The sequence below is a fragment of the Columba livia genome, chromosome 2 (genome assembly GCF_036013475.1).
Source record: "Columba livia isolate bColLiv1 breed racing homer chromosome 2, bColLiv1.pat.W.v2, whole genome shotgun sequence".
Lineage (NCBI taxonomy): Eukaryota > Metazoa > Chordata > Aves > Columbiformes > Columbidae > Columba > Columba livia.
The window spans coordinates 35316756-35605113 of NC_088603.1; the positions used below are offsets into that span (position 1 = coordinate 35316756).

General features: G+C 41.6%; 3 protein-coding genes and 3 long non-coding RNA genes across 8 annotated transcripts; 1 reads left to right on the plus strand and 5 right to left on the minus strand.

The window, feature by feature from the left end:
• Positions 1 to 13961: 13961 nt before the first annotated feature.
• On the minus strand, positions 13962 to 16805 carry LOC102085712 (cytochrome c-like). Of its 3 annotated transcripts, none has more exons than XM_065051348.1 (3): positions 16578 to 16805; positions 15379 to 15555; positions 13962 to 15209 (listed from the first exon to the last, which is right to left on the minus strand). In XM_065051348.1, exons 2-3 carry the CDS (start codon positions 15545 to 15547, stop codon positions 15061 to 15063), a joined length of 318 nt encoding a protein of 105 aa, XP_064907420.1. In that variant the 5' UTR covers positions 15548 to 15555; positions 16578 to 16805; the 3' UTR covers positions 13962 to 15060. The 3 variants fall into 3 exon arrangements, with proteins under 3 accessions (XP_064907420.1, XP_064907422.1, XP_064907421.1); XM_065051350.1 differs by having other exon boundaries at positions 16649 to 16783; XM_065051349.1 differs by having other exon boundaries at positions 16582 to 16733.
• Positions 16806 to 16953: 148 nt separating this feature from the next.
• Positions 16954 to 134063, plus strand: LOC110355402 (uncharacterized). The gene is made up of 5 exons (XR_002408053.2): positions 16954 to 17689; positions 21334 to 21470; positions 45802 to 45930; positions 93981 to 94823; positions 121925 to 134063. It is a non-coding gene; the product is annotated as an uncharacterized LOC110355402 (long non-coding RNA).
• On the minus strand, positions 21249 to 22147 carry LOC110355403 (uncharacterized). Its single transcript, XR_002408054.2, has 2 exons — positions 21954 to 22147; positions 21249 to 21674 (listed from the first exon to the last, which is right to left on the minus strand). It is a non-coding gene; the product is annotated as an uncharacterized LOC110355403 (long non-coding RNA).
• On the minus strand, positions 26703 to 51780 carry SPMIP4 (sperm microtubule inner protein 4). The gene is made up of 10 exons (XM_013370800.3): positions 51428 to 51780; positions 47787 to 47937; positions 42863 to 43039; positions 39756 to 39824; positions 34097 to 34126; positions 32791 to 32975; positions 30944 to 31032; positions 29593 to 29767; positions 29286 to 29377; positions 26703 to 27255 (listed from the first exon to the last, which is right to left on the minus strand). Exons 1-10 carry the CDS (start codon positions 51456 to 51458, stop codon positions 26845 to 26847), a joined length of 1410 nt encoding a protein of 469 aa, XP_013226254.3. The 5' UTR covers positions 51459 to 51780; the 3' UTR covers positions 26703 to 26844.
• NPVF (neuropeptide VF precursor) lies at positions 62914 to 66579 on the minus strand. Its single transcript, XM_005513478.3, has 3 exons — positions 66386 to 66579; positions 64302 to 64674; positions 62914 to 63413 (listed from the first exon to the last, which is right to left on the minus strand). The coding sequence occupies exons 1-3, from the start codon at positions 66524 to 66526 to the stop codon at positions 63406 to 63408; spliced, it is 522 nt and encodes a 173-aa protein (XP_005513535.2). The 5' UTR covers positions 66527 to 66579; the 3' UTR covers positions 62914 to 63405.
• An 88178-nt stretch (positions 134064 to 222241) lies between the features above and the next one.
• LOC135578457 (uncharacterized) lies at positions 222242 to 226524 on the minus strand. The gene is made up of 2 exons (XR_010470081.1): positions 226377 to 226524; positions 222242 to 226183 (listed from the first exon to the last, which is right to left on the minus strand). It is a non-coding gene; the product is annotated as an uncharacterized LOC135578457 (long non-coding RNA).
• Between the last annotated feature and the right edge of the window lie 61834 nt (positions 226525 to 288358).

The window sequence follows — 288358 nt, forward strand, 5'->3', positions numbered from 1 at the left end:
TATGAAGAAGTAAGATAAAAAGCTCAAAACCATATGAAAGAGAGCGTATTTTGCTTGGGCATTTTGGTGAAGTGTGCTTTCAACTGAATAATTTACGTTTTTTTCCATGTGTGTATATGTCCTGCTGTTATAGGTGTTCTAATTACTAATGAAGTAACTTCATAATTCATAATATGAAGCTTCTCCTTAGATTTCAGTTTTTACCTCTTGATTATAGAATGAGACCATAGGCATGTGAAAATGAGCAGCTGAAGGGCTGATCAGAGTGAAAATGATACCCTGTTCCTGCAGCTGCTGCCTGCGGAGGCACAGCGCTTCACTATTGTAATATTGCTTTTTGCTGTAAAATTGCTTTTATGAATTTTTATGGACTTTCAGCTGTATAAGCGCAAGATCAGTCAGCTTTTCAGAATGAAAAAAAAAGAAGAGGCTGGTGTAGACTGTATTCAGAGGACCAGAATCTAGAGAAGGCAACAAGCTATTACTCACTCACAGGGCAGAATGCTGGACAGGCCAAACACTCAATAAGATGGACCAAATAACATCCTGGTTCTGCTTTAATTCTTACTTTCTGCTTCTCCAGCATCATATTTTTATGTTTGGGTGAATTTTCTCTAGTCTTTTTCAATTCTCACACTTTGCATGGAAATTCTTCGGTCCTTTACAATTGCATTTTCTTTGTTCCTTCCTAAAGCCTTCTGCTTTCCTTGTGCCTTTGTTTCCCAGTAAACATTACCAGGTCTGCCTCCCGACTTCCATTTGATCACCAGTTTTCCATCCCCTGGACTATCTCCAGTCCTTTTTATTCTCTTCTTCCTAAGGAATAGTTGTCTTGAGGACCTTCTTTTCCCCCAGGAAGTCTCTTCCCCTTCCCTTCAGCCCCTTCCACGTTTTCTTACTCCTTTCCAACACTTGAATTTTCATCCTTTTATGTCACTGTATGTGCATTTCTCCATGTAGGTGTTGGACATGGAACACACCAGCTGCTCCCGCCATTTTTACTTTCTTTCCTCCCCATGGCGTTTTCCAAATGTGAATTATGTAGCTGATTTTTCAGTGACTCGAGGAAACTTTGCTTTTCTTTTGGTGACATTCCAGCTTGGTCAGAGGTGCCAAAGCCCCTGTTCAGTAACTGGCAGCAAGGACAGAGGCACACATACATTGCTGGCAGGTGACAAGAGGGACGAGCTCCTTGCATTGCACGAGAAGTTCTTTGATGCCACAGGGTTTTCTGTAAAGACTGAAGAAGGTAATACTATTTCCAAAGTAGAAGCTTTTGTGTATATATGTGGTGTGGTTTAATGGCCACTATTGCTGAAAACATTGGTAGAAAATTAGATGTGAGCAACGAGGTGAATATTTGATGCACAAACATCATGTATTTCCAGTTTCCGCTGTTAACTGATGTAGCACCCTTCTCCTTCGCCCATGGACTTGCTTATTTCTTGTCCCCACTCTTTTCACTGTAATGAGCTGAAGAGCATCCTTGATTTTTGCGTAAATTTATTTACTTCCCTTCTTTTTTCTCATATTACATTAAACTTCATTTTCCATTCCTGTTAGTATGACAGCGACAGCACTCAGCTCTGTTACAGAAGAGGCTATTGGCTCAGTTAGGATGTGGTGACAGCAAAAGAGGCTTTGCATGACTTCTCTAACTGTATAGGAGAGAATTCTGCTTTATGCCAGCTGCTCCCAGGCCCGGGCACAGCAAAAGCAGGTGCTGGTGGATTTGCAGCACCTCAGGCATTGCAGCTGCTGAGAGGCGCTCCTGGTTTCCACACCTCCCCTGGGTAGTCTGAGCTATGGTGAGGTGTGCTTGGTTTCTGTAGCCACCCAGGACCAGTTATTAATAGGACATGGGAACAGCCTGTCTGCCTTTCTTCTCCTTTCCCAGTCCCTGGAGGAGGAGGGAAAGCTTTTATTACGTGATTATATTCCCTTTCTGTCTGCCAGGTGCCTTACCTGTAGGTCTTCCTCTTTGAAGAGGCAGACCTGAAAACATATACTTGTGGCATGACTGGGTAGGCGCATCAAACCAGCTGCCTCTTGTGCTCTTCTGCAGGATTTGAGTTCAGATTCCTGGTGTTCTTTGGATTCATGGACCTTTTATCTTTGCACCCTCTGCTTTGAAGATGATGAGCTCTACCCACATCTAAATACTCTCCACTTTGACCAATCTTGGGCCCAAATTCCTTCCTCTCCGCCCCTGATTTTACACCACTGTACATTTACGTTGTGCCTTACATTTATGCCCAACTTGTATCACTTTGAAAGAGCAGAGAATCAGGCCTTACAATTGTAAACAAGAAATGTCAAGACACAATAACATTCCTACCCACTTCATTTGTTTCCCTCTAAGTAAAAGATAACTGGAAAAGCCTAACTGAAATTGATCTTGATTTTCTGAAACATTGACTGATGCTATCCTAAACTAAAATTATGGCGGCCATTCAGGTAACAATCACGAGACTGAAGATAAAAAAATTGTCAAAACAGCTAAGAAAATTTATCAATATTGTTTTGCTGTTTCAGGAAACAACAGCAGTCTTTGAGCTTGCAGAGTGGTATATTCTTGTTCAGCTAGGTTTCTTGCAGAAATCCAAGAAATCTGTCCAGCTGTTCCCAGAACAGATGATGTCACAAAAGCTAAATCTTAGTGTGTTACTAGCAGTAACAAAGCCTAGGAGAGGACTCACTGCTGGCCAGATAGAAATAAGAGATCATCAACAAATCCAGACAGGGCTGCAGAAAGGACTGATGAGAATTATGTAGGTTTTGCGTATGGAAGTGAAGATGGAGGAGAAGGAGAAGCAGAAGGAGAAGGAGAAGGAGAAGGAGAAGGAGAAGGAGAAGGAGAAGGAGAAGGAGAAGGAGAAGGAAGCAATCCAACCCCCAAGTCCCAAAACTGAGTCAGCTCTAAGCAAAACTGTAAAAGCCATGAAGGAGCAAAATTTAGGATGCGTTTCTTTTTCTACTATATAGAAAAGAAGAAAAGTATAAAAGACAATATTTTTAGAAATACACTGGTCAACGTGATTAGCTAGGAGACATGCCTGTGTTTTTAATTATATATGAACATTAGAATACCCTAAATATTCTGCAAAATTTCTTCTTGAAATGAAAAAAAAAAGAGTGCAATAGCAATTCTTCATATTATTCTAAAGAACACTGCTGCAATCTCAAATGCTTTTAGATCTTCTGCCCCAAACAAGCTATCAATGCATGTTAGTTGAAATATTCAAAACGTTGTTGTCATTCACTGAAATATACGCCAAAGTAGAGCTCGCTTTCCTGTAAATGATAACTTTTAATGCTGTTAATGAAATCACGTTTGCTAATGCATTCAATATTTTTCCTGGAGCAAGAACCACAGCCTTCTGGATTTCAGTCTGCAGTTGTGGTGCCATCCTTTTTGATTTTCATAGCTGCTTCTAAGTTTTAGAGTAGCCATTAAACTTAAGAGCAATGACAGCTTTGGAAAATAGTAATACTGTATGCTGGAGATGATTACAAAAGCCTTTATTACTTGAGTGCTTAGAAACAGAGCAGCACTGTAATGTCTAAATCCCACAAAAGCTGATTATTTTCCTCCTGAGCTTCAGACACAGATCGAGAAAATGTGTATGAATAATAAGAAAGAAGCTGCAAAAACAGGATTGCTGAAAATATTGTCCTGGAGTAGATATTTTATCTGACACCCTGTTTATCAGTTCTGAACTGCTAGGGACCACTACTTAAAAAAATAAAATGACTCAGTGCATTGAGTCTGTAATTATTATTCTAGTAACTTATATGGTGCAGACTTCTAATCTCTAGTTATCTGTACGTGCACTGTGAAGCAGTGAGAGAATGTGACACATATTTGAGATAGTAATCAATGAATAAACAGTAGCGCAATACCAACACAAGACTTTGTTCAGAGAGAACAGAGAAACCACAACTTTTTCAGAAGGAGCCTTGGGGCGAGGTTTGTTATCCATTCACTGTAGACAAGCTCTTTTCAAATAGACTATTTAATGCTGGATGAATGAAGGATGAAGAGTTGATCCATCCAGGACAATAAGCTGGGATTCCAGGTGTAGGATGTCTTTTTAACCAAAGTTGTTGGTTCTGTCATTAAATTAGCTTTTCTTGCTGTAAGAGATTCAAGGCAGAAGCAGCAAAACATTCACTTCTTTTTAAGTACTGGACTGCCTCCTCTATGTCTTCCATAAAACAGAATTCAAACTAAGAATACGTGTATTGGCCTCTGAGCTCTTCTGAGGCAAGCAATGAGGCCAAAGAGAAATAATCCAGGAAAGTCCACATCAGCAAGAAACAATCAAAGCTGAAAAACAAAATCCCAAAGTTGAAAACCAAAAACTTCCAGGCCTGATGTAATATTTGTAGGTCCATGTGACAGGAAAGGTACAAAGGCTCTACAAAGAGATTTGGACTGGATGAGTTGTTGGGCTGAGGCCAGTTGTATGAGGTTCAATAAGGCCAAGTGCCAGGTCCTGCACTTGGGTCGCAACAACCCCAGGCAGCACTACAGGCTCCGGGAAGAGTGGCTGGAAAGTGCCTGGCAGAGAGGGATCTGGGAGTGTTGATTGACAGCCGGCTGAATATGAGCCAGCAGTGTGGCCAGGTGGCTAAGGAAGCCAAGAGCATCCTGGCTTGTATCAGGAATAGTGTGGTCAGCAGGACTAAAGGAGTGATTGTGCCACTGTACTTGACACTGGCGAGGCCCCACCTTGAATCCTGTGTTCAGTTGTGGGCCCCTCAATACAAGAACGACATTGAGGTGCTGGAGAGAGTTCAGAGGAGGCGACGAAGCTGGTGAGGGGTCTGGAGCACAAGTCTGATGAGGAGCAGCTGAGGGAACTGAGGCTGTTTAGCCTGGAGAAAAGGAGGCTGGGGGCAGACCTTATTGCTGTCTACAATTACCTGAAAGGAGGTTGTAGCATGGAGGGTGTTGGTCTCTTCTCCCAATTAGTGAGTGATAGAATGAGAGGAAATGGCCTCAAGTTGCACCAGGGGAGGTTTAGATTGGATATTAGGAAAATGCTATTCACAGAAAGGGTTGTGAAGCACTGGAACAGGCTGCCCAGGGAAGTGGTTGAGTCACCATCCCTGGAGGTGCCTTAAAGATGTGTAGACGTAGTGCTTAGGGACACGGTTTAGTGGTGGACTTGGCAGTACTACACTAACAGTTGGACTTGAACTTAAAGGTCCTTTCCAACCTAAATAATTATCTGATTCTGTGATTGTATATATACACAAGCCCCTATTGAGGTGCTTTAATACAGTGATCTACACCAAACTTTCCCAGCCAATACAATGCCTAGAAGAGGTTTGTCATTTTGGTCATGGTGACAGGGAACTAAAACCAAGACCAGTATGGAAAGTAAATCTTCTCCAATGAAGTTTGGATGTAGGAGACAAACCTTACACAGACATGTGTGAATCATATGGCCACATTAATTTCTAGTTGACACTCGTAACTTTTTAAGACCTTGAATTTCTTGTGACTGACAAAAATAAACAGTGAAGTTCACAACTCTGGCACACTTTGTACACATTGTGTGAACTTACAGGCACTTGCATTTTCTGTGATTAAATACATATTGGCAGGTTCACAGCTTCCATTAAAGCATAAGAGAAAAAGCCTGGCATTTTTGAACTAAGCAAAGTCTATTTAATACTTACAAATTGCTTGTAGCACTATGTGATTGATACAAAGCTCAGCAAGGTGGAAAAATTCCACCTACTTGCAAATTTTAAACAAGTGCATATTTGCCCACAGTTAGAAAGTTTGAAGCATATAATTTTACACCTGTAAGTGGATACCACTCCTGTGAGTAGTGAAAACTCTCCTCCTGTTCATCAAGTAAACCCCCACGCACTGCTTAAAAACTTGAAACAGCTCCAGAGACAGGCACAAGAATGTACAGACTGAGACTGGTTCCACCTACTGAAGTACACATTTATTTGAAAGGATGGGCTTAAGTAACAAAAAGCCAGGACTTCCTTCAAAAGGTGGTTTTACAAAAGGCAGAAAGTTTCCTCCTCTGTGGCTAGAAAGAAAGAGGACCCAGGAACAAGTCACAGGAAAACCAGGAAGTCCCCCAAATATGGAGTGCACACACATACAGAAAAAAGCTCTGTACAATGGTCAGAATTCACTGACTCTTCTTTCTTCTTTCACTTTCCATGTGTGTGACAGAGGGACAAGGGCCTCAGATAAATAAAAATAAAAGAAAAATGAACAAGCTATTGTGTTCATGCAGGAACTACCTTAGAAATAGCTTAAAACAAGCATCTGCTAGCCAAATCTTTCAGCAATCGCTATAGCCATGTATTTCACTCTCTGGAGAAAACTAGCTGTAATAGCTGAAGACAGCAAAGAAAGCATGATGGGTCACCAGAGGGTCAAACATTTCAGAATTTCATTAATATTTTCTTGTTCTAATATGAAACTCCCAAGTTCAAGATTCTCATCATGCTACTATAAAGCTTTTGTTTAGACTTATGCGCCTGTGCTACTGGAAGTTAAGAAAACTGCCTTTGAAACCTCTTGATGTTGAGTGCTGTCCTGAAATGTACACTTGATATTTACTACTATTTTCAGTGAGGTTACAAGCTCTCAAATTACATTAGGTCCACAAATGAAGAGAAAGTGGATATATGATGTGCACCAATAAAATGAAATTCTGCAGATAAAAAGTCTTCTTAATCCAACAATTACCCAATATTTGAAGTCCCTCAGAGTCACCTTGAAGCAGTCAGAGAAATAGGAAAACAATTAAGTCCTTGTAATTATACAATTATATTCTTCTCCCATGATGAAGGGACTGGCTGGGCCATTCAGAGACTCTCTAAATTAAAACTTATTGCAAAACAAATGAAGGAACAAACAAACAACTCAGAAAAACCCAGCCCTCCTACCCCCTAAACTGGGTAAAACTCTTTACTCTTTACTTTTTCGGTAAAACAAACAAGGGTTATTGGATTGCCCAAGAAAGACCTGGAGAAATCAAAAGACTAGCTAAGGTTAGAAAGAAAGGATGTTTGGAAATTGTAACACAGTAGAGAGAAAATCAAACCCACCTGGAAGATCAGTGGAGACTGTCCCTGTTTTGCGAGAAGTCAAACATGGCCAAGACCTGGTGGAGTTCCCTGATGCAGCCATACAGGACAAGAGGGGAGGTGAGGGGTAGCACAGATGTTCATAGTAATGGACAGTGGGAAGATCAAGATTAAAGATAACCCTGTGTGGCAAAGCATCTGTCAGCACACCAACCCAAACTGGAGACTCTCCCAGGCTGAACCCCCATATCACAGTGCACAAACTAGTGACAGTTTCTGTCTCTTCCTCCATCCTCTTTTTTAACCACGGTAGGAGTGAGCATAGACTTGATGTCTATGGGCATAGTGGGCATAGACTTGATGTCTATGATGAAAAGGCTTCCCAGAACCACAGCAAAACCACCCCAGCTGCCAGGCACCGATCTGTCGTGGGTGCACAATTCATGATGATGCTGTCTCCAGGCCACGGTGTGAAACCCTTGGAGGAGAGTATCCCAGCTCACTGCAGGAGGCAGAAGAAGCTGTCGCTCTGACATTTCTCTCTCCTGCTTTCCTGGTGGTAGCATCAGTGCAACACACAGCACTGATTTGATTGATATGAGAAAAATAAAACCAACTGCTTCACTGAATAAACGGTTTTCTTAAAATCTTCAAGTGATGAAAAAAAAAAAGGTTTTTAGAAACCATTTTCTGAGAGAAAAACATAAGTTTTGCTAACCTGATCAGTCAGAGCATCAGACTGCACCATCTAGAAACTGAAAGCTGGTGTTAAAGAGCCAGACAGGCAAAGAGAGAGACAGATGGCACTGTAGTAGATGCGGATTCACTGGGGTTTGGGTCTCTTTATCTTCACTTGTTGATTACTTTCTTGATGACTTGACTTTCAATGGAGTTCTGGGTTGTCACAGAGCAGCTCAGAGAACTAACACCCTTAAATAAAAAAAAAATAGACTGCAATGTAAATGTAATTTAGACCATGCTTCCCACCAATGCTTTTTATGTATTCTGGCTAAGGAAAAAAAGCTGGTTTTAAGGCTGACTCTCTCCTGTGCTACAGCACTTCTTGTTGCCCTTTGATGTGTATTATGTTCACTGTAGCTACTGAAGATCACTGACCTGTACTTGTCAGGTAAGATATGAAGCTGGAACAAAATTTAAAGCTAGGCCGTCAACTGTAGCGTAACTCAAGCATGTTGTGCGAGTGGGGACATTAGGCTCTAGAGTTACAGAAGGATCAAAGCTGCAAAACATCATTTGATATGTGCCCTGAGTAAACATCACACCATTACTCAGCTGGCTGATTCGCTAATGTGGAATATATATCACTAAAATCACTGGAAGCAAAGTACGGACTGCTGGAGCCAGGTCGCCTCAATCAGACGACTTCACAGAGCTGGAGCAAAATTAAAGGCATCCAACCAGAGGGATATTCACTGAACACACACAGAGTTGCCAAACCTTCAGCTGAAGATAGGCAAGTTTGGGTTTTATTGCTTCTGGGTTTCCACTGCTATTCCTTTTCCACTGCAATAATTAGCATCTACTCAACAGGTTAAAGCACAGGCACAGTCTTTCTAACTGCTGAAGATGTAATGAGAATATGTAATATTTCACCCTGTACTAACCTTGTTTCATTTCCACTTTGTTTCCCCTTTCATTGCTTCATTTGTGTCATCTTGATTTCTGTCTTGTGACCCTGTTCCTTTGTAGAAGACTCCTCTATGCTCTTGATAGATTTTCTGATGTGGAAGTATCTTTCAACTGCAAAGCCCTCTCTTTGAATTGCTTCTTTCTGTGGGGAGCTTTTTCTGATGTGTCATTGCATGCTGGTGTAGAGAGAGTTGTCATCTTTCTGAGAATTCAGAGTGGTGGCAAACACACAGAAAAGCTATTTTTTTTATGTCTGATCACCCTGCTCCTGATAGAATTAGGCACTTGCAACATACACATAAACCATGGATTGACATGAAGAAAGGCAACATGGTCCTTTGAAGAACTGCAAAAGCTTCATGTTCAAGCACATGCCAGAAAATCTACACTGATAGTTAAATTAACATTGATACCCTCATGAGAAATATCCCATCTAAGTAAAATTCTGACTCAATGTTATGTGTTAGTTTTCCTGGGATCTTAAGTTGTAACAATGCTAGTATTTGATTATACCTGTATTATAAAACTTCCCATGGTTTTCAGAGTAATTTGACACTATCAACAAATACCATCCATAAAACGGTATTAAAAGCAGAATTTAAGTGCATTTTTACTAACCAAGGTCATGATGTTCCTACCTTCTAATGGAGAAACTATCTTATGATCTGTATATCCATTTCAAGCATAATACTTCAACTGATCATTTCAACAGAGCTCCACAGTAGGAACAAAGCCAGAGCAGGCATGAGAAATTGACACTTTTAATTAAGATTCTTTGAGTAGTCAGAAAGAAACATTTTGTGTTCTAACTGAATCTTTTAACATTTGAATATGTTGAAATTTAATACAGGCTGTTTCAAACTCAGGAAAAGCCTGATGAAATATGAAACATGAATCAGTTTAAGAATTCAGAAGACCCTAAACTTATTGCAGATATATCAGTGCATTCAGCTGTACTAATCACCTCAAGTACTTTTTGCTGAGCACTTACACTAGAACTGCTTTTTCTACAAATGAACTTGGTCTTTCAAACTGTTCAAGATTTTTTCAAAATGTCCTTCAAGTGCATGTTGTCAGTTCTTCTGGAGCTTTTTAGTACATGAGCTCCCCCTGCTGCTCATTTGGTGTAGCAAATAAACTCACCAAATAGTTCCAGCCACAGAAGTTTCTCAGCGCTTACCATGATTTCTTTTTTGAAGGATGTGTTTGAGGCTCCCAAGAAAAGACTGTTTCTCAGGTATTCCTGTGAAGGACACAATTATTGTTCAATACATAAGAATATCTGGGTCCAAAAGAGTGATGCATTGTGTGAGAGGCAGTTAAAAAAATAAATCCTTTCCAAATAAATAATAAAAAAAAAGACAATGAAAAAAGGACTTTCAAGTAAAGTCATTACCTGGAAACTTTAGAAACCAGTCCACTACAGAGTTAAGAGACATGTAAATTAAAGACTACATTTGAATAGTAAAGTGCAAGAAGCTGCCAGCAGTTCAACCAATACAAAAGAAATTTAAATTGTAACAGTAACAGGCAAAATGAAGAAGAGAAAGACCAGATGGGTAAGCTAACCAATGACAGCTTGTACATGAGAATCAGAATTATAATCATCACTATGGCAAAAATATGTAGAGTTGAAAATGTCGTACCTTTGCTTTAAAAACAGCACTGGGAAGAACTCCAGATCTAATATGAATAGCAGTTAAACTGAGAGAAGAGTTTGGAATAAAAATACAAGGTCCCATAAGAAACAAGGTGAGAGATGTAGATACCTGATTTCCACTCCTCTGTTCTCCAAGCAATGAATCAGCAGCAAGAGAAATGCTTTCAGGGAAATGCTGGTTACAGTCAGCGTAGGCACAATCCTGCAATGAAACCTGGCTGAGAGCACCAGGTTCTTGAGGCTGCATGTAGGCGACACCAGCGATACATTAAAAATTCCCTGTTGTGTATGTGGTGTGTTTTTCCTACTCATCTGGAAGCACTACAGATCAGGGAATGCCCACACCATCCTGCTGCAGCTCCCAGTAAAAAAGTTCTGAGACACATTGCAGGTAAAAGCCACATACAACTCTTAGCTGCTTTAGTCAGTTTTATTAATAAAGACAATATCACATAGATGGAGAACCATCAGACATCTTAAAAGGAAATTGTCACCAGACAGTCACAACTGAATGGGGACATCAGCAGTGAATTTCTGCAGGGTATTGTAAAGATGAGAACACCACTTGATGTCAACAGCTTTTGAGTGCTTATGATGAAACAACTGGTAGTGTGGTAAGACAGGGACAGCACAGTGCTGCAAACAAAAGTATGCTTTAACACCTGGAGAATGAGGAAGGGGAAGATGCATCTTGAGAGCAGGCGATTCTGATAGGAATGAGGCAGGGACTCGCATTTCCTGAGCAAACACTGGCCCACAGGAGGAAGCTGCAGCGAACAGCCTTAATGAGACGTTAAACCAGCAGACTAATGACCTCTGATCTCCACTGCCAGGTTTATTTTTATCCAAGACTGCTTAAAATTAAATGTATAAACAACCTGGAAAGAACACACCTTCTCCCTTGCTCCAAGGTATGTGTTTTGAACACTATGCTATAGTTAGCTCCTCTTTGCTAATTTTCTCTCTGGCTCTCCTCTTGCATAATCACAGCTCCAACAGAGGCAGAGTACATCTCCCCAGCACACATGCTCAGTTTGGTGGTTAATGCAGCTGTCCAGAAATTCAGGCATGTGAATCTGTATCCTATCACTGAAGCAAACATGTCATCCACATCTCTCACCTCCTGTGAGACCTCTAACCAGAAAATTATTCAAAAGGTGAACATTACATTTTATGTATTTCAGATCAAAAGAATGATCCTGGAAAAAAAACATGCAAGTACTTACAGGCAAGCTCTGAACTGTGAGCAGACGGTGAGAACTACCTGGAGTCCTGACTCAGCCATTGCAGCTCTGGAAAGGATTTCACACCCTTCCCCAGGGTTGTTTCCTACTGCTACCTCTGGGCTGCTCCACTCCCAGAATAACCTGGTTTTCAGGATCAGTTTGGAACAGTTGAACCCATGCTATATGCAGTGACACAGAGACTTCTGTTGTCTTTGGCCCTGGAAGTGTTTTAGTATGTATTTTAGATAAAGGCAAATGACAAGGATTGCTACAGAGGTAAATGCATGTGCTTTAATGGCTTTGAGAGACTACAATATCTAGAATAGTTCTTAACTGTTTCCTATTTTACTTCTGTTCTCCCCCAAAGTGAAGCATAATGTATCACATTTGTTTTGGATCACAGATGCTGTATTTTATACCAAAAAAAGGAAAAGTATTCTGTAATCCCACAAAAGGCTAGATCTATCAAAATGAGCATATTTTTAATTTAAGCCATTATCTACAATTGCCCAGACAGCTACGAATTGAACTTAACTTACCCAAATTTAGCTGTTTATAGAGGAATTACACTTCAATTGTTAGATTCCAAATAAGAGCTTCTGTATCACTAAATTTCACTGGAATTAATAAATAAGAAGTTACATAATTTTAAAAGTATCCTATCTGTTTCATTTTGGTTTTGAAAAGTCATACTATGAAAAGCCGTACTTTTGAATTTTCTTTTCGCAGTAATTTTTGCCATTTATAATCGTTATGCATTTGCATAACTACATGTGAAAATATTGCAAGATCAGTTTGAAAGGCATGCCTGAACAAATCTGTAGACTTGTAGCCAGGTACCATTTTTATAGGCTGGTGCAATGTTTGGCAATGGTGCATTGATTCCCTAATTTGGAACTGTAAAGGAACTACTGAAATACCAAATGTCTGGACTGATATCACTATCAGAAAGAAACACACTACATTTGCTACTTCATATAACAAGAGGCAAACCTCACTCCTCCTACTCCGTAGACCTAGAAATCAAAGAATTAAGGCTTGATTCCACAATCAGTCTGGATGCCTCAGGCCTACCCTCCAAAAAACTCACCCAAGTATTTCCATTAATACTCATCTCAACAAGTGATAATGTAACCTTCTTCCATTTCAATATTCTTGCTCTGCTGATCCACTAGTAGAAATACTTTTGTTCAGTAGTAAATGGCTGCAGCAAATATAAGCTGGTGCTGTCTAGGGATGCAGAGAGAAAAATGGAATTTCAAAGGTCAGAAAGGTTGTTTCTCTTAAATGTACACAAGGATGCTTCCCCAGTCTAGAATTAGAGTTCAGTTTTCTCCATCTTCAGTGGTATGTATGAGCTGCCCTTGTCTTTGCACTAAGGCCTCTGAGGTACAGACAGAACAAGGCAAGCTAAATTGTGTCCTCTGCTTCCTCCTGAAGAAGTTTTTCTGATGATGTTAACTTACTTTTGTAAATTGTTGCCTGTGCAGAATTAAATGCCACTTTACTGCAAAATCCTCTTCTTTACAGTCCATTTCTTCTCCAGCTCAACTAGGGAAGAATAGCAGCTTGGAGATCACAAAGTCTTTTTTTCACCTCATAAAGGTGCTGACAGAAGAGAGAGCGTCACGGCTGCCTCCATGTAATCCTCTGTAATCACTTCAGCAGACTGCAGAGCTGGGTAAGGTTGCATTCTTTATCTATAACAGCTCTATCAGGATTTTGACACAGGGAAAAGAAAGTTCTGCATAGCCAAAAAGGCACTATGATGAACATCACTTGTGAGAACTGGAACAGAAACATACTACAATTTGAAAGTATCTCTTAATAAGCTTCTAGTGGAGAAGCTGCTGTTGGTTAAGTCTGCCTTCCTATTAGCAAGGAATGCTGCTTGCACATTTAGTTTGATTTAAAAAAAAAAAAAATCACAACACATATGGTATCAACCACTGCGACAACTTGTTAGTAATCTTAATTCTTGTCACTCATTAATTCTGAGTGACAGCCCTTCACAACTCAGTGATTAAGTACGCTATTGTACTCACCATGACTTGAGCTCAGCCAATCCTGCAGCACAGCTACAGCTTTCAAGCTACATTGAGTTTTCTCCCATCCCACTTCGGAAACACAGCAAGAGCACTGTTAAAGAGCTTAGCTTTGCTAGTTCTAATCCAAAACACTTGCTAACTTTGCCACACTTCTAAGTACTTCTCACACCAATTCCACTAGCATTTACTTCTTTTCATGCTGAGCTTTTTGCTTGTCTTGTTTCTTAACAATGTAAAGCTGCACTCCTAATTTTTTTCTACATTCCCACTGTTTTTCACTTAATTTTAAACACGTACAGCAAACAAGACGTTTAATTTTTTTAATTTACAGTATTGATTGCTCTGAGTTATGCCTTACTGTCAGTACACAGTAAATACATTCATCTGAACAATTCATGTAGTATGAATAATGCAGATAAAACATTAAAAACACTGTTTTACACTGTGCGTAACAGAACCTTCAGAAGTAAGGACATTGGCTACAGCCAGGCACAGAGGAAGACTGTCTCCTTTCAGCATTTGTTCCTGTACCCCTTCATCTGAAATTGCCCATAACAGTAGATTGTAGGTGAATGCTTCTGCTGAATTAAGAACATTTAATAACTCTCAGCTTAGTCTTTAGCATGTGTGTATTTCCAGAACAGAATGTTCTTCTCTTCTATCCATTACACTTAGAATGGCTTTTTTTTTTTTTTTTTGAAAGACTTACTGAGCAAAGGGTTTCAATAATATTTCAGAACTGAAGATGTTTCTGAAGGGGAATTATAGTCTACTGGCACATGCAGCTCTCAGTATGGATAAATTAGGTAACATGCTTCCCTTAGAAAATAAAAGTGGCTGGGCACAACCACCATTTCACAAATGGTTTTTAAGTCAGATGAAATGCATTCTTTTTGCAAGCTTTAGACAGATTAATATATAACACAACACTTAGCACTGATTAAACTTCAAAAAATATCATCTGTTTTTTTAGGAAAATTTTTAAAGTAGTGTGACCGAAGATATATGGTGGAAGATGCCAAAAAACACTGCTTTTTCATCTGAAAGAGCTAGGGTGTCAAAGCTATTACGCTGTTGACAACTGCTCGTTTGATCATATATATATATATATATATTTTAAACAATGAAGAGGCAGGAAATGTTTATTTTCTTTTTTAATTTTATCAAGAATGACTGAACATTATAGTCACTTAAATCAACCCAATTACATAGTTTCCATTAAGTTAGTGGCTGCCAAACAAGTGTGTACTCCAGTGACCCACCGTGGGCAAAGTTATCTGGTGGGTGAAACAGATTTTAAGGTTAGATACAGTACATGTAAAAATAGAAAGTTTAAAAACCAATCTCGTGACAGACATTTCCATTGCCATCTCATTTGTGAAATAAATAAGGCAGCAGATAACTTTTACTTTGCAGTGGCCTGTTTGAGGTATGCTATTAAGTCTGCTCTCTCAGCCTTCTTCTTAATACCCGCAAAAATCATCTTTGTTCCTGGGATATACTTCTTTGGATTTTCCAAATACTCCATCAGGGTATCCTCACCCCAAGTGATACCTGGAGAGAAGAAAAAAAAAAGATAGTTTGTAACTTTAAAGTAACAAGCACACTTATATTCTTGTCCTCCATATTATTTTGCTTTTCAGCAGGTTTCAGTACTTCTAGAACTATCACCAACAACTGATTATTTTATGTCTCTAGTAACTCAGAACTGCTTTAAATTTACCTTTATTCTTATTAGCATCCGTGTAAGAGAAGCCCTCAGCTTGTCCCGTCTTGCGTCCAAATAGGCCATGCAGGTTAGGTCCAGTCTTGTGCTTGCCTCCCTTTTCAACTGTATGGCACTGGGAACATTTCTGGACAAAGATCTTCTTCCCCTTCTCAATATCTCCCATTTTCAGCACTAGACCAAGAATACACACAGAGGTCAGCATGGCAATTTCAAGGTCACCTAGTCCTGTTGATTTACAAAACCGCATATACGGCATATCAGTAATTCTCCAGCATGCTTTCTATCCACAAGCTATAGCTCCTGGGTTTAAAGATTAGCATAAAATCCTTAGGCTACATTAAAAGGTATCAAGGTGATAAACATGCTTGAAGAGCAGGAAAAACCTTCCCTCAGCCAAAGTAATTGCCCTGCAGTGTTTAAACAGTACAGAGATAATTTTCGAAGGGTAAATTGAACACGACTTCCATATACAGCTTGTGTTACTACAATAGTAAAGTTTCCTACTCACGAACACCCCTGTGTCAAGGGACAGGCCTTTTTGCATGTGATTCGTTATCAGCAGGAAAATCACCCCCGCACACACCGCAGGCGGGCGGCATTGGGCTGCCCCGCTCTCCTCCCGCCCCGGCCGGGACGCGTCTCCAGCACCCGCCGGCAGCAACGCGATTTGCGGGCGGTTTGGGGAGAGCACCCAAGGGCAGCCGCACCGCCCGGCTCCGGGCCCGCGGGGCCTGACCTTGGGGCGAGCAGCCGCTCCCGCCGCGGGGGACCCTGCCGGCAAGCGGCGCCACCGCGGCACGGTCCCAGAGCGGCGGCTCACCCGACCGCCAGCGGTCACCGGCAGAGCCCGGGCAGGCTGGGTACCCCCACCCCGGCCCCTCCAGCCCCCCCGGCCGCAGCCGCCCGAGGTGGTGCCACCAGGCCCCGCCGTGACCTTCCGCCGCGCCCCGGCCGCCTCCTTAGGCCGCAGCCTCGGGCTCCCCCGCCCCGGCCCACGGAGGTGCGCATCACGCTGTCAGAACGGACACCAGCACCGCCCGCCTCACACGCCCGTCCCTCACCGCCTCCCGCCCGGCCTGCCTCACCGACCCCTCCACGATAACGGCCCCGCCGGGCCACGGCCTCAGGCCCAGGCCGAGTCGGGCCCGGGGCCAGGCCGCGCACGCGGCTGCCCCACCAGTTACTGCCCGCACCTGCCTGGCCGGCCGCCCCGCTGACACTGCGCCCACGGCGGTGACCGCAACCCGCTGACTCCCGGACCCACCGGCGTCTGAGCCCAAGGACACGCCGTACTCCGCCCTATGTAAACCGGTGTTGACGCAACCAAACCACGCCGCTACTCGGCCCGCCTCTCCCGGCGCGACAACCAATCAACTGACGCTGCTAGGACGTCGGATTGGTTTCGGCCCCTGTCCATCAAGGTAAACGTCACGGCGCTGCGGGCTAGCAGGCTAGGTTGCGGTTGGCGGGAGCCAGGTTTTTTCCCCTCTCCCCCTCCCCCTCCCCGCGGAATGGCGTCAGACGTAACTCGGCTACGTACAGACCGACGGGGCCCCCGCGCGCGAGCGGGCTCCGGGCGCATGCGCACAGCGGAAGACGAAGCAAGGGTCGCGCGGGAGGGCGGGCGCGTGGCGGCGCGGTGGGCGGGGCCTGGGCCGCGTGGCTCCCGCCACTTGTCCGCGGGGGCTTCTGGCACCTTCCAGGGGCGAGGGAAGGAGCCGGCGGGCGGCTGCTCGCCGCTGTGCGTGCGCTTGGATTCTAAAAACGGTCAGAAAGAGCCGAGAGAACAGAGAGGTGGAGGCGTCTCAAGTGGCGAACCCCTCGGGCTGGAGGAGGGCCGGCCCGTGGAGCTGAGGGGGAGCAGCTGGATCCTGCGTGTGCTGTGGGATGCTGGAATCCTACGGGTGTGTCTAAGATGAGGGTGTTACCAAAGGGATCGCCACGGGAAAAGAGGAAGGTGGCCCAGATGTCTCCCCAGGAGGCTGGCAGCATTGTGGTGCTTGAAGAAGATGTGTTGAAATCCATACATTGTGGACTTCTTAGAGTTTAAATAATGAATTTCAGACATGGCCGCCACCTCAGTCTCCTTGGTGAGGACAAGGAAGGGCTCTTAGCCGCATGTAGTAATGTCCTGTGATCAAAAGGCAGTGCTCGCAAGAAGTGAACTGTTTGCATTAACTATAGGCATTAAAACTAAGGATTTCCCTGTCTGGCATTTCTATGCCATGCTGGAGCTGGTCTAAGGGTGTTCCTGTCATGGCCTTGCAGAGCAGTGCTCATTGGAAGCGCCAGCACGAAGCAAGAGGTAATGAGGACATGCTAAAAATACACCAGGGGTTCCTCTAATGGCGGAGTTTTGCAGACAATTCATAAAAATGTTCAGCAAATTATTACTTCCTCGTTTAGAGAGAGTCCGTTGTTTTCCAGCGCTCATGGTGTCTAGAGGATGAGACGGTTTCTAACATTTCATTGCGAGGTATATACAAAATATTTTATTAACGTACTCCTAAACTTAAACAATAAACACTGCAATCTTCTTGACAGTACATGTACGACAATAAAACTAACTTGCTTATGATATACAGCTAAATTGATATACTTCATGGCAAGTGCGGTAATACATGTGCAATGGAACCACTTTAAATTGGCATCTTAACTTCTGCTGTTGCCCAGTTCAAATCATGTCAGGCACCCAGAATTATGAGGTTAACTGTAAAGATATTACTTTAAAAGCTGAAGACATTATCTGTTTGGTTTTTTATTATTATTGTTACTTATTTTTATTGTACCATGATTGTAAGGACTATGATTTTATTTAGTAAGACTTCTGCGTCTGATGTGATTCCAGCAGTCAGATGTATGTAACTTAATATCACAAATCTCGTGATAAGATGCCTGGTCTCTAAAAGAGGAAGGAGCTGAAAGTACCTTTTAAGCTGCTTTAAGAAATTACTGTAGTGTAAATACTTAAGCTTCTTTAAGCACTTGGTGTGGCATCCATTCAAAGGTTCTCCCTTCACAGAATGCAGATTCACACACCTGTGAGTCTTAATTTCTGTTGGATTTTGCCTTCTAGATTTGTATGCTCTGTACTGAGCATTGCATGTTGAGCTTCACAGTTAACCCTTCTGATGCACATGGAGGGTCACTGTAGCAACGTTAATTGTTATCAGGAAGATGTTTTTGAAAGCTGTGCCTTAATTCAAGATGGATTAATTGTTTTTTGTTAAACTTTTAAAACAAGGAAATTACGCTCTCAGGGAAAGTACCAAACCTGTGAGGTTTTCAGCACTGAGGATTAGTATACTAAAAATTAGTGTGTGAAATGAACTGTTGTCTTCTCTGCCTGACACCTGAGCATGCAGATGTCTGCTGTGTGACTGCCAGTAGTCATGGTGTAACACCCTTTCACTAAGGTGTAAATGATACAGAGTATTTGTAGGTTGGCACACTATATTGTTAGCGGATACAGAGATTCTGCCTCATGTAATATATATGAATATGTGTTTTCACTGCTAAGAAGAGGTACCTAGAGTGGAGAGGACTTGACTTACTTGTTTAAGCCCATTTGGGTGTTACTAAGTGTGAATCTGGAGCAACACGGTGGTAAGAACTGGATTGCAAGTAAAGTAGAAGGTGCAAGACGGCAGGTTGTTCAAGGTGCCTGGTGTTGTACTTCTTGAAATATTCTGTGGTAGGACAGGCTAATAGTGAAATTTTACCCTTCTCTGCTAAACATAGCATCTGTTGCATATATTTGTGTGAAGCCCACACGTGTTGTCCAGCTTCTTCGGGTGGACAGAATATGTTGTGGGACTTCCAGAGGCAGTGGTGGAGACAAATGAGGGCTCTTCTGGCTTTGTGGGTTTGAATTGCTGGAGTAAACTAAAATGGCTCAGGGCACATTTTCAATGTATTATTACTTTACTGCATGTATTAACATTCATTAGACTGCCAGCCTTGGTGTGGTTTGCCTAGAAGGTTCATATTTTAGTCTTTCAGTTATTCACTGTAGTTACACCTGAAATACTTTAGTCTTTTTATTACCTCAGACCATTACACACTGAAAGAATAGTTATTTTGCAATCAGAATTATTGCTATGTAATTCTATCCTGAAGGCAGGAAAAATGAACCAAATGTGTGAAGTGCAATACTGAAGGAAGCACGGCAAAAGAACCAGCCAGTTCTCAGGACGTACAATGCAGATTAAAGAAGCAAGCTTGCCCTGTGGGCTGAGACTGGAACTCAGGAGAATGTGTTTTGTTTTTCTCAGTTCTGTAATAAGCTTCTTGCTTGGCCTTTGACAAATAGCTTGCAACCTGTTTATTGTGTTGAAGTCATTATGGATTAGGTCCTCGAGTACCTTGGCCTCTCCATCCTCTTACTGTGGGGAGGTAGCCCAGGCCTGAGCTGCTGCTGTTTACCAGCTGTGCCAGCAGTGGTGAGTCTGTGATTTGTGCTGCAGTCATGGTGGTGTCAGCTGGTTTTAAGAAAGAGCTTGAGTTATGACCTGAGTCATAAATCTTACCTCTCCACAAACCAGTGCTGACTAATTTGCACTGTTATGATTTCTGAACTGCACTAAAGTTGTTCACAAGACCTGCTTTTTTTTTTTTTCCTTCTTTTTTTTTCTCTCTCTCGTTTCCCCCTTGAAATTATTCAGGAGAAAGGTGTATCTCTCCAGAGGTTTTTCAAAACCTGGTTTATCAACATGAAGGACTAATTCTGGGCTGGGCTTGAAGAATTCTTGGTGCTAGGATTCTGCAGAGCAAAATATTCTGCAGTGGCAAACGTATGCTTTGAGGGTTACTTTTCAACACCGCTATGGTGTGAGTCCTGTCATGTAGAATATACTGAGGGCTTATGTTTATTATGTCTTCTACAGGGCATTTGGGTAGAAGCAGTTGCTGCATGTCACTACATATTAATCTCTTTCTAAAGACAAGGCTGAACTTGTGAATAGCGTATACTTTTGTGTAACATTTTTAGCAAACAAGTCTTGGCTTTATTTTAAGCTTTGCTAATAGTAGTTTCCTGTGGCTGTGTATTTATGCTTTGTGCAGTTGTCTCAGACATTTGTGATGGTTTTTTTTTTAGTGGTGTTATATTGACTATCTGGGTTGCATTCAATGCACATTTTGCATTAGTGAAAAGATAAAAGCTATTCTCAAATTTAAAAGAACTGCTGCTATATTGTCACGTGACTGTGTTACAAAGATGAAATATTTGGGAGTGGGACATAGAAATATTTTCTGCACCGCTGGGGTGCAGAGTGGCAGGTGATGGATTTGATCTTAGCAGATGAAGGCAGAGTTTAGAGTTCTTTCTGTATCTGCTTCTCATTGCTTCCCAGGGTGCACCTCATCTCCTCAGGGCTCCCCAGACTTCTTCTGAACTCGCATCAACTCCCCAGGTCTCTACTGGGTTCCTCAGGACTCCACAGTCCTCCCCAGGGGTTGCTCCACTATCATCAACAAGTACTACAAATCCTCAGGAGATGCTAAAACAGAAGTATCCACTGAACTAGATTCTAGAACCCGCCCCTAGCTCAGAACCCAACCCCACTCCAGAGCCATGTGCTGACCTGGAACCTGCACTAGAACCCCCTAAAATAATATTCCTTTTATTTATTTATTCTGTAACATTTTAATTATTACTTTACTACTAAGTGAAATAACTAGCACACATGATTTTTTTAAAATTATGAACTAGGATTTTTCTGTACAGGTATTACTTCTGATTAGTGCTCCAGTATTCTGCTATTTTTAATTTTATTATGTAAATTGGGGGTAATTACTGTCTGCAGAGTTTTAAGTAATAGGATAGATTATAGGCATTATTTACTCCCGAGAACTTTTCTAGGTACTCTTATTTAAGATTTTATTCAAAATCTTTTACAGTAAATAAGTAGTTAAAATAATAAAAACCAAGGACCTTGGAATTTCCAGGAAAAAACACCAGAGCGCCTTGACATGACCAGAGGTTGTAGACTGCTGACAACCTGTCCAACAAGTCCTGTGATGCTGCCGAGGTGACGCAATGGAACCGACCACAAGCTGTGGGGAGGACAGACTCATTCCAGCAGGTACAATCTCTAATGCCGAAACACCGGGCAGCACGTCTTCATTTTGAAGGAGGAACACATACACCCATGGCACAAAGAATTGGACTCTACATGAGACACAGGGCTGTCCTGAGCAGCTGCACAGAAACATTTTCTCTGTGTTTTGGAGTTCTGGTGGAAAAAGAGGGAGCTCTGCACTTTGCAGCGGACCCTTAGCTTCCTAACCTGCACATGAGAATAACACCTCACTCATCAGATGACACCAGAATCTAGGGAGGCTCTGAAACACTAGCAAAAAAAAACCCCAAACACAACAACAACTAGGAAAGGAACAAAAAACTGGGGGGGGGGGGGGGGGGGAGGAAAAACTAGGGGGAAAAAGAAGAATTTTTAAAACGAGGAAAAAAAAGAGTAACAAAAAGAAAGAAAAAAAAAAAGCCCCTGAAAAACTAGGAAGGCCCTCACAGGAATTTACAATCCCACGCACAAAACAATTACACTCACCTGCTTCACATTCCCCCCGTGTCCCCTCCTCTACTTCCCTCATGGACACCACCACGTCTACTGGGGGGGGTCTCGGTGCCCCTTTAGCCCGTCCCTCACCTCCCTCGGTGTCCTTTCCTCTCCCTTCCCACCATGACCCTGAAACTTGGCTCCACCTAGCTTTGGTTCTGCCTGGTGTCATTTCAAATCACTCCGTCGGCGTCCACTCTTTTATTTTCTCCCCTGCTCCCGTGGCCCTGGACTTTGGTTCCGCCCGGTGTCACATCGAATCCCTTCCGCCTCTTTTATTATTCTCCCTTCCCTTCCTCCTCCGTGACCCTGAACTTTGGTTCCACACAACTTTGGTTTTACCTCGTGTCACATCGATTCCCTTTCCCTCAGTGCCCCTCTTTTACCTTCCCCCCACCCCCATGATGCTGAACTTCAGTACCACCAAACTGGTTCCCCTCTCCCAACACCTGAGTCCCTCCTGGATGCCTGGGTCCCCCCCACAGTGGTATCTGTAAGTGCAGTCAAACAGTGCATTGGTCTTGAAGTTGTCTCAGTCTTCCCCGGGGGGACTGATGAGCTGCTCAGGCACCTGCTGCAGGCCCTCTGTGTCCCAGAGCCTCAGTGTGGCCCCAGGCTGCTCCCATGTCCCGAAGGGTGCTGAACAGATTAACCATTCCACAGGTCTGCTTTCCATTCAGAAATACCACCTAGAGTCCAACTACAGCCTGCCACTCAAAAAATTAGACCAAACAGGCATTCAGAGTTGTTCTTTGTCTACTTAAAACACACACAGATGTCCAGCTGAGAACGCGGACTCACTGCCTCGCTCTGCTATGTTGAGACACTGGACTGCCCTGCTTGAGCATTTGTTGTAGCATCTGCCTGTAGACTGACAGATGTCTGGTTATCTGTCAACTCACAAAGAGTATAATGAGGCCATGGACCTCCATGTAAGATGGCCAGCAGTGTGGGGTACAGTTTCTCTGTAATCAGTTCATGGTTTGAAGCAAAGTAACTCAACAGGGGCATCTCGTTTGCATGAGTATAGAGGAGCAGTGAGTACAAAACATAAGTGCATGATCAGGCAATTTGCAATGAAGTGTGGGACAGCAATTTGACTTCCAAATGCAAGAGTTGTCCTAGGACAGGACTGCTTTGACTTCTGTTTTATTATCAGGAAACTCATTCTGAATCATTATAAACCAGTTCACATAGTGAAAGTAGACTAAAAAGATAGGTGATTCAAGATAGCAAATGGAAAAAAAAAGTTTGGATTCAGGTCAGAGTTAATTAACTTCCAAGGATGTTCACATTTGAAAGATTCAGGACCTGGCAATTAGTCAGAAGTTCAGCTTTTCTTAAAAATATAATTTTGTTGGTTTTGGAAAAGAACTTTAACTTTCAGCTCTCAAGAATTGAAAGACAAATAAAAGAGTATCCTTTTATTAATTTCATTATGTTTTTAACTTTAAAGCTAGTCTTACGCCATTGTGGAGTCTGCCACAGTTTACTGGAAAGTTTAAAATAATAAAAGTGTAATAAATGTCCTTGAGCATTTTCTGAGAGACTGATTCCATGTGACAAGAAAGCATGCTATGAGAACAGTAATTTCTACTGGCCTCAATTTCTGTTTTTAGATGACAAATAATTGGTGAAAGCTACCATATTCTCAATTAAAAAAAAATCTTCTGAATGAATCAAACCGGAAGAATTTCAGCCATATCCTGTTTGAATGGGATGACAATTGCCTACACTGATAATACCTTTGGTCTGTGTATCTGTGGCAGCCAAAGATTACTGTCCTTTCATTTATGTGATCAGTTGGGACATTATCTTCTGAATAATCTGAGCTATAGGGTGAGAAGTAATTCTGCAACAGCTTAAATGAAGATATTGTCAAATTAGTCTCCAAAGCATCAACTTGCCCTGAGAAAAGCTCCAAATTGAGACTCCTTTTGTAAGCAGATTTGTATGGTTGGGTCTCCCTATGTAGTGATGAAATGCTAATCTAATGTAATCTACTAAAGCCTACACAGTTCTTGTATTTAAGGCATAGGCCAGACAGGAGGAGCTTTCATGAAATAAGAGCACTAGCATGGCCCCACGGTTCTGATGAGTCTTAGAAAACAAACGAACAAACATGCCCCCCCCCCCCAACTTTGCTCACCTTAGGATTTTCAAAGGAGAAACCATTGATAATGTAAGTAAAAATAAGGCCATAAATTGGCAAACCGAGCTCTGTTCTCCCATAGAAATAAAACTAGTGTGCTAGGGCAGGCTGAAAGTTTTTAAATATATACTCAGTTCTCTGCAGAGCCACGAGGGCTCTGTGTGGCAGCACGAGGAGCTGCTGAGGGTGAAGCCTGAGCAAATCACAAGACAAGGTCTTGATAATTCATAAACCTACAGGCCTACAGTCTTCTTCATAGGGAGCAAAGCACTGCTGCAGGTGGCAGCAGCCAGGGGGTGTTTCTGTCAGAGGAGAGGTGGGATTCCTCCCTGCACAGATCTTGTGTCAGTTTTGCTGCCCGTTGTGTCAGGTTTTCAAGACTTTCGTAACTAAGTAATTGCCTGGTTGTCCCTATTTTAGAATCAGGTTTTAATATCCAGCTTCATTGTCTGCTTGTTTTTACATCTGTTTTTACAACGAGTGAAGTGTTATATCAGAGAAGATAAGTGGTTTAGCACTGTTTCTGAAAATGATCAGTGCTGGATGCTTTTGTGGACACTAAAAACTGCCCAGGATCAGCTTATTCTAAAGCATTAAGTCTCAGACCACTGAGAACACTCAATCTAAATGACTTGCATTGCAGATATTTCTCTTGTGCTCCTAGGATATGTCTCTAAGCCATTTAAAAAAAAAAATTATATTCATCTCTTTGCCATCTTCATATTCCAAGCATAAAACTAAACAAGTAAATTAGAATGTATTTTCTGAGCTTTTGTTTTTTTTTTTTCTTTTTTAATATGATAAATGTGACCCAACAAAAAGTTCAGAGCTTTTTCATTCAGGTGCTTACAGATACATGATACAAATGATTGATGAAACTTTTGTGCACTAAATATGTTATGTACTCATTGCTAAGTTGTAACTTATAGTTGTGGTTTGTTTATGTAATTTTTTGTTTGTGGGTTTTCTTTGTTTGTTTATGTGGGGTTTGTTCAGTTTTCACAAATTTTTCTTGGGGTGTACACTAATATAATATAGTTTTTAATTATTGTTGCTAGTTTCCAGACTTTTATGCTTTTTGTTACTTACGAAGTATGCTGAACAAAACTAAATGCAAGATACACAAGGATTTGGAAATAACACAACTGGAAGCATAGTTCTCTTTGAGACATATGTTCAGTGTATGATCCTGAACTCTGGTGATTTGGTTGAAGGGAGAGGGGAGTATATCTGACTTCTCAATGGGTCAGCTCTCAATGAAGAAGCTCTCAATGAAAAATACAATGGCATTTTGCTCCCTCTTCAGGTCCTCTCTGGGAAACAACTGAATATTCCCTTATTTAATTAAGCAGTTAAAAACCCCCAGTGAATGTCCATGTGCTGTTTCTGCTTGTCTAATCTCCACTTGGTTGCAGCTTCTTAAGAGATTCATTGAACCAATATTAGCTATGTTCCTGAATATGGGTAGGAGCAATATTAATCTGTCAGCATACAGAAAATGGCAGTTTAAGCTTATTCCATGCAATCTTGTTGCAAAGACAGTTGCTAATCCATGAGATAGCTTTCCACTGAAGTTTCCTTTGCTGCTTTCTTTTCAAAAGGTTTAAAAAATGATGTAAGGTGTTTAAATATATTGCATTTGGGGACTTTTTTGTTTGGTTGGTTTTTGTTCACACTTTTTAGGAGTCCTGAACAGTTAAGCACAACACAGCAGCAGAGCTGTCCCTATCTCTTTCTTTTAACTATTTTTATAGCCACAAAGTTAATGCCCGCTATTAATCCATAGCTACTATATTGACCACTTGCAGCCATCTAGGAATAACCCCTAATAAGAGGTTTTGTGTTTTTTCTAGTTTACCTGCTTCGTTCTAAGGCTCCTTCAAAGACCTGCAGTGAATGCTACATCCCATTCTCCTTCTGCCAGTCTTCACTGCAGTTTAAGTACAGTCTCTATGGCCTTTTCTGTTCTCTCAAACATTCCTGTCTTAGTGAGTAAAAAAGGAGAGAGCAGAGTCTGAAGTACGAGCCACAATAGGTCTGACATAGGAATGTAGGCTTGGAGAGGCCATAGTCAACTGGAGGCTTTGGGAATTTGCTGTGCACAGACAAAGAGACTCCACAGCTCCCAAGCATCATGTTTGTCCCTCTGTGTGCGTGGCAGTGCTGGCACTATTGGAATTTGACTCCCTGCAGAGCAGCAGTGGGTCCTTTTGACCTGGCAACTTGGTGCCTGTGAGGGCCTGCAAAGGGCCTTGCTGGGTCACCAGCTGCAATCCCCAGCTGTTGCTGGCCACCGTGCCATAACTCCTGTCATAAACTGGTCAGGTCCATTCTAAAATAGCATCTTTTCTGGTTCTCTCCTCATCTATTGAAGAGCTAATCCTGAACCTCCCTGCTGTGAGCATTAAAAATCACTTTGTGATGCCCAACCTGAATTTATTCACAGTCAGACTGTAACTCTCATTCGTGAATCCATTTGGCCCTTAATGAACCAGCTCTTTCCCTAACTGGTGTTTATCCCTCTAATATGTTTCTCAAGAAGTCATGTTTTCACAGCCTTTAGACCAAGACAAACTGTTCTAGTCTTCTCAAATAGGCTGCACATGTCCTGGACGGCCCTAGCTGGTCTTCTCTTTACTGTTTGAATTTATTTGGGTTCTTTATGAAGAGAAAGACAGTTTGTATTGAGACACTTTTTATTTGTTACTCTGTTTTTAAAGGGCCAAAATGTCAGTTAAAGAAATAAAAAGAATTGAAACCATAGAATGTGTGTCTCCTTCCACCAGTAATGTTATCTGTGAGGTCTTTTGTCTCTCCTCTGATGGAATCATGAAGACGTTTGTGTGCTGCTGTCTTAGAGAAGGAATGCTGCAGCTCCAGCAGTGCTGCCTGGCGCCGAGGAGCCTCCCAGCTGGGGATGCATTCAGGCAGTGCTGTCTCTCTTGGCCCGTTCTCTGGTCTCCATGCAGACTGGCACGCAGATTCTGGAAGGGATTTGAGTTCAGGCCTTCCTGGCATCTGAACACTGCAGGAGTGCTGTTCTTGCAGAATTGATTCATGGGGACGTCGACCTTGAAGCAGACGTGCAGTGCGCCCTTCAAGAGGTCTCGTTTGTGAGAGACTAGACAAAAATGTTTCTTCCTATATGGAGGAAGGAGCAGGGTTTACACTGTCATCTAAGGTCTTATTTTAGCAGGGACTACAACTAGTGAAATGGCTCAGCTGGGATTTCCCAGGCAAAGGGAAGCAGCCCAGATATTTGTTACTGCCTTGACACCTAGTGACCTTAGAGCTGGTTTTTGTGCTTTGGAAAGGAAAATATTCTGCTCCACCCCAATGCATAAGATATAAATGGGTATAGATGTCTTGTGCTTTCTTCTCCTTTCTTCCATAAGCATCTGTCTTCCATTTATGGTCTCTTAAGCAATATGATGGTATAAATGGTGGTTTGCATTGGTGTGTTTTTAAATTCTTTTAGGAACTGTTGCAAGTGGGACTGAAGATGCTCACTGGGATGTGGCCTTTTAGCTCCCTCAGACACAGTTTGACTCACTGCTTGAATACTTTTACCCTGTGTTAATCATTGGTGCTGTTGAGGATTCAGATACAGGTACAGAGTCAAAGCCGTGTTGTATAGGAACTGTTCAAACATAAAGTATATTTGAGTCCTGTAGCCAAAGAATGGACTTCAGCAGCTACTGTGCTGAACATTCTGAGTGTTTGATGTTTAATGTTTCTATGTTTTTAAGTGAAATAATGTTGTTCAGATAAATCAGCATGGCCCAGGGTAGGCCTCTGCCAGTCATGCTTGGAAGCCAGAGGGCAATAAAACTGCTCAGTTTTGAATTAATTCAAGCTGCTGGTTTGGACTTTCATTTCCAGAGGCCAGCTGTTGAAACTGTTCTTTGTAGTGTTGATCATCATGAAGTGAAATATTTGTTTCTTCATCACTCTGGAGAAAAAGGTGGGCAGCTTTTCCATTTCAGATGCAGGGATTAAATTATCAGTAGCTTGTAAATGCCATTTCAAAAGGGATTTCCTTACCTGGACTTTATTTTATTTTATTTTATTTTATTTTATTTTATTTTATTTTATTTTATTTTATTTTATTTTAATCCAATAGGAAAAAGAGCAGGACAATTTGAGGACTTTTTATACAGGGCCATTTTTGGATTATATGAAAATGATAGTTGCCCTACTTCTTGTATGCCTGTGCAGTTTGAACTCAGAAGTGCTGTAAAGCCAGCAGTACTGTGGCAGGGTGAGTAGGAATCTGTTCCTTCTCTTTTACCTGCAGAATTCCTTAGTCAGTTAAAATAAACTAGATGTGTGTATGTACTCTGCATAACAATGTGGAGGTGTCAATGCAACAGGTAATGTTGCATTAGCAAAAAGCAGCTCAACTTTCTTTGCTGTGCTTATATACCACATCATGCTTTGTTTGGATTAGTAGCATTTCATACAAGTAGTATCTTTTCACTTTTTTACAGGCCACACAGAATATAAAAATTGTTGGAGACAGTAAACATGGAGTTTGCCAGTATAGTTTTATACATTCTTTAGAGTAAATCTTTGAATTAAAATAGCATCTGATAATGTCACTGATGCACCCTTAAGGAAGAAAGGCAAATCACCTAAATGGAGGAGGATGAGTCATGGAAACTGTGCTGAACTCTTAAACTGGTATAGTCAGTAAGGAGGCAAGAGCCTGCAGTGGTACTAGACCACTTACCAAATACACAACGTGCAGTGAAGACAGTGAGTTGGTGAGTTCAGTGGTGTTGTCCTGATTAACATCAGCTGAACCTCTACGTGGTCTTGCAGTCTCTGCACTGTTCACATGAGAGCTGCCAATTAGTTTTATGGAGACTGTTACTCATACTTCTCAAGGCAAAAGGTTGTTTGAATTGCTCTCATGTGTCGGTGGCAACTTTAAATGATAAGATAAAAAATAAGCAGATAACTTTCCCGTCTGCAAACCCTGAACAAGTCATTAATCCGTCAGGACTGGTTTAGTATACAGAACTTCTGCCTCTGTTTTAGAGCGAGCCTTGCCCTCTGCTTAAGTATTATCAAAGGGAAGGCTTAATTCTGCTTGATGAGTCTGGTTATATTCTTGCAAGTATTACTTGTGGTGGAAGCGTGAGATGCTTAGTAAATGCAGTACTTACTAGTTCCACGTCGTCACCTACTTCTCCAGTTAATCTGCCAACTTCTTTCAAGTAGTAGTTATCCAGGATAAGGGGATTCATAGGACCTCTTCCTTAATGGAGACGTATTTTGTTGTCACACATTGTTATTGGTTAGGAAAATTAGAATTAATGCAGAGCACCCCTAAAAAAACTCAGATAATTTACAGTTTGTGTGGCTATTGTTACTAAATCACAAAACCTGAATTTCTTTGAGAACTTCAGGAGCTAACACTTCGTGGTCTTTCATTGTTATCCCAGGTGAATTAATTTAACAAAAAATGCTTACCTGTGAAGTCCCGGTGGTATGTTGTGATCCCCAGAGCCCTTTCAGTGTTCCGTAGCATATTGGTGGTTCTTGCAGAAAAGTTATGTTCTAGCTCATTAACAGTGGAGTTGGGGGCCACTGTCTTCGGTGGTTTTGGGTAATATATTTGACTCTTTTCTTTAGCAAACTTAGGAAGCTGAAGGATGAGAAGAAATAAGTAAGGCATAAACTAGATATGTGTGCTGGATGGAAAAGACTATTTTAAAGGTTTGAAATAACACGTGTCGCGTCATCCTCCCCTCCCCTGAATATCTGTTTAGTAAGTGCTAATAAAAGGAAAAATGTGGTGGAAAATCGTCTTCAGTATAGCATTACTACTCAAGTGGAAGATATAACAGGTACATAATTTTGCTGAACTCAATTCAAATAACTTGGAATCAAGTTCTCCATGGTAGCCGCACCTAGGCAGAACATTACATGTTATATAAGCTTTATATTGTAGTTACATTTATAGACTGCCTCAAAATGGACTGCCGCTTTTGTTCCCTTGCCATCTCTCTAAAGACTCTGTGTCTACAAAGGCTGCATCTTTCTTTTTTCACTGCTATTTTTTTCTTACTTATGACTTTTATTTGCCATCAAACTTTGGGTTACATCACTTTGGGAAGAGAACTAGTGTTTAAGCAAACTGAAGAATAGTAGAAACATGACCATTCGTGAACAGATTCACTCTTCTGTTTTATGGACCAGCCCAGTCTCCCTCTCCCAAAGACTGTCCACAAAGAGAATGTCTGTTTTCTTGGAGGCATGGAAATAGAGTCACTAGCCTGTCAGTGTGTTTGTTGTCAGGACTTGCAGAGAGGTAGGAGGAGCAAAGATTCACTGCTGCCCAAACCCATTTCTCTGAAGGGCTGCACAGCGTAATCTGGGCTTCTGAATGAAGCCCCACCCTCTCCTCCCTCAAATGTGTGGTCAACAGCTGTTATTGCTGCTGCTGCTTCTGATTCTTATCTCCAGAGCTGCTTGGCTAGGTCCAGTGAGAGCTAGTTAGTACTTAACGGACTCCAGTCACAGGACAGTCTGCTGGATTCTGATCTTGTTTATACAGGGTGCTTCAAAAAGATGGACCCAATTTGAAATCCCTATTGCTTTCAAATTGGGTCTATCTTTTAGAAACATCCTGTATATTGCAGAGGTGGCTGAAAACTCTTTCTAAAGCTTTTCACTCTTTGTATGCATGATGCTTAATTCATGGCCTGCCAGTGTTTGGGACAGTACAGGAGCTCTCTGTGTGAAAATGTCTCCCATGAAAGAGATGCAGAGAAGTTTAATGAAAAAAGGCATTTTGCTCTTTTTTGTATGAAATACATACTTGGAAGTATCCATGCTGTCCTGGCCAGCACACAGCCTTCTTCTGGGAGTCAGAGGGGATACTGACAACTTCATGCCTATATGCATTACCTATAGGGGAAAAATATAGCATGTTCTAATGGAACACCATTGATCATAATGACAGATGGATCTGCATTTTAAGCTCGAGATGTATGCACACTATGAAGACATCTGTGTTGGTGGAAGAGGTTCTTTCTGTGAGCTGCTGCTAATGTCTCTTCTGCCTTTGGAGACCGACATCATGGATCTGCAGACAGAACTCAGTTTCACTCTTATGGTACAAGATCAGCAGGGTTCTGCCTCAGTTTCCCTATTTACCTGACAACGATGCTGTCAGCATTAACTGCATAACATCTACTCTGAGTTTTGTAAAGGTGAGATGTAGAGAAGGCACAGAGCTTTTAAATACAACTTTCCAGTGGCAAAAGTCACCTGAGTGTGATCTGGGTTATTTGTACTTACCCAGAGACTTCTCCTTCAGTCACTGAGAACTGGAGTGTCCTGATCTCAGAAGACAAACCATATGAAGGGAACAGCAAACTAAGTTAGAGTATTTTCTGAGTGCCTGTGGTAGCTACAGCCTTAGCCAGTAATTCTGAACATGCAAAGCTTTGCTGGAAATAGGTCTTGGCCTCCGATGATCTTCTTGTTGTACAAAAATAGGCTTTGTAAGCCCATCTCCACATGATTGGTTCTTAAATTGACCAATGACTACTCCTAGCATTGCGTATTCTGTGGAAAGATTTTGGGTTTGGATGGAGAAATACTCCACTAAAAATGGTTAGTGTAGCCAACTATATACATAACTGTTACAGCACTGTGCCGATGACTGGGAATGGCAGCTAATTAGTGCAAATTGACCTGCCACTTAACACTATCAGCTTTTCCTATGCTGAAAAGCTTCTTATCCATGCAGGTATATGCTTTTTTGTTTCACACAGTTATTGCCAACCCCTTCCTGGCAGGTGCTGCTGTGGTACACAGAGGTGCTGGCTTTCTCCTGTCCCAAATCCCCCGTAACCCTGCGTGGTCAGTGGCTGCCAAGGACTCCTCATTCCTTCATGCAGTTCGTCTTAAAAGTTTTCCAAAACAAAGTACCTGTCAAAATCCCAGTGTATGAGAATGCCTCCAGGGAAAAGCAGAATAAGAGGAAAAAGTTCATGCCCTTTTCCTCCGATATATTACATAAAACACCCTCAGGGCAAAATACTGCTGGGGTTAAAACCAAACACCTCATGAAAGCTTACGTGGTGTTCTGTAAATAATGAATCATCTCAGCCTTCATAAGGAAGAAGAAGAGTTGCTTTTTCTCCCTGGACCTTGTTCTACCATCTGTGTAGTGATAAGATACTTTAAATCATTCAGCCATTATTTCAGGGATACCTCTGTTGTCCTCAGCAAAGGTATGGCAGGCATGACTTTGGCTCCAAAATTGTTAGTTTTTCACACCACTTATGAATTTTTTTGCCTTTCTCTTGTGCTCTGTGGGACTATGAAGAATTATTTTTTCAGACAGAAGGCATCAGATAGACTAAATGATCCATCTTGCTTTTGTGGGGATTAACAGCTATGTTTAGAGCTCTGTTGGCTTCTGAGGCTACAAGGTGTTCATGTGAATTTATTAATAATTCTTAGTGCTGAGGTATCCTCCATTGAGACTGAAACTATCAGAACATAGAGCTCTAGTTTAAGCCAAGACACTTAGCTTGACCACTTATATATTCAGAATCTAGCTCTGTTAAGCTTCTGTAGAAAAGAGTCATGACTTCAGTAGTGTTTCTAAGTAAGTTTCAAGAAAAATGGTAAACCACTAGAGTGTGGTCTTACCTCTGGTCTTCCCCAGAACAACCACATCAAAAGGCTTGGTAGGGATATTGGGATGGAAAGGCTGATGACTGCTTGCATAGACCCCAGTGTCTCGATCCTCAGGTGATCTGAAGTTTGGGAACACGGCATACCTAGAGATGTGTGTCTGGAAGGGATGAGAGCTGGGAAACGGCAGGCACAGTGGTCTTGGGTTGGTTTGAGTTGGCAGGAAGAAGGAAAGAAAAAAGGAAAATTTTCTCACTTTGCGTTTCACAGAGTTTTAGCATTCAATATGACACTTTGCAAGAAGTGAGAGAGATGTGAGAATCAGAAAGGCAAGATCTTAGTTCTTTAATTCCCTCTTGCTTGCACTCTGCAAAGAGTTCACGATGATTCCCTTGTAGCTTTTTTACATAATCAGTCATATGAATTCACATTTACTTTTATGTGGCTTAAGGGAAGGAAAGTGTGGACTTCTGATTCTTGCACAGCTCCAATTAATAGTAGCGGAGTTTGTGCTTTTGGAATCAATATTTGCCTCTAAAAAGACATTTATTTCTATGAGGAAGGAGGATAAAGCTAAACTGGACAGTTTATGGGATACTGAGAACCAGGATTTCATGGAGTCTCCATGTTCCTATGGCTGTTCTTTTCAGCTTTTGTTTTTTCATTATAGAATAAATAAAAAACTTATTAAAATCAGTGGAATCCTGAAATCTTCTGAGGAAAATGAAAGCAGTGGTTTATTCTACAGTGTGTTTAAAAAAGATGGACTCAATTTCAAAGATATTTGAACTTTACCACAACTGCATAGAACAACATACTGAGAGCAGATGCCTTTCTCCAGTTGCTGTATAGACCAAAGTCACAACCTTGTTATACAGGAGTCAAATTATTTCAATTCCTGAGGCCGTGCATGATGGCATAAAAAGATGTCTTAACAAGCTGGGCTTTTCTGAGGCTTCTGTCTCATAAATCTGCTTTATACATATTCTAGATCCCTTAACTGTGCTTGGTAGATGCTCCCAAACACTTTAAGTCATGTGAGGTAAAGAGGCCATGAACAACACAGCCCAGAAAACCCAATTAGCCCATAGGCAAGTCAGCAAGATCAGTATTTGTTAGGAGAGTGGGTGTGCTGGACAAACACTGCTAACCTCCTAAACCTATCGTTACATGCTTCATTCGAGAGAGTTTTTTGCCTATTAGTGTTGCTGCTGCTTATTGCCAAGGAACTTGCACTGTGCAATTACAGCTGTAAGAGGAACAACTCACTTTTTATTTCATTAAGGAAAAATAAAATATAGCGTAGGTGAAATGTACTTACTTAGCTGAACTGTCTGGTGGTTTACGAAGCCTATATTAGGGAAGAAAAATAATAAATAAGTTGCATGAAGTGATCCATGTTCATTTGCACTGCATTCTATCTGAATCTGTGCAATCAATATACACTAGGGACAAATCCGTATGTAAGCAGTGCAGGCAATATTTTTACTGATACTGCTCATTACATGATTGTGTTGCCAAGTGACAAAGACTGAAGAGACACCAGGAACAAGTAATGTACAGAATGGCTTTTTAAAAGGAGTGAGGGAAAAATCTCTCCTCTTACACTTTTGTGTAATAAGCTCTATATTAATTAACAATGGTATGTGCTATTAGTAAAAATTAATCTTTTTATCAGTAATGCAAAACAGAAAACATATCCTGTTTCTGCTTGCAGAGAAAATACTTATTCATTCCATGCTTATAAATTATTTATAGTTTACCATGGAGACTTACTTTGTGCTTCAAGTAAATTTTAAAAATGGGATCAGATGAAAACACTAACTTTAAAGGGCAAGAATTTAGTCACTGAGCTAAGAGTCTCTTGGCAGTTGCACCAAGTCAGATGAATGTCTAAGACTAAAAAATTGATTAATTTATGTAATGGTTCTTTGTGGTATAATGAAAAAAAATGAAAATGTCTGAAAGACAGTGAGTGGTTCACCTGGAGCTCTGAAATCTGATGTATTTTGTGAAGAAGGCTTAGTTACCAGGTCTTGCTTGAAAGGGTCTTTACTGTGTATGGGTAGGAGAGGTTGTCTAATGATAGTCTTTTTTTAAGCTTTATTATTTGTACAGTGATCACACAAAGTTTCTCGATTCTACAAGCCATACACCAAAATCTCCATATTGCCCAAACCGCTTGTTTTTCTCAGTGAAGAGAGGGATGTCCCAGATTCATTCCCAAGCAGGAGATGCCGATAATTTCTCAGAGGTCCTCCCCTTGCTCAGTTCGAGGACAGAACTGTGCGGGATGTTAATGGGCCCCATGCGGACTCCATAATTTCAGACTGAGCAGTTCCTCCCACAGCTGGGATTGCTCGGCCGCCTGGTTGGTGACACAGCCGTGCCAGGGGAGCTGCACCCACGCTCTGGTCACGTCACCTGTGACTCAGGAGCTGCAACTCGGCCACTCCATCATTGAATTAGTCTTTGTAAAATAGGTGTTGCGCAGTTGCAAAGATGAAATATCCCCCTTGCTCAAAGCATTTAAATACAGTCCTGTGTTTCTTTCTTTCCAGATTAGCATGGGTGTTTTGAAGATAAACTTCAAGTGCCTGATCATTTTTTTTCACACGTTCTGATACAACATCCAGTCATGCATTTCATTGTGAAATCTGTGCTGTGATGCCATGGGACTCAAGTGCAATCAACATGAGGTGTGATATCTCACAAGTTACCCTGACAGCATAACTCATGCCTCAATTGAGCTGAACAGAAGATCTGCTTTTAATGTATGATGCTACAAAGATAACAGGACTTTCTCAAAGTGTTGGATTCTGACAATCATTTGTGTATTGTTACATTTATAATGACCTGGGACTCTGATGGAAACCTTGCGGCTGCCTTGAAAATGGAAAGCTTTTACATAAATAGCCATGCTTACAGAACAGCGATCTTTAAAAATTTATTCCACAGATACTTCTCATTGGTTTTCCATTTCTACAGTTAGAACTGGTGCTGTATGTCTACTGGTGCTGTAGATGTGAAGGAAAATACTTCTTAGTGTTTATTACAATTGTAACACAATGTGGTTTGAAAATAAACACTAAGAAGTATTTCAGTTTCCGTTTCCATTCACATTGTGTTACAATGTGAACCGTTACATTCTTCATTGCATTAATTGGACATGTTCCTGACACAAATGTTCAAAAATAAGGCCAGTCTGTCTGCTTTGTGCTCTGGCATGGCGGAACTAAAGTACTTTTGTAGAGTACTTTTCGTTGTAACATCTAAACTTAAGGTAGCAATAAACTAAGGATGAATATGCATTTTCATGACTTTTCTATGATTTAGAGAAGTTTTGTGAACTCAGGTTGTAAGAGCCAGCAAAGCTTTGCATTTTCAAAGGTAGACAGTTGTTTAGAGTGTTCCTTAGATTCTCAAAACTCAAACTGGGTTAATCAAGCCTGAATCTACCCAGAACAGGTGGATTATAGAAAAGTAGAGCTCTTGCTGTAAGAGAAGAAAAGAATCGCAGCTTTTCAAAATTTAGCCCTGAGATGCTTTCACCGGAGTTTTAGTAGATTTTTGCTGGAGTCTACCAGTATCACACAAGAAACAGTTGCTCAGTGTTATGTTGTCTGCCCCTTTATGTTCAGTCCACAGAGGATATGGAGTCTATCAGTCTGTTGAAAAGAAGTCAGACTCGAGCTGGAGGGACTTATGCTCCCAGTTTGGAAAGGCCCAGAACAAATCCAGGTAGTGGTCCAGATAGACACCATCCCATTTCCCTAACAAGGAGTGCACTGTGGGCACTTGTCAAACACTTTTGGATAAAAGAAGCATGAACCGAGTTCCATGTGTGAGAGAGTATCTATATGGAAACACTGGCTTTGCCTGTGGTAGCTCTGCAGCTCCCTGCCTGACGTAGTATGGAGCACTGGGTGCAGAGACACTTTCTCAGTGATAGTAATAAAAGATACATTGGAATCTGTATGACCTTCAGGAGGAGCTTCCACTTCCCACTATTTTTCTACTCCCTGACACATGGTAGGAGCCTCTGAAGAGCTGTTTCTTCTCTCACATGTGGACTTGGCCTGAGGGTGATGCAGTGTGGGGAGCCTCATGACTTTCAGCTTCTTTTCTAGACCTGGCCAGAGATCTTTTTGTTGCTCTTTCTTGTTAGTTTCCCACCAATCAGTAAATTATGAAGAGAAAAAGATGTACTGCTCCTGTTGGTTTTAACAGGAAAGATATTATGACTGGAGAATAAACTGTTTCATGGTGCTAAATTGGCTTTCTCTACAGCCCTTTATTCTTTCAAAGGGAGACAATCACTTCTCTTGCCTAACATTAAAACCCGCTTGGTCAGGGAGGTGCAGGTCAGGGAACCACTGAGGGTCAGGAACTGGGGGACAGCCAGAGGAATGGAAGTGGGCTGTGGCGTGATAAACGGTGAAAGCAGATAAAAACCCCCGTGGAAAAAAACAACCAACCAAACAAACAAACCAGTTTTGATTCATTCAGTGCTGTCACTGAACCCACCAAAAACCTCATTGGTGTTACTTGTCTTTGGAAGGACAGCTGCAAATGCTCCAACCTGATGTAGTGCATGTGTGTGTGTATAACTAGGGTTGCTGGCAGTGGCTGAAGAGTGTTTTTCAAGGCCCTTCAGGATTTTTGCAGTCTTGTTTGGTGTGAACTTGAAGACTTATTATACCTCTAGATGGGAAGAGGTAACTCCTTCTCTCCATTTGACTGGGTGGGCATATGTATGTGTCCCACTGCTAATGCACTTACAAATGCACATCTGCAGAAATCCAGTGGTTCATTTTAGTGAAAAACTGCACAAGGATATGAAGCGTGCTTACTTAAGACAAAGGCATAGTTGTCCCATGAAAGTGTACAGAGTTATTGCAAATGCCTGCTAATTAATTTCCCACAAAAGACAGTAATGGCTCAAAGAAGCCCTCACAGGCTATAAGGTAAATAAACTGAGTGTTAATGGCTCCCAGGTAGGCCTGCAGAGCACCACTTGGAGAGTATTTTTCAGGAAAGGTTCCATAAGGCTGTCACTGCTTAATAGTCCCTGACAGCAAGAAGAATATTTGCTCTGAAAGACCTTGGGCTGTGAATGTGGAAGATTTTGTGTGTGTGTGTTTCACAGCATGTTGCAGGTTAAGATGTTGGTGCAAAATAATGGAGAAAAAGTACATCAATGTGCTGTTGATCAAATATTCAGAGTCCAAGTTTGTGTACTTTTCAGTATGTACAGGGGCAAAGTTTGATCTGCTCTTCTGTAAAATCTCATTCCTCCTTATTCAGCTGGCACAAGGGCGTAGAGTCCCAGCAGTTCCTGCTTGCTTCCTTTTAAGGAAGCAAATCCCCAGAAAGGTGCCGTAATCTGTGCCTCAGCCTGTGCACGTGGATGATCTATTCTGGTGACGAGCTGGGACAAGGAACGCTCTTGCTGTGAAGTGAGTGGGTCCCAGAGCATCCTTCACCAAGAAGCATTTGAGGTTGGCCAGCCTAGGAGTTACTGAAAGCACAGCAGGACTCTTACCCCACGCAAAGGGCAGTTTAAATTTTACTCCACAATCTGTCAGTTTTTCTGCTGTTTCAGGGATATCGCTATAAATGTCACACAACAGGATGCTTACCTGACTAGCCAGTCACAGTGGATCAAATTGTTGCCCAGCATCATTCCATGGCAGTCAATGACTTTTTCTTGAGGATGGATTAGGTAATAAAAGAACCACCCAGCTTGACTGTTCAACATGGGAGTGCCCACTTTACATGAATGTTGGTTTTAAGACAACTTTTAAAGTGCTCCATTATTTTATGGGACAGCTCTTGTCACTTAGTGATTAGGAAACTTGCAGGAAGAAACTTGCGGGGAAACTTGCTACTTCCTTGTAGCTTGTAATCAAATTCTGCAGAAGCAGCACAGCCAGTGCCTCTAATGTGCATTGCTGGTCAAAGGCCATAAGCTGTCCCCGTAGAAACGAGTTTTGGCTTGTGCACTGTTGTAGGTAACCACACTCCTGCTTGTGCAGCATGCTGTAATGGGGTAATAGAGAAGCCTACAAAGAGCAGTGGATTGCAAAGAGCAGGGTAGCAGGTTTCCTCGTGTAGCTTCTGTGACCTGTTTACAATTAGCTCTCCTGCTTTGCTCCAGTGTCTGAGTTTACACAAAGTGGGGAGTGGGTACCTCACATGCAGGGAGGCTAAAGGGAGAGTGGTAGAGCCAAACAATGTGTCTCATGGCCCTATAAAGATAACTGAGAAATCATCACAGAATTATTCTCAGGTTTCTAATATGCTGTAGTTGTCAGTGCTAATATGAGAGGTGTAACATGTTATTTTCTCTGCTTTTGAAGAATTTACATTTACACTTTAAATTATCTTAATCTAAAATCTCAGCAGTTTGGTCAGATTTGAGCGTTTTGCTGGTGCCATCAAGTGGCAAAATGTTGGATTGCAAAGCTCCAGTAGCATCCAAATTCACTTAATCTGAGATCGCTTGAAGAGCAGCAGTGAGGAAAACAATCCTTGCCAATCCTCCTCCAAAAATACACACACACACACATATATATATATATATATAAATATACTAGCAAAATGGACTAAAATACACGTGGTGTCATGGTTCCTTTAGTTACTTGAGTTTAATGTGGATTCTAACTAGTAGAAAGACTAATATTTTTTAGTATTGGAAGTTGATAAATATGTTCAGCCTGTAAAGTAAACTGAGAGACTGTTGTTGAGAGATACTAAACTGAAGGGGTACAATGTCGTATTCTGAATTTCCTTCCCAACTGTGTTTGCTCTCCTTTGTTACTAGCTAATCCCTTTTTACAGGACATGGCCCTTCAGATTTCATATCATACCTGCACTTCGTATCGTATGTGAATAATATCACCAGAGTGGAATGAATATTCAGTTTGCTGTTATATGCACTAAATTCACAATCTGGTTAATGCACTGTTTAAACTTACAATTCATCATTCATCCGCACATCACTTTTTTTCAGCTGGGTGACATAATATTGGTCAGTGGGAAGGCTCCTGTGCAAAGAGAAAGCATAAGTATATAAAGCTTGTGCTCTATTTGCTTATAAACATCCCAGTAATTGGCTATGGTTTTGTCTTGATTTCTCAGATAAACCTTAATATCAAAACTCCTAGATGCTGCCAGTGTGGAAATCTGTCCTGGGCTTCAAAATTTTAGGTCCTGCAGGGCTGGATTTGGAGAGGTGCTGAGCACCCCTGCCTGAATCTAAAGTCTCTGGGAATGCTGAGCATTTCCCCCTGTGAACGCCTGGCCCTTACAGCCCCTTACCACTGTGGCAGAATGCAAACCCCCCTCTCTCCCCCTCCCTCCTTCAGTATGGAAGGAGTAGGCACATCTCCCTCTCTCTCTGCTACTTGAGGCTAACAGCTTCTTTTGTTTGGCCCCAGAGACCCTGGCCAGGGCCATTAGGAGAAGGGAGTGCCGAAGCACCACTGAGCTGCTGGGCACCTGCGGCCAGTGTGGGGGATGTTTGCAGGCTTCAGGGGCACCCACAGACAGTGTGGGGGTGCAGAGAAGCTTCTGGAATGCCTACAGTCAGATCTGATCAGCCAATATAAAAACGGGATTCTTGTTGAGACTCCGCCCATTGTCGCGGGTCTCTCGGAGCACGAGCGAGATGCTGCCGCCGAGAGCCCCCCTCCCCAGGATGGTGAGTAAAACTTCTCACAGGATTGCGAGTGTATTTATACTTTCCGTGCACATTTGCACGCGTAGCTTTCCGTGCTCAATACGAGCAGTGTATAAATTATTTCCTCGCACAATCGCGAGTGTGTTTTCCTCCCATGCTTCCACATAAGCACGTGTAACTTTCCGTGCACATTTGCACATGTACTTTCCGTGCTCAATACGAGCACGTGTATAAATTATTTCCTCGCATAATCGTGAGTGTATTTTCCTCCCGTGCTTCCACATAAGCACGTGTAATATTCCGTGCACATTTGCACGTGTAAGTAAATTAACCCTCGCAGGATTGCGAGTGTATTATAAATTTACCCTCGCACAATCGCGAGTGTATTAACTTTCCGTACTCACTACGAGTACGTATATCTCTTTAGAATAATCCCACACCGTGTTTAGGAAAGTGTGTACTTCTCTGGGACTCAGGGACGGCTCCGCCATTGTTGTGGGTGAAGCCACGTGCATGCACTCTGTGGACCGCCTGTTGTATTAGTTGCTGCCCCTTAATAATTTTTCCTCAACTGATATCCGAACCTGTATTTAAGTCACTTTTGGAGTGCTAAACCCCTGGTTCTCACCGGTTTAATAAAAGTTGTTTTGGACCTTGTTGTCCCTTAAACTAACCTCAGGGTGCCTCCGTGACACCACACACCCCTAACACTCAGAGCTATGGGAATGCCCTGGATGGGGGCATTTGATCCTGTAAGGAGATAAATTAATCCTACATTTTGGGGATCACATTCAGCTTCTTCTGATGCCAAAGAGCTTCCAGAATCCAGCCAAAATGCATGGTTCTTTTCACTGAAAAAAATCTGAACAGAAGACAGCACCATACCTGTCTTTGAATTTAAAAGTAATCCTGGTTATATGTACAAGTTGGGGGATGAAAGTCTGAATAGCAGCCCCACAGAAAGAAATCTGGGGTACAGCGTGCCCTGGCAGCCAAAAGGGTCAACTGTGTCCTGGGGTGCACCAAGCACAGCACAGCTGGTCGAGGGAGGGGACTGTCCCATTCTGCACTGATGCAGCCCCACCTTGAGTACCGTGTGCACTTTTGGGCACATCAGTATAAGGACATTAAACTATCCGAGTGCATCCAGAGGAGAATGACCAAGCTGGTGGAAGGTCTCAAGGGCAAGACTTACGAGAGGCAGCTGAGGTCACTTGGCATGTTCAGCTTGGAGAAGAGAAGGCTGAGGGGTGACCTCATTGCAGCCTACAGCTTCTTCAAGGGGAGCAGTGGAGAGGCAGGTGCTGATCTCCTCTCTCTGGTGACCAGCAATAGGATACAAGGAAATGAGATGAAGCTGCATCAGGGGAAGCTCAGGTCAGACATTAGGAAAAGGTTCTTCACTGGGAGGGTGGTCAGCCACTGGAACAGGCTCCCCAGCAAGTGGCCATGGCACCAAGGCTGTCAGAGTTGAAGGAGCATCCAGATAACACTTAGTCAGCGATGAAGAGCAGGGAGTTGGACTTGATCGTCCTTATGGGACCCTTCCAGCTTGAGATATTCTGTGATTCTATAATCATTGTACAGAGAGGCTAGTTTGTGGTAATGCAGAGGAGAGCAAGGACAGGAATGCGTGTTTCCAGCCTTTGAGTCATGTTTAACCCTTGGACAGCCATGCAGATGCCTAGTCTCCATCTTCCATTCCTGTTCTCCAAGGAAGTTTGCAGGGCTGAAGGCTATCTTTGAATTTCTCCGAGTTAACATGTTTTCCCCAGGCTGGTAAGGTCCTCTGACTATTACTTGCTACTGTTTTTTAATGTTGGCAGGGAAGAGATAGGAAAAAGTGATATTAAGCAAATAAAAAAGGATGAGTCTGCCTTCAGAGCTTTTTTCTTTTTTTTTTTTTACTAATGCTGTCATGATGAACAAGAGGTTTTGGAACTACTTTCAGTGGAAGTAGCACAAATCCCACTGTATTCAGAAGACAAAACTGGTTGTGGTAAGAGGCCAGGAAAAAAAGCTGAGCACTGATTTTTCATGTTTATGCCTATAGGATTTGTTGATGCTATAAATTAGGCCAGTAGTGACATTTTTAAAATCAGGAAGGGTGTTTGGGACAACAACTAACAGTAAATAATTATCAAATGATGGGGGGAAAAAAAGGAAATTTGGAACTTAAAGTGTTTCAGCAAAACACTGAGATTTGTGGGTACCAGTGTATTCCCACATTCATATTTAGGGCATTGTGAAAAGAGCAGAAGCTTAGATTGCCCACTTTTGGAATGCAGATATTTGCACATCTCAGTCTATGTTGCTATCTAACCAGTTAGCTGTCTGTTGGTATTCTTTTTAAAAACACTTCACATAAACATTTTGACTGTGACGAGTAAATGTCTAACCTACCTTGGCCAAGGGAATACACCACTACCATAATGTTGGTGTCTTTTGACGAATGTACATGGAGACTTGTCCTTTGCCCTGTGGTCTTCTGGCAGTGCAGGCAGTGTAATTCCTCCATGCTCCCTTTCAGCTCCACAGGGAAGCTCGCAGCAGTGAAGGGATTTCCTGAACTCTGTGTATCTGAAAGAAAAAAAAAGCGCACAAGTGTCCTTTAATGGCAGCAACAGTGATGATTACTTGAAATCTTTTAAACAATGACAACGTGGATTTATTTTCTTGGCTCTGAGTTACTCAGCCTTATTCTGGGTAATGCTATTATGGTGAGCTGGCACTAGGAGAACTAAGTACAACGGTGATTGGTAGTTGTTTAATGAAGACTGAATCAAGTCTATTATGTTTTGATCAGTGAGAGGAAGAAAGAAGAGGATAGATACATGCAGCGTGTACATCTTACAGTGTAATTGTGTCTCAGCTGCCAGCACATAGATACCTGCACTGTCCCTTCAGTGCTATGTAAGTGGCATATGGACAGTGGATATATGCAATGGCACAGATTAAAGCTTTGGCATCTAACTTCCACTGATTTCAGAATTTATTATTTGTGCCTTTGAAAACCTCGCCTCTCCATCCCTAGAGAGGAGTGATAGGTGTTGCTGTTTAGTAGCTGTAGTTGACACTGAATGCAAGCTGTGTCAGGTACTTCACATAGATGTGCTAGTGCCTGAGGATATACAGTATATTTCCATACATCTGTGTCATTTGAAATCAAGCAGTTTGGTGTGTTTAGATGCATGTTCACCTCACATAGTTTTGGTTCACAGTGTTGTAAAGATGGACACTGAACTCTCAGAAAAATGAAAGCTTCCTTTTCTTTTGGGTGGCAGCAGTTTTCCAAGCAGAGGAACACATACACAGCCAAACATCTTCTTCTTAAGGAGAGAAATTCTGCAAGGAGCAGGGATTTTGGGCTCAATGGTCCTTTTGGGTCCCTTCCAACTTGAGATATTGTAGGAGAACCAAAGTGAGTGATTTAAATTTGACTTATTTGTCCAGGATTTTCTAAAACCTTATCAAGGAAGTAATGAACTGCTGTGGTATGTGATGGGGATGGTCACCTTCCAGATGTTTTACTGATGTGCCATCTTCATTCATATGAAAACAGAGAGTGATGTTTAGGTGAATGGGTTGGAAACCAGCAGCCATGTGTGTGTTTGTTGCCAGCCCTTCCATCATTAGTTGGCCTTGATTCTTGCTTTAGCTAGACCTCATCTGTGTTACCACCTTTTTTCTGTTATTGGGTGTTTATGGAAGAGTGAAGCAGCTGGATGTGGCTGCAGAGCAGCAGCAGTGCCTTTGCGACTGCGGTGCGGCCACTGTGCTGCTCTGCCAGCAGTGGTCAATCATGCAGATGCACCAACTCACTCCCAATTAACTTGGGTTTCTCTGCCCTGTGCTTCAAAGTGTGGTGCTACTCTAGGTTTCCTGACGGAGCAAAGTGTAGCAGCTAAGGGAATCCTTGTTTAAGCAGAGATGTCATTAAACTTTACTAGTGTTGATCACTACTTTGGAAATGGAGGGAAGGGGTGCTTTCTCTTAAGCTATATGGGAAAAAAGTGCCACTCTGCAGTTATTATCTGGATTCAGGCTTACAGTGTTTTTCAGGTGTAAGGTTCCCCTAATTCTGATTTAGTCTTATATTGATTCAAAGGTAGAATAACATCCCTGAGCCCACATCTCCTAAAACGTGAGGGAAAGTAGGTTTGTTATTATGTGGCTATGAGCTTTCCATGAGCATTACAATCCTGACCTTTGTTATGAGTATGGGTTTTCAAGGAAGAAAAAATAAATGGCTACAAAAACTTCTCAGGGTACATTTAGATTCAAACTGTGGCAGAGTCCTAGATATCTAAACAGGTCTTAGGGAAATCTGTGGGAGAGATCATGAGCTACAAGACAGAGACAGCGCTGCTGTGTTGTGTTTTGTTATCTCGGTTTCTCGGCAGTGCGGTGCCCTCCTACCATGGAGCTCCTTACATGCGGCTCAGTGCTACTCTGCTGCTGCCTAAAGCTGTTCCTTTATCCATTTTACCAGGGTGCAAAGGCCAATATGTATTGTATGATGAACCAAAATAAGAATCTGATGTGCCATAGATTAACAGAAAGACAACTCTCACTGAAAACGTTAATAAATCATTCCTGATGGCTATCTATAGATTATTAAGTTGCAGCACAACCACTTTACCTTAGACAGAAAGAGAAGCAGTGCACACAAAGGTTTGATTATTCATTCATCTCAAACAGGACTTTGTTAAGCTTAAAATGTTTCTAAGTCTCCTCCTCACAAAGAAACATTTATAGCTGATATTGATCCAGTGATGCTGAAGATCTCAAGGACTCACAAAAAAGTGTCTCTGGCCAGAGAATATGAAATGAGGGCCAGGCTGAACAAAGTTTTAAAGAGTGTATCATGAACAATCCTTAATAGTAAATGATTTAACAGAGACTGTTACCATTTCTAACTTCCATATTTGTAGGTTTATTCTGAATTCTGACAGCCAACTTCCGGCTTTCTGGCTCTTTTGTTCTGACCCAAAAAAACCAAAAAGTCCTAACCTTTTGGGATCAGAACATTAGTTTGCTAATGTCTCCTTTATTTTTAAAAAGTTACGTTTTCCCCTTCAAAGAGTGTATGAAATCAGTATTTTAGAGTCTGAGCTTGTGAGGGGCTCCAGTAACTGATCTGATCAGTGCACGAAGCCAACACATCTGAGGGGGTGCGTTGCCAACAGAACCCAGACAATCTGTGGAAAGAGAGTTCTTAGAGGGACAGGATTAGGACCTGCATCTCTATGGGTTCACGTAGGGTGTATTCACACTGTCATTTTAATTTGGATCAGGAGTGCACTTTCAACATGAATCTCCCAATGGTCTCTGTTTTGCAGTGCCTTGTTCTTGGAGTACATGAACTGCGTTCTTTCTGGATGAAATTAATGGGAAGATGTACTCCAGGAATGCACCAGGAGGGCACTGCAGCCACAATTGGAGCCTCAGTTGCTGGAATCACACTAGAGGTAATCCAAAGTAAAGAACACCTGAAATGCTTTTTTTTTTTTCGGGATGTCATATCCTCAGCACCAACTGTTTCACTCTGCTTATTTTCTCCTGTAGTCTATAATACTTGCCAACATAGACATAGTCACTGAGCAACATACTGATGTGGAATTCAGTGAATTTTTTGGGGGGAGTGGGAATAGCTGAACTTTTTAAAAATTAACTCTTGCCAAATAAACATATAAATAACTACATACATCATCTTAGTATATCAATGCTGAATCTGACTGTCTGATCATAGGGTAAAATCCTTGGAGTACCTTCTTTGTATATATAGAACCTAGCATTATACAAATACACATATATGCCTCTGGTTATTCAGGGGCACTGTTTATCAGTGCAAATATTGGTAACGAATACTCTACTCCACGATGATAATGTAATAAAATTCATGGACACATTATCTTTAAAAGCTGAGAACAGCTATGCTCTATTTATTTGCCTGTAATTATGTGACTTAGAAAAAAATGCACCATTTTAAAAACATGCATGATATTGTAAAACATGCATGATATTGTAAAACATGCAGCCACCCTCTTTTCAGTTATAAATTGGTGAGTTCATGTGTGTGTTTTACATTAGCAGAAAAATGTAGCTTATTGTCTGTGTTACTATACAGATTTTTCTGTTCACAGAGGAAAGAAATGTTACAACCTGGCCATGTTTGTTTCTTTTTTGTGTTTCGGAGTTGGGTCTGAAATAGTTGTCATCTGAAAGATGTTTTGCTGGTGTGTTCAGATCCTTTTGCTTTTTGTGTAGCCAACATGAATCTTTCCTGTACATTCACTAAAACTTAGCTAAGGCCTGTCATTCAGTAAACTTTTCAAGTCTGTCAGTAGTTAAAATGGTTCAGATGGAAATTCACCCAAATTCCTGTAATATGAGGAACAGAACAAAAACTTGCCTCAGGGAAGATACATAAGTGGGAGGCACCAAGACACACTTTGACAAGTGTGATAATCCAATGATATCAAAATACTCTGACTGATGTTGGAAATGAGATGTTACAAATATTGGAAGAAGTTAGCAGTAGTAGTAAACTGGAAGGCTATCAGTAAGATGAAAAACTGAGTTGATTTTCCTAACAAAAGAGAGAAAATCTCACGTGAAAGAATACTGTAGTACTTGAGGCTAACTCTGGAATCTGTTATGGATGTAAAAAAGAGAAATTTAGATCCAAAAAGTTTTGTAATGAGTACTGAGAATCATGATGGTTCAGCTTTTCAGAACTTTAGAAACTACAGGAATTCTGCTGTATCCTGTGCCTTAGATAACAGTATAATTAGGGCCTGTAAAACACAGTAAAAATGCTTTGATTCCTGAAGCTTCCTGATTACACATTGATGGCTATGAAAGCAAAATGGAGGCTTCCCATAATTTTAAATTTAAATTTTAAAGTTTATCTCCGTATTTCTAGGTCAACCTGTAATCTAGGGAAAAGCTGTTCAAACCAGGAGCAGATCAAAGAATAATATGAGAAATGTTCATGATCAGTTTGTGAAATATGCTAATTTTTCCAAATTAGAAGTACAATATACTTGTTATTTTTATTCTTTACAAAAATTGTTTCAACGGATTTTGAACCCTAAAGGCACAGTATAACATATTTTAGCAGTTCTCATTTCAGCTTCAATCAGTGTGTTTCCCAGGGAACTGACAATTGTACAAAGCAGAAAACGTTTGGTTTCATTAAAACAAAAAGAAAAAATTGTGTCATGCCAGAAAAACGTAACTATTAGGAAATACTTTTGGTAACAGCAAATGCATATCAAATACTTTTAATGGAATCATTAACTTTTGCAAGTTGTGTTCTTACCTGTCTTGTGAGACAGTTGGACGAGAAGGAATTTGAAGTGGGGTTAGTACCTCATTGGACTCATAAGTTCTTGATAAGATTTCAGTTCCCTCAGTTTCTCTGTGGTAGTGGGGCTGGTCATGTAGCAGCATCATGGTTCGTATTTGTGCTTCTAGGGGAAGATGCAAGCATGAAATACCAAATATAAAAGGTTTTATTAGTGCATATGGATGCTGAGGAGAAAATATAGATGAGTTCCACCTAATTCTGCCAAGTGTCAACAGGAAACAATGGTTGCTTTTACTACTGCTACTGGTTATTTGTAGCAGGTTACAAAATAAAACAAAACAAAAAAAAAAGAGGCAGAATAATAAGGTGTGATACTGTTACTTTGTGTTACTGTTGAACAGAAGCTAGAAATAAACTTTCAGGTAATGGGAGGAGGAAGTTTGGACTTGTCCTCAGAAAGTCTTACTTGTGAAAGTCTCACTTGGTGAAGTTGGATTCACTGTAAAGTTCCAGTCCCACTCTAAAAAGGATGGAGTTAAATCCCTGATACTTTTAATCGTGTTTTTTTTTTTTTTTTCCTTAATTGCCATGATTTTTGTCTTCTACCTCTGTGCTGAGGGCCAGTGCTATAGTCCTCTTTTCTTGAGTGAAGTTATATTTGAGCACTGGTTGGTTAGCTCATTGTGAGGAAAGGTGCTGTGTTAGTTCAGTATAAAACCTTCTGTTCTCTAGAATGCCATGCAGGCCTTTATATCGAAACAAGTTCCCTCTGCTCTGAGCTGCTCTGTTGTGTGAGAAAAAAAAAGTACCAGGACTTGTACTTTCTACCCAGTGAAGCTCTGGTTCACAGCATCAAGGGTCTTCTCTCAAAAACCACCAGCAACTTCTTAGATGAAATATTAATATATGAAGAAGCACTGCTGCTTCTTCCCCTCCACCAAGAGGCAGCCGAGCATTCCCTGCACCTGTGCCCTGCTGCTTCTGGGAGAATCCCCGGTTTTCCTGAGAATCCCATTTGCTCTATGATGAGCCCAGTAAGGTTGTATGATAACTTTTAGTAGAAGTTCACAGGTACAATTTGAATTTGCTCTGCTCTCCACAAGCTGTGACAAAGCTCCTTTTGACTAAAAACCAGTGGTTTACCACATGGAGAAGGCTGAGAGGCCTTTGTTTTACCTCCTTGCATTTTGAGTTGTACCTTTAAGGTACTTCTGCATTGCTCTGCACTTAATGGTCTGGTAGCTTTTGGATGTGGATCTTAGAATGGCAAGAGGAGTCTGAGGAGAGTCTCAAGGAGAAAGGAGCAATATGCATTCATCATACACATTTGCTATCCTCACTTTGGCAAAGGTTTGACAAAAAGAGTATTTTGATCTAACCCTCTTCTTCTCAGGCACATGTCAGTGAAATGCAAAACATTTTGCTTTGCCTTATTAAAATAAGGAACTAATTTAAAGATATTTTAAATATGTTGTTATTCTTCTAGGATGTCTGAGGGTTTGAGCTATGTGTATTGTAAGAAAAGAAGCTGATGTAGCATGGTCAAGTGAAAAAATTCAAATTAATTCTGTCATGCTGGCAGTTTTTAGAACGTTGGGTGGTCTGCTATGGTATCTACATGAGCACTACAGGAATCATACTGATGATTCAGAATCAAGTACTACTGGCTTGCAAAGAGAAAAATGTTCAGAATTATTGATTTGCAATCTGTAAATGGACAAGAAACAGAAGCCAGACTTCCCTTCCGTCAGGTCTGTTGTGGTTCTGAACTGTAATGGTGTTCTGAGTACACACAATTCAGACCCTAGTGGAATTTCCTCTCTATCCAGCTTCATCAGCCTTTCTGGGAAATGTATTTCTGGCTGCCAGAATTGCAGCTGTGGCCTATGACTAGTAGCTTTTTTGTCCCTTCCTGTTGTACACATAGGGAGGTGCTACCGTTCACAACTTCTCCTTCCAGCTGCATGACAGCAGCTGCCCACTGAGGCAGGGGTCTATACCACCAATTTCACTGCATCAGTCTCCTGGCATTTCAGCCATCATCCATAGCACCAGACCTTGATTTGATTGCATTCAGCTCCAATTCCACAAGATATGTAAAGACTTACATGCATCTGCAGTCTCACCCATCATACCATAAAGTCATCAAATCATCAAATGTTCTGAGTTGCAAGGGACCCACAAGGATCATCAAGTCCAACTCCTGTCTGTGCATAGGACAACCCCAGAATTTACACCATGTGTCTGAGGGTGTAGTGATGCAGCAGATTTCAGTCTTGCTAGTTAGATTCAGCTGTTTCCTCTTCAGCTTTCAGGTTAGCACACTGTTAGCAACTGCAGGTGCAAGTACTTGAGTGTACTTTAGAATTGTGGAGCCCTTTCTGAGCTGCATGGACACACCTGCTCTGGTTGAAGTGCTTCTGGGTGCAAGAGTGGGTACCAAAGTCAATTCGACAAGTGTTGGACAAGACTCTTGGACAGGCTGGCAAGAATCCTTGGAGCAGGAGCATGACAACCTGTTGCTGTGAAGGACAGTGTCAAGTAGGAGCTTGCCATGTGTCCCGTTTCCAATTTTGTCTCCAGAGAAAAGAATGGCCACAGAGACAGCACAAGTCAGCGTGCTGGAGACTTGTGAGAGCTGCATTTTATGAGATGATAGGATCCTGGTCCTATGGGCCTTCAGGTCAAAGCAACCGCAAACAAGAAAAAGAAGCATGCAAGAATAAAAAAACCTCAACAAAAACAGGAAACGAAAAACCCCAGCAAGACTGCTATCATCAGCAAGTACCACAAATCCTTGTGAGATGATAAAAGAAGAGTACCCCCTGAACTAGATGCTAGGACCTCCTCATCCCTGAACCCAACTCCACTCCAGAAACATGACCTGTAACCTGCTCTAGAACCATCAAGTGAGCTAGAACCCCATCTACAACCATCAGGTGAGCTAGAACCCACTCTAGACAACCCGCCACCTGTCCAGATCCCTCTGTACAGCCTTCCTGCCCTCAAGCAGATCAACAGTCCCACCCAACTTGATGTCATCTGCAAACTTACCGAGGGTGCACTCAATCCCCAACACCAGCCTCACCAATAGATAGCAGTTCATACCCCCTCATCAGTAGGGTTCTAAACGTACACTTCCCATGTCCCTGCAGCTGCACTAGTCCAAAGCCACTGCACAAATCCTAAAACCTGCCTTAAGCTCCAGAAGCTTAGGTGATTATGCAACATTTCCAGGTGGCTGGCTTGAGAACCTCAAGTTCCCAGCCCTCGGCACCTACCTTTAGCAGCAGGATCCAAACCAAGGGCCAAGGCACCCCAAGGAACAACACTCTTTGATCCAAGACGTGCAGAAGGACATCCACTGTCTGCCCATTTCTTTTCCCTGGGTCCAGTTCCTTGGCAGAAGAAGCCAAGGGGGCTGTAGCTCAGTGAGGCCACTCAAGCTAGAGGGCTGTAGACAGGGGAGGATAACAGTAGGAGAAAGATGATGAAGTCAGCTGAAGCCAGGTGCTGGCAGGACCAAAGTCCCAAGTCCTTACTGATCCAGGGGAAATCACCCACAAAGTTCTTTTTGCTAAGCTTTATTGTCTGTCTTCAGAAAAGAAGGTTAGTAGGAAACTGTGTAGAGGAAAACTATGAACTGAGCCTACCTTCTTGTTCCATGCAGTGTGCTGTGACCATGCTTTGGCCTGTGTTCTGGTAGTATTTGACATCACAGTGAGAGTGTTGGGGTTCTCTTGGGGTGATACACAGAATGAGGCAGCTGGTGGTGTCAGCGGGTGGTTACCTAGTGTATGAGGGGAAAGGATGTTAGAAGACATTTGGGAGCTGGGATCCAAGGCACAAGTAGGTGATGGGCTGTTTTGCCTCTCCTGAATAAAGCAGTAAATATAGACACAAGCCAAGCCAAAAACCAGTTTATTACAGAAAATTTGATTGGGAAGGATTGGGTGAAGGTGTGTGGGTCTCAATTCAATTCTTGACAAATTGGCTGAGCCTAGAACATATCAAATAAGGCAGGCAGCATGGCAGCAGGACTTCTGTGAATTGCCACTTCTTATTCCCATTCTCAGAGATATCGATATTCTTTGCTTAGGTCTTGTGTGGGATTTTCACACCATCCTTTGAAACAGTTGGATCTGGCCACTGTTGGAGTTTGGATCCTGGTTAGTTGGCTTTGTTGGGTGTTTCTGCTTTCCTGTGTTTGACAGACATGGTGATAGATTTTGATCTGTTTTACTTTCTTCTTCTGACCTCCTCTTTTCTCTCCGTGTGTTTTTTGTTTGAGTTGAATTGTCATCAAAATAAATGGATGTGTTTGAAAAGAGTGGTTTTGTTCTGTTGTTTCTTTTACCAGACAGGGCAAAATTAGCTGGAGGTCCTGCTTTTCTTGGAAAAGCAGTGTGAAAAAAAGCTGGAAGCAGTTCTTTTGGCAAGTGATAATACGTAAATAGCTTTTCTGAATACCTATTAAATGCACTGTCGTGTTATTATTATGTAGTGGAGCTGGTAATTGGTTTATTATGATTTTGGACCACTGGTTTGTTTTTAACATGGATGGCTTGGCCACCACATAAAAGTGAACTATGCTTTAATGTTTGTGCCATGTAAATGTGATATAGCTGTATCAGTAATTCCTAGAGTTCACAGGTTTAATGTATTATGAAAAAAAAAATAGTTCATTGTTTCTTTTTCATGCTTCATCGTAGTCTAGAGCTGAATGTATGGAAAGGCTCAGCAGAATCTTTTCCTTCATTTCATTAATTATTCAGCTGTTGAAAAACTCTGTTATTTCCTTCCAGAAAAATACTATGGAAGATTTAGTTGGTGTTGTAAGATACTATGGGAATGTCCTGCCCTAGTTGTTATTATAGAGGGTGTGCTGACTGCAGGGAGAAGGCTTAGGACATCACTTCTAATCTCTAAATCTGCACATAGAAGAGATCACCCCACATGTAAATCTATCAGTACCTAAGTTGGATGTATCTCTGCCACCTGTATTTCCAGGTTAGTGAGTTTCTTTGGGAAACAACTAATTGGAAAGACTGAGGTCCCTGATACCTCTCTGCATAGCTTGCTTACCAGGCTACAGTGGCCGTTCTGTGCTCATGTGACAAAAGGGTCAGGGAAAGATGGATATCACAAAATCATGGAATCACAGAATGGTTGAGGTTGGAAGAGACCTTTGGAGGTCATCTGGTCCAACCCCTGCTCAGGTAGAGCCACCTAAAGCAGGCTGCCTAGGACCATGTTTCCAAGGAGGGAGGCTTCACCGCCTCTCAGGACAACCTATGCCAGTGCTTAGGTCACCCTCACAGTCAAAAGTGTTTCCTTGTGTTCAGGTGGACCCTCCTGTATTTCAGTTGCCGCCCATTGCCTATGGTCCTGTCACTGGGCACCACTGACATCTTTGCACCCTCCCTTGAGATACTTATACACATTGATGAGATCCCCTCTGAGCTTTTTCTTCTTATGGTTATCCAGACCATAATTCATCAGTTTCTCTATGAGGATTTTTTGGGGAACAGTGTCAAAAGCCTTAGTTAAGTCAAGGTAGACAACATCCATTGCTCTCTGCTTGTCTACTAAGTCAGTCATTTCATCATAGAATGTTATCAGGTTGGTCAAGCATGACTTCCTCTTGGTGAATCCATACTGACTACTCCAAATCACCTTCTTGTCCTTTATGTCCCTGGAAGCAGTTTCCAGGATGAGTTGTTCTATCACCTTCCCAGAGACAGAGGTGAGGCTGACCAGCCTGTAGCCTCCTTCCTGCCGTTTTTGAAAGTACTATTGGCATTTTCTTTCTTCCAGTCCTCAGACATCTCTCCTGGTTGCCATGGTTGTTCAGGGTTTAGTGTGGCCTCCAGATGTTACTAGTGAGCTCCCTCAGCACTCATGCCATCATATTAAAGATGTTCTGCAGTGAGTTCGCCATGTAGTCCTTCTGTTTCTACCTCTCTATGGATTTTGTTAAGAGCTTACCCATAGTCTTCCTCTCTTACCACAGTGCCCTGTTGACTGCTTGGTCCTACAATCCCACAATCAAGGGCTATCAAAGGTGTCCCCATGCTGTGGCAGCTCTATAGAAAGCTGGATAAAGAAAACTATCCCTCTTGCTGGGGCAAAGAGAGGAAGGAACCTTGCAACAAGGCACCTCTTCGATTGGAAGCATAATCTGTTGCCTTAAACAAAATATTCAGCTCCCAGGGAAGAGTCACTTGATGGCTCTGACAGAGAGATAAAACAGTCGTTTGTGTTTGGCTCTGGCAGATGTGTGATCTCAGGTCAGAGCTTTTATAACCTTCCTGTTGACTAATACAGAAAAGATGAAGATTTGCAGAGGTGGTTATTAAACCAGTATCCCTTCTATGCTGAAACTAAATATGCTTCAGGTGGTCTAATGGGACGTAGCCAGTGGAAACAGAAAAAAGATAATTTCTAAGTGATTAAAATAGTGTTTCTGTTACCTACTTGACAGTGGGCTGAGAAAAGATGAGGCCAGCTCAGCTAAACAGGGAGAAAATAATTTATCTAATTAATATTTTTCCTCTTGTTAGTAGAGCAAATAAGAGGGATGTGAGCATTTCAGTGAAGAGGACTGAGATGTCATTCTCTGGACTTCCCACTGATTTTGATAGCCATGATATTGTGAGAATGACACATGCATTTGGATTCAAAAGAGCCAAAACAAGCTGTTTATTGTAGTAAGAAATTATACATATTATCCTTAAGCCGGTGCTAAAAAGCAAAAGTTAACATTTAGAGGCTGCTTAAATACACACTTCAATAAATACTCTTATCAGGCTTTAAGTCAAATACCATTGTGATTTTTGTTTTAAATTTAGTTTTTCTAGGAATATTTATTTTAAAATGTAGAGTCGAGTATGACCAGACTTCGTTAACATTGAAAGTTCACGAGATAACTTTTGTAAAACTAATGGTTTTCCTAACTCCTCCAGCAGCCTCTTATGGCAATTTCCAGCCCAGATTCTGTAAGGGAATACATGATTCTCCCCAGAAATCAAGCCACACAAGAAATGTTCTTTCTGCCCTCTTGTGGCCACAGCACAATTTTTCAGTTTTGCAATGACAGGAATTTCGGGCTTGCATTGCGTTTTGATAATCCCAAATGTCTTGCTTTTAATTTACAGAACAGACATACAATTTTTGTATCTCTGAGCCAGTTTTTCTGTATACAATGCATTTATGTATATCTTTAATTTGAGTACAGCAGCTGACTATTTAGATTGTAAGATTAATTACATACAATTTTCATATTTTTACCTCATAACCCAAAATATTAAGATGTGACTTGCATGTTAAAAGAAAGAGGTAAAGTTAATTTATTTTCTACCCACTAAGGCAATTTTAGTTTAAGGGCCTGTGCCTCACTTCTGGCCCATTCACATGAAAAATGTTGCATAATTGCACGCGTCGCAGTTTCTTCACGCCTTGAGCTATTCTTTAACTTACTTATAAGTTAAATTGCACTCAGTTTCAATGTCATGTCAATCAATAAATAAATACATTTATTCCAGTGAAGTTATTTTAGATTTATCCCAGACTGAGGGCAGGATCAGGCAATAATGCCAATCTATACTTTACGAAGATCCTATACAGTTTAAGGGTTAACATATATCCCTTTTATGAATAATGGTATTGAATAATAAAATCATAGAATGGTTTGGGTTGGAAGGGTCCTTAAAGACCATCTAGTTCCAACCCCCTGCCATGGGCAGGGACATCTTGCCCTAGACCAGGTTGCTCAAAGCCCTGTCCAGCCTGGCCTTGAACGCTTCCAGGGACTGGAGCGTCCACAGCTTCTCTGGGCAGCCTGTTCCAGTGACTCATCACCTCCATGGTGAAGAATTTCTTCCTTATATCTGATCTGAATCCCACCCTCTTTCAGTTTGAAGCCACTGCCCCTTGTCTTATCACTACGTACCCTTGTAAAAAGTCTGTCTCCAGCTTTCTTGAAGAACTCCTTTTGGTACTGGAAGGCTACTATATGGTCTCCCTGGAGTCTTCTCTTCTCCAGGCTGAACAACTCCAAGTCTCTCAGCCTGTCTTCATAGGAGAGATGCACCATCCCTTGGATCATGTTCATGGCCCTCCTCTGGACTCGCTCCAACAGGTCTGTGTCCTTCCCATTTTGAGGGCCCCAGAGCTGGACACAGTACTCCAGGTCTCACAAGAGCTGAGCAGAAGGGGAGAATCACCTCCCTGCTGGTCATGCTTCATTTAATGTAGCCCAGGATATAGCTGGCTTTCTGGGCTGCAAGTGCACATTACTGGGTCGTGTTGAGCTTCTCATCAATCAACACCCCCAAGTACTTCCACTCAGGGCTGCTCTCAATTAATTCTCCTCCCAGCCTGTTTTTGTGCTTGGGATTGCCCTGACCCATGTGCAGGACCTTGCACTTGGCTTTGTTGAACGTCATGAGGTTCACATGGGCCCACCTTTCAAGTCTGTCAAGGTCCCTCTGGGTGGCATCACTTCCCCCCAGCATGTCGACCTTGAATATTAACCAGCTTTCTGGTTTTCTGAATATTAACCGGCTTTCAAGTACAGGCTTATATTAATAGAGGTCACATAGTTTCAGTTAAGGCCAAAGTGAGCTGCTGCTTGTCACGTTTTCTGACAACAGGCAGAATAGGTATACTTGCATGCACAGTGGTGTCACTAGCGCTTGTTCACTGGTGAGGATCTGAACAACAAATTTGGTAGCAGACATGTGAAAGCATATACTGCAATAGTGATTTAAGAGAACAGTATTATACAAAACAAGAGAAGATTATTCACTGTCAAGATAATATTAATGAGATGAGATTAGAATATTTACTGTTATATGTTGGAAAACAGGGAAAAAAAGCCATTACATTATACATTATCTGCAAACTTTCTCCTGTGTGGCCCTTTTCACAGTTAGCCCAAGATAGCATATGCTTATCTCTGTGGTTTTCTGGGGTAACTGGGAAAATCACCACTGACCACTATACAGGCACAGTCTGTGCTGCTGTTGTGCCTGTGCCAAACTGTGCGCCATCTGCACTTAGCATGAGAGGGAAATAAGACACACAAATAATTTATAACTAGTTGTAAATTCAAGATGGGTGTGGGCTCTGCAATCCTCCAGGACACCTTGGGGATTCATAAATTCATATGCAGTATAAATATGTGCAAGAATACATGTGTTATGAAATGTCTTGAAATATGGAACTTGGGGAAGCAGACGGTAGTATGCTGCGCTGAGCCAGAATGGGAAGCACCTTCTGACAACCATCTGCTCTTTTCCTTACCCTGCTCTTTCCACACAAGACTGACACTTGGAGTTCAAGAGCAATTCAGAATCACCTGTATTCACACTTCCTTGTTTCAAGACTTCATAAGCCATATGTGATGCCAGTATAACTGTACTAAAGGTAACCTGCTGCAACTTCACTGGTATTTAATTTCTTCACAGACATCTAAATTAAACTTCTGACTTTTCTTTTACAGCTGCCAAAAGAAATCAGCTGCTGAATTAGGGTGTACCATTTCATTTGAAATGCCTCTTGAGGGAGAGGCAAACTTGCAGCTCTCAGAATTGATGATTGTCTCTAAGGGCAATTAGGTACTTAGTCAAAAAGGTAATCACACTCAGAGACAAGCTCAGTACCCAACATATGCTTTTATTTTTTCCTTGACCCTCTCTCTTCAATAGCAGGGTTCAAAGAAAGTTTGTCTCCATTCTTTTACAAATAAAATTCTCCATAATAGTCATATAATATAGTTAATTCTAAACACTTCTATTGCTCCAAGATGCATATGTATTTTATGTACCCACAGTGTTGAGCAGCTAAGAGAAGCAGCTGATTTTAAGAAGTTCCTCTCTGTTCCCCTTCACTAATTCATGCAAATGTACCAGCTAAGCCCTGCTGGGAATGAGCAGCACATGGAGCCCATCAGCCCCTACTGGCTCTGTTCAGTGTCTTCACACGTTGTAAATCTGTTTGTTTTCCACTGAAAAATTTAGTATAAAGCTCCTCAGAGATAGAATGTGACCTATCGTATACTTTGAATCTCAGTGATGCAAAGTGATTCAATATGGTCTCTTTGATGTGAGGCAGGGTGGCTTTAGAAACTAAGAGTCATAATTCAAGCAGAGTTTTGAGTTAGGATATGCCTAATAGTTGCCTCTGTTCTTGAACCACTGCTTGTCTATCACTTGTTAGCAGTATATGCATAAATGTGGTATTTGAAAAGTCAGACATGATGACTTAGTATGCCCAACAAAACAGATATTGCATTGTGCATGTGTGTGCATCTGTGCTACAGTATGCAGCATGTGAAGTTTAGCTCCTGTTTCTAATATTTAACTATTTCGTTATGGCTGAGGTATCAAATATATGTGAGGAGAAAGGAGAATAAATGTTTTGCAATAAGTAGAATGTGAAGCTGTAACTGAAAGAATTGAAAACATTCCTGATTTGGTTGTTGGCTGCCTCTAGCTATATATGTAAGATCAACCCTCTGGGTCCATATGAATTGCAGGAATTTGGAGAGAAGTGAGAGGGAAGTTTTTGATACATGCTTTGTTTTCAACTCTGTGGAACCATAAACTGACTTCTCTTTGTTTTTTGGCTTGTGCCTGTAATTTTCAATGTGGTGCAAGAGACAAAGTAGCCGGATGTCATACTAAGGACAATGAACACAGTAACTGATAAGTGTGGTAGAACTCTTGGTAGAATTGTTGTGAGTGTCAGAGATGAGATAAATATAGTAAGTGCAAAAGCTTCAAAACCAGAACAGGTGTCCTAAATATGACAAAATAAGGGGAAAGAGCTGAGTGGTCAGCAAGTTCCAGAAAGTGGCAACAGTTAAAGGCTCCCACCTACCTGCACCATTACTGTTATTGACTGGGAAACTTTCTGCTGTGGCAAGTGACCTACACTTGGTGAAGGACTTGAGGTCAAAGTTGTAAGGGTATATAAGGAAATAGAAATAAAGATTCCTTTGTGAAATAACAGTTTTGTCTTAGCTTTGCATCTCCCAAGCTTGAAGAATCATAGAATCACAAAAAAGTCTGCATTGGAAGGGTCCTTTGGAGATCATCTGGTCCAACCTGATGTTGAAAGCAGGGCCTGAAAAGAAATAATTATCTGTTGATGTGCTACTATGTGAGACAGAGTAGTACTTGGGTGCCTCTGAAAATCTGGGATGTAGCAAAGTGAATTTTCCTGTGCAAGATTTTGCTGACCTATGTCTGTTTTAATCATCTGACTCCTTTTTTAAGACTTGCAAACAGTAGAAACAACCTTCTGGTTTTCATTTGACTTTATGCACTATCAGCAGGTTGAAGGATGATTATAAAGGGATGGGATCTAATTGAATAACATTTAATACCTTCTGTTTTTAGAAAAATATTGAAACCATGTACTTTTCTTATAATGTGAGTACAGTGGTAACCTATAAATATGCCTGAGTTTTCTGAAAGCCTATCTATAATATTTCTTCCACCAGTTTACTCTAGGGCTCTAAGTGGATAATTGAGATGACATCTGTATAAGAAACACATTTTTTGCTGGTTTTCACCAAAATTTTAATAGGATATGGTTCTAGGTAAGGCCATAGGACTGAACTTCTGGCTAATCACTTAATAAGATCCATGTGCATAGGCATGAAAAGAATAGAAAATGTATTTTGCATTGTCCATTTTTCTTTGAGATAAAACACACATAAGAATACCTTAAGCCTCTTTCCCCTTCCTGATAGCACCGATTTTTCTCATCCACATTCTGTGCTACAAAAGATCTGAATGGCACTAGATGAGGCTCTTCTCCGCCTTCTGTCATCAAGAGAGCAGCACAAGTGCAAACTGGATATCTGTGGGTGTCCGTGAATCTTTGCTAGATGTACTTTAGTGGGTGTCACTAATGAAAACATTTCCAATTTCTGCTGGTTACTCTTCAAGACGGGGCAACATAAAATGTCTTTTTTTAGTGTTTGTAAATTTCTACTGGTCTGTGATGCCCAAGGCTAGCCCAGTTGTCATCTTCTGAAGAAAATGCAAAAGGCTGTCGCAAAAGCAGTTGAAGTGAATCTAAAACTGAAAAATTTCAAATGCCAGATGCCCAAATCTTTGGCTCCTTCTGAGAGTAAAACAGTGGTGTCTCTTTACATTCTACTAAATCTGTCCAAATGATACTTTGAAATCAACATGATGAGCCCTCAGATTAATAAATTAATCAGTAGATTGTCAGCTGTCATCTCCATAAGCTGAAGTCAGAATCTAAAATAAGCCTGGTACTGTTTTTGCATGGAGGCTTTAATAACAGACATAAATATTATGTATATGGCAGGGAAGGCTGGGAGCTCCTGAACCCTACCAGAATTCATGCTGGTAAGCCTCAATAGCCTGTCACTTGATTTACTTGAGTCCTTTCCCTGCTTTTTCCCAATTCATGAATAATATCTGTATATGGATAATAAATAATCTGGTGAGTAATAGCTTTGGCAATGTATGTTGCCTGTTGTGCCCCTTCTCTTCCAGTCACACTATCCAGTGATTGTCTTCTTGGCTCTCAAACCAAATAGAAATTTTGCACAGCATAGCATAATTCCTCCTTTATGTACTTTTCACCAGCTCTTCCTCTGCTGAGGGAAAATAAATCAACAGCCATCTCCTGTATCCATGCTGTGGAGCTCACAATAAGAGGGCAACCTGATTGTTGTTGCTGCTGGGCCAGTGTTTGAGCTTCTGCTTTCCTCCCGTAGCAGCCATCATTAATGCCAATTGATGTGTCCCCTTTCCTGGTTGCTAGGTGATATGTGCCTTAAAAAACAGCAGCTCGTATTGCTGCTCAGGGATTCTCACAAATCTTTTTTGCTCTTGGTTCACATGATGTGCAGTGAGGTTTGCAGGACCAGGACACAACTCAGTGTTCAGGGCATTTTCTTCAGCTCTTTATTTGACTGTAAATCACTAAAACATCCCACAATTTCCCTGACTGGAGAAAGAATAACATCCTGTTCTTGTGGCAGGTAATGGCAAGACATCTGCTTCATAGGCTGGGTCCTGGACTGGCCCCCACACATTTTGTTGACCAGTGTCCTTCAGCATGGACTTGGCTGCAGTACCCAAGAGTTATGCTGGAAAACTGGTGTTTCACCAGCACTTGTTAGGTAAAGTGAGACTCAAAGAGAAGCCCGAAGAACAGTTTGGGACTCTCACTTCCAAAAGGTACAATCTCTTTGTTTATAATCTGTTTAGATGTCCCTATCTCTTTGATATTTCAAGTCTGAGTGAGTAGAGAGACTAGATATTCTCAGGACTGTGGTGTCACTGCTTCAGATTGAATTAAATTCACCAGCCACAGGTTGAATAGTGTTGTGTTTCAAGCAGCTGCATTAACTTTGTAGACGAATGGCAGCTCAGGCTCTATCCCAGCTATGAATTTGTCTGATAAAATGGATCAATTTGATCAGCATTTTTTCCAGGTTCGTCTAAAGGTATGTGGAATGTAAGGATATCTGGTTACTGGTTATTCAGCATAAAAGACTAAGGCAAGAGACAGGAGAAATAATAAACTCTCAGATACCCAAACCCCAAGGAAAAGGAGATAACAAGACAGTAACAAAGAGCAGAACTCTTAGATCACTGATTGATGGGACCTTAAAGGAACCACTCAATGCCTTGAGGGGGTTCAGCTAGAGCTCTGTAACTGGTTATCATGGATCTCATGGGAAAGAGCGAACTTACAATGGGATATTTGAGAGGGCTTATAGGAACACATAAAACTTATTATGGAATGTTTTAATGGATGTGGGAAAGTCCTAAACTTATTTTGGAATATTTAGGAGAGAGTCAAGGACAGTCAAAGGGAGGGATCACATAGTTGGGGGAAGAACCAGCATGGGAAAATGGAGAAGAGGGGGGATAAAAGAGATGGGTTGCATGCAGTCAGGCTGCTGTCAGTATTTTTTGTCAGGCTGTGCCCTGTGCCTGATCATCACAGTGTACCTTATCTTCTTGTTAAACTCAATAATTGAATATTTTCCCATGTGAGTGTATTCTCAGTTCTCTGGTCTGCTAGCAAATTTCAAGCCAGGCTAGCTGGTGAGTAGAGTGAGTGTTCTGAGTGCCAGCAACTGGAGGTGGAGACTGAGGGTTGAAGGGACCTGCAGGTCTGAGGGCTGGCAACTGAGGAGACTGATTGTCTGGATACCACCTATGGAACTATTGAACAGACTGAGCATCTCACAGCTGTGAATGAAGGGACCCATCTGTGTGTGTGATTCTAACATGAATTTAAAGCTGGACTAACTGGCAAGCAGGAGAAGAGGTGTGGCAGCCAGCTACCAGAGACACTGTAGATCAGGACGGTGGAGGGACCAAAGGTCTGAGTGCCAACTGCTGGAGAGACCGCTGGTCTGGAACAGCTACCGGAGGGATCTGTTTGCGCTTGTTTGGATGGAGATCCACTAGCAAGCTTTCAGCCTCATGAGCCTGTGAGTGAGAAGAGGATCAGCCCATTTGTATGTTTATGTGAGTCTTGTTAGCGTGTATGTGGAGACTGTAAAGGTGCTGCTCTCTTGTCTGTTGGTAGTCAGCTGTGGCTGTATAGTGTGTGTATGTACATGTGGTGTGGTTTTTTTGGGATGCCTAGTCCCGCCATTGGCCAGACCTGCTGTCAAGGTGATGCAGCATCTGAGGGACATAAGAAAGAATCCCTTAAATCCCGTAGCCCACCAGATTTAGCTTCCCTCTAACAGGTGTGAGTTCACTGTTCTTCAAAGCGTATTGAAAACTCAGTTTTGGAGGAAGCCGAGATACACAATACTCCATTTAGAAGGGAATGATTTTCATAAGAAACGTGAAATGGAAATATGGGCTTATAATGGAGCAGTCCCTTCCGTGTGTGTATCTGGTAGCTGTAATGTCACTCACATTAACAGAGGAACCAGGACACCCCCAGGGCAGATCTTGTAGGACATTAGGGAGGACATTATCTCAGATATAAAACCCAAGATAATTTCATTACAATGTGACTTTGGTTAGATGTTATTCCTCAGTGGGGGTCCAGGAAACTAGGTTTTATTTGTGGCAAATTCATGACAAGTTGCCTTTCAGATTTATATCTAATGTGACTCATAAACAACAGGAAAAGTGCTTTCTCTACATTTTATTTTATTTTCCTTAGTTTGCGTATGACACAAAGGGTACGGGTGGTTTCGATCCTGCTTCTGTTATTCATATCATAAGCTTCTTTTTATTTGTACCACGCTTCTTTATTCATACTATACTTCTTTTAGTTTTGCTTAAAATGCTTTCAATTATACAGTCATTGTTCGGAAATCAGGTTTTACAACCAAAAGGACATAAGTCGCACAGATGTAAATAGTATTTATACTACACTGCCATTGAAGTAAACTACTACAACAGTCACTACAATTATCATTGTCTTATACATCAAGGGTTTGTACAGAATAAATACTTCATTCCTAACATGAAGACAGGTTTGAATTTCAGTTCTCATGTTTCCTTTTCATGACCTTTAGTTTTGAAAACACATTGCAGCTTTTCCCAGTCTTTCACTTCCTGTCTTCATGATTTCATTCCAGTATTAACATAACTGTTAGTCTTCATTTCCCTAAAAATAGCAGACAGTAAAACAAAATCTGTTATAATCAGGTGAGACAGCAAGAAAGGAATGAAAGAAATCAAATTAAATAGGAAAGAATCTTGGCTTCTGACATAGCAGTTATCTTTCCTGTCCTGAACTTCTACTTCATGCATGTGTCAGATGCAAGTCAGGGATAGCCAACTGAAACTTGGTTCCAAGACAAATGGACAGTTCAGACAAAGCAGCAGGTATGATAAGAAGGACTGTTATGGAAAAGCTGGGTTAGATTATTTTTAGTAATGGGCAGGAAATATTTTTCCCATCCTGAAAAAATTATTGAGATGTCAAAAAAAAATTCCATCTTAACTTGGAATGAAAAATCAAATCTCAAACATCTCAGTAAGACAATCTGGGAGAAAAAAAAAAGAAGGTTTGAATGAAAAAAACAGCATTTTCAAAATGCTATGATTCAGGTTGGAATTTTGTCTTTTAACTCTAATTTGCATAAATTTAGAAAATGGAAGAGTAATTTTTAGGTAGTTGTGTTTGGTCATTTTATAGTCCTGAAATGGGATATTTTAATGACTCTGAATGTTTTTCTCCAAAGCTTTAAACTTTTCAGAATGAAACCTGATCTAAAAAATTGTTGTCAAACCTAATCTTATCATATGAACATTTTTGGCATTGGCTACTTGGCATCTTCTCATTAGAAAATATTTCATAAAGAGATTCTGTGCTAGTTCTAGTGATGAGACTTTTTGATTTGATGAACTGCAAATCTTTCTTTTGGCAAACTGGACTCATGTTGAACTGCTCAGGGAATATCCCTTGAGGAAGTCTGGTTGTATTGCATCATCGCTAACCTGATTTAATATGCATTTTCAATATATGGCTTGAACGCTTGTGAAGTATTACCTGGTTCAGATTCCTGAACATCTTGAGGCAGAAAGATGGAGAGTGACTTCCCAAATCTCTGTGGCAAATTTAGAAGTGTATGACCAGAACTCTTAACACGTGGAGATCTTCCAAGCCTGTGTGATACCTTTGGAGCATGCCTAGGTATGTTCTCTCCAAAACCTCTCCCAAATCTCAGAGGCAAATTGGGAACTGGTTTAATACTTCTTTCTTCTGGATAATTTCTCCCAAACCTAAGAGGTAAATTAGCAACTGAATTTGGCATCTTGTTTACTGTAGTAGGGTTCATTTTAATGTTATTTTTTGATCCCCAGTCTTTCATTTCTTCAAAATTGAGACTCCTCTGCTTTTCTTCCAAGATATTATCTTTAATCTAAAGAAAAATAATTAAAAAAAAGAATGCTAACATTTTGTAGGGCATTACTCGAGCTACCAATCACACAAAGCATTCATTTTCATATCTCCTTAAAAGCTGCTGGGTAACACTCTTTTTTGGATATTTAATGCTTTTTACCTGTGTTTGCTAAACTCCATTGTAGTGTGAGCTACTTCATATGGATTACCTCATAGGCTGACATTGCCCTGCTTACCTTTTCAGTACACTGACCACAAGAGCACGTCTCCATATCAGTATCTGCAATTGTTCAAATGGTGTCAATTGAAAGTATTTCTGGACATGAGTGCCGGTACCTGTGCCATCAGTGAAGTGTGGACAGGAGTCGTTGCCAGGTCTGTGTTTGCTAATGTCACCAGCTGAAGCTGCCTGGAGGGGAAGATGCTGACTGTATTTAATGACTTGATACAGACTCAGCCTCTTAGTCATCTGGTCTGTATGAACAGGAGTATGGGCCAAGGTACATGAATGTGTAGCTCATTTCTCCCTAAGCGTTGGGTGGATGCTTTTGACCCAATATTCTCCTGGGCTAATAGCCAGGGAAATGAATGGAAAGTGTTTGGCCCAAGTTTACATCAGGCCTGTTCTGGCCTTGCAGCATAGAGATTGCCTTGAGCTTTAAATTGCTTTAGGTCTCCACTAGCATGCAAGATGCCTTAGGAGGTCCTGGGCTCCTAATTTTTGTGTAACCAGCACAGAACCTTCTTTCTGTGTCTATGCTGGCATGCAGTGAAGAGCTGAGCCTGGTATATTGCCTGCCTCATGATGTAAAGGGCAGCTTTTGCCTGAAAAATATGTACAAATATGTTTTTTTTTTTAATTTCAGTTAAAGACACAAATGCTACTAATCCTAATTTCAGTTCCTTATCCCCATATAGTGGCTTCCCCAGGAGCTTCTCTGGCTACTGGGAGAGAGAAGGGGAATGAACCATTTTAGTTCATACTGCATTATTAAAACATAGAATGAACTAACCCTCTGATTGCACCTGCACATTCCTTCTGATCTATATAAAAGACAGGGAGCTGAAGACCAGAGGGTCTCACTAGCATAATTAAATTGTATTTTGGTTTGAAATATCGTTATTACACCAGTGATGATGAGTCAAAAAGAAAGGTTGGCTCTCGTTTCCCAGGGAGTATTTGCAGGGCAGACAAGAAAAGTTATACAGATGAACTGTGCAAATTTGATTTGGCATCTATTGAGACATAATAAATGTGCAAACCTGTAAAGATATTTTTATAGTCAATTTCCAGAGTAAAATTTTTAGACTATTAACTATATTAGATTTATAATGTTCTCTGTTTGTCATTATTTTTTGAGTATTACAAGCATGCCTTTATTAATTTTGGATTAATAATATATCTGTTATATTATGTGCATAAAATGCCTGACAGGAATGTTAATTGAGGCCCCACTGCGTAAGTAAGAAACATCTCAGAAAAATTCTCAACTGAATCGAAAAGCTGTATTGCAAGAAAATTGAAACATGAATTGATTTACACAGTATGTGTGTCCAAGCAAGTGAATTTACTGAAAATTCTTTCAGCAAGCCTTTTTCATACTGCTAGTGCTGTAATGCTGAATACTGTGCAATGAAGTTAGGAGAGCCTTTGCCAAAAAATTAAAAGTGCTCAAGATCTGACCCACAGTTCCCCCAAATAAAATCATAGTAGTACATACAGATCTTACCTCATAATATTTATCATCATCGACTTCTCTGCTTTCCAGACTGGACTTCATCAGTTCATCTAGGCACATACTATTTGATGTTAGAAAGACCACTGTAGCTAAAGCAAATAGAATAAACTCTTTGGTTGAAATGAATCTCATTTTTCTCAAATTAAGCTTACTTAGGGAGCTCAGAATCTGTACAGAAAACTGTCATCGTTTTATATGATCAGAAAACAAAAAGGTTTCGTTCCCTATGACATCAGTCTCAAAAGCTTCAGTTCTTAATAATAATTAGGAAAGTAATTTGAACATATTTGAAGAACGTTAGGAATCTCTTTCGTGAAGTTTTTTAACCAACAGAGCTTCTTATTAGGGACACGCTGACTTCACAAATATTTTCTTCCTGTGAAATATGTCCTAATGAGCTACATTTGAGAGCCATAACAGTACGGTCTCAGAACAACCACAATGCTCCATCACTAGTACACAAAAACACCTTGTTTCTTTCTTTTGTATTAGTGTTCCCAGAATGACTACGAAAGATGATTTCTCCATGTTTGTATTCTTCGGCTTAAATGGATCATATTTTGGATCATATAATGCTTGTTCATAGTTATGTACAACTAGGGACATTTGGCCCATTGAAATCAAGTGCTGTCTATTGAAGTTGTTGATCAAGTCATAAGAGATGTTATGAATCAATGAGATCTATTGACGTACATAGTGTCTATGCTATAAGTTAAACATGTTAATTCATGTTCAGACTGAGTTAGGAACGTGCTTTTAAAACCATGCTTATCAGTTAAGGTTTTAGAAATTTCAAAGGTCATGTTAGATCTATATTCTTAAGGCCAAATTTCCAACAGCGGTTTTTAAAAAGGCATCTGCATTTTGCTGTGCACAGTGAAAGCACCGGGGGGATCAGATCACACACTAAAATGTGCCCTTAAAGTGCACGTTGAATTGGTTGAATTGAACAGGCCAGTGGGACAGGCCATCGTAAAGAAAAAAGGCTCATCTTGTGTTGTTCTTCTATGTGTTATCCTTAAATTCTTGAAATGATTGCCTAAATCTTGTAAGTGGATACTTAAAATGAGCTGCATAAGAAATCTGATTGCACATGGTAAATACTCATACTGGAAAACCAGACTTTAGACAGGTTACTTTGCAATTCAACACTGGGGTTGTAAAAGGTCCGTTCTATCACAGCACAGGCAAAGTTGTCCCAAGATAGCATATTTTATGCTGTGGGCAGCATGGATAGTATGGACTGTTTACCTGTTGAATATACGTTACTGTCTTCATTGTGCTTTGGAGCTGAAGGATTTGCAAGTAACCTCATCTTAGAGTGAAGTTGGCTGTTTTAAAAGTTGTATGGCCTGCATGGAGTAATTTCTACCTTAGATTCTCTGAAACTGAGATCCTAGAGGCATTAAGCAGCTTTGCATTAGAGCTAACAAGATACTCAAACCCCTTTTTGGTCTCACAAGAGCCACAAGTTGTATGTTGGAAACTGCTCTGACATGATTGCTCCTCTAACTTGACCAAGATAACAGGAAACACTAAACCTATCACCTAAATTGTTTACTATAGCCATTTGAAGTGAAAAAAAGAAGAAAAATAAATTCCAATAAATGACCTCTCTGGGAGAAATTACTTCTTTGCCTCTCCCACACATTAACCCTTATCCAACATCAGAAAGAGCAGCAAGCCCCTGTTCTCCAAGCTTGGACCATCTTGTGCCCATTCTCCACAGATACGTGGTTCCTGTCTCCCCCAACTCCTCTAATTACTGGGGATCTTCTAGGGTAGGAAGACAGTGTTTTGGGAGTGTCTCCTCAAAGGCAACAAGGATAAGCAATTTTAGAGGGAATTTGAAGCCTTCTTGAGGAGAGGATGACATGAGGCCTTTGGAGAGATGCTGTGCAATGCCTACTACCACACTCTCATACTTTCTAGTGAACCCTCTGGCATTTTTCTGTGAGAGAATGGCAAACAGTGGACTAGATAGGCAGTGTGTATGATCTGGCCTGGTAATTCCCGTGAAATACTGCTCTTTTTAGCTGGGCTTCAATGCCTGCCCAGCCGCCATCATTCCACATGTTCATTCCAGATAAATGGTGTACCTGGATCACAGAGGTGCTGGATTTTCTCCCATGATCTGTGGGATGGGCTCAGGGATCAGGAGTAATCCCATGCCCAAGATAAAGGCCACGATAGCTTTGGACACCAGAGCCTTGGTTTGTTGTGTTAACTGAGCTAAGAAGGTTGGGTTGAAACTAAACCAGATGAGAATGCGGACCTGGGAGCCAGATGCAGAGGTAACATCTGGAAGCAGAGATATGTGGGGGGATCTGGGGATGCGGTGTCTACCCAGGTGGCTTGTACTGGTACCTGAGGTGAACACGCCTGGCACAGCATGTGTGGGGAAGTGCCTCCCTTCCTAGGGGAGAGGAAAATCTCATTGACAAAGCTGGAGGCAAAAAGGGAAGAGTTTCTTTCAGATGAACTTCCCCAGGTGGAGAGCGTGTGAAAGATTCTGCCCATTTGTTATGTGACAGGAGACCACTAAATTGTTAAAATAGATGAGAATGGTATTAATAACATAATTAGGAGCCCCTGTGAGAAATTAATGCATTTTAATCAGTCACTGGCTTTTGTGTGTAGCTTTCCCTTGTTGTTGTAGACAGGATTTACATTCATTTCCTCTTTGTTTCTTTGCTGTGCATAATCCTTATGGCCCAGGCTGACAGCAGAAAAGGTTGGGTTCAAAGATCTGACGTTTTCTTCAGAGAGCTGCTAGAAAAAGTGAACTATGATGGGAGAATAAGGACAGTTCTGCGTAGTCTCAAGGGACATTTATTCCCCTTTTCATTCTCTGAGACTGTTCTACAAGATGTGGTTTTAGAGAGGGAGGTGGTAGATGGGGAGGGAAAAGATACTGGACCAGTAATGATTCATGAAGAGTGGTCCTATGTAGTGTGTAGGAAGTAAGAAGGCATTATCTGTTCTCAGAGTGCCTTGGTAATAGCCATGCTCTCAGAGTAGATGCCTTCTCTCTCTCTCTCTCTCTCTCTTTTTGTTTTTAATAATAAATATTCTGGATAGGGAAATGAAGTTTTGGGGATACCAAAACTTTAGTAGTTGCAAATTTGGGCCAAATTATTTGAAAAACAGAAGGAATAAGAGGAAGATGTCAATGGAGAAGACCTCTGAAAGGAGCCCATATCCTCTTGATGCTCTGGCAGGTCAGGGGCATCAGTTGTCTCTTTTCAGCAGGGGCTGAGTGCAGGTTCCTGACTCTCTGGAGTCTCATGTCAGGGGGCTTCCACAGATGGATTTTCCAAATTCCTTTTCTTTATGGCAACAATAGAGACAATAATGAATGCAGTTCATGCACTAATATCTGTCTAATATGTGATCATTTATCATTGGGCTTTCATTCTACCTTGCTGCTGGTTTATGAACCTCTCTTGATCAATGGTCTTTCAGTTAACTGTGTGAAGATATTTGCTTTCTAAATTAAATGGAATAGGCGAGATCCAAAAACTCTCCTGCATTGTTTGGCACAAATACAAATTCTGTTTTCTCTAAACAGAATAGGAAAATGTATTGCTGTTGTATAAGCCGCATCAGACTTTCTTGAGATTCAGTTTGTCTCCTATGTATGTTGATTTTCTAATCAACATAAAGTGAAGTTTTCAGGTGTTTTGTTTCAGACAGTCAGAGAGTTGTATGTCCCTGTAATTTCTTATGGATTAATCTGCCTTTGATTGCTCTACAGCAAATCTTTGGAAATTACAAGTCGAGCAGTTACAATGATTGTTCATTATCTTTCCTGAGGAAGGACATATCAGACTTTAGTACTCAAGTACCAGAATAGATAACGTGAGTGCTCTTCATACATGTGACTGCAAATTCCAGTTTTTAGACCATCTTCAGTAGCGGCATAAGATGGAACAGCTCAAACTGAGGCATCCTGGCATGATCTATTAAAATTATTTCTTTGGGGAGGTAAGAGACATTTGCTGGTGGCAATAAACAGTGTTGGGGCAGAGAGCTGTCTGTTCTTGAATTGCTCCAGCTTGATCCACAGAGGGTCTGATTAAGGCATATGGAGGGGAGAGGGCCCAGGGACTGTTGGAAACAGCTTTTGGGCTCCTGGCCTCTTGTCCTACACTTGTTTTGTCTTCCTATCCTACTCATCAGCCAAATTATTCAGAGGACTTTACCATAACTGAACTTCCGTTTTGAAAATTTCCCAGTTAAATAGGAGTGAGCCCTCCTATCTACATGTGAAACAAGCCTTACAGGCAAGGCAAATTTAAGAGTTTTCCTGCAGGCGCATGCTACAAACCAGGACAAGGTAGCGTTTGCGTCTTTTTTTCTCTTCATTTAATGTAGATAGGCACAGGAAAGAGCATTATTTTGGCTGAGTGATGCAACGGTGAGGTGGGTCTGGTCTGTGATGAGTTACTGCAGTGACTTGATGTATACTTACTTTAAAAGTCTGACATTAAAATGTAATTAGTAGTAATGGCAAGAGTAGCTCAATTTCATAAGCAGCTCAGTGCACAGTAAGTTATTTGATTCCAGTGGAAGAGCAAGTTTTAATATTGTTCTTTCTTTATATAAGAATATACTGATAAATCCTTATCCATTATTAACAACATATAGTGTGAAAATTGCATGTTATATGACTCATGCCACCAATAAGCATCTGCACATTTCCATAATGAAAAATCATTCATAATATATTCATTTTGCCATTGTGTATTGTACGACCTATTTTGTGGCTCATTTTGAAGTAAGAGGATTTACAAATGTATAATTTTTTTCATTGACAAGCAACTCTGTTCATTTTTCACCCATTCCTATGGCATGCAGTGGGTTGTGCTAGCTTTGCTGTGTTGTGCTTCAGTTCTGGTGGACAATCCAAGGTGTATTTGCTTGGAATCTATATGTCTCTAAGCAGATAGTCATACGTAACTCCACTGCACTCAGTATCCTGATCTTGTATAAGGATGTCAGCCTGGTGTCCCTCTTGTACTGACAATAAATATTTCAGCGATCTAGGGAACCAGTGATGCTTGGTTTCCTGTGATTTTGTGATTGAAGAGTAAATGACAGTGTGTATTCTCTGTGGTCCAGTAAGGATTAACCTTACTGTAGATTCCCTGTGTGAACTGTGTATCTGTCCTCTCTTGCCATGCCTGTTATCATGAAGTGGAATTTCAGCGAGACTTCTCCCTGCCAAGGGAGAACTTGGCTTCTAGACTTGAAAGTTGTCAAGGGTGACCGACTGGCACACTCTTATGCACAGAGAAACAGATTTGCCTCATTTCATTAGGAAACCGATACTAAATCAGGAATGACTCTGCTGAAATACCACAGGTATGAAGCCTCAATATCTGTACAATTACTGTGGGCGTGATGATGATTTCAATCTTTATTAATGAGGCACTAGTGCAGATTCTGGCACTTTGCAGAATAGGGGAATTTACTATGAAGCCCCCTTCTTTGTGTACTATAGCTTTGTAAGGAAAAACAACCTTTATGAAACAGCCCTCTCTGATTTGCAAAATCAGATCTTCAGTTTTAAACCAGATTTTCATCTACAGGTAGCTCTGAGCTTTCCTGTTGGCTGGGTAGTAGCAAACAAAAGACACAGGCATGCAAATATCAAGATACAAATAATCTTATTTTAAGGTTAATGCCCATGAATCAGTCTCTAGTGTTAGAAGATATTTTCCCCCTTGATTAGCTGAGTCCAGGGTATGAATGTGTAACTTCACATTTTAATTTTTTTTTTCTTTGAGCTTTTGAAGCAGAACAGCATGAGAGACAGAAAACAATGAGAGGCTTCAGTTATTATGGTAACAAGCTGAAAATGACCTTATTTTCTTGGTAAATAAGGTGTGAACAATCATTCCGGATTAGACAGGTTCTTCAATTATACATTTGGTTTAGTAATAAAATAAACATGTTTTCAATAACATTTGGAATATAAATACATTTTTCTTTTTTACTAACTGCTCTGCAGAGTGTAGTACTGTACTTACCAATCTACTACAGTGTGTAGCAGCTCTAGCCCATTCTTGTCTATTAAAAATTAAACCCTTTTACCATACATTATTAAAAGTGCTTTGGTTGGCTGCAAATCAAGAAAGACTTCATAAAGTATTAGAAGAACAAGAAATCTGATTAATTCTACAGTCCACAGGCAGCAATGGAGAATGCATGAGAAAAAAAATACATCATTAAATTACATCTTAAAAACTCTTTCAGGACTTGAAAATATCATTAGCAGCTTTTATATATAGTTAAGTATTAAGCAAAGGACTCTTGAAGATTCATTATTCTATGTTCCTCCTTCCCTTTTTCAGTTTGGAACCTGTGTTAATTATAGATACAGATACCTTCATTCCTTGTTCTCCCCTTTTTTTCAGAGTGATTTTTTTTCTAGAAATATTGTGCTCATTTAGTAGTTCCCCTATGCCTTGTATATAAACATTGAGAAGAGTGAGGATTACACTTTAGGAAAAAATGTGAGCAATTTAGGAGAGGAAAAAAATTAAAGGAAAACACCTATGTTTCTATGTTTCTTTGAAATAAAGCTTCTCTCTCTTGTTTCTTAATGTTACTTTTTAAAGGGAAAAAGGGAGAGAAAAGTCTGTTCTTTTCATCCTTGCTGTTTTACGACAGTGACGTTAGACAGTATCCTGGAATGGGAAGTAGGATTTCCCTGGGAACCACTGAACTTTGCATGTGGTGGTGAAGGAGCTGACTGTGCCACCACCTCACCTTGAGCTGAGTGTCAGCCACGAGGCCTGTAACATCTCTTCACGTTGTGGAAAAGTGACAGGGAATGTGAAGCAGCACAGCCACCACCCTGAGGCCATGGGCCACAGGGGGAGTTATTATTGATGCTTGCATAGAAATAATAATTCACAGTCCTGGCACAAAAGGTCCCCATCCCACCACCATGAGCATGGGGAGTGGTGGGGTGGACTTCTGCCTCATTTTAAGCATGCATCTCCCTGCATCAGAGTTGGGGCTGTCCTCACCTCTGGCAAACCAGGCCACCCAGAGGCAGCCTGCCAGGTTCTACCAGCTGCTGCTAGCTGCTGCCAGCTCCAGTTGCTGTTGACCAGATAAGCTGGAGCCAGAAAAAGGCTTGACAGACTCCTCTGCTGTCATCTCACCTGGGAAAGAACTGAGGACCAGCCATGAGCCAGGAAACTGTTGATCAAACCTTCTGCCAGGGCCGCCTCCCAGGCAGAGGGTCATTCTTCTCAACTGATTGAAGTGGGGCTTGGGAAGAAAGGTACCAACTTGACTGAAAACAGGCAAGATTAACAATGCAGACAGTTGCTCAATTATTGCAGATTTTGTGCAGCTTTCTTAGAAACAGGTGATGGTGTCTATTGCTTGAAATGGGACGCTAAACTAGCTGGACAGCTTGGCTGCTTCACCATTGAATTTTTTATGTTCTTGTGAAAAAAAGAGTCACTCATCTCCACTACTTTTCCTCCCTCTCTATTTATTTATTTAATGCTCTGCGCATCCTTGCTCATCTGAAATATAGTGGACAGATTCTTGTGAAGATCTGGTCTACTGATCTCTGTGGTGTGACTGTGGGATCAGTAGGTTTCTAATGGGAAAACTGGGAGTGGTGATGTGCAAATGAGTACTGGAGCCCATGCACTGGCTGTTCTGCAGCTCCTCTGTGATATCTCAGGGCAGCTGAATGAAGAAAGTCCATAAAGAAATGCGTAACAGGTATTGAGATGGTAAATCTATCACTGAGTACTGAATGGAACATGCCATTTTCAACTGAAAGTATCAAGAGCAAAAAACAGGATTACTTGTGTGCTTTGAATTAGAATATTTAATTGCTGTGTTGACTTGGGAGATATATAAATATATACTGAAACAGTTGTGTGCAACCTCAATTTTGTTTTGAAAGAGAACATTTCAAAACTGTTGCACAATGTCTTCCTAATTTACGAATGAATAACATTTCTTGATCTTGCTAGTGCCTAACATTTCTGGGGTGGGCTGGCAATGACCTGGAAGAGTTATTTTTTTGATTCTTGATGCATTGTCTTGGACATCAGATGAACATGTACTGGAGGAAATTCTAATACCACATTATTCCTCAAAATCCTTCTAAGGTGCCAAGTCAGTTTGTTACTCAGTTCCCTGAACCTTGCACAGATTTTCTTAGAGATAAAACCAGGGCGTTTTAGTCCTGGTAGCGAAGGAGCTCTGGTGGCAGTTTCTGTATGGTGAGGGAAGCACTGGGAGCAATGAGATGTGTGCGGTGCCTGTGAGGGAAGAGAGTAAAGGCAAAAAAAGCAGGAGGAGAAGAGCAAACCTGAACAGTCTGTGCAGGGTGTCGATCCAAAACTCAGTTCATTGCTTTGTAAAGTGTAAGAACTAAGTAAATTTTGAGTTATAGGGCTATAATTCCTTTGCTGGATTGTGGTGACTGCATAAGGCCACTTGAGCTTTGCTCTTATAGTTTATGATATCACCACAATTGCCCGGTGGATTTACAGCCCTGTATTTTTTTTACAGTAGTGAGCTGTTTATTTTTCTATTTACAACAGTATATCACTGGAGATATTAATAACAGTCACCTAGTTCTATCGTATAGTTCCCTATACTCCTGCACTTGTTTTTGTAGAAAAATTAAAATCATTCTTTAGGGCCAAGCTGCCAGAGGCTGGGGGCAGAAGGAGGAAGCTCCTTTTCTGCCTCCCTTTGTCTAATTAAAGACTTTAATTTAGCAACAATTTGTCCAGACACAGGAGGGCAAATTACTACCAATTTCATGTTGCTGTATGACAAACAGCTGTATGACCATCACTTTCAGAAATTTTCTTTTCTCTTTCTTGCCCCCTGCTGTATATTAATTTCTCAATTAAGGTTGATCTCAGCAGCCTCTTGTACGGGATGTGACCGCAGTGGAAGGCTGAGGGCAGGTCAGCGTGGTGCAACACAGGCAGGCGCCAGGCCTGAGCCAGAGGCAGATCTCAGACTTGATCCCATCCTAACGCCATGCTATGGGTTTTAGTTCGGAACAGATGGACGTAGCCGTTAATTTGATGAGTTGTGATTGTGGCAGGGAGGTAATCACAATGAAAGGGGATGAGCACGGTAGGTAGCTAATGTAAGTGTCCTGTGTTAGGCTGCCGTAGCGTCGCAGCCGTGTTCCATTCCACAGGTAACTGTGCCAGTTACTTAGTGCAAATAGATAAATATAAGCATCTAACAATCAACTCAGTTGGGCAATCTACCCATTGTACCCTTAACACTGGAGCAGAGGCATCACAAACTTGGCAGCAGCGCTGGGGAGCTGCTAGGAGAGTTAAAAGCATTTGAATAGGCAAGTAGGGGATGCCCAGAAGCTTTTGGTTTTGATGGAGCTAGCTGACCTTGGCATTTAGAAAAAATCAGTGTCTCTACTAACGTCTTTCAGTACAACTTCCAGTGATTTTGCTACAGGTCAAAAAGTATGTTTGTGGCCAAGAGGAACTGAGCCTCTGTCTCCACATGCAGACTAATGGGTATATAATAGACATATCTGCAGGACTGTGGTTTTAGATGAACACAAATTATTGGAAAGGAGTTTTATTATGAATACTGAGTTATCTCCAATTCTAATCCAGAAAAGTACCGTTGTAGAGCCATAAGATCAGTCACATGTGGGGACTTTTTTGTTTCTTTTTAGTAAAAAGAACAAGATACTAGAACGTGATGCATGATGATCATTCTGTCTTATTCTTCAGTATGGGGTGTGAAGAAATATGTTAAAAATCTATCTTGATTTATCTGCTTTGCCAAGACTCCTAAGATAGGACATTTGTTTAGGAAAAAAGCCCACATGTCCCCTTCCTTGACACTAAATCTCCTGATTTAGATCATAAGTTAGTATTTTCAGGGTGTATTTTTAATTAAACTATACATAAAACCTAAGATGCCCAGCCATTAACAAGTCGTTTTTAGCTAGTCCACTCCTAAGCACTGGTCAATGCAGTACATACTGCAATTTCATGTGAAGCATTTTTTGTCAGATTTTTGTACACTCTGTCCTAGGCTAGGCCATGGTAGTGCCTAAAAGAGCTCAGCCTTTTCTAGATTTTACTTATGTACAGACCTTCGCTATTGGTAAAATATCTAAATTAGGCTATTACACAGTTAGTCCTTTCGGCATGCAATGCCATATGCAAATAAAGAGAAACAGAAAGGCAACTACAAAGGATTTATTCAGCAGTGTCTCAATTTAACCACATGGGGGCACGAGATATTTATTTAAGAGAGCTTTTTAGGTACATGATTGGGAAATAAATGAGGATAGGAAGCCCTACTGGTAAGCTGGGGTCAGAATTGTCACTTGCTCCTTAGCTCTTTGCTTGCAATCAAAAATACTTAGCATAAAATTATTGCAAATGACATTAACCTAAAATACAGTAGCAAACAAAAATACAGTGTGGACAAGAAAGAATATCAAAATAGATTTTAGATATCCCCATTAGTTAACCTGGCCTCTGAATGTATTTTTATGATGCTATTTTGATTCCTCTGTAGACAAAATCTGAAATCTTCCATATAACCCTGCACATCTGACTCAAATAACCTGAACATTTAAATTAAATGAGAAGGAGGCTGCTCTGACATATAGCAACCTAGATCTGGAGTATATCCATTTCATTAATTGCCTAGATGACATTAATTTTTGTCGTTCACTTGCAGGATGAGTAATATGCTCTATACATTCTGGCCCAGATCCAGCAAAGCACATAAAATCATAGTTAATGATGTTAAGTGCTTGAGTAGTTTTCCTTGAGCTGAGTACATATTGAATCATAGAATCATCAACTGTCCTGAGTTGGAAGGCACCCACAAGGATCATTGAATCCAACTCCTGTACCTGCATATGACAACCCCACAGTTCACACCATGTCCCTGAGGGCATTGTCCAGTCTCTTCTTGAGCACTGTCAGGCTTGGGGACATGACACCTCCCTGCTGCACCACCCTCTGGGGGAAGAACCTTTTCCTAATGTCCAACCTAAACCTCTCCTGGCACATCTTCCTGCCATTCCCTCAGGTTCTGTCATTGGTCACCAGAGAAGAGATCAGCACCTGCCCCTCATCTCCCCTTGTGAGGAAGCTGTAGCTGCTGTGAGGTCTCCCCTCAGTCTCCTCCAGGTTGAACAAACTCAGTGACTTTAGATGCTCCTCATACGGCTTCCCTTCTAAACACTTCACCAAATTCTTGGCCCTCCTCTGGACACTCTCCAGTAGCTTTATATCCTTTTTATCCTGTGTTGCCCAGACCTGCACACAGTGCTGCAGGTGAGGCTGCACCAGCGCAGAGCAGAGCGGGACAATCACATCCCTCGCCCAGCTGGCAGTGCTGTGCTGGATGCACCCAGGACACAGGTGGCCCTCTTGGCTGCCAAGTGCATTCTTTGCTGAAGTGCATTCCAACACAGGCAAAGTGGCACAATCAAACCTTTAATTAGTTTTAAAATGGAATTCAAAATGCAATGCAATTCTTTGCACTTTACATTGAAAAAAATGCACGCTTTGAGACTCTCTTGGAACAGAGATGACCAAACCTATTTATCCACTGTGTTTTCCCAAGGGAATGAATGCTCATTGTTTTCTGCTGTTGTTCTCCCCTAAATTTAGAAATTTATTTTGCTCAGCCAACTGGTTTGTTTACAGCAGAATACTTACAAGAATATTTCCAAGTCTGTTATTTTATGGACTTTTAAATTTATAATATAACTTGCACATTTTATTGGTATTTAAGAGGGTGGAATATTTTTACTTCTGCTTCTGTAATTTTAAATCAAAGCAGAAACAAGCAGCAGTAACACCATATAAACAAGTGTTCACAGTATCTGAAAGCTTGTTTCTTTTCAAAATAAGCTGGAAATCAGAATTTTGTACTGCACATTTCTGATCCAAATATTTAATGCTCACACAGCTCAAAGGAACCATAAATTTAGGTCTCATATTTCGAGCTACTGTGTGCTTTCCACTCGGCAGTTTTCGGCATGTGCCTTTGACATACCAATCTCTGTTCAAACATGATTACTGCACACAGGTGAATTCTAAGTCCTACAGGGAACACTGGCCTCCTGTTCCTCTCAGAGAAAAGAAGCTGAGAAAGGCACTTCTGAATTCAGTTGATACTTCACCAAAACTTCGAGTACTTTGTTCTTTGCCTTCGGTATAAACCCATCTTTGTGGAAAATATATTTCTACAGGGAGTCTAAATAATTCCCAGACTCATGGCAGACAGAAACAAAACTATTTCTTAATATAATGTAGTTGGTACAGCACAGCAGAAATCATTGTTAAACTAGCAGACTGCAACTGTTGGGTACTTTTTCCTAAGCTACGAAATCTTCTTATTTCAGTGCCTAAACTTACATCCGTATTGATTGCTCTGAGAATTTAATCTTGATGTCTTGTGTTTTTAAGTGCTCTATGAAAGCCTGTCTGAAAATCCTTCCCAACAAATGCTAAAATAACTTGAGACTCTTGGTCCACTTATTCAACAAAGAAACTCCTGTGTCCCTTGTCTGTGTTCTCACTCAGAATTAAAACACAATCATGCGAGGAATTACAACAAGTCAGTGGTGGACGAGTCCATACTGCAGCATAACTCAGTCAAAATGGCACTAAGTGTGCACTTTCTATCTCCAAAACGAAGTCTGTAGTATGTTTGACAAACCAAGTCTGTAGTATGCTTTTGTTTCTTTTATGTTCCTTAGTATCTCTGTTCCTTGCTAGCAATGAAGCACTTGCATGTATTAATCTGTAAAGCTGTCAGCTCATCTATATGTGCTCTAAAATGGATGAAGCAATGAACATGGTGTCAGATACTGTGTTCTGGTAAGTTTTTCTGATCCACTAATGCATCAAATATATTTGAATTTACTATTCACATGACATTTTATGGAACACTATTGAGCCAATCTGTTTGATAACCAGTGTAACCTTTTTAATAAGTTACAGCAGAGTGAGGTCACTATTCCTGGATGTAGTTTGCTGTATCATCCACTACATGCTGATGCATGACATCCTTGTATGAAGGAGGAGGATGCGGATAGTGTTTTTTGTTTGGTTGGTTTTTTTAATATTGCTTATTCTTTAAGTGGAGAAGTGATTAGAGCAAATTATTTAATATTGCCTCAAAAACAATGGAATTTTGGGAACGAATCGAACAGTCCTCTAAGTTGGCTACCACCTTCCTGACTTCATATTGTTTTTAAATGAAACATCCGACACATTCTCCAGCTTTTTTTTTGTTGTTGTTCTTCTTGACAAAGTAGTTCAAAATTCACTGAAAAACAAGCTGAATGGAAGAGAGATTTTTAAAATTTTTTTCCGTAGACATCTGGAACTTGCTTTCAAAGCGGATGTGATCTTTCATCTGGACAAGAAAGGCTTTGATCCAAACTCTAAGATCCCCCTATCTCCCAGTTAATTGGTGTTAATGAGGTAGGTTTGACAGTCTCTAACGTGGTCTCTGGGATGCCTTACTCTGTTAAGACCTGTCTATTGTGGCTCAGTGAGCTCAAAGACATCGGTTTTCTCTCATTTGGCTTCTGCCCTACTGGGGATGGCTACAGGTCTTATTTGCTTTCAATATTTTATCTTTTGAAGGCCAACAAACAAAAACACTTTTGAAACTGAGCAAAAACGATCTCTTACAGACATTCCTGATAAGCTTTAGATTTCACAAAAACTTACAGATAAGAGAAGGATAAAAGAGGATTGCATTAAAAATGGAACTTTTAATTTTTTAAGATCTTGCCCACTTTTGGGGGTGATCATGTCTGTTTTCCTGTAATATATTTGTTAACTGAAACAATAAAAGTAAGTATCTTTGCTCCTACTGTGTGTACATAATTTATACACTGTGCATACTAAAGTATTATTCTCTAAGAACCACTTATTTTTAAATCAAATTTTAAAATTTAAAATCTGTGCCCTTCCTTCATGGCAGGACACAGCAGAATATAGCGAGTCTTATCTTCTCCATTGCGTAGCAGTTGGCATTGAGGGTAATAATTTGGCAAAGAGATCTTACTCTACGGGGCTTTTTCTTAAGCTTCTGTTATAATGTAGACTGTACACAGTGAATGAACAGAGCCCTCACGCCACACTATTATCAGAATGAAAGAAGGAGACAGAAAAGAAATACGTAAGATTAATTTCGTTTTCTGCTTTGGGGACATTACAAAAGCCCTTATCGCTTCACTGTTAGGTCACACTGCAACTTCATGTTCCCATATCTAGACTTCAAGGAACAGTACACCAAAAGAGCAAAAACCATACAGCACTTAAAATTTCCTGGGTGAATAGTCCAAGTTTCTACTGCTGAAAAACTTGTAGCTTTGTAATCCATCCCTTTTCTAATGGAACTAACTGCTTTTTCTGTCAGACAGTCCAACAATTGCAATTATCCAGTTAAACTTCATATTTTAAAAATCATGTGCCTAAAAGTGTATCAGAATTTTCCTACAGCAGTGATTAGTCCCATAAAATATATTGACATTTTCCTTAGACCCTGCCCACTTCTATACCTTTACAACAAAGCTGCAACTTCACCAGAAAGTGCAGTTGTTTCACTTGTCTGTGAGATCATGAGAATCAACATCTTCTTGTGGAAAAACATAGGAGAAAAGGATTCTTAAGTAGATGATTCAATCAGATACTTTCATATTCTTCAGGATCTGTAGACAGTGACAATTTACCAGCTATTCTTTAAGGTACAGGAGACAATACGATAGACAACAACTCTTCCCATTTCAGTATCATGATGAGCTGTTGCAGTATTGCTTTGATTTCTGGCAGACAGTTCCCTAAACCAAAAGCTATTGACCAATTCCATTACTGAAAAGTCTCTGACTCCACGTTAACTCACTATTACAGAACTACATTTTTGAAAGATTGTAGCATCTTTGTGGCATGTTTATTGTCTGTTAAACCAAGGGATAATGTTCCTCATGACCCTGACATGATCTTGATCTGATCTTGAGAGCAAATATGAATTTTAGTATTGAAAATATTAAAGATGAAGTAGAGATTCCTCATCCACAAGGCATAAAAAACACAAAGCAAAAATCATTATTAGCTGATATGTTTGAGAAACTGTGACAGCCATAACCCTGCAGCTCTTATTGATCTTGGCAGTTAAAGGTTTAATATTGATTAGAAACTGATATACCACTGACATGCACATATCCGTTTCTCTCAGAATACATCTCATCTTTTTTTCTCTAGGTTCATCTCTAGAGCAAAGATCTCAGAGTTCAATGAGCTACTCAATAGTAGGTTCTGCATCCCACAGCTTTTCTTTAGTGCAGTCTCTTCCAAAAAGTTGATGGAATGGCAGTGCCTTTGAATTACAGGGAACATACCCATCTACAGAGTGCAAGGTTTTGACCACAAGTAAGAAGCTCAGGTTTGGAGAAAGAGAAAGAGAGAGAGAGAAAGACAGAAAGAGTGAAAGAGAGAAATGATAGATAGATAGATAGATAGATAGATAGATAGATAGATAGATAGATAGATAGATAGATAGATAGATAGATAGAAAAGTAAGAAAGAAAGGAAGAAAAGTTAAATAAGGCTGTAAAAATTGTTTTACAAGATGGAAAACAAAACACCCACCATTGTAAATAATAATAAGAGAAGCCAGCATGTAAATGGAGACACTGATTTATGATTACTTTTTCTAATCAGGGCCAAGACAAAAGACTGTTAAAAGAGCTAGTCCTCTGCTCAGCAAAGAAGAAATATTTAAGAATCAGACCTCTTCTTACAAGTAATACTGATGTGGCCAAGACTAAACTATCTGTGACAAATACATTGGTGGACATCAAGATTGTTAAACTGTGGGTGACTTGCAGGTTTTGAGGAGATGGAGAGAGACTAGAACAGGCTGCCCAGGGAGGTTGTGGAGTCTCCTTCTCTGGAGACAGTCAAAACCCGCCTGGACATGTTCCTGTGCGACCTCACCTAGGTGTTCCTGCTCCAGCAGGGGGATTGGACTAGATGATCTTTTGAGGTCCCTTCCAATCCCAAACATACTGTGATACTGTGATATTGTGACACATAGACCCAGTGGCTAAATGCTTGGGTGAGAAGGTCAGTGAGTCTATACTTGCCCATGGTTCTGTGCCTGAAACAACTTGGAGCGCTTGGCTGCCCCAGTCTGATCCCTGGTCTGCACTGGGAGCTTCTGCCTCTGTGGAATGGAGCACCTTCAAGCCTTCAAGCTTCCATTTCCATGCCGTTCCAAGGGCTTCCTGAATTTTGGAAGAGCCTCAGACTCCCATTTTTACCAGTTGCGGTTGCAGAAATGAAGGCCTTGAGAATCATTACTCCAGTTCTGTAGCTGTGAGTAGCTGCTCTAGAGTATGAAGAAAACATACGTAAGCAACCAGTGTAGTGATTGCCACTCACTTTGGACTGGGGATTTTTGTTTGCTCAGTTGGTTTTATGGGGTGCAATAATTTATTTTTAGCACAGTAGTGTTTAATCTTTCATTGGCTGACTTCTTTGGGAAAGTGTAACAAACGTAGTTATCATTGTCTGGCACCCTGAGACAAGTGCCTGACTGTTTCTGAATCACTACTGGAATCTAAGACCAATGGGAGATTTGGGCCACTTGTTAAGCTATGTACATAAGCTCAAAATCTGCTACATGAGCTTAGGGTTTTTCACATGTTTAAGCACCCAGGGTTGATTCAAAGCAACTTTAATGGAATAACCAGGATTTATGCCTTAGACATGAAAAGTATTTGAATAAATTCTAGTTCAGTGTTTAGGTCTGGCATTTTCAAGATTTGCTCTTAGCTCAATGCCTTTGAAGAAAATTGTGACTGTGCTTCACCCAGGTTTTCAAGCTTTCCCAGAGAAATACCTTTGGAGAAAAGAAATCCAGCTAAAGAAGGTATTTGCTTTCTTTACTTATTCACAGTTTCAGCAACAAACCCAGACAGCTTTTATGTTTTTAACTTCTTCAGGGATGAATGTGTCAGAAAGTTCAGTCACAGCCCAGGGAGTTTCATTTACTTATCTCTAACATTTTTGACTGACATAGATGTGACCTCATTAGGGTATCAGGGGAGATTGACATGCAGAAGGAAGTAACATCTATTGTTTACTTGTACTATATGTTGGGATAATCTGTGAAGCCTTAGTGGAGTTGTAACACTGAACATGCTGATTGGAAGCATTAAGGAAATTAACATAAAGCTCTATTAATGGCTTAAGGGAATCTGACTAAACAAACAAGGCCACACTGAGCAATAAATGTGAGTCTCAGACTGCATGACTTTCCTCATAACTACCCTAATTAATTGCTACAAAAGATTAATTTTATAATACAGCATGGATATCAAAGGGAATGGCGTAGTGATTTAAGTATTATGTGTCTCCCTGGGAGATGCAGGTTCAGTTCTTCATGCAGCTGTTGTCAGCCTTCCAAAGTATAATAGTTGAATTGAACTTCTTGTATTTTACTGCTAGAGTTACTATGGAACAAAGACTTTGTCCGTTCATCTGCTGAAGTCAGTGGCAGGGTTGCTATTAATTTCAGTAGAAGGAGAAGTAGGTCCACAAATATTAAAACCAAATTCTGCTTTGAAAGTATCTTCATACTTTTTCCTAAATTTAAAACCGTGTCTTCACACACAAAATATGCTTGCCAAAACCCTGCTTTCCAGCAATGGTCCAGCTATACATGGTGACATGAGCTCCTTAAAAGTCTTTAACAAACTCACAAGTTGGATGTATAATTAGCTGAAATGGCTGAAATTGGTTTCTGAATCAAGATGTGACAGAATTGGGATTTAGTGTGCTTGGAAGTACAGTGAAGCAGGATCATACTTAGGCTGATAAATTTTTTTGTGTAATACAGCAGAAGAGATGACTGTAACAGACTGCCTTTGCACAGCCTCTGCTTTGGTCACTAGTTCAATTCTGCCCTAGTCCAGAAAAGAAAAGTGACTGGGGTTTCTGTGGAGGAGCTTGAACCAAGTAAGCACTTTCTTTTTGGACTGAACCAAAGTACTTCCATGACACTTTTCTGTGCTCTACTGCTGCATATAAACCTGTATATAGGAGTCAAAACTGGAATTTTCAGGTTAGAGGACAGAGCAATTGTCTGAGAGCTCAGACACATGGGAGGGGACTCGTACCAGGTGACATTATTTGCTTCCAGTCTAATTGTCTGTCTGAGGTGATTAACTTGGCTCCCTTCATGATCTGGAGAGAAAAAAAAAGCACTTTTCAGGTGAAATTTTGACCTCAGGGCTTGCATTTTAGGCGAAGGTGGATGGTACCCAGACTGTCTCAGGAGTAGCTCTGCTTTTGGTTATATGAATCCCAACTCCAATCAATCTGTTGCTTTAAATAGTTGCCAGTGTTGCCTTTCAGTACCACAACTGAGCCTTGTGGTATCTACATGAATGGTTTTAGTGACAGCAAGTATGAGACAGCATGATTTTGATTAGTCCCAGTGAAGAAGATGAAGCTAAGTCACACATTTTTATATTTGCAAGGCCATGCACATAGGAAGTGTGCAGATAGCTCAGCTGATGTGCAACCCCCTGACTGTACGTCTGAGCCCCAAGGGTCATCAGCCAGGGTTGTTAATCACCTCAGTGAAGAACTGTCAAGCAGAACAATGTCCTTCTACTTGTAGATCTTGGCTGAAGCTGTTCTTATTTGATGGCTGGCCTGATCCTTCCAAAATCTTGTGAATGGAATCCAATAATTATTCTTGGTTTATTTTGACAACTGTTTCCATTCCTTCCCCCTCACTTAATATTTATCTACGTGAGCCAAGTTGGAGGCTTAAGTTTTAAAGAAAATGAATGGTAAAATAAGACTCTGCATTCAGAATTAGGAACCTAACCAGGTGACCTGATTTTCAAAAATGCCAATTGCCCAGAAAAGACTTCCAGCTCTTGAGACCATTAAAAAAATCTTAGCGTTATAACTGTTTTTACAATTATTATTTATGGTATGTATTGCAGTAGTACCCTGGCAACAGACAAAGAGCCATTGTGCAGGGCACTGTGCAACCGCAGAGATGAAAGTTACTTGAATTAAAATTCCAACTGCCTGTTCCGTGCTGGAGACAAACTCAGAATATGCACAACTTGCACAGCCATCCCCTCTTTGGAAAATGTCTGTCAGCTGTTCAGATTTCCAACTTTCACAATGAGTCAGTCAACCAGTAGCCTTTGCAGGACAGAAGAAAAGCCAAGAAGCTCTGTCCTGTCCACTCCATCATTTCTGGGACCCTCTGGACACGGTTTAGGGATCCTCTCTGTTGCTCTCCATCCCCGAGCACGCCGCACAATCGCCCAGTGTGAGCCCAGCCAGTTTTCAGTGTGCGGCACTAATGGCTCTGGCTGAAGTGACAGGTCCTCTTATTTGTGGCTGTTTCTGTGTCTTTCATGCCCGATCAAAAATGTTTACAAAGGTGCAGTCAGGGGATGAAGGCAGGGGGAGCAGAAGAAAAGAAATCCAATTTCATTTGGAAACAGTTTCAGAGCTTAATTAGTAAGGAGGGGGGCGGGAAGGGGGGCTGAACAGGTGGTGTATTATTCTGCCAGGGATCTTCAAAAGGCAGGGAGTGCATATTGTTAGTTTGCTGCAGAACGAAAAATGAGAAGTTCGACAGTACCTGGATACTGAAGAGCAGGTAAGGTGCTGAAGTAAGATTGGAGTTATACACACATCTGCACTCAAAAAGCTGCATAGGAAAAAAATAAATTTTCCGTTCTGCCCACAAGGCGACAGATCCCAGCTCTGCATCAGAGATTTACATGGATTCATATTCATTACATTAGCAGTAGACACATTTAGCCGCGATTCCCAAAGGAGCAGGAAAATGATGGCCTCGAAGAAAGCTGGCACATTTCAAACTCTCCAGCTGTGCCTTGCTACCATTGCTACATTCCACTGCCAAATTCAGTAATTCATGAATTTGTCTTTTTTATCTGCAAAAAATGTTAATTTACAGAATGAAGAGAAGAATAGGAAAGGACTACCATGCTTAGAAAGGGAATGGCTACATTTTCTTTTAACTGCTTTATAACTATTTCTCTGATGCTGTAAATGTTATTTGTGTTCACAAGACCATTATTATTTTGCATTAAATGCTTAAAAGAAAGCAGGAGTGCCAGCAGACAGAGCATCCCAGCTTACAAAATAATTGTTCTAATGAGATGGTAGCCCAGCAAGACTAATACAGAGTTTTAATAAATAGCAAATGAATTATGAATGACAATGCTTTTTTGTTTATTTAAGTACTGAGCACATGCCATAAAAGAATAATAGATATAGCTGTTGTTTCAAAAATGCTGTTTTATGTTGCATTGGATGGAACTGTGTACATATACATCTGTTCTGACAGGGCAGACTAGGACCAATACGTTTTTTTTTGGTGAAACTACTAGGGAAAGGAAGGTCCTTATAAGTTCTCTGACACCAAAAGGGCAAAAGATTATTCCTAATTAAATATTTTCCCTCCCTCAGCGTTGTTGCTGAAAACATCATGCAAAGTTATCTATGGGACCACTGAAAGGATTGACTTTTGCAGGCTGAAAAATGTGCATAATATTCTTACTCATGATTTGATTCTGTTTCTCAGTGTTTCTGTTTTCTGTCTCAGGGAGAAAATCACACTGCATACCTTTTTGGATTTTATAGGATTTCTTAAGACAGGAGATTGTAAACACAGCTTCCCATAAAAGTTTCTGTACCTTGCCGGGCACCAGCTTGGTAGAGTCCAAGAGCAGCCCTGCCAAGGTTTTCTTACATTACAGTTTAATAAGTGAGTTTAGCACTATCACTGAAATGCAGAATAAGCCCTTTCTAACTCAGAGAGGTTTGCTGCTGTGATGTTGAAATTAATGAAGACTCTGCTCAAGTGAGAGTAGTTCACATCCAGGAATATCTGCCAGCAGACCAGCAGGTAGAGCTGTATTAAAGCCTTTATGTTCTCCTTTGTGCAACAAGGCATTTATAATGTTGACTAATTCTGGTATCTTCCCCCTAGTGCTCGATGATTTGTAATTTTATGGGCTACTTAATGAAGCAAAACTCTCCATTAGTTTTTAAAATGCCTCTACTTTTTAATGCTAGGGGCTCTCTTTTCAAAATGATGCCTGCCTGGGCCAAAGGCTCTCAGTCTGTTGACAAAATGAAGGCAAGGCACTCACGGAAGGAAACAATCAGCTCAAGCCTCCAGGAAGAAAAGGTATATTTTGTGCCTTGCTCATGGAAAACAAACAGTATCAGGTAAAAAAATAGCTCCTTGTGGAGGCTGCTCATCTTGTTCTTCACAAAAGCAACAGTTTGAGCAGAGACGGGATCCCTCCTGTGGTCTCTGTCCTGACACCCCTGTGACCACAGGTGAGAGCAGCCAGCACACTGTCCCTGCTGCAAGGAGCCTGCAGTATAGCAACCAGGTGGCATCTGTGAGTGAGGATCTCCAGTGCCCTTGTGGGCAGGCAGAAGGCGTTTTGTTGTGAGCCAAGGGGAAGGCTGATGTGGTGACCTGCCTCACAGGGCTTAGTCAATACTTAATCCTCCAAATGTCTCCTAGATTCCCTGGCCAGTGATGAAGGGAACGAATCAGCTGTGGTTGCATGTATTCCCTTATCAGGTCATTGCAACATCCCATTGATCCTTCTTGTTGAGTGTTTCCCTATATGTCACTTTAAGGTTTCTTCTGTTCACTTTGTGCTATTCCTTTTCTTTGATCCCATACTGAATACTGAAAATAACAATCTCCTGGCCTTAAAAGTCTGTTTGCTGCTAGTATTTAGGAACTGTGAACCAAAGTCTAGTTTTACTTATAAGCCTTTCGAAACACCTCTGATTTCGTTCATGGTATGTAGGATTTACACCAGTGCAAATGAAATCAGGACACGACCCATGACAGGGGCTCCTTAGCGGTCTTTTCTCTATGCTGTGTAAATTAACTTTTCTTGAGTCTCCTCTCAGGATAGCATAAATTATGAGGCAAAAGCCTGTAACTCACTGCGAGGCAAGCAGCAGTAACTCCCCCTCTACCACTTTCCTGCCAAAATTATGGGAGAATAGCTGGTGATCTCAGCTCATATTTGCATGGCATGTACAAGAACAAGAAAGAAAAATGATGGCTCAGGTGGCACGAAAGACATGTACCCATTGTTGCTACTGCCTTGCTTCCAAGGAGGGAAACATGTATCGGAGAGCAGAGAGACACTGGCTGTGTCCTCTTGCTTTTTGGTGCCTTTTAATGTGCGAAGGGAAGAATTTTAATGTCACATATAAATTATGTGCTGCTGAATGCACAAAATATTGTGCTGCCTGTTCATGGTTGCTGAAATTACATCATCAGGGCTTCTCTTTTTTCATTCCTTTTCTTTGATTCAGGAGCTCTCTGGGTAAATATTAACTGTAGCCATCAAGAGGCGGAGGAGAATTTCAGGAGACCTGACCTTTAAATCGTGATAATATTTCTTCTTGCATTGTGTCCTAAAGGTTATGGCTGCACTTGCCTCACAAAGAGGGTACTACTTGATGGAAACCTAAAAAACCCCACAAGGCTCTTTTGTTTTGGTCTGAGGACTACATCTGCAGATACTGAGAGTGCCCATGACTCACCATGCTGCTCACCAGCTCAGCAGCCACCCCTTCCGAAGAGCTGGAGTGGCTCAGGTGTCACAGAGCAGAGCTTGAGAGAGAAGCAGCCCTGCAAACACATTCCCCATTGCACAGCAGCAATATCACTGCATGGGCTGCTGAATCAGGTGGTAAAAGCGAAGAAGCTGGCAGGTGACACTGCTGGGTGACACACTGCCTGTTGTGCTGAAGTCAGACCAACCCAGCTGGCTGAAGGTGCTCCTGGCTTCTAGCACAAATCCAGTAATTCCTTGCATTATACTGGTGGAGATTATAGCAGCCTAGATTTTCCAGTTGTTTTGGCAACCGCTTAGTTCCATTTCTATTTGTTAATGTATCATCACGCTTTTGAAATACATTTAGCCTTCTTTATTGGCTTCCCAATGTGAAAGTATTCTTATAATCCCCCTCATATTTGGCAACAACAGAGGGTTTTCCTGTTGAGATTCAGCCCTTACTCTCTGCTGAACTGTTGAGAGTGAGTTACTACCTTGTAAGTGACTCACAGGTATTTATTATCCTGTGTATAAAGGTCAGGTTTTAATGTTCTGTGTGATATATGAACATGGCTCAAGATCAGGCAGTTTTGAATGATAGATCTTAAATTATGATCCAGTGGAAGAGGAAAGAAATAAGAAATCACAACTTTTGTTAAACAAGCCTGAAAAAACACTTGCACATATGTGAGCTGGTGGTGGAAACCTGCCAATTTCAGAGGCTGGTTTGCTAGGCTGTAGTATTGTGGCTCATGGAGCCCAGCTGAGAGAACTGAGATTTTAAAAAGCCAGGTTCATGTCTATGTTTGCTTTCTGCTTAAGTGTCCTTCTGTGGAAAGATGCATTGTTAACAGACAGCAGAGCTGATAGCTGACCCTAAAAGGAAACTTCTCAGGAGTCTTCTCCAGTGCCAGAAAATCCCCAAATACCCTTCTGAGTGTGTCTTGGTGTTCCCACATCCACAGGGGACCTCCAGGCAACATTACCTGCACCTTTGCAACAGAGCTGTCCTCAGGCCACTTCCTCCCTTATGTGTGTGCCCAGCTTTTAGGCATTGTTCTGTTGAGTGTGTCAATGACTGGGGTACCTTAGTTGGTCTTCCTGTAAATGCAAACCTTGTGATACAATTTTCAATAGAAGCTCAGATCCTGGGCCCAGTTCAGAAGGATGTTGAGGTAGCAGAAGGCCAGCAGTGGCACTTCTCCGTTCTCTGCGTCCTGCTTTCCCACAGTGGTGAAAGGAGGTACAGGAGTGTGGCTGTCAAGGGTAGACACAGCACTAGAGGATACCATATCTCCTGGTGCTCCACCAGGCTGGCAGTCCCTGTGAGGAGCTCTGCTAACAGCATAACACAAAACAGTGCATGCCACAGTAGGGAAAAAAAAGGTGAAAACTCACTCAAAGCTGCCTTATTTTTTTCTCCTCCTAAGCTGTTCTAAAACAGTTTTGTGCAATTGAAGACTTGGCCACAGGCCTTATATTTTAAAAAAAAATTTACACAGGCAGCCTAAGTCAGCCTCAGAACACTCTAAAAAGATAACTAGGGCATTTTATGTGGCTTTATATCTGATGAGGAGGATAACTGAATTTTTGCTATTCATCTGCTTTTGATGTTGGTGACAATTAGCTCAAAACTTGCTCAGTAAGTTACAGTTTTGGGTGTCAGCACCAACATGCCTTGACTTTATTCAGAAATTAAAGACCTAAGAGATATTGGTTGCATATGGGTGTTGTGGGTTTGGCTGCTTGGAAAAAATACAGAATTGGAGGGGAATGTCATCTGTGAGCTGTTTTAACCTGTGGCTTTCTGTGTCCTCATTTCTTTTATTACCTGAGAACAGGAATTTTATGTGGTTATTACACCAGGGCTGTGATAAGCAAAGTGCAGAAGTGCAGAATGGATCTGAGATTGGGCAAAATTTTATTGAAATTGGGAGCTGGGGTTTAAGAAGGAAGCTGAGTGGCAATAATTTTAGTGACTTTCAGCTCTTAATGTAAATTTCTGCTACTGCACTTTCTCTGTCCTGTTAGTAGTGCTGGGGTTAGTCTGCGTTCATAGTGTCATGAGGGAGAATAGAGTTTCATGCAATTCTGTCTACTGTTGGGAAAGTGTGTTCCTTAGAAAAACAATAATGAAATTAAATGTGGGATCAGCATTTGACTGGAATACTCCGAGACCTGTTACTCTTATTAACAGAAAAAAATCCTACTTACTCTGTCATGTATATGGAAATATGCCTTTCTTTTAAGCTGCAGAAGGAAATTACAGTGATGATCTTGGTTATTTAGAAAGGGAAATGTTAGCTGCTTATAGAAAATGGAGGTTTCCTGCCCCTTTCATTTTGGATACATTTTACAGATGTGGCCCTTGTTGATTTTAGTCTCAAATATCATTATTTAGATTTGATTTATGATTATGACACTTCTGAGATAGTAAAAAAATCAGAACTGAACATTCTTTAAAAGTAATTTCTTACTGGTTCTTAAGTAAAAAAATAATTTTTGTAAGTAATATGGAAATTAAATATATCATAGGAATGACTGTTTTCCAGTGTTGGCTAAGTTACCTTTCTATAACTCTGACTTCTGTATACATGAGTTCCAAACCAGTGTCTTCATCTAAATACACATTTCTTCTATCTTTTCACTGTCTAGCTGACCCAGGTTGTATTCCTCATTTCAACTAAGTGAATAATTGGGTTTTAGATTGTTTGATGAGTAGCCAGTGGACAAAAAATTCTACTATTTCTTCCAAATTGGTCTGAGAATTCAAAATATGAAAGTGGTCAAAACAGCCCCAAAATGTTGAAATCAGACTGTCTTTCATGAAAACAGAACATGGTCATTCCTGAGTCCCAGCATTTTGATTTTTTCTTTTAAATCAAATTGAATCAGAGCTTTTTTTCTGGCTCCACTTGAATGGCATCTTTCAAATCTTATTGTGCATTTAATCAGGGCTGTAGTTTGGATGTCCATACCCGTCATTATATACTGGGGGCATCGGAGTCCCTTCATGCCAGTCTGTAGGTGGGAAGGTTGTACAGAAGAGAGAATCTAGCAAAGGAGTTCAGCCTGTAGAGAAGCAAGAACAGGAAAAACCTGAAAGAGAACTCTGATCAAGCATTGTAGCAATCAGCTGAGCCCCCCATCAGTTTAAAGTAATGCAAAAGAACATATTTTATTTTGATTAAAACAAACAAACAAAATCACGAACCAAAACAAAACCTACAACATTCCATAGAAACTGCCCTCGCCAAACTAAAGACTTTGTTTTCATTTTCCTATGAAAGTGATGTTGAAATGTTAAAAAAAAAAAAATGGAGCCTCATTGTTGTCTTTTTTCTCCTATATTCCAAATAAAAAGATACACCTCATTCACTTCAAGTAGCAACTTTATGGCTCTGATCTGATAGTCCTGATGGTTACCAAAAAAAAAAAAAAGTAATCCTTATAGCTACACTGACAGCTCTATTTAATTCAAAAAAGTTAACAAACACGTATAATCTGCCTAGATTCACAAGAGGTCAGAAAGCCTCATGTAACTGAGATTTCTGTGCTGGTGAGGAGTCTAACGCAGCGTGACCAGCTGGGCTGGTGTCTCTGTGGCCTTGGGCCACCATCGCACTGTGTAGGAACTGAACAGATCTCACACCAGAGAAGGTTTTTGCTCGGCCTGGGGCACTGAGGGCTGGGAAAGGTCCTTCTGCCCCCACTGCCAGTCCGAGTCCAGTTGCAGAACTTGCCAATTATTTCTTATTGGCATCAAAAGTTTTTCTGTGCAGTGTGAAACACATAATGCAGGCAACCTTGAGAGTAAATAGCTTTCTGCACTTGCTAATATACCTAGGCAACATCATTAGATCATGTTTGCAGTTTGTTCATTGCAATCTATTATGTAAAACAGAGAAATGTTTGAGTCAGATGAGTATAAAGGGGCTTGAAATCATCAGACGTATATTCTCTTGTCATTATTTATTATTCAAAGAAAGAGAAAATAATTTTGAAAGAAAAACAAAATGAAGGAAACCGAACAACCCAAAGTCCTTCAAAATAAATTGCAACTCCTTTATGTAAACCAACCTTCCAGAAACCTTTTTGTTTGTTTGTTCCATGTGTCCCAGGTTTTAAGGACTGTTGCATTAACTGAGAAATGAAATCCCAAGCCTTAGCTGTGCTCTCATTTTATTAGTGTGATATAGTGATAATCTCACAAGGACCCTAATAAGTACATGAGAAAAAAAATAATCAGCTAAATGGGGGATGTGAAAATGTTCTAGCCCAGTGCTATTAAATAGATCTTATGTTTTTTTTCCTCCCTGTTCCATAATAGGATGTTTTGCAAATTCTTCTCTCAGCAGGTTTTGAACATGAACTTGCATTACTATTCTTACAAAATACTAAACAGCTTTCGGCTATAAAATCTCTCAAATTGTTTTCCACAGAAGGGATTTGCATGCTGACTCATTCCTACTGTATTTATAACCTATTGCCAAGCCACTGCAACTGCAGAATTTCTAATAAAGCTATGGAAATTACATGCATTGCAATGGGACTTGAATACATTTACATTTGTAGTATTTTACCATTTCAAAATTTATGGCAGATTACCTTGTTTGTGCATGTCTGGACTTTAATGGTTATTTTTTATAGCAGAAAATAGTAGTTTATGGTAGTATTCCCAGTAGAAGGTTTTTATGAATCCACCATATGGAATATTATATAAAACTAAACTTGCATCAACGACGATTTTATGTAAAGTAAGACAGTGAACATTACGAAGAATTAATGATTACAAAAAATGTCAGAAAACTTGAAATTTTATGAATGTGATTTTTTCCCCAATGACTTTTAACTCATATTAATAGCACTCCAAATCTCTGCTTTTTCATGCAGGAAAAAAATCTTCATCTTCTGCAGCAAATCCTGGGCATCCCAAGCAACTAACATTTACTACAGCTGACCTTCCCACCCTGCCACCTCCCTTTAAGATACCCTTCATGGAGTTGTGATGTTTGGCATGAGAGAGAGATGTGGTGATTTATGCAGCAGAAGACTAAAGAAATCTGGAAAGTCTTCCAATTATTTCCAAACACCCATCTCTGTCAGTCCATATATTGTAATCACTGCTACTTTCTTCAGCATTGTTGGTAGAAGATAATCTTTTACCTGTGCCTTCCTGCAAATGTAAGGAGCAGACTTCTGCCAGCAGGAATTTCAGACAGGAAAAGTATCACAGTTCCACAGGAGAACATGAAGATGAGCAAGTCTGTTCTCATAGAAATATGTGTTTGCATAAGTGTTGACATCAGAAAAGTCTACACAGCTTTCTCGAAGAGCACCTCATGGATTTGGGAGTTATTCAGCCAGGAAGAAGAAATGTGCCGTGAAAAGTAGGTAACCAGTCACACCAAGAGAGCGGCAGATGGTGCATCCATGAAGCAATTCTCACCGCCAAGAGCCTGGCATGTTCTGCAGGCTGGAATGGATCTGCCTCATTAATGAAGCAAGCACTTGGGTAGGGAATGTCGATGGAAATCTATATATGCTTGTGAATAAGTTGTAAATGGACTGCAAGGTTCATACTTGGGATGCAAAGAAGATGGGAAGAGGATGGTAAGAAGAGCCACCTTCCTAATTCTGCTTTTTTTTTGCTGGTCTCAGTCCTGGCAGACAATCCTGGGCAGCTCAAAGCAGGTTTTGACCCCAAGGCACAGGGCATTAGGAATGGTGACCCAGGTAAGCACTGCTTCTCCATGCTTGCCCAGTCCCCGCATGGCAGCTCACTTGCTGCACCAAACTGATTTAGGAAGGAGGGCATAAGGCCAGCTCTGCCTACTGAAGGGAATTCACACCTAAAGGGAACTGTGAGTTTTCTAGCAGTAAAAAGGGGCCAAATCTTAAAAAAACATCCCATCCTTAGGACTGGGTAGCTGTTTCTGTAGAATGGCACTGAAAGCTACTGTATGGCTTTGCTAAATAGCTTTAGGGTAATTCATGTGAATGGTGCAGAATTTCCTCTTCTTGCTCCTTATGCCACAGAAATCCTTCTTGTTTGTAAGAGTCTTGAAATCAGAGAGGATTTCAGATCAGGCTGGCACGTGTACGTAGGCATATCCTGTGTGACTGTCAACTTCTGAAACATGTCAAGGTCAAACAGGGCCATTTCATCATCTTGTCTGACTTTTTTAGAAGCCTGGTGCCTTTGTGGCTTGGAAAACTTCCTGCTTATACGTGTGGAAAGGATGCTGTGGGAGGTGGAGCTCACCCAGCCCTTCGCTCTGGGAGAAATCCTCAGCTGAGGTTTGGGCTCAGGGACCCAGGGGTGCCACTGTCACTGTTCCCACCAGCTGAGTAGCTGCCTCTTGGCCTCTCTACTTACGTGAATCACACTCTCCGTGCTTTTTCATTAGCTGATGTATCATAGTCTTGCAGCTGTCTTCTCTCGATCTAAATTGCACACTAATACTGTACATTATTGATTAAATGAGTCTACAAATGTCTTTTTAATACTGTATGGGTTGATCAGTCTTCTCAGTTAATGTACAGCACGTCCAGTGGGCTTTAAAACCTATTGAAGCAGCTTTTTACCAGATCTTACTGGCAAGGAAAAAACTGCATGAGAGGCCGTGCTCACATGCACCCTGAGCTGTGTGTTTTGGCAGCAGGGAATTAATAATTACTTAATTTGCTATGCTAAAAAGCTCCCTGTGTCCACAGATTTGGATTTTGGTAATCACAATTGCAGATCTAACTCTTCACAACTAAAAGAATTCACGGGAGATTGTTGTTATGTACTCCGGTGGCAAAGCTGCACTGTAATAGTTGAGTTTGAGTTAATTTAGCAACTAATTTGGCTTTTCCTGTGATTTTTTTCGAGGAGAGGTTTCAAAGCTTTTCTTAACTTTTTTTTTTTTACTTTTAAAAATTTTTGTATACACAGGGCTAGAATAGCTGCATGTATGACATTTAATGGTAAAAATAATAGTATTCTGGCTGTTTCAAGTTATATTATTTGCATTATACAAACAGCATTCAGGAGTGGCTCTAGTTTCTGTCTCAACTAGTTAATTATTGTAATTTTCCTTTTATTTCTTAAATCTAAGTTTCTCTCTCTATCACCCTTCATGATTCAATCTATTTACAAGTATTGGCCCATTTATAACATAGTGGGAAAAACATGCTTCTGTTTTTGGTAGGTGTAATGTTTATCTGGTTTCACAGAATTATAGAAAACTGGGCTGAAAGGGCCTAGAGAGACCACCTAAATCTACCCCATTCTATTTTAAACAAGGAGATAAAAATGAGATTTTATACGCACTTATTTCCTGAAATATGAACTTTACCTCAGATCTGCAAGCCTAAGAATTGAACAAATAAAAGCAGATCTCTAGTCCAAAGGAAGGGAGCTTGTGAGGACATTTGTGATCTCTGTGTGCACTTCTCATGATGGGCTTGGCCACAGAGGCACAGCCAAAGTCAACCCTAAACATTTACCCTCCTTTGTCATTATTCAGATGGACATCTGCATTACTACCACCAAAATGTATAGACCTCTAAACAGATAGGGTCAGTATGGGTACATTGGGTCAGTACAGAGCTTTGAAAGCAATTAAGTGGTTTCAGTTCTTAAATGGTAACCACGGTGGGATGTGGCAGTTGCCCTGTGACTGATGGCCAAGCCTCTTGGTGCTCTCTTTTGGGATGTTGGATATGGCTTTGTGGTCTTTAGAAAAACAATGGAGAAATGAGTAGAGAGAAAGTGGAGAAGCCTCAAGACAGAGCAGCAGATCTGAACGAAGTGAGTTGGTAGCAGCAAGACTGAAAAGGCTGGGGAATCGCAGAGTGACAGGAGTGGTGTTGAGAAGGTGGCTGGTTGCTGCCCTGAGTCCTGGGTGATGGGCAGCTCCAGAATCCATTTAAGCCTTCAAAGACAGAGGATTTTACTTACACTTCAGTAAAGCAGCTTCTCCCAAGTAATCAGACAGCTAGGTCCTTGTCAGATCCTTTGAGCCACTCATTAGCAATGAAAGAGTAATATTGCCACTATCGTCCCTGATGATTCAGCAAGGAGCAAAACATGATAGCCTTTCTAACAAGGCTGTTACTCAGACATATCACTCAGTGTCTGCACTCTAACTGCTCACTGGTTCAGAGTGTTAATGCTCTGCATATTGTGCTTAATAGAATTTTAAATTATTTTGATTAAAGTGTCAAGGGATGAGGATTTAAGATTGATCAAAGCTACTTGCTTGTGCTGTGCCGGTTGTTAGCCAGCCACTTCCAGAACATTATTACACAGGCTTAAGTAATATAACATTCAGACATGAGAAATATGAGGAAATATTTCTCCTAATTTCATACTGGGGGACTGAGAGGGCAAGGAGGAAACTAAGGAGATATATATTTCATACACAGTGACTGACTTGGGGGCCCAGTCCTTTAATGGAAGCTGATGGGACCTTTACCATTACCTTCTGTTCAAAGGCAATTCAACCGTGGATGCGCAATGACAAAAATCCAGTATGGAAAGCGCTCACTTCTTTGAGCAGAGACTGTAAACATTAAAATATGAGTAGATAAGGAAGAAAATACATAATGGAGGCTTGTCTGGCTGTCAAGCCAGGTATCTAGGAGTCAGTCAGCACTAAGTTCTTGCTTTGAAGCTCAATCTATTGGTGAGGGCAGAGGTCTTATGTGATGGTTGTTTAATTGTGGCAACTAGGAATGAGCAGGACATTCCATTCCCATATAGCCTTCAGCTAAAACAAAGTACTTCAGCACGTATATAACTTTTAAGTATGCAAATAAACCCTCTCAAACTGTTGTAAGGAGAACATTTCACAATTCATAACCAAGTACATGTGCTTCAGGACGTTCTCTGAGTGGAACCTTAGAGTACATGGTGCCCAAATCATTGTCTCAGCTGGTGTGTTTGTCAGTATTTTGAACTGTTCAGTGGCCTGTACTGTGAATCACTTTCTCGTTGAGAAACTTCTTGCTGCTCAGGCTTAAGGGACGTTAGCAACGCAGTGGAACCATAATTCGTTCCAGTCCTGTTCTCTACTTTGTTTCTAAAATAAAGAAAAACAGTCTCTACAGCTCTTGCTATGGCATCTCATTAACTGATAATTGCTAAAAATCTCAATAGAATTTGCATCCACATCTGTAATGACCATATGGCACTTTATGGTAGAATATCCTGGGCCAGACTGGTTGGTATGCTTCAGTTGCCAATGTTGCTTTAACAATGCAAAGCAGTTGTAAACTCACCTTAAGTGGTTGGTTAAGTCAGGTCTACAGCCACCCTGAGTGACTGCATTGCTGAAGCCACTTCTTGCACTATACAGTGGGTTGTTTAAACAAGTGCTTTGTTGAAATGACAAACTTGCTGTGAAATAAAGTTGGCTTCTACTTGGCATAACCTGAAGAATTATAATTCTTGAAGCTGCTACTGACTATAATTATTCCAATAGAAACAGATGTTTTGATTGCTCTTCTGTTCAGCTATTTAGTGTGAACTATAATAATAGTCAAATACCGTTTATCTAAAATAGGATTAATTTGGCTCAGTGATAACCAGGCTATTTATTGTTTGCTGAGTAAATCTCAGAGTAAAATCAAAATAGCTGATGTTATGAGAATTGTTTGATAGATTAAATTAAAACATATCGAAGATGCAGAAGCTAAAAATGAAAATATATGGTGAAAGTCCATCTTGATGGTTCTCGGTTTGCGGGAGTTGGCACAACCACATCTGTGGTCTTTTGCACAACGTGGAAAGAGCAGGGAAAGAGCATTTAAGGTACAGCTGTGCTTTCCTATAATATATTATAATATGTTTTCCTTTCATAATAGTTCCTCAAAGTATTCTTATACAGAAACATATCAATCTACAAAAACATATATATATACGAATTTTTGCATGATACAAAATCTCTGCTTATGCATCTGCTTCCAGCCATGGAACAGAGTCTGTTGGACTGAAGGCATCTGATGTATGAGTTTCATTGTGTTTCCAGTGGGGATATTCAGAACTGCAGCCATTTAACAGACAAATGAATAGACAGAACCATTAAAAGGTATTAAATACTCATGCATGTGTTTAACTGCAAGTACATGACAAATCTTTTTGACTCCAGAGGCGGCAAGGCATACATCTTCAGCAGGTACTGGAGATCATAGAATATTATTTCTTTCACTGGAGTGTTAGATGGTGTAGTTGTCACGGGGATTATCACTCTTATGTGGGAAACAGGAGATCGGGGCCACGGCCACACAGCCTTCCTTGTGCACTGTTGCTGTATTCCCTTTGCGTTGATGTTATTCTCTGTGATCTGTTTGGACTGCCTGTAGGAGAAACCCTAGAGACGACTCTTGTGAGTTGTCAAAGTTGGCCTGGGAATGAGAAAAGCTTGGCTAAATGGAAACTGGGAAAACAAAAATGGATTTGGAGCTGGGAGCCCTGCAGGTAGAAGCAACACTGAAGTTTTTTTGCGCTGTTTTTCACAGTCAGGAGCAACTTCCAGCCCTGCATACAAGCCAGGGTGCAGTGAGCATCAGGTCAGGGCTAAATAGACAGTGTTGCTACTGCTGGATCAGCATGTCTCCTGTGGCTGCTGCTATTGAATGTACTCAAATACCTTGTAAAACAGGGCATTTCTGCAAGTACCAGGTTGAACCGGTGAAGACACTGCCTGTCATTCATGGCACTTGACTCCTGGCATAAGAACTTTGCTGGAAAGAAAAAATGTTACATCATAATTTACAGAATAACCTTTACACTGTGAGAAAAAGGATTTTTCGTAGAGACAGAAGGCAAAGACCTGGATCTCGTAATGAAACTTTCAATTTCTTTTAATTCTGTCCCCATTTAGATGAAATAGGGGGACCCATTTGCAGCCAACAAAATTAGTTAAAAGCTACTCACATAAAGACAGAGATTTCAATGAAATCAAATCCATATATTATACCATAGGAACAGTTGTCTAAATTAATTTCCAGGTTAATAGGCTGTTATTGCCATTTTCAAATAAAGCAATTAAAAGTAATATTCTTGTATTACTGATAAGGAGGATCACAGTACATTGGATTGTCATCTTATTTTGTTCCATGTTCTTATTCAAAGAGTATCTAGTACAAATTATTTTAGGCAAAGGTAGAATGAATCTGCATATAGGAGAAAAATGCAACAACTTTGAAGTAAAAGGTGGATTTTTAAAATAAGTTTTTGAGTAATAAACTACTAATTCATTTGGGAGATGTGTAAAAAGTAATTTCTATCTAAATACACTTTGCTTGTATCAGTTTTTCTGAACTAAAAAGTAGAGGTAAAATGAGATGTTAATTCTACAGCAGACGTGTTTTGCTGTAATGCTCTCTGTGGAGCATGTGTAATATCTTAAACCATAATCTCTTCCACAAAACCTTTTTGTGGAAACTCTCAGTTCTTTACTGCAAGAAGATCTATACCGTATAGGCAAAAATCTGATCTAGGATAAACAATGTTATTTCTCAAGGGGAATTATCATAACACATGAACTAGAAAACATTACTCTCTCCTTGTAAAATGGCGTGACTGTTGCATTTGTCCTGCTCCAATTAGAAACTGTCTTTTTCAGATTATCATCATGTCGGCCTACACTTGTGAAAGCAATTTTGACAGATCCGGGGCAAATTTAAAAGCAAAGGAGACAGCTAACCCTAGAATTTATAAGCAGGCATTAATTTGGTAGAGGGAATACATTTTGTCTGTTTGAAGAAGACAAAGAGCTAAGCAAATCCCCCTTATTCATGCCACTTCTGTGGATAAATGCAGATGTGTTTCACAACTGCAAAATAAATGTACTTACCTACTTTGAGGGACTTACTAGACTAGAGCAATGCAAAATTTCTGACTTGACATTGCTTCTGGCTGGTGAAATCTCCTCCAGGCTTATTGTTTCTCTAAGGTGACTGATCTAGCCGAAGAGTTTGTAATTGTCTCCATGCTGGAAAAGTTTTACTGAACAGGGTGATTTGATTTCAGCTGTGGTTGGCCATAAGTCACAGGCCACCCAGGGAAACCTGACCCAGGAATGGACCTTGTGGTGATGAAATCCTGATGTTTCCGTGTCTTCATGGATCTACAGCACAGATTTGGAGTATGGAAAGAGGGAGTTAGTTCCTGACATTCCTGTTCACAGGCCTCCAGACACAGTCTTTGAATTTATGGGAGACATTACTTCAACATCCCCCATGCCCGCAAACCTTTTCATCGCTAAGAAAACACCTGTGGCTCATGTTTAATCCTTAAGACCTGTGAAGGTTTTGACACGTGCCTAAATAATGCTTCGGTTTGAAAGGTATAAAAAATGACCTTGTAGTGCAGCGTTCCCCGTCATTGGCATGTATTCACCAAGTGGGGCAACATAAATAAGAAAGTGGCAAAGGTCTCTGTTGATTTCAATCATTCTAGGATATGAAATCCTTGATAAAATTCATCCTTTGGGATCTGATTCAAAGACAAAATACACCTGTCTTTAGGGGATCCTGGGTTCAGCCCATGCCAAGCAAAAATAATAGCAAAGCCAGACTAAGCACTGCTGATTTAAAGCACATGCTACATTGCTTAGTGGTACTGGGGAGAGAGGTAAGGGAGTGGATTTCCCAGTCCCAATGATGTTGTGTTTAATGTGCACAGGGTACTTTTAGGTTGTTCAGTACACAAATAGGTGACATTCCTTCATCCCCAAAGGCCAGCTCAGGACCTGTGTTCTTCTCAGCTCTCACATCAAACTTGCTTTGACAATGTGAATTGTAGGTTTGTCTTTGGGCATGACCTTGCCAGAGGTACAGGGTGGTGCTGAGCAGGGCGTAGACTGACTTTTGCTCTGCACAGAGCCTCAAAAGCATGTGAGGAGCATGAAGGAGTACTTCTCACTGTCAGCAAGTGACACTTCATCTTTCAGATTAAAGTTTTTAATTAAAATGGGCATTTCTGGCCCAAATATTGGCAGCTGCAGGACTGCTGAAATGTGACATCATTTATGACTCCAGTAGTAAGGAGTTCACTGTCCGTGATCGTAAAACAGATTCCAGTCTTGATTTGATATTGATTTAACAGTCAGCATAAGTTTGCCCTTTAATATTAAACAAAATATGTCATGCTGAAGCATTAACAGTATTCCTGTGGTTATCCATGGATATTTCCTCCAGTTCTCCCAAGCAGCGGTGTCCGGCAGAGAGCAGGCTTCAGACCTCCATCCTGTAACACCACTTTTCTGGAGCAGCTGTTCCTGTTACACTGCCCCATAGGGTGCAGGCCCATTCACCATGCTTCTGCCCCTAACTCAGGTGAAGGCCGTTTCTGCCAGATGTTTTCTGTCACAGTCATTGCCAAAGACTGGCAAATCCAGTCTTCATTTCTTTCTGCAGACACACTGCTAGTTTCTAGTCCTTTGTTCAACCCTCCCTCCCCAGCCATCCCTGTTCTAATGACTTTAGTCTATTCTTGCAAGTCTCATTTATTTTCTTGCTTCTTTTTGACATAGGTGATACAACACATGACCTCTGATTTGTCTGTCTCCTGCCCCCATGTTTCTGATACTCATTAAGGAGATGTTCACTTTTCCAGCTCTGCTTTTCCCCTTAGTGAGCTACACTCAGAGACTCACATCAATGTCTCTTTTAATGGAAGTTTCTTGCTCCCATATCTGAATTTAATCTCCAGTGTTTTTCTTTCTGGCTGCAGCTGTAATTCTCCTACCATCTTTTGTCCCTTTGTTTAAAAAGTGTCCAAAACCATGCAATAATCATTGCTCTTTGAGGTGTCAGCAGGGACCCGGTCTTTTCAGGAAAGCAGCCAATCCCATGAGAACTCCAGAATTATACTTGAGATGACTCTCCTGAGATGAAGTGAGGTCAGCTTTGACAAGTTACTGCTATGGTGAGCTAAAGCATCCTGATAGTAGTACACAAGATTTTTCTCTCAGTACCACCTCTAAGCCTAAATCCTTGCCTAGCATCAAAGACAGAGGCACTGCCATGACCTGACACAGAGCTTGAATAACCCCTCTCTGTACTGTTCTCTGAGAGGCTGTTTGGGGAGAGCTGAGGAGGAAAAGATTGTCTATTTTAATTGTAAGGATGTGGCAGTTTGGAGTGGGGATGGGGAGTAGGGATGGGGAGACTCCTGGGACATGTAATACACTTCAAATGCTTTTTATTTTATTTTTTCCTTAAATATTGAGGCTGCTGAAAGCACAAGATAATGTTATGGTACATCTATAACATAAATCGAAGTAAACAGATACATTAGCAAACTGCTTGTCTACTTAAGCAAATCTTGCCCTTGCATATATCCATCCTTGCTACCATTTCCTTTTGTTTACCACAGTGAACTAGGATTAATTTGATCAGATATTTTAAATCCAGGCCTCGTTAGGAGTGCTGGCTTTCTGAACACAAAAAAGTAGATGTCTTGGGATCAGCATGCAGAATCTTATGGGTGAGAGATGTATAAACTCCACTTTGGTCATCTTCTTATTCTCTTTTTAAAGTCATAGGTGGAAGCAGCTGTTTGGTGTTGTTTTCCTGCCACATGTGTAAAAGGTCTTGGTAGTGAAGATTACTTTAAATAAAAGCTTTGTGAAAGTTTGGTTGATTTGCACTGCTCAGAGTGGAAAACATGGAAGTGGCAAAGAAACTGTGTGATCAGACACAGACAGAAACTATTAAATTGTAAAATTATTTCGACTCTAATTCCCACTGCTGATAAGGCTAGAGAAAAATCCCTATTGGTGATTGCAGTAGCAGTCAGTGTGTTTCCTACCTGTGGCCTAAGACTTTGCCTCCTCATCACTTTTGATGGTGTTTTCTCATGTGCTTGTCCATGCTACTTGCTCGTGTCCAGTCCACAGCCACTGCTGTTGAAGCTGGGAACCAGGAAAGGCAAATTTCACTCACAGATTTAATCCCAGACAAGATTTAAATCTGTTTAGGTGAACCAGGCTTCTGGTTTTAGATCCTGGTGCCCTGAAGTGATAATTTACCCCCACTACCTGCAAGCAAACCGGGCATCATTTGAATGTTCCATGTCATCTACATATTCCCCACCTAGTGAATAAGTTTAATTTTGTTCCATGATTATCCAAAAGTGATTTGGGAAAGCATGGGCCAATACTGATATTTTCATCGTCTTGGACCGATGACAGCCCACAATTTACATGCAGCAATACGGTTCTGAGGGATCTCAGTACTGGTTGAAAATAAAGGTTTAATGATCAAATTACATATTCTGTCTCTGTGATAGAAAATAATATAAGACAACTGACGTGGCTATCAGACAGATTACATAAGCCCAAGTTAAGTGGTAGAATAAAAATGAGTGATATTCCTCCTTGGCTTAAATACAGCACTAAGTAGTATGCCCTTGAATTCAGCATAAAGCAATTTCCTCCTCCTTGGTAACAGCTAGGGGGCATTCCGAATGCAAATATAGCCGGCTTTGCATTTTTAATATTTCTTATATACATAATACACTGCCTCGGTTTAGAAATGTTATTGCTGCCTCTTCTGTGCATTTAAATTATTTTGCACCTCTGAACTTCTATATTAACTTTAATGTCAGCTCTTAAAATGTATTTTTTACAGATGAGCTTGTGCTTATAGCTCTTGAAATTTGCAGATTGCACAAATGTGCATCCAGGCACAAATACACTGAACTGTTTAACCTGTGTCGTTCCACTGGGACATGGGGGTTTTTACTAACTGCACACATGGTTGTTCCAAAGCCCTGAAACTCAGTAGGTAACAAAACAGAAGCAAACCAAGTGCAATCAGCTTTAGTATATCACATTTGAGTGCATTTTAGCCTGCATACATAACCCATGGGCATAATGAAAATTCTAGCCGATCTATAGGAAACAATATTTTTTCATCAGCAATTTCTATTATCTTGAAAGCTATTTAGATAGCTTTCAAGATAATAGAAATTGCTGATGAAAAAAGATAACCACAATGGAAGGAAGTCCATCCCCATGCTAATGTGGGATTAATTAATACATTGCATAAAAGTCAGGAAGGGTGAGATTGTTCTGAGCAAGCTTTACTTCATTTCATGTTTCAGAAGAGGGAAGTGGTCCAGGCCATCTCCTGAGAAATTTTTCACTCTGTAGGAAGTGAAGGTGAAGATTTTCAGCATTTTGCTTGACTCATCAAACTTCCTCAATCACAGGCTGCATTTTCAACTAATTGAAACCACAGATCTCAGGGAGGTAGCTGAGTGATGGCTTTGCTCATGTCTGCTCAAACTGTTTGTGAGGGCACATCTCCATCTTTTCCCAGCTCCGTGTAGGAAATGCTGCCAGGGACATCATCCCATTTATGGGGAATGAATGACGTTATCTCATCTCCTGCTCTACCCCATCCCTGCCAGACCAGGGTGACCGCACAGGGAAAATATATAGCAACCTGTAACAAGTGTTCCCTGGATAGTTCTCCTAAGGGTGGCAAAACTGAACCTGGACTGAGTCAGCAACAGTGTTTTGAGTGCTGACAACTGTACTGTCAGCATGACTGGTATTCGGACCATAAACTGCACATGCTAGCTGAGAGAGGCCATAAACAAAAGATATGGCCAAGTTGTCTGGTGGTTTGATTCCACTGACTGTTTCTCAAGCAAAATTCAATTTGGAAACTGAAAATCAAGACTGCTGCCTTTTGCATCGCAATCAACAATAGATGTCCTGCCTCTAACTCTAATTTCCCATTAATTTACACCAGCACAAGTCCATTTGGATTGATGGAAAATCCACCCCCAGCTTGCACAGATTTTATGTACTTCACATGAGTTACTGTAGCTCTGCAAAGCCAATGCAGGGGGTATAACAGGGATGACAGTCACAGGGATGCTAGCAAAAGCCCAAAAGTGTTTCCTGGATGCAAATGAGTGCCATGTACCAAAGCTGGTGACTACTTTTACTGAAAATGAGATTGTTTCTGCACTTATCATGCCCTGGCAGTCAGCACCTTAGAGCCCAGTCCTGTTATTTTTTCCATTAAATGGGTGGTGGACTCAGTCTCCAGTTTGATTTCTCTCCTCAGCTGAAATAATTACTATTGCAAGATTTGTGGGAAACCAATGCGTTCAGGGTTTACATTGTTGTTACTGGTGGCACTGTGAGAGACAAAAAACATGCTTTGACTTGCAGACTGGACAGCCATGAGGGAGAGGTCTGCAAAGCTGGTTTAGCTGAAACCAGAACTTGGGATATGCATGAAGATGTGTCACACATTGTCAGTGCACAAGGCTTCGAGCAGTGCCCACTGCAGTGCATGGGGAGCCGCAGCTGGAGCAATGCAAAGAGCTCAGGGCACTGTCGGGATCTACCTGAGAAGCAGCTGGGGCTGCCCATGTTCCCATCCCACTGCAGTGCGTTACTGTCCTTGCAGTGAGGTGTTAAAACAGGCCCTGCAATCGCTCCAGCTCTATTTCCAGGTATAAGAAAATACGTTCATTTTGACCACCCCAAGGACATTGCTCATCTGATTGTGCCTGAAGCTATTCACCCTATTTGATTCAGGACAAACCAGGTAGGGCAGGTAACTTTGTAATTGCAGCAGCTGTTTCACAAATGAATACCTGACTTCAGCCTCTTTTTGTTTGCTGGACAAACCAAATGAAGAAAAACAATTCAATTTGGATTGAATCAGTGGTTACTGTTATTACTTTAAATGGCAAAACAAATATTCTCCTTCAACCTCTGCCCTAACAAAATGGTTTCATTTAAAACAAAATGTTCTACCTGAAATACAAAAAGAAAGTCCAAACAAAATAGGAGCAGTTGGTTTAGGGGCTGCTGTAAGAGAAAGTCTTGGGCTAGATTCATGCTGACTGCTCAGCAGCCTGGTGGTCAGGACACTCACCTAAAATGGGGAATCTGGATTCAGATCTGCTCCTCTCTCTGAAGGCAATCACAGTCCTTGGGTCCCCTGTACTTGAGGAAAGCCTTTTCTGCCTGCGGGGCTAGAGAGCTTGGAGATAGGGCTGTGTGTCATTTTGGGGGTGAAAAGATGAGCCTTTTTAGTTGATGCTGCTCTGGATAAATAATTGAAAACAGGATCCATATCTTTCACCTTTGGCTGGATATCCTTTCTGTCAACCCAGAGAGTTGTTTGCTAATGCATTGGAGAACAGGAACTCTGTATTTCAGTATATGTGCTGTATAAGAACAAAACTGTTCAGCTGAAGATTCAGATGAAAATCTGGACAAATTGCTCAGCTTCCTTCTTGGAATTGGTTGGAAATGGTTAAAATGCTCCATTCTGCTTTGCAAGAGTTTTGAGAATAAATTACTAGTCTTTACAAAACTTAATGCAAACTTTGGTGTAAGTAACACTGCATTCTTATTATTTAGTAATGTGTTTTGTAAAGCAGCATATAATACAGCGTATGTGTCTGGTTGTACTAACAGCCACTGTGTTGAGCCACAGAAAAGCCTGTATTCGTGCCAGATGTTAAGTCCCCCTCTGCCCATGTCTCCTCCTTTCCCTCTGCTCTAGAAAAAGTTGGAATTCTTCAAAGAGTGACCTCCTAAGGCACCGTCTATCATCTTATTTATTTCTCTATTCTGCTGTCGTTCATTACATTAAAGGTTATATTTTTAATGAAGTGATGTGGGTAGGGAGAAATAACTTTTACCTTCTGTTCTAATTGATGAATGATGTGTGAACTAATCAGAAAGCTTTGCTATAGCCACCATTAAAGCAACAGATGTATGTGGCTCAGGAGAGATTTGTTGAACAGATTCAACCTTTAAGTGCAGAGGATAAATGGGTGGTGACATCATTATACCTTGACAAACAGAAATTATATCATTCTCCTTTTTTCATTACTGGTGGATTATTTATTTCTATGGCTTTCATTTTCATAAGATCCATTCATTGTTTCTAAAGCTAAAACCCTTGAAAATTGCAATATACGACTGAAGTGGTTATCTTCTGAGCTTTTCTCCTGAAAGCTATTTTTAATAGAAAAATACTATGAGTATGCGGTATGGTAAGACAAAAAGAAACATTTGAAATTCATACTTGGGTTCATTTTTCAACCAGCCACAAAAACAGTGCATGAGGCATCAGAGGAGGCTTGCTGTGGTTATATGGCATCTCCATCAGTTGCTGGAGGATTTTATTTTTGCAATGAACTTGAAGCCTGAGAAGAGAGAGGGTTGTTCTGCACAGCAGTTCTGTGCTGTAATAAATAGCAAATGTTTCCCTTTCAACCATATCTCACTAGTATAGTTTGAGCTCTTCCCTTGTTTGATTGCATTTCTCACATAGTCACTGAGATGGATCAGAATTTCCCTCAAAATTTCAGTTATTACTGAAGGTTGCATTTTTTCCACTTTTACTGCAGCTTACAAATCAGAAACGAAAAATAAAGTGTGCATCTGTTTGGATAATCTTTTTCGCCAGAACAGATTAAAATGACAGAATAAATCTTGGAAGGTCTTGGAAGATCTTTGAATGAATTGCAACAAGAGATGAAAACAAGGTGAGTTTTGCTTGGCTAGGACCTAAATGAGAGAATTAAGCAGATGCTGTGTCAGGGTGAAGTTTGCAAAATGAAATAGGGGTCACTAGCATGTCCTACAGCATGTCCTACAGAAGCACAAAGACCAGATTAAAGTTGACATTTCTGCCAGAAGACCTTTAGGTACACTAGGAAAAACAAGACATCCATGTTAGTTAGAAAAGAAAGTTGGGAAGACAAAATTCATGTAGAAGATTTCATGAGTGCCGACAGGGTTGCCCTGCTCATGGCCACAGCTTGGAAATCAAGGGCTGAATAAGTGCTCATCCTTGTACCCTGAGGAGGGGGCAGGCAAGACATGGGTAAGATGTGCTGGCAAGTTCTCTGCTTCTTCAGGTGCTGTGCAGAAGCTTCTAAGCCAAAACTTTCCTATAAGAGAAACCCTTAAAAAAGAGTCCCTGACTGTGCTATGTGATGCGATTCTCACAAAAGCTGATGAGCTAATCCCAACAGGCAACCCATTTTGAAGGGATACATGGCGCAGCAAAAAGCTGGTGGCTAATGATGCCACCAGCACCACTGCTGCTCCTGCCAAGAGTGGTTAACTGGAAACTATCAGTGCAGGACTCCTGTTCTGGGGCTGGTCTGCTGAAATTTAATTTAAATAAGTGTCTATGTATGGCTATGTATGGTTTTAGGAGTCAAATCTTAGTGTTCGTCTTGCTGTCAACCAGCTGCATTAAAAATGGTCAATTATCATAAGTGCAAGAAAAGGAATGAAGATGCAGTTTGATGTAAATACAGAAAGTTTAAGTGCTGTCATAAACAAAACCAACTACAACTAAATCCACTTTGGAAAACGCTGTACTGAGCTTCACCATTAGCAATGTATTTGCTTCAGGAAGAGTGGTGAAAAAAACTGTGGTGTATTTTCAAGAGAACTGGGAGCAGATGATCATTCAGGTCCCTTTTGGCCCTAATATCTATGAATCTAGGAAATTATCCCTCATTTCACAATCTAAGTCATTAAAAAAACACTTCCATTATTAAAGTAATCACATTTCTTGGAAATGTGGCTACTCTCTGCTGAGATGATATACCAGATGATCATTGCTTTATTGAAATTCACAAAAAGAACAGTGTTTGTTACCAGAATTCTTCTTTTTTATTATTTCCGCAAGCTCATTATAACTCCAAAGTATAGAAAACCTCTCAGCATTGTAATATAAAAATGACATAAATTAATGCCCACCAAAGTAGCTCCTTGTGTGACCCCCTTTCCCTGTAAGAGCAAGGAAGGCATGAAGCACTCACAGAGAGGGAGAGGTATGTCAGAGGATCACGGTCACATATATACGTCTGAATAACGCATACAAAAATAATTGGGGGGGGAAGAGAGGAGCTAAGCATTAGTACTTTCAAATCATCTTAGACACATTTCAAAATACTTCTCAGTGTTTTCTGAATACTGGGATCACTCCCATCCTACAGCTTTCTAACTGGAGGTCACATCCTTATACCCTCCACACAGCGTGAAGACCTTGGGGCACAGCCGCATTTTGAACAAAGGTGTTTCCTACCCTCAGGGCTCTGCGTTGGGCCAGACTACGCTTTTCTTTTACATCCTCTTATGTTTTTCTGTGAAAGACAAAAAGGTGCTCTGAAACCCTCAGCAACAACTTAAAGAGATACTGCCCAGTTCCTATGTACTATAAATGTGTCTCTACAACAGAAAACATAGTTAGGCACTGTCTTTAATTTTGTCTCTTTCAGTCTCTAAGTCAAGGGAGGGGGATCAATTTAACTTCTTGATGGTGCTGTAAAACACAACCAAGTAAGCACATCTGATGAGCCTCCCGGTGAGCTCCAACGTCAGTACCACAAACTAGCATTTACCTTCCTATGCATGAGGCTTTATTGGAACAATACTCTTCTTCACAGAGGCACTTCTGGGTAAATAATAAGCTCAGCCAGAGAGGATGAATAAAGGAAGAAAGTAATTTTTTATACTGAATGAGTACAAGGTAACACTGAAATAAATGAAACAATTTGCTTGAGAAAGTATGTTCAGTAGAAACTTCTGGTTTTGATGAGCTGTCTCTCCAAAGAACTGGGTATGCTTTAACAGTATCATTTCTGATTTATCTGCTGTTGCCAGATAAATTTTCTTTTGAGGGGAAGAGCAGAATTCTCTTTATTTAATGTACCATGTCTGGAATGTGGACTAGATTCAGCTACATGTCGCTTATAATTATTTATGTAACTTATTAATCACTGGGTTGTCACTCAGCTGTTTATAAAACACAAAAGAACACTTGGAGCCTGAAAAATTACATTTTTCCTCCCCTGCACCTCCCCAAAGGACCCTTTGCACTTCTGAGGAGACCTCCATTTAAATGAAAATCTGTTGCCCAGTCTAAGTAACAAGGAACTCTGTAATGGTAATTTAAAGAACACACTTGTACTTTGTGCTTGGAAATGGAATGATTTGATTTAAGGTGCTGTAAAACTTTCCTTTCAACTTTTTGGGGCTATTTTTTCTCCAAATGCATCATGGATAGGGTCCCCCTCTTGCCTGCTCAACAACCTGCCTTGAAACTGGCGAGTGAAGATGCTTGTACACAGAGGGGCAGAGACCTACATGCACCCTGGTTCCACACATCTAGTTTCTCTCATATCCCCATCCATGATGGGTTAACCTGTGTGGGTTTGTGCAGCTCACTCTCGAGCTTCTGTGCAGGGTGTCTCATAGTTTGTCCTTCAGGAGAAGGTACCTTTCCAGATCACACAGACCAGCATCTGGGCTGTGAGTGGTACACAGGAGAGTTATGACTCCATTCAACTGAATTACATTGAAAATTTGATTATGAATGACATCTTCGAGGCAGGCTATTCATCATTTGACGTTCTGCATAGGTCTCACTGTCTTGAAGCTTCATAAAGGCAATTCATTAAACAGCTTTAGCCAGGCCAGGAGGCGACTCGGTGAGCCAGTGAAAGTAAGTGGCTGGTACCCACCACTGGCTGTGGCATTCCTCGGCTTGCAGTATACCAGCAAGGTGCTTGTCCTTTTGGTGCCCCAGATAAGCCAGTGGTGTAATGGTTATACCGGTATTTACCTGCCTTCTTAGCTGTTTGGTGGGCTGACCAGCAACATGTTTTCAATCTTTGCATGAAAGACTCCACATTAATCCATGCCAAAATTTGCTTTGCTTGCTTCTACCATTAAAATTACTTGTTTCCCCCAAAGATCTGCCATCTGTCACTATTCACCTTTTACATTTTTACGCTCCACAGTTGAGCAAACACCAATGCCTGAGTAATCCTATTTCCCATTATCAGCCTTTGGAAATGCACTGAGGTCAGGGCAGTTGCAAAGTCTCACTACTGGCGGGATTCCCTGGGACCCCAGAGCTCACCCTGCAGCCTCGTCCTCTCTCTGGCCGCTAATAACATCCCATTTTTTCATCACAGGGGTTACCCAGTCTTTAAAAAAATATTCAGTTCTGTTTTGCCCACATTGCCATAATCTGCAGCAAGTAATGTAGAAGTATAGGAGAGAGAGGCAAAGAGAGAAGACAGAGGCAGATAAGGGGGACCTCTCTGTGTTCTCTGCAGGGGTGATGATGTTGCTGTGTTGTGGGGTATCTTTGGCTGCACTCGACAAAGGAAAGGAGCAGACCCTGGGTGATGGTTGGGATGTTCTGCTGTGAGACACAAGCCACCATCTGAGTAGCCAGTTGCCAAGGGTTTTTGTGTTCTCATAATCTTTGTGAGTAATATCCTGTCAAAGTTTCATCAAAAGTTATTAGTCCCTTCATAAACTGGTACTTCAATATGTAAACTTGCCTTGTAATTAATTTTATGAGCTATGCCCCTGGCACCACAGAGCTCTTATTTCATTTTAGGAGCATAATTGATTAGGCTTCCTGTAGCTATGATGTAGACCAAGGATGTTGCCACCAAACAAAGAGTAATTTGTGACAGCTCATTTGTGGGGAGATATCTCTTGTTTGCCAGCATTAAGCATACATAAGGCAAAGTATAATATTTTGTATTGCTACTGCTGTGCTCTGCTTGAAGTTGAAAAGCACAAAAGGAAAAACAAAGAGACTATCTAATAATACACACAAATTAGTAAGCTTAATTAGTATATATTTGTACAGCAGCTTTTATTCTGCACTGTAAAGGTTTTTCTTCTCCCCTGAATTCCTTTGAAGATATTTGCCTCACTATAGCATCAGACGACATTCCTGTTTGGGCAACTAGATTTTGCATTGCAGAAATTTCCCTCTCTTTCAGTTGTACCAGATATTTTTCCCTACTTTCTGAAACTGTTATAGCACAATAAAGTCTCTCTCTCTGATGTGCCTCTTAGCAATTACAGAGTCCATCTTGATGCCAGTGGCTTAGTAATAGGAATTCCTTTGTTTTCTCTCCCTGTTTAATATTTGAGTAAATGTTACCTGAGAGAAATATGCTGGACACTCAGGCTGTATTAGCTTAATTTATGGCTAGCATCAATGAGGCAATATTTCCTGTGGATAAGGTCAAAAGGGCTTTGTTTTCTGTTAATTAAAAATAAGCTTATATAGGACAATGCATGTAAGTAATAAAGACATAATGTATATTTGTGTGGCCACAAAGAAGAGGAGTGAGGTTATTCATAGACCACCAATCATAGCTGGAGTCTTGCCCTGACCCTGACAACAGAAGGGAAAAGAAAAAAATAATAATAGAAAAAGTTTTATTTTATTCTTTCCGTATCCTGCTTGTACAAGCTGGAGAAGTGAGCTGAACATCCAGGAGAGACAGGTCCTGAGTTGCTGCAGCCACTTAAGCCTGCAAGCGCAACGTTGAAACTAAAAGTGTCTGGTGCTTGCTGCCCCTCCAGGGGAAGCTGTGTATGGCTGAATTCAATAGGAGCTCTGTCTGAAATAAAAAGAAAACAAAACCTCAAAAACTGGATGGTTTAAAAATGAAACTAAGAGAATTTCAGGAGAGAGTCAGAAGAAATGAGGAATGCTTCCCTCTAAAACTGCAGCAGAATGATAAATTACTTTTGCCTTTCTGAAGCCAAGCTAGAAAACCTCTGCTCACCTCTATTATCTACTTCTGGTCTCTGAAGATACATTATCATATTAATTCATTGCATTATACGATTTGAGGAACTAAATGAGTTTACCTCATGCCCTCTTAATAGCATTTTCTTCTAATGCTAACTTTAAGTGATACATTTTAGAGGATACTTGAAGCAGAATGCGTCATGAAAATTTATTTAAACTCAATTTTGTTTACAAATTATAACTTATCCTTTCTTGATGAACCAAGTACAGAAAAACCACACAGCCTCTCTGTGTGCAAAACTTCTCTTGGCATTGAGATTGCTGCAATCTCCCAACTCACAGGAGGTTTTACTGGGGCAAAAAGTAGCTGCCATGTCTCAGGAGGTCAAGAGGGGCTGTTTATGTAAAAGACAACCACAGCATCACGGAGCAGATGAGATGCGTGATGAATTAGGATGGTCACCTCTGCGTCCCATCAGAATGGGTGGGGTGGTGCTGTGCCACACGTCAGCATCAGCATGTGCCAGGGTGGTCAAATGGCTGCGTCATGAGGGGGCTCCCCAGGCAGCCAGTGGCTGGACACGGGGCTTTGGCCAAGGGCCAGCCTGCAGCACCAAACATCAGGAAGTGTTTTCCAAGCACTGAGAGTGGGGGAAAGAAGATCAACAATGGGTCAACTCAGTTTTCAGGCAACATGGTTCCTATTAGGACAGGAATTTCATGTCATGTGGCTGTGGTACTGATAGCAACCCTCCACCCATGCACTGGCTACATTTTTTTTTCTGCATGCATATGTATTTCTATGTACACATAAAGGCATACATAAAATATCCCTACAAGCAGCTTATAAATGGAAGCAGCAATCTGACCTGTGGCCTCACATCTTTGCTTGTTCCTTCCCATTACCCACCAAGACTGGAACTCAAATCTGGCAGGATTGCCCCAGGATTTATGAACTGACAAGCAAACCAATGGCAAACGTGCCAAATCACCTCCCCAAGTTGCACCCACAGAGGTTTCAAGGAATGAGAAGCCTGATGGAAGTTTCTTCATGCAGCTGGTCCCCAGGTCGGTTTATTCTTCTTCCTGGGCTTCCTGCTGATCAGTGGCTGCAGCTGTTCAGAAAGATTTCTTTGTGTAACAAAGAAATCTGAAATATTCCAGTTTTAGCAGAGGTGAATGTTTATCAAAATGACCATAGTTCAGCTCTTCTCTAATTTTAATTGGGACCTTGTTCAGCAAAGCCTTTGAGTACATTCTTGAGTGGAGCATATACTTCTGTATTTTCCTGAAACACTGAGGATGGATGTAATTTCATTGAATAAGTTCCCATTTCAGTCCTTCTTGGGAGAAACAAAGACAGCACAGTGCAATTTAGGTATCTAAATTTTCAGCACAAACATTTTGCAAACTACCTGAAAATCATTCATCCAGTGTAGTGATTAGCAACAAATTCTGACTGTTAGAAATAAAAGAAGAATTTGACCTCCATGGGCAGAAGAGTACTACAGCTCTGCATTCAGTGGAACTACTCTCATGTGTGAAGTTAAACACCTGTGTAAAGTTTGTAGGCCTGAGGTATACATCTGACATTATGCTTTTGTCCATGAATGACTGAAACTCCAACATTATGGACAGAATTGTCACATTGTTTCAAAAACCAAATAATAGATACTACAAATGTAATTGCTGTGCTTCACATTCTTAAAATATAACAGTGAGCTCCTTTGGTTGGCTGGGTGGGCTGTTTGCCACTCTTGGGTCCTTTTGTTGTTGTTGTTTTGTTTGTTTGTTTGGGAGGTTTTGTTTGTTTGGTCTTTGTTTTGTTTTTTCAAACATTGATCTATTAGCTATTTACAATGACTGACAGAATTAGCATTAACTTACTGCCAACTGGCAATCAGTTCCTATTTTGATATGTACTAACCATGTTTCAATTTCAAAGGGAATTTCATCTCATCTCATGTGGCATTGACATAAATTAGTAAATAGAAAGTATCTTCATTTGACATTTTCCACTCTAAGTACATGATCAGCAGAGTCCTACATTCAGTGATTTTAATTTAATAGGTTCATCCCTGTGCTAGATATGGCATTCATTTAAACTGACCTTGCTTTATTTGAATTGTTGCTCAGATTTTCACAAGTACAAATGACCTAATCTTCCAAAATACATTTTCTGATCGACATAAGCAAACTGGCTGAAGAAGCAATTATGTAAAAGAAATGCTTTTAGACAACAAATGGGTCTATAAATAAACAAGTACTTTTTAATCACAGGCTAAAAAAGTGTGCCATTTTTCCTTTTTTAATAAAAAAATATAGTTACACCCAATGAATTTTAATGTTACTGAAAGTGAGGGTCCAAGAATACTTTGGCAAATTGAGTACAGTGTAAGTGAAAGCTGCAGCAGCTTTTTGCCACAGTGCAGCCAGCGTAGCTGTGTCTCACCAGTACCACCTTTGGCCTTCCAGGTCTGCACAGATCAGCAAGAAATTATGTGGAAAAAACTGGCCATTTTTTTTACTGGCAACCCAACCTGTTGGAGGGAAGGGGTTTTTTTTTGCAGGTCAAAAGTTTATTTTTCCCCAAAGTGAAAGGCAATGCAAAAATATACCACCCTATGCAACTTCATGTCTTTTCTATTTTTTCCATTGCCAGTGCCCTGGGATCCCATTATTTATTTTGATTCATGCACTTTTTTCCTAAATAAAGGAAGGATGTGGGGAAATATATGTTAAAAAATGTGTGTGAAGAGGAAATTTTATCCACCTTTGGTATCTGGAGAAAAAAGTAATTGTTAACAGTTGGGAAGGTATTGCTAGGGTATGTACTATAGTTGTAGCAGCGGGCATGAGAAGAAAACCAGTAGGTGAAGCTTGGTACTGGAGATATCAGTGTAGACAAATGATTTTCTCACAGTGCATTAATCAAGACTACTTAACTAAAGATGAGGGATAGTTACACAGTTGTACATGGGTACGAGCAGAGTTGCAAGTCTAGGAAGAAGTGGGTGAGAAAGCAAAAGTCACTTGGCATGAGAAGGAGAAATTACACTGCTGAAGGAAGAGAGGAGAAGCAGCACGGCAGAAATAAAAGCCGTTTAGAGATATCCATCTGTGGGAAGAAGGCAGAGTTGCATTAATGGAGAGTGTACGATGTCAGGGAGATGAGAGCGAAAGGAAGCATCTCAAAAAAACCTCAAAGGAATGAAGGAAGGCAGAAATATATAAATGCTAAAGCTGAGAATGAACCCAAACTCCACATGCTGAGTCCTCCGAACTAACTTCTGCTTTGCTCTGGCTTGTTTGCAGGAGCACAGTTTGGGCTGAATCTCAGAAAGGGAGGTGATCCCTGGGCGTGAGGGACTGGCACCAGGAGCCTGTTGAAAAATGATAAAGGAAAAATAGTTTTGCTAGGGGAGAGGGGCGTGGGGGTGTGTGTGTCAGGTTTAAGAAGAGTTCTTGCAGTCTCAAGGACAAGTGATAAGCTGCTAAAATAAAACAAAACAAAAAAAAAACCCACAAGACAACCAACCAACCAACCAAACAAAAAAACAAAACACAAAGAAGCCCCCAACACAACAAAACAAACAAACAAAACACCAAAAACAAGCCCAAAACAGATATTGCCTCTGTGATGCTCAGAAGAAAGTTGCAGAAGTGAGACAGGCTTCCTATTCACTCGCACTTTGTAATGTTAATGACACTTCTTTGGCTGGAGAGAAATCAAGACTAGCAAGGAGAAGTTTTGCAGGAATCGGTTCTCTCTGTGACACTGGTGAAAACCAGGAGCTGCTCCACTGAAGAAAAGTGGTTCCCACCAAAATAAACCCGTTAATTGAACAGAAAATCTGAGATCTGAGGTTGTGTGTGGTTCAACTGTATTTCTGTGGAAGGACGTAAAAAGCTGTGAGATTTTATGAAGACAGAAAATTGACTTAATATACTTAAGCTGATGACTTTTTACCTGTCAAAACCTTCTAAGTCTTTTCCAGAGACCATTCCCAGCATTCTGGAATTCAAGTGAATTCCTTCGTGGTTCTAGCCTGCATCAGAATGGTTTTGGGCACATCCAGTTAAGGTATTGGTTTCTACACATGAGGTGTACACACCTCTACTTTTTCCAGAGGGAAACACACCAAAAAAATAGGCAAAAGTATTTAAGAGATTTCATTGATTTCCTCTCTCCTACCCATGCTAGCAGAAGACCTCAATTTGGAGATATGACTCTTTAGGATTTAGTCTGAAATACACCTATTTGCTTTACTTAAGAATTAAAGTCAGACTTTAAGTCAGGCACAAGACTGTAAACAAAAATCACAAATAAATCAAACAAAACCTGATATTTTGCATGTAATTTCTGGATACCATTCCTGTTGCATACCATAAGATGTTTCTTAGGCAGTGCAGCTGAGTTTAATGTCACTCCTTTTCTAGCTGTTAACTTCTGCTCTGTCCACATTTGAAACACAGTGACTGTGTTTTCATGTAGTGATCCCACCATAATACCCTTCTAGGTCTCAAATGCCCTCTCAAGGTCTCAAATCCCTCTTTGCTCCACACTTTCTTTTTAAAGCTGGTTTCATGCTTTCTGTTCGTACCCATGCAGCCCCAAAAGCTCAGACCTCACATCTCCATTGGCTTATGGAGATGGACTGCAGGTAGAAATGCAAATGGTGTTTGCAGTTGGGCTGCTGGTTGACTGCCAATGTCCTCAGCTGGGCTCTCTTCTTTGCAGGGGACCACAAATGCTTCCAGATTAAACGTGCAAGGCACGGCTTGCACACACATTTGGTAAAGGTCATGATTCGCAGTGTGGTGGTGGCTTCCTATAAAGCAGTAGACGGACGGCACATGGCTAGAATAGCTGACAAGGAACAAGTTGCTCTGTCTAGAGGTACTCATAAATTCTTATGTTTTCTCTCCCAGTTTGCTTTGTCCCAGGAGATGGTATGGATTATCAGGAGGATACATCTTCCCAAGTCTGTAGGTCTTTAGATACTTAGAATCAAGAATGTATTTTCACATGCATCTTGGTGTTCTTCCAATGCCTGCATGTTAGCGTAACCTTTATGATAAGAAACTCCAGGAGAACAGACTGTTTTCACCTTGATCATGCTGCAGCTGTTACAAGGGAAGTGTAAAAGGAGGTATCCAGGACCTAAGTAACTTTTATATTATGAGAATGAAAGGCATGTCTCTGTGAGGATTGGGGATGCCAGCATGATGCCACAGTAGAGGCAGGTGCCACCCTGAGTAAGGCAGGGTGGGCAGGTCCTTGTCAGCGGCACCACAGTCCCCAGGGAAGGAGCAGACAAGTTTGTCACATCTCCAGGTGTCTGCGTACACAATGTGAGCAGGAGAAGAACTTTGTTGATGTAAATCAATACATTGTTTATGTCACTTGTAGCTATGTCTTTCTAACTTTGATGCAAAAGATAGGAAGAACAAATGTCCCTGGAGAAAAAAAATGCCTTTTAGATGTACAAATAAGGGGTGTTTACAAATCTCTCCGTGGCAGTGGAGAGGGAGAAAGCGCCAGGCACAGTAGAGGCAGCATGTTAAACAAATGTTTAAGCTTTGTCTCTAAGATACATCCTGCCATTTCTAAAAAAGAGTATGCTTGTACCTTAGAGAGAGAAAAAAAGATATCAAAGTGTGAATACTTGCAGGAGACACAGAACATGAAATTCTAGGTTGGATACTTTCTCATTTCCTCAGACTCCTGAGTTTCTCAAATACCTCTCCTTTGGGTACTTTGGACCATGGAAGATGTTTCCATGGTGACAAATAGATGTTGTTTATTTACTGGGCAGCAGGGAATGACAGTGTCAGCAAATGACATTTCTGTTCTTTTTTTTTTTCTTTTTTCTTTCTTTTTTTATTTTTTTTTCCCAAGGGAGATGTGTTTTAGTTAATGAACCTGGCAGCAGCAGCAGCAGGTTTTCAGATACCCTTTCCTGCCTCACTTTGTGTGTTGGTGTGTGTGCGTGAGACAAAAGTAGACAGCAGTTCCTGTGGCTGTGCGATTCTCCGATCAGCCCTCTGAAGCCTTTTGCTCCATTCAGCATGCACATAGTTTCTTGTGAACAGCACTGCCTGTGAAGTGTCAAGGAGATTTCAGTCTTTACTCATGGGAAAGAACCTAAATATTTCTTGCAGTAGGTGGCTGGCCTTTTCTTCAGCCCTCCCACACATCTGTTCTTCTTGACAGCTCTACCACATTGTTTGTAAAAAATGATCTGATAGCTTAAACTCTTGCAGTTGCTACTGCTCTGGTAAAAACAAATAAATAAATAAACTGACTTGGTATTTGCAGGAGGCTGTGGAAAATAAGAAAGATATTTTCAAAAGGCTTCTGAGAGGAGAGATCAGGGTCTGAAAAAAGAAACAGCATTCTGGCATGTTGATCAGTTCATGGATATTATACCTGTTGAAGCTTTTCCTGAGACTCCATAAAATACATTTGCTTTGTAACACCCACAGGCTGCTGCTGAAATGAATGAATGATGAACTGAATGCCAGTCTGGAACCCTCCGTAGCCTCTCAGCGTTTCCCATCAGCTCTGCTGGGTGATGCGTGGCCCAGTGGGAAGGTGGAAGATCCTTTAATTGCTCCATCTCACATCTGCCTCTCTAGAAAAACAGTGTGGGACTCGCCTCTCCTGGCCCGGGACAGCTGTGGTGCTGGTGCCCAGCAGTGAAGCAGGGACTGTGCTTCCCACTGGGATTCAGGAGAGGCATAAAACTATTGGTGGAGGTGGAAAGCATTTCTGGTTGATCCCTTCCTCATTCCTCCCTTATGTGCTTGCACCAGAGCTGGCTGATATCTGGCTGTGTCTGTCAAAACAGTGGAACCAGCAAGGCAAGCAGTTGCATGCAGTATTAACAAGCTGGAGGTAGCAGCTGATGATAATAGCCAGTGCCAGACTGGATGCAAGTTTCAATGGCTCACTTAAACTTTTAAGAGCAGTGAGTAGGTAAGCTACTGTTTTGCTTTTCCTTATACAACTTCAGTCCTGAAAGTGCTGTAACATCTCCAATTTGTATTACTGGATGACTACAGAAACATGGGCATCAAGGGGAAAAGTTGCATAAAAACTAAAAGAACGTATGACTGGTGGAAAAAATAATCACCCAAAAGCAGTTACACACCTACCCCTCCAAAAAAAAACAACCTAAGCAAACAAAGTATTAGCTCAGGAGTCATGGTGTACTGGTTTTGGATGGGATACAGTTAGTTTTCTTCACAGTAGCTTGTATGGTACTATGATTTTGATTTGTGATGAAAAAAAGTGTTGATACACAGAGATGTTTTAGCTACTGGTGAGCGGTGCTTACACAGCATCAAGGCCTTTCCTGCTTCTCACATCACCCCACCAGTGAGGAGGCTGGGGGTGCCCAAGTGGCTGAGAGGAGACACAGCCGGGAGAGCTGACTCCAGCATACCAAAGGGATATTCCAGACCATATCATGTTGTGCTCAGCAATAAAAGCTGGGTGAGTAGGACTAATGAACACACACGAAAATGGAAAATGGTACCTGTGTGTTTCACAGACTTAAATGATTCTCTCAGCACAAGCAGAATTCAGTCTCCAGTCAAAGGATACACAAATCTACACCAATTTAAACACAGTCAGTACTTTCCTACAGCTTTTTATAGTCTGGAGTGTGTGTATGTATATATACATGTATGTGTATATGTATAAGTACAGAGAGAGGAAGAGATTGGCCTCCCTATAACTGATGACAAAATCAGTACTTCATTTGAGCTTGGAGATGTTTTGTTCTTGCAAGTTGTTGTTTGGTTGGTTTTTTGTTGTATTTGTTGGGGTGTGTGTGTGTGTTGTTGTTTTGGTTGGGTTGGGTTGGGTTTTATTATTTTTGTTTTGGTTTGGGTGTGGTTTTTTTTTTTGTTCTCCCCACCCCCCTTCTGTTTTTTGTTTCTTTCTTCGGGCAGTTTTGTTTGTTTGGCTTTGCTCGTTTGTTTCTTTGCTTTGTTTTTTCCCAAGTGTTCTGTGTTACATACCTGTCCTCACATTTCTTCCTCTACCCATCTGCCTACTGGACCTTGGACCCTGTACTGGGATTTGCTGTTTCCACTCAAGTTTGCGGAAAGCAAGTATGTTCTTTTCTTTAAGACACTGTAACCCTGATTATGCCCTGTTTCCAACTGCTAGTAAATTTAATTATGGAGATTTGATCCTTACATCTTGAAAATATATTTGATGGACTTTTTTTCCCCTTTCTGTCTTTTAGGTCAGGCCCACCTAAAGCTGGCACATGTCTACAGTTGCAGGAATGTAAAACAGAACTCTCATTATTGCATGAAATTAAAAAAAAGTGGACTCCTATTCACATCAGCTCCTTCAAAGCCTTATTTGTGTGCTTTAGCAAGGAAATATTCAGATGAATGTCAGACAGATTCCTGGGATGGCTATTACATTCCCCCTGTCATGGGATCAGAAGAGTCTGTGTAGTTGCCTTTGGCCCTGAGACAAAAAACCTTGTGGCATGGAATCAAGAAAAGGAGGAGAGAATAACAAGTAGAAGGAAGAAATGACTTGGCCAAGCCAGAAAACGTGAAGTTGGAGCCAAACCAGAGCCAGCTCTGAGGCACAACTGGGACAGTGAAAAGCCCCGGGACAGCTGGTCTGGTGCTCACTGTGGGTGGGTGGGTGTGCAGCAGTGCTGGACCAGGGAAGCTTGTGCCCTTCCTCCAGCTCCTCCAGCTCCATCCACCCTTGCTCAGGGCAGCCAAAATGGGAAAAGAAACATGCTGGAAATTTTATGGAGGTATTTAATTGAATTTGAATGACGCTGACAAGTGATGGGGTGCCAGGGCTTTCATTGACATTTGAAGTGAAGAGCAGGTACTTGGTTTTGGGATGTGGTTGACTTCTCCAGTCTTGACAAAGAGCAGGGAGGCCTCTGAGGAGGCAGCTCACTGCGCTTGGTGGGTGAGCTGGTAAGGGGAAGCTCTGGTGCAATCCTGCTCACTGTGAAAAGCAACGCTACCAGATAGGGAAGATTTAGATAACATCACAACTCACCATAGCATTCTCCAGCTTCTCCCTCCCAGACAACAACAACAACAAAAGCCTTCCAGAGATTGGGGATTTATTGGGGAATTATGTATTCCCATGCTTACTGTTTTTTAAGGGCCTGGTCCAAAGCTCTTGGAAGTCTTTCAGTTGACTGCAATGATGCACATGACTGGAATGAACTCCAGCTCGCAGTGTCTTTTATATGGCTTTTACCAAGAACTTCATAATAATGTGTTGATGCCTCATAGCATCCCTCTGACATTGGGCTTCACAAGGAAAATGCTCTCCCAGCTCATTTGTTTTGATGACTAGCTTACATTGTTTTTCATGCCAAAAAGGGAAGAAGCTATCTGCAAATCCAAGTTCTGTGGGCTCCCTATAAGGCTATTAAAAAAAGCCAGAAAACAAAAAAACCAAACCAAACACAACAGTTCTGGAAAACCAGTCCTCTTATTCCTCCCACAACAAACCTGCAAGACCATTTCTCTGCCAGTCTTTAATCATCCCTGGTGGATTACATGCAGGCAAGGCCAGCCTCAACATAGAAAGACAAAATGGGGAAATGAGGCTGAGGTGGGTGTCACAACAGTGGGCAGGAGTGGAAGGCAGTCTGAGGATGTGCTGGCACCAGAAAGACCAGCAGAAGACCATGAAATTGGCCTCAGCATTGGACAGTGACATGTTCTGATAGGAATTAGGGTGGTGCAAAAATAAATGTCACATGGAATAACTGGGCTAGACATCTAAAAAATACCCATTCTGATCTGAGTAACAACCTCAGTACTCATCATTATGAGGTTTGTGTTTTGTGGCGTAAGATCTTACTGGCTGGCAGAACTGAGATGGAGGGACACTCAGGAAAACCACTTGCCCTTACTAAGTGCCTGAGGCTGCCGGAGTCTGAGGAATCATTATTACCATTTCTCTGTGACCGAGCTATTGCAGTTCTTGATCAATAGAGATTATGGTTTCAAATCCTGACCGTTTATTTAGACCTAAAACTAGGCCAGGAAATGCCAAGCTAAATAGGTAAGTGTTCTGTGTAAGTCTTCTCACAAGGGCAAATGAGAAGGAGAAAAATGTTTTTCTATAGTACGCAAGGTCTCTTTCACTCCTACCTGAATTCCTCCTGCAGGCATAAGTCTTCCAAGTGATACTGAATTTTTCCTGTTGCTGTATATTCCCAAATTCAAATTTGTCCAAACTGAATCATAGGAAGAGAAAACTTTAGCAGCGCAATGGCTAGAACAAGCTGCAGAGAGAGGATCCTGCTGGAGGTTGCCATTCATGTTGGATTGTGTACCTGCAGGAAAATAAGAGTGCTCTCATATCACGACCTGCCCTCAGGTATGAGTTGGGGGGGAGAAGTGACTCAGGTTTGTGGGTCCCCTTTGGTTGGAAAACAGTACACACAGTACTTAAGGTCCACAAACAAAAGGCTTTTATTTTGCAGCTTGGCCCAAACAGTATATGATTCGGTGGCAGAAGGATTTACATTATTGTGGGTTCGATTGGTAAACATAAAAAGTTTGCGGCACACGCAGGGCTGTAAATCTTATGTTACTATGTTACATATAAAAGGGAAAGCAAAACGGCAGAAGTATGAGAAAGAAAAGAGAAAGATTTCACCATCTTTGTGGCTCCGCTTTATGTGTGATGGAGTTTGCAGTCTCAAATCCAGCGATGTGCGGTGTCCTCTGGTGTCTTGTTCAGTTCATGTGGTGAGACCGGTGGGCAGAGCAGTCCTCGGGATGGTGGGTGGGCACCGCCAGTGCTTGCACAAGGTGGGCCTTTATAGCCCTCTGGGTTGCCCGCTTGCGTAACTTTTGGTCTTTTGTGGAGGTGTTGTTGTGAAAGAGAGATAAGTCTGTGGGGAAGTGGAGGTTGTGAAATATTGACAAGTCTCAGGCCATGTTGAAGGGTCTCAGCTTTTCCCATTGTGCCATGCTGGGTGTATCAGAAGGTGGAGCTGTGTGCCCTCTGGCACATCCCCCACCTCCTGTATTGGCCAGCTGGCCTGGTCTGTGGCTCCTTAGCTTGTCACTGATACATAAGCCACAATTCACCCTATACTAAATGTGTCTTCTCCTGTGGCTGGATGAACTGGCTTTGCTACAATGTTTCAGCCATTATCCTTATCAGTACATGACGTCTCCCCGTGCAGACAGTTCCATAGTCATTCAAAAGCAAAAAGGTTTCTTCTTAACCTATGTGGCCTGATGAGGTAAAGTCCTTTTCAAGATGACAACCGAAGTTGATAGGATTTGTAAAATCATGTTCTCTCGTAGCCTTTAGTGCAATCTGCCGCTTTGGACAAGGAACTACAAATGGCTGATTCAGTTTAAAGATGGCATTTATTCTGTGCAGGCATCTGAAAGATGACGTGTCCCTTTTCTTACATCCTCACCCTCTGCTTGGCCTTCACTGGCAAAAATAAGAATTTCAAGGCTCAAGATCTAAATATGACTCCAGTTTCTATGCTGACAAGATTTTTTATTCCCAGTGGGGTGATAAGAAAGATCCTTTATAAATTGTCTTTGTGAACAGAAGAGTATATGTGCTGCTAGATGCTTTATTTTTCGGTATCAGAAAAGGCAATGCTGAAGGACCTGGGGGATTTCAGGATTTCTGTGTCTCAATATAATAGACTTGTAGTAGCGTGCACTTTTGGTAGACCCAGGCTGCAAGTCAGTGCAATATACATGATATACAACCATCACTCGCTCCTGGAATTGCCCTTTGATGTGTTAGCAGACCTGTGACCCTTCTGAAAACATTCATTTGCACAGCAACTGCTGGCAGAGATAGCTGAGAGGAAGGGTTGAAATGAACATCATTTGCATTACACATGATCAGTCTTTTAACCAGGAAGTTTCATGCTAAATTTTAAGAAGATAGTGTGCATGTGCCTGCATTTGGGTCCCAAAAAAACCCCCACCACCAAGAGGTCTGTCAAATAACTTTAAAATCATAGGCTTTTTCCAAATGTATTTCCAAGAATGGCATCCAGTCTCCAGCATGGAGCATGCTGCTGCAGCAATCATTTAAAATTCTGCTAAATCATTCTGTGACTCTCTAACCAGTACTAATAGCTTTTAGGCTGGCTGGCAATCTCACTTCAATAGGAAGCCTTGCACAGGCTTCTAGACCATTTATGTGTGCGGGTGAGTGAGAGAGAGCACTACAGATTTAATTTAGTGCCCTTGGTGGCTTTCAGTAGAATATATATATATTAATCACTTGTGACTTCTGGTTTGGGGGGTGGGGGTTCATCTGGAGTACAGGAAAATCAAATTAAACTCATAAAGATGAAAGTTGTCTTGATTTCATTTGCTGATTTTAAACAGCAAATTGTTTCTTACCCATCCTTGCATGATAATTGGTAAATGTACTGAAATGGGCTGAGTTTCAGAAGGCTCTCTGGGTAATCACACACAATAACTGGAGTTCAGAATGTGCACTGTAGGTACAATTGCTAATCACGTTGCTCAGATAATTTCTGTCTGTGAGAAACACATTGTATTTTGAAGCTGGGATCTCACAACGAGGAGGCAGAACCATCTTTAGCTGTGTCTGGCATGGGGACCCCAAGCAGACGAGATGCTGTAGCGCAGCTCTGAAAATGTGAGCCATTGACTCAGCTGCAGGGAGCAAGGAATAGGAGGAAATTGTGTGAGATGCATGAGACACAGTAGGTCTGTAGGCAACATTACTCTGCAGATGAGAGTCACTTCATCAGACATTAGGCTTTGGATATTGCACTTTAATTTGGTTGAGTAGTGTCTCTGTGTTGCCCTCGGAGGGCAATTTTTCCTATCTGAGGCTAGGGAATTGCATTTCCAGAACATGAGTTGTCTCCTTATATATGGATAACTCACCTTCTGTAGTGTCTTTGAGATGGATGGAGCCTGGCTTAGACGGAACACCCAGGTGATCACAGCCAGGATCAGAAGTGTCATGCCAGGGGCTGAGTTTGATCCAAGAGGCTACAGGGCAGAAGGATTTGGTTAAAAGAAAATAAATCTGTCGTGGGGATGAAGCTACAAGAGTTGTTGCTGGTGCAGCTGAGAGCAGACCATGCCCATAGTCTGCAGATTACAGCTGCAGGGGCACTTCAGTGATTCTTTTTAACTCATGTCTACAGGAAGCAAGAAAGAATTGTGTTAAATGGGTTAAAACAGTACAATGGAGCTCAGGGACTTGTGGGGACTGGGAGTGTCCTGTGCTCAGAGTGGTGTTACTGATACCTGCAGCTGGTGGCCAGAGCTGCCTGGGCAGCACTGCTGGCAAAGGGGCATCTGCCCTTCTGTCGTCCTAACCCGGCAACACAGTGCTGTGTTTGAGCAGTTCTGCTGAAAATAAGGGAAAAAACAATCACCCAGCCACAGCTGGTGCCTCTCTCCTCCTCTCTCACATAGCTGCTGTTACCATGGCAGCAGTCATGCTGCTGGAGGATGCTCTGGAGGGCCTCCTCCTCCACCTCCTCCTCCTCCTCCTCCTCCTCCTCCTCTTTCTCCCCTTGCCTGCTGTTATCGCTGCCCCATGAGCATCAGGCGGCTCCCATGGAGGAATAGGTGATAGGTTGCTTCAGTGCCTTTCCTGGGGAGCACTTGGTCTCCCCTCACCCGGGAGCCTCTCCAGTGTCATGGCCGTTTTGTTGACAGTTGGCAGCACTGCACAACAGTGGCACAGTGTCCGGGTCTTACTGCTTTAGGGATGGAGTTACATTCCAAACTCTTGGTCCGGTCCTGTGCATGCCATTACTAAAAAGGTTCTTGCACTTGGCATGTGTAAGAGCATTTTGCAGGGTGACAGAATTTCTTCGACCCTTTCAGCTGCAGAGAACAAGTTTTCTATTCCTGTCAGTGTGACCATGTTGAAAGCTGCCTGCCTGCCTTTGCCCATTTTTGTGCCTTCATCAGACAGCTGGAATCAGTAAGGGTTGTACACTAAATTCTTCCAGTTCTTCCTCAATTCTTGTTTGAGTTGCTGAGCTGTACTAGTGAATTTGGGAGCCCTGACAACTCTCAGACACCAACAGGTGCATACAGGAAATATTTTGAGTGGATCTTGTTCACAAAATTCAGAGTATGTGGGTTGGATGGATCTTGTGGACCAGCCAACCCATGCCTTGCTGATGTTAAGCAAGGTAAAACAAAGTATGTTTAAGCTGTTTCTGCAATTCACTTCCAACTTTTCTCCTTTTCACTTCTCTTCTAACTTCTTTTCACTTCTTTTCTAGCTAGCTGAAGGTCTGTATCAGACCTAAGTATAAATTAAAAGGAGGCTTATGGTTGTGTCTGCCCAGGGCCTTGTGGGGTTGTTGTGGCAGCCAAACATCCTGGTGTAGCTGTTGTTGTCTTACTCCTAATGCTATGGGTGGTTCTCATGCATAGGGGATGAGAAAAGGATGACCTTAAAGTCCTGATGGCAGCTGTACAGCAATAGAAGATTTCTCCATACAGGAGAAATTCTCAGACTTCTTGTCTTCTTGTTCAGCTGTATTTGTTCCCTCTCTGCCTCCATGGAAATTTTCAGCTTTGATTGAAAGAGAATAATTATAGAAGTTGACATTATAAACTTCGACTTGATTTAAAATAAAGAAAAAAATAATAAAAACTTTGAAAAATATTTTCCTGTTTGCATCTAGACTAAAGCTAGACTGTCCATTCTCTGGGAAATTCAGACCAAAAAAATCTCTCAAAGAACTTATGAAATTCCTCTCAGCAGGGATTTTCTTAAAGGAAACAATTATAAAACTATCAAAAATGTTTCAGTTCAAGGCTTTCAGAAGGAAACATCACGGGGGGAGTTCAAGCTCTGATATCCACAAGGCACCTCTTCCCCTGCTTCCTACTGGGGGATCTGGTTCTGCCCTTGGACTCTGGCAGCCCTGAGAGTCCTGGTTGATGACCTGCAGTCGTGAGGGCTTTGGAGCTCATGGTCCCCATTTGGGAAACCTGAAGCTTTTTCAGACCCCAGGGTTTTGATGATTTCTAAGTTCAGCAGAGAGAGGAGAGGAGGGGGTGAGCTGGCAGGAAAGCAGACGGTGCTCTGCTGGAGCCCCTGCAAGGTGATTGAAAATCACCATCCCTTTTCTTGAACAGGCAATTTTCAAGGGAAAATTTGTTTTGTCAGAATTTTTCTGCCCAGCTCTTCCCTGTGGGCTTTTAGTGCCAGTTCTCCATGCCCTTACCCTTGCCCAAGGGCCTGGGAGCGCCAAGGACAGCAGGGTCTCCAGTCTGGGGGACCCACTGCATCGCAGAAGCCCAGGAAGGGGATCTTTCAGGCAGAAATGGGGCAAGCAGCTGAGAGCTTCCTAATGGGATGTGGGAGCCTGGGGTTACAGGATACTCATCCTGCAGCCACCAGGAGTCACTGCACCAACATTGCAAACATAATTTCGGGTACTGGACAGGGATGTTGCTCAAAGGTTCCATTTTTTTGAATGGCAAAAACTTTTCAGTTCTGGAGTAATTGGTGTGTTTGGTTGTTGTTGTTTTGGGGTTTTTGTTGGGTTTTGTTTGTTTGATTGGTTTTGGTGTGGGTGTTTGTGTTGTTGTTGGTTGGTTGGTTAATGTTGTTTGTTCTTTTTTTTTCCAAACCCATACTTTTCTCAGGGGAAGGGAGATATTTTTCGTGAGTATTTTTGTGGAGCTGAGAACTGGATTGTCACAAAGAAAATCAAAACTTTTTGGATTAAAATCGTGTTAAAATGACCATGTGGAGGTGGATTGAATATAGCTTTTTCAAAACAGACAGTGAATCTTTAAAGAAAACCTTTGCGTTTCCCACAGTCAAGGTTGTATCTCAAAAAATATTATCTCATATTGAGTCTTAATAGGATTTGTATGTTATCTGGAGCGGTATTTCTGCTGCCATCTTCAAACTATGATAAACCATATTGGCACAAGCCATACTTGGCATTAACACTTTTGTTGTTGTTGTTGTTTTGTACTGGGCACTCCATTAGTGCTGCTACATCAATTTAATAAATAACGCACTGCAAGCAAGTAGTCATTTAATTGGAAACCCAGAAATATTCAGAGATGGCTTAAACCAGAAGGTTTTATTGCTGCTGCTGACAGTGTCATCTTTAAAAGGAAAGAGAGACAACATAATGAAATGCCTGTGATCAGTTAGTGTTGTGCCGAAGTCCTCATGATAGGGTTTAAACCTCACTGTTATCCAGAAAATCTCCTGGCAGTTCCACTTTATGTTGTTGTGCACATCAGGCTGCAATGCTGTTAGGGAGTGTTTTTACTCCAGAAATTGAAAGGATGATAGTGACCCAAATGCTACTGATATATTCCATGTCTCTGTCAGACCGGAATTATTGAAGGAATTATTTTAAATGTTTCTAATGTACTCCATGTTCTGTGGATGGGAAGTGTTGGAAAGTATTTTTACAACTAATACGTCCTAAAGCACATGTTCTCTCCTGTCGACATGACACCAACACTTTTGTGGTGCACATGAGAAAAATCAACAGCTTTATTAAAAATATGCTGATCCTGGGAACTGCTAACCTATATGGCAGGCTAGATATAAATTAAATTCATCAATCGTACAAATTAGCCATCTTATGGGTAATATTAAAATGAGCAGGATACTAGCCAAATTAAAAAATAATCAATTTCAAGTGATGTTTATAATTCTGAAGCAGAAGTGCTGGTAACATTATCATTATTATTAGAATGCTTCCTGCAGTAATTCTGCTCTGGAGGGGCAAAAGGGGGAAGCAGTCTAGCATATTATAGATAGTTTAGGAATTTCCTGCTCCTTTATCAGCCATCTTGAACTGCAAATTTAGATCTGTCTGGGGAAAAAGACTGAAATAGGTCAGATCAACTGGGAATCGGGAAAAAGGAAAAGACTCAGCAGCCTAGCAAAAGGAAAATCATCACCTTAAGGAAAAGAAACCTACTCATAAAGTCATAGCTAAGGCAAGAGTGCTTATGCACAAGTGTGGAAGCAGAGGTCTCAGAAGAATTACCTAAGGGTGAAGGAAATAAGCATGTGAGGTATTAACCTTAAGTACTCCCTTCTCGACGAGCCTTTCAAGCAGTCACATTTTAAAATAACAATTGAAAAACCATGGCTCATAAAAATTAGCCCTCCTGCTTGTGAACATGATGTTAAGACCTAATAGATTTATTTTGTTTGCTAAGCTTTGTTGTATTAATTGGTTGCTAATAGTCTGCTAAAGTAAATAATAAGCTACTTGATGAGAATAATGTATATTTTCAGACCTGTAGACCATTAAACATGATTTAGTCACTAAGACCAAGCCAACCAAGGTAGATTACATTGGGGTATTGAACATTTGGGTGTTTGACACCAAAGCCTGGGCTGCAGGTAACAGCATTACTTAGCATAATAAATAAGCCTTTTGCAGGGATCCAGCCTGATATCTCATAAGGTCTAATGGTGATAGGGTGGGAGATCAGGGAACTAAGGGAAAAGTGGGAGCTAGTACAATGTTTAATTTCTCACCTGAAATGTCTCACTCTAGTGATGCTGAACAACATGGGACATGGCAAAAGTTCTATTCTGAGCCCCTGAACTGTGATTTAGATTTTAGACATTACCATTAATTATTGAAACTCAGAAGGCTGCAAAAACATCTTGATTCATTGGCAAAGTGACAAACATATGGTGTGTTTTGCAAACCTCTAGGTTTCTGTTCAGAGGAGGAGAACATTAATTGCATACAAATTCTACTGGGAGTTCTAAAACCAGCCATCATTAACATTGTTAGATATCCTATCTGGGAAGATCAGTGCATTTTAAAATCTGAGTTAAAAATTCAGAGCTTTTGTAAAAGTTTTGAGAAGGAAAGTACAGAAGTGTAATGAACGCAAAGAAGAGCCTAAGTATTGGTGCTCTTCGGTATCTGATGTTGGTGTATCAACAGCTTTGCTTTGATAGTCTGGATGGTAGGTTAATATTTGTCTTGGTAGGTTAATATTTGTTAACACTTGAAAACTGGCATCAGAATCTGTTCTTGGTTGCCTGTGGCCTCTTACCAATTCTGCTTTGGCTGTATGATTGCCAATTTGACATCTGAAATCTTATGAACGTCAAAACTTCAAGTCTAGATTCACTGAACAGAGTTTAATCAACATTGGCAATGGGCCTTAGATGAAGGAGATTGTGCTGTGATTATTAACACAACCCAGAAAGCCTCACCAGAGAATGCTGCAGTGCGTTATGTAGAAAATAAATTACTTTGTTTTTCATCTGGGTTGTGGTATGGTGGCTGTTCTTCACCTGATGAAGAACCGTGCTGCCCAGCCACCTCTCTGGCTGAGGATGGGCATGTAGATACAGCACTACAGATAGACAGGGAGGGACAAGATCGCGTGGGCTTTTTTGACCAAGGGCTGTAGGATCATCACACCTCATGACCTACCCAGCAGGTTCACTGCTCTTGCAGTAAAGAAGCTTGTAGAGCACTCACCACAGGCCATAACTGCAGGACAGTTATTCTGTTGCAGCATGACAAAATCTGGGGTGATCCGAGTTGCGATGTCCCTGGTATAAAGGAAGATCCAGCTGGGACACAGTGCAGAAAAATCCTGGGTCATGCTGTGATGCAAGGGACCTGTCCCATTCACCAGGTCATTCCTCCATTCCGATTCATGTTATTACTTTCCCACTTTTAAATGCCTTCAATGACTCCTCTCTTTCAGAAGGGTTAAATTCCCCATGGCTGAGCAACTTGTGCATAGCCTTAGTGATTCCCCTGTTACGGGCTATCACTACTCTATTCAAGCCTCATATTTCAGTGCCAATAGTCAAACTCCAGAAGCAAAGCCAATCTCATTGTATTTATGCGTGCACCCTTGAGAATGCTCTTCTGCAGCAGTGTTTGAAGCTGCGACTGCTGGGTGGATTTCGTTGCTTTCATCTTCCATCTCACATTCTTTATGTGTGTAAAGCAGTTTAAAACTGAGCCCCAGTGTGCTTATAAAATGCCAGGTCATTGACAATAGTGGCACTCATTTGCTGCGGTCAATTTAGTACTAATAAGCTGAAACTGTTCTGCAGGGATTCTTCTACATGGCACATGAAATCCTTTTCCCTCAGTTAAGGACACTTTCCTATAAAATGATTGCAACCTAATAGTTTTCCTCCTCATTTTAGTAACCAGTCTCAGTCTATATTAGTGCTATTTTCCCCAGCAGCTTTCTGTATAAGCTCTATTTCAAGGCACCGAATCAATGATTACGTGGTATGCAGTCCATTGAACTGTCCATCCTGGGAACCCAGCATGTAATACAGCCCCTAATATCCTAGTGCCACAGTAAAAGTAGAATTTACTGCAGTAGGCTAAATTCAATGTTCAGGCTCCTTTGGTTTTTAGTTTTCTTTCTTTTCATCCATCTTAAAGCAGGTGGGACATCTTCTCAGGTGCCTCTCAGAAATGCTGATTCTGCACATGGATTTTCTGACTCTCTGCAAATGCAATAGCAGAGGCAAAATGGAGGTTTCACACCCTCCTAAAGTCATTATTCACTCAGCTCTGAAGACAGCACTCTGCATATATTAGTCTCACTGATCACTGCATCTCTTCATTTTTTCTTTGTCCTGTCCCTATATCCAGTTGCTTTCCTGAATTCAGGCTCCTTTTGCTCTTTTCTACTTTTGCTTTCCCTGTGGTTCTGATGCTTCATATTGAGCAAATTATTCTTCCATCCAGATTACTCTGAATCTCTTTCAAGAATGCCTTCTGTGCTTATTCCTACACTGATTTGCTGAAATCTGTAATAAAATAATCTCAGCAGAACTACAGACAAAACCCAGACACATATAAATGAATGCAATTCATTCCCTATCTCCTTCTGGTACCCTCTTTGCACAAGGTTCTACTTCCTTCTCTGAGCAAGTCATGTGGATGGAATAACTTCATATGTATTGTTGATACTAGATGTACTTTCACTAACTACTGACCAGATCTCTCTGATTGTATGTTGTGTATATGCGAAGTCACGATTCAATGGGGCTAGAACCTCTGTTTTAGTTGAATTATTATTAAAAATCCAGTGTAAAGCTTTCCAGCTATGAAGGTACCTTGTCTGCTCTCTCTTTTACAGCATAAGTGGGGTCTCTTGTCTACTTATGCTCCAAGAAGAGAACTATATCATTCCGTGATAAAATGACTCTAGTAATTTTATCCCCAATAAATTGACCGTGTGACATCATTAACTTCCCGCACATTCTGTGTGGCCATAAATAACTGCCACTTCTACATGGAAAATCTTTCTGGCAGGCTATGCATTGCTATGAATTAAACAAAAACCCAACACACTAATTTTATATTAATTAAACTAGTATTTTAAAAATAACGTCATTGTCCTTATGTTTTCCTCAACAATAATCAGATTCCCTCATTGTGATAAAATTCCCAGCCTTCGGCCTCGTAGCTTACCCACTTGGGAATTGAATTATTGCTTCATAAAACAGGGGGTTGATTATATAATCACTTAATTAAATGTTGCACTCAGTCATTGCTGAGCTATCCCTGAAATGCACTTGGCATCTGTACTTACTAGGCAGATTTAAACATTGGAAGAGTTATTTTTTTCAGATGTGCTTCTTTAAAGGTTATTATTTCCAGTGTTCCTTTGTCTGTGTGGTCTGGTTGTTTCCCATGTGTCAAGCTCACTTTTAATCACAAAGGAGATGAAATGCTCTTTGTGTTCCTATCTGATGTGCAGATTGCAGTCAGATTCATGCTGTTATCATTTTCAAAGTATTTTTCTTGCTTCTGTTTGCAAAAGCGCTCAGAGGTAAAGAGCCCTTAGTCACCTATTTGGCATCTCAGTTCTGAGCAGATATTCAAGACCTCACCAGCGACCACTGAAATGACTGTAATGAGCTGTGCATCAGACCTTGGAAAGGAAAAATCCAATATTAGCCACAGCCCCAGGTGAATCCCCTGCAGACAAGCACCAGAGAGATGCCAGGGGATGTGATGAGAGAAACCCTTCGGTTCTGCTGCCCCCAGCCACCACCCAGACCTGGTTCTGTATGTGACTTTCCAGTTCCCAAGGGGGAAATACCAGTGCCAGTATGATTTTGTAGGGTACAGTCCAGCTGGTGTAGGTCCCAGGACCACAGGTGACATCACATATGCCCTGTTGAGCTCCTGCAGCCTTTCCTAGAGCTCCACCCTGACAGGATTGGTGATTTCACCCTTCAGGGACTCAGTGACAGGGAGAGCAAGTAAAACACTGGCCATGAGACTACACTTCTAAACTACATGAACATACACAGACTAAGAAGTGAAAGGTAGGTTTGTGAGGACAAAAAACTGAACATACTTGCACATGAAATTTCTCAGTTTCTTCAAGCCTTAGATGACAGGTGCAGTGCAGAGTTCATCAACAAACTGCCTCTGCTTGAATATTTCCATTGTCGTGTCTGTTCCTGCTTCCACCACACTCCAGAGTTGCCCCTCACATTGAAATATAGTTTCATCATAGATTAGCATGACCACATTCCTTGGCCAGATGCAGAATGCTACCTGAGCAGGACGGTGGACAAAGAGAGCCATTGACAATCCATACTTCTTGCAGGGAAGTCCCATAGTCTTACCAGGATCACTTGAGTTGTTTGTTTTCCCCTGGGTCTATCCCTAAACTCTGCTGTCAGTTCTTTCTCTCCTACCAGGAGAAAGAAGATGCTCAACTTGTCAATGTTTGTAAGACTTTCTGCTCTGTCCTTTTCCAGCTTGAGCTTTGCCCTGTGTTGCCTGTGAGTTGAGTGGTGCAAACCAGGGCATCTTACCTCTTTTCTTCATCACTGTCCCACTTCTGTGTATGTAACTCCAGGGTCTGACTCAGTCTCCTGCCAGCTTTAATAGGACACTTTCTGTTAACATGCAGGGGAGCAATATCTCATCAGTGCAAAGAAGTAGGGCAGAAAGCACAGGCTGACTTAACTTCATTTGTTTTACTGGTATAACAATTGAATGCTCCAACTTTTGCTCTCTCTGTTCCCATTCCTCTCAGAAACAGGGGCATCTAGGACAAGGAAGCAATATAATTTATCCTGAAACAGAACCAGAATCTCCTCACATGTGTTCATTTTACTCAACAATAGGCAGGCGCAGCCACTGGAGTAGCATTACCTCGTTCCTGGATTAGACTCAGCACACCCCTCTCTATTTCTTAATTTAAAGAATTTCTCTAGATTGCTAGACTCTGTGACCAAGAGGACAAACTCCTTTTTCATTAAGCTGAATTATCCGTGTTTTAGCTAAGCATTGTGTATTTTCAAATACAAGATTAACTGTTTTCTATTGTGTGTCACTTGCCTCTGCAGGAAGCTCTGCACTGGGTAGTATGTCTTCTCTTATTATGCGTTTGCTTGGAATATAAATTGCTTTTCAATCAGATCTTTGCATTTCTAACAACATCTTCTGTACTGCAGCAGGTGCTTTCCCTAGCGGTTACTTATATGGATTCTAATGGCATGTCATCTGTCTATGCAGCCACTTCGCTGCCAAATATGTAATAGAGGAATTTTCAACGAGCAGAAGCTTCTAGTAATTTTGGTCCTATAAAGGCTGAGACTTTTAATGTATTTTTACATAGCTCATTTCACTGGGCTTAAATAAATTAAATTAGGAAGGTTTAAAAGGTCCTTCTGGAAGCCTGATCTCATCTCAAATCAAACCCCTTTACTTCAACTTGGCATCATGAGAGGGATAAGAACTGGGGGATGGAGGGAGGTTTTGTTCTATTTTTTAAACTATGATAGATTGAGAGGCAGGAGATTAAAACCAAATAAAATAACTACTTTTTCACACAACAAATAGTTAAACCATGAAACTCATAACTATGGGCTGTGGTGGAGGCCAGACTATAGACAGGTTCAAACCAGCACTAAACAGACATCTGAAGAATAGATCTGATGCTTTTGAATACAGGTGATGTAGGTGCCGCCCCCGTTTGGGTAAGTGTCTGATGCCCCGCTGGCCAGTAGCTGGGGCAGAGGAACGGTGGGCTGGGATCACTTGCCCCTCCTCCGGGATTTGGGCTCTGTGAGCTTCTGCAGCCCATGCTTCGGGACAGGGTCCTGGGCTGGATGCCGACTCAACATAACCCAGAGATCAGGACCAGTCTGACAAAACTAATGAGTAGAAAAAATGTTTAGGGAAGTATAGAGTGGCACACACAGGAGGTGCTTCCTGGACTCCTGTTTTCTGTTCCGCCAAAAAAAAGCTGCTACCTTGATGGAGCAAGCGTGGATGTTGAATGAAAGCAGGGGTCTGCTGTCCTGATGTCCTGCAGTGCTGAGGGCGTTGCTATGCAAGAGGCATGAATGGTGCACCTGCTGTTGAACACTTTCTCTCATTGACTTGAGTTTCATTTATTTTGGGACATAAACTTACTGGTCCTTCAGTGAATCAAAGCAGTGAGATGATCATTGAGACAACGCTGAGGTCATGGACCCCATGACAGTTTGTTTGTATGACTGGAGGCAATGGAACAACTGCTCATGGTCCATAGGGTAAAACCCATCTCCTCACCAGCAAAAAAAAAAAAAGGTCTATGGTCCCTCAAAACTCCAAAGTGATCTTGTTGAGAATAGTGTTGGTTTTGTACAGTTTCCATAAATGAGATTACTCTGTTCCTTTTTTTTTTTGGGGGGGGGGGGGGGAATTGCTTTTTTCCTCCTCCTGAAAAGTGCCACAAAAGACAACACCAAAAAAAGTGCAGGGGTTTCTAGAGAGGCTGGGGGTAAGGCTGAAGGAGGAACAGAAATAACAAAATAACAGAACCATGAGTGCCCGTATGTTTCTGTAACATCTCCTGTGTAAGAAAGGGAGTGACAGAGTCTACTCTGTTTGTGGCATGATGTCAGCAGTGACTATTGCCCTCTTTGATCTCTTTGCTCTGAAGCCAAATCTCCTCCTATACACAGTAAAACACTTATAAAAGAGATTTGGGCTCTGCATGGAATTTTAGATACTGCCAGTAAGTTCATGAACAGGAAAAACAAACACCAGTTTTCTGTGGATCTAGATACGCTCTTTTCAAGCCACATGTTATAGAGAAATAAACATTTTCTATGTACAGTGGAACTTAAAACTAGAACCATTGGGAAAAAAAAAATACCCTCAGTCCACCCAGGGCACCACCATGTCTCTCCCTCTCTCCCTGTGTAGCTCACAGAGCTCTGAGGCTCCTCAGACACATTTCGTCCTGCCTAAGCCGGTGGCTGCTGGTGACCTGTTGTACGTCAGTGTCCTGCAAAGCGATGCCCATGCTGATTGAAGGGACCAAGCCACTTAACCCTAAATTGTGCAGGGGCTGATCTCAGGACACAGGTGACAGAAGGGATGCCCTCACCACCTAGTCCTGCCTTGCTCGATTCTCGGGGCAGCCCGGGCGCAGAGCCCTGGAGAAAGCAGTGGTGGCACGAGCCCTTAGAGCTCCCAAAGACATCTGAAAAGTTCCTGTCTTCAGTCAATTTGCTCATCTGCATTAAATCATGGGGTGTGGTTTCACAGTTAATTCTTATCAATTAATTCATAGCTAAGGGATTCAGGGAAACAGGGAGGGATGTGAAAAAATAAAGGCTTGGGGGCATAATATGAGCCCAAACTAAACTAACATGAGAGTGACTGGAAAAAGCCACACTGTGGGCAAGGTTCGGGTTTGATTATACTTTTCTGCTGCCAGGCTGATTTCAGCTGGGTTGAATTTCCCACTGCTTGAAATTTATGCTTACATTCTGGATTTAAACTCAAAACCAGCATGAAAGGAGCTAGGGCTGAGCATCTTAGCAATAAAAACAAGAGACAGATATGAGGCACTGACTTTGTTAATTCTTTCACCAAAGTCTCAGACTTTTCTGCTCTGGATCTGCATTTTTTCATACCCGTGTATTTCAGGAATAACTCCACTTGATCTTAATAGAATTAAATAAATACAATATATCTCAGAAAAATATTTTAGAATAACTCCTCTCTTCCACTTCACTGTTATCTCTTGGGACGGTGGCTTCTAAAGTTTTTAATGAGCTCTTACACAACAGAATATGATGGGACACTTGTAAAACAAAGATTCCTCTTGGTTCAGAGACAGAAGTTCTTGCTGGATGGCCCACAAGGACAAGCTGAATGTTATCACTCACCTGCATTTACAGCTTTACCTTATAAGACTGTTATTTCCAATGTGTGGTCTTACCTATAAAAAAAGTGAAGCAAAACGAAGGACGTGTATATAATCCAACGTAATGAAGGAAGAAAGGCAATTCTAAAAAAACCCAGATGGTGGAGCTACTTCATTACCGGTGACAGAACAGTGCTGTGCAAGTTTTGCTTCAGATCTCTGCAGAGAAGAATCAAAAGCAGCAGAGATGAAGTCCCCAAATGCCTCTGCCATCACATCCCAGATCTCATCTTTGTGGACTGAAGAATATAAATCAGTGTGCACAACTTCCTGCAAGTCTTTCCCAGGCAAAAGTTTTGACTCTTCAGGGTATGTTCTCTCTGCCTTCCAGAAAAATTACTACTTACCTCTTCTTTTACTAGCAATTCTTTAACGAAATACATGCAGTACACAGTGGTAAGCAATTTATTTTATATTCTGAAATGACAACATCGATACTGCATCAGAACTTTCCCCAATAGCAGTTTTTAAATATTTTTGGTGCAAAGAGGATGCTATAATTTGGCTCTTTTTTATTTATGCAGAAGTGCTAAGACCCATGAAAATATAATATGAATTGTGTTTTAAAATGTACCATATCAGGATGTTTTTGAAGGGAAATCTTTCTGCAAAGTAGTTTTATTTCTGGCTGTAATTCTAGAAAACAACTATAAGAAAATGGTAAACAGGCTACTCTCACTGTGAATTCCCTCAGTTTTAGTCTTAAAAAGCCCAGCTACCTGTCTCTGCTTGTAAATGTGCAGCACACATACCACTGTGAGCTACGGGGTCTGCTCCCACTATGGCAAGTTAACTGCAGATGTTCCTAGTGAACCAAAAAGAGATTAAATTCCTAAGACAACACAGGTGAAAGCAGACTCTCCACATGGTCCAAAGGTCCTGCTTAGCTAGGCACAGGCTTTTTATTAGGTGTTGCACTTTAAATACTTGCAAATCAAACAGAGGAGCAAAAATGACTTTTATTAGGGCTGAGTGGTGAGGAGCAGGGTGCAGGTGAGCAAGAACTTGAGAGCACCCGGCTCTCACACTCCTGGTGTGCCAGGAGCCCTGAAACCCCGGTGTCCTGCCAGCCAGGGCTGTACCAGCCACCCACTGGGACTGGCAGTGACTGTTGTGGGGCAGCGAGGAAAGCTGAGGCATTTTCCCTTCCTTTTAGTTCGGAAGGCCCTTTCCTTTTCATTGGGACCAGAGGAGGGGGAGCCATCCGTTCAGCTGCTGTCCCTCCACCCCTGTCCCAAGAGGCACATCCTCTGCGGTCAGATGGGGTGGAAGCAAACACTGTGTCATGGGATTTTCCAGAGGACCAGCTGAGATATCGCACCACTGTGGCAGCTGCCTGGGGGCAGCAGGAAAGTCTGGGGTACCTTCTGACACCATCTTTAGCTGTTATTAGGATTTATATAGTAATTTAGGGAATGGGCCCAGCCTGCTCCGGGGACTGTGTATGGGATGTGAGCTTTTCATCTCCAGGTCACCTCATAGCTGTTGGATGGTCCTATGGCATCTGTGACGTGAGTGATGGTCTGAGGAGGAAGCACAGGTCCACGTTACATGCATGTGTGCATAATCATAAACGCCCATGCAATTAGCACTAATTAGCACTCCCCTTGGAAACCAGTGCTGAGCAGCTGGGGATCCAGCAGCCGCATAGGTAAACCCAAACTGCAGTACATTTCTTTTAATAAAGCTTGGGTATTTGGCTTGAAAAATCTATTTTGGAGCTCTTGGACTGAAAAGGTTAAGCCTGCCCCGGAGCCACTTTCATGTCTTCCTTTAGTATCAACATTTGGAGAATCAAATAATTGGGCAAAGGAGTACCGGGTAATTTCCAGTGAGTTTATAGGACAGATTATCTGAAAGTTATGTACCTGCCCCTCAGGCTCCCTGCCATGTGTATAAAAATGAACAGATATTAGTGCCAATTAAAAACACAAAGAAACAAGCAAAAAACCATCAAGTAAGCTATCATCATCTTGTAGATATCTGGGGACACAGAGGATAAACTGGATATTAACTTTGAAAATGCCATCCCTTAGGGTGGCTTCTCTCCACCTATTTCTAGGTTATATTTTTCCACAGCCTGATGAAGCAGCCAAAGCCATCAGGCTGTTTTCTTTCCACCTCAAATCTCATGAGCCCACCAGCTGGTCAGACAGAAACATCTCCTGCCTGGCCCTGATCCTGACTAGGCTCCACAACTCCTCTCTGCTTGGATTCCTGGAGCTTCCCCATTCCCTTCAGCCCAGAAATGTGCCCTTCATTTCAAAGGCGTCATGGCCAATTTGCAAATATTTTGCTGTTGCTGAGGGCCAGGAGAAAGCAGATCTTGCAATGTCCTGCTCAGCACGACAGGCACTCTGCCCTGCTCTCACTATGTTGCATTGGGTGCATTTTCTTGGGTGTTGCTTTGTTGATTAAAGGCACTTGGATCTGGAGCAAAGGCCACCACCCTCCCTGCGATCCCCTGCCAGCTCTGGCGAGTCTTGGCCCCAAATCCCACTGCAGAGAGGCAAAATGGGTCTCATGAACTGCCCCGGGCTGACTTTGGGGGTGCCTGGATTCAAACCCTCCTGCCTCTCATATGGTTTATTGCATCCTGGTACAAGAAGGACTACGTGAAACACAGAGACAGTGTCATTCACAGATGGATTACCCATCAGGGAGTATCGAGCCCTGTGTTTTATCTGCTGCACCTCTGGCACCAGAAAGTGCGCCTTGGTCAGGTCACTTCATTTCACAGCACCTTTAATCCTCCTCCTATTTCATACACCATCAGCTATAGCAGCGCAGAGCCTTTTGCTGCAAGGGCTCGCTCTCATATGGCATGCTCCTAAAACGTCTGACACAGCTGCATGCCAGCATCAGGGGAGCTTCTGACTACTACTTTTATGTAGACATACTGTTTAATATTTATTATTATTGCATGCGATATCATTTCATCTTCCATTATGTTGCTTTTTAAAGAAAATTGAAATATATTTGAGATTAATACCATTAGAACCAGCAACTAACAATCCTATACAATGTTGCATGCGGATGTAGTTACAAAATTTCCTTAGTTCATGTAAGGTGAAGGTTAATTTTAGAATGGAGCGAGAGTACCAGAGCCATTAAAATAGTATGGAAAAATGTTACCAGATGAGAAATTGTTCAAAATAAATTAAAACCATTATTTCAGTCATGTCTTTCCAGAGCACTTTGATAATAGGATGTATTTTTCTTGCCTGTATTCTTGCCAGAGATTTTCATAGCAATCATGCTCATTTCCAAGGAGATCATTCCTTCTTAGGTTAACAATAAGGACTCTTTCTCAAGATATGTGAATGCACTTTGCAAAGGCAAAATATATTTGATTCTGTGAAAAAAAAATCCCTTTGGTTTTACTTTCGTGTTGGTATAACTAGTGATAATCCACTATATTATAACATTAGTGCAAACACAGTATGCTACATTATTTTGACACTTCTGGATGTGTTTCTTCATTCCTGTCTGAGCTTTATTAAGCCACTGTCAAAATAGTTAGTGTAGGAAATTTTATGACTTGTGTGGCAAAGGATGTGGTGCCACGGAGATGAACAAAGAATGGGTCAGCTATGAGATAATCCATCTTCCCTCTCTGGACCACACTCCCCCTTCCTCCTCGCCTCAGCAAACTAACGCTTGCAGCACTGCTGCAAGACTCAGGGTCACATTAGCGCTGTGCTGGATCCCTTGTGAGGATACTCCTGATGTGACTGTCGTTCGCCAGCTCTGATTTAACATGGTCAGTGTACAGGAAATTGTGAAAAATAAAGCTGGCTTTATGTTCTACCTTTGTTTTTCAATGTTCTACCTTTGTTTTTCAAGAGTGCTCCCACTGATTTTAAAAGGATGGGTAGATGCTTTTTGAAACCAGGGTCCAGGCTCATCTACCCCCAAGTCTTTGTTACAGAGAGACAAAGAATAGGGCTTTTTTATCAACAGTATAGAAATGGTTGTCATTCCATATTTTTCTGCGATATTAAGCATGTTTGCTAAACAGTACCAACTGCAAAACTTTGTCTTAGGACACAGTCTTTATTCTAGTACAGAATGCAGGCACTTTGCCTGCACAAGGCTGATTTTTGTCTCCTGAAGTCTGCCCTTGCCTCCCCTGAGCAGCAGCAACACCAACAACCTCCTAAAAGAGACTGTGCCTTTCCTTAAATCTCCTCCCAGAGCACAGTATAGAGGGGCAGCCACCTTTCCCAGCTCCTTTAGCCTCTCACAGTGGGTAGGGCATGTTTTACGAGGTAAGACATAAAGAAAAGCAAAAGCTGATGCTATAATTGAGAAGTAAGACAGGCAAACCCAGGCTCCTGTTGTGAGATGGAAGGTGGGATGCTCTGCATGACAATTTTAAATGTATTTGTCTTCTTGAGTTGAAAGCATTTAAAATACACAGGTATAGAAAAGCCTTGTCAGATATTGGCCAAGGACATCAATGCAAAGCTTCAACTTGCAAGAAATGCTTCTGGCTAATCATCAAAAATACCTGTGTTCTGTAATACTTTCCTGCCACTCCCTGTTTTACATATATCAACAAATGGCCTGTGTGGGAAAGCCAACCAAGTATATCCGTGGAATGATACAGTCACATCAACTGTCAGCAAGGAATGTGCATGAATGTGAGCAGCTAACTGAGACCTGCCCCTTTACACTCACTTAGAGTTACAGGACGGCGGCGTTTCACGTCTTATGCAGGACAGTTCAGCAAAGCAAGAAGGACTCGACTCTCCTCTGCTTCCTAGCCATAGACAGGTTTTGACCATGGAATTAACTAGTTCATTTTCTCTATTTTCTCCTCACTGTGCTCTGCCAAAATGCAATTAGACAAAGACACTGCACACAGAGCCTGTTCCCTGCCAAAGGGCACTTCTGAGGAGACAGACAGCATATATTGATGTTGCTTCAGGAGTTAAGGGATGATTTAAAGGGAAACGTGTTGCATTAAGAAATGCTACATGCTGCTTTGAATCCATCATTTTACATGCACTCAGTTATTCCTTGGGTGGCTTGAGCTTTGGCATTTATTACCTCCATTACTTCATCAAATTAAATCTGATCAGGGGAAGGAAAGTGAGGATGGGGGTGTAATGAGATTCCAAGTCCCTATTCTCCCCTTTTGCTGTCCCAGAGCTTTTTGGCCACAAAAATCATTCCTGATCCTGGCAAAACCCATCCCGCAGTCTTTTGCCCGTGGAGCTGGTTTTGCAGCGGCTGGAGAGCTGGTGCTCCTGGGAAGGTGCGTGGGAGCGGCGCAGGACTGAACTCCAGCACAGACAGCGCGGATCTGTTCGATCCCATCCTCGGGCGCTGCGGGTGACCTTCCCAGTGACAGATGACAGAAAACAAAGAGCTGTCACTGGGTGAACGGGATGTGGCTAACTCGGAACAGCATCACTTAGTTCCTGTGGTTTTCAGCAACAGCAACTTCAATAGGTTATGGAGACTGAGTCCTGAATAAAACGTCAGGAAGATGGAAAATTATGTTTTGTCTCAAAAGATGTTCAGAATTTGCTGAGCATGTGAAACTCTTATTTTATTTCTGCAGAGTGCCAAAGGAATCCTCACAGGCTCAAATTTCAAATTAAATGAGGTAACAATATTTGGTAAGCCAAACATCCAGGAAGACAAATGGGAAACATAAAAAAGAATAAATAAATAAAAAAAAATCACACTTTGGAACTAAATGTTCAACTCCTCACATGTATTGTTGATTCTGTATATAAAAAGGATGGAAAATCCCATGTACAGCCAGATCCCAAGGGCATCAGATGCTGGACCAACATTGGTAGTGAAGACAATCTCCTGTACAAACCAGATCTTGCACTGAGCTGAAAGAGGGGATGGAAAATGGTATTCACTGCATTGTAATATCATTGGATCTTTTTACAAATCATATTCAGTTTGGCTTGCATTGTTGTGGAGAAGTATGCTAGCAGAAACACAAAACTCAGTAAAACAAATATGAAGTGGAAGTTAGAGGATTAACAAGTTAATTATTTTGTTTGGAGGCAGTTGAGAAGGAACAAGGCAGATGTGTACAGAGAAGACTGGGTTAAGGACCTTGTTTTCATCTCGGTATGGCAGGTTTCTAGTTTAGGATTCATGTGCATTGTTGTAAACACAAATAATTTACATGTCCTTATAGCACAAAATCAGGCACATATTCAATTACATTAGAACATTAAAATGCAAATCAAATTAGTACTTATACCAAATAAAATAAGGAATAATACTCCAGAAGTGTGAAAGGTAATCCAAAGTTGATATATTTAATTCATGGGGCGTTCTAATATCAAATAACCTGATGCAAAGAGCTTAAGAAATTTAATTATTAAATATTTGTACAAACAAAAGTATATGCAGTTACTGTATCCAGGCCATACATTCATGATGAAAATGAAATATTTTCAGTGTACAGATCAATTGCTAGCTGCCTGCATTCAGATAGAAATATATTATTGCCAATTGCTCAGTGAAAAACTTACAGGAATTGTGAGGAATTTAAAAAGAATGAAACTCAATGCTCTTATGAAGCCTATCTTAAGTCATCTTCTTATAAAAGGTACAGAACATAATGGGGGATAGACTCTCTATGACTTTTCTAGATCTAGAACTGCATGGTCAGATTGTAATTCACAATTTCATTTAGTTGCTCAAAGGCCTTTAGAAGAGGTTGAAGATTTTATTAAATTCAAGAGGATTTGACTGTAAAAGAAAATGGATTTGCATTGTATAGAGTCTAGCACTCCTACATATATCATAGTCACCTTTCCACTGCTGGTAGCATCTTCATTTTCCCTGACTCTTGGATGTATTTAGCACTTCATTTTCATCCATCCCAAGCTCTGTTCCTAATAAGCAAGTTCAACTGTATCTGTGCGTATGGATTAGACTCATTTTCTCTTCTTTAACACCCAATCCCACATCTATAGAAGAAAGCAGAGGGATGCCTGCTGGATTTTTATGGGGAGTTAAATCTGTTGCAAACCAGGATAAAACTGGTGCAAGCAAGAAAGAGTTTTGCAGCCTCAGATGTATCAAAGCACTTGGAGCTGCAGGAACTATGTGAGTGCCTGAGTCCTTTTCTGAACAGGCATTTTAGACCCAGGTTCTCAGTAGTATTTAAACCCTCAAAGCATTTTGAGTATCTGGAACCTTTCTGAAGGTGGACGAGTTGCCCACAGGGTAAAATGGTACTTATATAGCAGAAGCAATTCTCTGCCTGCTTATGGGTTATCCTTTAGCCTTCAGCAAGGTGCCAGATCCTTCCCAAATGAAGGGGATTTAACATATATCTAGAAAACGTAAATCCTGTCTATTCTTTCCTCTCTTCGTCATGGCTCTGCACAAGCTGACTTCTGAAGGGAACTGTAAGTACACCGTGATGCATGTACTTCGTACAATGTCTTAAGTCATCTGCGCAATTACTTGATATGAACTTTCCCACACCTTTTCTAAAACTAACTGGAGGGCAGTTCTCTGTAGTTTGGTATTCCTTGAAAATACATATGCATGGAAAATCCATGGAGCTGTGACAGTCTAATGGTTACACAAATAATTACACTGGAGCTGCTGCATGGCTTTGAGCAGAATGAGAATCATATAGATCAGAAATGGAAGCAGATGGAAAGTATGATTCAGCTCCTCTCTGCTCCACTCCCACCACATCTTTGGTTTACTGTTTACCCCTACAAGTGCTTTTGATCTGAAGTGCATCTGTAAAGACGGAACAAAGTTTTGATTAATATTCCTTCCCCTGTGAACAGAGGTCTCCAGGCAGACACGTTCCATCAGGACTGGCATGGGCAGATCCAATAGCCGATCAGAGCATGGGAGACTTTTTTTACAGATGTGGTTGTAGGTAGATTCCTCACCATCCTCCCATGGCCATGTTCTGCTCTCAGTCCCTTCAGCAGAGATCTACAGAACTTCTTTGGGAACAACAGCAATTTACATCTCTGAATCAGAACAGCTTAAAGTCCACACACACTCATTCAACAATATTTTTCTTTGCATTGCATAAGGAGATGGACCCTGTTCCAACTCCAATGTTAGTCTTTCATCAGTTTCTCTCTCCAAAGACCGAGGTATCAGTGAGGGCAAAAGCCGGCTTTATATTTTGGTCCCAGGCTTTAGATTTGCCCACAGCCTTGGCGTTGCTTCGTAGTCTCACAAAGGCTGGACCCATTCTCTCCAGCGGGCAGCAGAGCGTTACTGCCCAGCTAGCACGAGGAGCACCTCACTGGCCTGAAACTGGAAAGGGGGTCCCGTTCCAGCTGATTTTGTCTCAGGTACCAGAGAAATATTAGTACAGAAGACTGGCTTCTGCTTAGGCCATTCAACCTGGCAACCCTAAATCTTAATCTGTTCCATGCGAGCTGAGGGCTATTCAGTGAGGAATGAGGGGACCAGATCTGACACCCCTGTCCTCTAGTGCAAAGCATAGTGAACATTCCCATGAAAATTAAGTGCTGAATTTGTTTTCTTCCAGCCCATTTTCCTAAAGCCAGCATTATTTCCCTGGTCTCAGTCCAGGACAGAAGGGCTGTTCCCATCACGTAATAGATCCATACCTTCTTTTTCATTCTGCTCTGTGCCCATCCTGTTTATCTCTTCTGAACTGCATATTGTTTCCACTTTAACAGCTCCTTCCAGCTGTTTTCTTTTGGTACCTTTTATTGCAGATAGAATTTCAAGGGCTTCCAGGGGGAAGCTGCTGAAAGCACTGCAGCTCTTAGACTCACTTCAAAGCAACTTTCATCATTTTTCACGCACTTTTTTTAGGACTCCTCTTCTGTTCTTTCCCCAAAACAGATTCTCTCAAAGATCACACTGGGAGATAGCACTATTTATGGCACTTCAGCGGGAGACATCATGTTTTTTGTCTGATTTGGACACATCCGCTGTCCTGTAAAGGTTAACAACATAGAGGTTTCCTCCCCCTCTCACTTGTAGTTTGTTGTTGGTAGGATTTTTTTCTAGAGGAATGGGTAGGAGGGAAGGTTACTGCTGGAATTTGGCTGCCAGAAGCCTGAGGGTCAACTTTAATTTAGTCAAACCTCCCATCATTAAAGAGATTGTAGCTTCTGCACTGGACCAGGCAGACTCATCCGTGGGAGGCCCTGGCTTCACACCAGCGCTAATTGTGGCTCAATTATTCCTACAAGCTCCAAGGCTTTGTTGCTGAACTTAGAGGGGAGATCGCCCATCAGTTTCGCAATTATCTCAGGCTGGAGAGAAGGAGGGAAAAGAAAATTCCTGCCTAACCCATGTCCTCGATGAGCAGCCTGCCATCCTCCCCAGGCCGATGGGCGCAGGGTAGGGCTGCTACCCTGAAGAACTAACTGGGGGCTGTGTCCTGAAGTGTGGCGAGGTGAAAAGGACAGTAAGTCTCGAAAACAAAGGTTTGAATTACCATGTTGGATGGGAAAGGCTGGATCCAGCCATGACATAAAGGGCGAATTCAGTGCAGATACACTCCTCCAACAGGGATGCTTTCAGGAAGACCAAATACAAATGAGAGAGCAGACAGCAGAGCGGCCTGTGGCACTACGTACTGTTGCGTGAATCTTCTTGAGTTGCCCGTCACAAAAACAAAACAAAACAAAACAGACCACTATCTAGAGGTTTGTCTATTTAAGTCCTGGATCTTTTTCTTCACAAGTTTTCAAAGCCCACCTGGACAAGGCCCTGATCAACCTGATCTAACTGTGGAGATGACAGGAGATTGGACTAGGAGACATTCAGCAGTCCCTTTCAACCCAAACTTCTCTGTGATCCTGTGAATACGTCCATTTCCTAGAAACCCTATTTAAACTAACAAAATTCTTCTTGGAGAACAGAAGATGTTAAAGAGGATGAAGACTCAGTTCTCCTGTTTTCTTTGTGGACAGGTATCTGTTGCAGATCTGCCTTCCCTCTCCTCTCCAAACCACCTATAACCCCACTAAAACTCCAGTAGTATAAAAGAGGGGGGAACTAAGGCTGGCTTGATATGCTTGTGAGGTCTAACATACCATAACCATTAGCACAGTAGAGGAAGCGACAATAGCAGTGAACAGTCAAAATGCTTAGCCCTCTTTGTGCATTGAGCATTTAACAAGGAGTCATTAGATGAGAGCACAGTCTGACATCTCTCTCTTCAACAGACATGACTCAAAGTATCACAGGAAATAGCCCCCTCCACTGCCAGCAAAACCAAGGATAGATTTCTGTATTTTGTGATGAAAAGCTCTGCAAAAGAAATGGCATCCAGTCAGGACCTGGGGCCAGGACTAAGGCACAGCTTCCTGGGCACAGTTACTGCTCACTGGTGGGCAGGAGGAGCCATTCATGGATGCTGCTTCTCTGCTCTGAGTTGGCAGTTGCAGGATTGCATCACTGCCTCCACCAGCACCATGGATGCTGGCATCTGAATGTGAGGAAATACTTCTTTTGAGGGTGACAGAGCACTGGAACAGGCTGCCCAGAGAGGCTGGGGAGTCTCCTCCTCTGGAGACATTCAAAACCCTCCTGGACACAGTCCTGTGCAATCTATTCTAGGTGTACCTGCTTTAGCAGGTGGTTTGGACTAAATGATCTCCAGAGGTCCCTTCCAACCCCAACCATTCTGTGATTCTGTGATATGGAGGCACAAAGAGGTCCTGAGAGAGCTTTGCCCAGTACCTCTGCACTTGAAGCTATAGTGAAGGGTCTGGAGCACAAATCTTGTGAGGAGCAGATGAGGGAACTAGGGCTGTTTAGCCTGGAGAAGAAGAGGTTCCGTGGAGAACTTATTGTGCTCTACAACTACCTGAAGGGAAGTTGTGTCATAGAGGGTGTTGGTCTCTTCTCCCAGGTAACAAGTGATAGGACAAGAGGAAATGGCCTCAGGTTGCACCAGGGGAGGTTTAGATTGTATATTAGGAAAAATTTATTCACAGAAAGGGTTGTCAGGCATTGGAACAGGCTGCCCAGGGAAGTGGTGGAGTCACCATCCCTGGAGGTGTTTAACAGATGCATAGATGAGGTTCTTAGGGACATGGCTTAGTGACAGTGTTAGGTTGATTGTTGGACTCAATGATTTTCAGGGTCTTTTCCAACCAAAATTATTCTATAATTGCCCAAATGCCCATCTTTTAGTCCTTTAATCTTAATTCTTAAATAAATAAATAAGTGTAAAACAACCTCTATTTGTCCCTTCTTGTCCCCTATCCAAACAAATGAGCTTAGCAATTACAGAACATCTTGTTGTTATAGCTGCCAAATGTTCCTGAATGATATTGTCCACACACTCAAGTGGAATACTGCCAAACATATCATAGGTGGTGTTTTGGGTTTGTTTTTTTTTTTTAAGCATGCAAGGCTGAAGGTCATATTTGAATTAGTTGCTGGATTTGTGCCTTTGGAGAACTTCCTGCATGTCATTTGAAAAGCAAAGGCAAATCTTTTCCTGAATTATAGCTGCGAAGAGATTGAGACAGATTGAGATTGAGATTGAGATTGAGATTGAGATTGAGATTGAGATTGAGATTGAGATTGAGATTGAGATGGTGTTTTAGCTGTTTGCTGGCATGGGAAGGTGGTGTGATGTGATAAAGGAGATTAATTTTATAGGAAGTCCAGCTTGCTTCATGGGTATGGACCTCCTGGGCTGTATTTGAAGTTTTCTCCTGAGTTCTGTGTGACCTCAGATACTCTCTCTCTGGACCAGCTGCTTCACTGAAAATATGTCTTACAACCTGCTTGGTAAAGCACTTAAAACTTTTCATCCCTAAATCTCAAACAGCAAAGAGATTTTTATGGTCATTAATAAAACACTGAGAACTGCATAATTTTGAGAATTTTTCTTTTGATTTTATAAGCAAAAATTTCTGATATAAAGAAAAAATGTATGCCCACAATTTACTGGCCTTTTTGTGAGCCTGAAACAACCTTTTTCAGAAACCGTTATGAACCTTGGGCAGAAAAATACTTTTCTTGCTGTATAATCCCTGCATACTGTATAGGATGTAGATTACTGCATCTCTTTTCTTGCATAAATAAACAGCTGTGGAAAAATATTGCACAAAAATTGATGAAACTCCCAGAAGCTATAAGGCCACATTACAACTAATGGAAGCTTTTCCCAGGGAAAGGCAGCAGAAGTATCATCCTACTGGCAAATCTATCATATCACTCGACTTTGAAAGTTGTAAGAAATATTCTAGGACACATTAGTACATTAAAAGAGGAGGCCTGTGGCAATTGTAGAGACTACAAGAGCTTGTAGCCTAAGGCTTACTCTGATTGCAAGGAAAAATGATCTTGCCTTCAATTTCTCAAGATGCAAACCAAATGCCTTACAAATTGGTCACATTCCATTTAACTCATATTAATCTACATCATGTTGCCTGGGGGGTCAAAACCATGGTTTTGTTGTATTTTTCTTTTTTCCCTTTAGACTATATCTCTTTTTTTTGGCTGTAAAATATGCTGAAAGCTGTACAAGAGACATTCACAAATATGCTTCTCATTACCCACATGCTCTGTACAGTAATGCCTGCACAATCATGCTAATGTGCTTTGCTTCAAGTTCATGTAAATCAAGTTTGTGGATCAAGCCATTTTAGCTGTATTAGCAATGCGAGAGACTTTGGTCAAGGAAAGAAATTATATTGGATATACTGGCATTGCTTTTTCTGACACACAAAAAAATACAGAGATCCCTTAAATGCAACAACAAGCTCATTAACTGCTGTGTGTAGAGTCAGTTTGTCAGGAATTTCCAAGACTCTTAATGCAAACCATACATGGTACCGTAATTCAACTCTAAGGAACAACCTTTAGGACTAATAGGTAAGCAATTTTTCTCTAACTAGCTTCCCTGTGAAGCATGCAAAAGATTCACTGAAAGCTGAATTAAATGCTTCAGACTAATAAGAAAGACTCTAAGCCATTTTAAGACTAATCTGGGCATATTTTGTGTGCTTGGGGAAGAAACTCGCTCTGCTTCTTGCCAAGTGAAAATAGAGACAACATCCTGAACTTATCTTTTGCCCTATAAATATTTGATACAAGGAGGTCAGCTCCTATGCCCTTATTGAGGAATCCATTGCTTCTTGCTAAACCAGCTGGGATCTCTCTCTGGTGTGGTCAGAGCAGTGTGGCCAGGACATGCCTTTATGGTGAAAATCTGAGCACAGAGCAGAGATATGTGGAGATACCCACAGCTCACAAGTGCCCAGAAATGCACAGTTTAACTGTACATAGAACAGCCCATCTAAGACTTGGTGTCCTGAGGTTTCCGGGTCCCCTCTCACTGCTTTCCAGCCCCCAGAAGACCCTTCCTCAGGCACATCCCTTCCTCAAAACATCCCTTTTCAATCAGATGCTTAGAAGCTGTGTTAGCTTAGACCCTCTCTGTCAGAGACACTCCTCTTCATGCCAAAGATCGATCCTGGTGTCCTCCATCCTTAGCTACCCTTTGCAAGCTTCTACAACCTGGTGATATTAGATCACCATTCTCTATTGCAGGGGGAAGGATTTCCATGAAGGTGGAGTGCAGTTAGGTCTCATCTGCATGAGAACAGTTCTGCTGATGTGCAAACATCCACTTTGTGGGCTCCAGGGGACGAAAGGTTGGTTTCCTTGGAGGGCTGTGAAACCCATTCACATGGATAACACCCCCCCTCAAGAAATGGATATTTCACAGACAGGATTTAGCTTGGCCATTGAGGAGCATGCTGAGATGCCTCCAGGCACACAATCAACAAACCCATGAGCAATACCCACTGACACAGCTCACGGGTTCATATATGGCTCTGTGTGGAGATTGGTACCCAAACAAGATCAGCTGGGTGAGGCGCTGTGCACAGAGTTGAAGCAGAGTGGTCTACAAAGACCCAGTGCTCCTGGTATGACCTGCTGGATGCAGACGTACCACTGAAACTTCATAGGCATTATTGGGTTTTTTTTGTCATGAATCTCGACATAAAAATTTGACCCAAAGACCTCACAACAGGAATCTGAAATCGCATAAAGATTAACCACACCTTCACCCTCTCTTGGCCAGTTTGACTGAGTCCCCAGCCATCTCCCTGCACGCTGGTACAGGGTGGGGGAGAACCAGGCTCGTCATCTGTACCCTCACTCTCTTGATGCAACAAGACATATTTTCCTTTAACCCAGGCAAAGGTTTCACCTGCTCACACTGCTTCTTGATAAAACAGTCAGTGCATGAAACCATCACCATGGATATGAACAGATGCAGGGAGGAAAATGGGAACAACAGCAAACATTCTGTTCCTCCCAGAGCGGTGCTCCTGTCGCTGCCCGTGCCACATCTGTGTTTTTGAAGGGAAATGTCATAACATTGCTAATCAATACGCAGAGTGACAGGACCATTTGTCATGAGCAAGCCAGCGCTGCAGCTGTTGCAGTCATCCTCTCCCTGGGCTTTGTGATGAGAAGCCGAGGGAAGGATCTGATGATTGCCCATGGCAGCCCCGCACACCCATGGGCAGCCTCTGAGCGAGGGCAGCTCTGGCCAGCTCGCCCCACTGCCGGGCCAGCCTTGCAGCATTTGGGCAAAAAGCGTGGCAGGAAGGATAGAGTTTCCAACAATGCGATGTGAAAGACACCAGACACCCTGCAAGGGAGAGACAGTTCTGGGTGTCAGAGGAGTCTGTTGACCTTTAATCCTTGAGACCGCTGTTGCATATGCATCACGTTTGAACTGCAGATGTTCCTCGCTGCTCTGCCCGTCAGGGCGACACAGGGCTGATCTTACAGAGGAGGCAGGTCTCAGAGGGAACTTAATGAAGACTTTAAGCTGTGGGTTGCAATTAAAATGGCCCGGCGGTGTAAGCATAAGGGGGCGGGGGGTCGGTAAGCTCCTGCAGCTGCTCTGCCTGCAGTAATGGCTGAGAGCCGATGTCTGCGCTGATGGGCAGGGCCCTGCTCTACAATGGGAGCAGTCGTGCATGCCGGGGGGCCGCTGGCAAAGGTGACAAAACTGAGCTGCCCTTTCCCACCCCATCAAAATAATTCTTAAATTAGGAAATTTATCTTAATCCAATGGTCTATCTGGGGGCTGCGCTGCCATGGATAATGCTTCACCACTTTCCCCTAGACAGCTCTGGCCAGTAAATAGAGAACAAATAAATATCGATATAGTGAGGCATGGGGAAAGAGACCTTCTTTTTCAGACCATGACCTACTTTTTCATAGGCAGAGTTTGGCCTTCAGCATGGTCCCTACAGGGAAAGAAAGCTGCCTCCTGCAAGACAGGGATCTCTGTTCCTGAAAACAGCCAATGAAAATAAAATCCATGTGTCACTTAGGTGTTTGTACCCAATTGTCAGAATGCCTCCAGGCCTAAAATGATATAGGCTCAAGCTTGGATTGGACTTCTGAACTATATCCACCAAGGTATTAATATAGTATTAATCCCACATGAGGTTCCTGACTTGAACAGTAAATGATATTTAACTAACAGCAAGTACCAGGATCCTCACTCAGTGTCAGCTTAGCAGCAGCCAACACCACCTGAAGATTGTCTCCTGATGCTCAGGTTCAGATCCTGATGCTGGTGCTCAGCAAAATACAGACGAACTATTTGTTTTATAATCAAAGTTTCTTCTAAGTGAAAAGTGCCATTTTTTTTCTCTCATTCACAGTGTTTTGAAAAAAATTGTCGGTTCTGGCAGCATTTTCTTTCCAGAACTTCTTGTCCCAAAACAAAGCATTCCCATAAGGTTGAAGTGGCCCATGTGAGTATTTCTGGAATGGAATCTTTTCAGTTTTCATTTGGAAATGATTTTTTCCCACATGCAATTCATTGTTATTATTTTCACACGAAAAACACATCGACAAACTTTCAAAGGGCAAACTTGGACCAAAATGCTTTGATTTCATAACAATGGAAAGTTTTGATTGACCCAAAGTAACATTTTATCGGACCTCCATTTTGCACAGAATTTCGCTTGCACACAAATGTTTCCACTTTGTTCAAGAACCAGGAAAAATATTTCCACACATGGAAAGATCTGGTTTACCTTGATCTTACGAGTCGTCCCCAGAGCTGGTGCCCTCCCCTCCCTGGTTCTCCATCTCCGGCCAGAAGCAGACAAGGCTTTGGCATTGGCCACCACAAGAGCCATCACTGGATTCCACCCTCTTGCAAAACCACTAGCATTGGGTTGCCAGCCATTGCAGCCTCCGCCAAGGGTGAATTCATAAAAGCCGAGAGGTCTGATCAGAATGCATGAAATACTATAGAAATGGCCAGGCTTGAGAGAAAATTTGTCGAAGTATTTGTTGTTTCTCATCTTTTTAAACATGCTACAGATCTTCAGGCATATGAATTCTGGCCCAGTGGTCCAAGAAGTGGTCATATAAAGAGATGAAATTCTGAAGAAAAGGGGTATGTCAAGAAGGTTGAATTCATTTTAAGGAATGATATAGTTTTCATAGCAATACATGCACTGCCTGTAATTTATAACTCAGGCCACCATAATGCTCCTGTATCCCTTTTTTTCTGCAGTTCCAGTTCAGTGAAGAATTTCAGCATGCACTTTGATTGACAGGGCAGAGGGTAACATTATTTGCTGTTGATGTAAACTTATTATGCAATATATCTGTTAGTTTTATTATTTTTTAACAGAGTACTAGTGACTATAAAGTTCAATTGACATTTTTTGCCAATAAGTGTTGCTGGTTCCAGTGGGGATTCTACTTTTATCTGCTGATAAAAAGCTGAAGAAAATCTCTCAACTATATTACTTCCTCTTTGCTTTCCTCTTTCATCTCCTTAAGTGTCTTCTTATGGACAGCGTCCCAGAAGAAAAAAAGTATCCAGAGGTGGAATAAGCACCTCTATATATGCATAAATCAGGATTTACATCAGTGAAAGAAATGGGGATTAAATTAACCACATGGTAAATCCTGCATCTCGAAGTCCTGACATCAGTGGAATTGGGATTTTATCCCAGGGGAACACAGGCTTGGATCCCATTTTACTTGCACCAGGCTTTGAAACTTCAGGGCCTTTGATGACACACTTGCTTTTTGAGCAAGTGGAAGGGACAGTGGAATCAGGTTGAATCTATTAAAACATAAGAAACTTCAATCAAGAAAAATTGATAGTAAATATGTTTGCAATAAGCTTGCCCCACTTATGTTTGGGTGGTAAAAAGAGAATATGCTTTGCAGATTTACATTTTTTACCAGGAGTACCTGATGGACACAGACACGAGAGCCCAGCAGAGGCTCAGTGAGAGTTTCGATGGGACGGACAGCTGCTCTTCACTGAGCGGGCTGCTGTGCCTCCGGACTGCTGCTGAATGGCTTGCTGCCTCTCACTTTGCTTGTTTCCCTGGTTTGACACCATCACTTGGCAGATTTTTATTTTCAGGCCAAGGCCATTAGAGAGCAGAAAGAGAAAACTTGGTTTGGTTATCTGAACCTTTTTGTTTAGTTGGCTCTGGAGGTAAGTCCATCCAACCAGAGAAAAAGATAAGTCTCTTTTTCAAAACTGTGAATTCATTAAGGGAACTCACATGCAAGAAAAGTGGTGAAGATGAAGAAAATGTAGATTTTGCTGGCTGAAAAATATTTTCTTATGTTGTTACAAGCATCTACAGCTGAGACACTGGATTTCCATTTGAGTTGGGTTTTTTGCCTGTGACTTCTTAATTGTGCATCTCAATTTTTTTAAGGGCTGAGGCTCAGGAAAGGAAATTTGTAGCAGGGTAGGTAGGAGAAATAGTGAAAAGCCCATGAACAGATATACACGGTGTGTGCAATGCCACCATAAAATCATGTGCTCCTCTGGGTAGTATTTCTGAGCTTTTTGCTCTGCCACACATCTGGCACAGTTCTCATTGCTTGAGAAGTAACAAGCTGACATATTTAGCTTACACGTGCACACCAAAGACATGAACAGCATGAGAAAAGCCAAACTAGGCAGTGGGAATTTTTTTTATTTATTTTTTTTTAATTTTTTTTTCAATGATCACCACCCCAGACAAGCACAGAGCAGAACCATCTTTCCCCCTTTTCTTGACTGATTCAGTGGAAGCAATTCACATCGAGAGTGACTTCCCTAAAAGTGAATCTGGTGGCAGGCTAACCTCAGTGAATGGGGCCTAGTCCAGTTATTAACAAATTTCTGTGTACAGTATTCAGGACACCACATCTTTTATGTTCTGCAGAATTGCTACATCAGGTGAGGTCAGAGGGGCTGCTTCAAAAGTGGCATTTTGAGGAGCTGGAATAGAGAGTTCCCATCTCACCAAACCCTGGCTATAGTGGTGACGGCTCCTTCAGAAACCCCTGGCTTTCCACCAGACAGCCAGAGGATACTTCTTGACAGTACAATCCCAAAGAGAGCAAGGCTCTGACATGTTAATATGAAAAGCACTTTCAGAGGTGAGAACAGAATTATTACATTTTACACTACGGTTGTGATGCCGCTTCTGGTAATGGCGTCAGGTGAACAGGAAGGTCTTTTATTAATAGCTATGATAGTTTTGTAGTGGAAACCTGTCTGTGATGGGTGGTTGGGAGGCAGGGAGGATGGACAAATAACCCACCAACACCTGCATGCAGTGACTCCAGTCCCATGGCAGATTTCATGCTGTATTTTGCCATCCACTTGATGCTGTAGTGGAAAGCAAACGTGGGCAGTATTGGGCTGACAGCCTTGGGATGGGTTGGAGCCCCTTTTCTGTGGTATTTCTTCAAAATTATTTTCAGTGTTGTTGGAATAATTTTTCTCCACCTTTCCTACGGTCTAGAAATACCTAATCCTAAATGTTGCTATAACCTAATTAAGCAGGTTTGCATAAGTATGGGAATCCCTTTCCTGTGTGCAATATTGCAGATTAAGTCCTTCATCTTAGCCTATTTGTAGAAAATCTTATTTGCCCTTTTGCCCTGTCTACAAACTTAAGTAATACCAGTGCAGGTTTTTTTTCTGTGGACCTGTAAGGCCTCTTGCAGATCAAAAATAATAAATGTATTTCTCTGCTAGAAATGACTCACCGCCTAATGTGCCTTAACACACACACACTAGAGTGTGGGTGGAGGTGATTGTGTCCCTCTTCGGATTACGGCTGTCTCCTCTCATCATATTAGCTTTAATGCATTGAGGTATTCCTGGGACAACTCATCTCTTCTCTAACATCATATTATCCATGAAAAGAGCCTTTGCTAAGCAGAGGTGACAACCTATGAGAACGTTTTCTCCTGCCAAAGGAGACAAATTAGAGGAGGAAACTGTTTCAAGATTGTTTTGGAAGGCCTGGAGCTCACTGGCCTTAATCCACCAAGGCAGGAAAGCAGTGTTTCAACTCCAGGCACATAAGTATTTGACTTCAGTGAGACCATTGCAAGTCTGTAACATGTATGTATGTGATGACTCTCTGATTCTCAGAAACTGCAACAGCAACAACAACAAAATATCCTCTGTGATTTCCTTTTCTTTGAGGGTACTTAACGAAGTCTCAGTTCATTAAGCAACTCCTTGATGTTCTAGCAAGTGACCTGGTGTACAGTTTGAGCCCCAGAGTCTTGAGTCTCTGTCTGACTTGGAAGTATTTCTATTTCTGTGCTCAGCTCCACTTCACCTCTGGAGATCCACTCTTTTTGGTTGCTTGTTTATTTTTCTATGTTTCTCCTTTTTCAGTAGCAGCTCTGAGACTTGCAGAAACAATGCTCAAAACCAACAGAATTCCTGTAAAATTCAGGTTTTCCACCTTGGCACAGCACAGCATTTTTTCAAAAATAGGCTACAAAAATGTATGTTAAATCTTTTTATTTTGGTTCACAGTAATATGAAGAAGGGAGGAAGGCATTAAACAACCAAACAGCTCCTAGGAGCCACCTTTTCTGACAAGTCAGCTGGTTTGAAAGTAATGGGACTGACAACCTCACGCCATTTATTTCCGTGAGACTGTGCCTGAATCTACCACTACCTCTCATTAATGCTGCACTAAAATGCATGAAACATTTTACCGTTCTCACACCTGACTTTCACAGATGAGAAAAGCTGTTTTACATGTTTGGGAAGCAGTTGACTGTCTTGCTGCCATGAGATGGCAAATATCACTCTGGACAGATATAAATTGCCAGAGAATAATTGAAATAACTTCTTTTGTCCATCTGATGTGACTGGGCAGTCTTTAGGACAACACAGAATTCAATTCTGTGTTTGGAACATTATCCCGTGAAGTTTTCCTATGTCAGTCAGGATGACTTGAAAACATGTCAGCTTTACCAATTTTCTCTGAATAGCAATGGCAACAACTTTATATAGACCAGTTACAGCTTTGGGCTTGTCTCCTGAATGTTTCTGCACTGGACGGGCATTTAGTGAGCTACAGGAGTGCTTATGAGATGCTTATGTCAGTGTGGGCTTTTCGTGGGATGACAATGTAGTGGATAAGTTACTCTGAGAAGATGACTGAGATAACTATATTTAAAATTAAACACCCATGAAAATTTTCAGTCTTGATATAAAGAGAATAAAGCCTTATATCTGAGGACTGCAGGGATTTACAAGTGCCAGTGTAGGACACTACCTGTGGATGGCAGCTCTGGATTATAAACTCATTGTTGCTCACTTATGGCATAATCTGTGCCAGCTGAAACAGGAGAAGGTCTAGTGACAGAAATTTTGAACACTTTAATCATAGAATCATAGAATACCAGGTTGGAAGGGACCACAAGGATAATCTGGTCCAACCTTTCTAGGTTCTAGAAAGAATAGTCTAGACAAGATGTCCCAGCATGGTCTTTAGCTGTATCTTAAAAGTGTCTGATACTAGGGAATCCACCACATCCCTGCCACCTGTGGTCCTCCCTCTATTATTCTGTATGGTAGGGAAGTGCTCTCCCATCTTGCAGTGAGCCCTGCAGTGAGCTCATTTCTATCTCTTCCAGATAATTTTGGAGAGATCCTGACTCTGCATCTGCAGAGGCACAAGTAAAAGAGTCTAGACTGAAGCACACAGTAAGCAGATGTTCACCAGAAAAAAAAAAAAAATATATATATATATATATATGTACAGAGGTACTTCTTTGACATCAGCAACTCTTCCCATGATCTGTATCGCCTTATTTCTTAGCTCCAATGTGTTTAACTCTCAGCAGTTGAAGTGATGAGGTGCTTGACATTCAATGCAAGTGAATTCAAGGCTGAACCTGATGGGTATTATCCCTCTATCACAGAGGAAAAATGGACAGCAAGACTAGCCCATAGCCATAGAGCATGTTTCCTGGCACTTTATCTTGACTCTTGGTATGTTTAACAGATATAAGTGTTGATTCAAGGTACAAGAATAAAAGGGGTTTGCAGCAGTCTGCAAGTGTTAGCCATCACTAGATTTGCCATACCTGTATCTCTTTTGTAATCTAGATGTTTGTTAACTCTGGCATTTACTAGGAAGCCTCTAGTAGGTAAGTCTATTCAATGACTCTGGGCATTCATGGACTGGAGCAACGAGTGCCCATGAGGGCCTAAGACACCCAAATGGGTGAAAGGAGGCCCTTGGCCCACCCTACAGCAAAATGAGGCTTTCCCAAGGGCAACATGGAAAGGGCATCTCTCTGGAAGAGTGACCAATCGGGTGCCCCAGTGTTTCTTCTTCCTTTTTTTTCAGCTGCTGCTGAAGAAAGTTGCAGGGTCAAACGAGGCTGTGAGGACTGGGAAATGCATCCCTGGGCATCAGTGAAGAGCTGCCAGGGGAGAGGTTGTATTGCAGGCACACAGGGACACCCTGCAGCCATGGCAGCAGGCACCAGCTTCTCAGAGATCATTTTCCCTGTCGTGGCATAGTCTAACAGCTGAAATCATGCCCACCATCTTTGGCAGTTGTTTGACAAGTAATTTTCTTGCCTTCCCTCTCTAGAGGGTCTTTCAGACAAAACATCTTCATCCTCTTAGTTAACATGTGAGCAACTTATTCAACCAATCTCTAGCCTCCCAAGAGCATTATAATATTGTTACAAAGCTCAGAAAAATATTCCCCAAGGTTTCTGAGGTGGGTTTTGGGAGGAATAATTTGCTCAAACTGTCTTCCCCTTTTTCTGGCAGACTCAGCTCAACCATGAGTCCAAACAGAGATATTAGGCTAATCACCAGCTCCTGGGAACAGAAATGTCCTCCTTTTTCCAAACACACCAATCCCTATTTGCCTACCAGCCTTTTCCCTTACACAGGAATCTCAACTGGAAATAAATTGCCAGCCTGCACAACTTCTGCTGGCTGCAGCTTTTAACCCTGAACCTGCCTGATCAGGCTTTAGGAAATATTCAGCTCATCACTGATCTGAGTAGCATTTAAAATTAGCAAATGCATATTTAAATTTCAAGGGTTTGAGTACTAGTTCATGGGTTTTTTTTCTGCTGTAGATCTCATGCGTTCAGAGTTATGTGAGTCTAGCATGACCTGTGTATGGTCTTCTTTAGGAGAGATATTAGAAGCCTGGGGCTCCAAAAGGCCTTGACCAATTCACTGTACAAAAGACTAATCCAATAAAGTGCCACAGTAGAGAAAACACAGGAATATATACTGCCGGTGAACAGGACAGAGGTAACATAAAATCTATCCTGGTAGCAGAAATATTACCAATGCTGCTGATAGGCAAGAAAATCAATATAGAATAACGTATGAGCACTATATTACTTCTGCTTCAGGTAGTAGCTGTGTCACTGAGTCATGTCCTCCTCATCAGGAATGAATGTTGAAAGAGTATGGTGGCAAGGAGGGGAACATGGCATTGAAAGGACTTGGATGTGCCTGTCTTCTGCATGTGAGGTCTGGAGGTCTGCTCTCCTCAGACTCAGCCTATGCTCTCTATATGACTCAGACCAACTGGTATGGACATCGACAACCTGCTGGTAATCCTGCTCTTCAGGCATTTTTTTCTAGTGCGGAGAAACAGATTCAATTATTCCTCCCCACCATACTGTCTCAGGATGAGCTTTCAGCTGCTGAAGTGTTTCTTTTTAAAATGTAGATTCCTCGGTGTGATGCTTTATTCGACTTGTAAATGACCATAGAAAGCATGAATTCATGAAGTAGTAACAGTGTTTTGTCTTCTATCTTGATATTTATCTTTTTACTGGCACATCAGCATGTCTGCAATCTAATGGATCACATTGGATTGATGAGGTGGGCATCAGGTTAAGGCACATTTGACTTTACAGCTTGACTAACTAGGTGCCTCTTTAGAGCCAGGCCGTGTGGGAGTGACTCAAGTCTGAAGCAAAGCTCAGATACGTATGTTTGCAACTATAGCAAAATGTTTTGTCCACCATATCCCCCAGAGAGTAAAGTACAAAAGAAACATGCTTTGTGAAGATACAGTCATGTACAAAATATCTGTCCCAAATCTTGTGACTTCCCTACCTCTGTGAATGGCCAGAACTCCACTGTAACCGTTGGGTTTCAGAGTTTGTAAAATAACTGTTTGTATGGGAGTGTTCCAGAATAAAGTACTCTACCGATACATAGGAAAGATACAAGGGAGATGCATTTATGTGGTTTTCTGTCTATATATAAACCCTTATTTTCCAGAGCACTCCTGTGGCAACAGTCACCAGAGATTGGGCCAGATGCTGCTGCTCAAGAGTAACGTTGTCATGGTGCATTGCAGGACTAATTGCAATTCTTGGACCTACTTTATTGCAAGCAGCTCATATGCAGGACTTGCATTATGTCCTTGCTCCTTCCTGTGGCTTGGACTCAAAGCTGCACGGCAGGATGCACATGCTGGCTCCAGGGGGCAGGAAGGTGGGGTCTGCCTGTGCATTCAGAGAGGGGTGTCCAGGTGTCAGCATCTTTAGGGAGGCACACCTGGGGGGCAGGTTCTACCAGGAGCTCTGGGGTTTAGCTGCAAACGTGACTGTTGGAGCAGCTGAGTGCACCACAGGCCAGCACAGCCCTGAATCCACTCTGCCTGGGCAGCCAAGCACTGGGGTGCTGGTGGGCACATGTGGACGGGGACATCCCTGGCTGTCATTCAGGCTTATTCTGATCCCACTCGTGAAACCTGGGACAATGCAAGGACCTCATCAGACAGCACCTTGAGGTCAGGTTTAATTTCAGGGGAACCTGGAGCAACAGCCAGAAGATAGCAATTTCCTATTGCATTCTGGAAGTGAAACTATTTAGTATTTTGTGCCCTCCTGCTAATTAAAATACAACTATTGGCACTTTCATTTATATTTTCATTTGGGAGACTGGTTTTATTTAGTTTGCCTCATCATTATCATCACCCTTATTATTCTTATAGCACTGAATTCTTAAGGGAAATAGCCCTTTGCCCTGTCTATTCTCACACCTGAGTCATTAAGGGAAACGAAGGCTTAATGCCTGAAAATAGGCTGTGCTCTTCTGAAATGTGGTGATATAATTGATCCAAAAATGAAAACAAAACAGTGATAAAAGGACAGTCGGTCACAAAGTCTGCAAAGCAGAGATGGTACTAGTACTCACTTAAATTAGGAAAGAATTCCTTGAGTCCAAAAAAAAGAATAGTAGACAAAGAAAAAAGCTTCACACTTTTACAGATGTATTTCACAAAGTGTGGTTTTGTTCTTAAAGTTTCTGGATCAAGCTTGAGCTCACAGCTCTGATGAACTGCCCTTATGTTCCCAAAGGCAGAGTTTCTTTTTCCCCTGAGGGAAATAAAAAGTCAACAGAAGAGACTATTGAACCATTAGATCAGTGCCCAGATCTAGTCAGGCTTTGAAAAAGTGAAGTATGCAGCAACAGTAGCCATTAAAGACCACTGTTTAAAAAACTTCAGATATAAAAGGATAAGGATAAAGCTAATAGTGTGAAAATATTTCGATAGAAAGAAAATAATCAAATGTCTGACAGCAAAAAGCTAGTTAAAAATAAAGATAATCATGGAAAGATGATTAGAAAACTGCAAAAAAAAATATTATACACATCAATTTGAAAATTGAAAAGCAATTCTTACTCTGTTAAACTGGGCTTTCATAATATTTCACTGCTTCTAGATTTGCAGAAATATTTTTGTACACTTCAAATCCCCTGCTATTCATTGTCTTCTGTGCTTGATGAAAATTGAAAAGACCATATAAACCTGTGAATAGGGATGTTTGCATATATTTCCTATTTCTCATTTCACTCTGTGTTGTTGAATTGTATAATCAGGATATTTCATCTGATTATTTTTTCCCAGTCAGTACAATAAATACATTTCAAATCAAGTTTGGTATGCACTTCCTGATTTTCTTTTGGAGGTCGTTCAAAGACAATATCTACATTGTCATCTCATTTCATTCTTTGAGGAGAATCTGTTTTGTTTGAGCCAACAGAGATCTCCCACTAAGGTACAATAGAGAAGAACATTGTCCTACTGTGATTAAAGCTGTGTTCAGGGCAGCGGTTCCATTTGGCAAAGGATTTTGAGACTGACCTTTATCTTCCGCTCAAATTGGAATTCCCTCCTCTCCCACCCCTGAATGCGTGAGTTGTCTTTGAAATAAGAGAAAAGCAAAACAAAATAATGTTTTCGGGTAGGTTAATATTTTTAATTATTTCCTCAAGATGTTGTTAGCACTGGACGAGAATTTTGTGGAGCAGATGAATGTTTGTGAGGAATCACTGGCTCATGAAATCAAGCGATGTCCCAGACAGGTGTCACTGGGAAAGGACCTCATCACTATGGGCTCTACTTGCCTTGTTTCCCACCAGTTTATTGTCATGGATGGTGGGACATTGAGTCTTCCCATTCCCTTAGGGACGTGTTACTTTCCAAACTGACTCCAGTCAGAGAATTACAGAGTTCCTGTGCTCTGCAGCTTCTTTCAATCTGGAATGGGAACCCTCAGGGAGCTTGTTCTCCTTTTAGAAACCCCGGGGGAAGCTGGTTCAGCTCTGCAGCTGAGTATCTGGTCACTGTTAAGTCCTTGGCTTCTGCTAGAGCCATCAGGGCTGCCAGGGTCTCTGCCTGAGAGAGTTTCCTCCAGACGGAGATGAGAGGGAAACGGGAGTCAGCTGCCTCAGGGAATGCATTCTCTGAAGTGTACCGGGCCTCTGAATATATGTAACAAAATGTTTAAATTATAACTAAATGAAACCCTACCTGATTTTCCATAGGTATATTGAATTACTGTATCCTTCATGCTGAAAGAGATTCCCTTCTTAGCTGAAAGTGGCTATATTTATCATAGAATGGACATTCTGACTTTTGTATAGTGATATTTATAACTGAAAGCTCACACTGAGAAAAAAAAACCCAAAACTCTTTTTTTTTTTTTTTTTTTTTAATTGAGACATCAAAAAGCTCATTTAAAATATTGAAAACTTAGAGAAAAACTATTTCCTGTTTCTCTTCCAAGACCTTATTTTGGCCAAATCAGATCAGTTTTGCAAAACATTTCGTATTTGATGAAACTGCACATTCTGAGGGAATGACAGTCTGCCAAAGTTTTGGGGTCCAGCTTTAGCCGCAGCTCTGACAGCCACGAAGGGCTGAGCTGGGCAAAACGCCATCAGTGGAAAATCCCGTAGATTTCTGTTTCTTCCATGGGATTCATCTGAATGGTGTGAGGAAAACGGAGCTCCCTTTGTATCCAAGTCTAGGGGTTTGATTTACCTCTACAGAACCTTTGCAAATGTCTTTGGAGTCCTATGGGTTTAAGTCAGTCCAGCAGGATGCAGATTGTTCTGGCCCTTGCCCAGGAAAGCGTTTAAACACATGCTGAAGTGAAACCATGCCATTAGTCCCCTCGTGGGCTGAATGGGACTTTTCTGCAGCGTCTGGTCCTGGGGAGCACATCTGGGGAACACATTCAGCCGCCTGAACTGTTACACTCCTCGGCGCAGGTAGGGCTGCGATGCAGTCACAGTTGGGGTTGTCTCTAATGATGCACATGTATATCATCCAGCATAATGGGGCCACGACCTACCCTAATAACTACACACGCGCCTACAGAGCCTGCATAAGAAGGACGTTGTTCGAGTTGCGGTGTAAAAGCACACAGAAATAACTCCTGCCGTACCCTGACTGAAGTTACTTAATCCACTGCCAGAGGGCAGAGGAGGTGTAGTGTAATGGGGTAATTCATCTTTAGCCAGGGCAAATGAGGCGCTAATACTAGGAGTCAGTCTGCCTTGAGGAAGCTGAGAAAGACTTTTCTTTGCCCTTTTTCATAAGCCACTAATAACATTAAGCCGTTTTTGAATTATGCCATGTTTTGTTCAGAAGAATGTCAGATAAGTAATTGTATTGCATAATATGCACTATTTACTGTACCACTCACAGGCTGCACCATTTAATACTCATAGACTTTTTCAGCTTCAGATTACTAGATAGACATAGACTGCAGCTCACAATGTCCTTTTCTCTGAGATTATGGTCTTCTAATAAAAAGCTCCATTGCTTCTTTGCCTCCAGCTGCAGCAATGCAGATAAAATCAAAGGTCAAGTCACAGTGAACCTGTTCAGGTCTAAAATTAATGAACACCAAATTCACAACTAGTTTTTAATCCGGAGACTTTGTGGAGTGAAAAGGTGTTTTTTTTTAATGTCATAATGACATCACTTATATCCCTGAAGCACCAAGAGCTCAGTCCTGGACCCATGGGTCATTGAGGACCGCCTGGCTCCTAATTGTCACATGGACCAATAGACAGTACATGCTCTTTGATGAAAGAACTTGTTTGGAAAATGAGTAATTGGCTGATAGGAGCTGATTGGAAGCAAGTGACTTGTGGATACCACTCCACGGTGTGGTCTTGACCTGCTCAAGCAGGAGAGTTATCATTCAGAGATGCTCTCACTGTTCACAAACATGGACAGCCTAATCCTCTGATGCTTTGCATTGTATACAGCCTCTTGTTTGCTGGGAAATGTTGCTAAACCAGAATTAGATGTTGTGCCTTTTTGCATCATCATAAGGACTTTGTAGTGCAATGGACAGGGCCACCAGAATTATTTTTGACAGGGTATAGAGACCTGCAATCCTAGACAGCTACTGTGGCATAGCAATACTCTCAGCAGAGAAATCAGGAACCCACAACCTGGAATCTCCATACTGCTAAAAATGGGATTTAGAGAGCAGGACAAAACTGTTAAAGACTTGGTATTTTTTCCTGGTTTGATTTCAACAAGAGATGCAGGTGCCCCCTTACTCTCCCAGGATCCAACCCATTTTGTTTTAATATTCAGTAGATGGCTTGTAGGGTTGTCATCTTGGCTGTTACAATGAAATGTCGGCAGAAAGCCTGTGAAAAATGCCCTGTTAGCTCACTGAGTCCTAGACCCAGCTGCTTCGAATTGGCTGGAGACATTTTTAGCTTTTGAAATTAATAATTTGAAAATGATGCTCTCTCTGCTCATAATGACTTCATTCCATCTTCAAAAGTAAAAGAAACTGTTCAAAACAGCAGTTGCTACATCAAAGTAGGTCTCATTAAGAGATATTGTAATGCACAAGCACAGGTACTGGTGTCACAGATGCTATTTTATAACTGTTTAACTGCAGAAGTAATGATACAGCAGAAGGTGGAAGTGAACATTAGCAGTGATCTTTATTCTGCTTGATGTTCTCAGGTTATATCAGATTTTCTCTTTGTTTTACATTGCTGCAATGTACTACATTAAACCTCAAGAGCAAAAATTAAGAGCAGCTACTGTCACATGCATAAAATGTAGAATAGATTTGTTTTTGACAAGGACAAGTTTTTAAAATTAATATTATGCCATGACTACAAAAATGTAGTAAGCTCTCAAACCAGATTCAGGCCAATCTCTTCAGTAAAGCCCTGGTTAAGAGAAAGACTTGAGGTTTCCTTTGTTTTGTTTTGTTTTGTTTCTTAATTGCCTTAAATTAGGAGGTAGTGTTGAAAAGAGAGTTTCACATTTAAGTTGTTCTTTGTGCAGATACAGTAACTCCTTCCCAATGCACTGTATTAAAGACATCGTTTTATAATGAGACGTGAAGCAAAGGGAAAGACATTTGCAGAGGTTATGGGAAGAAGACCTGGAAGGCTCACATGGAATTTCAGATCCACATCAAACGCTGCAAGCAATAGAAAGTTCTCTATGCATATTTCACAAACAGCCAGTAGCTCCAGTTTTCCAGTGCCCTGGGTTACATTTTAATCCAAAGGCATAACACTCTCACTGTTTAAATAGATGATCAATCAGAAAGGCCATTCTTGGGTTCACTTGCACTCCACATAGCCATGGTCAACCATTCAGTACCTTTGACCTGACCTTTGAATGGAAAAATGCAAAGACAGCAACAGCCGGGTTTAGAAAGAAAAGCACCAAACAAAAAGGCAGAGAAACATTTTCATAACAATAGGAACCATTTCATAAAATGCTGACTACAAGCTAGACGTAGAAATTTGCCTGTTACAGGACGAAACTGTTCAAAGGGTTAGTCAAATTCAAGGAAAGTTTTAATGTGTAGCAGCTGCTGAAAGCAAATCTTGCAGGGGTTAACTTACAACCATGAAAAAATTATTAGGTTAATGACTCTGGCATGTAATAGAGACTGTCTTTCTGTTGTGACTATGCCGGGATATTGCCTCTGCCATTTTTAAAAGCAATGTTCTTGATTTGATATTGAAAATACTACAAACATATGGCACAGAAATATGGACATAATTCAGTTGGTCACATGTACACTAGTTTTTTCTTAAATCAGCACTTTGAAATGAATGTGTCTTTCAGGTCTAGCATATGTTTGTTATTTGTGTGGTTTTCTAGAGGTATTGTGATTAAAATACCTGTTTGCCAACTGCCCCATTTGTCTTGGTTTATCAGATTACAAGATTAAATTACAGTCTTCCAGCCTTTAAGGGAGTTTGGCTGTAATTCACTTTTTCTCTCTCCCTCTCTCTCTCACTGAGATTACATTAATTTCCAATTCTGTGAATAAACTTTAAGTATATTTCATGGAAAAGTAATCAAACTGCTGTTCTCACATGAAATATCTAGAAAATTATACAGTAGTTGTTTTCAATCATATGGGTCTTGGTATGGATTTGGAAACTAGTACATCTTTTTGAATGTACTATCTTTTATGAGCTTATTAATTCTACAAACAACTAATTTATCAGCTTTTTGAAAACTGGGGTCTGAAATTACATCTATTCTGTAAGAAGGGAATTCAGCAAGAAGTTCAATAGGGCACATTTCTTGTGATGCTGAAGCATGAATTTGTATTTCTTAGCCCAGTTTCTGGGAAGCATATGATGATACACTCTCAATTACATGTAAGTGGTTTGTACAGCTGGAATCTCCCCCAAGAAAAGGAAATACAGTGAAAATACAAGCATGCTGCAATACACAAAGCAATTTAAGATTTAATGCTGTGGCACGCAAAGTCTGGTGGAAAAAATGCATCTTAAAATAAATCTTCTAAAGTCATCTTCAATGAGTACTCAACCGTTCATGTTTTACATCAATACATATTGTTGCATTTTGGAAAGGATTATTTACTTCTTGCAACATATGGACTCTACTTTTATCTCTAACAGAGTTATTATATACGTGAATATCGATGCTTTACAAGCTGTATTTCAGGAACTAATCTGCAAATTCTTCAGTTTGCAACCATAATGGGATACCAGAGTCGCTTTACCACCAGCCTCCCCGCAGTGAGTCCGTTCATAAATACTGGTTTGTGCATGTGTGGTGGGGCCAACCCCTTTATCAGCCACTTTTGAATAATCATTCCTTTGCCTTGAATGAACAGATACATCTGCATTATAGACACAATACATTTTTGCTCATCTCTGTCTGTTCAGTTTTGCCTCTGTCTGTCCCTGGGTGCAGGGTTTGGGGGGCGCAGGTGCAGAAAAGGACAAGGTGCTCCCCTCCCAGCCTGCGCCCCACAGCATCACCAGCACCTCTGACATGGGACCACTTCCCTGGGACACCCCAATGAGAACAGAGTGGGGATGGCGACACACAACCCAAGGCCCCCTACTCTCCATCACAGCGCCCTGTTGAGGTTGCTCCTGCAGCAGCTGGCCATGGGTGTCCCTGGGTGATGGTCCCCTGAAACACCTCCCAGGTTGTTCTTCACACCTTTCCACCCCATCAGGAGCTGCTGAGGGGGCAGCAGTGCCTGAGATGTGTGGGGTGACAGGTCACCCGAGCAACTACACATCCCTGGGAGCACCCAGCTGTGCACTGGAGCGGGAGCAAAACCCTGGCAGCCCCAGTGAGCAGCAGGGAAACACATCTTCATTTTGTGGTCTGCGTGCTCAGAAAGCCTCTGACAACCCTGTCCAAACAATCCTGTTGGACAAAAATGCAAACAACTTCATGCGCAGGAGGTCTTCTTAAAAATGCCTTTCATTTCTAGAAGGGGAAAGATTTGGGATCTGTGCTGTGGTGAATTAACATGCTGACCTTTTATCTTGAAAGGCCACTGATGTTTGAAGACAGCTCAGTGCTTGAATGAAATTACTTTGGGTGGTCCTGGTCTGCTTAGGAAAGAATTTTTTGTTGTGCTGAAAATAAGGGCCTGAGAGTACACAGACATAAACACTGGCTTCAGTCTCTCTGTGAAGCGAGGGAGGGGGCCTTAGGCCAAAACAGAGGTGCATTAACGAGCTTATATCAACCAAAAGAAATAACTAAGTACCTGTGAGTTATATTGGCATTAACTGAGATTGTCATGTATGGCTCTATTGATTTAATGTGATAGAAAATGCAGTGTGATAAAATAAGGTATTAACATCCTTTTATCAGCCAGAAGTAATTTTCAAGCATGAATATATTGTGAGTGTATGAAATTGAAACTCACTGACAAATTCTGAGAAAATTACTTTTATTATAGGCAATTTCAAATAAAAACAGGAATAATGATGTGTTTTAAGTCTGTGTTTGCAAAGCTCCCCCCACCAGAAACTTTTCAGCACCAGAGACTTATAACAGGTAGGAAATAAAAAACTCTGTAGTAAACCCCTGGCCTTACCTCTCTCATATCCAGGTCTCCAGAAAGAGAGAGTATTTAGGAAATAAGAACTTTTGGGACACAGTGCAGATTTTTGCACATCCCAAACCTTTCACCAGACTTGGGGGGGTTCATGTTGTGTTTTTTTGCCTCCTCTTGCCATGATGGATCTGCAAAATGATATCGCCTGATCACATTACTTTCTGTTACCAGATGTCACTTAAAAAACCAAATCCTAGAAAACCTGAGCAGTACAGCAAGCCTGCTGGCTTCTCAACCCGCTTTGACATATGCAGGAGAAGATTTAAAGCTGTCAGATTGTTGGATGGTTGCCATGGGATTGCAAAGCGGGGAGAGAGAAATCCCTGGGCAAGATGGAGATGGACGGCTGGCTGCAGTGCCTGGTTCTCCACGTACCTGCCTAAGAAACTGCCTCTGAAGATCTCGTTTAAGCCTTATTTACCTTGACATTTTAGGCAACTTAGATTAGGAAATCAGCATAGGTTATTAGTCTAAACCAACATGCAGACAAACACCTGAAGTGGCTGATTTGCTGTCTGAACTCTGCCTGACCAGAGCAAGTAGAGCTCGTTACCCTGGGGTAAATACACGGCACAATACACGTGGGAATGGTCCGTGCGTGCCCTTGCCACGTCTGCTTTCTATTTGGCTAAACTCACATGAAACTGTCACCCGTGCTCCTGCTTTGGTTGACCTCTGTGCTATTTGAACTATTTGTCTTGCCGGTTGGAAATTTTCTGAGCAAAATAGACTAATTGGCCTTGATTAACAAGCATCTGGTGTGAGTACAAATGGTTATTTGAGCAATAATGAGAAAGAACATGGGGAAGCGAGTTGGCAGCCTAATTTCTGGCAATTGATCCGTTCCCCATCCCCAGGCTGCTGAATTCCTTTTTTCTGGCAAGGTGGGGGAGGTGTTTCTCCACAAGCAGCTTGTAATTCAGCTTTTTTAAACCAAACTGCTTGGCATGCTTTCCCATTGCTCTGCCATGCAAACCGGGGTCTGCAGCCCAGCCCTTAATGGTACGGCCAGTGCGAGGACAGGCAAAACTGGACTCTGTCATTTGCAGCCACGCTCATCAGTGAAAATGCTAAATATTGCAAAAGCAGAAATAGTTTTCCCTTCTCTTTGTACCTGACTTTAAGTCAGTGTAATGCCTGTTCTTAAATAACACCTAAAACACGTGAATTGTATGATTCAAGCTTGAGATTTAGGATTATATAAGTAAGTAAGCGTCCTGAAACTCCCAGCTATAGTTAACACAGCACAGGCTCAAAAATATGATATATTTTTAATTTCCTTTAGCTGGGTGGGCTATTTCTCATTCCTTCAGAGGGGAAATAGCTTTTTTTATTTTCTCACATATACATAAATACACAAATATGTTTTTTAATTTTTCCAGTGGAGCAGCTGCATGTAAAAGTTGTATATGTTCTTTGTGGGGGAAGACAAGCCTTTGCACTGCCTTAAACTTGTATCAAATTGCAGGCAGGTGTGACACGGCAGGAGTGTGACGTGCTTATATTAAACCTGGTAATGTAACCAGCTAGTATATATGTATGAAACTAGCCACCTTTGTCAGACAGTGTGGCCACAGGATGACTGAAAGTCAATTTAATTATGAACATACTATTATAGACAGCGTAGGCTACCAGTATAGACATACAGGTGCTAGCTGGCTGTGTTACCCCTCCTCTCAACAACAGAGGCATGGACAGATAAACTTGAGACATTTCTGGTATTTTGTCCAGTGGAGCACTCAAAATCCTGAGGTCTTTTTCAGAAATGCTGTCCTTTTAAAAAAGGGATGATGATTTGCTTTCTTGATGAAAGCCAAAATTGAAAACTTTAAAACTTGGCAGTGATGAGGAAAAATGAAGTTTTTCTGAAATGTCAGCATTTCAGAGCTGAAGCACATCTCCCTGAGCAGCACTGATCTCAATGTCTCCCTCATAGACTCATACCTTTCATTATGGGCCAGCAGACCCATTATGGGTCTGAATTACATTTTTGTAGCTGCAAAGGTTTGCTTTTTTTTTTTCCCCCCATCCAGTATAGGCTTTTCGAATGTGCATTTATAACACTGCTAATAAACACATTTTGCATTTCTGTTTGGTTTACTTAAAAATATAGATTAGAATTCAGTTTGAAGTGCTACACAGGAGAAACTGCTATGGGGGAGAAACAGCAAAGTCCAAGCTTCAACAAGTACCATGTATCATCCTTAAAATACTAAAAAAAATATTGATTTTATCGTAATCACTTTGGGAAAAAAAAATAATAAGGTAACATCTCCAAAAACCCAAGCTATTCTTCAAATGTTTACTGAATCTCAAGTTAAAATGTTCAGTCTTCACATGTCAGCAATAAGGTTACACTGGGAATCAGGCTGGCACAACACTGTGTGTGCTGGCATGCATTTCTTTAGTTACACATTTTAGAAAAGCATGTGCAGAAATTGCTCTGCATAAAATTCCAGTAACTGGAACTGAGAGGAGATTTTCATCCCCCTCTCCTATTTATTTTTTTTTTTTCCAAAATCAATGCAAATTCAGCTGCATAGAATAAGCACAGATATGTGCTGCTCATATAGATTCTAGCCATGGTGCATATCTTTGTTGAAGCATTTCTTTACTGCTTTGCGTGAATCAGGAACGGCAACTAGTTTCTCTCAGGACGCAGATAAATGTGGGGGTTACCGACATCTCTGCAAGAACCCAAGGGCATAGATGTGGTGTGCACTTGAACAGGGAGCCCCATATGGAACAACTGCATTGACACAGGACAGACATTGCTCCGTGTTGGTAAGCCAACCTGAGGTGAGATTTTTAATGTGTCCTAATTTGATACTGAGTTAAAGGCTCAACTACAACACTATAAATCTTTCAGTTCTAGTGCCACTCCTGTGCTCAACAGCAGACGCTGACAGTAGCAGTTGCAGTGCCACACTATGATAACCTCAAGTATAAAATTGCCAGGATAACATTTAGTCATGGTAGGCCTGTGAGAGACAAAAACGTGCTTCCGTGTTTGGGAGATTGCCAGCTGTGGAAGGCAGAACTGTCAAGATAAAATATCTAAGGAATGAGGTGTTTAAAAGAAAGTATGGGATATCCATCTTTCACTAAGATACATTAGGAAGCCATTAAGGAAGGGGGAAAGAAGTTTATAGTAGAATTTGCTGAAGACAAAAGTGCATAAGCCCTACCATTTAGGCCTGATAATTGACAGAACAGCACATCTGCAGCAGCTGAAAGATGCCTTTCTAAACAACAAATCACTAAAGGGACGGAGGGGCTGGGAATTGAACTAAATGGACCACTTCAGGAGCAAGAATTTTGGGCCCTTTCATTCACTCTGCTTCTTACTAGTCAAAAAAGAACATTAAGGCTTTTCAAAGACAAAACCTTTTCTCTCAGAATTCTTTCTCAAAAGGCCTGAGGGAAAATTTGGAGGGCATTTTGCAGTCAATTCAAAAACTAAAGGAGATCATCAGCTTCCAGCTGGTAATGGCACAGATGTAGAATATGGACTTCTATATATGCAAGACTTTGCTTAGCTTCTTCACCACCTCCCCCACAATGGACATGGTGCATTAATTAATTTACTTATGTGTAACTAATTTGCTTGTGTATACATGTATGTAGAATTCAACATGACGGAATGCAAGGTCTCCTTTAGACAGCAGAGAAACCCATGGAAATAACAGAGCCTTGGCCCCCAGCTCCGATTTGCCCATGTTCTCTTCATTTCCATGTTCTTTTAGCTCTCACAATACAAGTCCCCCACTACCATTTAGCCCACAGATTTGGAAGTATCACATCTGATTTTCATTGTTTCCTCTAACCATAAATCCCAAGTGTAACATAGCTTTAGTTATCCTGGGGAATTTGGAAATATGGGGAACAAAGTCTAAAAAAAAATGCAGGTAATGGAAAATCCACTGGCTTTCATTAGGGAACACCTTTATTTCTATTGTGATCCTACAGCAGTGACATTGTCAGGGAAGTCAAAGAGAGGGGAGGTTTCTGTCTTCCCTATTTCTAAAATTCACTCCCACCTTTGATCAAAAACAAGGCATCCCAAATAGACTTCAAGACCATGTGCTTGCCTGGACTGCTGGATAGGGTCAAAGTTGATACTTTGAATTTTTAGCTATCTCAAGGCTAAAATGGACCTTAAACTTCTCTTTTGTAAAAGGATAATAATGTAGGTATTGAAGCCTCACTCTGGTCATCAGCAATGTATTTTCCCACAAAGCTGAAAAACTCAGTATCACTTAATCACCTGAGCTGTCCATTCTCTCCCATTATCAAAATAAATGATTTACAAGTCTAAAATGCAGGGAAATATTTGTAATGGAGATTGTCTGAGACCGAGAAACCAGAATCAGAGCTTAGGGAGCTGACCTTGTTTATCCATGCCTGAAATAAAATGAAATTTAAATGACAGCAGACTGAAATTTATTTTTACAACCATGTATTCTTGGAGTTAATTATTTTTCCAGCATTAACTTCCCATCACATTACTTTTTTTTTGGCATCAGCTGGAGCCATGATTAAGAAAATATTCTAATCTATAAATATCCTTTCTGATTACAAGGGAATGACATAGTTCTTTTTATTTTTGACCTTTTGATCTTCATTTTGTTCTAGATTTTTAGGAGACCAAACTATCTGATGAACATCTTTCAAGCAGCAAAGCGTTCATCACTCCATTTCTCTGCTAAGATATTACCATGCTGGTGACCTTCCATCCATTTCGTTTACAGTATTTTTCATCTTCAAGATGCTTGCTGGGAGAAATCCTCAGCTGAGACAACTAGAGCCCTGCCAGCCTCCATCAGCTGAAGATGTGGTTCCCCCCAAACAATGCAGCTTGGCATATTTGGGTTTAGTGCTACTCCAGTTTGAAGGATCACCCAAAGCCAGTGGCACCAGGGGAAGGAACATTGGATGGAGAGGGGCCTCAAGGGATTTGGTTTCTCTTCTTCAAGGCAGGGAGAGTCTCCATTTGGGTTCATCATGTCATCTCATCTTCTGAAACTACTGAAATGCTTCAGGGCTTGCTGGAAGATGAAAAAAGATAAAAAGGTGAAAGCAAAGGCAGAGGCTAAAGTATGCAACAACCAATAAATTGCCTGATAAAACAGCAGCGAACATGGTTATCTGCAGTAGTTTGTGGAGTCATGGTGAGTGGGAGAGGTTAATGACAAACGCAGCAAGAGGGAACGACTCGCAACAGGCAGAGCGGGGAGAGGAGCCATCAGCAAGCTCAGTGAGAGGGAAAAACACCGCTAGTGATGGGCAACGAGCACATTGAGCAGAAACAGCGGCTGGGACCTCCCTTCCCAGCAGCAGAACAATGCCTGCCTCAATTTCGGATAGTCCCAGAGACCAGAGAGCCTCTTGGGCGGCACAGAGCATCCCTCCCACTGGTGGGAATTGTCTGCGGAAGTGAGCGGTGGGGAGAGTGGCTGGAGAAGGGAGGTCGGGGGCCAGTTTCCTCCGTGAGCCTCCCAGCGGCAGGGAAGCTTTACCCAGGCTGAGGCTTTCCAAAGGCTGTTTGTCCTGGCATGTCCAGACTTCCCAAACTGATGTTATCGTCCCCTCCTTTTCCCCCCATCTCTCTGTTAAACCCATTTGCTTAACTTACTGCTTGGGACCAGAGGTACAAATCCAGTCTCTGAGAGTGCTACACAGGGGCCTGAGACAGGGTCATGGACGTTTATTTATTTTGAGGGAGGATCTCTTAAAAATTGAACCCCAGTTTGCTGTTGTGAACCAAAGGGACCACAGAGTGAAGCACGGCTTACAAAATAACCACATGGCATTAAGAGAGGTTTCAGAAGGAAGAAGTTGTGGCCAGCACACTTTAGAAACCTATATTTATAGTTGTAAGACCCAGGCCAGGTCTAGCCAGAGCCATGGTAAACAGTTGCTCGGCTGTGGGAGGAAATGAGCCCCTGTGCCATCGCCACCATCACCTCTGCCAGAGGGCTGAAGAGCTGGGCTGGCAGCTCTGCTGCTGCCACCGCTGCCAAGGGAGCGTTTGGGGTGTGTGAGGGAGCAGCAGCTGATGGAGAGGAGAGAGGGAATGGGCACCTCCTGGCACTCTGCTAATGATGTCCCCATCACCTCCCGACCCAGCCGGAGGCAGCAGCAGGAAGCCTGGGCCCCCCTACCTCGTGCTGGGCGCTCAGCCCAGGTGAGTTCCTACTTCTCCCCTTCTCCTTTGTTGGAGATGGCTCATGTTCCGGCTGGCACAGCTGAAAAGTCTGGAACCTGCTTTGCAGTGAATGTGACTAAAATCTGGTCTTGTGTGCTCCAGATGGGTTCATTCCTGCACGAGGAGGAGCAGCCCAGGTAGCATGCATCAGCGTAGCAGCCTGCCTCTCTGCTGGGGCAAACTGCCGTGTGCACTCACGAGAAGCTACACCAACCCACTGTCCTGCAGTAACAAATTGGGGAAAAACAACTTGGAGGAACAATGTCTTGCTTTTCCTAACGCCACTTGTGCACTGCAGTAACTGCACAGATTTCAGCTGAAGGACTCTCCATTTGCACCACTCTAAACTAAAGCAGAACCAAAAAGAAAGAGCCAGCTTGCCAGCTGGTAGCTGCAGAAATAGCTGAGTCAAAATCAGTCTGCTCCAAGTGCGTGGTGAGCTCTGAGAGGGAAGGATATCTAGCATGGTGCTTTAGACTGAGCAGCAATGTCAGCTTTCTTGAAAATGGCTCTGAATTTCCACCCTCAGTCTGAGGGACGAGAATGACTACCACACAGTAAAAAACAGCAGCTTGATGCCTAGACTGTGACAGTCCTTGTGAGACAAATGCCCAGGTTATTTTATTGGATATCCTTTCTACTCTTTGAACAAAAGAAGTCAACGAAGATCATAAGGTCAACCACTGCATATACGAAGGGTGCAGAGAAGGAGCACTTGGCTTTGGGGCCCCACTTCAGTAAGAAGAGGCCAGTACAGTTTGGATGGCTTCCACCTCCGCAGCAGCAGAAGCAATCTTCCCCAGGTGCAGTCTACTTAACCTGGACAGGAGAGCACTAAATTAAGAAGAAAAGGAGAGAACAAAAAGAGGGGACAAATGAACACTCATTTCGCACAAGAATTAATATGTCAAGAACAAAATTAATCAAGACACCTGGGGACATTAAGAGAATAAATTATTTAATTGCTTGTACACTAATGCCAGGGGTCTAGGAAATAACAGAAGGAAGTGGAAATTATCTTTTATGAGTATATATTCAACTTCAAGACGGCCTTCATAAAAATAGGGGGAAAATTTTACTTGATCAGAATGTTAAAACCATCAGTTACAATCCGTTTAGGACGGGTCAGGTTGTGAAAAGTGGTGTTACGGATTCTGAATCATTGACAACTCAGCAGCAAATGTCTGTGGATGAGTGACTTGAGACACAAAATGAGAGATGAAGTATAAATTGCAATCTATTACTGACCATGAAATAACACTAGAAACCAGGTAGACTAGCTCTTTAAGCTTTTATCGATACCCTGCACTGAGGAAAAACAATATTACCCCAGGAGAAATCACTGTGAGAGACACAGACTGTAAGTTTCTTGCTGTAAACACTGTGATGGCCTTGGAATTTATAAAAACCTCTCAGGTCAATAAGTCTTTTCTCTTGCATAGGGTAATTCTATTTTAGATATAATTTTAGGAGGAGAGATATTGATTACAGAACTGGTATGGAATTCATCTTACTTGATTTTATTTTTAAAATAGCATCTAATCTACTTATGTCTTATCTGGACTGGACATTTTAACTTCTTTTACAGCCAGTGGGTATGTCCAGGAGATAATTTATCCCACACTAAGAGAGGTATGCAAGCTACAAGGAATAAGCTCCCTCTGGAATGACCAGCTATGGGTAGAGTCATCCAAATTGTTGGGCACACCCAGTCTTCAGAAGGCAGAATCTGGAAGAGGTAAACCCATTCAAACAGACCCCAGTGCCTGGATGTGGTTGTTGCTAGTGGGACTTCATCAGGATTTGGGTTAAATCCTACTAAGAGAAAATAGAATAATTTTAGTGACCATTTGCCTCTTTCTTTTGTCTTACAGGGAATTTTGGTTCCCTTCTTCACCTAACTGAGGGTGACAGATGATAGTTATAGTAGCTAAAATAAACAGCATCCCCAAGAGCTCAAAAGATGTGTAGAATCACACTGCTTTTTTTCAAAACTCATTTTTTAAGAGTGCAATATTCTTGTGTTAAGAACACAACTGAAGAATAACAGATTTCTTGTGGCACTCTGGATATATGTTGGGGTTTGGCTTTGTTGTTATTTTTCTTATCAGTAAAGACAATTTTGCTTCATTTTTTTTTCACTTTCTGCAAAATCCCAAACCTCTTTTCTGTGGTCTGATGCTTTACTGAAAAAGCAGCGCATTTCTTTCAGAAATCTCAGAAATAAGAAAAGTAGTTTAGCTGTGAAGTTATGTCACAGTAGCTTGTAGTTCTCTGGTTTTAGCATTTGGCAGTGTCTCTTTACCAGGGGAAAGTCACCCTCTGTAGGAAGGGCTGTCTGGTGGCACATGCATCTGACGGATCTGCGGTAGCTTCCCTCACCTCACTGGTGGTATCTCAGAGCAAAGCGAGAAAGGTTAAGGCTCCTCTGTTCTGTGATGCTGTTTAGATGTTATTTTGGCCCCTTGTTCCAAGCCGGTCAGCAGCAGGATCCCAGGGAGGCTGCTCCTGCGCAGGGCTGCAGGAGAAGGAGGGGAGTACTCAGATGAGGTTTATAGTGTATTTATATAGCGTTTATATGCCATCTCACTGGTCCAGGCTCTGTCCTGAGGGAGCAGGCGATGTTCAGTCACAGTGGACTCTCGCATGGGCCCTTGATTTTCCATCCTCTTTCATCTTCACATGTGTAATTATCTGCCATTCCACACATCTGCTCTATTTTTGTTGCTATAAGTGGAACAGGAAACAAACATGAAAGTACGTATGCAATTGCTATAATATAAAAGCAGAAAAAATGATATTTAGTTCTCATACATTTTTGTTTGATTTGAGCACTGAAATAAAAGAGACCTTTTATAGATGGGGCGATGGTTCTGCACATCCACAGAACCTCACCCCCCAAAAAAAGAATAAAGATTTTATTTTTGTGATGGGGGAAAATTGAAACATGCACCTGGTTCCCCACTTATCTGATGAGCCAAACCAAGGCACACTTGTCTTTCCATCTGGACTTTCATCTCGACTTTCATCTGGACATTTCCATTCCCCTTTGAAGTTGAGTCTGTGCCTTTTGATTTGTGGTGTTTGAACAGGAATGCCACTGTTGTATCAAATGATTTCAGGGAGGGAACGGCACAGCACTTGGGCTTACCATCAGTTCAATAATAGCAACATCACTCACGTATAACTTTGTTTCGCTGGCTGATATTAAGAAAAATGGTTGCTTGCCAAATGATGCACAGGTCTGTCAAATATACACACACATGCCCTTTGGACTGAAAATGATTTTGTTTTATAGCACCAATCCGATGATACAAAGTTCATAAATTTGTATTAGGAATGTGATTGCATCATTCTGATCCTGTGGTGTGAAATCGCAAGAGGAAAGAACCCAATTACTGCAAAAAACACTGGAAGTTTTGCGTAAAAATCGATGGCAGGATATCACCCATAGTTTGAAAACTTTAAGCATGTAAAAAGGACTTAAATCTTTATGATTAAAATTATGGTTCTGGCCTCTAAAATAATAGCAAGTATTAACTGCACCATCTCAATGGTTTTACGAGACAATAATCTGGTTCTGAAGTGGATAAACTATGGGGTCAAAGACTAGGCAGTTTATCTCAATGAGAAACCTGGAATATTGCCCACTAAAACAGAAGGATCAGTAGTATTATCAGCTGACCGTAATAAGTAAAATATATTAAACTGAAATTTTCAGTAATTCAGCAGGGACAGCCCTGGGGAAAGTAGCTATGATCATTAAACTAACCAAAAGGACAGGTTTCTGGTTTGGGACTCAAAGGTGGAAGAACATTAAATTTGTAAATATCTACTAGGCAAGAGGCCACACCAGAGAGCTGATTTATTTGGGTCTGCTACAATGCCCAAGTTTGTCTTAGCCTGCAAGAAAATATTGGGATGTGTGTGATGGATATACTCCATGTAAATAGAGGATTAGAGGCCATGAAAGGAAACAAGTGAATGATACCTATGTGACTAATTTTCTTTGTCATGCTGTAGACGATGCACTGCTTTTTTTCTTCCCCTCTGGGTAACACCCCCCCTTGTGTCCTGAAGCAAGCAGGATTCAATCACTAAAATTATTTCAACAGAAATTCCCAAGGAAAGGGAAACCTTAAAAATGAGTTTGAAGTAGCAAGTGTTTATGCTCTGCGTGATAAGTCCCATAAAACAATTCTTCTTTGTGGCTTGAAAATATAGCAGATATTAAACAAAACGAAAAAAAGGACTGTTGAAACAGTAGAGCAAAACTGCTTGAATGTGAACTTCTTAAGACTTTTTAGTTGCTGCTGGGTTCTGCTTTTGTGTTTATTTGCCTGCAGACATTTTTGTTTTATAAGGAATGTAGTAAAAATAAGTTTAATGAAAAGGAGCAGTAAAATTCCTGAGAATGTTGGATGTGCAGAAATAATCAGAGACAACAAAACCACAAAACCTTCTGAAGGTGTGAGAAGGGCTGTGATTACTCTTTCCACTATGTTGAAATAAACCAGCCCTATTTTATTGCAGGATGAGAATAACATGTAAAATGGATTAATGTTGCTCTTCAACTTAAAGAAAATGATGCGGCACTGAAAGTAAAGGGGACAGGACCTGGTGCTGCCCGTGCTATGTGACTTTTCTGCTGTAGAGTCAGGTTTTTGCTCCATTTAATGGGAGAAAAGACATTTTCAGCATGTCCTGTGCTGAAATTAGTAAACTTTCATTGGAATAATGAATAGCAAAGGATCAGCATCCCACTCTCTATCTACAGCACACTCTGGAAAAGCTACTGGTGCCATCAGGGGTCCTGGCCATGGTCCGCCAGAACTCCTATTTCCTTCCACTGTAAAGACCTGCAATTAAACCCGCTCCTTTATTGCTTGTTCCATGAAGTTCCATGAACACTGCAGAGCTGCCGTGTTCCAGCAGCTGCTGCTCAGGTATGGAGAAGGCAGGTACCCAGCAACGGCAGCACCTCTTCTCAGCTGCACTGTAGAGCCTCCAAGGCAAACTGGGATGCTGGTTTCCAGTGTTCATAGCATCATTTGTGTACAAGTAGGAGAAATGAGGTGTGCAGCAGAGAGTACAGCTCTTTTGCCATGCCTACTGATTAACTACAGGGGTGAACTAAATACTTATCATTAAAAAAAAAAAAAAAAGAAAAAAGAGACCTTCTGCTTTCTGTGATGGTTCATTTCAGGTAACTTATTACCAGGAGCACCTGCTGGCACAGGGTTTCCTTGGCATGAATGTAGATAATTAAGCCTGATACCAGGCTACCTTGTTATGAGTTTGTTAAGATATTTATTATTTTCTCCATTAATGTTGGTGGGAGTCCCATCTGCACGTGGAGAGGCGAACAGACCATGCCTTGAATCTACTGCTTGGCAAACCTCCAATGAAGTTAAACTTCAGAATTTGTCTTCAGACTGATACGTGACAACACATTCAATAATGACCAGTTTCAACTTCAGGGTGAAGCTGAAGTTGTACAGCTGCATTCCCGGCATCCAAAGAGCAGCTCACATGTGCAAAATATATTAGCTGCAATAATAGGAGCTACTTACATTAAAGCATCCTGAAAGCCTTATAGGAAACCCTTCCTCCAATGTTAGCGAGATGATTTATATATGTATCTGCAATGTGTCCCTAAGTTCTCTTTTCAGGAATCAAAGTGTACTAAAGTTTCACATTCCCAAGCTCCTTTTATTTCAACATGAAAGTGATTAAAGATGTTTATCTGAGCTAGAGAACCTTAAGACGGTACGGCTTTCATTGTAGGAACAATTAAATCGATCCCAGGAGGACCTCAGCCACACAAGAGAAGTATTTGAGAACTCTCCATTAACCCACTTGCCATTTTCTTAACAAGAGCGCCTAATGCATAAACAAATAGCACAAGTGTGACAGGAAATACAACTGAAGGAACAAGGAGATTTGCTAGAGGAATTGCTTTCCTGATTTTAATGACTGTGCAGGACTTTATAAGGACATTTCCCTCCCTCCCCCTTCCTATGATAAAGAACAGGTATTAGCTTCTTTGCTTTAATGTGAAACATGATTTGGTGCAAATTAAAGACACTGGTTTCACACACAGAGAAAAAAAAATGTTTTTGCAGCTAAATTATTTGTTGTGCATATTATATTTCAAGAATAGAGTTAGTCGGTTTTGGCAACAATAGTCAAAAGGCCAAGTCTTACCCACTGACCAAGGTTTTTGGAGTAAAGCCATAGCTCCACTTCCCAGAAGGAATCAAAGCTTTCTGTGCTGGATTTACAAACAAAGGTCATATTAATGAAAAAAGAGACTGGGATTACAAGTGCTACGCTCATTTTAGAAATCTGCATGCCCAAGACCCCTCGCCGTGGCATGACAGCTATCTCATGGCGTGCCACTCTGGGCTCCAACAGCCAGATGTATCATTGCCTGCTGATGTTTTCTTCTCTTGTTTCCAGGCTTTATGGAGGGACACAGGGGAGAGAAAGCTGGAACCCACGTACTGCACTAAAATGAACAGCAGAAAGAGCCTTGCAATGAGCTGGCAAGCAAAGAGCCAGCAGAGGATGTATTGCTGCTGCGAGAGAGCAGCAGCCCTGGGACTGCTGCAGCCCAAAGGCTCCATTTGTAATCACTCTGCTGCCTGAGTGTCAAAACCATTTGGCCCTCCAGGGTTTATAGAGTGATAAACAACTCTGTTTTGTCATTTCATGCCAAATTCATTGTATTTCTACAGTGGAGGCTATAACTAATACATAGTTAAAGGAGATGGAGGCATTCTGGTCTCTGGAGTTGGTGGTGGGAGGGATTCGGAGAGGAGCTCAGCTGGGTGGGAGGGTGCACCATGACCTCTCCAGGTGCAAAGGGAACGAGGCTAATGGGCTCTCTGGGAAGCCCCTGGAAATCACAGCTGCAAGAAAGGTGCAGCTTAGGCGGGTGTAAGCAAAGGAATATCAAGGCTTGCTCTTCATCACATAGCCATTGGCAGCAACCTGAAAAACAAGAAATAGGAAGTAAAGAAGTGCTTGAACAATATGGGCTTACCTGAAAGCTGGTACAAAGGGTGCAATAAAGTGAAGGTCACTGCAACAGGCTGAAAGTCATGGCCATGCTTGCAGAGGTTACCAGAATTAGAGATGAGACAAGCAGCAGGTGTTTAATCCACCTGTAGCGGTCATTATAGGACAGCCCAGCTGATGGAAGGTTTCCAGGGCTCAGTTTCTGGAAGGCAGACCAGTCTCTACTGCTTTAACACATTCACTGAGGCTGATGTTCACGTTACAGGATTTTACCAAATTTCTAGGGCAGGAGGCGTACCTAATTCCTTCCAAGTTCAAACCATACCTACTTCTAGGGGAGTAAAATACTTGTCTTGCACTGGCATTTGTATAAATCACACCAGTGACATATCTGCAAAGTGGAAAGGAGATTTTACTAGTCCATCTTCCCTTGATACAGCTCAAATACAGTGACTATTATGACCTCTGGGAAGCTGGCCCCGTGCTGACATCTCACTTCATGGACACCGCTAAATAACAATGCGTGGAAGGGGGAAGTGTTTGTGACCTTTAGGTCCCAGCCACAGCTGCCCACTGATTTTTTATTAAGATCTTGCCAGACTCATAAGCTTGGTAGATTCTGTTTTTGAAGGTAAGAATGTGTTTCCTTCATCAAGTTTCTGCAAAGCTCTTGAAGCTGTAGTTTGTTTTCTAGCTCTAATGTCGCTGTGGTGTCTGTAATGTTACACTTAGAAATTAACGACATGGGACTCATCTGTTTTTGCATTGGTCTTAATTATTTTGCATGGAAGAAGCTGAATGGTTCTCACCATAGGGTAATACATTTTGCTGCTGCTCTGTGTAGCATACTAGTGTTTACTGATTTGGGGGTAAGTAGTAATCCCTATATTCACTGGACATTCATTTAAACTCTTTTATAAAGCATTGAAACAAATTGGTCGGTCAGCTAAACTCCAAGAGGGCCACAGGCTTTGAACACATATAATTGACTTGCATTTTGGGGACTCCAAGATTTGCCCCAGTGTGAGTAGCAGCAAATGAAATCAGCTCCCCATCCAAGCCGTTCACTATGTCGGTAATAAAGACAAATACATTTGATCAGATTCCCAGCTGGATCAATAGCAATTTGAGTAGCTGGGAGATCTTGCCCACCTTGTTACTGCAGGCACAATTTCCATGGGGATTGCAGCCCAGCTTCCCTCAAGCATGTACAGTTTTGTGTGCCCAAAAATCTACTTCTTCATGTGTGTGGGTGGCAAAATCGCATGCTTGGAAGTTAATCACTGAGATGTTATTTGGATTATTTAAGACAGGTTTTCACAAGGACTAAGCAGATACAATTCCCTGCAAATCAGTATTGTTGCAGCTATTTGAGCCATTTAAAATTAAATTGCTACTGACCTGTGAGTAAAGGCTACATCTGTACCCGTATGTTAGCTCAGTGTGCAAATTCAGGCCAGGGCCCAAAATCCCTGATTATCCACACTGCCTGCTGGCTGGCAATTACCTTTGCTCTAGCCACAAGCGAATAAATCAACTTCCTAGGCAGGAAGGAGAACATCATCTGGGAAAATGGGTTCGCCTTTGAGCTCTTCCTTTACAGACAGAATGACCACAATTACCTTGATTGCAAATTCGAATACAACTTCCTCCCAAAAAATGTTGACATGAATTCAGGGTCAAAAATTCTGATTGCCAACAGCTCTGTGTTCCTCATCTCCTGTACACACCAGAAACCCTTTCAATCAGCTGCAGTATCAGTCATGGGTAAGATAAAAGAGAAGCAAACACAACTGATCCGAACCCCTGTCAGACAGAGGAGAGCGACCACAGGAAGTACAGAGGGGTTTGTTTCTTTGTTTAAAATTTCACTGGCTAGTTTGTTGATTTGGATGGGGGAAGGGGGAAAGAGGGACTGTGTCTCAAGTATCATAAAACACGTTATAATTGCAGTATCATTGGTTAACTGTGGAAAAAAAAAAAAAAAGAATCTCAGGAAAATATATAGAACAAGCTAAGATCTGATAGAGACCCACGATTTCCCCAGTTCTTTCAAGAACTTCACAATTTTGTGGTTCGCCAAGTAAAATAGATTAAGAAACACACAGGAATTCAAGGTAATCATCAGAGGTGCACTTATACTCCTCTCCTATATCAGCTTTGCCTCCTTTGATTTGGCTGGCATACTATAAAATGCATAAATGAATTTTTAAAATTCCATAAAATATCTGTAATCAACTTGACATAAGAAGTATGATTTAACATGTTTGTGTCTATCAGATAATAGGATGGACCCCAATCCTGACTGGACCCTCTGTCCCATTAGTATGCAAATAAGTATTAACAATCAATAGTCATTTCAGCATCCTCCTGCCAGACAGCCTTGCCTCCAGAAAATATCTCCAAGCCGTATCTCTTGGCTTGGATTAGGTTTTTCCAGCTTTTAGTCTGACTTCAAAGCTAGAGGCTTGAACATTTATGATTTGCTTTCCTGTCTTAGCAGATGCCAGGTGTAAGTAGGTAGAGCCACAGTCTTAAAAAGAAAACCGGTCTTGCCCTTCAAATACTGATGGCTCAATGTCTAGAAATGCTGTATGATTAAACAAATGATCTGTGAAGGGACCCTGAAGCCTGGAGCACACGTTAGACATTGTTCACACCTATTTGCCTCTGCGCTGGAGCTTAGACAGTTTTCATCTTTGGTACCAGCAGGTATGAGACAGCTCTTGCCCTCACATGGAAGAAGTAAAATAAAATTCTGTGCTCAAGGAGCTGAAGAAGCAGAGATAAGCAGATTTACACAGACACAGCTCTTCTTTATGAAGAATAAATAGAGGCCTCTGAGGCCCACTTCAGGTTTCTTCCACAACGGGCTCAGCACATCCATCCAAGCTGAGATGACTTGAAGGCTCATTTCTTTTCAGCATCCATATCACGCTCACAATAAGGGAAACAGCAGTTTACAAGTGACCTCATGCACAGGCTGTGTGGCCATTCCAGCAGGCTGAGCCTGCCCTTGAGCCCGCTCCCTACCAGGCTACAGAAGGGGAAAAGGCCTCAGCAAGCAACGCTGCCGAAATAATACACCTCGGTGCATCACAAGATTAGACCATCAAGCAGACACAGGGGTGGCAGAAGGTCAGCTATGCAGCATTGGCCACGTCACCTGCACACTGCTGTTTAACTCTGGTGCCATCGCTGGGTGGCAAGTGGATGCCTGGCAATTTTTAATAATATTATAAAGTATATAATAATATTAGTATAAGGCTATAAAGATAGTATTTAGTGGGTTTTATTTTAAATTATCAACAAAATTCCAATATTACAGTAAGTTTTCAGGAAATTTTTAAGTTAAATTTTCTACCAGCTTACTGGAAAGGGGGAGCAAGGGACTTCTGCTGTCATCTACAGGTCACAATACAAACAGAAAATATTTGTGGTTTCTCCAGATGTTTTTGATGTCTGAGCTTCTTTGCATTCCCAAAGCAATTGCTTTGTTTTTCAGCTGGATATTTTGAAGACTGTCGTCATTTGTTAATCTAAAAAGCTAGAATAACCTTCCCTTGTCACTATCACTGTCACTGGCATTTTAATATGTCAATATTGTATGCCATAGATGATCATCCTTAAGAGACAGTTGTAGTTTTACTCTGTACTGAATGCAAGATACTCCAAGGACATCTTTATGAAATGGCGCTTAGCTGAAATTGTTCCCAAGTGATGCTCCATCTAGAACAAAAACACCTTTAAAAACTTTTATTTGAAATTTTTCCAGAGTCCAGCTTTTCCCAAGCTTCCTATTAAAATCTTTACCTGAAAGGGATTAATTGCTTAGCCCGTGTCCTGGCTGCTGTCGTATAGAGATCAGTGTTTACATCTCTACTTGCACTGAGTCTAATTTATAATTTAACACTGTTGAGACCAGCCTGACAATGTAAACATGGTATATTGATGACCTGCAAAAAAGAGAAGCTGTCTTCTATGCCAAGTGCCTGTGGCTCTGTTTATGTTCGAAATGCATTATTAAAGAATGTGTGTGGTCAAGCTATAACCTTTCTAGTACTGAGGTATCCATTTTACTCTGGGTCATTTCTTTGTTTCTCCTCACATAGTCTCCTAATCTGACCACTGATCGAGTTTCAGCCTTTCACTTCAACTCCCCCAATTAAGATAGCATGATACCCAGCGTGACAGCCTTTGGGGGCTCTATGAGCCATGTGTGGTATGCCTTGTTCTTGACAACTGAATTAGACTAATTCTGGGAGCAAATCTACTATCCAGGTAGTGCTGAGAAACTTATTATCAAATCCGTAATTTATTGTCCTTCCAGCCTCTGTAAAAAAATAAAAGTCTGGATCATTTATTCTTTGTTAGAATTGACATGACAACTCTCTGAGGACATAACATCAATCACACTTGGACTTCTAGGTAGAAATAGCAATGGGGGAAATGAGGATGATTTCTCAGTCCCAGCCAGATCATCCACTTCTCTGTACTTGGTCCTTGGGCACCTCTTTTTCCAAGCAGCTGCAGCATTCTGTGGGCTCAGTAGGCTATGAAGTTTTGGATGAGAGTGCTCACTCACATAGCCTGACTGAAAGCTGTAGCAGCCTTTGGGCACTAAATATACATAGGGTATATCCTAACTAAGTTCTTTCCTTTTGTCATGCTCAGAAGATATATTCATGGTGTGATGACCCACTACAGATGCTCAGGGAAAAGGAAACGCTATGATACTAGAAGCAAAAATGGCTCTGGATGGGAGGAACAGCATTCTACAAGCCTTTGGCAGCATTATGAAGAAGAAGGGTTGGAAGCATTACAGAAAAAGAAGTGTTATTCATCCTGCCTTGGTAATCTCGTGCAATGTACCATCTTCTAAAACAAGCAGAACAGCCTTTTCTTCCTGAAGATGCACAAAATATCTCATCTGACCTTCTTGTCCACACTGAGGTTTCTGCCATGACAGACAGACAGTGAACACATGAGGAAGTGTTGTCCTATAAGTATTCCTCAGAGAGCCTGTCAGATGTTTCACCATCAGCTGTAACAGCTCCTCCTGATTTTTCTGAAATGGAACTCACTGGCCAGCTCAAAGGAAAGAGTGAGGGGGAGAAGGAACTGGTGTCCTCCCCTGCGTCTGCTGGGGTCACCTTGTTTTTCATTAGAAACAGCCACATGTTGCTGTGCTTCAAGAGGTTGACAACTGCCAGCAGTACTGACAGTGTGTGATGAGCACTCTTGTCTGACATCCAACATTATGTAATTCAGTATTGCAATGCACATGTTTTAGAGCTTAAAGGTCTTTTTTTCAAAGGAAGCCCAAGGTATACCAAGAGATGTGGTGTGAGGAGCACCAGCCACATATAAGCAGAACCATCTGGGTTTTTGCACAGCTCCAGTCTGGCACTTTATACATATTGATCAGTTATGCAAGGAACAGGGTTCAGTTAACAGCTCTGAACCACAGTATTTAAGCATATTTCTACATGTCTTTATTTTTTAACAAATGTCTACACCTCAGCAAATTTACCCTTTGAAATAAATGAGATTACAAGGAGAGGAATAATCATTGTCAGTTTTGCAACGGTCTTTGCAAGCAATAATAGAATTGTAGGCAATTAATACAAAAGCAGTTTCTGTGTGTGTGTGCAAGCAGTAAACGTATTTGACTCTTCTGACAGAAAGATAACAAAGCAACAGTGAACTAACTTTACTAGCCTATACCCAGCTTCCCAGGCACCTAAATTAGTAGCAGCCCATGCAGTGTTAAGGGTATCTTTTTGGCGAGGCTGCAATATAACTGCATCCTGGTTTTGTTGTTGTTTACTCTATGTGACATCTATTGACTCAAATGAGCCATTTTTTATTCCTTTGTAGACACGAGAGTGAATTTAGCACAGTATGTTATCACAGCGCTCCTCACAGACAGTGCTGACAAATAGCTATGTGGACAACCCATTCAGGCTGTAGTACTATCCATCAGCACTGACAGTAGCTGGCAAAGCAGTGCTGTTTATATCAATTTGTTATTTTCTAGGAAGTTACCCAGCTTCATTATTATTGGGGGAGATAAAACTTAGATGAGAGGCCAAGACCCTCATTTGGTTCTTAATGCACTCCCATTGCTTTGATGTATTACAGAGAACAAAATTGGCCTATGTGGTAGCTCATTACACAGAGAAAAACATACACTAAAATAACATATTTTCTTTACCATCAGTTCAGCGACAACTAACAGGGCTCTAGGAAGGATCCAGGGCCAATTATTTAAAATATACCCTCCCTACTTGGTCCTACAAAAAAAAAATGTGTTTTGTGATGTGCCCCAATCTTTAGGTGCAGAAAATTCTGCAAGTTGCAGTGTCTTAAATAATAAGTGTGTAATTTTAGCATCCCTTGTGAGCCAAAGCATGTCACTCATTTTTGCACAGCGTTTGTCAGTGCCACTATCACAGCGCTTCTTCAGGACATTCTTCCTGTCTCTCTGCGATACTTGAGCAACAAATCTTTCCCATTTCTTGCACAGTAGGTGGAAACCATAATTGCAACACTAGAGATGGGGACAATGAGTCACAGAGAGGCTAAGTGACTTTCCTGGGGACCCATGAGACTGAAAATATTGTCTGGAAAACCCAAGATTAAAAGATTGAATGCAGGTTCTGACCCAAATTGCACTCTGGCTTGAGGAGGGCTGTAACTCAGGGCAGAATTTATTTGCTAATAGTATGCCTTATGACTGATGGTAATATCTAGGCAAAAGAGACCACCACTCTGTGACAGGAGCTGGAGCCCAAGCAGATGGGGTTATGCAGCCAGGCAGTAAGGAGAGATGGTTGGGGTGTCCTGGGAGATGCTCAAAGGATTGCAGTCACTCACGGTAGTTATGGCAGTAGTGCACAGGGATCCATTCACGGGCCATTTACACAGAACATAAAATGGCAGTTGTGTTGTATAAAAAAGGCCCAAGACAATTGAAACTAAAGTTAAAAGAAGACGAAATCCATATTAGCACATTTCAGATTCAAAACCTGTGTTGTGTCCATCATGCACACCTGTTGTCAGATAACTGGTATTACTCTCTTCCAGCCATGACAGGTGACAGAATAAACAAGCAAATGTGGTATTTTATTTTATAGGAGTTTCCTATCTTACTATGGACTCAACTTTGGGTTACATGCCCTCAGAAGTGAAAGGTTCTTCTCACTTATTTGATTCCTGTGTTGCAATCCTGGACTTCAAGTGCTTGTGGGTGGGATTCATCTTATCTAACTTTAGACTTGGAGAGAACTGGGACAACATTTAGAAACTCAGGCTATGATTCATCTCTCTGACTTCAGATGTCCACCATAGGATGCATTTAGTCTGATGAAACCCAGCCTGTTTCATTTTATCTGTACTGAAACCCGGACTGTTACCTATCTCTCCATTTAGGACCCAGACCCAGGATTCCACTTCATTGGCATTATAAATAATGTCATATCATCACTAACTACCAGAAATATACAGAGCAATGAGTTCATCTCTGATCCCAAAGTCACCCCCCTGAAAGTAAAGTCCCAACATTCTTGATTCACTGCTGATTTAAAGAAGGAAGAACTGCCTATTAAATCACATACATCACCCCCTCATGGAATGGAGGTTTCTCAAACCCTTATGTTCGTGCTGGGACTCGCTCTGTATCTGCTCATTTGTGAGAGACAAGAAGCCCAGAGTGCAAGGTTAGATAGCAGCTAACACGCACAGGTGCTGCTTCTCTCAGCTGTAATTAGGCAGCTCTCCTAATGTGGGGACAGAACCATCCTTCGATCTGTAAAATATTTGTCTTTCATTATCTGTCACCCTCTGACTTTTAGTTAAAGAGATGCTCCTTTTCCTGGAACATGCACATAGTTAGGATCAATATCATAATCCTGTCTGACAGCTACTCGAAAGCTCCTTTGTGTTGATTACGTTTTGGCAGCTGAACAGAGCTGCCACTGCATTTTCTTTTAATACTGACTAAGCGATAGGCTTGACAAGAAGTTAAAAAAAAAAAAGAAGAAAAGAAAAAAAAGAAGAAGAAAATTCTCTTAAAAAGAAAAACCAATTAGTCCTTTTGTTACTCTGGTGAAGTGGAACAGATACTTCAGCTGCCACTGGTGGTATAAGCAAAAACCTGCTCCTGGTCCCCTGCCACCCTCCAAGGACAGATGGATGAATGGTAGCGACTGGTTTAAAGATGTCTTCATCTGTTCTGTTAGGAAGGAAAGTGGGATTTTGGCACCAGCTTTTAAAGAAAATAGAAGGTGCTAAATTCACTAAACTTTATTGGTTCCAGTGTATATAATGATAGTTTAATGGCAGGAGAGAGGCAGATAATTAGAAGTGAGTAGCTCTGATTGCCCTTGTACACCACTCCAGATAGCTTCTCAACACTCCTGAATCCTTGTTTGCTTTGTCTGAAGCTGAAATCCCACAAGGTCTGGATGTTACCAGCTGTCTAGCTAACGAACTGCCAGCACTTTCCCTGAATGCAAGCTATCAGCTTCCACAACATCAGCCTCCTCCCTTGAGCTCTTCCTCTCTGTCTCTCTCTGTGTGATTGCTTTTATCTATGGCTTGCAGGAGCTTCTTCTAATCATATTGCTTCTTGCCTCGGAGGGTCAAACATGAGACCATTGCTACCTACACAAATGGGAAAAACTGTCACCTTCACTAGACAGATAAGCATTTGGCAGGCGGGACACTGTGAAGTAGAAGAGCAAACAGCCAGCAATCTGCAAATGCCATAAATATGTTACAATCTCAGCAGGAAGATGGGCACTATATGTACCAAGAGGCCTTTGTTTAATGAGCTGTCAGAAAGCAGGCATGAAATTATGTTTGAAAACATGTGCAAGCTGCAGAGACAGAGCTGGGGCACTAAGAAACCTCTTCGCCTTTTCTGTGGATATTTGGAATGTCTTATCAGTTTCAGAACTGTCATGCGATGAGAGCTGTCATTAGCCAGGTAATAGCATTTGAAAGCTACTGATTTTTCTCTCTCAGCTCCACTCTGTGACCTAAATGAGTGAGAGAAAAACTTGACGCTTCTTTTCCACAGAATTTTATGTCCTGAAAACATAGCCAGAAACCCCAAAGTGAGCATACTGGTAGGAGATAAATCAAATCATTGTAAATCGTAAAGGACTAACTGTGGAAGTCACGAATGTTGTTGTTAATCTTGCAGAGATTGTGTTCGTATTACCCTAATGCACCTCCTGCCATGCATTGGTTTCAATCACACACAAAAAGCATCATGGTGCAGGTGACTGCTATGTGTGACGGCTGTACAAGGACTACCAGGGGTAAGGGCAACAGTCTGCAGTTCACTGGTAGTCAATAGTGGTTTTCAACTGTGAAAAATATGATCGCTGAAGTATATTAACAGTGTTAGGGTCACTTCGGATAGGTGTAATAGGGTGTGCAACAAAACAGAGCTTCCATCGCTGTTAAATAGTGCAGAATGAGTTGTTAAAGATTTAAAACAAATCCTCAAATATCCTTCAGGGTCACAAAGCTCTTTCTTTCTAAGATAAATTGAATGGTTTTCTCCATGCCCAAGCATCTGTGTTTTCTTTGCTCTTAAGAAAACTTTTGCTGATTCTTTGGCTGCTGAGCATTTGTGGTCCACCCCAGAACTGAAAGAAGGCTGTGAATATTGAACAGAATCATTGAGGTATTAATTCTCAAAAATGAGTTCTTTTTCTTTCCTTTTTTTTTTTATTAAGAATGTGGATCAAAATCCAAAGCTTCTTGGTTTCATCAAGTAGTAAGTAAAGAGAATATTTTGCAGAAGGGATTTACTCTCTTTGGGTTTTGCCTATTCATTAATTAAAACTGAAAAAAAAAATCAGATGTTGTCAACAAGCAAAGAAAGAAATGTTTCTGCCATGGAATGCCTCTTTGACTGTCAGAACATTTGTAGTTTGGTGAACTCCTGGTATGTGGGCTGCATTATCTACTTATTCATGTGTTTCATGATCTGCCCACTCGTTCTCACTGAGCCTCCCCATTTGCACCATGGAAGATGGAGCCTAACAGGGTACCATATTCTTAAAGAATAGTACAGATGTAACCCCCCTGCACTTCACCCATCATCACAACCCTGAGTGTTTTCGGATAGGAGGATCCAAACCATAAATTTCTGGGTTTGGATTTTTCCCTTAACAGTCAAATATGAGGATATTTGAGCAGGATGCACAACATGTTTTTCAAGAGTTTGTCAAGTCCCAGAGCACAGATTTTTACGCTACAGGAATAAACAAACTTATTTCTCTTTGGCAAAAATGTGTTGATTGTAATGGCTCCCGTTTTGATTAATAAAGATGTATTTGAGCCTAGTTGTAATGATTTAAAATTCACAGTCCAAAACCACAATTACTTTTGTACCAACCTAATATTTTTGTGGGGAAATTTTTAATGTTTTTCATGCAGCTTTTCCAGTGTTAATACTTTGCCACTGTAAAGCAGATGAGGACAACAGAAACAACAGATAAACCTTCCTTTCTCTGCTTTCTGTTTGGTGATCTGAAATAAGTCAGGTTCTTCAAAGGTGTTTCATTTTACCCCTGCTAATATGCTACGGCACATAAGTCTACTAAAGCAGTGTTTTATTATACAAAGATCACAAAAGCATGGGTACTGGAGAAACCAAAACTATCCTGTTAATTCATACAAGAAACTATTTTGTCTGACTTTGAATAAGTCATATACTGCACACAGGAAATCGTGTGGTACTGTGGCGCCTCAGTGGTGCAGGCTTTCATAAAAGACCACAGCACTTCTTCCCTTCTCCTGAGAGTGTCTACCTTCCAAAGAGGTTATGCCCTGTTTGAATCAGAGTTAGGTGCCAAACTGCAAGGACATGGGCCAACAACTCTCAGGACCAAAGGAAAACTGAAGACCTTTCCAATGTGCAGTTTCTGAAATTGAAGCATTTTACTTTGGTTCATAAAGTGTTCTTATTTCACTTTATTTTCTCTTCTCCTTCCATGCCATCTTTGCTACTGCATTCAATACAATAATTAACACATAGTATTGTACTTTGACATTTTTTTTCTACCATTCAAAACTCATTTTGCTGGACATTAAAAGGAAAAATAAAACTGATCTGTCATAGGGTATGCCTAGCACCATACAAAACCTTTGCAAAATACTGAATTAAGAATTCTCAGGCAAGCCCACCATCATCTTCAAGTTAACTACCTCTCCACAAAGAACAAAAGGAGAAGTGCTAGAGATTGTTGGGGAAGAAAGAGGGAGAAGTAGAAAAAAAAGGAAAGAGAATTGTCATTCACGAGGCAGTGTTTGCTCCCCTTGTGGTGCTGTGGCAGACAGGAACTTGTTTTAAACCAGAAACAAGAGGTGGATGGTGAACTTCAGTGTTCAATCCCTAAACAAGATAAGAAGTGCTGGTATTTAGTTAGGCTGGTGTAGCTGGTAGTGAATTAATGCTTGAGAGCTGGATTTAGAGAAAGGATGTTGCAAGACAAACTGGAACCGTTGTGCTTTCTTTGAGTAAAACAGGAAGGCAGAACCAAACAAATTCCCATAGACCTATCTGAGCCTCTTCATGCAGAAAAAAGGACACAGCTGCCTGGAGTGATCCATCCCATCTACCCCATGGGCTGGCCAAGATGTTGTCACCAGCTGGAGACTGTCCAAGCTTGTTGAAGCTGTAGCACTACAGGGTTGATGCTCTTCCCTTCTGCCCCACGGCAGGGGGCCACTCCAAGTGTTGCTGTGTTTTAGCCAAGCAAGACCACAAGCAAGAAGCGTGGCTGTGAACAAAAGAGAAAAGTAAAGAGGAAATGATCAGGAATATTAGGAATCATACATCATATGGCTCAACAAATATCAACAATTGCATTTTGGCCTATTTTTGGTGCTGCAAGATGGTCCATAACCTTGTCTGAATAGTATTAAGAATGGTGAACTGGGACCTGTTCAGTCACTAACTTCTCACATCAGAGGAGGGAAGGCACAGCAAAAGGGCCTCAGTCCATGGAGAACCACACGTTCCCATGAAGGCACAGAGCCATACTCTAGGGCTTGAAATCCCACTTAAGCCTATTTGCTTGGTCAATGAAAAAGCAGGTGCCTTTGAAGACCTCTGAAGAGCAATTCAAGAGCCCAAAAAAAGTGCTGAGCAGGGAGCTAAAGGTGCAGAACCTTCAGACATGGAGCCTTCCAGCTTCACTCAGTGTGAGGTATTGACCACCTCTGCCAGGACAGGGCCAGGCTCTTGGCAAGGCAGGACACAGCTCCTCAGAGCAGGTAGTGTGGTAGAAAAGGCCGCCAGGAGCCTCAGCCAGCAGGGACCCCACATTTCTCCATCCTGCTTTGACAGAATTGGCCGGCGTTGGAGGCATCTTTCATTTCCCAGTTCTGTTTTTGCTGCAGAAGACACAGCTTCCTTCTATTTTTCTAGACTGGCTGATCCCAGCATGCTCCAAATCCATGAAGGGAAATAGGAAATGATTTTCTTAGTCCCTGAATTGACCCGTGGGTCTGCCGATCCTGCTAGGCTCGGCAGTTTCTCCACTGGCTTGAGGAGCGCATGTTTATGCACCTGGGATCATGCAGCTTGAATTATTCTTTTAAACATTTTCATAGAGAGTGGCAGTGGAACAGAAATCACTAAACAAAATGTACATTGTGTGTGACAGTTAGCAACGGGCCGGTTCACAGATTGTTAAGGGCTATTGAAAGTCACGCTTATGTTTTTCTTCTTTAACATTTTTCAAGGACAATTTGATTGCATTTCCCAGAAAGGTTAATATAAACAATCTGCTCCCCTCATTTTTATGAGAAGCATTTAAAAGTAAAACGTCCTGCTGTTATTTCACTATTGCCTATGTTATTGATGGCTGAGGACTCCCAAATAGGTTCTGAATTTTTGCAGCTTTGCACATTTCTGGGAGAACTGCTCAAAAGTCCACTATCTCATTCTCAGCCACAACAGCACTGAGAAAGGCACAAGTTTCTTCAATGTTTCTTTGAACATGGAAAGGCAGGATTCATCCTCTGAGCTTCAGCCCCATGAAAGATAAATGTCACCTCTGAACTAATCATTTAAATGCCCTCAACAGCCACTGGAGAGGCAGAGAAGCAACTCCAGGTATCAGTTTGGTTGATCTCTTGTAGGAACCAATCTTTGACATAAGAGATTTGCCCTTTGGAAGCGGCTCTCTTTCTCCACCGAAAATAGAGTCGGTCAATGCAACTGAGACTGAGCTATCCCTGTCCCCTCCTGGTGTGCTCCCTGCCTCTTACTCGCAGATGGCATCTGTAAGACCACCTCCACTGTCTCACAGGGGGACTCAACTGATTCCACTGTTTACTCATGTACTCTGCACTTCTTTAAAAAAAAAAGAAAAAAAAAAAAAAAAGAAGAAAGAAAAGAAAACCAGTGGAAATGTCCCCTTCGAAGAGTAATTTCCAAGTGCTAGTCATGACTATTCTTAACTATTCTCAGGCCCAATTTGCAAGTCTGCTGTAAGTCTAGAACCACAGATAGTTTTTCCATCTCATCAGTATCTCTGGTTGACCTTTCAGGTTAATACTGATATTAGGTTTGTTTGGGCACTTTGAGTAGGAGCTTGGATTAGGTTATCTAGAGGTCCCTATTATTTTCACACAATCGAATGACCTTACAACATATTACCTACCCACCAGTTATTCAACACGTTCATCTGACCGCCCAAGCTCGATGTTATATTTGGTTTATTATATTTAAACGTGTGATTTTTTTTCAGGTGCAACTTTGAAAACAGATCAGAAATAGACTAAAATGTGCCCTCTCCTTAGTCAAGTGTAAAGCCTGCCCACTGTTTTCCCACTGGCAAAAAGAATATCAACATGTTGCATTAGACTGCATTGGTTGTATTTTCAGAACAGGTTCAGGTCTGTGTCCTTGCTGCCCAACAAGCTGGAGGATTACCCTGACAGCTAGAATGTCTGATAAAATGACAGTAGCAAATCTGTTATGACCCTGTGTGGGGCTGGGATTTGGGGCATATTTTATACACAAAACTACCCAAGTTTCTGCTGTACTGTCAGCTGAGGTATCCCTCAGTTTCTCTCTGAAATAGCTGCCCACCAGCTTGGCAGTTCCTAGCACTGAAAAAGTGGATTTACTTTACTCATGAGAGGTGCACAGATTTCACAACACAAAAAGGCTGCCTCTACAACATAATATTTCAAGCTTTGGTTAAGCCTAACAAGTTGGTCTATTTTAAAACCAACACTACTCTAAAAGGACTTGATTCATAAGGTATATGTATGTGACAAAGTCAGGACCTTTTCCCCTTGGGGCAGGCCAGGTCTGGGTTTTACTTTCCCATTTCCTTGCGTTTACCTGTCCTTTCCATTCAAACACACGCATACAGCACCTTCATTCAGATTTGCTGGAGTGTATTTGATCTCACTGCTGCAGCCACTGGTGCATAAAATATATTTTGCCAGTTTCCATTAGATGCTGGCTGCAGGCACTCGAATGCAATTGATCACTTTATGTTAAAAATTACAGTGTGTGCAGGGCTACTTGTGTGCATGTATATGGGAGGATGCCTGATCACGTATTTAAAAGTGACATTTTGTTAGGAAAGAGTAATGGTTGTGAAGCTAAAAGGCAAACTGACAAACAAACATCTACTCACTACCACTGTGTTAAGGCAGGATTTACTGCATGTCTCAAATACAAAAAGAAAATGTGATAAAAATTCAACCTCCAAAAATCCAGGTTGTTGAATTAGCTGGGCAAGTGGGAGTCAAAAGCTCCCAACATGAGTACAACAGGACGGACGGTGCCATGTCACAGCAGCCTGTTGTGACAGGTCCCACGACGACACCGCAGCCTGACATGGGGTGCAGCAGTGCGGAGTACCCCATGTGCACGCATGGGAAAATATGAAAGAAACGGTGGATCCTGCAGCAGATCTTCACCAGGTGATAATGCTGCTTTGGATCTTTCCCTGATGAGGCTGATTCTGAAACGCATTCACTCCAGCGCTGTAGGGAAGTGTGTGGGCACAAGCTGTCAAGAACAGTCATTGAACCAACACAAGACCACCCTGGAGCTCAGCCTCCCAGGGACATTTCTGCTCAGGTTAGATGATGACGGCTGGAAGGGGAGCTTAGGGTGGGTTAGTCCCCTGCCTCCACTCTCCATGCTGCCCCCTGCCCCAGCTTTCTCACTTCACCTCCTTCATGCCCTAAAAATTTCTGAGGCCTCCAATGTTTTGGTGTGTGGCTTAAGACACATTGTAAGAATCTAGTTTTGTGAAGACAGGTGTCAGTGCTCTCTAATAATTAAGCTCCCAGAAGAGGAAAACCCAAAATTACCAGTCAAAATTAACAGAAGGTCTTACTTTGTGCTGAGAAGATTATAGCCCACATACTGGTGAGAAAGTCAAATATAACTTGGTAAACATTTCCTATATAAGCAACATTTTCCAGGGTCTTTCATTCACTGTATAAAAGCCCACTACAAGACAGCTCACATGTCTAAAGTATACTCCCAGCTCTCCAAGCCTTACTCACAAATCATCTGGTTTAAAAGAGCACTCTCCAAATATACTTCACAAAGTTTTCCATTTTGCCCTCCCAGGGAGCCTAGCAACATCACTGGCAATAAATAACACTGCAAAGGAAATTCTCTGTCAACTAGGAGGGTTAAAAAATCCGACTGAAGAAAATGTACAAAACATATAATTTACTACCCCTTAGCATCTGCTTTTATCTGTATCCTTTTGAGAACAAATTAGCAAGTCCTGCATATCTCCATATGTTTCTTTCTGTGGACCATCGTGGTTGTGAATGTCCATGTTCATTCAGTTCATAATAACAAGCACGTATGTTTGTTATACACTGGAGAATGTGAAGATTATATGTTGATGATACTTTTATAATATGATAAATCACTGTAAGAAAAAAAAGAAATATTTTAAAAGCCATAAAGATATTTTTTCTTTTTTTGTCTATAGAAAGCAGCTCAAATCTCAGTGTTTCATGTATACTCTTCAGGTCATAAAAACAGCTGCTTTCAAAATGCTTAATCAAGTCACCCTTCAAAGGTCAAAACTGAATTTTTTTTCTTTTTTTTTGCAATTGTAAAACTAAATTTGAGTGTCAGAAGCAGAATGAAAGTGACCCTCATTCAGCTGTAAATCCACTCAAATCTTTGAACTAAGTTCTTAATAAATGTAGCGAATTCTTAAATATGACCTGAATTTTGGGTGCAAAAAAGGTTTTGAAAATAACATGTATTTCCTCCTAAATTAATGGTGAAGAAATTTAAGCCAAACAAAATTTCCAATGTAGTATTGTTTTTCTAAAACTATCTTTGCTCTAACTTTAAAATCCAATACTGAGATAATTTCTATGCTAACAAGAGGGGGAAATAATAATATGCTTAACCAGGATTTTACATTTAATTCAATTATCTTGAGTCAAGATCAAAGTGTTGTGGAAACAGGGCTCTAAATGACTCTCATCTCATGGCAGAAGAAACTACATTTCTGTTTCTAGAAATGTGCATTATGTGTGCCAAAATCACAGCTTGGAATAACTGGCAAAGTCAATGGGATTGTACTGAATTTGATTGTATTGATCCAGTTCAGGTCCACATCTGAACACAAAGTGTCAGGGTATTTACTTGAGCCAGACACCAGTGACAACTACAGAGACAAGATTTTCCCAGTTGCAAGGGGGGCCTTTAATCATCTGAGACCTGTTTATGATGTTTTGGTAACAACCACTGTGCCTGCTTGGTGCTTTTGGGCACTTAAGCATATTTCTGTGAAACTTTTAACATATGAAATTAATATACAGTGGTAGTGCCAATACAAATCATGCAGAAAGCAATAAGACCACCAACTTTATGAGATGTCTGTAAAAATCATAACACTGCATAAAAATCATACAGTTCTTCATTTCATATAGTTTCTGGGTTTTAACAGGACATTCAACTTCTCTTTTTTTTTAACTACATTTTAGAATTCTGAGGTGTGAGGGAAGCTGTATCTTCTTTTTTCAATAATGAAATCTGCCATCCTCAGTCAGATCCTTCCAAAAGCATGACAACTAAGAGGAAAAAATAGCATGTGTTGACAACAATTGCTTGTAGATACCCTGAGTCAGTCTGACTGCGTTCCATGACAAGGTTGTTGAATATGAAACGATAGCCAGCTAATTACTTTTATTATGGAGAAGGAAATCAGCCGTACCCACAAAAGGCATTGTAAGTGCTAAGTAAAGTTTGATCATGCGCTCATCGGAAACCACAGCAATGTCTCCTGTTGTTAATGATTCAAAATCAAGAATTACTTTATTAGCTCTGGGAATGTTATGCTTCAAGCTTTAAAACACATGAGACTTTCATTAAAGCAGATGAGTTAGGAACACCCTTAGAAAATTAGCATCATACTTTGCTACTTTAACTTCCTAGAACATGGGGCTTTGAACTAAACCAAATCAATTTGGTTCAGCTGGAATTTTCTACTCTGGATTGGTATCTCAGAGTGATTATTTTCTGTAAATTTCATGTAAATGATCCAGATGCCTAGACAAGGGAGAGGCTAATTGACAAGACAACTTTTGCCTATGTTAAAAAAGAAAACCCTTCAGCCGCTCTGCTGAGAAGTTTCAGCAGGATGACACTGAGGACCACACGCCTAAGACCTGCCCCCATCTCTCGGACAGACATTTCCTGAAAATCTGCGCAAATCTGCCCACTTTATCAAGCCCTTGAAAAATGTCTCGCATGCAGCCTCGTTGGGTTTGGCAGCTACACCCCTGCCCAACTCCGTCTGTTCTGAGCAAGGAGTAGGAAAGAGTCCTGCATTTGAATTACTTGGCTGGGATTGGAGTGCCTCTGGGGGCTCTTACTAACCTGCCACTGCCTTGGTGGCTGTGCTCCACGGACCCTGTCCTCCTGCTCCTCCTCTGCTTTCCCTTGTACCACAGGACAGCTGGTCTGTCCTCTCTAGTCTCATGCCTGCTGCAAGCATAGATCAATGAAAATCTGCAGTGTTTTCAAGGGAATATAAATACTTTAAATGTAGGAGATTTGTACGTAACCTCCACATGAACATCTGGGAGCAGATCTTCAGGATCCCTTAAAACTGTCTGTGTATGGCAGGGAGAGAGGGAAATTGGGATCCTTCATGCATGTGCCCACTGACAGAATCTTGTGTACACATTCCCTGTCTGTGCTGGTGGGTGAACTGGGGTGGCCGCTGAGGAGACTGGTCAGAGAGTTGAGATAAGTTCCTTTCTAGGTATCATCAGCATCATGCAGCCTCATGGGCACAGAATGAAAAAAATATATGGTAACCCAGAAGAGAGTCAAACTTTATTAAAAGGGGGAATATCTTGTATTAAACCATCTGTTAACATTGAAAAAAAATCAAACCAATATTAAATATCTATATATATATTTAAAAAAAATAAAAAAAGAAAAAAAAAACTAAAAAAGAAAACTTTCAGGCTTACAGGAGCTTCTACATGTTTGACAGGAAGGCAATGGACTTCCAGTACACAGAATCACAGAATGTTAGGGATTGGAAGGGACCTTGAAAGATCATCTAGTCCAATCCCCCTGCCAGAGCAGGAACGCCTAGGTGAGGTTACACAGGAAGGTGTCCAGGCGGGTCTTGAATGTCTACAGAGAAGGAGACTCCACAACCCCCCTGGGCAGCCTGTTCAGTGCTCTGTTACCCTTACTGAGAAGAAGTTTCTTCTCAAATTTAAGTGGAACCTTTTGTGTTCCAGTTTGTACCCATTACCCCTTGTCCTATCATTGGTTGTCAATGGTCAGAAAGAATTTTTCAAACTTGAGTATTTTAATCAACAAGATAGTTTGATAGAAAAGGGCGGTTATTCTACTTCTCCCTACACAGTCACGGTGACTACAACAAGGTACATAACATGCTGTGCATTTAAAATACATTTATATGAAGCTCCCACAGAACAGGAAAGCATCATGCAGGGGGGAACGGGGAGTTTTTATACATATCCTGGAGGCAGTGTCTGGCTTGGGGACACTGACAACATCTGAGTATTTAGGTACGTGGTTTTCACCCAGGCGTTGTCCTGAAAACAGAGCAAGTTGTCCCCTGCAAAATCAGACAAGGGAGTTTCCAGCTACAGCATCCTTTTCCCCCGATCTGCTTTTCCTTGTGATATTGAGACACCCAGGGCACCAATAGACTCTTTACACCCAGCCGACTTCAAAACAGTTTCTATCTCAGATTGCCAGAGTATGCAGAATTCAGCTGTTTTGGGAGCAGTCAGAGGTCACTGCAAATCAGCGGTCTTTGAAAAGTAACCTGTCAAGGCATCCACTTCTCATGGCTTACCACATCTATCTAAACATATCTATACACAAAATGGATGACGTCTCCTGCTGCCCTTTCAAAGGGTTTAGTGTAAGACCTCTCTGTTTTCTCAGCCTTTGTACTGCTCTCATACACAGGGCCGGCCAGCAGTTCCAATTAAAAGAGCAGGGGGAAAAAAAGAGTGGGTAGATCTTCTTCCAGATGGCTTTGAAGTGACATCAATCTGCTATAGAGATTCACAAGACCCCAGACAAATAGTTAGATGAGCCAAGACTATGCATTAAGGCTAAAAATCACAGCATTACATCAAACCCAAATGTTTTTCCAATATATTAATTACCTCAGCAATTTGACTGACTGGAAAAGATGAAAGTGTAAACTTAAACTAAAGAAAGTCAAGGACAATACTAGTAAGTTTTAATACTTTCTCATTATTCCTGTTGTATGCCAGTTCATCTTATCTTCATTATCCCCTAACATTATCCAGCAAGTGTGCACCTGTATACACATAAATGTGCTGTACTCGGGAGAAAGGCAGGGTGAAGAGCACAAGCCAGTGTGCCACACCATTGCGTGTAGTAGTTAAAACAGCTGCACAGCCTCCTCCCTATAATGGCTGCATCCTCTCCAGTCCAATCTGTCGGTGTCAAGGCAGGAATGTCTCTTCTGGCACTGGGTTTTACATGGTTAGACCTCTAGTTGACTAAAAATCAACAGCATCCTGCAAAAACATCTTTTGAGACAGCTGTTCCTGCCATGGCCATGCATAAGCCAGACTGAAAGTCTGTTTAATTTCCCTACATGGGACAAGTGGTTTCTTATGCTCTGCTGAGGATATGCAAAACAATAAAAGGTTGTTCTGTACAAACACACATACCAGACTGTGCATTTCTATACACATGCATTGCATAGTGCAAATACAGGGACAAAGTTGTGTGTTTGGACAGAGAGCAGATTTTTATCTTCCAACCACCTCTCTCTGTGCAGAACTAGACCTGATTTTTGAATATGTGGCCCTGCCAGTGCCTTTGCCTGCTGGAATGACATGGTGCCAGGGCAACCCCATGCCATAACAGCTTCAGGTGGGTGTCGCGTGTGTCACTCCATCCAAGCATCACGTTTCCCACATGCAGTTACACCAACAGGAGAAAATCCTCAGCTCAGAAACAGCACAGATATTTTGTGAGCATCAACAACACCCAGCAAAAACATAAACAGGGAATGTCAGGGTGGGAGGGGGAAATTTGCAGACCTTGGTGCTTCCCCAGGCATGTCTGCACCGGCTGCTTTGGCAAGCGGCCGGGGAAAAGACGCAGCAACCACATGAGCAGTGGGAGCCCAAGAGGCCGTGCCTGCCCCCGGGTTGCCCTCGAGGAGCTCAGGGGGTGGAGAAGGCTGATGCCGTGTTCCCTGCATGGCGAGGAGATTTCCCTCCCCATGCAGGCTGCCGCAGCACCGGGGAGTTCCTGCTCCAGCAGCGAGGGCAAGGGGTGAAGGGGGCTGCTTGCTTTTGCAAACACGGTTAACAAAATGTTGATATTATGCTTAACCGTTGTCTCCTTGTCACTAGTCACTTGCAGTTATGGGTCCAGATGTTAAAAATGCCATCATGAGGTGGAGCTGATGAACTCCACTATTACAGCCATCTTCATTTTCAAGGCATTCTTAGGGCTCATGGGACTGTGGATGAGTGCTTAGAGAGGAGAAGGAGACTGGTTTAGTTTCCATACAAAGTGGGTTGAGTTTATTGCACAAATACAGTCAACTTTTTTTCATTTGAGACATCCCAGGGTATCCAACCTATCCTCAAGAAGATCATGGGTCTCCCACAGGTCCTATGCTGTATCTGCCATCCTTGTGTGGACATTTCATTTTCTGCAGGGCATTTCAAATGGTCCTGGGCATCTGTGCTTCAGCAAATTAACGGATTTCACAATGCCCTCCACTTGTCATCTAGCTATCACACAGTGGTGGAGTGGTTGCCTGGGCACAACAAAATTCATAGGGGAAAACTTAGTGATTTTATTGCAAGATATGAATGGAAAGAGGGTAATTTCCCTGGAAAGCATGTCATCGTATCACCTCAGATTTATAGCCTGTGCCTGAAAGATGGGCACCTTCTATCATGATATTCTGAGATACTCTGAAACATTTATTTCTTCTTACTGATACCTTCGAAAAAAAAAGCGAATCCAGATTATGAGAATGAGAACAGAAGGCCTCCTTCTATGCACTGTCTATTGCAGAGTAATTTAAAACCACTGAAGAAATTTAGTAATTTAAAATCACATTAGGAAGCAAATATTTCCCCAGAACCCAAATAAAACCTGAAGGAAAATACTTTCTTTTGGCACTTCAGGAAGTGCCCTGTAGCTCTCATTAAAGCCAGTTTTATGTTCTTGTCTAAGAATAATTAGTTCAAGGAAATGTATAAACTGATAAATACAAATCTTTTGAGGAATGAAATGGTCATGTTTAAAAATGAAGTTAGTTGGATGTTGTGACTTTATCTAAGGGGTGAATGACTCCAGATGAAATCTCATCAAAGGCAACCATCATTTCCTGGAAACAGTAGCAGAGTCAAAGTTTCCCAGTAATGATGGATCGTCATCATGAGATGAAACTGATCAAACTCCTGCTAGACATCAGACTGGATCCACAAATTCTTCAGTTCTTCTTTGGTCCTTCAGGCTCAAAATGTCTCTAGAGATCTACGAGGCTCACTCCTTGGCTGACTAATCTCATGTCTGAATAGTGGGAGAGTTTGGATCAGCCACCAACAGCCCAACACATCCTCCATAGCTGGAGGCTGGTTTCTCAGCTTCAGTCTCAGGGACACTCTGGTTTACAGTGCTACCCCTCAGACAGCCATGGCTGTTCAAGAGACTGACACATGGTCCTATGAAGGACATCTGTGACAATCACCATTTGTCTCATATGTCACAAAATGTAAGGAACCATACAAATATTATTCTCAATAAATGGAATGATATAAACAGCAGTGAGAGTCCATTCATGCGACATATAGAGGTTCCCTAAATTATCACAGGCTACAGAGGGAACCTTCTCCCAGGTCCTGTCCCCAGGATAGGGCCAATTTCACGCCCAGGGGAGGTGGCCTCCCAAACGCCGACACTGACAGCCATATTGACACTTCAGCATTGACAGGGTCTCAATACCCTCCAGGTAAACCATTTTCATCCCAGACTAACACTGTCTGTTTGAGAATTAAAGATACCTAGATAGATTTACCAGATGTGCTGCTCCATTGGGCTTTGCAACTGATATAAGGGGACCTCACATCTGCTTCCCTTTGTTTTTCCTTCTTGCCTAATCACCCATCTGTGAGAAGGGAGATGTTATGAAGACACAGGTAACAGAGCAAAAGTTATGGACTGTTACTCAAGAAATCAGACTGAATTATACAGTGGCCCCTCCTGGCCCTGAAATCTGGAGTGTCTTCTGACTGGCAGCATCAATTCACTTGCTGGAGAAGCCTCAGGATGCAGGCAGTCGGCTCATCTTTCACACTATCCTGCACTAACTGGCAATAATGAAGGTATGTATCAGTCTCCACTGGATCATGTGTTTTAAGACAAATTCAGAGTAATTTTAGCAGGATGGATGCCATCAACCCAAAGACTCACCTTCAAAACCGAAATGGGAAACTAATTTTGTGCCATTTTGCCTCATTGCCAGTGAAGGTTGCTAATTTTCTGGGTGAAAATTTCCTCCTGTAAATAAGTCATCTTCCATAACAAGTTGAAGATAAAAATGCTCATACATACCTATTCAAGATTCAGCCTGACAGAAAAGCCATGAAGTTCTCTGACAGCTTATTATCAACTCAGAATTATGGATAACAGGATAACACATTTTGCAGGCATTAGGTGATGCTAAATTTAATGCAAAGAGTAAGAAATAGAGCATCATCTAACCCTTCCTCTCCCCATTCTCCATTGCCAAATTTACCCTACTCCACCGGGTGGAATTTCTCTCAGGCAAATATTTGCAGCATGGAAAATTTCCTTAGGGGGATAAGAGTGGGTGCAATGGCCAACATTGCCCCCTCATAACCCAAATATCAGTGGGATGGGACATTTTGGCTATTCTCCATTTCATACAGGGGATATGGAGAGCATGAAATGAAATTAAAGCTTCCTTCAGGCTATCCTCCAGCTTGCATGGATGGTTAGCTTTCTATCCAGAACTGGAGAAACAGAAAACACAGAAGTGATATAAACAAATAAATAATACAAATCAGCCAATGAATTTCTTTATAACGTGTGTACAACACTTCGGCCCTGCCAGCCTGTATGCTTTTGGTACTCTAAAGGAAAGGCCAAAAGGGGAGTAATAAAAACACCCTCGGGTACTAAGAAATTGGCTCATAAAATAACTACAATAACAATGTCAATTATTAGCTTTACAGTACAAGATAAATATAAATGGACTATATCCCCAAACTAGCAAAATATGGGGAATCAATCTCAATAAAAAGAACTGTTAGGGTAAGCTATTTGGGAAGCAGATACAAGCCCTGCCTGGCTTAGAAACATTAGCCTGCCCTTCTCTGTAGTGATTAATGTCTTCTGCTGCCAGATGACACTGAACTTTGCAGCGAGTGAGGCTTACAGGGACGTATTTGTAACTCCAGAAACGTTATGACTTCTGTGAAGGATAAATGCACAAATCTCTGTACTTCTGCTAGAGGATAGACTCTGCTAAAACAGAATTTAAACATACTTACAAGACAGTGAGTTATGATAAAAACCTGATCAGGCATTTCTCAAACTGGTTGGAGTCATCCTCTGCTGACAGTGCCACACTCAGAAAGTGGATCTCCAAGCCCACTGTGGGAAGCACAGACATTATCACAGCATAAAAGTGTGGGAATTTTGAATGTTTTCCCAACTTGTTTTCTCTGGAAAAATTAGAATGGCTTTTTTTTTTAATCCTTCTTTTATTTTGGAAGAAGGCTAATGGACATATTTTTTGAAGGGGGAGTTAATGGTGGATTTATAACAAAGCTAGTTTCATTGCAGGTCAACCAATCACTGATCTGTGCTGCTTGGGCTGCTATGGCACCTCACCAGTCTTGTCACACAGATATGTCATCCCTTTGCCCACCTTCCCATCCAGACTAACTCTCACATGCCAGCTGTAGTCTGCTTTCCACTTGATGTGCTGTGGAGTGGCTTGAAAGTTGACCAGCCAAAGTGCAGCACAGGACACAAATGCCCGTTGGGAGGCTTGTTGAAAGATGACATGAGTCACCTAATTTCTTGTTCCTTACGACACAGTGAAAAGTCCATAAACTTCTGCTTGGGTTCACATCCTAGTTATAATTTTCTAATCACTTGAGGATGATGTCATGGATAAAAAATGCATGAGTGACTGAAATTAAATTGTAGGTTAGGCTGTTCCTTGAGGCATTACTACATTAGTAGAGAGGGAGAGGGGACATAGTGTTTTTTTTCTTTTATCAATTGTGGTATCCTTATTTCTCAAGAAAAGAATGTCAGCTTTTCCACAGCATCCTGCTATGCTGCACTCTCTCTCAAAACATTAAAATACACCTCACAGCATACCCTCTGGGTCTGTCTGGTGACCTCTCCCCTGGCTCCCAAGGTCCTCGGAACAGAGATTCATTAGCCAACATCCCAACACTGCATGAAAATGGTCACCACAGGCTCAACTCAAATAGTTCACTGCCCAGTGCAGCTATTAAAAAGCAATTTGTTAGATTGTATGACTAGAAAAATACTTAAACATGTCAGTTATTCTAATTTTTCAGGGGGGAAGGAGGAATATGTTTTAAAGAAGGTACATAAAGCACATAAGAAGACATTATTTTAACCAGGTGGCTTTTCAGTCTCAGGTAATTGTTATGATCAAGACAGGATATTTCCGAGGCACCTCAGGGACAATTTCTGTTCCAAGCACAACCAAATAACGTAGAAACAGAAGGCACTATATGTGACAGGTGAGATTCACAACTAGTTGCTTCATTATTAAGATCACTAGATGTAATACTATGCTGACTTAAGGAAAATATAATGATGACAATTATTATTTAAGAACATAACCCTAATTACATTAAAATAAATAATAGTCATATCATTAATGAAGAGCCACTTCTGAAGAGCTATTTTCATTCAGCACCAATTTTCCCATTCTGGGCAAAAGTCCATCCTTATCACATTGAGAGTCAATACATTACTCTTTGACTTGAGGCAAAAGCATGTTGGTTCTTGACAGCTTCTGCAGATGTTCTGTCCTCCTTCAAAAAAGCCTTTTGGTGTTTGGACAGGGTGGTTTGCAAAAGGGCTTCATGTCACAGCTATTAGGTAAAGTATAAATTCCCTCAGTGGAAAATGCAGTCATCCTATATATAATAGCAATGTAGTTCTCCCTTTTATCCATGAAACGTATCTCTAACTCGATCCGAAACAGTCAATGGCTTGAGGGAGTGCTCCGTATGTGGCAGAAGCTTTCCATTTTCTGTGGTGCATTTTTAAAGCTATGCAGATATTTTGCCACAGGGCTCTGGCACATGAATTTGGTTTGTTATTTCAGTCACAAACAGCAAGGCTAAACAAAGTCACCAGTGTCTCCCCTTGAGAAGAAAACTCTGATCAGACTCACACTCTAGTTTATGCCATTGCAACTAACTAACAATCTGGAAGAGGAAGCTACATGAGAAAAACAAAAGTTTCATTTTGTCTACAGCCAGCAGCCTGTGCAGACTGTGGGGTGCTGGGCAACACTCTTCAGAAGATCACGGTTTGTCTGCCCTGTCCTCACACGTGGCTCTTGGCCATGCTCAGAGCCAGACCACCAGACAGGGCAGACTTTGGTGTGTCCTTGCAACCATTCCTGTGTCCCAATGGAGACTAAGTTTATTCAGAGCACATCACCACATACTGGCACATGCTGGCCACAGCACATCTGTATGTCTCAGCTGCATTGGTCACATGAACCAACAAGTCTGAAAGGTTTCTGAATGAGTTTCACCTCTCTCCTCTCTCTGCCAGCTTTGCCTCTTCATATTCCACTCCCCCACCACACACACTTTTTTTTTTTCATCAAGAATGTTGCATTAACATCTTGCATTAACATCAAGAATATTTGCTTGCACGTTGTCCCCTGACTCCATCTACAGTAACAGTGGCTGACCTTGGCAAAGTGGCCCAAGAGATGAATGTAGGCACTGGACAGCTGAATAAACTTGATCCGTGTTACTAAACTGCGAACTCCATTCTGAAAGCACATTTGCTGACACACAAGCTGCTTTCCAAATCAGGCAAGCCAGGTTCTGTTCCCAGTGCACAGAGACAAAAGAGAGTCTGGAGTCTCAGGGTACAACGTTTCTGTGAGAAAAACGGGAGGAATAGTGCAGGGAGTTCACATCTGTGACTGTTTGCCCAACTATTTTGGTAGTAACATCACACAGACTATAATTAGTACAACCTTCAGCCTATTTTCATAGCACCCATCCTAGAGAACAACTATTCATAAAAACCCCTGAAGTTAGAACTCTCTTTGGTAAAAACACTCTTGGAAGGTACCAGAGCTAATGCTGAGATGTGGCTGCAACATGGTTTCATTTTGTTGTTGTTGTGTGGCTAATAAATTATTCTTTCTACTTTGCAACACAGATTTGTTTGCTAAATGCTTCATATCCATTCAGGTCACACACTACCCCAAGGCTCTTAAACATAACAAATATTTACCATTTAAGTCACATCCCACAAGCTAGATTATATTGTTTTTATGCCTAAGCCTAAACTGAAAGAGACCAAAATATGATTACAAAAGAAAAGTTAGAGGGATTCATTGAGGCTTCTGAAGTTTTATAAATTTACAAAGAAACAGAAAAAAGACTCAAAGTGGAAAAACATCTTGTCGATATAGAAGCCAAGTTAAACCAGACACTGCAAGGGTAACTTACCACTAGAAATCCCAGAGGTGGTTCTGTTTACCAGGGAAGGGATGGAAGGGGTAAGGGAAATTAATATTAATTGGGTTTATTTAACTTGGCCATTGGCCACAAAGTTCAGATAAAGTGCATTTCCCAGCCAACTCTTGTACATGTAAAATTTCACCAAGTCAGATGTAACTTATTATGTGTTTTGTCACTTCAACACGAAAAAGAAAGAAGTACAAAGCTGTACAAAGGAGCCGTTTCCCTGCTGCTTTTGGCCATATCCAATGTTTTCGTTGTGCAAACATACCTGTAAGAAATATTTTTGTAAGAATCCTGCCCTTGGCCATCCAAAATTAAAACTGCAAACATGGCACTCTGACTTCTCTGTAACTAAAGGATGTGAGCAAAAGCAAATTCTCCAGAGACCTTAAAACAGCAGAACCAAGCTTCTTTTCAGTATAATATTTTTAAAACCTTCTATGATTCTTGGGGGATGAAGGCCTCAAGGTGAAGTGGAATCCCGTGAGCAGGGTGCTTCACTGAGGTTTCCTGTGGACTTGTGAACTGTAGCAGGGCTTGTGCATATTACTTGTGGTCGACTGGGCAAAGCTGGGCTGGGTCCCATGAGGTGTTCTAGATCATGAGAAAACTGTCAGGTCAAATCTTGACCTCTGAGCATGGCAGGTGAGACAGCAAATTTCCAGTAAGGAAGGGTGGGATGGTATTGGGATGGGATGGGGACGGGGATGGGGATGGGATGGGATGGGATGGGATGGGATGGGATGGGATGGGATGGGATGGGTGCTCATGATTCCACTGAGCCTGTGGCTGGCATCCATAGCCTGCCTGCTGCATTAGTGATCTCTCTAAACAAAAGATGGGTAACTTGTCTCCCAGCCTTGTGCTGTAGACTACTTACTAAGATGTGTGCTGCCAAGAAGATATACCTTTGGAGGAGCTGCTTATTTTTATTGTAGTTTTCAGAATGTATAGAGCAGTGACTCATGCTGAAACTTTCTTCCCTTCTCTTTGCATTGGTTTCTTGTCACTTTTATGGAACAGAATTTATTTGGCACTTTTTAAAAAATGCAAAAATGTCCCCATGCTGGTGCCTTCATTACACTGCACTGTGTGTTATCTTCTAACTTCATTTTTCCATGTCTATTCTTGAAGCACAAGTACCAGTGGGAAGCTGCACTCATGACATAAAAGGATTTTTAGGGGAGAAAAAGCCCCTGTGTAAGAGAACAAACTGATGTTTGTTGTCTGATAGCACTCTTGAGAAAACCTTGGCAAGAAACTTGCTCAGAGAGCAAGAGAAGAGCAGGTCAAGCTGGAGGAACATCCAAGCAGTAGTGGAATGCATGGGGTGAATTTACATTTCTGGCAAGCTGGGCTTTGATGCAGAGCTGCAGTATGCTCACTCGTGACAGCTTCTCTGCATGTCACCTACTGTAGGAACCTTTTTCCTGTGCCATTTCCTGAAAAGGAACAACCCAGCTGCCTCATTTACTCAGTGAATATATTTGGCATCTGACAAAGTTGGATGACAAAGTTCCACTAGCTGCCTTTGCTCAGGCAAGGGTATTTGGCTGTTGGTCCACCCCCACTCTGCATGGCCTTCTGCTAGCCTGTTTGTTAATCTGGCCATCAGTGTTGTTATGTTTCAGACTGTTGGAACCATGACTCACAGTTTCCTTTCAAAAAGGAGGAAAAAGAAGAAAACAAAACCCAGCAAGCTTGCTGCTCTTTTCTTGATAACAAGTACTAAGCTACCCTTTCCCAGGAAAGAGATAGGTCTTTCGTGCCTGGGTCTTGATCCTGTTTTCAGTCAACAAGTAGTTGGATAACAAAATACCATAGTAGCTGGCAATGCCTGACAGCTTACCTGGCAACATCAGCTACCCCCTGGCTTCCAGAGGCACCTTTGGCTGGAATCAGACCATGGGGTTGTTTTGCAAAACATTTTCCACCCAAATCTTACCTAAAACTTTCCCAACATGAAGCCACTGTTTTCAAAGCAGGAAGCAGGGAAGAAGAGGTCTAAACTTAGGTTCCTGTGCCCTTGGTTGGATGTCTGAGTGTGCGTATGACTTTCTGAGTAGACTGAACAAACCACGTTTCCAGATACAGTGAGACCTGTTCAGTCCCAAGAAGCCCATCTGGTAATCCAGGGACTCTGGAGGTGGCTGGAGGAGAGAGGGAGATGTCTTGCTGGCCATCTTCTGGACACATGATGAAGGATGTGACTTGGGGAAGGTGTTTAGCCCAGGCCAAAAGCAGGGAATGGATTATAACTAAGAAGACTCCTCTGGTGGAAATTGCTGCCTGTCAGCATTAGCTGTGCTAGATGTCAGCTGTCCTGAGGCCTTCACTGAAAAGCAGTGGGCTTACGGCAGTGTCCCTCTGCAGTGCCACCAAAACCTCATTTTTCTTCCCCCTATACCCTCCCTGTGTCTCCTCATCTGTAGCTCTGCTCCTCGGTGCACACTGTGGTCACATCGGAGGTGTGAGTGGGAACACAGCACTGGGACGAGGTCCTCATGTCCCAGCAGGGGAACGAGGAGGAAAGGGCATCGCAATCTAATTTCAGGTTCCTAGGCACAGGCCATATCAGAATACTCATTTTACAAGTGGGACAAGGAAATGGTAAAGAGAAATGATTGTGCCTGGGTCAGGCGAAGGGAGGGTATGAGGTGAGAGTCCAGGTGAACCCAGCTCTGTCCCATGCTGTAGCTACCAGCGATGGCAGGGGAAATGGGCACCCATGTTGCCTGGCTTTCCCTGCAACCAGAAAAGTGCAATCTACAGCAGTATCAGCCTGACACCTTTCACCCCTCCTAACTCCTCAGGTTCATCAAGAAATTTAAGCACATGCTCATTATTAAACATAGTAACTGAAAACAATGGGACTATTCATGTTCTTCCAGTTAGGTAAGATTTTCTCAAAGTATCTCTGGCAAGACTTGCTACAAACGTGTTCCACAATAACAAAGAAAACCTCTGGACCAATACATAGTCAGGAGGCAAACTGCTGCATGCTAATCCTAGCCTACATGCTTCCTCCTGCTTACTGAAAAAGTTATTGAAAGCACAGGGTTCACTAAGTTGTCTGTGGCCCACACATTGCTCATTGTTTTATCCTGAGATCAAATCCACAAAATGAGCACAGAAAAAAAAAAAAAAAATCTGCATCCTGTTGCATTCATCCTTGGCAACATCTCCAAAAAGGAGAGTTTGTTAAACAGAGATTTAAGTTGCTAGTAAATTAGCTTGGCGGAACATAGAGGACCTTCTGTCCCATCTTTGGACAATGTTCTGTAGGGTCCTGTGGCAGAGTGGAGACTTCAGAGGCACTGCCTGAGGAGTTAAAGAAGAGGAAAGCATTAATCTCTTCACTGAGCCTCTAAGTGAGTCAGTAGGATTTATTACTCCACTGTATACACTGCTTGTAAGTAGTTCATCTTTTGTCTTTGCCTGTTTATTTGTCTCTTTTACTGTCCCTAATGAAGAATCCCAATGCTATCAAGCCTGAATTACAGACACTTAATGTTTCTAATGTTTGTTCTGCTGATTTCCCTTCTTTTCTGGTACTGTTGGCTGCTGAGATGCGTTTGACCTGCTGTTGGGAAGAGATACAGCTGCTAACTGCATTCTTCACTCCATCTGTTTCCACCAATTGGTATAACTCCACTAAAATCAGTAAAACAGCACTCATATCAAGCTAGTATTACACAGTTTAGATTTGGGAATATAAACACTGGACAACTTGGGTTTTTGCGATTAAATGAAAATCCACCACCCAAGTTTTTCCATGATGCTTTGAAACCAGCCGGAAGTGCTAGGCATTATGTAAGCATAATTTCTTGGGCAGAGGGAAAACTACCAGTAGAAACATTTGGCATAGGTTTGCAGGCAATCAGTACACTTTGGTATGTGGCCGGTTCTTGAAATCCGGTACTTATATCATCTTTGCAGCAAGAGAGAAAGGGGGGATCTGAAAAAGTGTGTTTCTGGAGCTTCTCTGTGTGCTCAAACCTGGTGGGAGAGTTCCCATACCAGGATACAGTTCATGGAGCCAGCAGTAAACGACCCACAAGTTTATTCAAAGTCAGCAGGACCCTGCAGGGCAGCGTCTGTCCCTTCCTGGATGGCAGCTGTCTTGCTTCCCTCAGTTTTATGGTTTCTAATCTATTTCCATCCCTACCCTATTTTATAGTTGAGGCTGATAAGATAAATTAGTCTCTTCTTTGGAAGTGTCACAGTTTAGAGAGCACATGGCTGTCAACTGGAGCCCAGTGTTCTGTAGGCTTGTCCACTCCGTGACCTCATGTAGCATAAAATAGAAATTAAAATTATTTTAGGACTTGAAAACAGACACGCATCCCCATCAGACATTCCTTCAGAGACCCATGTAAGATCAGAGCGATTGTTTTTCTTGCTCAGCATCTCACCCCCCACGGTGCTTGCTCACTGTGGTCTGTGTGCAGATCACCAGCACATGTGCATGCACACGGAAATGTGGCGAGGGGAAGGTAATTAGCCTTTCTGGCGGGGACATGCCTTTCTCCTGAGAGCAAAACAAGAGAAGTCTGAGGACGGGAGGAAAGCAGATGTAACCTATCAAGGAGGGAAGCTCACAGACAGGGCATGAGGGGTCACATCTCACCGGCCTGAAACGGTGCTTCATCTGAGAATACTGAAGTGCCAAAGGTAACTGATGGATCAACTGAGCTTTTGTTAACGGAAAGCTTTTCAGATCATATCGACCATCTGAATCTTTCACTGTGGCAGGATTTGGGCTGTATGAATCATTCTGCTCTGCTCCTGCTTTGTAATAGCATAAAAACATCCCTCCCCAGGGTGCTTTGGTGGGGTTTGGGGATGCAGGAGCTTGAAAGGGATGAAGGGTAACGAGGCACTTCCAGGGCAAATCGAGAGCACAACTTGCAGCCCTTCCAAATACACTCACCACAAGCTGCAGTCTTGTCACACAGAGAGTGTCCTGAAAGACAGTCAGCGTTTTTTTTTTTCCGATCCTATTCACCCATTCCTAATGAAAATGATAAGTTGAGGACAGTAGTTTTCTTTATAACACAACCATTCCTTTCCCTTTTCCCCCACAGGGTTAGCGCTTGTGCTGACTGTTGAGAAATCAGTCATTAACAGCCAGGAAATGACTTTGCCATCAATCAGAATATTGCTCAGCCATGTTTCAGCTTTTTTTCCCCTTTCTCCGCGTAATTATTCTCATCCTCTGCTGATTACAGTTTATAATAGCTATAATTCTCTCAAAATCAATCATTACTTGACTTAACCACAGGGTTACCAGTAGAAACATGAAGGAACACAGATATCCTGGGCTGTTTTTTAATTATTATTCTTATTTAACAACACACAACCTTTTATGTAGATCACATTTAACCTCCCTCTTGGCAGCATTAGGCAGCAATTATTTTATTTTAATTTTGCTGTAAATCATGAAGTGTTTGATTACATGGCTGTTCCATCTACACCAGGTGTTTTGATGACATGTTACTAACATGCTATTTTGACATGAAATCTCAGTGGTTGTCCTAAATTAAACCACTGTAAAAGGACAAATATGTCTTGTTTGCCAACACAGACTCCACAATTTAAGCAAAACCCAAGTACATAAACACAGTTAAATCAAAGGTTGGCTTACTTTCCTGTAAGGCAAATTTTGAGTATACCAAATTAAAAGCAACACTTAGATTTAAAAATCATGTTTTTTTCCTGAACAGAGTGGAAATTCATAGCTTACCTCACACAATCATATTCCCACTGCAGCTGAACAATGAGTTTCTGTTATTCTGCTTGCACCATGTGTTAACTTGACACCACTTTACCTCTAATAATTTTCTCTCGCCCATATATTCAGTTAGTTTCCCTTACTGATTATGCAGGTCTCTCATGCAGAAAAAGGAAATATTTAAAAATTGAAGGAAATCATTATATGGAATAACAGAAACTGGAAGCTGGACTGAAGAGCAGGTGTAGAGTCTGAGTTGACTTCTAAGTTAAAATAAAGCCTTAATTTAAAATAGATTTATTTATTTATTAAATTTGGGTGAGAAAAAGTGATTTATGACATTATAGCATTTGATGGGGAATAGGAACTAAGTCAAGTGTTTCACACCTCCTCTGCATAACAGTGTGAAATAGAAATACACAGAGGAAGGCATTTTCTACACAGAATATTATGATCCTATAATTCCACATATTCCTCTTCAGATGTTTTTTGTGAACTATTTACATATCAATTTCCATGTGCAATGGCCATGTCATACGTCTGGCTCCTCTTTATTTACTAACTTGCAATGGGCAGTATATTATTGTTGCTAATTTTGTCCTGATGAATGGGACATTCATGCATTTTGCTTACAAGGGCAAATCTGGGGGAAAAATCACAGCAGTTAACATACAAATATTGTGTACGCATAAGCTGTGCCTTTTATAACTATCTGCACTGAGGAAATCAACTGCTCTGCTGTGTCGAAATAGAGTACATGCATTACTGGAGACTGGTTGCAAAGTCTCAGATCTTGAAGTGCAAATTCTCATATGAAATAGCTAACCGTGCTGGCGCTAATGTTCACCTTTGTCACCTCAGATTTGTTCATAAGATTGTTAGAAATTTTGGAACAAGAACTAAATGGGAGTTCCTTTTTTAACCACTCTTTCTTTGTAATTGTGTGCTCTTGCATTTAGCTAAAACCCCTGTCTCCTCTCAGCTGCCCTGAACATGGGTGCAGCAGGTAAAAGTCTGTTGGAGACCATTTTGTCAAAAAATAATGAAAGGCGATGTTTCTTCAGCAGATAGCATGACCGCAGGCCTGGCCATGAGTAAAAATCCACTTGGACTGCATAGCTCATCTAGTAAAATGCTGTTTCTCAGCCTGGTCCAAATTCTGGTTGGGTCCCTGAGGCTTCCTACCGACCACAGTGGCCCCCATTGCTGGGGATGGGGACGGTGCCCAGCCAGCTCTACCTCTCACAAGGAGCTTTGTCACAACCCAGGGGTCTCTCAGTCACATGAGAAATGGTTTTTAGGCTCAGGGCCCCAGGGGCCATTATTTCAAAGTCGTGCAGCCATCGTGTAGCTGCGCAAAGCCCCTCCTGCCGTGCCTGTGCCTTTCAAGAAACAAAGCTGTGTTGTGAACTATTGGCGATGTTAATAGCTTTCTTCCCTCTAGAGGTTTGCTCCTGCTTTGGCCCCAAATATTTCAAAATAGCTGAAGCTGGCAGTAAGAGCCATGGGAAGAAAAAAGTGATGCATGTTAATTTCTGGTTTAGACATGATGAGAATTTCATTCTCTTCATTAAAATTCCCCAGTGCCAATGGGATGCTCCTCTGATTCATGGACTACACCTTGTAACGCTCCTCTGTGAGAGATCATATATGCAGCCTGATGTCTTTAAACAGTTTTATTTCCCTCTCCTTCCAAACAATCCAGTTATCATTCTCCTGATACAAAATATGTTCTTCTTCCAGTGGTATGTTTGAATGTTTGTGCAGAAATTTCAAGGCATGTTTTTAATTTCCTGTAAAAAGACTCAAGTTATCACAAATGGCAGTGTCACATCTACTCATTGTGAAATGGAGAGACACAGTGAGTAACCTGCTACTAGCAAATAGAAAATAAAATATGAAAGCAAACTCAGATTCAGACTCACGTGGGGGTGGGTGGAGGGGGGGCATGGAACATCATTTATGTACTCCACGGAGCAAACAAATGATCCCATCTAGCTGTCCTGAAGGAACGCCTTAGGAGGACAGACAGAATGGTTCAACTGCTGGGTAACCAGGTCAGTTGTTAAATACTTATGAAAAATATCCCATTTGTGGGAAGCTATGGTGTTTTGCCACTCAGAAACCACTGCTATATATGCTTATGCTATTTTTGCTTAGATGAAGAGTGGTAAATTTGCATTTAATGTGAGCAAAAGTAAAATCCTCAAAACACAGCACTGTGTGGTCTCTCCTTTACCTGCTTAATCAACTTAGACCACAACAACTGCCTTCCAAGAATAAAAATAGAGCTGTTAGTTAAGTAGAGATAGAGGAGACAAAGGCATCAAGGATTCAGAGTAACAGGCTGCGGAGATTAATGTTCCCTCCCATCCTGAAAAGTGTATTTTTATTCTGCTGTGATTTTTAAGATAAACATGGAAGACAAACAAGCAGTACTTTTTCCACTGAGGAGTCATTTCAGAAGCACCATACTCCCTGTGCTCTGAAATGCATTTCTCTAAATGTGCTTAGAATGACACTGGAGCGGTGGGAAGAAACAGGAATCAGAAACTGATTAAAATCAGGATCAGATTCATTCTCTAGAGAAAAGTCAGCATGCTGCAAGTACAAGTAGATAACCTGCTGACCAGGTTTTTTGACTTTAACAATCTGAAATCAAACACCATTCACCCAAGGAAAATAGGAAGACCAGAAGTCCACTATGGTCAACAGAATGTGGAACTGACCTCAACACAAAAGTGCTTAATAGTACACCAGTGCAAGGGATGCACTAAAATTCCGTAAGATAGGTGCTGGGTCAACTGAGCAGAGAGGAAAGGTAGATATGGATGACATAAGGACAACTCCCAAATGTTGTGTGAAGGAAGTTTGAGGTTAGGTGTGTATTTCCAGTGTCTGGGTACTTGCTAAATAATTTAAAACAGAGGACCAGGTCACCAGTAGATTTAGACAAGCGAGGTTTTGCTGAATGGTTCTGGTGACAGTTTATGTGTTCATTTTGAAACTAGCATTTGCCATCACACCAACCCTGCTGCTGTGAGTGTGGTGTAGTGTCAGCCCTCACCACCAAACTTTTCCAGGGAATTAAGCCAACTGAAGAAACCGCATTTGTCCTGAGAAGTCACCTGAAGGCTTCCAAAGAGCCACATGGGGACCTGTATCTGGACTGTACGTTCATTAGGGAAGAAGGATGCAGCTTGTGGAGCAACGGGATGAGGTGTGAACAGCAATGTGGATTAATTTTTTTACCAGACAGAACCGGTACACACGAACTCCATTTCATTGCTGGGTATAAGGAAGAGCAAAGGCCAGCATATTGGGAGGTCAGTGTTGTTCAAATCACCTACAAGATGAGTAACAATCACAGCCCCATAGTAACCTCATTGATTCACATTGCATAGCATCACCATGAGCAGATCCCATGGGAAGCCCTTTTTCCCTGTTTTCTGCCTTGCCAGGAGTCATTGTTCACCCTAGATGAGCATGACCTCTGTGACTTAGTACAAAGAATAACCAAATATACCTCTCACTCCACCACCCTCTTTCACCACCTCCACTGTCACTGTATACTCTGCATTTTAAGAAAAATACACATCACACTGAGGTTTAAAATGCCATGTTGAATCTTGCTGTGATGAACTCCATCAATGTTGGGAGAAAGCTGACCCTTTCAGCCTTTTCAGACCAAGAAGCTATGCTGAGAGCATTGAAGACCAAGCCCAGGAGCTTGGTTATCAGTGTGCAAAGCTGTCATCATACAGATTGGTATCACTGACTGATAGGGCAAACCTGTGAAAACAGAGTTTCTCTAAAAATTCTACCAAAAAAATATAAAATCAGTGGTAGGAATCACACAGCATTATTCTTTGAGTCACCTATTTAAAGTCACTTCCTTTTTTTTTTCTAACTACACTAGGGTGCTGCATATGTTTTCAAGTCTAGCTGTAGAGTGAGGGTGTTTTTGTGCCAAGTACTACAGACCACACAGAAGAAGCTGCAATTAATGGCATTTCAGTGTTCTGCGTTGCTGATGTACTTAACAATCCATTTTCGAGGACATTTTAAAAGTTGTTTAGCTGACTGCCAAAAATGGCGATCATTAAAAATAGATTTGCAGCTGTTCAGGAAAGCTGAGATATAATTTTGTCTTCATTATGCCTTATTGCAGATGTTATTGATTTAGTCCCACTGCATTTCAGTGGGCAATATCAATTCACACTGTCTTTGACTTTGGGAACTGGGAATTCCATTTATTCTTATTTTCAGAGCTCACAGTACAGAAGAAGGGAAAATAACCATGAAGTAAATTCAGGAGAGAGCCTCTTTGTGTGGCAACACCATTGTGCAGGTGATCAGAGCTGATAAGCTCATCAAATCATCCCTACAGTGAGCCTCAGATTGCAGCAAAATGTGTACAAAACATGCCCTGAAACTAGTACCTGAATCTTATACAAAGAGAGCCTACAGTCTTAGGCCAAATGCTACAGATCAGAGACAACAAAGAAAAGTGTGAATGTGATCATATGCTATCTTCATGATACTACTGTTTTTTTTCACTACTCATGCGTTACTTTCACTGCAAGCTGGCACTATTTAGAACAATCATTTACAGTGAAATATCCTTAAATATATGATATCATTGCCAAACACAGAAGAGAGTCACTTGCTGCTCCAGGAAACTCATTTAGTGACAGTTTTCACATGCAGCTGCAGAAACTGGGTCTGTGTACATATAGGTATGTATTTTTTTTGTGTATGTAAATGTAGGACCAAATGTAGCATGTGTGATGATTCAACTCAGTCATAATCAGCTTAACCAGGAGCAGAAGAGTAAATTCCCTGGTATTTCATCACTAGTCCAGGAAGCCTTCAAGAGTTCATTTGACAGAAATTGCATAAATAATTCCTGGAATTTTAAATAAAACACATATGTAAAAGTGCAAAGAACAAGGAATAAGAAGAAAAATTGTAATAATAACATAATCACTGAATTATGCATTAAATAAACCTCTCAGTCACTCATTCTCAACAAACCCTGCCCATACACGGTTTTGATTGTGGAACACTTTTAATGTTGCCCTGTCGGATAGAGAACAATCTGCAAATACCCTTCCTCTGCCCAACCAGTTCCTTTAAACAGTTGTGTCTCTTGACACCCTCACACTGGCTTCAGTGAGCCTTCTCACCCAGCCAGGCTTTAATGCTTTGTAGCCATTTTCAACGGAGCAAAAGACAACTGATGCAGCAGCCTTTTTCTTTGTTGTGCTTGAAGAGGACCCACACATGACCAGCGTGTGGGTCAGGAGAGCAGCTGTGGCATTGTAAGCCAACACTCACTTCCCACGTGCAGTACCACCCCAGATGAATGAAGCCACTACAGACAATTGTCACCCGTGGCATTTCCAAGGAGTTCTTTGTTTCCATCCCTTAATCCAACAGAGCTCCTAGGCTAAAGTTAGCACTGTGTGCACTGCTGATTTTCACCTTAGAAGTGTTCATCTCAAAAACTGTGGTGTGGGACGGTCTTGCTGCTTCCCTTGAGTACAGATCAATCTGCAGAAAAGGGACAGGGATTTCGAAGTGAAGAACACCTGGTTTTGGTAATCCTATAAAATGCCATTTTTCTCCAGAACTGCTGAGAATGCTTAACATTTTGCAGCCTCCAGAAGGCCTTCATAAAGGGCTGGGGACTGTAAATCCCACATTAGTATTGGCAAGCCTTCAGCTATAGTGGGTCTTATGCACATGAGTAACTGCAGACAAATGCAAGTAAAGGAATTCACAGATTGTCTCGCAGTGTCTTAAAAAGAACCCAAAGCTCTTTACAGACCACAATATAACTCACACCCACAGAAGGACCTCACTACAAAAGGACTTTACACATCGAAGCCTGAATTGGAAACATCTCAGAAGAAAAGAGGTCTGAATGATCCCTTGCGGCACTGAGTCCTCTGCTACTACTGAGACTAGTAATCCAAAACCCATGCTTTGCTAATTTACTTCTTTATCCAGCAGAGCTGAGTACACATGCTGAACATAAAGCATAGGAACTTTGAAGGGAAGAAGGATGATTTCTCTGCTTAGGTTTATGTGCTTTGCTACTTGGGGCTTTGGCCAACCAGTCTGTGTTAGAGGTTCGTATAGCCTCAGGAGAGGCTGTGAGCTGATGTAACTCACTTTGACCAGAAGAGATTTGCACTTTTCTTACTCACAGGTCCCATTCTTGGACATGTGATCCCATCACTCGCCACGTGCTGGTGGTGGTGCTCACTGGACCTAAACCTGCATGACAGAGGGATGGAGTGATGTGGTCAGGAGGAGGACAGGCAGGTAGAAATGGATAGAAAAGGAGAAGGCCTCTCATCTTCCATTGGTGTGAATAGTTCTCAGGATTTGGTTGTCCTTTGAACTGATGCTGACCTGTGACTGTCATCAACAAGAAATGGAGAGAACTGAATATCAGGATCAGCACTTTCAGCATTTTTTCAACTAAATATGTGAATTCTGACCAAAACCCCACATCTTTACAGAAGAAACTCTTGTGTTTCAGCCAAGACATATAAATGTGTAACAGAAAAGGGATGTATAGAGCTATGCTGTGTTTGCAGGAGCATAAATCCTTTTTGAGCAGCACAGCCTGCCTTCCCTGTGCTTTGGCCAGGAACCTCAGCTGGCTCAGGGGTGGACATGGTCCTTGCTTGTTGGCTGACATGTAAAGGATCAAACTGGCACTTAAAAACTTGAGCTGGTATTGCTTTAAACTTGTAGTTCAAGGCAGTAAGAGTATGCCTCTGCTGCACATTTTGGGGCTGTTGAGCAACATCCTGTTGGTGATGTTTCACCTTTCTAAGCCTCAACAGACTATACTAAAGGGCTGTACTCATTACTCCTCACTCTGACTTTGGCCCAGAAGTCCAAGTGTGTTGGCCACCTAGCCCTGTTATTTTCTACTTTCTTGGTTTGCCTTTCACCATTGCTCTAAGCCTGTGAACATCACCAGTGATATTGCAGCCTAGACTGTTTGTAGCCCCTGTTTTGAGTCCTGATTTGATTGTTGAATCTTGCTCTAGGCAGTTGTACATATAAGCCTAAATGTGTGGCTCTTGGGAGTTCTGTGCAAGCATTTCCTAAGTGTTTCTCTGCACTGCCTGGCATTACTCAGCTGGACCACAAACCTGGACTTTCTCTTCAGGGAAATATCTGAAGTTCTCTGACTCATCCATCTTTGTGCTCATTTGCTATCTGATCTCTGGGGCTCCACTGCAGTGTTCCCACACTGTCAGGCAGAGCTGCCTTCCTGCTTGTTTTATACTGATTAACAGTATCTTGCCACTTCTGACTTCTAGCTTCCCATTGCTTTACAGGTACCCTGTGTTCAAATTTCCATTCAAAGCTGAACTGGTTTCGAGCTCTGCTGAGGAATTCTGTGATCCGTTGTCTGAGCAGAGTCATGTCAACCAGTCTTTGTCAATGTTTTATTCTCAGTTCTTTCTTGAACGTCCCTCGGACAACAACTTTCTTGCTTGGAAATTGAATAAAAAATTAGTATGGCTAACAGTATGATGTTTATTCAGGATCAGGTTCATATCCCATGATTCAGTCAAGTGGCTCATTTTGTGTTCTTCTGTTGACTCTGCACACACTGTCCTAAATCTGCCCTTCTTTGGGCGATCATGCCACTGAATCATCTTTTTGTCTACCTTTTCCCCATGTGAGAAGTATAGACACACCATATAGGAGAAGACCCGTCTCTCTGACATTTAGACAACTGTAGCACAGATGTATACAGATGAACTAGTCCCTTGCAGATCCTTGCACAGCCACTGGAAATAAATAATTTTGAAACAAATTGAGCTTGTTTAGGGAAGTACTTTAAGACAGAGCAAATAATGACCTACAGTTCATTGACAATATTGCGTACAACTTCACTGTTTAAAATAGGAGCCCACTGTCTGGATGTGGAGTTCAATGAGATGATCCCTCCCATGACAGTAACTCTGAAATTGCTTAGCACTTTCAACAAAATCCCTCATCTTCTGTTTCCATCCCTCAGCAAACAGGACTGACTCATCTGCTGCTGCATTTGCAGCTGATGGTTGCCCCAGTCCAAAAGTACAATGCATTTTACTGCATCCAGTACCTTGTTGTGTTTGATGCCTGATTTAACTGTCTAGCACTATCTCTGAGAAGGGCTTTGAGATTGATAGATTGTGTCTTTTATTGCATAAAAGATTTGTGAAGCCTCAGTAGACACAATAAGCACTGTCATTTTCCCTCATTCCGGTGTAATGTCAAATGCAGTCCACAATGGCTTATTCACCACACTACTTGTTGTCAGAGGTCACATTTCACTAACAGCCCAAGGCAAACTGCAAAAATGTTCCCATCAAAGAAGCACAGGGAATGGGTCATTCTTAGCCCAGACATTTCTTCTTTCTGTATTCATGTCATCTCTACTTGCAAATGCTACATGCTGATGGCTTCACAGTAGTAAGGCTGCTAGAGTTCCTTTTCCAGTATCACTCCTCACCTTATGTTGCTCCACAGAGTCTTGGGGTATACGCCGGGCTTAAGCAATCTTTATGCTTTCAGCTGCCTACCTGGGGCCTCTGACTGACCCTGCCATGTGGCAGCTGCCCTATGGCTTTGCAGTACTCTGCTGCATGTGCAGAGCATCTGGACACTTCCACCGATCAAGGCATTTCCTGAATGAGCCTGAGTGTGTTTTAGAAGGAGGATGGAGCTCAGCAGAGGTTGCCAGTTCCCAGATGAACTGGTCTCAGTCTCCTCTGCTGCATGTAGTATGCAATTGGCCTCTTGCTCCTTAGCAGCAGCCATAGATTGGCATTACAAGCCCAGCTTGCCTCTTGGTTCGGTTTCCCTTTCTCCAGTGATATGATTTTCACCCATGAAAGACAGCTGATACTGGTCCTGCGAGGGTCCTCCTTGTGCCTTCTACATGCCGTGGGTAGAGCAAGCCCAGTTGGTCTCCTGCGACAAGACAGGAGCCAGCAGAGGATTTATTTCACCACTATGCTCAGTGCATTGGAATGAGCCCACCCAACTCACAGCTCGCTTCACACAACCGTGCTGTTTCAACACCCCACACAAGTGCTGGAGGATGTAACAACCCTTCTCCCCCAGAGCCCAGCCAGTTCCAGCTCATCAGAGGTGCTGGTATTACCTTGCAGCTGTTCCTGGTCCAGCTGGCACACAAGTGGCCTCTGAGTCCCTGGGGGCTGGATGGTGGGCAGCCTTCTACCCTGACCGATGTCCCGTGAAAGTCATGGTGCAGAGCTCCTGCTCTCCAGTGGATGTCTGTCTTGTCTGTCTTGTCACTGCCTGAGTCACTGGGGATTTTTTGGTTGGTTTGTTTTTGATTGGTTGGTTGCTCATTTTATTTTATTTTTTTTTTTTTTTGCCTGAAGGAAGAGCCATGATGGGGTTCAAAATTGTGCTGCTTCTCTCACGTCACATACAATAGCCCTCAGCCAAAGCTGGTCTGTCTCCATCCTGCCTGTGGTGAGGCTGTACATCCACCTGGTGCCCAAATGGTGAACTGGTGGTCTGGTTTCTCTCCCAGACCCTAAGCTGTGTTGCCCTTTCTCTCTGAATACAGCTTTTAGGTATTTCAGCAGAGCTCTTGCTATGGTTTTGCTCCTTTCCCTGGGCAGATCAGCTGCCCTTTAATTGTAGGAAATCTTTCTCAAAGATCAGATATTTTTACCACAGAAATACCATGTAGGAAGACAAGTCCCCTAAGCAATGGTGTCTCTAAATGGAACCTTGATGATTTCAAAGTTGCAAAGCAGAGTTCTGGCCCTGTGCTCAGCAGTCCTGCCCGCAGGTGAAAGCGGGATCTCTCCAGCCACTCTGCCTGCGGTCACACTGGTCATCAGCACGTCCTCACCCAGCGTTGGCTTCTGGTGACTATATCTCACTGCCTTTCACTTGTACTTTTTAATCTCTCATCACCCTTTGCAGCACATTTGGTGTAATCTGTTTGCATTGTTTCCATGCTTATGAAACATTTCTTCATCTGCAAATGCAGCATTTTCTCTGGTCTGAGGACCAAAACTTTCCTTTGCCCTTTAAGCAGAGGACCATTCAGAGAAGCTCCAGCAGGATCTCTCCCAGGACCTTCAAGCCAGGAGTCCCCATGCCTGTCAGCCTGGACTGTGGATTTCCCAAACTGTTTCTTCCTCCAGAGTGTGTTTCAGGGTCTATGCAGGTGTTACACACACAGCATACATCCTGATGTCTGGGCTAGATCCCTGATCTATCCAGTCTTTTCTAACTTTACCTGCAGTGATTTTTCTTTCCCATTTGCAAACATGTTATATTCACTTCTGTCATACCCCTATAATTAAAAGGCAGCAATCCCGCTTAATTCCTGACCTACAATCAGAATGACAACGCTTCCCAGCTTCACCTCAAATTAATATCAAAACCTCGTCGCCGTGTCTTTGAGAAACCTAGAGCCACGACAGCTGCAAAGATTAAACTAAATTAATTAGAGGCGGCCGATCGCTGCCCCCTGGCGGCCGGCTGGTGCGCGGCGGCGGCCGCGGGGAGCCAGCGCCCCCTGGTGGCGGCGCGGCGGCGGCGCGGCGCGGCCCGGCCCGGCACCGGGGGGCGCGGCGGAGCGCGGCGCGGGCGGCAAACCGGGGATAAAATAACCAACTTTGGGGCTTGGAAGGTTTTTTTGCTGTTGTTGTTTGATTTCCCTCTGTTTTATATGCTTATTTGCGGTTTCCTTTGCCGCGGCTATAGAAGTCCCAGCCCGGCAGACACATGGCGCAGGCGGTGCCGGGGGGGCTATTGTTGTGCCCCTCCCTACCCGTGCACCCGCAGTTATTTCCCCACTGTCTCGTTAGTGGAGATCCTGAAGCCCCTCAGTGTCCCAAAGCCATCAGCCCAATTCCTTTGATGCAGACGAGGTGTGCCCAGGGCGTGTCTGGGACAGGTTGATCCTGACACACTTCCACAAGAGAAGCACCATCTCCTGGGAGCTTGAGAGATGTCTTGGGACCCTCAGGCTGCCACATTCCTCCTGGGCAGGGGAGGCATGGCCTGTCACCACAACTGTTTCAGTCCACCGACCAGGCAAATCTTGATTTTGCATCAGTGGTGCAGACTTTATGGACCCTGGCTCCATTCCATCCTTTTCATTAATTACATTTGGGTAAACATCTGTTGGAAAAAAAGCAGGTATTATCTGTTGCTTAAGTTCTGTTGGGAAACAGCTCACCTCAAATGCTGACAAGCAATGACAACCCTTGTTATATATGTATTACAACACTGGTAGTAAAACTGACCAGTAAATCAGCATAGGCAAGACAGGACCACTGAGGTACAGAGCAACTGATTAGGAGTTAGATTTAAAAAAATATATTAAGGCTGGCTCAAGCCTCAGGCCGATTTGTGTTCCAAACCTTCTATTATTTTTGCAAATATAAACACAATAATTACATCAATATGGGAAGGAAGCTCCGTTTGGTTCCTTTCCCCACCAGCAAGCTTCTCGCTTGGGCTGGAATTAATAAATGCAAAATAAACCCTGCCTTCCCCTTTCCCTCTTTGGCCCCCAAATCACTTGGCCTTTTTGAAATAGAATTGATCAAGCAAGGGTCTCAAAAGGCTTTGCGAAGGCAGGCAGGTGAATTATTTCCCCCCTTGCTTACAGATGAAGGTACATGTCTATTGCAGAGCTTCTTCAGGGTTTGGAGGAAGGCAAGACGTAGAGGAGGGGAGAAATTTCAGGAAGGTGAAGGCCCTTTGGGGCTCAGGGCTCACTGATGAGTGGGAGGACAAAGCAATATGTCGAGAGACGGGGAGTATAGAGATGAGCAAGTAGGGTGCGATCGAGTGTTTATGGGTCCCCCTGTGTTGCAGGAGCCAACTGCCTCATGTCCCTGTGTGGCATTCGTCTTCCTGAACCTCTCATGTGGAAGTGGCATCTCTGTTTTGCTGACAGGGAAACAGAGGATGGCAAGTGACTGACCAGGGTCATGAAGGCAGGTCACAGTTGGACTGGAAATTGAACTCTGGCCGCCAGAGCAAGGCAGATAAGGAAAACGGGAAAGACGAGGGGAAGGAAACCCAAGAAGCTGTGGCTTTTAATGGTGGAAAAGCTCTGGGAACCTCGGGGCCTTCTTCAAATAGCATGTCAGTCTGCCTCTTGCCCAAAAATCTGTCGAAAATACTGTCATTCTTGTTTCAGTGCAAAGAGATTTGTGGACAGGATTTAGTCACTAAACCACAGGAAAAAACCAAACCAAACCAAAACAAAAAAACCAACCAAACAAAAAAACCACAACAACAAAACCCACAAACAAACCACACAGGAAAAACTAAAACAACCCTGACTTTACCTGGCAAGAAAAGTGTTGACACAAATCTCAACCACATGGCACAAGGGATATCTTGTATACAATGCTATTGTCATGATTTCATAAGTGTCTGGGCCTCTTCAGCATAATTGTAGATGACCTTACCCTAAAAATGTGTGGCTTGACTCCACTGGGGCAAGCTGAACAAAAGAAACAGCTGTGGGGTAACAGGGAGCAATGCTGGGTGTAACTCTCACTTCCTTAATACTGAGCCTGGAAAACTGCAAGGGGCTTCTGCAGAAAAGTCCTTTCCCAGCCCACTGTATCAGAGACAGCTGGCACTTCTGCACGTGTCTCATGCTGCCCCAGTATTCTGTTTGAAGGCCATTGCTGGCTGGAAGTGCATGGATGCAGTGCTGGCAGTACATGGCATACTCCTTCAGGGAACAAGCTTCCACCAGCCTTGGAAGAATGGATTTGGTTTAGAGTATAAAGAGTATAGAGTAAATCGATGAGACAGGTATGCTCCTCAGGGTCTGACAGCAAGGCGGGACTCCTGCTGCAACCAACATTGCAGCACAAGGTGATCAGCTGCCGTGGTGGCAACAGAATCCATTTTCTCAGCAGCCCAGGTTTTTACCAGTTCTAAATGGTTTCAGTGCTGTTAGTGAAAGCTGCTCTTTCAGCAGAGCTGCTTTCTCCATCTCAAGAGGCTTTGTCAGTGAGACATTTGCAGCCACAGCAGAGCTAGAGAGCTGTCACTTGTTGGGACAGAGGGCCAAGTGTTCACCACACCATGGAAGGCAAGGAACCAGGACATCTACTACATGAGATGACACCTCACTAGGGACACTGTGAAAATCTGTAAACGGTCTTTTTCTTAAGAATTACAGTTTATTTTTTCAAAGTTTTGGGCTACTCCAGGCACTGCAGCTGGAAGGGGCCTTGCCCTTGATCAGATCTGTGACATGCAATTCTCAGATCAGTTTGTGGTGCCTCACAAATCCTCATTCGGTTCGCCCTTGGCCTCCAGTTTACTGTTGGGAAAGGTTTTAGCAAGTGTTTTTTTTTTTCTTTTTTTAAAGTAAAAAGCATCTGCCTTCTCATCATAGATTCAATCTTCTTGTAAGTCAGAGCCCTTGCAAGCTGCTCGTACAAACATTTGCAGTGACACTAAGATGAAAAGAGCCGCATCTGGCTCACCCCACAGCCCCTTGTTTAAACAGCAGCACACAATTCATACACTGTATGCAGTTACAAAATAGTAATGTGCTTTTAATTTGTGTGGAGTGAACCCAGGAAACTATAATTAGAAAGAGAGTTTCTGGAAATGTAACAAGGAAATATTAATACAGTGCAAAAAGCAATCCAGCCGCCCAGAGATGTGTTGTCTAAAATGTTGCGTTAGCCAGTTTTTCTTTCTTAATCCAATAGGACCGCATCTCTGGAGTAATCCTTTGTGAACATTTAGCCTCCTTGACCATAAATCTTAGCCATTTGACACCCAAGTATTAAATTATATTTGTGTTGTTATATCATAACACGATGCTTAGCCATGTATCATGGCCCCAAGGACAGCACAGAACCGGCAAATGGTAAAACAAAGCTGCTCCTTCCAGATCATCTTTAAAGCTGAGAGAATCACTGAAACCTACTGGCGGTACTGGCTAGCATTTGGATTTGTGTTTGATTTCACTTAGAAGTAGACCATATTACATATACATATTGTCTAGGTCATTAAAATATTGGTACTTTTACAAGGAAAGACAAATCACCAGTACTAGCATGTAGTCGTTTCTTATTGCAATTCTTAATTGGGATTTCAGAGGGGTCATAAATGTTGCGTCATGACTAATAAAATGTAGGGGACTGAACAGAAGTGAGAAAAATAATCACAGCATTGAATTATTTAGGGTTTAAATTCCACCGCATGGTCCAGGGAGGGTCTTCAGAAGCTATCTCTCTCCCAGTGTGGATGGAGGGATGTCTCATTTGAACACCATATGGATGCTGTCTAACAGCTCCAATCAGTGAATTGTATGCTAAGGACCAGCTGTGGTTGCCAAGCAGTTTCTGCTCTGATGGACCTTCTCTGGGGCGTAGCGCACATGACAGCTGGAAATCAGAAAATTCACCCCAAATAAAACAGTGCTCTCTATGGTGAATTGCCAAGTCAGTGATTTGCCTCTCAACATCAGAGATGAATAGAACTGCCACATTCTTGCCTCAAATCATTTTATGACTTCTTGTGGCTGGTCCTGGTAGCTCTTACACCTTGTGCTCCACTGTGGCTAAGGATGTTATGGATCTCCAAGGGCAAAAAGTCTTTATGGTTGGCACTGACATTTCCAGATTCACTTTTGGCTGTGGTGCCAGTATGTGTGTGACAACAGACATTTTACAATTGCAGCAGGCACCTCCAGAGAAGCCTTCACAAAAGGCTCCTGACAGGTGTCCTTCTGCCCCTGTGAAAGAAGCGATGTGGACAATTCCTGACACTCAACAGAGGAGTAGCACACCCAACAGTTCTTACATCATTTTCTCATTGCTTCAGGTTTTCACATGCAAATTTGTTGCAAAGTAATTTCTCAAACAACTTCAAAATCTGTACTAATGTTGTAAAAGAGCCTTCCTTATTACTATAATGTCTTTTTAGTCATCAATTCTTGGGGCTTATTATGTGAAAATTAGAAATACATTATTACCAGAAAAGCCATTCTCCCAACTGTGCAGACATTTACAACCTGACATAATCTCTTAAAATCTGAATTGTTTGCAATGAAACAGACCTTTTTTTCCTTCATGAACATGTCTAAGAATTTAAATTTCAGCTAATTCTTGTAACCCTAATGAGTTTCCTTCTCTAAGGAACTGGCAATGGTCTTTATGCTATAATAGTTCCAGGAACAATTGGAAACTGCTTAGATAATAACATCAGGTTTTTTAGATCAATATCACTTTTGTAACATGAAAGTTTGCCAGATCTGAGTACCTAAGCCATTCTCTTTTCTTTTTCCTCTGAGGATTTCCCTGAAAAGTTCCTGTGCACTGAGAAAGCTTGATATAATCATGCACACCAAGAGGTGACAAACAAGAAGTTAATGGACAGAGTCCATAATATGGTACCTGCCAAGTTCTAGTCTTGTGGCACTGTAGGGATGATTTCCAAATGGAAGACCACTTCATTCATGCATTTTGAATGTTTTACTTTGTGTGCTGTGAGGACTGCATACTCAATCAGTCTGCTTCCTCGCTGCTATTGACACGAGCTCTCTTGTGTGGATACCAGCCATCACAGGGTTAGGTGCAGTGCCAGAGTCACCTGCTGATCCAGTTGAAAACCAAAACCCTGAAAAGAAAAAGTCTTCAGACAGGTTGAAATGAATCCTTCTCCCCAGTCCAAGTGCCAGCACCAAGAAAGGAGGCAGCAGGTATGTCTTATGAGCCCATTAGAGACATCACCTTCTGTTCATATTAATCAGTTAATACATTAAGACATTTTTATGTCTGTAGATTGAAGCTTGCATTGACAAAACGTGGGGCTTTTTTGCTGGCAAGATAGGTTGACTGAACTGTACTATGCTCAAAAATAGAAACCTTAACTCAGGTGGCAAGCACATGCCCGATCCAAAAATTGCACCAGTCACTGGAAAGACTGTGCTCAAAGGAAGGAAGGTACACAACTGCTGTCATGAAGCTTACACTGCCTGTTTTCATATGACTATTTCTGAACTGATTTCTTGTTCTCCATATCAGGTCTTTGCCTTTTTAATTTCCTCTGCAGAAATGCCAAACTCCTGTTCATTTCAGGATCTCCAGGGCTCTGGAGTCAGTTCCCTGGGTGATGCTGCAACCCAACTGCTGGCATTTCAACCATATGCTGGACTTCTCCAGAGCAAAGATGCTTTAAGTCTACATTATTTGAAAGCTTTATGTTTTCCTTTGAAGTTCTGTGAAACTAGAGGATACCCTGGGTGGTTTTCAGACACCTCTCTTCTTATGTGAAGGAAAAGCATGGGTAGCTCCCATAGCCATTCTTCTGAATGGAAGTAGTTCTGAGGGAAATGTCTGTAGCCTGCCTCAAAGCTCTCTGAAATGTATCAGTCCTGCACTGGGCAGGATGTTACTCCTCTTCTACGTGTGGCCCTTTTTTTTTTTTTTGGTAATGCCTTTGGGCAGGGTGCTGCCTTTTTACCTGGTCCTAGTAGTCCCTCAAGTGTGAACTTTTGAGCACTATAAAGTAGCTGTTGAGTGACTTCGAAGGTAAGTGTCATTACTTGCCCCACCACTAACACATACATTCAGATTAACAAGTTCTTGCTGTTCCTGGAGTCTGGACTCTGCGATCACCTTGGGCCAGCACACTGCCCATGTCAGGGCTGTTGTTTTAGTGCTGTTTTTTTCTGTGCCGTTTTACTTTTTTGTTCTTCTTCCTGTTCACTGCATCTGCTCTTAAAGTAGATTTAAGGTTGCTGTTTCCTAACATCACTTTTAAACAGGAGAATAAAACAATTGCAATTTCCAGTTCAGTGCCTGCTCGAAACTTTAAGTACCACCCTCTTCCCCGTCCGCCCCAAAAGCAAGCCTGTTCTGACTGCATGAGATTTCCACATCAGGGTTCATTCCAGTGCAGTGGATGTCCAAGAGGGCTCGTATCTACCTCTACATCAGGAGTGTCAAATTCTTTTTGACTGGGGGCCACATCAGCCTTGCAGCCTTCAAGGGGCCAAGTGTAATTTTAGGACTGTACAAATGTAATTACTTTCAGCCCTTTGAAGGCAACAACGAGGCTGATGTGGCCCCTGGTGAGAAGGAGTTTGACATCCCTGCTCTACATGAAGGAGTCTTGGGACTGTTTGGTTTGTCTCTGTATCAAGAGTCACAAACAGCGAAGGACTGTGGTTCCTGCTCCGCTTCTAGTACAGCATGTTCCTTGTCTGTGAGGTTGAGGGGGTGGAGAGGCCTGTCCAGTTTACTGCACCATCTGCTAGGTTCAGCCAAATCACTTAATCTTAACCAATTTCAAAGAGAATGAGGTCAAAACTTCAGAGGTGACCTTAACTCTTCATAAAATATTCACTGTCTCAGATGTTATGGAGAAAAGTTTGCTTCAGAGGAGAGGGGATGACTTGCCAGGATTCCTCCTGACACTGAAATGCACTTCCTTCTCCACACGCAAATACCAGTAAGCTCATCACTCCTCTGTCCCTGGCAGCAGCAACAACCCACCCCTTGTGTCCTTTCCTAGCTTCTTCAGCACTGCAGCTTCTATGGAATCACATATATCTGAGTGGCATACCCATATTCTGAGCCACATCTTATCTCATGAGTCCCCAGGACACTCCTCTGTACAGCTTCACTCCCCTGGGCATCTCCTGCTGCCATACATCCTATAAATAGACCATAAATAGACCATAAATAGACCACCTTTAGCCATCCCACCTAGACCCCTCTGGGGTTGGACCCACTTGGGACCTATTGAGGGCTATCCCTCAACCAGTCCTTCCCTGCTCCGGCCTTCTCCAGATATATACTGCAAGTACCATTAACTGGCCCCCAAACACCGCCTAGCACAAAGTTTTCTCAAGGCAAGGCCCCTCCTTTTTTCTGGGTCAGATGCACACCCTTACAAAAGATTGCTCTGTAATTCACAGGTACAGAAATATTGCTTTTTTTAGACACAATTCACAAAGAAAATCCTTGACTTTGTTTGCCCAGAACTCTCCATGTTTGTCAATGTAGTAAAAACGAGAATTCAGAACACTTTGGAGCACCTTTCTCTTTCTTGCATCTGATCATGAAGAGAAAGCACAGAGACATTTAGTACATGGGAACAATAGCCTTTGAGAATGGAGAATGTTGCTAGAAACACAATTCTTCTGAGCATCTTCACCTGAATACTGCATTTCAGCTGTGTCTTCTCCCAGGTATGGATCTCCCTCAGCTAGGAACTGAGAAAGAATGATGTTTCCATCTGCTGCGTGGCCCATGATGAGAGGGACTCAGCCATCTGGGGTTTCACGTAGATATTGAGACAGGAGATACCAGCAACCCAGTGAGGGCTCTGAAGAGGAAGGAACACTTGATCATACAGACCTCTGACCTCTTCTCAGAAATGGAAAATCTGAAACATTTTTCATGTTCCTATTCTTTTGGAGTGAGGACAGTGTCTAAGAACCAGGTAGATAAGAGGCAACCAGCAGCTGAAGTACAGTTATGTTCCACTTGTGTGGGAACAAGATAACAACATGTTATTTTAACACCAGACACTAGCTTGAAACACAGCTGAGGAGGACAAAGGATATCAGCTGAAAATCTAGGGATGCAAAAGGCTGTTTTTCATTAGCCTCTTCCCTATCCTACTTAACACAGGCTGGTTCAAACCTGGATATTGTTCTGCCAGGGTCCTCTGCCTTAAAACATTTTTTTAACTGTTTGATCTCGCTTTGCCAGGAATGGTTGAGGAACATCAGATGCCTGAAAATTTGTCAGGTATTTTTTTTTCCCATGGTCTAATAAAAGGCCCTGCCTTTTTCTGTAGCCTTGCTTCACTCTGAAACTGAAAAAATGTTGCTTTTTAATTAATCTGTTCTTAATGTCCTTAAATGACTGTTTCATGGTGGTAAGACAGCTTTAAAAACTCCATCAAAGAAACAATCTTCTTTGATGAAGCCCTAGATATGCAAGTAGCGTTCTCTTCAGGAGTTGTTAGTCCTTGGTGGCCTTTCTTGAGCTTGCCTAGAGTTTTTAACAGAGAATATGAATGCCATGCAGGCTGTATGAAAGGAGAATTGAGGGTGACCTAGCATTTCTATTGAGATGAGTGTGTGGGCCCACATACTTGGAAACAGATCAGTTGCCACCAGAGGGGGAATGTTAGATCTGAAAAGACTGGTGTCTTACAGAAGTGAACAAAGCTTGTTGTGAATGAAGAGGCATGGTGGAGTCTAACCAAAAGGTCAAAGTTTGCTATGTATTGTGCTTTGACTGCTTTATGGCCAAAGGCTGCTGCTGAACAAGACTTTTCCAGTTTATGTGATTTTTGATTTCTGCTGGGACATCTCAGCTCCCACAGGAGTGGAGGAGTACAAAAGTGATTTGATTTCCATCAAGCCCTACAAGCCCAAATCAAAGGAGATTTCAGAGTTCTGGTGCTACCAAGATCCTCTGATGTTCAGTGTAACAACAGAAAAGACAGAGTTCCATTCCCACAGGAGGGCTGGGCTATTTGACTGTGGCACACCCCATCTCTCCCAGGCAAGCTCTCATGAATGCCATACAACATCAACATGAACACAAAGCCCATTTACTCCATCCCCTCTGGCAGAGAGCCTTGTGCCAGGCCCCCCACAGTTGTTCTGATTGTGCAGAGTGCAGAGGAGTGAAATCACTGTGTGGAATTTTGAGGAATGGCCAGCAGATGGAAACAATCAGATAAAGCCGGTAACCATCACAGAGGAGGAAAAAAATCTAATTAAATTCTCCTGAGAAACATGGGAACTAAGAAAGACCTTTCTTTCTGGTCTTGTCCATCCTCTGCTTCAAATCTTCACCTGAACTAATGAAGCAACTGCTCAGCCCACCTGTATGGATGAACTATTGCAGCAGTCGTGTGAAGCTGGGCTGGTAGCCAATGATAAGACAAGGGGCAAAGGGTGAAAACTGGAACATAGGAAGTTCTGCTTAAATATGAGGAGAAACTTCTTCATGGTGATGGTGACAGAACACTGGAACAGGCTGACCAGGAAGGTTGTGGAGTCTGCTTCTGTGGAGACATTCAAAACCCATTTAGGCGTGTTCCCATGTAACCTGATCTAGGTGTTCCTGCTCCAAGAGGTGGATTGGACTAGATGATCTTTCAAGGTCCATTCCAATCCCTAACATACTGTGATTCTGTGGGAGAGACATGTCCTCCTACCATTATACACACAAGAATGTCTGGGCAAACAACTATCTCCAGTCTCTCCTGGAAAGACAGTGTGTGTGCCTGAAAGGTTAATGAAGCACAACAAGCCTGCAGAGCTGGGCTGATGGTTTTGGTAAGGCTGTCAAAGGAGAAGCAGGGAGAGGTCAGGGTGGGCGAAGCTTTGTCATGGCATATGTACAAGGCCTTTAAAAGAAGCAGTGCAAAGGTTGGAGGTTGGTTCCCAGGCTCATGCAGAAGTTCACCTTCAGTAAATGGCAGCATTTACTATGAGAGGGGTTAGAATCATCATCATCACCATCACTTTTTAACTGTGACAAAATGAGACAAATGACTCCAGTGATCTAGCCTAACAGTCACGGTATCCATATGGGAATATAGCAGCAAGCAACACCTAGTGACCTAAAGAGGCAACCTGAAAAAGAAAAAAAAAAAAAAAAAAAAAAAGATCTGGAACTTGAAGTGTTTGCTGCCCAAATAACATATTATATCTGTGACACTTTGTTCTGGTACTAATTTCCTGGCAACGCTCACCACACACAACTCCTGTTCCCTGGCAATAACTAACAATATTACCTGTGCCTTTGCAGATGGTTTGGTGGTGTAGGTATCTTCCTAGAAGCAAGTAATTTGTTTTCTGGATGGGATGTATTTGCCAGAGATTTCCAACTGTCAAAACAACCCCCTCCCTAGCTCTTGATCTCACTGCTGTGTACCCATTAGGCTCCTGTCCAGGCCAGAAAGACCGTGGTGACATTCATTGCTGAGTGCTGGCCTGTGCTCTTGTGATGAAGCGCTAAGTTGAAGTTGGATTGAGAGAGAAGCAATCAGCTTGGAGGAGACCTGGGAGAGGTTAGCATCAGAAATGTTTATATCAGCTGTTTCTATGAACTGATGCAAAAACACGGCTGGCTGCATCAGGATTTGGCAGCTGAGATGAATAGGACGGTAAAGAACATAATGGGGTGGTTGGTTTTTCCTTTAACACACATCTATGAAATAAGTGAGATGGTTACTCTGGCTGGGATCTTCCTCTGGGGAGAAGGACAGGACAAAGTGTGTCAGAAAGCTGTAGTTCTTAATCTGTTACATTTGTGTTAAAATATATGTTCTGGCTTCAGATCGTGAAGTGGGAACAAAGCCTCTCAGGGTAACATTACAGTATGTGGAGAAGATGTGGGACAGCACTGTCACTGGGCCACGTGCCTGACATTTGGCAAGCAAGTCATATTCTCAGGGCTGCATGTGTCAGCAGGGCAGAGGGCGCTGGAGGCGTAACTCATTTTCGAGAGGGTTTTATACAAAACCCCACCAAAACAGACTGTGCCATTCCATTCCCACCATTGGCTTCTTCCCCACTGTTTTTTTTTTTTATAAAAGGGTTGATCTCAAAAAAATACATCTGTCTTAAACCTGAAAGAATTTTTCATTTGGATCAGTCTCCCAGTTGAAAAGTGTTTTTGGGGAAAGGGGAAAGAAAATAAAATGTTTGGAAATGGTCAAAGTATCCCATGCCTGTGATTTCTAAACAATAAATTCATTTTCTGTTTCAAAAGAATATTTCTTGTCTGGAAAATGTAAGGTATTGAAAAAGAGAATTGTCTTAAAAATATTAACATTAAAATTAATTATTTGCAAGTAATAAAACATGGGGTTTATTCACCTGTCTTAATGAAAAAAGTATCATTTCTGTCAGTAATCATGTTGCAGAACTTTTTTCAATGATTTTAACTTTTAGTCCTGATTTAGGAACATCCGGGAAACATGTCAAAATCCCTGTGATTATTTTCACAAGGACTGGGGAGAACATTTTCCCACACAGTCCTACAATCAAACCCTTCAGATGCCAACAGATTACTGATTCGTCCTTCTTGTCCTTGACTTGGGATCATCAACTTGCAGAGCACTTGGGGACAGAGCAAAAGGCACCTCTCATCATGTTCTTAATGATGTTTTTCCACACACAGAGCAAGTACATTCCCAATAAATGTCTTAAGTGAAAGACTCCAAAATAAAGAACAAAAAGTGGCATTAGTAACCTCTGGCTTTCAACATCTGTGACTCATGTCTTCATAAAGTGGCTTTTAAATTGCATTAATTAAAAAAATAATTAAAATATTTAACCTACGTTCTTTTTCAGTAGGCCTGCCAGCAGCAGCAATTTAGCTCTTTGTGCATGAAAGCTGAGTGTCTCATGCAGAGTAATTACCAGAACTCAGAGTCAGAGCAGGTAGTGTTGCAAATGCAAGTTTGCAAGAGAGGCTGGGGGACAGGGGACCTTCGTATGCAATAGTTTTTAGCAGTAGCCATCATTTGGGCAGTGAACACCTTTCTTTGAATTCTAGCTCCCATCCACAAGCAGCCTTCTCAAAGATGGCACCTTAGGGTATGTCCCAGAAGTAGAATCACAAAATCATAAAATCATCTAATAGTTTGGATTAGAAGGGACCTCCAAAGGTCATCTAGCCCAACCCCCCTGTACTGAGCAGGAACATCTTCAACTAGATCAGGTTGCTCAGACCCCTGTCCAGCCTGGCCTGGAATGTCTCCAGGGATGGGGCATCTACCACCTCTTGGGGCAATCTGAGACAGTGTTTCACCACCCTCATTGTAAAAAATTTCTTCCTTATGTCTGACCTGAATCTCCCCTCCTTTAGTTTAAAACTATTATCCCTTGCCCTGTGAGAACAGACCCTGCTAAAAAGTCTGTCCCCATCTACCCCTTTTAAGTACTGAAAGGCCACAATAAGGTCTCCCCAAGGGCTTTCTCTTCTCCAGGCTGAACAAGCCTAACGCTCTCAGCCTGTACTCATAGGAGAGGTGTTCCAGCCCCCTGATCATTTTTATGGCCTCCACTTGGAGCCTTTCCAACAGGTCCGTGTCTTTCCTGTACTGAGGGCTCCAGTACTGAAGTACACACATCTGAAGACAGAAGAATGACAAAACCTGCAGTAGAGTTGCAAGGGCAGTGTTCTCAGCTCTTCTCTGCATCCCATTTGCTCATTTTTAAAAAACACGACAAAGAAGTCTGACAGGAATGGGTCTGATGTTAGTGAAAAATGGATCACGACAGTCACTCTCAAGCCAGGTGGCTGTTCTGGGTTTTATCATGAGGGAGTGGAAGAAAGACGCACTCTGCTCTAATCAAACAGTGAAAATAAAGTGAAAAGAGGCAAGCATGGGACCTCTGCACCTCTGTCTTATCTTGGCCATTTCATCTTAAGTCATAAGAGATCAGAGCTGTGGGGACCCTTATGGGATCCTTGATGATTTTAGTGCTGTTCCTTATATAAACGCTGGATCAGAGCATGATTCTCCCCTGCAATAAAGCTGGCTTATGTGAGTAAAAAATAGTTCTCACAAGTATTTAACCGTCACACAAATCTTGTTTCTTATGCATCAGGATTAGCAAACATCCAGTCTATGACTTTCTTCAAGGCCATTACAGGGCCAGGTGGTCTGAAGGATCAAATCTTCCTTTTCTATTACAGACAATGAGAAGAGACACTGAGAGCCTCCTGTGTACTAGGATAAAGGGCAGCTGACACATAAAGTATGGGACCACAGAAAAAGGGAAGCCACCACTTTTGCAAAGGGAGACACTATTTGGCAATTTATTGAGGCTTGTTTTTATTGTTTTTGAGTCAGGGTCCTTTGTCTTTTTATGCTAAGAAAAAGAAAAGAACAAAACTGTAGCAGTTGCTGGTTTTAAAAAAAGCCACAATTTACTGTAATCGAGCAGGGTCACTCAGCTTCATTTTTAATTAAGTTCCAGATCCAGGAAATCCATTCATCACAATTCTGGAATGCTGGAAAACTCACTGAGGAACTACAAAGGGCAGGTAAAGCAAAAGCATTTAAAATAGTTGCAGATGAGCTGATAAGAGGCTCAAAGAAACAGTTAAATTTGTGTGCAGATAACTCAGCCACAGTATCTGGAATGTATAAACATAGCACTTTTTTTTTTCTTTTTTTTCTCCTGGCCTTAAAATTTGATCCAAGTCTGGGAGTTAAAATGTCCCATTTTATGTAATCAGGTTCTGGTTGAACATGATTGCTGAATTATTTTAAATTGAAGACACATGTCTGGATGTTGAGTTCTGTGTATTATTCCAGGATGGTGTCCATTAGGTCTTATCCACAGGGGCTATCTTCATTCCTTATGCATCAGGATTAGCAAACGGTGAATCATGAATATGGAGACAGTGAAAAGAATGTGGTACTAGTTAAAGGGTGATTTTGGAAATTATCTTGCATGCATTATTCAAAACTTTTCAGTCTTTCTTGCATGGAGTCCCTACGGCTGTTTAAAAGTGTTATTTTAAAACACACTCATACAAGGCATTTGCATTCCTTCGTTTTGAGTCTTGAATTTAGCAACGAACCAACATTTGCCTTAACCTCTTGTCAGTCCTAAAGCATTCTCAAGAGTATGAGATGCTCGTCTAATGGTTGTGTTGCCATATGCTGTCCTTCTATAATAGATCTGCCCCTGACCTCTGTGTTTTTATATTGCTTCTTTTACTGGCAGATGGCCCATTACATAAATTGAAACATATTTTCATGGATATTCCCAATGGTAAGAGAGTGTTGTCTCATTAGCTCCATGGGGAAAACAATGTAAACCCAAAGCTGAGTAGCTCACCTATCCATATGGTAGGTGAAAAGAGGCATCTTTATAGTGTATACTATAGGAAGTGATGTCTCCCGGATTACTGGAAGATCCAAGCTCTAAAGTATGACAAGGACACAACAAACCAAGAGGTTGGATTGATCTTTCTGGTCTATCCAAACACTTGGGTAGCTCCCTGTCCACTTTGAAAGGACTGGACCAGATGCACTTCAGGTTCCTTGCAGCCGTCTACCACAGATCAATCACCGAAAGATTCTCTGCCCACATCTTTTTCCTATTGTGTTTCCCTACACAGAACTACTGCAGAAGAGAGCTCTCAAAGTCTTCTATACAACAGAATTTTTTCGTTAAAATGTGTTTTTTTTTTAATCAAAACAATTGTCAAAAAGAAGACTGTCTCTGTCATTCATATATTTCAGTTATGCCATGTTTGTAACAACTGTAATGGGAATCTTATCCATCCCTTAATCAAAACTATTTGAGAAATCACATCACCCAACTTCTTCACAAGGGAAAACATTTTTGTCAGTATGTGGAAGACTTGATGACAGAGTCAACAGTGATCCTGATATCATGTTTCATGAAAATTGAAAGATGTCCCAAAAGCCTGCAGAGGTGAAATGGCCACAAAACTGAATACTTATGCTCTTTGCAAAATGTATTCCTCAGTTTTCAGTCCAGGAAAAAAACAGTTCGTTGTGCAGATGGGCTTTCTGATTCCATCATGATGGTATCTCCATGCATCGCTTCCCTCTCTCCCTCCCTTCCTCCCTCCCTGCTTAGGCACGGCGAATCTGCTGGGTTTTAAATCTTTTTCAGCCAGGAGAAATTCTGAAAGGAGGAAAACAGCTGGGAAACACATCCATGACTCCTGAAAAGGTATGCGCCTTAAATATTACTGTGAGGCGCAGCATCATTTTCCAAAAACCTCTCACTCTCTTAAATAACACACAACCTATTGTTCTGAGCTGAGCAAAGGTGAAGCTGGCAGCTGACGTGTCTGAGGTCATTCGATAAATGGGTGTAATGAAGTAGTCATGGCTAATATGTGTTATAAGCTTAATATGAACCTGAAAATCTCACAGAGGAGACATAATATCTTTAAAAAATGATACTACAGTAATGATTCTAAGTCTTAGAGCTTACAATAGTGTTTAACTGTTTTGAGCTATTATCATGATATTATTTTAGGGATTTTCATTACAGTAAATAGTTACATTAAAATTACATTAATGTAGATGCTTGCCAGACTTTGCTGATGCCTTACTAAGAAACACTGCAGACACTTATGAAAGCATTTCCCTCTGCCACATACAGATGGATAATTTACAGTATGGCTGGAGATGACAGCTTAAATTATATTTCTTTCTAGGAGCTCATTCTGGCAGTTAACCTTGGTGTGAAACTAGTGTGACACTCAGTTGTGTATTACTGAGGTCCAGGATCCAGGAACAGTCTTTTTTTCTGGTGTAGATATAAAAGCAGATAAATATCATCCCATCTCTTCAAATTAGGAAAATGGTGTAATGTGAGCTGTAGTGTGTTTTGGACAACACTAGCAGTCTTGTATAGGTAGCATGAGGGTAAAAGCAGAGTCACAGGTCATGGCGCAGTCTGTCCGGCTCAGCTGTCTCTTTGTCTCGTGTCTTCCTCTGTGGTATCACTTTATCACACCTCTGAGCACCTCTTCAGCACTATTCATTGTGTTTTCAGGCAAGACCTGAGAAAGAGGCACTGTGTAGCTTCCTCAGACCTGAGTACAACAAGACTTTGATGTATAAATTCCCTCTGTCATGTTACGTGAGTGAATGTCTGTGTTACTGTAGCTCTCTAAAGCCTGGCTTTGCCCTTTCCTAAACTGAGTGAACCCCTAAGCTCTCTTCCTTGCCTGCCTGGTCTCTTGCCAGGACACCTCCCAAAAGACTGACATTGCATCCTGCACTAGCCTTAATCCATGAAGTCACAGAACCATGCTATACTAAAAAGAAATCAAGAAACAATTCTCTTGAAACAATACAAAATATTGTTTAAAGAAGAAACAGTTTATTCCAATAGGTAAACAAAGGGAACAAGCTACAGTTTATTACATTAGTTTATTACATTACAGTTTATTACATTATTAATAGTGTTTCATATTGATTGTAATAGATTAGTATTTACATAGGGTCCAAATGTACTGATTGACTCAAGACAGATTAGTTTAGGGACCAAGATCTGACTCGTTCACTGTCTAAAATTTAAACAGGTGACAAAAAAGTGAAGAGGAACATGAATAAGCAGGACACATATCCCAATTTCAACAACAGGACCATAAAGAATGCCTTTTAATGTAGGCTTGGAACAAAGTGATCTGTCTTGCAGTGGGATGATGCTATTGGACAGGCAAGTGGTGACATTTCTGTGGTCCATACAGGGTGTGGCTCTTCCTGCCCAAACACAATTCATTCTGTGTACTTCTTGTCAATGGGTGGACACGAGAAGAAGTATCATATGTATTTGTATTTTTTTGTATATCATAGAATGATTTGGGTTGGAAGTGACCTTAAAAATCATCTAGTTCCAACCCAATTGCCATGGTCAGGGACACCTTCTACTAGACCAGGTGGCTCAAAGCCCCATCCAGCCTGGCCTTGAACATTTCCAGGGATGTCCACGACTTTTCTGGGCAATCTGTTTGACTGCCTCACAACCCTGAGGGTGAAGAATTTCTTCCTTGTATTAAATCTAAATCTACCATCTTTAAGTTTAAAGCCATTACCCCTTGTCCTATCACTTACATTCCCTTGCAAAAAGTCCATCTCCATCTTTCTTGCAGGACCCCTTTAGGTACCGGAAGGCTGCTATAAGCTCTCCCCAGATCCTTATCTTCCCCACACATATATATGTTTATAAGAATGTGTGTACACATGTGTGTATGGACGTATGTGTGTGTATATATACACACATATACGAATATACAATACAATTATATGATTTAACTGAGCTAGATTCTGCAGATGCTTTGTTTGCAAAACTGTCAACACAGATCCATCTGCACTGAGATATTTAGAATATAATATTTTCTGTGCAGGAAAAACACTGATTATTGCCTCTTTAAAGCAAATTTACCCTTTGCCATGCTGTATGGTTTGCAACATTGTAGAATGAAAATATGTATCTTTCATTTAAAAATCCTCAAAACCCACAGTCCCTAATATTTGGATGGGAACTGTTTATTCATCTGATTTTTAGCACTGCCCTTGCAAAGGAAGTAGAAAATCCACTTAGGACAAAGCACATGCCTTTGCCATCTTAGTGTTTTCTATCTTGTACATATGCTTCCTATACATATGTTATTAATGTTTTCTTTTTTGTTCTTACAAGTTTTAGTCTCAGCTAACTCCTGCCTTACTAACAAGTGACATCATTTCATGCTACTAACAACATATATATCTTCTAATCTGCGAGCAAGGTCCAAATCTCATAAAGAGAAGCGGGATCCTGTCAGCCTGGCAGCTCTGGCCAGGGAGCTCACCTTAGACGTTGCATCTGGAGCTGACAGTCTCAGTGCAGCTCTACTCTTTCCTTGAAAAGTTCCTTAGCCAAGATGGTCCTGACTCACTTCTCCTGGCTTCCCAACTGTCCCCTAGACACAAAGAATGCCAGAAGAAAGCAGGATTTCAGAAAACCTCCCCTTGCTCAAACTCAGGCACACACCCTCCTTGTATTTATCTGTGATGTTTCTTATTCCTGAGTAAGCCAGTCTATCCCTGATGCGGCTCACCCAATGGGCAGCCAGAAAAGGACTTTTGAGGACAGACAGGCTGCTTTTATCATTATAAGACACTCTTCAGAGAGCTGTGTGGGGTTTTGATCCCTCAGGACACCTAAGCCTGCTGAGGACTTGCAGACAATGTCTGGATGAATGCTGGTCATGAAACACCATTCATGACCAGTGCTGGTCATGAAACACCACTGCCTGTACTATTAAATTGCTAGTGCAATCCCCATCCAAATATCAATTTCAAAAACAATTCCTGGCCACAGGTTTGGAACCATTCTGAAAAGGCACCTAAAATGTAGTTAGCTTTTTTGAAGGCAAAAGATGCCCACTTTTCATCCCAGTTCTCAGTGTCAGGGAGCACTGCTAGGCACGTCAAATCTGCCAGGGTGCACTAAGTCCTGTGGTGCATTGGCCTTCTGGGCATTAATGTGTGCCCTAACCAACAGTCAGAAAATGTGGAAAAACAATTTCAATAGACATCAGCAACTTAGTGATAGCTTTAGTAAGTGCAGTTCCAGTTGGGTTTGAGACATTTTACATATCCCTGTATGGACTGAGCTGAAAATGTACAACTGTGCCTTAAATATCACCTTGCTGTGATAACTCCTTGTGTGGAAGGTAGGGAAAAAATCTGCTTACTAGGAAAAAAAAAAATGTTTTCTAGGACTCTGTGAGATATATATATATATGCTGTTCAGGAAGATAAAGAAGCTGCTAATTGAAGCTGCTAATTATCTCAGTAAGATACTTAGCTTCTGAAACGCTATCATATGTGGAGATGTTCACCTGTTTGATAGACTAGCCTGTTCCTGCTCCTGTTCTTTGCTCTTCCTGCTCTTTCAATGGGAAACAAGGGCAGATTTCTGTACACTCACAGGTCAGGAAGAATGACACAAGGGTAGGAAACACAGGGAGAGGAATTACAGAGGAATTATATAAGCAAAACAGGATATATAAAACTGCAGAAAGTTTTTAAAATTCCTGGATTGTTCCATTTTTATCCATCAATTATGGCACAGGCTTCCTAAGTTTAAAAGGTTCATCTCTACCATCAGCTCATTACCATCTCTGTAAAAGACTTTACACACGAGGTGGCAGAGCAGGGTGAAAAGTCACATCCCAGGCTTATTCTGTGCAGCAAAAATCTTTCTCATCACCTGGCTGTGTTTCACTGAGCTGTACAGAATAAGGGCAGAGAGAACAAAATGTAGCAGCTCTTGCCCTGTGAAGCCGTGGAGAATTAGCGCAGCAGGACAGTGTCAAAAGGGATGTGTTTTTTTTCTCTTTCAAGCGGCAAAGCCCTTAGCTGAAGTGCATTGAAGTCAAATGGCTTTTGTTTCAGTGGGTTTTGAACCTGATTGCAATCTCCTCCTTGTGCTCCTGCAGATGACTGCAGGTAACACATCTGCCTGTGGGTCTCTTGCCATAAGTATAGGAAACATTTCTAGTCCTACATTTTGGGAACTCCATATGCTGCTAACAATAAGAACTGGCTCTGGAGGATGAATGTGTGTATTTTGTCTGAAGGCTAAAATAATTTAATTAGCGTTGGGAAATCCTGCAGTAATTGAGACAGATCTGGCTTCATGCATGCCGAAGACCCTTAAAAGTCTGTGGGAACTCAGAGTATATTGTCCATCTTCCCTCACATCCCAGAAACACAAGTCCTAATTAGAAAGGTCAGGCCTATAAAGAAATGTTTGGACTGTGCTGATGCAAGATGTAAACTCCCTACTCTAGCTTAGTTATGCTGACAAAAAGGCGGGGGGAGGGGGAAGATGGGAGAGAAATCCACCAAACATGTGGTAAACAATGAAATGAGCAAAAGGCTGCCTTTTGCCAGAGTAAATTAAGTCATCCCAAGAGGTGGTCTAAATATGCAAGCAGAAAAATTCTTTTGCCAGTATAAGCTGTATCTCCACGGGGGGGCTTTGCTGCTTTTGCTGGCAAAGCTTTTGCAGTGTAAACCAGGGTTGCTGATACTGCCTTGTAAGCACAACTGATAAAAAATAACCTACAATTATAATTCCTTTTGTCTGCCTGCAGTGGTCACTTCCACCCCCCAGCTGGACACTGGCAAGCCATATATACACAGGTCAGGATTCAGATCACAATGGGGTGTGGTGGCCGTGGGGAGAGCATGGTAAAAGAGTAGAAAAATCCCAAAGTGAGAATAAAATTATAACCTAGTGGTCCTTTCTCAAAATGCTAACCAGTCAGTCAGGTGTTATTTAACAGGATTTGTGTAGTTGAGGACATTCACAAAAGTATTGCTGCTGTAGATGTGTCAGTGTAGTTAATGTAATGCTATTCCATGGGCGAGATAGTTACTCCTCCTTGAGAACACTGAAAATGTCAGCTGAGGGGTGAAATTTCATTGATTAACCTGGATAAATTGATATAAAAACTTTTTTTTGATCAGCAGTAAAGCTGTTACATTCATTTTACCAAGCTACTGAGTTGGGAATTCTAATCCTCAGTTGCTTTTCCCTTGTGTAGTCATATACCTAGCATGTAGCCATACACTTAGCTACACCTGGCTAAAAATGTAAAGGGGTGTTCTTCTTCCAACACAACTGACCTGCAGTGGTGACCACACACATCTAAAGCAGTAAAAGCCAGGTCCAATTTTCTAAAGCAGAATCCTCACATCTCTGCATCACCTGGTCTACCTTAAAAAGCTTAAAAAGAAAAAAATTATATTGCTTTTTTGAGAAAACTTCCCTATTTTCTCTGCACAAGATGGGACTTGTCCTATAACCCTGATCCCCTAACTTTTGTGGAGATTGTTGCTTAGACTTTGCAAAAAGAGCCGGCTGAATATAAGAAGGACTCAGTGCAGGCTTAAGCCCAGATCTAGACCAAGATACACCAATGGTTTCACATGATGTCATTGCAAGGAGTTGCTGTGAAAGTTGTGTCATTAACAGAGTCTAGATAGATTAATATTTGAAGCGGTGATTCCTCCAGCCCTGGGCTGGATAAGAGTCAGGACAGCACATTTTGCTTGCCAGGGTGATCACCAAGTGGCAATTCACATGAGCAAATACTTGGCAGGCTGCGTCCCTCTGAGAAAAAGATCAGCTACAGCTAAGACAAGTATTTTCCCTTGAACATTCAAAAAAGATGAAACAAACTAAATAAACATTTCCACTCCCACTGAACCAGGCTAGGTTGTGTGGGTGAGTTGAGCCAGGACAGAATCCAGCCCAGAGTGACACCAAGGAAGAGAAGAACATTATGAGAGCACAGGAACAAAGATGCAGGCTCCTCATAAACTGGCTGAGGAAAAGGAGGTGGTGACATCATGCACGTTTCTTTGTTGGCATAACAAGCAAAGAGAGGTAAGCTGTGTCTGCACCAGGTGATAATATTCAGTTGCAACCAATATATTTACCATATTTCAGTTTCCATGCAGGAAATGATTAATTGTGATGATGCCTAGTAATTATATAGCATGTTGCCTCTTCAGAGCCCTACACATACGATAAGCAGGTGTGAGCAATTTGCCATTGTAGTGTGTGTCTGTAGCTAGAGCCATTCTTCTTTACTGTTAGAGCTGAAATGGTTTGCCTGCATACATTAAACAGTGCAGTACTAATCACATCTCCCTTTTTAATGACCCGTAAGAACCATCTGTACATTTGAGATTTGGAGTGTTAAAGCCAGGGATTGTGGATGATGGGTCGGTGGTCTCAGATGTCCTTCATATTTTGTGTAGCCAAGGGAATCCCCATGGCTGCTCTGTAAGTGCTAGCTCTGCGTTTTGTACCTTTGGGCTTTACCTCACACTACCCAAAGCATCCCTGGAAAGCCCCACCATGCACACATGCGAGGCTGCTTGGACCTCCTGTTTGGGGAAACCAAGGAGAGTACAACCCACTATAACATAAAATAGGGGGCACCACCATCTCAGCTTTTGTTCCCCCTCCCCACCTCCAGGTACCTGTGTGCCCCACAAGGGAGCAGCTCTCCTTGCCACAGCTCCTCGTGTCCAGGAGCGTCGCAATGATGGAGCAGGAGGTCTTCACTGGCGACCTTGGGCAGAGCAACCCACAAAAGCTGCAGAAGGAGCACACCAACAGCCTTGTGCTGCAGCCTTGCCAAAGGACAGCATTTCTGGGAGCGCTGACCCACAGCTGGAAAGAATCTTAAGGGATGATATTAGACTACTTTTATTTTATAAAATATACAGAAAAACAATACGTTCGTGTGGAAGCTGATGTTTGGAAAAATGAGTCTCAAATACAGATGCAATTTTGGCCTTGCCTCCTCCTGCCTGCACCTCTGATCCTGGGTTGGGGTAAGAAAAAGATGGTTTCTGAGATACAGCTCCAAATTGCATATTCATGGTAGAAAAATTTTCCCCCAGAGATTAGAAGATCAGTCCACAGATACACAGAAAATACCCACCCTGCCTCTAAACAGACTCATGGCACAAAAGAATTAAAGCGAGAAAGGAAAGAAAGATGAAGCAGGTCCCTATTCCTTCTAAATTTAAAATATATTAAATAATCTCTTAAACATGAGGCATATATGTCAGAGCCAGGGGTGGGTGTTTTAGACGTCTCTAGCTTACTGTCCATTAGCTGCAGACTGTGGCCTTGAAGAATTATTGGCACCATAAGCAGAAAATAAATATGAAAGATATTTCAGTCCAATGTAATTAAAAGCTCTATTACCATGTAATCTCCCTTCCAAGAAAATATACAGTATCTCCGAAGGCCACATAAGTGTGTGAAAACAGTCTAATGCAATGAAGCAGCTCAGCATTTTGACCACCCCCAATGTTTCTCCCCTTCACTCAGTGCCATTTGTGCACAGATTCACTTGCTTGAATGCAGCTATTAGGAAAAAACCTCCATGAGAAAACTGCCCCTCTCTTGCATATGTTGGCATATATAACATCGCCATGCCCGTGGTATATACCTGCATTTACCATTAGTTGCTCTCTTAATAATAAATTATTGAAGACACATTTCCTTTAATGTTTACCTAAAGAGGGAACAGCTAAGAAAAGCTGCATACACTGAATTCAAGAAGGGGATATTTCTTTCCTACTATAAACAGAACTGATTATAAAACCAGAATGCAAACTGATCTTCTTGCCCTTCAGTTCTGTATGAGGTTACATTTCTTTGCAAGACTTTAATTTCTTCAGTTTTGTACTGCATTCCAACCCAGGGAGATATAAACCAAAGCAAACAAAGTACCCCCCAAAGGATTCTCTCCCCCTTAAGCGGGACTTCTATTTCTAATTCTCTACAGCTTTTAAAACATTTGCATGGGAAGCTTCCATCAGTCTTTGGTGGAAAAGAATTCCTGCTGGTCTCTCAGGACGTCTACTCCAGATAATCTCAGCTGGCAGCTCAATATAAGACCGATATCTCTTCTCAGAGGGGTTCCTTGCAGTTGCGTTTCAGCACATTCTACCTTTGCAAAGAAACTCCTTAGACAGTCCTATTTTCCTCCCTCCGAGATGAAAAAGGAAAAAGAATGACAAAAATAAACAAGGAAAAAACGTATGTTGACCTTCTTGCTTGTTGGCAGTGAATCTTTCACACTTTGCTGGTGCCTTTCTCCAAAGCTGTCTTTCAGCAAAACACTGCATGGACTTTGCTCTGGCTGACAGGAGGAACGAAAGCGGCAGGGCTGCGAGAAGATCTGCTGCCGTCTTCCCTGTCACATCTCCAGGAACCCTTGCATCCCCAAAAGCCTGGATCCTTCTCCGTGCTGACAGTGATGTGACTGAGTGGGCAGCAGGAAAGCTCTTACACCCACCACAAAGTTGAGACAGAAGAAAACTGCAAGAAACTGAAAAAAGGTTCCATGTTTCCAACAGCAAAGAAACAGAGTGGGTAAAATTACAAAACATGTGCATTGTGCCTGAAGTATTTACAGGAAGGCTCCTTTAAAAAGCTTAAACTCGAGCGATTTGTCTGTCCTTCCAAGAATTTCAAGGCAGGAACTACCTCCCCACACTCCCCAAGGAAGGAACCAATTGCTTATCAAAAGTAAAAACGTGACTGAAATGTGATAGCAAAAACCAAAGAAATCTCTAATAAATTAGAAGTTCTTTCTTGAACCTACAGAGCGTAGTCTGCTTGGAGTCTGGTTTAATCTGTTGCCATAAATAAATTTATTGAGGATATTTTCCATGAGCTTTATCAGACAGCAAAATTCTCCAGGTCACATTATTGCATGCTGTGTGATGCCTCTGCCAGATTCCACCTGGTTAATATTTATACTACAATCACCAGTGAGTTCTTGGAACCTTAAAGGTAAAGTCTCCACAAAATAGCCTCAGAGCTCCTGCAGGTGGGGCATCATCATAAATTCACCCAAAAGTGGTAACTCAAATAACAGATGTGTGTTTATAAACACAGAAAATAAAGTAAATTACTAGATAAGCTTTCAAAATGCTTAGAGTTGCAAGGTAACCTCACACACGAAAGTCCATATTCACGTTTGCCGGCACCAAAAGACCTTTCCTGCTTACAGGGGAATTTGGATTGCAATTGTTATTATCAAGGGGCAGATTCTTGACTGGTGAGAATAAATCATAAGATGCCTTTGCCCTATGGAATGATCTCTGATTGATTAACACCACCATTTGCCTCCCTGTAGCAACAGTTGTTTCCTATTCCCAGACCAAGAGAGCACGGAGGCATGTGGGAAGATTATGTAGGATGTGGCAGCTGTTGACAAAAACTTAACTTTTCAGGGGCCACCTATCTACCTTGAAATATGCTTGGTGCCAAAAGGCAGATAAGGGGTTAAGAGATCTTCCCCGCCTTATCTCTTACACACTCTTATCTGTCCAACAGTCCATAATAAATCAGAGGAACTCTTCTTCCATCTGGCTCACTCTAAATTCCTCACTTCCACATGATTTGGGAACATTTTCCTGACCTTTCATGACTTCCCTGATATTGCACAGAGCAGGAGGTTGGAAGAAGTGCACCAGGAAAATTTGGCAGATGTAAAATATGCCTGCAACTGCGTGAAGTTGCCAGCGATGCATCGGTCCCAGGATCTCTCCTGGGCTTTGCTGTCTGCTGCCTTTGGAGGTAGCAGTCCAGTGTGGATCCACTGCAGGAGGGATGGCCTGAGGAAATGTAAGGCTAAACATTGCGGAGCCTGGACACTGCTTTGTGTACTCCCAAGGCCCTTCTGCCATTTATATATGATTATCAAGACATGTTGAAGAGCTGTGGAAAATACAGATGGTACATCAGTCAGCTCCAGCAGAAAATGTCCCAGATATTTTTCCTTTGTATCTTGATGTGGAGAGGTGAGAGGTTCCATGAAAAGAGGCAAAATTATTACTCCCACCTCCCAGTATTTTCATTATATTTAAGCATCTTCTGTCTTTCTGCTCCATCTTTCTCTCCCGTTCTTCTCACCAAGTCCATTGTCTGAGGCTGACCCACTACTCCAATTCAGGCCACTACTCAACATGCTGGTTTTGTTCATCCTTTGCTCCTAAGAATCTTAGAAAGGCCACATGATGCATCTGCCTGCAGTAGCAAGGGATTAGAGACACGTAACCAAAAGATACGTCCAGGACTTTTATTCTTATAATGGTTCAGCTTCTCCTCCACATTTCCAGGAAAGTCTTGGGGTTAATCATGTCCTCTTAGGTCCCATCTCCACCTGCCAACCTGTCCTGCACCTCTTCCTCGTACACCTTGTACGCCATGTACCAGCTGTTGCTCAAAAGGCATCCACCACACAGAGCAACAGTTGTTCCCTGAATTGAAATACCACACTGCATCTTTTTTTTTTCTTTTTTTTTTTTTGTTTGTCCCAGTAATTGCCCAAAATGGGAAATTAGAGACTGACCCAGGCAGGTCTAGGAGATGGGATTCTCTGACAATGGTTACCTAAATGCAATCCTACTGCTGGTTCTTGCTCATACCATTGCCCGCACACAAGTCTTCCTGTTTAATATGCATAACTTGAAAAGTATTTGTTTTGTTGTTCTGTCTTCTGCCCCAAATATTTGTTTTCATGGAAAAAGTAGAATATATGTATACAATAACTGTCACACTGTAATAACACCATCTTTGCTTACCCAAGTGCTGATACAACCCCAAGTGTTTGGGTTAGTGGGATTCTACTATACACACAACGAATGTGCATGTGTTTACCTTTGTGGTATACTAACAGCCAAGTACAATACAGGCATACGCATTAATAAAAATAGTGACACAAGTTATTTGGTGGTGTAACTGCACTGACTTCACTCAAGTTCCCCCTGCACTGAGTCTAGCCCCATATGTCTGTTTCATATATACTTTTTTTAAAAAAACACATTATGGTGTTCAAGGCAGATGTCTTTCACCTCAGTAAATATGACACAAGAGGGTATAGCCTAGAAGGAAGAGATTTCTGCCACTAGCTAAATGATTTTTTCCAAAAAAAGGGCACAAAAAGGGATAGAAAACCAAGCCTATACCTACATATGGTATTTAATACATACCTCTAATGGAATGAGCTCCATAATTTATTCTGGGGTTTACCTTTTCATGAACTCTGTCTTGTTCCTGCTCATGAAAGGTTTTCTGGTGCTTTGGATATATTAAAAGCACATCATCTCTGTCTCCCTCCTCTTGTTTCTGTGTATTCACATATTGATATATTTTGCTGCTGCACATGGCACAGTAATAGCAGGAATATTCTTTACTTCTGCTCTGCTTTTTGTCACAGGGTCTCATGCCAAGAGTTATAAAGTGAAGATCTTAAAGTTAGGTTTTTATATTCATGCTGAAGCCCTTAAATTATAGCCCAAATTTCAGAGGTGCTGACTTCAAACAGAACTGGCTGTTTGCAACACCACTGCTCAGGTCACTTGGTGCCAGGGGAGAGGTTTCGCATACTCATGATCCATGAAGGCCTCGTGGCTCTGGATGCTTCTGCATCACCATGTCAGTTCACCTTTGCATGTAGGTTTTGGTCGAACTGAAGTGGGTCACATCATCAGTGCCTTGAGGAGCAGCTGTCACTCCTGGCAGCCATGATGAGGAACAGGGAGAAGGTGGCAAAACCTAACACCCCGTTTGGTTAGACAACCTTCACTGAGAGCTTTGGAAACATCATATTAATACATCAGGGCTGTGATTTCCAGGGTTTTCCAAACACTTGTCTGACATTCAGGCACATTTTACCAGACACACCTTGTGTGCAGCGCATCTTATGCCAGTGAAAGACCTCTTTTCCCAGCCTACTCAAAATGAGTTACTCTCACCCCTGCCAGGAAATACAACCTTTTTTGGTCACATCAGCTTTCCTTAACTTCCAATCGATAAAGCCAGGGTGAGCAAAGACGCTGCTGAGCAGCCCGAGCAGGGATGCCCTGCACAGGGGCAGCAGGACCAGCATGGGAAGGCAGGGGCATGCTGCTCATGCCGAGAACAGACGGGTGTCTGCAACCTGCCAGGGTCTATTTTTGTTTTCTTAACTGAAACGGCTCTGTTGGTATAAAACATGTGCTAAACCGGGCCCAAATCTTCTAAGAAAAATCCTGGCTCACATATCCTCTATTTTATTCAGCCATCCATCTCATGTTACACATAATGGGAATAACATGTGATTTTCAAAAGACAAACCTTTGCCCAACCTTTCCTGTGTATACATTTCCCTCAAATTTCTAGATTTTTATTAAATTCCTTTGCTTTATTATTGTTAAATGATTTCTATCATTTAATGGCAATTTGTCCTGTTTGTTCAACGCACTCAGCAAAGGAAAATGGAAAAAAGCGTACACCAAAAGAAAACCCTGGGTGCTTATCTCATTGCACAAATATTGTTTTTTTAGGAAAGTGTGGTTCTGATAGAGTCAAGTATTCTGCCAATCTTCTCTTTGAATTTTCTGTTTCCCTTTTAATCTTAGTTTTTCCCTGCTATATACTTTGCTTATTTTATAGAGAAAACAAACATAGTTTGCAGCCCAAAAACTGGATAGGATGAGTTCATATGAGAAAACTTCAGAGTGTGTGTAGTTTATTTTTTGTGTAATTGATTTTGTAGTAGATAGAAACTGTGGTATAAACCAACACGATAATGTTTTTGATCAGTTTCCAGTGCTTAATTACAAGTCTGCTATAACTAATTTCCTTCGTGTGCTTGCAGCTGCTATGCTTTTGTCATTGGCTTATTTTTCTTTGAAAATCTGAAAGGCATCAAGTTTTTCTGTGAAAGTCATCTGCCCTGATTGACTCCTGTAGACACCTCATTATTTTTACAAATCATTTTGCAAAGTTGTGTAGTTGTTTAGAAACTTACATTCAAATGATTTTTTTTTTTAATAAAGAAAAAAGAATGCTGTTTTCAAACTGCAGAATATCTGGCTGATTAGATCATCTGACCAGTCAGCTTTGCATAACAAAAACCTTTGTCGAAAGAGCAGCAGACTACTGGAGTGGCTGCACCACTCATTTGTAAAAGCTACATATTTTGGAAGAAAGCACTAGGTGATGTTGGGATATTTGTTTGTTCTTTTGTTATTTCATTTTGGTTTTTGTGTTTGTTTTTATTTTTTTCACAAAGATAAATGAGATGTCACCTTTAACAGTGTGTTTTAGTAGGGAAAGCTATCTAGTGAAATCTCATGAAATCTCCACATTAAAAATATATTTTTATATTTATGCTTTTTTTTTTTTTTTTTTTGGTAGCTTTGTGGCATGTTAGCAGCTATGCTAATGTGTTGCAAGACATAAAGGGTGGTGGTATCCCACTAACCATCTGAGGAACAGCTGGGTTGGAAGCAGAAGCTGGGGGCAAACCTGACAATCTTTAACTGTCCCCAAAACTGGCAGTTCCACAGCTCCCTGTGAGAGACAGAGATGAAATTGAGGTCTAGTAGGGGTCTTTGGGCCCCTCGCCAATGGCAGAGCAATGCGAAACTCAACCTGTCCACACAGTGTGGATTATGCATGAAGGGTCAGATTGGGTCAACTCCACACCATAGCAGGAGGCAGACTATGACCCATAGATGTTTTCCCCAAACTTGTTCGTAATATCATCCTACTTTCTCTCTTAGCATATGGCGACCCATCCCTTATTTATTCCAATGAAACCTAATTTGGGCTTATTCTTCTCTGGATCTGGATGTTCAGCTCTCATTACTGTCAGCCAGTCCTTAGTAAATCTTCAGGCACTTGAAATAACACAGTCAAATGAGGAGAATTAAGGCTGCTTGATGGGTTTAAGAGCCGCCAGTCGTTATTTTAGAAGAGGAAGCTAAGTCAGGGGTGGGGGATTAACATACATCTATAGCTCCTAATGTTAATGAAGGCAACATTTTATATCAATGATTACATGCAAATGTATGTAGATTGTTTACTTAGACAAGAGATTTTACGCATCCATCTCTGCAATCCTCCTCCTCCTCCCCCTATCTTTTCACCCAGGAAGAGATACTATTGTTATTCTAGTCATCTTTCTCTTGATTTTATTATCTAACAGAGCCATAAAAGTGACAAGAAAATGGATTTTTCAGACAACAGTCTCCTGTTCCTGGTGTAATTTCACATTGAGCTACAGATACTGACAACATCAGATAGTTTATCCATTTTTCCTTTAACTGTATACCCCAGACCCATTTTTAGTGAGGTGCTCACCACTACATAATTAAGAAAGTGTTTAAAGTGCCAGACTGTTGTTAGATGCTGGATGCAGAAAGGATTGCAAGCAAGAGGCAGCCACTGCTGGAGATGCTGGGCTGGGCTGAGCCCTCGCATGGAGCCAGGGATGCAGCCAGGGTGCAGCTGGGATGACCATGCTCAGAGGGGCACAAAGAGTGAAAAAGAGGTGTGAAGGGGTGATGGAGATCAGCCCCCATCACAAAGCCACCAGAAGATGTGCCCCTAGGTGGGGTCATGTATCTGAGAAGCTTGGCATAGGGCTTTTATGGAAATTTGGGCTGAGGTTGGAGGTTTCAGCAAGGACCTTGCTCACATCCTCATGCAGCTCCCCACGTAAACCTGACCCAGTTGAAATGTACGTAAAAGCTGAGGGCCAAATATACTACCTTATGACTACAGGCATGGTTGAAGATTCAGAGGGAAACAGATAAATCGCCCTCATTGTCTCAGTGCCTAAATGATTTTTTTTAAAACAGGATAAAAGCACCTCATTCTATTAAAAACAAACAAACAAAAACCAAAAACCAAACAACAAACAAACACAAACCAAATCTTCATTATATAACTCTCTATATAACTCTCTCCCTTCCAAATGCAGCAACAAAGCAAGAACCCAGCCATATTGCACATTTGTAATTTGGCCTTTTCTGTGGAAGGCTGTGACTATTATTTCTGTGCTGTGCAAGGGGATTTGAATACCTCACACCCTGTGGTTTTCTCTCCCTGGGTCAACTCTGCAAATCCCAGCATAAATCAAAAATAGCTAGCGGCAAACATCAGCGAGCAGATTTGCCTGGTTGTCCACCGATGCGCTGCCAGAGGAAGGAGCGGAGCTGGGCTGGGGAAGGAGGCAGCTGGGGACTCTTTCTGGGGTGACATGGCGTGGCCAGGTGCTTTTGGATGTGGCATTTGCCAGGGCAAGGGCACAGCAAAATGAGCCAAAAGGAAAAGAAGAAGGTCTAGCACAAAGAATAACTGAGAAGCACCTCTCCTCCAGGAAAAAGGTTTCTTAAATAATAAATATTTGGATTGTTTTGGACTAATATTTAACAGATGAGGACAGAATATTCTCCCCTAAAATAACTTTTAACTGAAACAATATTCCTTGTATCATTATCTGCAAATTAAAGAGCTTATTTTAGCTTAGGGATAAAATAAGCTTAAGCGATGGGAAGGATAGCCATCTTCCCATTTTTTTTTTCAATAGCTACCTCTCATCTCTTGGAATTGTTTGTTTTATTAAGAAATCCTGCAGTCCGAAGCTGATTTACAGGCAGTCCAAAGCTGTGGGTTGCAGTCACTTTCATAAGGGCTATTTATTTTTTTAGCAGCTGACAATAAAAAAAAAGTGCCAGTCTGCTCCATATGCAAAGCAGAGGATTAACCAGGAGAGGAACACTAATAAATTTCTTTCCTTCAGGAAAGAGCCAACAAAGCTGTGGCTTCAATTTGATTTAGCCAAACACCATTGCCCATTGCTTCAAAACACCCTGCACCCCCACTGGTTGGTATCACAAGGAGCATCATTTGCAGGGAAATCTCATTCAGAATCATATCTACAACTGGCATGCATAATTACGCCATGTTTTCTCCAGAAGGGATTATCCTGTGGCAATAATTATGTCAAAAACATGCCCCAAAGAATAATATTTCAGACAACTGCAGCCATCAAACAAATACACTGTATAATTACGTTATTTTTCCCCTCTGAAAGCTCTCACTCTTATTTGTGTCTTGCCTGCCTAACACCTCCTCCAAGGGAAGCACCAGATTGTTTCCAACGATAGCCCATACATCAAAGCGGGGATGGCGAAGCCAGCCCGGCCGGGCGCTCGTAGCAGCCGCCAGCAGCTCTGGCTCAGATGTGGAGCTATGCTCGGACTTTGCCCCGAGCAAAAGATGCCACCTCTAATATACAGAACTGTCATGAATTTGTTTTTTGTCATAAATGAAGCATGGTTCTGTGCTTTAATTTTCCTCACTGCCCTCTGTCAGGTAATAACCATAAATATTGTCCTGAATCATTAAGTCACAACCTGAAATGTGATCCTGCCCAGTTCCCAATCAGACAGCCATCTGGAAGATGAAAGAAGTCTATTTTCGTTTTAGAATGATCCAGACTCTAATTTGTAGTAACAGTCTTAACAGGCTGTTTCGGAGACATTAACCAGAGCCTGGTCGCAGTTGCTCAAGGAGGGGGCATTGTATGTGCTGCCTAAAGTGTATGTCGCAGGCAAAATACCCTGTCACTGCTTTGAGCTGGTAGCATCTGTGGCTTTTTTTTCCAGCACCAGGTTTCTAAATGGGCACAGGTTATGCATCCAGGGTGACTGGAAATACAGAGTGTCATAAAAAATGCCAACACGTTTCTGGGAGACAGAAAATAGTGTTTCCACAAAGCTAACCATGATACCACAGGTCGTATAAATGCCTCCTATCTTAGGGTTAATTCCATGCTGAAAGCAAATATTTTTTCTATATATATAAATATATTTACACATACATATATCTTATGATTTTCTGGCTACTGAAAAAAGTGTTTCCACCATCAAAGTGCTCTTTTATTGCAGCAGCAAAATACATTTTCCTCTGTTAAAGGCAAAGAAAAAAACTAATCAAGTGATTATGCCGCTGAGAAAAGCACTGTCAATCAAGAGCTTCTCATTACGCATCTGAAACCACTGCCCCCCCCGACCCGTGCTACCTTTCGTTAGTGAAGGACATCAAAGACCAGCTGGCCTGGGATGGTGCAGAATGAGCCCAGAAGATGAAATGGAAAGCACGTGCATCAGCTCTCTGTGCCAAGATGCAGGGATGCTGTGTTGCTCCGCTGCCCCAGTGGCTCCAAGCCCGGTGTCCCTGAGCAAACCCCACAAGGACCCCGCTTTCTGACTTGTGGAGTTAGGGTAACGCAGTGGTCTGGGAGCACAAGGGATCCATTAGCATATATATGCTGCTTTGTGACTAGAGTTGCTAGGCTTAAAATTAAACCCAAATTTCTGTGACTAGAGTTACTAGGCTTAAAATTAAACCCAAATTATATTATTTCAGTATAAACTACTGAAAAGCTACAGCCTTAATTTTGAAAGATGGGTGACTTTGGCATAACTTTTTTTTCCTATTATCTTCCAAAGAGGAGTTCAGATACGTCTCCTCCATTCTTAAACAGTATTTAGTGTGTCCTCTTTCTCGCTCCCTTGCTTTTGCAAACCTGCTGATTAAAGATGGATGCAGAGGCACAAAAATGCAAGTGTATCTAAGAGCAGACATCTCTCAAGTTCAGAGGGCTGACTGTTTGGCTGAGTTTCCTGTTTTCCTTGATGTTTTATCATCCTGGGTTATGTTTCCTTTAAAGCTTACAGAAAGCATTTGCTGTAACAGATGTGTGGATGTGAATGAGCTTAGCCCAGAGATTTGGAAATGACCACACAGGGTCTCTTACAGGTAGAGATAACTGAATTAGCATCCTTCTGAATAAGCCCTTCTGTTTTTCTAGAATGCTGTGAGTTAGAAATAGTACAGAGAGAGAGATAAGGAGCAAAATAAATGCTGTTTGACTGCATTTCTGCACTGCAGTTGAATGCTAGAGCAGGATTATTTTCTAGAAGCTAGGACTGAAATGTATCTTGCACAAGAAGAAGAAAAGGGAAGGACATACAAGGGTTTTGTCTTCTAAATGTTGTTGAGGAAGAGCTATACCTTGCCATAGGTCCTGCACCTCCAAAAAATCAGTTTCAGCCCCTTTGAGCATCCTAGTCCCTGGCTTGGGTTACACTTTGAAGCCTTTGTGCCCTCTAGGGTGGCATTTCCCTTGTGCACACCACTGTATGTGTGGGCATCCTACACATTTCTTATCAGACTGCTGTATTACTTTTTTCACCTAAGCTCCACAATGGGAGGAAGTGAAAAGACACTCTGGGTGCATTTGCTCCATGCCTCATCCCATGAGGCTTGCCACAGCTATTATTTGCATCCCAGCAAGGCATTAGCTGAGATCAGTAATCTCTGGTGCTCAGAGTTGCATATGGTAAATGGAAATCTCTGTTCTGGACCTGATACGTGAACAGACAAAACACTTGCCCACCACGAGAAAGGAAATTCCCTATCAAGCTCCTATTCTCCGAATCAGAAACTGATGGAAGAGTGAAATTCTGATTGTCCTGGCACGAGAAGGCTTGTCTATCCCAGCCTCCACAGGGCTCACATTCAACCATGGTGGTGAAGGAGACTGCAAAAAAAACAGACTTGTACCCCTGTTTCAATGATGAAGAGAGTATTTTTCCTTCCTTATTGCAAAATAAGGAAGTAGCATGAAGCTGAGTAGCATCCACCAAAAAACAGCAGGAGGACAAAGCACTGAAATCTTTGCCCAGCATCGCCTTTCTAAAAAATATGTAAAGCAAGCTTTTTTCATTATTTTTTAAATGTGAAAGTATACACGCTATATTATTACAGTGCAATGGACCGAAAATAAAATCACAAGCATGATCTGGCATGTCATACCATGTCTAGTGAAAAATGTCCACCACAACCCTTTGAAATTGTTTGGTAAGTTTTTATTTTGCTTTTTAAAGAGTCACATAATTTGGATAAAACACAGTTGTGATAATAGGGAGCGTGCTGGGTCTTTCTACATTCCACGGCTGTAATAATGAAGCCATTAAATTACTAGGTCAGAGGCCCCAATTCGCAAAGAAATAATACCAGTTTATTATTTCTAATCTTATTAAGTTAGAAAATTGTCTCGAGATGTAACATCAACCTGTAATGGCTGAAGTATTGATTATATTAACCCAATGCTCATGGATAATTCAAAGAGCCTGATTTCATCTAATTTCTGTAATTCTTAAAACAGTCTAGCCCAATTTCTTTATGGCAAACTAATCCAGAATTATTTCTATAAATAATGAAAATATATTATCGAATTTGCTAGGACTAAGCCAATAAAACATTTTGTGTGATGGCTAGCAAAGTGGGGTTTTAATCCCTTTCTTCTTTATCTTTCTTGAATCACAAATCTTCCTTTTTTCTTTTTCTTTTTTTTTTTTTTTTCTCCTTTTTAAATATTCCATTGTCTCTTTTGGAAATATACAACTACATATTTCAGAAATATCCACGGACTTTCTTTCTTCACCTTTTAAATGAAATTGATGGCTCCTTTGAAAATTTTATCTAGATAAATATTGCAAACGATATAATTTCAGCTCTGCCAAGTTTGAGTCTTCTCCAGTTTTGCACAACAACTCTAACAAGTGACACAGTATAAAATTCCAAAACCTCCAATGTCGCTTAGTTCCTGGAGCGAATTTTTGAATTATTTTAATTTAATTTGAAGTTTTTAAGAAGTATATAGTGGTATATGTGTGTGCACAAGTGATGCACATATGCTTATACTTGCAAGCACACCTGGATGTGGTCCAAGGTCCATTAAGCCCAATGAGATTCTTTCAATCACTTCACTGAGCTTTGCATCAAGCCCTAGGGGGCTGGTGAGTTTTACATATACATTTTCTAAGGTTGTTTCTGATCTTCCCCACTGACATTTCTCTGCACCACTTCCCCAACTTCCATCAAGAAACCCCAGCTTGAGAAAAGCTGTGTTTGGGGATTTTTCTGTGCCTTCTTTTCTGCCTTCATCCCTGCGGCTTTCCTATCAAAGCACTACATGCATTAAGAAAATTAATGTGACTTAAGTTACTGAACCAACCTGAAGGCTTGCTCACTCAAAAATATTTCCTATAAGGATATTTATTAGCTCAGAAGACATGTGTGGGCAGAGCATGTTATTTAGTGACCTGTAATGCCCAAATAATGATCACAATAAATCAGTACTCATTACTATGTAAGGGAGGTCTGGATCGAGTGACTCAATAGGTAATGAGGTCTAATTTAGTGCCATGGTATTATTTTACAGAGTATTTGGGGCAGGGGGCAGGGGAGGGGGAAGCCGGGGCTGAAGGGGGTCTAATTACCTCAGATTTCTCATGTGACGATGAGCCTCTAACTTTGGCTGGTTGATTTGGTGGGGTGTTGAGAGGTCAGGCCTTTAATTGCTATTGGCTGCATTTGGCTACATTAAGTGAACAGATATTTAAGGTCTGGACCTCTAACACTGGGTTAAATGGAGCAAGACTGGGACTAAAATCAATATAATGGGATATATGGAGGGAAATAAAAGAGCATTGAGATAGAAGATGAAGAATTGAAGTATCTCCTTGTGAATAGGTGAGGGATGGATTTGAGGGACGTTGGGGACAGTGCCACAACTTGAAGGCAGAAAAACCCAGGACATCAGAGAGATCAGCACAGCCCATAGCACCCAGGCTAAAAGTCCCCAATACCTCATTTTTTAGCCTTTCTTTGTGCTGAGGCCCCAGAGGCATTGCTCCTGCTTTCCTGCCTCCCACTGCTGGGGTGGGCCTATTTCTGCTGGCACAAGTGGGCATCCCTTGGTCATCTACAGGGCAGAAAAGAGGTGTTGAGGGTGACACAGAAGGAGGGATCTCCCCGAGGTCCCCCTTTTTGTACCCACTAGCTATCGAAATAGTATGAGGGCACCAAACTCTGGAGGTGGGCTCCTACACAATGCACATGTGCATCCCAGGAGCAAGCTAGTCCTCACATAAGTACACCTTCTGTAATGTGTTTGTTCCCTGCCTCCAAGTTTTAAAGCCATGTCTGCATGTTAGCTGCATGTCAACTACTGAAATTAGTAGTGGGCATGAGGTGGTGAGCTTGACATTGCCAGAGTTCCTAGGTAAGGTTCTTTAGGGCTGAAATCCCTGAAAGTTTAGTTACTCCAACTTCTGGAGCAGCTTTAAGTAGCTCATATTCTAGGAATTCACAATCTGGAAGCAAAGCTGAACTCTCCTATATTGTGAGTCTTTGAATTTCAAGGATACATGGGGCTTCCAGCAGCACATGGGGATCCAGACCCCAGGAGCCAGGCACTGGCCTCAGCCTGTCTCCTTGGGATAACTGTTCAGAAAAATAATAGTATATTCTTCAGCATGGGTGAAAATAAGTTGTCATCCACAGAAATGCATATTCCTTCTGGCAGAAAAGAGACTATGCCAGGTCATCTCCAAGCCTCTGCTTATAGCTGTTATGTCTGCATGTTAGGAACTGATGAGGCTCACAGGAGATGTCAGTACAAATCCTGCCTGGAAGATTCAAGTGGAAACTAAAATTTTTTCTACACTAATACCCAAAGGAGCAAAGAAAAGCTCTCAAAAATTATTCTACATGCAAGCTTTCCCTTATTTTTTCCGATTTTTCTCTCTCCAGCCAGATGGAGTGAGAAGTAGGGAATCAATCAGTAACTTCAGTCTCACTCTGCTTGCAGACCAGCCCTCACTAGATGGCTTTGAACAGATGCAACAGAAAATCTGTATTTCAGAAGTGTGGAAATGGCTGTGAAAAATAGAAAAGAAGCAAAAGACAAATGGAAGTCCCAAAAGTAACACAATGTATTAAAAAGTTAGGGACAGTAAACAGTAAGAGTTATGTAGTGGTAACGAGAGTGCGCAGATTAGTATCATGTTTGCACATTTCAGAGCCAGAATGAGCATCATTTTAGATGGGAAGGAGAACAGACAGAGACTAGGCTGTCTGTCCATGAGGCCTTTGACACAGCAATCCATTATTTCTTGGTTTAATTCTTTATGCATGGCTTTTCATGTCTGTTCATGATCTCTCCTACCACCTGCCGTGGCTACTGCACAGGTGAACGCTGCACTGTGCAAGGCAGGCTCCAACCAATGTGCTCTTCAAGCCTTGTTCAAGGAACGTCACTACAGCTATTTTTAAATCCCCAAAGACAAGCATGCTACTTAGCAATTGTCCTCTGATTTCCTAAGAAAATGAGGTCTGTGAAATGATGCTCAATACCAGAGCATCTGTGTGTCAGTGCCTTCTCTCTCCCTTTCCCCCATGAACTTAGTGACGGATTTTTAAAAAATTTGGCAGAGCAGTAGGAGTCTCAAAGATGTGAAATTCTGTGAATTTAATTGAATAGTCAGCCAGGTAGAGGAGGTTAATCCCAGTGGCTCACATGCTGGCAGACAGGCTGCCAAGTGAGCCTGACCACAAAAACTCACAGGTACTGGACATTAGTGAATCCACAAGAAGAGCACTACTATGAATTCCCCAACCACAGCTAGGTAAAGGGGTCATAGTTTATTAGACAGCAAAGAATCCAAGCACAAACCACAGAGCCAATGGAAACCAGATTTAATGGATTTCAGAATTTCTCTACTTTATTTTCACATGTATAATCTGAAGGGACTCTACAAAGTAAATTAAGAAATCCTGGAGAGGTTGAGGTATTGAGCAGACTCCAGGACTCCAGAATATATACAAAGGATTTTTATTCTTGCTCCTTTCCATTCCCTTCCTTGGCCTTCAGGTCCTCCCTCTGCTCCTTTGCAGGTTGTCTGAGCACTGATAGCTCTCAAAGGTTGCAGGTTATAGGGAGGCCATGTGTCTGATAATGCAGTGTTATTTTTGGCTTGATCTCCTTCATGTTTTTGTTTCTGAATAAAAAGGGGGTCCTTTGTTCTAGGTGTGGGTACAGGTTGAAGTGAAATACCCAAAGGTTTGGATGTCTCTTTGACGTGTCCAGTCAGCACCGATTTCTTACTGTCTGGAGGCCTTTGACACAGCAATCCATTATTTCTTGGTTTAATTCTTTATGCACGGCTTTTCATATTGATTACCTAACATCATTAGTTTTGGTCATTCCATACAGGAGACAATGGAAAGATCAATTTTAACCATATGAGCTAAAGGAACTTGCTCTTAAAGCATCCAGGGACTGGAATCATTTATCTTCTGCTCTCTGAATCATAAATCTTTTACAAGTGCAGCATTAGATTCATTGTTTGCTACAGTTGCATGTGATGTAGTCAGGGATCATTGTAAAAGTGTCCTACATTGCACTGTGAGGCTGTACCCATAAAGCATATTAATGTACAGTATTGTCATGGAAATTGTCATGAGCTGCTGCAGAGAGCATGGTTTTCACAAGAGCTGTGCATATCATCAATTGTTCTTAATTTGGTGGCTGAACTGGAAAGAGAGAATGTGTTTCTTTTAGACCTGGAATGGAAAATATTTCCTTCCTCAACTAATCAAAAGATGTTTTGCATGTTTTGCATCCAAGAAAATATTTTATTCAGGTTTTTTTCTTTGGTGTTTTTTTTTGGTGGTGTTTTTTTTTTTGTTTGTGTGGTTGTTTGTTTGTTTTTGGTTTTTTTTTTTGGTTGATTGAGTTTTTTTAGTAAAAGCAATTTGGGATTTCAGTGACATTGGCAAAATTGGGCAGAGAATGGGAGGTAGTCCATTTACATGAAATAACTATGCAAATAACTGTGGATAAGGCTCTCACGCAAAATATAGGAATGTACAGTTCAGGCCCATGTCTGCCTGTTTAGGACCTAAGAAAGAAGAGTAAACCCTGAGCTACAGGGTCTGTCATAATCAAATCCATTAAAGCTGCATTGCTTTCCAAGATAATTTGTACAAATACGAGAGGAAGGTTTTGAGCCATGACCTCTCATATCCTAAGTTCCTACCACTGGCGACAGATGGAGGGAGTGGAAAGACAAGATACATCTGAACTTCTGCTCAGAGCCTGTACTGAATCTTCCCAAGCAAACTTTAAAACAAACCATCTATCATTTCTGTGTAACAAACTAGTGGTGTCCAAACTCTTGCAGATAATACAGCAAGAGAGGAGAGGGACAAGTCGCTGTCAGGAAGTTCAGGCCTTGATGAGCTGGGTTAATGGAGCTCCTCCATGGCCTCATTACTGCAGTTAAGGTTTGTCACTGCATGTGGATACATTCGAAACCAAAGGGCCAATGTAATAAAGGGATATTTCTGCACTGGCTACTTCTGACCAAGATCAACAGGCTGCACAAGAACATAAGGAAAGGGATTTTTATTGTTTCTGATCTAAGAAACAGACCCTGTTACAGCCCTTGTAACCCCCAGCAGGACTGATCTCCTTCAAAGGCTTCCAAAGTCCTAGTGTGTCTCCTTCATTTCAGAAAAGTAATGTCATTTTGATAGTTACACCATTGTCACAAAAGACCTGTTAGAAATTTGGAGGTTTTAGATATTCTGGCCAATGTTCAGCTGGTGGTATTCAATGGAGCTTCAAATTCCCTCCAGGAGACCTCTGCTGAATTGCAATAATTGAAGACCCAGGAGGCAATGAGGATACAGCATGGACAAAGTAGTAATAAAAATAACAGGAGAGCCTCAAAGCTTTTTGTTTATCTCAGACTATGTTATTAAGATTGTAACTTCAGTCTTGCCCACCCGCTGGATGTATTTTCATTTCTTCCTTTCAACTCTCCTATGGCAGTGACAGCTAAAATAAATAGATAAGTGAAATGCTGAGAAAAAGACAACCAAAATTAAAGGCTGAGAGCATCCAAGCGAGCTGCCTCTTCAAGACAGTGGATAGTACTGGAAAAGCTGCACGTGCAGTTATTGCATGGGTTGAACTAACAGAGGAGCTAGAGGGGAGTGTATAAAGTGGCATTAAATGGTCAGAGACGTCACCAGCATGTCTGCGAGCGGCCAGAAGGACCCTCCACAGCAATGGCTTGCAGTCAAGGCTTTTGCCTTGGAAATGCTGCTCTTTGCTGTCAGGAAGCACAGGCTGCTTTTGTAGAGCTAATGGCAGTGGTGGACAATAACTTATTCCTCCCCAGCAGAAATGTGGTTACAAGAGGGAGGTTTGGTGTAAAGAAGCAAGTACCTGAAGGGCAGACCCTGTGCAGTCTACACCTGGAGCAGATAATAAACTATCTGACTCTCAGGGAGAACATTTTATTCCAGCACAGCTCAAGATGATGTATGAAACCACCAAAGATTACAGTCAGTGATGTCTTGGGAGTGATTTGCTGTTTATGGTTAACCCTAACATTGCTTTTGTTTATAGACACTATTTCTAGAGTAATCCTATCTTGTACGGCTTTTATGGAAACAACAATTATCTGGGAACAGCTTTTGTAGTGCAGAAGGTGACATGGGTTTGATTTACACTTCATTACAAACCAGTCCTACAAACATTGCTCAGGTACATCATTCTTAGTTTCTTGGTGAAATTCACAAAGGAAATGAGACATATTTGAGCTTGCGTGTATGACCAGGTAACCCATGTCAGACTCACCTAGCACATCTGATGTTTGCGCATCCTCAGGTGTCAGAACTTTTGCTTGGAAAACTCCCTCCAGGAACTGGTTGGTTCCTTTGTGTTAAGTTACCCCCTAACTCTTACACATTGGGGTGTTGACCTTACAGTCTCTCCTTAAAAACAGAAATGGGGGAATGATGGAGAGTGCCAACTGGAGTATATTCTGTATGGTGCCATGGTATTGGACCCTGTAGGTCCCAGGTTTTTTTCCAAGTACAAATGTACATACCCCACCCCAGTGAAGTCCTGAGAAGCACAATACAGCTGTAAGGAGAAATTAGCTTTTGATCCTGCTGTGTAGATGGAAAACTTTTGAGGTGAGCTTTGGGCCTCAGAGAGTACAAAGGATTTCCAGGGAAGTCCATTCCCAAACTAGCCCATCTATCTAACTGTCAGCACTTTCGAAGCAGCATCCAGAAAACTCTTGTGAAATCACAATACCAAGCTGCAGTCAGGCCTACAGCAACAGTAAAGTCCATAAGGAAAAAAAGTACTTTTACCTTTCAAGGAAAATCATTAATTTCAATGCATCTGTTCAAAGCAAGGCAAAAAACAAAACAAAACAAAACAGTATTTTACAAAGAAATTTTGCCAACTTCTTTACAAAAACAGCTTCCCAGAATGAAATGGCAGTTTCCCTGCTGTGAAAAAAAATCCCTTTGGTTCTCCACAAGGATTTTAAAAAGAAAAGTTGAAATTATTGTTTAGATTTTTTTTTTTTTTAATGAAAAACTGTAAAAAATTATATTTTCCATCTGCTTTTCTGGGGGTGAGAATTTGTAGCTACACACATCTCTTCCGTGGCTATTCGAGGAGTCAGACGGAGAACATTTGGCTGACTTTACTGTTGATGCTGCCCCCATCTCTAAAGCAATTCTGGCAGCTGCCAGTGTGAGGGTGACAGACATCTGTTAGCAGTGTTTGCTGCTGGGTGGTACCACAGCATCAGCTCTCACCGTGCAGCACCTTCAGCCTTTCCCTGTGCTTGAGAGGGGATATGTCCATGTTGCTGCGCATCAATCACCAGCCTGGTGTGTGTGTACAATCACAAAAACATAGAATAGTTTGGGTTGGAAGGGACCTTCATAGGTCATCTAGCCGTACCCCTCTGCACTGGGCAGGGACATCTCCAATGAGATCAGGTTGCTCAGAGCCCCTATCATCCTGGCCTTGAATGTCTCCAGGGATGGGGCATTTACCACCTCTACAGGCAACCTGTTCCAGTATTTTATCACCCTCATTGTAAAAAGTTGCTTCCTCATGTCTGGCCTGAATCTCCTCTCCTTTACTTTAAAACCATCACCCCTTGATCTATCAGAACAGGCCCAGCTGAAAAGTCTGTCACCATCTTTCTTACAGGCCCCTTTTAAGTACTGAAAGGCCACAACAAGGTCTCCCTGGAGCCTCCTCCAAGATGAACAACCCCAACGCTCTCAGCCTGTCCTCATAGAAGAGGCGTTCCATCCCTCTGATGACATAGCATCTGCTTCAGGCATACCACCATCACTTGTTGGGAGCCATCTCTGTTTGGGAAATCCAGACCTCCTGGATACAGATCAGAACCAGCTCAACACTTTATTAATGGTACATGTTATTTGCATTGCAGCAATGTGAGGTGACAGTGGAAGAAGCAGCCCCAAACACCAAAGCACAGGCACAAAGATGAGCTGCTCCAGGTACTGGGAGCTCCTGCCTGGAGCAATGGGGGGGATCTCCTACCAGTGACCGTGTCATCATTTCTGGATGCTATTGACCCTGCAGAGAAAACAGCTTTGTGGGGTGGTTGCTGGAAACTTCTAGTCCTGATTGGACCTGAAGCATCATCAGCAAACAAAAGTAAAGCACCAGAGATGAACTTCATGCTGTACCATGTTACATTGCTGTTGAACCCCTTCATTATTGCCTGGAGGCTCAGAAATTGTTATTAATCATCTTTACTGTTTCACATACTTAGTAAGCTACCCTGTCTTCATGGTATCTGGCATTTGCTGTGGCTGCTAGGATCTGACATCTTTGGACTAATCATGGGGCTGGGGAATTGCAGGGTCTGGATGCCTGCAGGAGCCCAGATGCTGTCCCGTAAGCTGATGGGAAACAACCTGCCCTGGAAGCGGGCACAGGGTAAAATGTCAGTACTCTGTCTCTGAAAGCCAGGATGTTATATGAAGGTTGAATTCTTCCAGAGCTGGTGCTACCTTGTGTGAAATTTCCATCACTCCTGATTTATGGCCCTTGGACTCACCTCCACGAGGTAGACAAAGTGGATTTATATTAAAGCCCGGCTGACCGCCATGTTTCTGTTTCGGTATTGGTGGGTGGCTGGAGAAGAGTAAAACAAGAGAGATTCACTTTGAGAGTTTCTTGAGTATTCAAAAAGTTGAGATCAAGGTGGAAAACAATCCTCTAGCAAGGAATCCTGGAATTAACTGAAGAAAGTTTCAGTTCTGATTATGAAAAACACAGGAGGTGACCACTTCTGGTTGCTGTTAGCATGCAGCAAATTGAGGTATTGTAGTTTTATCTGTTACTAGAAAAGCCCTCTACTTACAAAAAAAAAAAAAAAAAGGAGCCCTAGCGTCTCATTTTTAACAAGGACCAGCTGAAAAATGAAGGCAAGCGGCACACAGACCATCTTATGTCTGCCAATTCATTTCCTGGCCCTGAAAGAAAAAAAAAAAAAAAGAAAAAAAAAAAGAAAAAGAGAAAAAAATCCTCTTGTTTCCTCTCATGCAGGCCAAACATGGCAAAGCACCAGGGGAATTCTGAATGGAATCAATTGCACTTGTTACTAACTGAGTTTTCTTTTATTCTTATATTACCAAGGCTTGGATATTCAGCTGCAAGCAATTATAATGAAGAGTTACTGAGTAATGGTTTCCAGATTGCTCCATGATGGGGCATTAATTGAAAGGGACAATTTAAGAGCTTAGGCCATGTAAATGCATTTCTTATTCTGTCAGATAGAGAAATTTCTGCGTACAAGAGGCTGAAATGCTCAGAACTGATAAAGACTTAATAGTAGCCACTTAAGTGAACATTTGGAAAAGGGATTTTACATTTAAGGAATCAAGAATAATTAAAATAAAGTAGAGAGTCAGGGTTTTATGAAGGAGTCAGAATATGAATGTTATCAGCAGCCTGATAATTCTTCTTGGAGTTACATCAAATTCGCACAGAGAAAGATGACAGGAGGGTTTGGCTCCTTATCTTGCTGTCTGATCTCACTTCAGTCCTTGACTCTCCCAAGTGAAAGACCCTATTGAGTCCAAAGAATCAAAGGCAAAATTCTCTACAAAGTTAGCAGGATGAGTTCAGAAGAATAAAGTTGCATTTCTGGATATCTGCCCTTTTCTAAATGCCAGTTAGAGAAAGTATTTCCATACTGGGGAGCTGATTCCTAATATAACAATTGGCTTCAAGTATAACAGTGGATAAATGAGATTTTTAATTCTACCATAGCCAAGCAAACACAAATGAAAAATATTCCTTGGAATACGCTAGTAAAATCTGGGGTTGTTTGTTGCAGTGAAGGGATGAAGCCCCGGAATTTTCAAGCTGTCCAAGCAATACTATTTTCAATATGATATAACCATTGTTTCACAGGTTTTATATAACTGTGTCTATGCACTTAACTATGCAAACATACTTTTTTTTTTTTTTAAATTTCAATCAATATTCTGTTGCCCTGGTAATTGCTACAGATAATACAAATGAAAAATGCATTTCACTCCAGTTTCAGTGAGTCTTCCTAGTTCTTTTGTTAATTCATATTAAACCAAAAATGGCTACTAATCAAGAGAAACTTTTCCTTTCCTAAAACACCAAGCAATTTATAGGAATAATTCTGGGAAGAAAGAAGGGGAAGAGAGTTTATGTCTCAGCCTTCTGCCTTTATCTAGCTTGAACAGATGGAAGCTCAGCCATTTGTGATTAAATCACGGGAATGAAGACAGACATCGCTGAAATGGTGGTCAGTCATATGCTCAATCCTACATGAAGAGCAGCCCCCCTGAAGCAAGCCACAGCCTGCCGGAGAGCTATTACCAAGATGCCTGGGGCTGAAAATATAAACACCTTCAGAGTGGGTGGTCAGCTTGGGTCAGGCTTAGGGTTGATTCACAGACTCTAAATTAATCTGTAAAATGGGATGTTTCTAGAATGCAGTCTGAGGAGTAGGGAAGCATGGTGTGTTCCAGTTATTGAGCTCTTACAAATGAGCAGGCCAGGCAAGAGCCTGCTTGTCACCATCTGATGCAAGAGCAAAATGAAATGAGGGCAGAAGTGAAATATTGGTTCTGCTCAACCACATGGCAAAATCCTCTGGGCTTCCCTGGAGCACCCCTTCCTCAACCCCCCTTCCCCTCCACTGCCCTGTGCCACTGCTCACCTTCTCCTCCCACCAACCTGCAGAGACTGTGGTTGGCCCCATGGAACCCTTGGGGGCCAGCACTACCCACTGCCCCACAGTCCTGGGACCTTGGTCATGCAGCTGGTGGTTGCCAGCTGGTTGCTTTTCTCAGACTACCCTCAAGATGTAATTCAAGACTGGATCGGGCTGGCATCCAATCCACCTTTGCACATGGTAAAGAGTTAGGAGGATCCTCCAGAAGAAAAGCCTTGTGACTGCAGTGAGGCATCTACCTGCTCTAAAGTGTGCAGAATCCTGGCAGGGGCCAGAGCTGGTTGTAGGTACAGCCAAAGCACAAGATACCCAACAAAATGGCCTTGGTTTTCCCACATGATTTGCCTGTGCCAGCTGCTGGATGAGAAGAGAGGGACTGGAAGTGATGGCAAAGTGATTACTGCCAGGAACACAGGAGACCAGGACCATCCTCCTGCCAGGAACAGAAATTATCCCCACACATCTCTCCTGTTTGCCCAACCTGGCTGTCCCACCTCAGGACCTCCATCCTAGCTCTGCTGCTTCCCTTCTTCCTCCCAGCTCTTCATCCTCAGGATGGCAAAACCTGTGGCTGCCTGCACTGCTGGGGACCCCTGAGCCAGCACTGTGGCAGATGCACACAGAAGCCCTATGAAAGGGTAGCATGGTAGACAAAAAACCCCGCATGTCTGCCATCCCCCAATGCACCCAGGTCTCTGCACCAGGGTGTGCACCAGGGAGGTACCCTGGGGACAGGTGGCTGCATATTTGGCCTTTTTGGCTACTCTGCCTCTTCCCCTGGCACTGGCAGTCCCTGGCACAGCAGAGATGCAGAAACCCATGCTGAGAAGCCATAGAAGCTGTGGGAGAAATGTCTGGGAAACACAGGACTCAGTCAGGGTGGCCTTGTTTGGGGGTCAAAAGAAAAAGGGACTATGATTAATGAAATATGTCTTGATTCAGTTAATACCTGCAGAAGAAAAGGTGTGCAGTGCTACTTCACAGGAGCCACGGGAAAGTAGGCTACTGCAGAACAGGAAATTTAGGAAAGGCTTTCTCCACTCCCCTCAAAAATCAGGTAGTTCTGTTCAGTTGGAGGACTTCTCTTTAAATCAATGCCACTGCTTTCTTCATTGGCTAATAAACTTACACCTGGAATTGCTCTGGTCTACAACCAGTCAGAAATTCATCCAACAATTCCACACATACAGAAAATAAATGAAAATATTTTTTCTGTATTATTATTAAAAGCACAGAAAAACACTATTTGGGAATATATAACAGCATCATTTAAAACAGCTTGTGGGAGACTAGAGGTCGGAGGGGAGGGCTGTTATTGTTTATCGGTTTAAGTTTCCCCCCAAGTCCAACTCTACTTTGAAATGTAACACGTCATTAAGGAATTTGTAGTTACAAAGTACAGACACTCGCTCCTGACAGTAAGCATGACCACTTCTGTTAACAGAGCGAAACCATAACCACTCCCTCCACCTTGCTTCTACTCCAAAACAGCAAAAATCCTGATTAACAGCCAGGATAAATATGGCAGCCAACCAAAACACTATCCAACGTGAAGTTTGGTCAAGCTATAAAACTGCCAGCAAAAAACCCAGAAGCAAAGCTTGACGTTGAATTTTAAGTTTAGAATAATAGTCTGACCCAAAGAAATATGAATCTGATAACCGCTAAGGAAGGAGCCTGGGATTTTCATTAGTCACTTGCATGGAGGGGGTAGTGTTGCTGGTGGGAGGCGGGATGCATAACAGCACAGTGGTGAAATGTAAAGAGGGGCAGAATGGTTCAAATCCTGCAAAGGAAAAGAAGGGGGGGGAAGTGTATTTGTTTTTAAAGGCAATTTTACATTAAGTCACACAAGCGGTTGAAAGACTCACTGTTCTTGCAAGTTCTAGTCTGGTTTGCTCTGATACAGTATAAAAGTTCTTCTGTTTGTGTAAGGGGAATGGGCGTGCCCTCAGTGCCCACAGAAATTGATGGACTGCACACAAAGTCATTTTCCCTCAACTCCTCCTTATTTTTTAAGGAAAAACTTGTGACCCCTTCATATCATGGAAAGTCAAACGCCTCAAGGTAAATCAAATCATTAGAAGGATATTTCCTTTATTTTAAAAATTTTACTTAAAAAAAATATCAAAACCACACACACCAGCCTCAAACCTCCAAAAAACTTGTCAGTTTACTTGTTTTACTTGTTTTTACTTGTTTACTTGTTTTACTTGTTTTTTCTAGCTGAAAATATCATTGCATAGTTGGCCCTTGTGCATCTTGACTTCGTTACACCCGGGTTTTAGTCATGCTTAGCCTTTCTGAAAAATAATAGTAGTAATAACAGCAGTGGCAGATTTAACCACAAGCAGACAGGACGTTGCCTCATGGCTCCTTCTCCATAATGAGCGTAGTTTATTTTGGTTGCTATTTTCTGCTCTGCAAAGGGCTTGAAAGCACTTATACACAACTCCTGGCACCAGTCCCACACCAAAATGGTATTTCCAATGTAGCCAAATACAAATTGCTCACCTAGGCAGGATTAAACTACTCATTGTCTACCTGTTGCATGTGCATGTATAGAAGTGTGGATGGGAGTGCAGATGTTGATTTTCTGTGCATCTGCACATCTTTCATACTATTGTAACACTCGAGTGATAGAGAGTGTGATTTTTATCTGTGATTTTTGCAGTGAAACAGAGAAGTCCTCTCTTCTTCATGTTATATAGCATCATGCCAGACTGTTTATGCACAATTTCCTAAAGCCCTAAAAATCAGTTCTGGTGTTTAAAGGCCAATGCAAAAGCTGCTTTTAGTGGAAAGAAGCTGACAAAATATTTTTATTAAGGCTCCTTAGCTGTATTTTGAGGTTCTATTAAAAACCAAAATGCATTCACACCTAATTAGTGAGATTTTTACTTGAGGAAATAAAGCGGTGGGGAAGCGGGGGGGGACGGACAGTAATACAATGTATAAAGGAAAAAAGTCAAATCAAGTTCTTTTTGTGTGTGTGATTGATATTTCTTGTAGTTTCTTTCCATTATAAAACTAGACCTCACTGGATGCTCAGCAAGAGCAAGCTAGGAGCTAGCAAGTTATGTATGCCTGATAACATGCTGCGTGCAGTTGTACTGGTGCACAGTGGATTTGTGCAGTTAGAAGGAACCGTCAGCTCCCTCTCACCTCAGAGATCCTCAAAGGCAGTTTTAAACAGATCCCCAGGCTTCTGAAGATGCCATTATTTGATGACTGGGTGCTAGGTGACAGTACATGTAGGGCCTCTGTTTGCCCCACAGCTTCTATTCTGTAAGTGCGGGGGTAACTTGCACAAGAGGCAATCAGTTCTCGGAAATCAAAACCACATAGGCTACTATATTTGGATTTGTTGGATACAATCTGAAGATCCAGAGGTCTCTGTGTAACCCCTCATGGTACTCAGTCATGCTAAACAATTCCATTTTTATATAAAATTTATTAAAACCTGTTCAACAGCATTTTCAAAGCATCTTATAGAGTTTAACAAAGTCCCACTATGGACTGTTCCACATTAGTTTACAGATCCTATTTATCCTCTACTCAATGCCAAAGTATTTTTCAATAAAGTGGTAGGCAGCTGTTTCAGTGCCAATACAATCTCCTAAGTGGACATTTCACAGCTTTATACATGCAACAGGAATTTAAGCTGTAGAAGATACTACTGCAGTGCTTCTGACAAAACCCTGACTCTAGTAACTGCAGTCACCACAGCCAACACTTCAGGAAAAGTGAGAAATGAAGGAAAAAGTGGAATATGTCCCAGGAAGATGGTTTGTTTCCAGGGTGTTATCCGGCACTGTGCTACTCCCCTAGCCTGTCACAGAGTGCAGGAAAAACAAATGAAATCCAGAAAGCCATGTCGTGATGTTGCACTGCCTTGTTTTCCTATCAAACTCTGCTCTCAAGCCCACAGACAGTTTGCAGGCATGATGACTTTTCCTGGAACATCTGGATCCCACTGAAGGCTTTCAGAGCAGAGCTGTGACAAACACACTATTGACACTGGCAGCTACAGAGAAGTTAGCATGTTTCTGTTAGAGGGCTGCTGGAGATGATCAATGTGATAAATTGTTTGTCATCCCAAAACAGAAAGAAAGAAGACTTTAGGTGAATGCTCTGTTCTTTCTTGTCAACAGAGGAAAGGCATTACATGAAAGGACTATGAATATCATGGACCAATAAAAAAAAAATAACAATTATGATAAAAATGTGTATGTCTGTCCAGTCATGCTTTGGCAATGAGGTTACTAAGGCAGCAGGGACAGTCAACAGGCATGGTTGAGGTTGGGGCAACATGCAGCAGGTGCCTGTGACCCAGCTACATGTGTTCCTTAGCAGCTGTGGAACACCTCCAAGATGCAGATGTTCATCGTCATTCTGCAAGAGTTAGGTGAGAGTAAATCCAAAGATCTGCATAAATCTTAGAGTATGTCTGACCCCACGAGAAGGTTTTCCCACACCATCATCTGTTCAGCTAGGGTGTTTGGTCTGAGTAAATTTACCTCTTATTGTTTCAGGGACAAAAGTTAAGAACGGTATTTTAATTTTAAAAGCAGTTTGGAAAATATCTCCACTAGTATATATAACTGCAGTCAGCAGGGGCACTAATTATGTTAACAGTAAGTGAAAAGCTTTCTTGGAAAACATCTGTGGATGACAGTCATTCCATCCCCCCACCACTACCCCCCCCGAAAACCTGACACTTGGATGGCTACTTATCAAATATAACCCAAAGCAGCTGCAAACCAGATAGGCTGAGTTGAACGTGAGCTTCTGCTGAACCTACTGGAAACTCTGTCACTTGACAATCTCCTGACTAAAGGTAATTTTATAGGGGGAGCTGCCAGCCCATGTACACTCGCACACCAGCTACCCTGGGGCCAACCCTTGCAAAAGGTGCAGCATCTGAAATTCCCACCAAAACCTCCATGGCAGCGGGATTTACAAAAATAATTAGCATGGTCTTCCCTTGAGCACAATAAGATAGGACTTTGTATGCACGCACACCTTCACTCTAACTCCTACACAGGGTACACAGCCGTGACAAGACCCTGCAGCTGTAAGTGAGGAGGTAGAGCTCTGCCTGGGGCTCCAGCAACTGCTTAGTAGCTTCGGTCTAATTTTCAAGCTTCCTACCCATACCAGGGGCTGCATGTGGAAAAGTGCCACTGGAAGGTGATGGCAGAAGCTCCCTCTCACCTCCCCATCCCCCGTGGGGAAATGAATGTCTTGAGTGTTGGGAATTAATATCTTGGATGTGGGTCTTCCCACAGATCCCTGACTTGTGCTTGGCGTTGGAGCTTTTGTGTTTTACGAAACAGCATAACAGAAACCTACAGTATTGCATCTTCCCCCTTAAATCACATAATATATCTCTTTAAACCACATAATCCACCAAAAACATTAGTAGGATCATTCAGAGACAGCTAGAAAGGCCAGAATTAGCTAGTGAGTGCTGGGGTCTGATCCTGGGCCTGGGGGACAGTCTCTGCTCTCCTCACAGTGTTCGAAGACCCACTACGGGCTGTATTAAATAGAACTGTGACAACAAGGTCCGCTCTCACTTTTCTGCCTGGCTGCCATAACAAAGACTACATCTATCCAGACATGACAGTGTCCTTCCACAAGGCACATCTCTGCTTTTCAGCTGACACAGTCACATCATGTTCAGAGAGCAGAGGGGTGGGTACAGAATTTAAACACCTCAGCTAGTGATACCCTTCACAGACCATGTAGAGCTTCCTAGGAAGCCTTTAAAACAATTAGCTATTGTTCAAGCTTCTTATTCCTTGTTTTGTTCCCCTTCAGAAGCATCCCTGAATCATTGACCAAAAGATGTTCAACTGCCATTGATCCTGACTGTGTTAGATGCAGGAAAAGACATACAGACATTTAATCTACATATATCTGTAAGTTCACCTGTCGTCACCAAAAGTATTGACATTTCACTCGTTGACCAAAAGCAACAGTGCACCAGGGTGCTCCCTTTCTTTCTTGCCTCCATTTTCTATTTTCTTTATAAAAAGCAGATCTTGTATCTCATATACATATATGTATATATTGATGATGGTTCTCTGTTTGCAGAAATATTCTTGCACTGTGTTTTCTTGATAATGCACACTTGCAGTATCATCCTTACTTAGCCCTCTAGATCCCACCAATATCTCAGTTAAAGCAACTTTATCCCATAAATTGTGACAGAGTTAGAACAGGCCTCAGTGCTACACATGTGTATTTCAGAGACTCCTGCAAGTACAGTGGTAGATTTAAACTTTTGCCCTGCAAAATTTCAGCTTTCATGAAATTTTGCATTGCAAATCTTTCACCAGAAAATCCGAATTCGATCATGCATTTTAGTAGGTGATGACACAACTTGAGTAATGTACCTCTGCAACGTGAAAATAGTGCAATAAAATAAAATAAAAATAAAAAATCTTGCTATTGTGCTTTGTTCCACCCGTGGATAATAATACATTAGAGCTTTTCTTGCCCTGGTTTTTACTAAAACAGTTGGTTGGTGTCTTATGGGTAAGAGATTTATCAGTCTCCCTCTGTCAAACATTTTTTTCCTGTATTAAAAAGAAAAAAACAGCTTTTTCAGCACCTGAGTTGATGAAGACCTAGTGAAAGTTTATGAGAGAGAAAAAGTGTGTGCAAAGATGTTAACAAAATAACTCCACATGAAATCTCATATGTCTGCCACTGGACTTGCATGTTTATTAATGCACAGACATGAACAAGACCCCAGTTGGGCACCTAGAGGTGCAAAACACCCATAGACCAGAATCAACAAAGATACACAACTCTCAGAGTGCTCTAGATCACTCAGTCACTTTCTGTTAGGTAGAAATAATTATTTTTATTATAAATAAATAAGAATGACCAGCATGGCTTCTTCTGATAATGTAACATCCAGAACATCCAGTGTGCAACCCAGGCATGCCCGTACTTCACCTTCCTTTAGGAGACACCGGTCCAGACAAGTTTCAGAAATATTTTTCGAAAAAAATCATAAACTGCATTGGAAATTTCTTCCAAATGCAGGCATTCTTATGCTATACCTCTCTGTTAAGATCAGCAATGACGCTTCCAAACTGAGATTTCCCTTCCCTAAATTTAATTTCAGGAACAATTAAGACTATACTAAAGCTCTCCAGGCTCTTCCATACCTGTATAGGATAACTGCAGCCAATGAGGTCAGTCTGGCCCTACAGCTGTTTATAAGAATTATATCATCCAATGAGGGAAGAAAAAAGATGCCATCCAACTAAAACGCACCCACTCTACTGCAAATGGAAATACCCAGATGACTACTCACAGGGCTCAGTTTGTGCACAAACCATGAGCCCTGCTTGCACAACGTGTTTGCCCAGAACCTGCAAAGAGTCGATTGCCAAGTGCAAACTGAAGTCTATTTTGTCAGCGTTAGTGAAGCGAGACCTAAAGAGAGTAGATGAAACATTCTTCACAAAAGACTCACCATGCTGTGATTACAGATCACCTCACTCCAAGCATTAAACCAAGACAACACCAGGGACTGTTTTGCTCATGCTTTATCCAATCTGCTCAACTGACACAGGATTTGCAAAATTTGCTTTACAGTCTTGACATGCCAACAAAGCACTTTCAGTTTTGGCTCTGGTCCAAGCCCAGTGCTAGTTATCTGATACATTGCGTGGAGTCTTATTCTTCCTCACACACACTTTTCATTCCTGCATAAGCTTTAACTAACCTCTTCATTAAATTAGGAGTTTGGAGAGCTTTCTCTTTTAAACCTTGGAGTCTGTGGGTTGTTTAACAAGTGCTCTACACTTGACAGCACCTTTTTGACAGCTTCAGCTTACAAAGATACAACACTAAACCACTGGATTTACTTGGTTTGTTCCATTCATTTCAAGATCATTTAGTCAAGCTTGGCAAAAATATCTGAGAAATAAATTTACCCGGAGACACATACAAGGCAAGCAATTCACATTCTGCAGCTTATTTACAAGTTACCCCAGAACAGTAGCCAGCTAACTTCTATCTAATTCCTAATAAAGTTGTTTTTTCTCCCTCCCATCAAAAAACTAGCACTCTCACCTTAATGCAAAGTGATGGATTAATGTTACACATGCTGTTCTTAAACCTCAGTCACCCTCTGCTATGAAAGCAGGATTAGAAGGGAAAGTATGGACTGAAGGCACCCAGCAGATTCAGTGATTTAATTGTCTGAGCTTCTGGTGTGCAGGCTTAACTTTGGCTTAAATAATGTCTTTTTTTCTGTCAAAAGAAGTCTGATTGAAATTAATTCCTTTTACTGAAGCCCCAAGTAGAATACTTTCAGTTTTTAAGGTACTTTGTGCATGACAGGGGTGTTTGTTTGTCTTAGTGCTCCCAAAACATTATTCTGAAGCTGTTTTCTATGGCTGCTTTCTGCATCTTGTTTTCGAGATGTCTTGATCAATTAGTGCAATGTCACAGTTACATGTAGCTATTGTATCTCCAGCTGCAAGCTGTTAATAACGAACTTACCCACAGGACAAACCTGCCATATGGTTGATGGTCAAGCAAGGCTAAAATATGCATTAGGAAAAAAATGCAACTGTCAAAATGAAGCTGGATATGGCTTATTGGATTTGATGTGGGCATCTGACAGCAATGTTTCTTTTAGCAACATTCTGTACTGCAGGTCAGGAATCTGCCTACTGTGGAATATTTGTCATAGGAAGATGAGAAAAAAAAACAAGGAAACATTTGTGAAATGGAGAATACAGGATAGGTTAGTGGTGGTTGATCTTTTTTCCAAGGAGGGAAGAAGGAGAGAGTGGTGATTCAAGGGTTTTTTTTGTAAGAATGATTTGATAAAGAAAGCCTTGTTAAATTTTTTTTCACAATCAAGGAAGATCAGCTCCATATGACGAGAGAAAAGAAAAAAAAAAAAGTGGGTTTTTTCTTGCAGATATAAAGAAATCAGACTGTCATATGAAACATGAGCTATAGAAGAAAATATCCAAAGTCTATCTAATGATAGTTATATTCCCAGATTATAATTTCTTTGTGCTAGGATAAAACTCAGCATTTGGGTATTTTTTGTGACTCTTGACATCTATTCTAGCCACTCAATGAATGGGACTGGCTCAATTTCTGGCTTCATTGATAACACCAGTGCAGCAAATATTTCCTTTGGCTTTACAAAAGCAGAAGGTACCACAGCTGGGTTTGCCATGAAATGAGACAGGTCGAAGAATGACATGAAAGTAAAAGTGAGGCCTTTTCTTCAGAGGAGGCCTTCAAGTCCTTCCCACTTGCCTCATCAAAGGTCACCTCCCAGTAACTCCAGTTCATTTATGAATTGGAGAGTATGCAAACACTACTGCTGCTTTTATCAATGGGAGCAGAAAACAAACTAATTGCTATTCTAAGAGCAGTTGTGCAGTGAGGACCTTATTAAAAGTCCCATAGTCCTGTTTACATGTGTTAAGGCCTGATTTGATTAGTTGGTAATTAGAAGCACACTGTTAATTATGCAATTTAAAAGGGATAACCGGGAGTCACAGTTCCTAGGAGAATTCTCCAATATATGGGAAAGCACTATTTTTTATCAGACTCTGCAGCCACTTCTGCACATGTTCAACATTCACACATGGTGAGTGTGGTCTCTCTGACTTCCATGAGTCACTCCCAATGCCCTGAGCAGAAGAATACATCTTTCACATTTCAAAAATCTTTATACATTTCAAAGATGGATATGTTTTTGAAAGGAGTGGGCTTCAGATATCAGAAGTACCTTCCCAATTTCCAATTGTTTCTCCAGCTTTTCCAATTATATTTCTCACATAGATGATTTTTCCATGTTATGGTAAACATAAAAAAATAAGGACACTCTTTCCTGGTAGTCTGGAGACATCAGGGCTTTACTGGGCATACCACTAGATAAACAGGCGTGCTTTGATGCAAATCTCAGAACATCAGCAGTTGGTCTAAAACTGATGATGGTAAAATCCTTTGCTTCTAAACATGCCATTCTTTTGCATTAGGGTGATGTTCTCTCTCTCTCTCTCTCCATTCAGTATAGACTGATATTCAAACCAGACCACGTATTCAGCCTCCTGTTTTCTGGGGTGGTGGGGTGCTGTGTGTTCAAAAATGTTTAAATTTTTTTTTTCAGGGCAAACTCACAGTGAGGAGCTTGTTATTCTGAAAACAAAACAAAATAAAACAAAACACCATAAACTGGATAGTTTTATTTTTCTGAGTACAAAAATATTTTTGGTGGAAGTGAAGAGTATGGATTAATCCAGGCCTTTCCTTTTCACAGTTTTAAAAATTTAGATGAAAAATCAAGACTCTGGACTTAAACTGATTTTGAGCCCATATACCACCAGCTGTTTTTGTGGGTTATTCCTGAAGGACCTATATGTTAGAACGTTGTTTTATTTCCAGCTAGCTAAATGTGTACTGTGGCATAATCAGCAAAGAAAGCTCCCAATTATTAAGACAAGGGAAGCAATCAACAAGAAAGGAGTCAGAGTTCAAAAAGAAGAAATGAAGTGTTCACTAGATGGGGAAAAATAAGTCTTTTTGATGTGGTGTAAGGTACAAAGCCAAGAGCAAAGGAAGAAGAAAAATTAGGGGGATAGTGAGGATTGAAAGGTGAGTAGAATATGGAGAGAATATATTGTGTGAGGTGAAACCAGTGGAGTCATAAGAACAGGGAATTAGCCGTAATTTATATTATACATATTTTTCTTGCTGTTTCCAACAGAAGAAACATGCTTATTTTGATCACAGAAAGTTAATTAAATTCACCAATTCTTAGTAGCATATTTATGAACCATTACTTACATTAACAACAGCTCCATGTGTATACACAGTAACCGACTTGCAAATCACTGCTCACTTATTGTTGCTTCATATTTTTTCATTATTTCATCCTACCTGTTTTCTTCTGAAGGGAGAGCGTGTCTGTAACACATCTGAATCTTCATGATAGCCCAAATTTAGGTGTTACACATATATATTTCTGTGGCTTTCTAGGCCACCCATCTATTAAATGTCCTGCCACTTGGCTGTTTTACATGATGTCAGCTCGTGATCTGGCTTTTCTTACTCTGTTACCAAATCCTGCCTTCTTAAAACATTAAATAAAATGTTTCTTTCAGGGTTAATTATTTTGGAGTGTGACAGAAACCAGGACCCATAAAGTTTGTTGACATAAAAAGAGTAGATGTGAAAATGAAAATGTATGCATGTCTACACTGAGCTCCTGAGCTAATGCATTGAGTTTCAGATCTTGACAGAAACTTGGCCTCCATCAGTCTTGAGACTGTTTAAGTGACAGGATGGCTGGCAGCACTCACCAGTGCTTGCAGGATGTACTAATATTTACAAGCAAAAGAAGGTCTCTGGCTTTGTTGAAATAACACCACTTTCTTAATTTGACTGCTGCTCTGTAGCAGACCTTAACAAACAGCTACCAAGGGAGGAGGTAAAGGACTGAGCTTTCATCAAATGCTAATGTTTACCTTAAACCAAAAAAGTCACAATTATATTAAACAGATTTCTGAGGGCAAAGTATAAATAATGATATCATTCTTCTGGAATATCATGCTCTGGATGACAATGTAAACACCAAGGAGTTCCAAAAGCAAAATGCAAAAATGAAAAAAAAATTATATCGGACAAGACTTCTTCACATAAACAATCAAAAAATGCTTGCAAGTTGCCTGTCGGGCACTGAGGTGTACAATGCATGTGTTGTATGTTTATGGAGGGATACGTGGAAATGTATCTGGCGTTTCCTTTTGACCAGTTGTTGAGGTAGGGGAAATTGCAAAGTTTAAATTAGTTTTCAAAGTCGGATCCAAAGTCACCTGAAGCTTCAGAGCAATTTAACGTCAAACTTCCATTTCTGCTTAATCTTCTAAATAAGCAAGTAAAAGATACAGGATTAATGTAACTGTTTTACACTGATAACATTTCCATTCATCTGAAAGGATGGCAGTATTGCTTGGTGGATTGCTGTGGGATTTAGTCTGATATTCTACTGTCTGTGGTTTTTATATACATCTGTACTAAATTGGTCAGTAATATATACAATAAATGTAAATTATACATTGTTGTATATAAATGTTATTACTTCTCTAAAGAATTTGCATGACCTCCATCAACAGAGTGATTCACAATTTGTAGAGCAACTGCTCTCTGCACAGCCCTGTGTAGTAAAAAAGAAGAGAAACAAAGACTGTGGAGAGTCTGCATGGGTTTGCCCAAGATCATACAGTAAAACAACAGCAACATGTGCAGATACATCTGGACTATATGCAAATACATACACCACTTCGATGAATATCTGGGTGAAAACCAGCTCTGTAGAAATTGAAATGATGTTGCTTCTGACATTAGTGAACCAGGTTAATTTTGTACCCCACCATGCACACATAGGACCATTGAAGTCATTGGAATTCCCTCCACAGAAACCAGCATGAATTTGGCTTTTTGTGTCCAAAGGGCAATTTTACACTGAGAACATTTGATTTTGATACACACTAAGATGGAAAAAAAACCTCTGAAAGTGTACTTTAGCACTGATATATACCAACAGAAAATAAGAGGGATAACAACCAACAAAAACCCTACTCACAGTGTCTGCAAGGCTCCAGCACACTGTGTATAATTGGGAATGTGTACTGTTAGATAAAATAATCAAATAAGTCTTCAGCTGCAGTTTATAGCTAAATAGGTAAAAAGAACTTATGCTTTTCTGTGTGGGGAAATCAGACAGAGGAAGAGGCACAGCCCAGGCAAGGGAAGCATGTGGTGCTGTACTGTAGGGCACTGTCCTAAATGTCCCCAATGAGGATTCTAGGAGCAGCATAACGTCAATGGGTACCTTGACTTCCATATTTCCACTCACGGCCAGGCAGATGGGCTCTTCTGAGCTATGTGTAGCCAGAAGTTTTCATCTTTTATCCCAGTGTTCAGGTTCTAATGCTTTCTCTGCTGGGGCGGGGTGATGGAGGGGGGTGGAATAAATAAAAATTAAAAAGTTAAAATGGAAAGGATGTGATCTCAAGTGTTGAGGTGTTCAGCCAAATGCAGTGAAATACACAGCTTGAGGAATGAAATAATGAAGCTATCATGGCTACCGGGGGTGAGTTATTAGTCTCACAGGGTGTTGCCAACTGTGAGTTACTGAAGTTTCATCCTCCAGGCAGAGGTAACTTTGGATTCCAAATCTTCAATGCTATATAATAAGTGGCTCTAACCTTTTGCATGCATACTCAACACTACGTGTTTGTTTCCTTGTCCACTTAATCAGTTTTCAGATACCATGTGTCTAATTTTGATGTCAGTTTTTTTTCTATTTTCCTCTGATAACTGGTAGTAGCTTCAATGCAAAATGCCATGAAATTGTGAAATCTGTTAAACCTTTGGAAAACCACCTCCAGGGAAGTCTTTGACATTCCATTGTATTAATATTTTAAAAGACTACTTGTGGGTAGGCAGAGGAGAGTGTTCTGGCACTAGCAACACCTGAACAAGTGAATATGACATAGATGCTGCACACAGGGACAAAGACGTCATCATAGCAAAATATCACTGGATCATCAGGACCTCTGGAAAGCAGATAATTTTCAGGCAGGTATGCCTGAATTTAGATGTTTAAGTCTCTCAGCTTTGAAGCTGTGAAACAGGACAAGAAGAGCGTGACCTTCACAGAGGTTTGTGGCACATTCACTTCTAAGACCATGACCACCACCTTGGATGACCTCTTGAATGCATCGTCACTCATGCATCTCCCTAATACAGAACAGCATTTTTGTTTTTGAAATTACTCTAATTTCTTCCCTTTCCCATGAATGGAAATAAGGGTCCTGAGTGGCAGTCAGACAGCAACTTCCAGTGAATATTAAAGACCTTGTGAAACTGAGAGCTCTGTAAACATAATGACAAATTTGAGTTTTCTTTGTGTTTTCCTGCTGGTATTTTGAAGCAGAATCTTTTTTTTTTTTTAATTTTGCATCTTATCTGGGGTCACCATAGTGAGCTTTTACTCCTTTCCAGGAGAGCCCTGGCAGAAGCTACTAGAGCATGAATTTTAAAGGGACTTTAACATCTGGACTTTCAGCAGTCTTTTTCTCTGTAACTCTAGCTCTTTCCATCATAGGATTACAACAGCTACAGCTCTGAAAAAGACTCAATTTTTCCCTTCTGCTTTTTGTAATGTAATTCCAAGCCAAATCCTGTGACACTGTGAAGTACCTGCAGTTCCTATGGATTTCAGTGTAGAAATACAATCTCAGTATTTCTTAATATTTCAGAGTTAATTTTGGAAACCTGGAAGTTTGTAGATCAAGAATTAATATTCAGTTTTCTACTAGCCTAAACCAACCTTGGAACCAAAAAGGCTCTTTATATTTGCACGGCTTTATTCTAAGCTTTGATTGAAAGAATGATCAGGTAACTAAAACCAATTCAAATGGTCCCACTTAGTCCATGGTTTTGAAGCTTGTCTGCTTCTGTGAAATAAAGGAGGAGGAACTGTGTGAATATAAACCAGAGCCAGTAGATTGTGGGAGTGGCATCAGCAACCTGGCAGCACTGCCTTTCAGATGCAAAACATTTCAGTAATAGTATAATTCCTCAGTCGAAGTCCAGGACTTTGTAGGACAACACTCTGTGTAAAAAGTGACTCTTATGAAATGTCTTTTCACTAGCTACAGTTATGAAAGTGCCACCTTGGTTAAGCCACACTGTTGTTATTTATTAAAAAGCTGACGTGGTTCCTCGAGGACTATCCTGATGGCACAGTTGATTCCATGCTCTGGGTTGTGTGACTGTGCGTTAAGGCACAAAAGCTACAGCAGCTTTTCAGCCCAAGGCACCTCATCCATGCCATGGGTGCTGCTGTGTCCATGCAGAAATGACACTGTGGTGGCTGAAGGACAGTGCGAGGAGTTGGCAAGGTCTATACTTAGATCAAGTTATAAAGTCCCCCCATGCAATTTGGATTTTCTAACACACATGTAATAGAGAGTGTGAACGTTGGTCTGAAAAAAAACCTAGACAAAAAATGTTTTTAAGTAGCCCTTTAAAACTTTCTGAAGTCTACATTGTGACAGATGCTTTTAAATATGCTCCATTTACACAGAGACTTTCTTCAAAAGAACAAAAACAAGACTACCCTCCCACTTTTTATCCTCCGCAAAGACCAAGTGTTACCATCTCTTCATCCTCAAACATTTAATTTGG

Excerpts from the sequence above, each read along its gene's own strand:
- LOC102085712 (XM_065051348.1), bottom strand. The coding sequence starts at position 15,547 with ATGGGAGATATTGAGAAGGGGAAGAAGATCTTTGTCCAGAAATGTTCC. Across the intron at positions 15,210-15,378 it reads GGATGCTAATAAGAATAAAG|GTATCACTTGGGGTGAGGAT; the intron begins GTAAATTTAAAG and ends TCTTCTCTCCAG.
- SPMIP4 (XM_013370800.3), bottom strand. The coding sequence starts at position 51,458 with ATGGTCACAGCACACTGCATGGAACAAGAAG. Across the intron at positions 39,825-42,862 it reads GGTGTATTCCCTTGGCCAAG|GAGCCTTCCCACTGACCAAT; the intron begins GTAGGTTAGACA and ends CTCTTTGCACAG. Across the intron at positions 32,976-34,096 it reads CCACCAGACAGTTCAGCTAA|ACCACTGTGCCTGCCGTTTC; the intron begins GTAAGTACATTT and ends AACCAACCCAAG.
- NPVF (XM_005513478.3), bottom strand. The coding sequence starts at position 66,526 with ATGAGATTCATTTCAACCAAAGAGTTTATTCTATTTGCTTTAGCTACA. Across the intron at positions 64,675-66,385 it reads ATGATGATAAATATTATGAG|ATTAAAGATAATATCTTGGA; the intron begins GTAAGATCTGTA and ends ATTTTTCTTTAG.